We start from the raw sequence: 288,358 nt of genomic DNA, 5'->3' as shown, positions 1-288,358 counted from the left end.
TCAATAGTGAGGAAGAAAGAACAGCTGGTCAGCCTTCATTCTTTTTTTTTTCCCCCCCTCTTGGGGCTAAATCGTCCTTATAATCCTAATACCTTTCACCTTTTCCCCTAGATCCTCTTTTCCAATCCCTTAATCGTCTTCATGGCTATCTTCTGAAGCCTTTACAGGTTCTTTCATTCTGAAATTGTGGCTGAGTGCTTAGATCTGGTTGCAAAGAGCTTGGCCATTACACGTAATAGGTCTCCCCGTTTCTATGGTGAACTTTCCCAATCAGTTTCATTTCGCTGGGCGAAGAAGCTTTGCCTTTTAAAATACACTTACAGGGCAAACTCGAGGGGCCACAAATGACTCTCCCAAGCATGCTGCTTGGTAAAAGGCAGAGGAAACAGCATGATCTGACCATAAGAAACTGTAATTACAGAAAGCCGAAAAGCAACAGGTAATACGTGTAATAGGAACCAGCATGCAAAAAGCACTGTTGATAATTACAGTGACCTCAACCTGCCATTTTTACCTCGGGAGAACTAGCCTTGTTGGTACGCACCTCGTGTGCCTTTTCACTAACAAGTTTGCTAAAGGCCATTTCTGACCACTTATTTCCCATTAAATGCAGGGAGTGAGCCTGATTTGGGCTGGGTTATTGCAAAACCACTGGCTTAAGTTAAACTCCTTGCTCATTAAGCCTGCTAGACTTCCTGTAACTCACGATTTTTCCTTGGCGTAAGTAAAAACATTTGACTCAGAGGCAAAATGTATTGTATTAATAACCGGGAAAAACAAAATACTATAGACTGTAGAATTTTCAGGAGCTGATTCTGTCATCCGCAGAGTGTTGGAACTGCCATTATGATTTCTCATAATAACCCAAAGTGTTTCCTTTTTGGGGTGGAAACTAGACATCCTGTGATAGGAGATTCAGAGATAAATTTTTGCCAGTCAAATTGCTGGGGGAAAAAATCTATTCAGGTGTGCCTGTTGCTTCTCCCAGGCATGAGTCAGAGCCTTTTGTGGGGTTTTGTGCATATGCATTTTTTAAGAGGCGCTGATGGATTTTTACATACAGGTCATTCTTTTTTAAAAGGTCACATTACAATGTTTCTATCCTTTCTCGTGTTGTTATACCGCAGGGGAGGAGATGTAGGATGCCAAACTGCAAAGGGAGGTTGTAAAAAGAGGAATATTGAAATTGGATGACCAAGAGCTCCCAGAGAGGGCCCTTAATGGCAGAGGGGAGCCCCTTCTGGGCGAGTAGGAGGCAGCATAAAAGCCAGATTAACGTGGGGAGGGGGTAAAGCGAGGGGTGGGGGAGGAGCTGTTGTGGGAATGCTTTCTTTACCTCCCCGTCTTCCCAGGCCTGGCTGGTGTGCACCTGAGAATGCTAGTGCGCCAAGGAGGGGAGGACAACCTGCCCTCACTGCTAATGGGAGAGGCTGGAATTTTCTTCCAGAGTTTCTACATGTCTTTGGCCAATGCTCATGACGGCCATTTTCTCTTTTAATGATTATAGTTAAGTTACCTTTTTAGGGAACATTGAGATAGGCTCTATGCCAAATGCTTTACGTACGATATGTCTTGTAATTGTCACAATCCTTCAAAGAAGGTACTATTATGCCCTTCAATTTCTACAGGGAGAAACTGGCTCAGAGAGGTTAGGCAACCTGGGTGAGGTCACACAGCTGGGAAAGCAGGAGAGCCAGAAAAACCCAGATCTGCCCGCCACCAGATCTGGTTCTGAACCATTCTGTGTAAGTTCTTGGAATGTCAAACAGCCCCCCCTTGATGAGCCGAACTGTATTTTTTCCCTTCACCAAATAGAACATCGGGTTGCTTGATTTTGTGAGGCTGTAATTACAGCAACTAAAAGGATGTTAGCCTCCTCTGAAAGACCTAGCTGAAGGGCTTTCTGTTGCTTTGTCTAGGGATTCGTTTTCCCTACCCCACCTCCCCTCTCCAGCTGGATAGCAACCTTCAAGAGAAGATTCTAGACTGATTTTTATATTCTTCTGCTTTCTCTAGCCTGCACAGTGCCACACACATAGTAGGTGCTCAATAAATATTGACCCATTAATGGATATCTGGATGTTCCCTTCAATGGTTTCTGGGTCATTAAAACCCTTAGTTAATGCTAAGCAAACAGGTTAGAACCTTCAAGGGTTTGTTGCCTTAATCTAGCTGCTTATACTGAGATGACTTTTTAATATCATCTCTGCACAGGAGCTGAATGCTGTCTTTGGCACCTGGATGATTGATTGTGTTTTTCCCTTTTCCTCCAAAAGCTCTGGCACCAGGCAGACATGGCTTGAGGTGATTAACCATGCAGCCAACTTTGCCAGACACCTTTTCAGACAATTCTTGAATTTTCTAAGAACGTGGGTGCCGTAGTTAAGTATAGTTCCTAATTAATCTGGCTCCCCAATTCTGGTCTGCTCAATGACTACTTCTCAGATTGCCTTTGTGGGATGAGATAGGATAGAAAAAAAAATGTAAAAAGCATTCTTTTTGCCTGGGAGAAGAGAGCCTTTCAGATTTTCCCAGCCTGGTATCTCTCAGCAGATGCAACTTCAGCCCAGATGCAGACCCATCCTGGTCAGCCTCAAAAAAACACTTTTAACTTGGTCTGGAAGATAAAGTGGAAACATGCAGAATGGGACAAGTAACATTAGCAGAAGCCAGTTTTCAGTGCACACCATGTGATTCCCAGAATAGCAACAATAACTATCATTTTCTGGTGGATTACTGTGTGCTAGGCACTCTGCTAAGCATCTTATAGGCATTCATTTCATCCTAAGAAGGACAGTATGGAGGTAGGTACTATTATTATTACCATTTTCTGAATGAACAAACTGTAGCTCAGAGAGTCTAAGTGAAACTTCTAAAGTCACTCAGCAGTATGAGGTAGACCTTGGGTTCAAGGTCCGTTTGATTTCAGAGCACAGACTCTTGGCTACGGTGCTCTGCAGGGAACTAGGCTGGGTTCTCAAATGTTCGGGGGGCTGTCTGTGCGATGCTGACAAGAAAGCGCTTTAAAAGACTGGTAGAGGAAAGCTCAGAGGGTGGCCAACTCTCCTTCTCTTCCTATTTGCAGAAGAGGATTCTTTTGTCTTTCAATATCCGATGGGAATCTAGGTGTGGGCAAAGGGCTACCGGGATCCGGTGAGACCCAAATTCTAACCTGGCTGTAGTCGGACCTGATCTGCCGATTATCAAAAGCCCTGGCGGGGATGGAGAAGGGGCTGAGGGTTGAGCTGCAGAGTGGAAGGGCCGCCATCTGCCGGTAGCGGCACCCTTGGCATGGCGTAGGAGACTCCGCTGCGGGAGCTGAGCTCAGTGGGGGCACTCAAAGGGAGGGGCAGCAACAGGTTGCGATGCAGTCAAGCAGTTCACTTCGTTGGAAGCTGCAGTCCGACTCAGCCTAGCTGAACCGATGAAGAGGGAGTGAGGCTTATGAGTCCTATCAGACACTGGGAACAAGGATGGGACTCCATTCCTTGGGGGCAGGGGTGAAGGGGATGGGAGTTTGGGGAGAACCAGACAAAGCCCAGTTCTATGGAAACTGAAAGGCTAGACCCGTGACTCGAAACTGAGCGAATACTGCCCCCTAGGGGACTTTGGGGGAAATCTGTGAGCTCATTTAGTGGACAGGAAATGGAGATACTAGATGTCCCCCTCTGCCTGGGACAGTCTTGCAAAATGGAGAATAGTCCAGCATCCTGCATGATTTTTGAGTGTTCTGTTGGACTTCCACGAAGGTGAAAACCCTATTTATAATGATCAGAACATTGACTATAAATATTTTACCTATATGCATAAAAGGTTTTGCTTCCCTACCTCCACACACAGTTTTAATGAAACTATTGTGTAGAGAGAGGGAAGATTGAACTTTTTTTCTTTTCCCAGAGGTTTATCCAGAGTCGGTCATTGTTTAAAAAAAAAAATCAGGCCAACAATTGCGATGTTGCTTTTGGAACTAGAGTCGGTCATCAATGCAACGTCCCTTAGCACTTTGTGTTTGTAGCTGTTGCATTTGTGGGGGTTCTAGCTGAAAGCACAGGCCTCTGCCTACTTCCTTCAGTCTTTCAATGCCATCCTGTGTGAGTATTTACATATTTAAATACATTTTAGTTGAGTATGGATTACTTTCATTTCCTCTTTGCCTGACTGGACATCTCTTGATCTTATGTATGTATGTGGGTTATTACATCTATGTCTTTAATTTCAGGATAATAAAGGGGTGCACCAAAAAACATTTATTATAAAAAGAGGTGTTGATTCTGATAGGGTTGAAAATGTGCTAGCCTGTTGGCTTCCTGTGGGCCAGGACCGTGTCTGTTTTGCTTCCATTTGGCCTAATTAACCCAGTGCCAGGTCAGAGTAGGTGCTGAGTAAATAGTGGGTGGGTGGAGAATGAATAATGAATGTGGACTCAAGCACAGAGCCAAGGAGTCAGGGATCTAGGGCAGCAGAGTTGGGGGAGAAAACTGGTCGGACATGGGGGCTCTTGATCACCTAAAGAGGGCAGGATGCCAGCTCTGAGAAGAGGTCATAGTTCAGAGCCTTCTCCCAAAGCTAGAGTGTCCAGATGTCACGGTCCAGTGCTTTTTACAGGCCTGTTGTCTCATGAGTCATGCTCGGGCCCAGGGACTGAGGTCAGATGATCCCAGTGGTGGAGAGAGATGTGTTCAGACCCTCACTTGCTGGTACCAATCTTAGGAGCCACAAGATCTCACCAGCTTAAAAAAAGGCTGGTCCCAGCATGGCTGTACCTCTTTGCATGGTGTTACCTGGGCTGTGGCAGAGTTGACCCAGGAAACATGAGCCTTGGATGTGGTCCCTACAATATGTCAATGCTCTCTATGTCCACAGTGGGGTCTCAGGCTGCCTGGACCATCAGGTAGATCTAGCCCCCATTTTTCTGTTGTTGGTACTGTTTTTCTCTCTTCTGGCCCCCCTTTCCCAATGATAATGTGCGTACCTCTTCTTCCTGGGTCCTGTCCTCAAAGGTGACTACTCAGTGTCTGACAAGTGAATAGCAGAAGCCTTCAGGGCTCCTGATGAGAGAGTGGGCCCCCACTTTGCCTGGGGATGGGGGGTGAAGGGGAACACACCTCTTAGAGATAAAATACAGAAATGCTGAGGGAGGTATCCAAGCACCTAATGTAATGGGTTGTGGGGAATAGCTCAGTGGTAGAGAGCATGCTAAGCATGTGTGAGGTCCTAGATTCAATCCCCAGTATCGCCATTAAAAAAGAAAAATTTTCCCAAACCTCTGCCTGAAGTCAGAGGTGGAAGCGACCTTGAGGTCATCTGGCTCACTGGATCCCAAACCTGTCTGCAAGTGGAATCACCGGGTGTTTTGTTGAAATATGGATTCAGTGGCCCCTAACATTCAGGCAATCTTATTCAGGAAGTCTGAATGGGGGCTTGGAATCTGCATACTAGTAAGTACTACTGGTGATTTTGATGAGGAGCTTGGCTAGGGAATCCACTCAGGCTGACCCGCTCATTTTACTGGAAGCCACCTGAGTCCCAGAGAACGGAAGTGACTTGCCCCAGGTCACACAGCAAGTCATGGCAGGGTTGGAGCTGGAACTCAGGTCTTTTCCCCCGGTGTTGGTGGTGGGAGGACCTGACACTGTGCCTGGTTGGAGAGATCCTTGGCATGGGAAGAACAGCCTTAAATCTCACTGCAGAGGCTGGCTGCCCACTCTGCCCGTAGGTAGGGGACAGAGGGGATGTTATGAAGTGGTTTTACCTTATTACCAGCAGTAAATTTACTGCAGGGTTTAGGAGAAAAGCAACAAAATACCCACCAAGATTAGTAGGACGATAAGAACCTGCCAATATGTTCAGCTGTGTCCACCCATGGAAAGCCAAGCGAAATAATAGTGGCAATTATCCACCTATTTTGTTCGAACACTTTGACCGAAAATCTCCTGGTACTGAGGGAAAACATGAGTTAAAAAAAAAAAAAGGCCACCTCAAGTGGCCTGAATGACTTCAACCCCCACTTCACTTTTCTTTTTCTCTGGAGACACCTTCCTGCCCACCTGTCTCCTGGAGGTGTGACAGTGTCCACGTGCCCAGGGAAATATGGACGGAGAGGGGAAGGCTTGTACAGGAGACACCACGTGAAATGGACTACGAGGTCAGGCTGTCTTGGGGATAGTGTAAACCCTTGTCCTTTTAAGATAAGCTTTTGAATTCTAGGCCTGTTCTAGCTAGGACCTCAGAAGAAGCCCCAGAAGTCTCCAAATGGCCAGAGTGATGGCTTTGGCCTAATTCGAGGCAGGCCCCTTGGAAGACTCCTGGGAAGGCAGCTGCTCCATCAGCCACTGAATGAAAACAAGCCAGATTTCTTTATTTAGAATAGACACTTCCTATTTTGATTCTGAAATGGCAAATCTGTCTGCCCTCTGCCCCCCAGCCCTCTGCAGCCAAAGCTACCTCAATGGGAGATAGCCCAGCCCAGGTCAGCAGGTGTTTGCCTATTCATAAGCAGCAGGGCTGCCACGGGGGCTGCAGTCCTATCTCTGCGCGAGAGGTCAGGGGGCTTATTGGAAAGGGAAAGGGCCGCGGCCGTGGCCGTAGCCGTGGCCTCAGACCGTGAATTTCGGCATGGGTCGAGAGGGTGGTTCAAGTGTGCTCGTGGGTGGAGCTGCGGCGAGCTCAGTTACGTCTTGCCTGCCATAGGAGTCAGCCCCTCCTTCAATTTCTGTTCAGTTCTGCCACCACTAATTTGCTATGTGACCCCAAGCAAGGCTCTTCCTTTCTGTGGGCCCCACCTCACCATCTTTGGGGAAAAGGACACACCATTTAATTCGGGGTAGCATTTATTGTGACAACTGGCCTGCCACTGGGAAAAAATAAAACCAAATCTCCACCTCCCTCCTTATTCCCAGATAGATCTCAGTTTAGTCAAAGATTTAAATTTTTAAAAAGAGAAACCTTTGAAAGATTGGAAGAAAGCATCAGAGAATTTTTTTTAAATATTGAGATTGGCAGTCTTTGCAAAGCAAGAAAAAACCCTAGGAGCTATAAAGAAAAAAGAATGACAGATTGGACCATGAAAAAACTGAACACCTTGGCTATGGCAAAAGACATCTCATGCAACGTTGAAAGATTAAGGACAAACCAGGATAAAGTCAAAGTCAGACAGAGGCTTATTATTCATAATATTTCAAGAGCTCCATTATGGGAAGTGCACTATTTTCTTTCCAGCACTCACCATGATCTGCAATTACATTATTCAGTGATTTGCTTATTATCTGCTTCTTCCACCTACATGTCCGCTTCATGAAAGCTGAGGCTTTGCTTATTCCCCACTGTATCCCTAGTCTGAGGGCAGTATCTGGCACACAGTAGGTGCTCGATAAATACATATTGAAAGAATGAATGAGGGAGCTTCTATAGATCAGTGAGAACATGATGAACCGTCCACTGGAAAATGGTCAAAGAATAATGAACAGGCAATTCACAGAGAGGACACAAAAGGTTTATGCCCTATAAAAGCGTTCACAATCTTGGTAATAATTCAGTAAGAATAATGCAAATTAAAACAGTGTTGAGATGGTTGATATGTCATTTTTCATGCCTCAGATTGGCAGAAATTTAAAAGGTTGCTAACACCCAGTGTAGATGAGGATATGGTGAAACAGGCACATGTGTTTCAGTGCGCATCTGTATTAGCACAACTTCTGAAGAGCAACTTGAAATATTATTTGACCCAGCAAGTATTCTTTTAGTTTATCCTTTTGAAATCCTCCATGTATAAGGATCTTCATTTCAACATTATTTGTAAATAGCAAAAAAATGGAAATAACCTGAATGATGTCAGTGGAGGACAGGTGTTATAATTTATAAATAATTTATAGCATGTTTGAATAATGGCAGACTAAGCTTCATGAGGCTAATGATGAAGAATTTGGACTCTGTGGTCAGACTACCTGGGTTTGACTTCCTCCTCTAGTCCTTGTGAGCTGTGTGACCTTGCCCAAGTTGCTAAACCTCTCTGTGCCTCCATTTTCTCATCTGTAAAATAATGCCTCCTTCATAAAGTTGTGAAGAGTAATGAGATAATCCCTATGGCATATGAAATACTTAAACAGTACCTGGTACAGACCATTCAATAATCGCCACCCATTACTATCCCTACTACTACTGTAATGATGGCAGTGACAATGTAGCCACAAATAAGGGCAAGCTAGATCTATATATACTGATACACATAGCTAGATCATTATGTATTGATACTTTTTATTCTGATTGATGTCTCCAATACAGTATTGTGATAGAAGCAAGTTGCAGAAAATTTAGTACAAGAGGATCTGATTTTCGTAAAGGATATTATATATTATTCATAGGAAAAAATCTGGAAGGATAGACAGATTGTCAGCAGTGGTTACCTCTGGGGAAAGGGATAGGGGAGGTGGATTTTCACTTCAGTAATGGTTAGAATTGTTTGAAACAAGCACGTGTTAGTTTTATAATAAACAAAAGATGTAAAGGGAAAAAAAAGCTTCATTTGGAAGTCTGAGGACAGTTAATCCCACCGAGCCTCACATCCCCCAGTTCTTGGCTACAGCCCAAACGTGAGCCTCCCTGCCCATCATCTGTCCTCTCCCATACCGTCCCCATTCTGCTCTGTGCTCCCGTTCCCCACCACCCCTGGCTCACCCACCTCCCTACTACTGCCCCCTCCCGCTCTTCTCTGGACCCTCTGGAAACCCCACCCCATGGGAAATAATTCCCCCTACACTCTAAATAAGCATCGCAGAACACCGTTCTCTACCTCCGCGCCTGGAAGCGCTGAAACCTGTCTCCGCGGAGGAGCCCACGGCTTTGCCTGCAGCGCCCTCTGGTGGACACTTCTCAGACTCCACACCATAGACACCCTAGGGCTGGGAGGTGGGGTCTGTGCTCTAGCTTCCCCTGTTTGCGTCCAGATCGTTACTCCTCCGCCTTCGGCCAAGAACTCCTCCTTCTGATGCCATCTGGCTACAGCACCCTCTTCTCTCCTCTCCTCTCCTCATCGACTCTTCTTTTTAGCCACCCCTCCTGGTCAAACCACCCCCCTCACCCATTCAACGAAGAGTTCGACATCTGGCTCACTGTCTTCTTCTCCACCCCAAGTCCTGACATCATCCTGGGTGAGTTGACATCCATGATCCATGTGCAGGACACACTCCCATTCTAGCCGTACCATCCTTCATCATCGGTCGGAACTGCTTCATCTCAGAACCCACCATTATCCATATCCTGCCCACTGACCTCAAAGCTCATCCTTTTGCCTCAAGAGGATCTCCAAGCTCTTGAGCCCCCTTCATTCTCCCACCCAGTCAGCCCTTCCCACCTTCCTTCCTTCCCCCCATCCTTGAAAATGATGATGATGATAAAAATAATAACGAATATGTATGTGCCAGGCACATACTAAGCATCTTACAACATCATTTCAATAACTCCATGTAATTCTCACAATAACTTTACGAGACAGGTATTGTCTTTTTTTTTTTTTTAATGAGGTGACTGGGGCTCAGAGAGGTTGAGTGACTTACCCAAAGTCCCACAGCTAGTACAGGACAGAGATGAGATTTGAAGCCAGGTCTGTTTGCTTAACTCCTGGAGTGTAGACTTCAGGATCTTGCCTATATCCTCAGCTCCCTTGCCCCTTGTCTTTCTGACACATCCACTAGGCAAAAACCCAAGCCTGGATAAATTTAACTGACAGCCTCCTCCTCGTTGCTTACACCCAGATGGAGGAACACTGCTGGAGAAAATCCGATCACTTTGTTGATTAGTCCCACTCAAAAGTCATAGTTTCCAACCTCAGCTGGGCCCTCGACTCGGCTAAACAATCCTTCTGAGTAACTGTCCTGACAACAGCACTTTCAAACTTTCTCCACTGCCCTCTGGAGTCAGACTGTCTGAGTTAGAATCCTGCCTCGGCCACTTCCCTGCTCCATACCGTGCCAGCCTTTAAGGAAGGGTGAGGTGGAAGGCAAGGGAATGAGGGGAAGGGGTCGGAACATGTCTTGAGTGTCTTCTGGGTACCAGCCACTGTGCCAGGTGCTTTGCATGCAGTATCTCATCTAGTTCTTCCAGAAGTTCCAGAAGGGAGATGCTATGGTTATTCTTGCTTTACAGAGGAGACTAAGGCACAGAGAAGTTAAGTCACCCACTAAGGTGACACAGCGTGTAAGTGGAGAAGCCATCTCAATCGTTTAGACCCTCCTTATCTTAATCGATGACTGTGACAGCCTGCTAAATGGTCCCCCTATTACCTCTCTCATATCCTTCCCATCTGCCCTCCATTCTGTTGCTGGGGCAATTTTCTTCGAATGTGTATCTGACTGTGCCACTACCCTGCTTAAATTAAATCTTTCCGAAGCTCCCCCACAGTCTTCAGAATGAAACCGAAACCTTTAATTTTCATGATTTGCCCCCCTCCTTCTGTTCTTGCTGCGTCCACTGCCGTCTGCCTAGGATCCAACCATTCTGGACTATTTTTGGCTACCTGATGACACCTTGTTTTCTCCTAACGTCATGCCTTTGTGTATGTTCTGCCTGGTCTACCCGATCTCCTGCTCCCCGCCGCCAGCCCATCTCCAGTGCTTCTCTTCTGTGCGTTCACAGCATTTATGCATTGATCACAGGCGCGCTCTAATTTCTCGCTGACTTGTCTGTTTCTCTTGCTAAACTGGGAGCTACTTGAGGGCGGGGACTGTGATTTTGTCATCTCTATCTCCGCACTCCCCGAGGCATAGCATCAGAACCCGGTTCAATCCATGTTTGTCGAATGGCTGACTGACTGAATGAATGGAGTCAATGAGGGAAGAAAAAGCCCTCACTTGGAAAGTTTAGTGACATGAGCTTTATGGTATCTGGTTCTTGGCTGAAGCTGCTGCAGTTTTTCCCTATGACTACAGTGCTGTAAAAATATGTCTGCACGTGGATAAAGACTGGAAGAGAACTTTCCACACAAAATTAAGAGTTTTGTTAGAGTGGTGAGTTGATGGATGCTTTTTTTTCCTGTTTTCAAAATGTTCTCTAGCGCTGCTTTCCGAGTGTTTTGGCAATGTAGCAGACACTGTAGAAATAGAATCTGGGGCTCTCGTGCAGGAGTCGACAACCAATGTGTATTGATGTCCAGTGTACCCTGTTGGGTTCTGGGTGCTGTGGGGAGGGTGGTGGGTAGAGAGGAGTCATTCTGATTCAGGTTCACATGGCCAGGAGTCTCGCCAATTTGGTTGGATTTGCTGGAATAAAATGAGAACTTTCAAGAATTTTCCAAACTCCTGGGTTGAGGTATTTTTTCTCCCAAAGCTGGGCAGCAAACAAAGATGGCTTTTGTTTGCAGTAAAATACTCATTCCTTCTTCTTCTTCTTCTTCTTCTTCTTTTTTTTTTTTTTTTTTTGTCCTGCAAAGTGACTTCTGCAACTTTGGGGGATAGATTTAACTGAGTGGGGAAATGGATGGCCCATGTTCGCGTGGCTTAGAAATGACCCCAACTATTTCCCTTTTCTGGCTCTCGAATAAAATGTTTAGGAATTTCATTGGCAAAACGATGAAATTGTTCCTTTACTGTGGCAGGATTTCCAAAACTACATATCGTGTGTTAACCCAGAAGAGGCAAATAAAATAAAATAAAATAAAATTAGGAAGCAGCGCTTTCCAAGATTCAGATGATGAGTATGCTGCCTCTGTTGGGGGCTTACTCATTCTGCGGTGTCCAGCGCTGTGCTCAGGACTTTGGAGCTATCTCATTTAAAACTCGGAATGGCCTTGAAATTGGGATGGTTAGTATCCCCACGTTAGAGATGGTGGAACTGAGGTTCAAAGAGATTCCACTCTGAAATCATGAGGCTGGGCTTGGAAGCTGTGTTCAACTAGTTCTGCAGGCAAGTGCTAACCACTTGGCTATCCTGCCTCTAGGCTAGTCTTGCTACAGAGGGACAGAAGTACGGGCTTATTTTTATTTAACAAATAGCTTGATGGTGTTTACCGTGCACCCCTGCATGTGGTAAGTGCCTTACAAACATTCACTCACTAGATTCTCATAGACCACTATGTGAGGAGGTACTATTATTGGCACCTTGTGACAGATGACAAAACAGAGGTGCCGAGAAGTTAAGTCACTTGGCTGGGGTCAGGTGGGCTAGTATGTGACAGACCCAGAGTACAGTCCAGGCAGCCCTGTTTTGGTGTCTGACTCATCCTCTTGACCCTGTGCTGGACAGCATACTATTCCCTGGGTCCTGTCTACATAGCTCAGGCTCCGAAACACTGAAGACACTGGCCTCTTTTTGTAGTTTTAAAACTGATTTGTATTTTTGGAGCATTTCCCCCCAGTCAAGCTGTGTGTTCTCTTTCCAGGGGTTTTGAGGGCATAGGGGATAAATACGTACCTCTGTCCCTCTGTAGCAAAGAGTAAGCACCCGACAGAGGCAGTGTACTCATCATCTGAATCTTGGAAATTGCTTCCCAATTTTTTTTTTTTTTTGCCTCTTCTGGGTTAACACGCGATATGTAGTTTTGGAAATCCTGCCGCAGTAGCCAAGGGGTGAGAGTATTTCTGTGGCGCCAGCTGAATGCTCTGCTTTGAAGCCCAGTCTCATGATTTTGGAGCTGAACCTCTCTGAAGCTCAGTTTCCCCCTCTCTGCCAAAGGAGAAGGGAGCTTTCTCCTGACACTTTCACTTCCTTCCATTTTTCAGTGTTTGGAGCAAGAGGTGGGTTCCCTCAACAGCTAGGCCCTGGATGGGTGAGGGGCTTTTGACATGTCCCTTCAGGCATCAAACCCACCTCTGATCATTCAGCAGAAACTTCAGGAGAGCACCCCTTCCAAGGCAGTTTGCTCAGTCACCAAGAGCAGAGCAGACAGCGTGCACTTCCCTACCCACCTCGGCCCACCTCGCCCTCCCCACTTCTGATCCCTCCTGCCACCCTGCTTCTGTCCCCAGAGCCCCGCGAGACAATGGTGGCGGCTCAGCTCCGAGGGAGGGGGAGTGAAGGGGCAGCAGGCCCAACCCACCAGCTTGAAAGCTTCATTTGACAGGGGACGAGGCACATCTGGTTTGGGTTTTCCATTCAATTCAACAATGATTTATTGTGGGCCTGCCAGCTGCAGAGGTTCTGGGCGAGGCTAGGCAGGGAGAGATGCAGAGATAAGTCAAATATTGTCTGTGCCCTTAAAGGAGTTTCATAGCTTGTAGCGAAGTATAGACCTGAATGTGCGATTTTTATGGGATGGGTCCCGTGCTGAGCAGTTTACCTGGTGTCTGTTGTCTTTGAAACTTCCCAACAGGTTCTGTGATGCGGCAGGGAAACTTATTACTTCCTTTCGCATGTAAGGAAACTGGGTCTCAGGCAGGAAGTGACCAGCCCAAGGTCACACAGTTTGGAAGTGATGGAGGCAGACCTGGAACCTAGATGTGTCTGGTTCCCAAGCCAATGCACAATTAACCATTACTGCACCCTGCTTCCCAGAGATGAGGAGGATGGTGATTAACCACAACCCTCACTAACTCCCTAGACCAAGCCTCCTGCTGAGTGGGCTGCAGATATTATTTTATTGGCAGCTTCTAACATCCCCTTGAGGCAAGTTGTTGTATCCCGTTTTCCAGAAGAGAAAACTGAGGTTGCTTAAGGAAGCAAGGGAGTTATTCCAGCCCACCATCTGCTAGCCAAAAGAGGTAGACTCAGGGTACCATGAGGGTTCAGGGACAAGGCAATGAATTGTGCCTGGGAAGGTTTCGTGGCAGAGATGGCACTTGGATTTGACCTTGAAGGGTGAGTTGGGGGTTTGATAGGTAGAGTTGGGACAGAGCACCTTCTAGTCAGAAGGGATATTACGAACAGAGAGATGGATTGTGGGGCATTTTGATCGCGAAGGCAGTAGGTTCACCCAGTTTGTGGGCACGGTACCCTGGGTGTAGGGGAGCAATGGGAAGGAAACTGGATCCCCCTGAGGGTGTTCACATTGTGTCAAGTTGAAGTTCTTGTTTTTCAACTAAGAGCAAGTCCTCCATCCAAAAGGCTTTTCAAATGATACGATCATGTAACCCATGAGCCAAGGCACAGGGGACTCCCGCTGTGTACATACTCCTGTGCTGAGAGCTGGGAGAAAACAAGATCCACACACCAGAAAAAGCCACAGCCAGCCCAGACAACTTGTGATCAAGGCCAAATGAGCTTTCCCAACTGTCAGATTTCCAGGAACAGGAGGGTGGGGGGAGGTGGGGGGTGCAAGTGGAGGCTTCTCCAGGAGAGTGGGTCTGGGCTTTGAGGGGGTACTTTAACAGGCATGAATGGAGAGGAAGGCTGGCAAGCTGAAGACCAGGTAGAACCACTAGTGTTGCTGGCACGAAGGGCTCCGCAGAGGCCTCCCTTCCCCAAACGGCTGCTGCCCCAATCCGTGTCTTGACCTCCGGGAGTTTACTGGGGAAGATGAGACTGTCCGGGGTCAGAGACAGCCCGTGGGAGCTGGGAAACAGGGCTGGGTACCCGATAGTCCTGATCCTCCAATTTTCTACACTTAGCCTCAATTCCTGGCAGCTCCCCCAGCTGCTGAATTGTATGTGTATGTGTGAGCGGTATTTTAAATTAAGCAGTGAGTGCTTTCAGCTCATCATAAACATGCTAAAAAGCTTCAGCCGCGGCCTGAGCCCACCCCCGCCCCTTACACTCAGGCGGCAGCTGGGGCCACTCGACCCTACACTCTAATGCGCGTTGCCTATGACTCACCAACGAAATAGACTATATGTTTCAGTCTTCCTGGGTAGCTGCTTCCTAGTTGTGGTGGGAAATCTCAGTCCGAATTTGGAAGGCAGAGGGCCTCAGCCCCGCCCTGCTGACTGACAATTCTACAACATATGGAGTGCCTACTGTGTGCAAGGCATTGTGGGTAAGTCCATTCATCTCTCTGGGCTTTCCATGTCCTCATTCAAGATGCAGATTATCATCCTGCCTGCTTTACCTCCCTCCCAGGGCTGCATGTCTCAGCCACATAGTGCTTTTGATTTCTGGCTCATTCCCAGGGTCTTTTTCCTGCCCCAGGGCCTTTGTGCATGCTGTTTCTTCTTCTACCTCAACTGCTTTTGCTCTTGCTTTTGACACGGGAGGCTTCCCCTTAACCTTTCAGACTCCACTTAAATGTCACCTCCTGAGATATGCCTTCTCTGACCACCTCCAGTTAGTTCCCTCCTGCCCCTCCCTAATATTCCTTTAATCAGCAATACTTCCTTAATTGCACTTACCTCTCCAGGTAATTATGTTTGTTTCTATGTGTCTGTTTCTAGTCTGTCTTTCCCACTGGAATGTAAACTCCAGGAGGACAGGGACCTTATTTTTATTGCTCCAAACTGTGTTTCCCTCATCTAGACGGGTGCTTGGCACATAGTAGGCTGACATAAACAAAACCATCTGGGAAATATTTTCTCCCTGAGGTTTGTGCCAGACATATGGTTGCTGAGGGGAAAATCATGACAGAACTGTGTCATTCCAAATAAGAAAAAAAAAATCAGGCTAAAGGGAGGAGTTTGTTGAAAGCAGTTTTGTTTTAGAAACCAGTCCTTGGAGTCTCATCACCAGACACAGTCTTACGAAAGTCAAACAAAAGGAATAGAAAACATAAAAAGCTAACTTTTTACTAGATGCTTACTGTGTGCCAGGAACTGTTCTAAGTGTGCTACCCAGATTATCTCATTGAAGCCTCATAATAACCTGATGATGTCAATTCTATTATTAGCCCCATTTTACAGATGAGGGAATCGAGGCTCTGAGGTGGTAAGCAAACTGCCCAAGGTCACACAGCTAGCAAGAGGCAGAGCCAAAAGTTGAACCCAGGGTAGTCTGAGGCCATGAATCGAATCATCTATACCCCCTGCAGCCCTGGTCGTCCGTCCTTCCCACTAGACTGGGAGCTTCTCAAGTGCAAGGACTCTTATCTCCTTTATTTTTGCTTCCCCTGTGCCTAGAATAGAGCTTGTTCCAGAACAGGTACCAATCAATATTTGTTGAGTAAATGAATGAGTAAGGCAGTGAGTGAACCCATGTTCCTTTCTATTCTCAGGCTTCAGGCTTATGGGCTCATGTTTATTTCCCTGGTTTATATTAAAATGTAGCACTGGAGCCAAGGTGTGTTCTGATGCAAGAGGTCCCTCTCCCCACAGGATATAAGGGGGACTGGCTTTGACTGGGAAAACCGAGGCAGCGTCTCTAGAGCAAGGCACTTGATTGTAAGAGTTTCATTTTGTCGTCAATCTAAAAAGTAGCTGGACCTGTTTAGGACTTAAACAAACTTTCAGTGTTCCAATCCCATCTCAAATCCTTTGCAGAACGAGGCAGGGTGTGGGGGAGGAGGAGCAGGGGGAAGTTATAAATAAACAAATACCCACAAACCGGCTGGTTTTTTAAACAGAATTTGCTTCAATCAGCACTGCGCCACATTTTCCCAACTGGCCTCCGTCATGAGAACAAGTGGGAACTTTCATACTGAATGGCTTTATTTTTTTTTTTTTCCGACCAGATGAATGGTAGGAGTTTTGGCTTTGGAAGCAAGTTTCAGATCCTCGGCACACACTTTGCTGCCCTACTGTGCCCCGTCCATCACACACAGTGCCCTGCACAGCATAGCCACTCATCACATCTGCTGCTTCAGCCCTCCAAAATAATTGGGTCATTGTTTTATTACACCAGTGAGAGAGCTGCGAGCCTGTTAGGATTATGTCATTGACATTTGCGTGAAAAGGCAATCATGATATGCTGGTCATTTAACACAGCTGGGAATGCAACTGTGTTGTCCGTTTGAGGTTCTCATCTGACCATCTGACTTCGTGTCACAGCCCAACCAGTGTCAACGGATCGCTCTGATGTCTGTCACCTTTAAAAGGTGTTCTAGCCCTTTCCAAAGACCAGGCAGGATCTAACTCTTTTCATGCACTTGGACTTTTCTGCTTGTAGACACAGTGGGCAGAAGGTGAGAGATGCCTGCTCTTCAGGCGTGAGGGAGTTGTACACTCTAGTGGCAGGAAGCTGTAATACAGTGTCATTTGTTCACTAACTGCTGAGCAGAGCCAAGGACAGTTTTGGCTCGAGAACAGACGAGGGCTAATGTTGTCTGTGGGGGGAGACTATTTAGACAATTTATGAATCAGAGTTCTGTTGCGATTTCTATTGTGTGTTACTTTCACTAGGACCCGTGCTTTGATTGCAGTTGTCAGATGCTTCAGCACAGGTCTCTGCTAATGAAGTTAGCCTATTTGCACTTATCAACAGGTATTAATGATGGCAGAACATCTCAGTTGCCAACAAGGAAATGATGAGCACTGATTATAGAAGTAGAAACAGACCTCAAATTCACGTGCCAGTTTTTTCTAGTGCAACTCACTGATCCACTTCTCCCACTAACGTGCTAGCTAGAGTTTCATGGCATGTGGCCATTAATGTCCTCTTCGAAGGAATCTATTGCAGACACCTGTCCATCCCTCTTCTGGTCCCAGTCCTTGCCAAGCCAGCCCTTACCAGCCACCTCGAGGTGTGACAGGCACAGCTGGCCCAGTAATGGAGTCAGCTCAAGAGAGGCGGTGGCTTAGATGCAAATCTCCTAATCCCCAGTGCCATGACTATAAAGAACTCAGGTTCCTGAATTTCTCTTGGCAACCGATTCCAAGTCCTGTGCCTTCTGGCTGCTTTGGTATTTCTGCTGTTCCTGATGCCTGCTTTTGATCTGTCTTTTCCTTATGGCTGCAGTTTCCCTTTCTGTAAAATGGGGCTCTTGCTGGGATCAAATCAGAGAACTTTACCCAGACCTGGCACAGTGCCTGGTGGAGAACGAGTAAGTGCTCAGCCAATGGTAGCTGCCATCTCCTTTTCCCAGTCCAGGCTTCTTCTTGTTCTGGTCTCTGAACCTCCACTGTTGGCCCTGGACCAGGGCCTGTTCCCTCTCCTGGCTGGCAAGCCAGGTCATCTACCTCTCAGACAATCTGAGCTCTCTTCTCTGGCAGCTTTCTGCTGTCCTTACCTGTCGCCATGTGGCACTCACTGTAACCACAGGTGGACCTCTGCCAGCTGCTGACATTAACCTGTTGAATTCTGGCAGGGCAGAATAAGTTTCCAGACAGGAATTTGCATGTCTGGGCCAGATACAAGACCAGGAGGCCAAGCCATATTTACCTGCCCTCCCGGAGGGTGAGCCAATCACCCACATTCTGGTTACAACCAGATGTTTCACACCCATGACTGCAATGCCACCCATCAAACAGTTGCTTACAAGAAGTGTAACCTGTGTATGACTTCTCAAATTTCTTAAAAGCAGCTACCACACCCGGGTACGTTTCCCTTGAAAAGGAGCACCTTGTTGAGGGTCTTGTAGGAACTTTCATTTGGAAGCCCTGGGTGTGCTTCTATGCTCTTTCCAAGGGGGTCCCTGACTGTTTAAATTTGCAGGGAGTTAAAATATTGGAGAAGATAAGAGATCTTCCCCAAACTCACCTGATTTTTGAAAAGGCTCTTCGGTTGCCTTGGCGAACAGCCAATCCAAACACTAAAAAAGAGTCAGAGAATGCAGGAATCCTGAATGCAATGCTCGGTGCATGTCCAAACAGGACCGGGGAGGGGGGCAATAGAAAGTGGAGAAAAGGCAGCTTTTGCATCCTAAGCTGGGAGCCAATCCCACCCCATCTTGTCCAGTCTCCCGTCTACTCCTAAAAAGGAGAGAGGACATGTGGTGACATCACTGACAGCAAACTTCCCTCCCAGGACTGAGAGTGAAGGGTCTGTCCAATGTGGTCACTACCCTGATCAGTTCTCAACTGCTTTGACTCGTTTTTTTTTTTTTTTTCTTCTGTTTTGGCCTTGTTGGTTATTTGTGCATTCGTTTCTTCCCATGTGGGAGGGGTTGATATGACCAGCTATTCAGTATGTGTCGCATTTGTCCTTTTCAACACTTCATCACATTCTGAGAGACCTTCTGAGCTCCAGCAACTGTGTGGTTGTGCTGTGAAACGGCGGCTTCTTTCTCCGCATTCACTGGGAATGGTTTATTCTGATAATGTGAATTTCCCAGTGTTTCCAACATTAGGTATTACATCCTAAGAGATAGGTGGCCTCTTACTGGGAATTCGATCTTCCTCCTTCAGACCTCAAGCAGATGCTAAAGGGCATCCAGAGGCATCCTGAGTTTCTTTCAGGCCATTTTTTTTTTTTTGAAAATACGTATTCACTAATTCGTCAGATAGCTTTTTTTTTTTTTTGAGGCGTTATTCTGTGAGGTACTGTGCTATCGCATGCTTTACAAACCACGTCTTATTTCATCCTCACCACAAAGCTGTGAGGTGGGTACAGTCATGATCTTAATTTTACAAACGGGGAGACTGGGCTGGGGGAATGTAATGCAAGATCACACAGTCGATCCGTGGGGAGCTGAGGTTCAAATCCAGGTTTATCTGCTTCAACGACACTATTCCTCCTCCACATAGCATATTCTGGGCCCCTCACAGCCCTTAAGAACAAAATTAATCCTCGGGGAAAATTGCCTACTCCACTTTTTGCTAATCATTGCAATTACTACTGCTATTACTCCTGCGGCCGCCGCTGCCATGGTTACTAGTCCTATTATCATTTTCCTAACACTGGTGTGTGCTTTCTTCCCAGCCGCCAGTTACAGGTTTCCTACCCAGGCCCAGATGAGTCCAGTGCACCCATTCTACTTTTTCATACTGCCTGGAATGCCACTCAGTAAAAGTAAGACACACAGAACTGGGGCAGGTTACCGGCTGTTAGCTCAACTTCCAACATACACCCCAAACGTTATTGAGCACATACTAGATGAACGATCTATAGTTGCTGTCCTCCCTCGAGTTGCTCATAAAACCTTCCAGATAGACAGATACGGGAAGCATACATTTAAATATAGTACATTTACCTGATGTAAAGAACAAGCGTGACTTGTAATTAGCATATCAGTATAAGAAGGCTCTGCCACTAACTAGCTACCTGGGTGATGTCCCCTTAACCTCTCTGGGCTTCTGTTTCCACATCCAGGACCCCACCGTAATAGTCAGAGCCATCTATTAGGTACTTTACTGTGGACCAAGCTCCGGACTAGGTGGTTTCCATTTAGTCTTGACCACCATTATTCTCACATTGCCTTTTCTGGAACTGAGGCTCAGAGACAGCAGGTCATGTGCCCTAGGTCACACAGCTCTTCAGTGGCCAATTGTTTCCATCTCCAGAATCTTCTAAGCCACTGCATGGTCTCCCTTAACTCATGGGTGAACTCCAAGTCAAGTGTTCTCTACTATGTTGCCTTAAATTTAAAATCAAGGATGGTCTTGTTCCACGAAGCCAAGAGGATAAACATTTGAAAGAGCAATTAGTAGGTAGAATGTTGCCAGGAAGAGTTATATAAAAGTGCAGAAAGACACCCAAGGGAGTTAACGATGTTGGGGGCGCTGGGGGCAGCAGTCGCATGGGGTGCTTAATTGGATCCCAGTTAGCCCTTACCTTCCTCCTTCACCATCCTGCTCTGCAATTTCTCAGGCTGCTCTAAAGAGCACAACCCAGCTAAAGACAGCCCGAGCCGCCACAGGAGGGCACCAGGCCAGGATTGGCAGGCCGAGGGCAGTTGGGCTCTGGACTGGAAACCATAAATAACCACTTTAATGAAAACCAGCTTTGGTCAAGAGCCTGGTCATTTCTTAAGAGATTCTGTGCCTCTTATATGGACCTAGTTACTTGAGAAAGGCCGAGCTTCGCATATATGACAATGATGATAATCCTAACAGCTTCCGTTTAGTGAGCACTTATTATGGGCCAGGCCCCGTGCTAAACACTTGCAGACACTAATCTGACATGGAGGCATCATGCTCAGAGAGGCTAAGTAATCTGCCCAAGTTCATACAGCTTGTTGGAGCTGGAATTTGAAGCCTGAAGCATCTGGTTCCTGGGCCAGAGCTCTTAATTCCTGTATTTAATGAATGTCTGTTAAAGGGATAAACAGATGAATGAATGGACAAACGTATTAATTCATTTCACTTTCCTTTAACAAACATTTATTGAGTGCTCCATATGTATCCGCCCCTATGCCAGGCATTGAGGATTCAAATGTTAAACATTTAAACACAGGCACCCCCTACTCCCCGAACATGGCCCCTGCCCACGAGCTCACAAAAGCACTCTCTAATGTGGCACGATTTCTTCTGGGGAAAAGTAATTTGACTTTCTTGAACAGCAGTTTTTAATGATGCTATTAAATTTAACCCAAAGTGGGGGTTGTGCACCGGTGAGCAAAGAGTTTCAAATGAGAACGTGTCTTTGATTAATCATCAATTCAGCCAGAGAATGGTTACTACCAGAAATGGAGCTGCAACTCCCATCACATGAGCTGACTCTCCTTCCATCTATCACGTCTGTACCCTCTCGAACCCTCCCACCATAACAAAATGATCTGTCCTCTAATGGACAATTATCCCATTCATCATCTTCCTGGTCCTGCTGATTGCTGGCAGTCTACTTGCCCACGGAGGAGACTTACAAGTAGTCACTACTGATGATGCACTGGAAAATTGCTCATTTTTACACATTTCAAATCCACGCAGACTGAATGCCTTTGCAGGCTGCCCTTTAAGCTACATTTGTTTTCCAGGCTATATAAGAGCAAGTTATGAATTCTTTACCTGTATGTGAAATGTGGCCTCTCAGAATATTTCAAAAAGCCCCTAGGCAGCAGCCCTATAAATATTAAAATAATAAATGAATGGAACACACCTGGGGTAACAGCAGAGGCGCAGGCGCTGTTCCTGGGGCTCGGGTGGCTGGTCAGTCCCATTAGGGTGATCACCGTCTTCCTTTCCCTTTCCAGGTATTTTGATGAGAATCCCAAGTTGATTAGGGTCGAGGTGAGGACTCATGGCGCTGAAAGTAGGGGTTGAGTGGACAGTGAGAAATGCCTGTTGAATTCCCAGGGACTATTGCTAGGAGATTAGAGAGCATAAAACCCCTCCTCACCAACCTCCCACCCCAAGTCTGGTAACACCTTCAACTTTTGATCATTGTAACCAACATGCCGAGTACAATCAGAATCAACAGTTGCCTAAGGCAAAAATCCAAGGGTTATCTTTCCCACATCCTTATTTCTCACCTCTTCATTCAGCCAGTCACTCAGCCCTGCCAAGTCTACTTCCTAAGCATTTCTCCAATTTGACCCATTTTCTCCATTCCTCCTGCCAGTGCTTTAGCTCAGGACTCCCTTGCAGTCTTCCCTTGCCTTGATTCTTTCAATAGCTTCCTGTTTCCTCGCCTTTTTTTTTTCCCCTCTGTGATCGTTCTCCCCAAAGCGGTCCTAGTGACCTTTCCAAGAGGCCTATCAGACCATTTCACTCCGCCTCCTCCACTTAAGCCTAACTGGCTTTACAATACCTGAGACCAGAGGCTCTCAAAGTGTGGTCGTGGGGCTAGCAGCCACAGCATTTCTGAAAACTTGTTAGAGTAGGTACTTCGTAAGAGACCTATGGAATCAGAAGCTTGGGGTGCCCCTCCTCGCTGGCAATTTGTGTCTGACAAGCCCTCCAGGTGATTCTGATGAGCGCTCAAATTTGAGACCTCCCACCTCTAAGCCCTGGTTCTCAATCCAGCTTGCATATTAGAATAAACCAGGGGAACTTTTAAACATTCCAACGGGCCTCCCCCACAGGCTAATTAAATCTGAGTCCCTGGGGGTGGGATCTAGTCATCTGTGTTTTCTTAAAGCTCCCCAGGTGATTTCAGTATGCAGTCAAGGCTGAGAGCTACTGCTCTGCAGCATGCAGTCCCAATTCCTTAGCTTGGTGTTTAAGGCCCATCTCTTTTGTCACATAGCCCTATGTTCCTCCTATGCTCATTCTAGAATTGAATCATAGGGAATCATTTACAATTCTCTGAGGCCACAGACAGTCTCTCACCTCTGGGCATTTGCACACATCTCTTCCCCTCCTCGGCCCGCCCCTCCCTCCTTCTCTTCACCTAGCTAACACCTTATCTGCACCACAGGGCTCAGAAGACACTTCTACAAAAAAGCCTTCCGTGACCTCCCCAGTCTGGGTTGGAAGCCTGTTGCCTGTACTCCCATAGCACTTTCCACATCAGCTTGTTATTCTCTGCCTAGTTGTCTGCCTCCCCTACCAGCCTGAGAACAGGGATTATCAGCCTAAAGTACAGTGCCTGGCAAGCGGAAGATGTTCCATCATACCACACATTCTGTTCCCTCTTCCTGGGGTGCCCTTCTGTGCCTTGTCCACGGTGTGAATTTCTACTCCACCCTCAACATACAGCTCAGATAACACACCTTCTCAAAAATCTCTGAATACCCTGTCTGGGTTTAGGGGACCTGCCTTGGAGCTCCCGCAACATCCTAAACTTAATCCGATCCCGGCCATTAGCACAGGGGGCGGTCATGATCTGTTTACTTAATCTGCCTCTGTCACCGTGAGCAGCTTGAGGTCAGGGGTGGAGTCACATGTATCCCTGAAAACCATCCCTTAGCACTATTCCTAGCACACATCAGGTGCTCAGTAAACATCTGGAGAATGGATAACTGCATAAAGTGAAGACCCCTCTCCTTCTCCATGTCCGTGTCTTCTGCCACTCTTCCTGTCCAGACCCCCACTGCTTTATTGTAATTGTCTCCTGACTAATCCCTATCTCTCCTTTCTCCAATCCATCTGTACCCCCAGCCCCATGCGGCTTCCTAAAACCACAGTCACCATATCCCTCTTGGACTCACACACTTTCAGTGATTCCTCATTGTCTGCAGAGCAAATGTCAAAGTGGCATTCAAGGACTTTCCCAAAAGTGCCCCTGTCTTTCCAGCCACACCTCCACCCATTCCCCTCTACAGGACTGGCTGTATCATTTGTGGATGAGCCCTAGGGCAAAATGAAAATGTGGAGCCCCGTGTGGAAAAATTTTAAAGACTTCCAAGATGGCGACAGCAGTACATTCAACCAAGCATGGGACCCTTGTGAGTGCAGGGTCCTGTGCTACGGCATGCAGCATACAGCACAGGCCTGCATGTCTCCAGCGTGCCGGCCAAATGAACTCACTGTTCCCTGAACTGCTCAGTGGGATTATTTTCTCCATGATGTTGGTCAGGCTATTCCCAGTCCCCTCTGCCCCTCTCACCACTCCCAAGCTCCTCCTCCCCCCAGATCCACTGCTTCCCTGTCCTTCAGGGAACTTCTACCATTCCAGACCACGGTGGTTTCTAGCATGCAGCCTAAGAGTGATGGTTATTTTTCTGTGTGTAGTTGTGTCTCTGTACTGACTTTTAAGTTACTTGAGGGCAGGAACTCTGTGGTGTTCATCTTTGTAGTTTCTACAGATCGAACACAGTGCTTTGTACCCATCTCCCTCCTTGACTGACTCAGGGAAAATATGCCCCAGCCCCAGTAACCGAGTCTGCCAAAAAAATTAGGCACTGAGAACCTGACTTGAGTCCTTGTGATTAGCTGTGGAACACTGAAGGAGTCCCTGCCTTGTCTGAGCCCTAGCTTTGCCATCTATTGAAAGATGATACGTTTGCAAATCATTTTCTGCTAGTATTTTGTTCTTTGCTAATGTTTTCAAAATCTTTTATTTTTAAATACACCTGAAATTAAAAAAGATACCTTTTCTATCACGTAATTGTAATATCTGAATCTTGGAGCATCGGATTCGCTTTTTGTTGTTTCTGGCTTTGTTGTGTGCTTCATAATTTTGGATTATGAGTTCATGTTCAGCCAGACTATCCGTGGGAATCTGAAATTAGATGGAGGGTTGGTTCCTCCAGGGAGAATTTGTGTTTGCTTCTTCTAGATGCTTCTGGGCATTGTTAGCCCAGGACTTTGAGTGAATTGTTTATTCCCAAAGGCAGGAGCTGTGCCTTATTTGTCTGTATCATCTGGCTTAGCTCAGGGACTTAGAGAGGCTCAATGTGTATTTGTTGATTGAATGGATAAATGAATAAGGCATCTCTGAGCTTCTTTTGGAAGCCCAATAAGAACTGTACCTCTGGTGGTAACAAAGGAAAGTAGGTACATCAGGAAAATAATAATTACTAACATTTATTGAGCACTTACTACATTCCAGGTATCATCCTTAGTGTGTATTAACTCATTTGATTTTCACTGTAACTCTGTGAAGTAGGTACTATTATTGTCATCATTTTTTTAAATTGAAGTATAGTCAGTTACAATGTGTGAATTTCTGGTGTACAGCACAATGTCCCAGTCATGCGTATACATACATATATTCATTTTCATATTATTTTCCATTAAAAGTTATTATAAGATATATATTTCTCTGTGCTATACAGAAGAAATTTGTTTTTTAATCTATTTTTCTAGATAGTGGCTAACATTTGTAAATCTCAAACTCCCATATTTATCCCTTCCCACACCCTTTCCCCCAGTAACCATAAGATTATTTACCATGTCTGTGAGCCTGTTTTTGTTTCATAGATGAGTTCATTAGTGTCCTCTTTTTTTCTTTTTCTGGATTTCACATATGAGTGATATCATATGGTATTTTTCTTTCTTTTTCTGGATTAATTCACTTAGAATGATGATCTCTAAGTCCATTCATGTTGCTGCAAATGGCATTATTTTATTCTTTTTTATGGCTGAGTAGTATTCCATTGTATAAATATACTATTGTCCTCATTTCACAGAGGAGGCACATGGCTCAGACAGGCTGAGTAGTTTGGTCAAGGTCACATAGCTAGTGAATGGCAGATCTCAGATATGAACCCAGAGATACATCCTACCCTAGAGATACATCTAACCACCATCCTATATTGGAGGAGAGAGCAATAGTTGTGACAGTAGCAATAGAGTGGAAAACTTCAGTACTGCCAGAGGAACTGTAAGAGGCATACAGGCTACACCAGGCATGGGAGGAGACTTGGCATGGTCTTGTCTTGTCAGTTAATCCTTGTATGTAGTTTCCCCATACCACCGCCCCCTAACTAGAATAGGAGCAGTTTGAAGATAGGAACCAGGCTTTACAGCTCTTTGAAATGTTTAATATATATTCACTAAATGAACAAATGAATTTAAAATTGATTTGAAATTAAACAAATGAGTGCTTTAAATAAATTTCTTCACATGTTGGTTGTCAGACTGAAACTGGTGAGAAAGCTTTCACTTTGCTTTAAAACCTGAAAATGCCTAGATGTGACCATAGACGATTGGGTATAGTCACACCTTGCATTTGTCCCAGTGTATGGTTTCCAGGACACCCTGGGAATAGGAAGGAAGAAACTTAGATTTTGCCTTCCTAGGCCCCGAGGCTGTTAGGAACCAAAGGCCACTGTGTTTGTAACCCGTTCCTTTGGCTGCTGTCCAAATCTAGGAGGGCCTGGAGGGAAGGGGGCGGCTTTATTTGCTCTTATCCTTGCCAAGGCCAGGAAAGAATTTGAGTGTGGACTCTCAGTAAACATTCTGGGTCTTCCCTCCAGCACTGGTCTGATGGAATGAAATTCCCAGTCTCCACCAATCTTGGTTCAATATTTATCTGGGGGGTTTGCAGTGAAACTGGGGACAGGGCTCTAGAATGAAGAGGAATGGAGTTGGGGAGTGAGGGGAGGGCTGTGTGTGTGTGTGTGTGTGTGAGTGTGTGTGTATGTGTTTACTGGATGAAGAATGGCTGGGGAGGGGGCGATACCAGGATTACAAGGTAGTGAGAATGGGGTTGGGACAGAGAGTATTGGAGAAGAAATAACTCCTTAGCACATATTCGTTCCTTTCCAAGGACTTCTCTTTGCTGAAACAACTTGCCTGGTCCCAATCTTAGAAGCCCAGATTGGGCAGATAGCCACCCAGGTTCCCAATTTGACTTATGGGTTGGGGGTGATGATTAAGAGGGTGAAGAGATGCCCTGGGAACAGGAGTTGCTCCATGACTGTGCTAATATTTTCATTGCCTCTATCCTGCTAGGGGCCATACAGCAAGTCCTTCCCTCTGCCACTGCCTGAACAGACCAGGACTCACTGCTAGAAAACCCCTGGGGACGTCATTGCTGAAGAATTTCATATGGGGCCGGGTGGATTTGAGGAGCACGAGGAGCATTCGGGCAGCTGGCGAGGTCTAGGCTGGAAAGAGATATGGGAGTTAGGAGCATATAGGTGAGAGCTGAGCCTGCCCAAAGGGAGCATGTAGACAGGAAAGTTGAGGAAAGGGCTTGCAGAGTTATTATGGCCTGTGAGGTGGGAACAGGGCTTAGGAGTCATATAGGTTTGAGGAGCTTTCGTGTACTCATTTATCCAACCCATCCATTCAACATTTATTGAGCTTTGTGCCAGATACAGAGTTGGAAGAGGAAGTTGGGAGTTTAAGAGGGAGAAGGGTTAAGAGGGGATCCCTGGGTGGATTCGGATGAAGGAGAAGGGAGGGGCTGAGGGCCTGGGCTCTCTTTTGCCAGGAGAGCACATCTGTTAACACAGAGCTGCATCTGTTTCCCAGCCAGATCTCCCCTCTTCATCCCTTCCTCTCTGCTCACCCCCACAAGATGGGGAGCCACACGGTGGCTTCCTCCACCCCTGTACCCCCTCCATGTTCTTTCTAAGCACTTAACTGTGGCGCCAGCAACACCCCTTCTGAGCGCTCATGCAATCCCCAGGGGCGGGTTGGGTGGTTAGGTGGTTGAGGGGGAGTTGATAGTTGAGAGAAAAAGAGAAGGAGCTGTCTGTCTGTAATTAGCTCCAGCTGCTGCTGCCTGGCAGCACCGGGGCCGTGGGGAGTGTGAATGCATGCGTATCAACCTGTGCGCGTGGCTCCTCATTGCTATCATTCTATTTTTCACCGTATTGTGCACTGGCTTCGGCCTCCCTGCTCCGCAACCTCTCTGGTCCCTGCGGATCCCGAAGGACAGAGTGTTCCACAGGCAGCACCAGCTTGAATCACTAATGCTGCTAAGCAGAAGGACAACAAATATAGGCCCCCATATGTCCTGGATACACAAGCCCCCACTCCCTCCCTCCACCCCCACTTCCTGAATGTTTCCTACTGAGCGAAGCCCCAGCACTTGAAATTAGCATCACCTCAGTTCTGCACAGCCTTTTGGCAAAGAGCTTTCACAGCTGTCATGTCGCGCCTCCTCAGACAGTCCTGAGGGGCAGCATTTTACAGGTGAGAACCCTGAGACCCAGGCAAGCAGGGAGATTGCACAAGGTCACCTGGTTGGTTGGTGGCAGAGCTGCGTCCAGGATGCTGTTCCTACGACTCCTGACCGGGTGCTCCATCTCCAGCAGGGCGCTACCTAAAGGGCTGCTGCTGGGTGGCTCTGGCTGCTGATCTCTGTGCTCCTGAGAACCTGTGAGCTGTGGTTCCAAGACCTGCCTCGGCAATTGCTGAAAACTAGGACCTCCGAAGCTGAGCCCAGACTAAGCTTATTTAGGGCCTGCCGTATGCCTACCATCGTGCCGGTGCGTATAGGGGCCTCCAACAGGGGTCCACCATAGCCCCTGCCCTCAAAGAAATGACAGTCAGAATGGGGAGACTACGTTAGACATCAAGTCCAAAGGCAATCCCAAGGGCCTCCCTCTCTTCCACTTACTAGGGACCTCGATGCAGAGACGCCTTCTGCATTCACCTCTTTCCTGCCCCAGCCCTAGGGGGTGATGAGGATCTAGGGCTAAGGATGAAGGATGGGAAAATGGGGGAAGAAAGGAAAAACTAGAGTTCCTGCTTAGTGTCAGGCACAGTGTGGAGTATATATGTTATACGTATATCATCTAAATGATGTTTATAATATATATTTATATACACACAAACACACACATACATAATCACTTTCCATGAGTTAACTTATTTAGCTGACTGTCATCCATATAGAGTTCAGGACAGTGTCTTGCACATAGAAAGCACTGAAGGGATGCTAACCTTCATTCTTATCATAAACATCTTCTTTATCATTATCTGCATGAATATTTTATGTGTTGTCTCATTTAATCCTTCCAACTCTGGGAGGTAGAAACTATTCTTTTCATCTCCGACTTACAAGTGAAGAAACCAATAGTTTATTGTAGCCAAGGCTGGGTGATACTGAGAATGCAAAGGAGAACCCACTACGGTCCCAGATAGCCTTTGGGGACCTCTCCATCTAGCAGGAGGGACTGAGATGTACATAAATGAGATGCATGGTCCAATGGGTGCTCTAGTCAAGGAGCGTCGTGGGGGCCCTGATGGTGAATGACCTGGTATCTGGGGAAGTTTGGCAGGTTTCTCAGATGAAGGACATTTCAGCTGGATTTTGAGGGTGGAGGCTTTTGCCAGGGGGAAGGGGAGCATTGGGGGGAGGAGAAGGACATTCCGGCAAATGGAACAGAATATCTATGAAAGTGCCTGTTCTGGAGGGGAGGGGGCGATCGTTGGTGGGGTGCGCGATTGGCGGCAGCAGAAGTGGGGGGAAATGTGGTTGGGAGCAACTTATTCAAGGCTTTGTTGGCCAGGCTGAAAGTTTCACCCTTTGTCCTGTGAGCGATAGGGAGCCACTGAAGGTTGTATGAAGGCAGAGGAGTGACAGACCAGGAAGGCAATTCTTAGAGAGGCTTGGAGTGAGTAGACCGATTGGGAGGCCACCTCAAGGGTCCCTGGAAGAAGTGGCCAGTGCTCTGGACCAGGACTGAGGCAGTGAGAGCAGAGAGCAGAGGACCATTCTGGGGACGTGTCCACAGGTAGTAACCACAGGGTTGGGTGTCATGGAGGGTCAAGGAGAGAGAAAAGGTGACAATGACCCTGGGCTTCCAGCTCGGGTCCGTGGTGATGCTATTAACTGAGGCGGGGAGCACAAGACTGTTAGTTGCCGGGGCGTGAGTGGAGACAGGTGGCAGATTCAGCTTGGACTCCTTGGGTTTGGGATGCCAGTGGGATGTGCGAGTGGACATGTCCAGCCGGGAGTGGGGTGAGAGGTGGGCTGAGAGCCACCAGGGTCCAAGTGGCATGAGTTGACCCCATGGGACCGGATGGAGTGTCTCTTCTCCCATTTGCTCCTTCAGGGCAAGGGCTGCAGACAGAGCCTGGTGAGTCCCGGCACAAAAGGGGCGAGGTGGTGGGGGACACCAGCTTGGGTTGAGAAGGCATCCTTCTTCGAGCCTCTCCCAGAAACCTTGTCCCTTCCCCTCAGGACCAGTGTCCCCTTCCCACGGCTGTGCCCCTGCCAGCAGAGGGAGGTGCTCTGTGGGCAGGTCTCATGTTCCACAGGGGCCACAAGCCACGGAAAGGACAGTCTCTTCAGCTTTTGAGTTCTTTAGAGGGGGGAGTGTCTTCTAGTAAAATCCAATAAATTAACAACGGGGGATTTGGGACAGAAAGGACAGATACCTAGGCTATACGATGACTGCTGGGGCATCCAGTGCCAACAGCTGAGTCTTCAGTGCTACGAAGCCAGAAGCACATTCACGACGGCATTTTTAAAGATCCAGCCTGTGCGAGCCACCGCGGGTCTCCTAGGAGTCCTAAAACTTTAATTAGACCCAGCAGGTCCCATAACCAAATCCCATAATCCCATAAATCCATAGCAACAAGTTAGCCATGAGTTTTAGTTACACTCTGAATGAAAGTGGCCCCAAACGGCCATCTTCTTTCTGAGTCTCTGACCAACTCCTGCCCTAGAACTACTATCCAGGATGGCCTGGATCTCCTCTGAAACCCTGAGGATGGCTACTGATTTCTGTGTTAAATCCCTGGGACCACGCCGATAATACTTCTGAACACTTTACACATGTAAACTCATTTATTCCTTGTGAATACTATAGACCCTATTTACATATATAATATTAATAGTAATAATCATAACAGATCACATTTGCTGAGTGGTTCATGTAGGCCAGGCATGGTTCTAAACACATTAGACGAAATCACTCATAATTCCACATGAACAACATCTGAGGTAGGCGTTACTACTCTCTCCTTTTTACAGGTGAAGAAACAGATCACAGGGAGATTAAGTCGCTCAAGGTCACACAGCTTATAAGAGGCCTGAGCTGTGAGTCCAAGCTTGCCAGTGTGGCTTCAGCATGCTCTGAACCACCCAGGTCTTCTATAGCCCCCAGTAGCTCACAGTGCCTCCATATAAGGACTCGCTGTCCATTTATCACCTCAGGCTGGTAGCATCACTGATGTAGCTCAGATATTTAAAACTGCTCTAGGTCCTCGTGAAGCAGCCTAGGAGCTGCTGCCTGGGCTAGAGGTCAGGACTCAGAAGTCATTTACATGTGCTCCCAGAGAGTCAGGATGTAGGCTGGGGCTGGTTATAGGAATCAGAGCCCCGGGATCTTCCTCCCCACCCTCCCGGCCCCCATTCCACAGGATGGAGTGCACCATCTTATTAAACCTGCAAATTCCAGAGATGGACCCCAAACCCAGAGCCTCTGTATCTCTATGGAGATGGTAGCTGGAATATTGCACTTTAGCAAACTCCCTTGCTGAAAAAGTTCTAGAACTGCTCTTGCTTAAGTCTTTGAGAGGATAGAAGCCTGTCTTCAGGTTCTGGAGGTCCCCAAAGCATGCCTAGCGGTGCTTCCTCCCCCTCCCCTTTGCTGAGCAAAGAGTTGGGGAGGGCTAGAATGCAGAGAGCACGCTGAGGGCATGCCTGCACAGAAGGCAGAGCTTTTTCTGCCACCACACCCCTTGAAAGAGAGTGAATTCTGTATCCTCTGGAGAGGGTGGGGAAGGGGAAGAGAGGAAGTGAAGGAAAGCCTCTTGAAGCCGCAGCACCCTGGGGCCCAGACAAGGGAGTGTCCTGGGGTAAGCAGGGTGAGGGGGAGTTTAGGGGAAGAGGAGCGGAGGGCCAGCAGCCACAGGGTCAGGGAGCCACAGCGGGAGTGGACGTGGCTAGGTATTGATGCCACAGCTGCCAGAAGCAGAGATGCAAAATTTGAGGTGGAACGCCCTTCCTTTTGTTGCATGCTTAAGGAGTTGCACCCTTCTGGACCCCGCCCTCCCAGAAATGATTCCATCTCACCACTAGGGGATGGGTGGCAAAGCTCAGTCTGTGGTTGGGGAAAGCCGAACAAAAGATTTCATAAATCCTTAGTGCTGAATCCGTCTATTTAGTTAGCTGGGGTATGGAGTGGATGTAAAATTAGTGAGAGGAAAGGCTTGAGAACACTTTCATCTTGTGAGACTGGGAGGCAAAGGAGAAGAGGGCTATGTTAAGGAAATGGTGAGCCCCAGAAACCCTGGTGGTGTTAGATCGCCACTGAGCAGGACCATTTGCTGCTCTAACCCATTCTCAGAGGATGGCACATACAGCAGAGAGCTGGGAATCTTAATCAGGGCTGATTTGTGTTAAGTACTTACTTTGTCCCAGGCACTATGCTGGGCTTTACATGCATCATCACATGTCACAACACTCTCTGATAGGTCCTCCTGTTATTGTGCCCATTTTACAGATGAGGCTGAGATAGGTTATATGACTTGCCCAAGGCCATGCAGCTAGTGAGTGGCAGAGCCAGGATTTCAACCCAGGTAGTCTTACTCCAAAACCCTGTTTCCTAGGCCCTAGGAAGGACATAGGGATATGGTGGTTCTGCATGGGCAACCCCTCTTTGCACCTTACGGCTTTTGATGATCAAGGTGAGTCACTGTGTCTATCATGAATCCCCTTGGGTAGGAGTTCAAGGCTGGTCCCAGAGAAGGAAAGGGCAGGGCAGAGTCTCAAAGTCTAAGCCCCTCTGTGATCCTTTCCTTTAACCTGCCCTCCTGGGTTGGAGAAATGCCAGGGTTGAGAGATGACAGATTCTTTGATCTGTTTGATTCTTCATACTGAGGTCTGAACATTTGTGAGAGCCCCTAGTTCAGTGGCTCAGGTAGCCAAGCTCAAGGGAGCCTTTGCAGGGAACTTTCCTATCTCCTGTCCCCCCTCTAGGAGGTACCATTCTTCCTCCTCCTGGTACCCCAGTTTCATTAACTGAGTCTTTGTCCTATTACCCAAATCCTGAGTCTCTGCCTCAGTAAGCTGTCTTGTTCTCCATTTTAGCAAGAAGAGAACTTTCCCTTTCTGCCAACAGACCTCCTTGGTACTTTTGGCCTTGACCCAGGTTCTGCTTCCAGACTCCTGCTCTGAGGCTACTCTTTGTCCCTGTTGTGATCTCATTCCTCCACTCTCTTTCCCCCTGTATCAGAATTTGCTGTCAGAATTTACATGGGATGCATCCAGATGAGGCTTAACAGGTTGACTATCCCAAGAGTTTGGTGTTTTCACTGATGCCAAAGCCCTGGGTCAAAGGAACTATGTACTTAAGAATTTTCAAGAACTTGGGAGTGGATAGGGAGAGATTTGGAAGGGCAAGGGAATGTTCTTAATAATTCTGGAATGCCATTGGGTAGACATAAAATTCCGGCTACCACCAAGGCATAACCTGGTTTATTTTGGTTATAATCAGAAGCCATCACATAGGGCAATCTCTCTTCTCCCACACACCGCTCAAGGCTTTGACTGAAAAGTCTTCCCGACAATGAACTTCTATGATCCAAGCATCATTTTCTCAGAGCTCTTCAGAAAGAGAAAGGCTGGGAAGCTCCACGAGTTACCAAAGACCCCACAAACAAGGCAGTAGCCAAAGCAAAACCAAATTCCTCCCAAGACTAGTTTCTTTCTCTAGCCTGGGAATGAATCCCGACTCCACCAGAGATAAGGTGAATTTCCTCTTTTCATTTCACCAGCACCGATATTAACATGGTTCTCCTCCAATCCTCCCCAAACCCGGCACTCTTAGCAGAATACAAATCAGAAGCTGCTTATTTCGCCACGCTGAGAAATTTAAGGTAGCCAGCCTTGGTCTAACAAACATCTTCTGCTTTTTTATTTGCTAAAGACAATGTTCCTGCTATGGTGCTGTGTGGAAATAAAAGGCCAAGAACTGCTGGCCTCATTCTGTTCTTATTCATGGCCTGGGAAGTTGGTACAAAAGCCCCAAAGGACAGCTTTCTATCAGACATTCCTCACCCTCGCCTCCAAACAAATCTGGCACCCTAAGAATGATTTGGTCTTGGTGGTGGGGGAGGAGAACAGGTAATAGGGCCTGGCTCTGTCATCCGGGCTCTTTTGAGGGAACTTCAGCAGTCCCCCAAAGAAGGGCTGAATGTCCCCTTTGGAGCAGTCATTTGAGCTGCTTCAGGGACTGAGGCTGGTCAGAGACCATGCCAGTCTCTCAGGAAAGTGGTAAATAAAAACATCAGAAATGTTCCTTTCCTGGGAAGCCTGTAGCTATTTTGGCCTCTCTTTCCATTCAAACAGGGAGGCATTGAAAGGGACCATCTCAACGCAGAGCACCGAGCCTCCCCTTTGTGGCAGTGTCTCTGACTGTGTTGAGAATCAGCCTGAGCCACACTGCTCTTTTTACCACGGAGGAGTTTCTAAATTCTTATTTAGAATCCCCCCCCCCCGACTCCGCTTACAAGTGTATCTTTCACCGGTTCAGCAAATTGCTACATAAAAGATGGAGAAGCCAGCAGAGGCTGTGCCCACGATAGTAGCTGGGGTTGCATTTAAGAAATTCAGATGCTAAGGGTGTGCTTCTCCCATTAAGTCCAACATGAGACATCAGGTGTGCACAGCACTGATGAACACAAGACCTCGAAGGTCAGGTGGAGTTGCTGGGATGCTGGGGGCTTGGGAAAAAACAAAGAGGCATTTTCATTTTCCAAACCAAGAAGCAGTTCGGAGGCAGGGGGTGGGTGGTGGTTATCAGGAATTCTTCCAACGCCATGGGCCAGCCCACACCTGAGTCAGATATAGATGACCTTCCCCAGGCCCTGCCTTCCTCTCCCCCTCCCCCGCCCCCCCAAAAGAGCACGAGTGGTAACGAGCCCCGAGCCAAGCCCTGAGCCAAGACCCGATACTTACAGGTGCAGAGGATTTTAGGACAGGAAAATGGAGATGGCAGGCTCCTGAATGCCTGCTGAGTCAGTTGGATCAGGTTAGGAAGTGATGATTGTAAGAATAAGATGTTTGCAAAATCTGGTCACCCCACTCCCTGCGTTTTTTCAGTCCGCATCCAAACTCAGACCACCTCCCCCCACCCTCCAGGACATCTGTCCTTCCTGGCTGCCTGGTGCCTCCATGCCCCTTACCGTGAGGGTGCTGGCAGCCACACTGCCTCTTGGAGCCTGTGGCCCGGCAAGGTAGTCAGGCTCCTGGGATTAGGCTGGCAAGAACGACTGTCCTCCAAACAATCAGCCCAGAGAGAGAGAGAGAGACCGAGAAAACCTGAAAACGGGTCCAGGACGGAGAGCTCCTGGTCCTTAGCATGTTTCTGGCGTATTCCGAAAGTGGCATCCACAGCAGAGAAAGTGTCCCAAAATAGCTCAGGCTGCCAATGCTTCGCTGAAACCTGAGAAAGAATTGCTGAATTCAAAGATCTGGGTCGCTGTGGGTGTGTGATCAAAGTGCGGATTTGTTGGGAGGAGGAACTCAAGCCATGAGCTTAGGAGAGACATGAGGTCACCTGGGGCATGGCCTGCCTTCTCTTTTCCAACTTGCTTAGGTTGGTGGTGGTGTCAGAAAGCTCCCCTGTGCTGAGACAGAGGGCTGGCAAGAGGTCCTAGGAATGCTGTGTTCCTTCCCAGGTCTCTGATGCACTACCAATATGAAATAGCAATGCTCTATTTTCTGCATTTCAAACAAGGGAACGGATACTGTGCAAAGGTTTCTTTAAGATATTGCTCCATAACTGATGCAATCCCCTTTCCAGTAGATTTTTCATTTCTTTTGGCCTTTGGCATAAGTAAATGTCAATGTCTTAAAAATCAACAGAGAAGAGCAAACAGTAGGGTCTCTGTGATTTTTCTTGGGATTTGAGAAATCTCCCCTCCCGGGCTTCTGATTGGATGGTGTCTGTACATTGCTGCCCATGGTACTGGGAAGGGTGAGGTCCACCCAGACACGCTGTCTCATTTTTGTATTTGCTGAGATCTTGGGACATTCACTTGCACCAGGTATGTTAAAAATTTTAGGATCGTCTGCCTAGCATGGGGCTCAGTATGTAGAAAGTTCAGCATATGTCTTCCTTGGATCAGCCTTGGGGTTTAAGAAGAAAAAGCACAGAATTTGGTTTCTAGTTCCATCTCTGCTGTCTTTTGCTGTGTGATTTGGGGTGAGTCAATAATCCCTACCCCAATCCTAACCCAGCAGTATGTATAATGAAGATGAATGCCACTAGGGGAAGGGCTTGCCACCCTCAGTGAATGGTAACAGTCTTTAGTTCTTCGGGGGACCCTGACTGGTGGCCACTAGAGTCCTGTATTAACATGCCTGCAGGGAACCCGACACATACCACAGTGCTAGGCGCAAGGGGCTTTGTGCCTAAGGGTCCAAATTATTTCTGACTCCAAGCTGTAGGACTTTTGGCTGGTTGCTCAGTGCCCAGGAGCTCAGTTTTCCCATCTGTCAGGTGGGTATACACATTATTAATAATGTGGACTACAATCCCTTATCTGAAACCATTGGAGCTAGATATGTTTTGGAGTTCAGGAGTTTTGGATTTTAGAAAAGCAATAGGGTCCATATAACATGTATTATATAACATCCTTTATGGCTTCTGAGCCAAATAGCCTGTAATCAAACACACTAATATTTCTAAATGGGATAAACGAATAGCCTCATGCCAATTCAGGCCCAATTTGGCCACCAACTGAGCCTGCCACAAAATGTCAGTTTTCAGAATCTTTTGGATGCCAAAAAGGCAGGTAAGGAATTGTGGACAATGAAAAAAGCTAATGCTTCTTTAGTGCGTGCCATGCACCAGGTATTGTTTGAAGTAGTTTCTGTGCATTAATTGATTTAGTTGGGCCAATTACACTCTGAAGTAGGCATTGTCACCCCCATTTTATGGATGAGGAAACTGAGGCTCAGAGAGGTTAAATCACTCATTCAGAGTCCCAAAGCCAGTGAGGGGCAGAGCTGGGATTCTAACTCAGACAGTTCGTCTTCAGAATCTGTGCTCTTAACCACCTTCTCTACCGACTCCGTGAGGTTAAAATGAGGCTTCATACACCCACAGGGGCTAAGCAAGTCATCTTGAAAAAGTAAATGTAGTCAGTGGTATTGAAAACAAACTGGTGAGCCAGTGACCCATCTTCAAAGAACGGCTTATTCAGCTCCAGCTGCCTGTTGTCGTCTCAGAATCAGGATCTACGCCCTTTTGTTTTTTCTCAGAGAAGCCAGAAACCCAGCTTAATAGGTGAAATCTAACTTTCAAGTGTTGGCAACTAATTAAAAAATGGTTAAAAAAATTGTAGGGGTCAAATAAAATCTGTCTGCAGTCTGAATCTGGTCTGTGCCTGCCAGTTTGCAAGCTGTGCGAGGAGGAAATAGATGCGAAAAGTGCTTTGAAAATTTAAGAACGTGTTATAGACACAGACAGTCTCCTTTTTAGGGTTAAGTTTTTTTTTTCCCCTTGACTGTGTCTAGTATTTTGAAAACTGATGTTCCTGGCCTGATGGAGATGAAAAGTCGGAATTAAATAGAGACTTCAGTGAACTTGAATGCTTCATTCCTTTGGCAGGCTGGATAAATGAGAAGCCTAGGTGTACGGGACAGGCTAAGCCTCAGGATTCCTGCCACACCCACGGGCCCCTTCTAAGGAGTTTCCATCCGCAGACCCTTTCCTAGCTGAGGGAAGCAGCAGTTTCTTATGAATAGGTGGCTATGTTTGGTGCCACGTGACCCTGCTTCCCCCTGGCAGTAGCCAATTAAGCCAGGAGAGGGCATCTGATCCCAGAGCAGTCACTCTATAGGCTGGCAAGTTGCCTGGGAGGGAACCTGGGATGAGAACTTTGCCTAAAAAGCACAGTGGTGACTAAATTTGGACCAATGAGAATCTCTGGCTTGGGAAGTCTGAATACCAGACCTAGAAAAAGCGAGCAGTTAGCAACAGGGGCTGAAGCTGAACGCTGAGAAGGCAGGCGGCAGGGCCCACGAATGAACAAGACCAGGGGAGATTACTGAGCTTCAGCTAGGTGTCAGACACTTCACACATGTTTTTTTGTTTAAAACATTTAAAGAGCTTGTGGGGTAGGCACTTTTATTATCCCTATTTTACAGACAGGGAAACTGAGGCAAAGTCACTCAAAGTGCAGGGGCTGGAGCCCAGGCTGGTTGGATGTTAAAATCAGGGTGTATAAACCACTAACCCAGCAGTTCTTCAATGCTAGAGGGTTTCAGAATCACTTGGATCTAAATGCGGTCTGACTCTTTGAACGTGGGGTCCCGCCTCCCCAAGTCTGCATCTGCATTTTAACAGTCCTCCTGGGGGGCGGCTGATGCCCGAGGGGTTCCCAACTACACTTAAGGGAAATGCAGTTTGAGGTGGGGGAGGGTATAGTTCAGTAGTAGAGTGTGTGCCTATCACGCACAAGGTCTTGGGTTCAATCTCCAGTACTTCCATTTAAATAAGTAGATAGATAGATAGATAGATAGATAGATAGATACATAGATAGATAGATAGATAGATACATAGATAGATACATTGATAGGAAGAAATGCAGTTTAAGAGAGTACAGCAGTCACTGGAAACTGCACTGCCTTCACCTTCAGAAACAAGGTCAATGTCCACAGACACAGTCCAAGTCCAATTGCAACTCTTTTGGAAATGGGGCCACTTTTGGAAATAAGAGGACATCAGTTTGTCCCCTTTTCTGATCCAGGAAGTATCCACTGACACCAGTCACCTGCGTGAAGATGACAGGGCTGAGATGGATGCCCCACAGTTTGTATAGGAGGACCTAGCTGCTCTTCAGAGTGCAGAGCTCACATGTTCACTAAGCACTTTCCATGAGGAACACAAATTGCAGGAACTTAGTGCATTGGCAACAAAAAACAGGAGAGAAAAATGACAAAATGCAGAGAGATAGATTGTAAACCATGGGATTTAAAAATGTAAACCTACTTCCTAGGCTGAACCTAGAGGTTCTTCTCAGCCCTAGAACAATCTGCTCAATTTATTTGGCTACAATGTGGCACAGTTTGGGGGCCATAAATATGAAATATGCCCATTATAACCTATCTTTAGGGAGTGAGGAAGTCCTTAATGTTGGAGAGAGAAACAGAGCAGGTTGGGGAAGTTCACTGAATATTTATTTAATAGATGTTCATATTCTTTCACATCCCTCCCCTGGTCCCCTGGCCACTACCTTAGCTCAGTTCTTTGTCCCTCTTATTTACACCATTGATAAAAGAGTGGAACAGGGCAGGATGAAGGCTAGCAGCCGCCTTCTAGATTGTTGTAGAACCCCAGTCTGGCAATGGTATTGAGCCAGTTGTGAATGCCTTCTTTAGGAACTCTCCCTGAGGAGACAAGTAATAGTCTGAAGGTTGCTTGGAGAGTCTCAAGTCAGAAACTGCTTTGTGGTCCAAATGCTTAATGGCATCAGGCACGTATTCCTACAAGATGGCTGTGTGGTCCAGGGGATGGCATAGATCAAATGCGCCTCAGCAGGGCTTGACTTTGCACTTGGCGAGTTTTCTTTCTCTCACGCTCCTTCCTGTGGACACTAGCTTTATCTGAGTTAATGTCCTCACTTAGGCTAAGGTCAAACTCTGTTCTTCCCTCTCCTGGCCAGAAAGACTTCCCGTCTTATAGGTATCTGATCTTATCTGTTTTAATGCTTTAACTCGGAGCAATTCTCTAAAGAAGGTCCTTGGATATGTGCCTATCCTCCAGGAAAATTGCAGCAGTCCCTGGGTGCAGTAAGAAAGCCTGAAGACTACATAGCCAGTATTTTGTAAAGTGAAATCTATTTCATTTAAAGGGCTGTCCTTTATTTTGAGATTGTTTCCTTCTCTTTTGGTGTTTAAAGAAAACCCTCTTTATGAAATGATAATTTGGGGGTGTTTTGTCTTGTTTCTTAACACCCTTACTTGGAAAAAAAATCTGGCAACCAACTGTCAGTCCCCTAGGTTTTTGGTTTGCGATAGCTGCCAGTCTGGAAACCTGGTTCAATTTGTACAGTTCTGCTAGAACCTCTAGCTACCTCCTATCATCACTTGCGTCCTAAGTGCTTATAAATTACCTGCTTCATAATATGCAGCAGAATCTCTCTGAGGATTGACATCAAGCTTACAGCTCTGGAGTTTACAGTATACTGGTCTGTAGTTTCCTTATTTAAGGAAATTGGGACGCTGCCCATTTGCAGTCCTTTGGTATCCCTCCTGTTCTCTCCGATTCCACAGATCCTTCAGGGCAGCACCTAATGCAAGGCAGTTCCGTTTGCTCCTCTTAGAATGTTCTTTTCCCTATAGAGTTGGACATGCATATACATGTTGTTTGGGGAATTTGCAGCACATCCAATGAAAGTGTAATTCCCAACTAACAGTCAAATCCTTCTCTTTGGAGCTACCCAGAACACACCTACCCTCTCTTCCATATGACAGCCCTTCAGAGCCTGGAAGACAGTTGTGTGACTCTCTCACGAGTTAAGAGCACCAGCTGAGTCAGACAGACCCGAGTGACAATCCCAGCTTCACTCCTTCTCAGCTGTGGGAGCCAAGGTAAGTTACCTGATTTTATTCTCTCTCTACTTCATTTCTTTGGCTGATTTATAAAGTGAGAGTGAAAAAACCCACTTCATTGGTTTATTGTACAATGAATAACATGATGTATGTGAAGAGCTTAACACAATGCCTGGCAGGAGGAGCACTCAGTAAATGCTATGCCCCTTGCCCTCTATTTATAAACAGTCAGGTGGGCATTTGAAGCATCAGGGCTGTTGAGGGGGGCGGGGGGTGGGTAAAGGGGTGAGGAGGGTTTCTCCCTCTCTGATGCATCAGGGAAGGCACAGGACCCTCAAGTAGACCAGGTGTTTCTTTATCCTGAGGTTGTCTCTTTTCTGTTATCTGAGCGCTGGTTTGCTAGGGCTGGAGGAAAGGATATTGTGCAGAATCTAGGGAAAGGTTTATTTTCAAGAGCTGGAAAGCTGTTTGTTGACATATTGAACCATCTCTTGTTTATTCTTATTTCCCCGAGCAGCTGGTCATGCAATCCCCCAAACTCAATTACCTTCTGTGAGGCTGCAGGAGCCTGACACCTCCTAGCCGTATTGATCAGTGCAGACTGGGCAAGACGTGAGAAATCCGAGAGATGCTAAGCAGCAGTTTCTGGGCTTTTCCTTCCTTAGAAGGCCTCCCCTCTTTATGATTGCAGATACACTGGCACAAATAAAATGGAACTCTGTGACCCAAATGACTCTCCCAGTAGCCTCCTTAGAAGCTGGCTGATGACCACTAGTCACAATGGACCAGAACTTGGACTCTGAGAGTGACCAGTGCAGAGTGGTTTTCTGACTGTAGGTCTTTGCACACACTGGGTTTTGCAAGCAATTGCATGATGTGAACTCTGAATGCCATTGTAGCTAGAAAAAGTTTGGAAGGAGACACACCCAACTGTGAACAGACAGAGGAATGGGACTTTAGGGGATAGGGGGTTGGGTAGGCACAGGACTAGCTTATCTCTGTGTAGGATTTCAAGTGTTTAATCTTGCGAATATATTCCTAGATTACTTGTGTCATTATTAGACATAAATAATAGTAGAAAAACAAGAAGTTTTGTTTTTAAAATAATAATTAAAAAAGAAGAGTGAGCTATTGGAAACGGTTTTCAGAGGTCATTACTGACCAAGGATCTGAGTGGTGTGAGGATTAAGCTTGTTGGGGAGAAAAGTTGCTTGGGTGGGGAGATGTTGGGGATCTTTAGAGAGAGGAAGGGAGACTGCCAGAGACAGAAGCCTAGTGGAACATACCTTTTAAAAAGAAGAAAAAATTTTCTTTCTTCTAATATAAGCAATATGGGTCCATTACAGACAAAGGAGAAAACACAGCTAAGGAAAGTAAAAGTAAAAATCTTGAATCTCATCCCTTGGGTATGCTCCTTGTTAATGTCTTGGTATACATCCTTCCAAACTATACTGTTTTCTTTGCAAAAATATCCATGTTTGTTTTATACAAATCAGATAATCATTTTCACTGGTCACTGCAGATGCAATGTGATTTGTTTAATCATTAAATGAATGGTGTTCTAATATTGGCATTTTGGTTATTTCCAAGTTTTTATGATCATAAACAAACATGTTCTCTAGCTGTGTTACCTTGGGAAAGCTAGCTAATCTCTCTGTGCCTCTGGTGCCTCATCTGGAAATGAGAGTGATAATAGTTCCTACCCCACAGGGCTGTTGCCAGTAACAAATGAGATCACGTATAGAAAGTGCTGAGCACAGTGCCCGGCACAGTGAATGTTAGCTTTTATTATTAGGTATAATCATTACCATCATCATCGTCATTGTTGTTAGGTTTCCTGTGCGTATTTTTTGGTGTAAGGGAAGGGGAGAGTGACTAGAATTTTTCTTTTTGAGGAGTATACTCCGGTGAGTTCTGGAGTCAAACAGACCTGTGTGCTTTTGGTCATGTCAATTCACCTCGCTGAGGCTCAGTTTTCTTATCTGTAAACTGAGGATTAAAAAAAAAAAACCTAGCTCACAGGGTAGCTCCTAGGATCAAAGGAGAGAATGCTGGTGAAGCCCTCAGTACAGTTCTCGGCATATGGGAAGAGTTCAAAGTCGGTTGATACTATTATTAGTAGTATTAGTACTAGTATCACTGGGGTGATTCAGCCATTAGTGGGGGTGGGAAGAGGAAGAGGAAGGCGGCAGTGAACAGAGCACTTGGAGTGTTTCTAACCACTTGTCTGTTTGCAAAGAGAGGAAATGATTCTGGAATCAGACTGCCCTGGGCTCAGATCTGGACTTTGCCATGTACTAGCTCCGTGATCTTGGTCACAACTTCTCTAAGCCCCTCTCTCATTTGTAAAATGGAAATGGCGTCAGTGCCTACCTGCAGGTGTTGCCAAGAGGCCTGACAGTATAAGGCAAGTGGAGTGCTTAGGCCAAGTGCCGAGGTATGGCTGGTTGCTAATTATTGTTGGCTGTTGGAGCATGGCGAGGTTTATAACGACCTGAATGCCTCCCCACCCCGGCTCTGCATCCCTTTACCTGGGCTACTTGAACTTCACCTAAAGGTTTTGCCCTCTCCAGGGCTCAGGGACCAATTCTACCCCTAGTCTAGGGGTTTAAGGGCTCCTGATTCAGAAGTCTAGAGGGCTCTGATAAACCTTCCTGCCAGTTCTATTTTGACCTTGTGCCCCAGTTCTAGAAAGCAGGCCAAAGCCCTGCTTCTATGAGCAAGCCCTCACCTGGTATGCTCAAGATTGGCAGGCTTTTCTCGCCAGCTGTCTGAACTCCCTGCAGTCTTGCTGTCACTTTCTAGCCCCATGGTGTGGTCACTAGCTGCCAGGTTTCCCTCCGTGTCCATGACACTGGAGCACAATGGCTTTTTAATTATCATCATTGCTGGGCTCTCTTAAGTTCCCACGACCCCTCCTGGCCAACTCTGGTTTGCCTGCACCTGAACCTTTTTGAACTCTTCACAGCTCCACTCAGCCTCCAGCCCGAGTTCCCTTCCCTCTCACCCCTGCCTACTCTTGCACAGAACACCGGTTGCAGTGCCTGGCTCCCAGGACGCCAGTGTCTGCTCAGTCGCAGAGGGAGTGTCTCATTTGCTGAGCCAGGACCCTTTCCGTCTCATCTCTTTGCTTGTGTGAATCTCTTCTTTCCTTCAGGACGGCCAGAAGCGGGCACAGTGGGCTGGTGCAGCTACTGGGGTGAGGGGAAGAAGGGTGGAGTTGCATAGGCCGAGTGCTACAGTGGAGCTTCTGGAGGACTGTCAAGTGAAAGGCGGCCAGAGGCAAATGTCAGAGCCTATATAGAGGCAGGAATCTGGGACCAGAGAGACAGAGCAAGCACTAGCAAGTCAGGAGCAGTGGGGCGGGTGGGCGGGCAGGCTGGCTGGCTGGCTGGCGGGCAGGAGGGGGGCGTGGCAGGGGATAGCTAAGGGAGATTGCAGAGAACAGCTGCTGGTATTGGGTCTTACTTTAATGAACTGGCTGGGCATGGGGCATAAGTAAATTGGCCAGACCAAAAGAGCTAGGGGCGCAAAGGACACACTCTCCCTCTTCTCCCTAAATGGCAAGGTAAGATCTTTCCGGGCTTTGCCTGGTGGGAAACTGGTACATTCAGGGATTTTTCTGAAGATGGGGGTGGGGAGGGTGGTCAACTATGACTGCTCTTTTGACTCATCTTTCCCACTGCACCAATGATTAGAGTAGCCAAGGTGCCAGCAGGAGGCCAGTATTTCTTTTACTACACCCCATCTCCACCCATGTCCAGGCTGAAGATGGGGGTTCTCGGTCATGTGACTGAGTAAGAGGGACAGAGGGCAGACAGAGTGGAGCGTTACAGGACAGTGGAGAAGAGTAGGGGCTCTGGAGCGGGACGGACCTGGGAATCTGTGTGACTGCAGGCAAATTATGAAGCTTCTATGCGCCTTAGTTTTCTCCTTTGGAAGATGAGGATAGAGTATTACCAAAATCGCTTGGTGCTGCTGTGGGGGCCAAATGAGACGATGCATGTAAAGTGGACAGCAGAGCGCTTGCCGGGCACTGCCTGCTCAAGAAATGTTGGCCATTGGCATTTCTGTCACTAGGATTCTCATTATCATTATGGAGGTACACTGCACAAGATTGATGACTTGGGTCCCATTGTCCCAAATGAGCCAGTGCTCCATGTGGGGCATGCGCAGGCCCTGGGGATGTGATAACATTGTGTAATGTGTGTGTTGGTTTCCAAGCTCTGTGCCAAGAAGCCCCTTCAGGGGCTGCTGCAGGGAGTGGGCCAGAGGAGTGAGGCTCTGGGACTGCCCACCCACAGGCCATCAGAGAAACTTGAAGTTTGTACTTGCTGTAGACTAGTCTTCAAGGGAGCCAGTGATCTTGGATGTCGGAGAGATAAATGAATGCAGCCTTAGAGATGCCAAAGGCTGGGCAACTCCGAGGAAAGGGTGACAGTCAAAGACATACTGTGTCTACTTTAAGATGCAGTGACCTTATTATAGCCCCAACCCTGGCTAATCTAGAAAGCTGGTAAAATGGGGATAATACTGCTATCTATTGTAAGATTCAAATGGGTAATGCTTGCAAATCCCTGTACATGATAGAGTTTAAAGTTAGGTAGAGTTGCCTAAAGTATAGTGCCTGAGACACACGAGGTGAGCGGTGAGTGGTAGTAACAGTGGTGATTTGGGGTGTTAATAAAAATTATATTAAGCAGGAATTTCAGTTCATGGAATGATGCTCTCAGTCATTGATCAGTTAAATGCCTTCCTTTTCCTGAGGAAAACATTCAAGGCCATCAGAGTAGTAAAATGGGGACTAAACCACTGGCAGGACTCTGAACCGTACAAATTAAATATTATCCCGGGGCAAAGGGCCTTCTCATCCAGGCCTGCCAGTATCTGGGCTGGCTTGCTAGGGCTGGAATGGGAGAGAGCCTAGCTTAGGAACCGGTACTTCTCAGAGTTTTCCAGAAGGTGGTGCTGCTGCTTCATTTGAACCAGGACAGCCCAGGCTCTTGGCTGCAGAAGTTGCCCTCATTTACAGCTTTCGTAAACTGAGAGGCGGTGCTGGGTGACTGAGCCGTTTGATTTGAAAAGGATAGGGGTGGAAAGGATATTTGCTCCACCTTCAGATTTGTTTATTGTTGCGCAGTTTCTTTCACCTGATAGGCCCATCTCCGATGCCCCATAGCTGGCAACACGTAAAAACGGTCTCCATCGTAAATCATTTGTCTGTTTCCCCATCTTCTTGATGCTAGATTTTGACTGCTAATCTTGTTTCCTGTTTACAGATTTTCTTGCCACTTGGGCTTCAGCAGGACCCCTGGTATAATTACCTAAGAGGCTCCCTCTACACTGTCCTGTGGCCACAGCAGATATGTCAATTCCCTCACATTCACTGCGATTCAACAACATGCTGAGGGAGGAAAATGTCGACCCCCAAAACAGGAGGATGACCTTCTCTGGACCAATGACAGAGACCACAGCAGAGGTCCAAATTCTGCCTTCTCATGTACAGCCTATGGTTTCAACTTCAGCGTCAGATCCTGGAGGGGTGTCCACACAGCTGACAACATCCCCAGCCTTTGACACCATGGCCACACCTCTAATGGGAGAGGCAAACTCTGGAGCAATGTCCTCACCGCTAATGCCAGTCTCAGACCCTGGGGCACTGTCCCCGTTACTAACCTCAGCTTCAGATTCAGAGGCACTGTCGCCGTTGCTGATGCCAACCTCAGACTCTGGGGTGCTGTCTCCATTGCTAATGCCAGCCTCAGATTCTGGAACACTGTCCCCGTTGCTATCCACTTCAGACTATGGATTAATGTCCCCAGGGCTGATGACAATTCCTGACTTTGCAACAATGTCCACAGCACTAATGGCAACACCAGATTCTGCAGAGATATCACCCCTGGCAATGACAGCTCCGTCCTCTGAAGCTATGTCCACACCGTTCATGCTAGCCCCAGATCCTGGAGAGATCTCCCCACTCCTAATGCCAGATGTAAACCCTGGAGAGATGTCCACACAGCCAATGCCAGGCTCTGAAGGAATGTCACCATTGCAAATTACAGATGAAGACACTGAAGCAATGTCCAAAGTGCTAATGACTGCCCTGGCCTCTGGAGAGATATCGTCACTGCTCATGTCAGGCACTGACTCTGAAGCAATCTCCTCACTGATAATGTCAGCCCTAACTTCTGGAGCAACGTCAACCCAGCCAGCGAGCAACCAAGACTCTGGGGAATTGTCAACCCAGTTCATGTCAGGGCCAGAGTCTGGAGTAGTGTCTTCACCACTAATGTCAGCTCCAGGCTCTGTAGCAATGTCCTCACCGCTCCTGTCAGTCCCCGATGCTGGAGAAATGTCTACATTGTCAAAGTCAGCCCCTGAAGCTGAAGCAATGTCCCCACTGCTAATGATGGCCCTCAGCTCGGGAGGGATGCCCACCCAGCTGGTACCAGCCCAAGTCTCTGGAGTGGTATCATCACGGTTAACACAAAATCTAGACTCTCAAACCGTGTCTACTCCGCCAATGAGAGCAACAGCCTCCGGGGGGATGTCCACACCGGCAGTGAGAGCCTCAGACCCTGGAGCAAGGTCAAGACCACGAATGAGAGCCTCAGCCTCTGGAAATGTGTCAACATTACTCAAGACAGTCCCAGACTCTGGAGCACTGTCTACCCCGGTGATGACGGTCACAACCTCTGGAGCAATGTCCACAGATCCAATGTCAACTGCAGCCTCTAGGGCGATGTCCATGCAGTTAACAATGGCCAAAACTTCTGGAGCCACATCCACATCCACGGGCTTTATGAAAGCCCCAGCCAAGGGGGGAATGTCCACACCGCGAATGAGAGCCCCGGCCTCTGGAACTAAGTCCATGCCACTAAGGAGAGCTCCGGCTCCTAGAGCAATGTCCACCCCGCCAAGTACAGCCCCAGTCTCTGAAACAATGTCTATGCTACAAATGACACCCCCAGCCTCTGGGTCAGTGTCCACACTTCAAATGAGAGCGCCTGTCTCTGGAGCAATGTCCTTGTCACAAAGGAGAGCGACAGCCTCAGGAGTGACAGCTGTACCACAAATGAGAGCCTCAGCCTCTGGAGCCACGTCCACACTGTTTATGAGAGACACTACCTTGGGAGTGATGTCCATGCCCCAGATGAGAGCTACGGCCTCGGGAGCACTGTCCAAGCCACTAACACCATCCAAAGCCCCAGAAGCAATGTTCATGCAGCAAATAACCACAGCTTCTGGAGACATCTCCACCGTGCCAATGAGAGACACAGCCTCTGGGGCCATGTCCATGCCGCAGATGTCAGACACCGCCTCTGCAGGGATGTCCACACCACTAATGAGAGGCCCAGCCTCTGGAGACACATCCACACCACAAATGACAGCCGCAGCCTCTGGAACTGTGTCCGTGCCTCTAATGAGAGCCCCGGGCCCTGGAGTGATGCCCACAGTACTAATGAGATCCACAGCCTCTGAAAAGATGCCCAGTCAGCCAATGAGCACCCGAGACTCTGGGGGCATGTCCATGTCGCTCAGGAGATCCGTGACCCCTGGAGGGATCTCCCCACTGCAGATGCGAGCCCCAGCCTCTGAAATGATGTCCATACCAAAAATGAGAGCCCCAGCCTTTGGGGCTGTGTCCGCATCATTGATGAGAACCTCAGATCCTGGAGAGATGTCTGCGCTGCTCACAAGAGCTTCATCCTCTGGAGAGATGTCCCCAGCACTGACGAGACCCCTGGCTTCTGGAGACATAGCCACCTCTCTGAGAGCCCCAGCTTGTGGACCAATGTCTACTCCGCAAAGGATGGCCACAGCCTCTGGAATGATGTCCATGCCACAGATGAGGGCCTCAGTCTCTGGAGCAACAGCCACATCGCTAATGAAATCCATGGCCTCCGGAGTGATGTCTGTGCCTCAAATGACAGCCACGGCCTCTGGAGGGGTGTCCATACCACCAATGAGAGCCCCAGCCCCTGGGACAACATCTATACCACAAATGATGTCCACAGCTTCTGGAGAGATGTGCACTCCATCGATGCAAGCTCCTGCCTCTGGAGTGATGTCCCCGCCATTATTAAGTGCTCCAGTCTCTGGAATTATGTCCACACCACTAAGGAAACCTTCAGCCTCTGAAGCTGTGTCCACAGAGTTAATGAGAGCTCCAGCTTCTGGAAGGATGTCCACTGCACAAGCGACAGCCATGGCCTCTGGAGGGAGGTCCAAGCCATTTGTGAGAGGCACAGCCTCTGGAACAATGCCCACGCCACTGATGTCAGCCGCGGCTTCTGGAGAGATGTCTGTGCCGCTAATGAAAAGCATGGCCTCCGGAGCAACGTCCACACTGCAAACAAGAGTTGTGAGTTCTGGATCCATGTCCTTGCCACAAATGACATACACAGTCTCTGGAGGAATGCCTGCACCACCAATGAGAGCCTCAGCTTCCGAAGCAAGGTCCACTCCGCTTATGAGAGCCTCAGCTTCTGGAATGATGTCCATGCCACTTCTGAGAGCCACAGCCTCTGGAGGAATGTCCGTGCCACAGATGACGGCCCCAGTCCCGGGAGCCACGTCCACACCAGAAATGGCAGCTGCAGCCTCTGGAATGATGTTCACTGCAGAAATCAAAGGCACAGACTCTGGGGAAACACCTGCCCCTCACATCAAGGTTACAACCTCTGGATCAAAGTCCACACCACACATGACTGCCACCACCCCTGAAGCAATGAAGCAACCACCAAAGGAAGTCCCATCTTTTGGCATGCTGACCCCAGCACTCTGTTACCTATTAGAAGAACAGGAAGCAGCCCGGGGCTCATGCTCTGGGGAGGAAGAGATGGAGATTGATGAGGAGAAACAAATGAAGGGATTTTTGAATGATTCAGAGAAAATGGCCTTCCTGGTGTCTCTTCATCTGGGGGCAGCAGAAAGGTGGTCCATCTTGCAGATGGAGGTAGGCAACCCCCTCTCGGATGAAAATAAATCTTTCCTGAGTCGATCCCAGGGCTTATATAACTCCCTATCTGAGATAGACATCCTCAGTGCAGTTCTTTGCCATCCCAAGCAGGGCCAGAAGTCAGTCAGGCAGTATGCCACTGACTTCCTGCTGCTGGCTCGACATTTGTCTTGGTCTGATGCCATTCTACGGACCAGGTTTCTGGAAGGACTCTCGGAAGCTGTTGCCACCAAAATGGGCCGGATCTTCCTGAAGGTGGCTGGCAGCCTAAAGGAGCTGATAGACAGGTCTCTCTATACTGAGTGCCAGCTGGCTGGAGAGAAGGATTCCCCGGGCAGCTCAAGCCAGGTTCTGCCATCAGCCTGTAAGCGGAATAACGAGGAGGCAATGGGGAATGAACTGAACTCTCATCAGCAGACTGAGGAGGTAATGATGGGGAAATCCACTTAAGGTTTTTGAGTTAAAAAATGAGGAAGTAATGATGACACACACAGCATGCTCCTTTGAATAGGCTAAGGAAGAGGCGAGGGGGAGGCATTGAGCTCCTAGATTCTACCCCTCACCTGGAGTTTCATCAGCAGGCCTGGCTCTGCAGTTATTTTGGGTGTATTAATCACTTTGAGGAGCCATGCCCTACCTGAGTTACTGAGGGCCTGGGATGGTTAAAAGTCTAAGTCTTCTGATTCTGAGGGAACTGGCTGGGCTCAGTCCCAACTCTCCACTTACTCCAATTCTAAAAGAGGGGTCATGTTTTGGGGGCTGTGTCCCACCTACAGTCACATGAGTGTAGACCCAGGTCACTAGGGAACTGGGCTAGTCTAGTCCTCAGTCACACTTTATACAAATAAGGTACATTAGCCAAGTTCTGTGATCTAAGTTACTGAAATTATCCAGGCAGAACCCTGGAGTGATAGTGAGCATGGCTCTTACCTCTGCTGTTTTTTTTTTTTTCTCACTCCCAGCACCAGCATGTCCCTAAACGCTGCTACTACCTGAAAGAGCATGGAGACCCTCAAGAGGGTCTGCACAACCACCTTCGACAGAGCACAGGTCATCAGAAGGCCTCCACTAGCAAGTAATGCTTTCTGGATTCTTCTCCTGTGATATCCAACTCTGCTGCTAACTTCAGGACTGGTTCCTGGACCCATTCCATTCAATTACATCATTAAACCTTGTGGCCTTCCCCCTTCAGCAACCCCACTCCAGGCATATACCACCCTATCTCCCACGTGGCTGCCTTGACCTTATCTTTCACCCCACATGCCTTTGACCTGCCCCAACAATCAGAGCGTGGACTTTAAGAGTGTTTGGTGTATGAGATTCTGAACTCCCATTACTACTGAGGCCAGTCCTAGGTCCTGGTCCAGGGAAAAGTCTAGGCAGGAGAAACCGTGTCCTACCTCAAAAACACCTTAGAGTGTCTTGCCATGAGTCATCAGGCAAACTTGAGGAAGCCCTGGTCCCATTTCACCTGGCAGGGGAGCCTGTAAGGAGAATGATGTCCACTCCTATATACCATCCTTTTCATCTAGTAGACTTGTCCCTATATGCCCCAACTCACAGCACCTAAAGTGAGTCTCCAGGGCCCTTGCCTTGTTTATAATCTCCATCCTGAACCATTCGTTTTGATCCATAGTAATAATCATAGTAATGGCTAACATTTATTGATTATGTCTTGTATGACACGTACTGGGTAAACTCTTGACAACTATCATCTCACTACATTCTTACCATAACCCAACTTGTTCTTGTGTTGTCAACTTCTGATGTCTTGATCTGTTGTCTGTGGCCCTTATCTTGTTCCTCAGTGTCAAATCTCTAGCTCTGACCTCTGGGTGACCTCCTCAGTTGTTAGTTCCCCTCACTCCCCTTGGCTATTGTGCTTGCACTCTTGATATTGTGGCCAGCACTCTTGATAAAGGTCTTGGTCTTTAAACAGGCATAGATAGTGAGAACATAATGTGAGCCGTGTTTTGCCTTCAGGAGGTGGGATTATGGGTGTTTCTATTTTCTTCTTTCTACTTCTCTGTACTTTCCAGATTCTCTACAGTAAGCATGTATTACATTTGTAATTGTAAAAGTAAATAAAGTTCACTTACAGAAAAAAAAAGAATTAACTGTGGCTAACAGAATTTGATTTATTGAGTCCTTCATTCAATCAGTATTTATTATCTAGCATGTGGCAGCCACTATTTTGGGGGACAGACAGATAAGAACTTTTATCAAATGAAAACTTTATTCCAAGGGAAGTGGGAGACAGACTATAAGCCAGAGAACACATAAGTAAGATAGATTGAAATCATGGTGAAGGCTATAAAGACAAGAAATAAGGATAATGGGGAATTTGATACTAACAGAGCCAATTTATTCAATAATAGTCCACGTAATTTGGTTACTCAAAGATCTTTGAAAAACAGTAGCAGTGACATGATTAGAAACATATTTTAGAAAGCTAACTTGGCAACAGTTTGGAGGCAGGATGGGGGAAGGGATCATAGAGCAGTTATGAGCCCCCTACTGCAATAGTACAGGTGACTGATTCACCAGTGCCTCAATTTATGGCTGGGGCAGTGAGGATGGAAAGAGAGGGACAGGTACCAATCCCTCTCTGAGGACTCAAGTCCTCTGTTCTATTATCCTAAACATTGGATCTGATTCCAGGTGAGACAGGATGGAAGAGGGCCGGACACAGCCATTCAAGGAATGACAGCAATTAACACCAAAATGCGGAAGATTCAACTCCCAGTTGGCCTTGAGGATTAAGACGGTGGGAAGTTTGACTTCTAGTAGACCTTGAGCTTCATTATATGCTCATTGTAACATATTAGTGTGATCAATAATATGCCCGCAGGTGCCATGACAGTCCCAAGGCTAACCGCAAAAGGCCAAAGAGTAGGCCAAATTCCTGGGGATCCCAGCCCCTTCCCCAGAGGAGTTAGAGTGGTCCCACCTGTAGGCATGTGAAGCTACTGAGCCCATAAAAACTGGCAACACAGCGCCTCGTGGCCGCCTCTGTATTTCCCCCTCCTCTTTGGAGATGGCCTGCACTCTGTCTATAGAGTGTGTACCTACTTTTACTCTAATCTGAGCACCCAATCCCCACACTTCATGGCCTTCTCTTACCTTTTGAAACAGCCTACACTCTATGCATTCTGTATCTCTTTAAATAAATCTGCCTTTACTCAACTGTGGCTCACACTTGAATTCTTTCCTGCACGAAGCCAAGGACCCACACTTGGTGAGGCATGTCCCAGGGACTCAACCGAGGCCTGGGACATGGCCCTCCTCATGCCCCACATCCATTTTTCCTGCATCACAGGACGAGGAAAATGAGTCTCAGAAGAAACAGATTGTTGGATAAATTGGCAGCCCCGTGGTGATATAGACAAGAATCTGGCTCTATGGGCTGTCTGTAGATGCCTTGGGAGAAAGAGGGTGTGATAAGTTGGGAAACCCAAATTCTAGGTAGTGGACCCAGCTTTCCCCTCTTCTCTGGCCCTGTTGGCTCACACCTGGCCCAGTCCAGGCCCAAGTGGACTTTGGATCTCCATGTTCAGCTTGAGTCACTCTTAGCTCAGGAAAGTGCTGTTGACTCTCTCCTGGAAAAGAAACTGATGATATGGAATCATAATTCATGTCTGGAACATGTATAAGGGAAGGAAAATGTCTTACAAAGGAAAGGAATTTTCTGATAGCCATGATAACGGAGAACAATAGCAATTCTTTTATTTTTCTCCCCAGTCATTCTTCCTTTTGCCTTTGCCTCTCCTGTCATTTAAGCTAACATCACTAGAGATAAATGGAATAAACAAAGCCCAATCATACCCTGCCAGAGCCCAGTCCCTGCTCTACTACCCACCCCAAAGTTATAATTAGAAATTTCAAGAGCCATTTAGCATCTACATGGAGCTGGGCTACGGTATGCCCAGGTACTTGAGACAATTTCATTTGCTGTAAAGTAGTGTTTCAAGTTTCTCCAGGGCTCACTGGCCTATGGGTAAAAATAAGGTCCCATAAACAGTGAAAACTCAGATGTCATTGACTCCTGTCCCCACCTGTGTGTTATAGGACTTCAATCCCTTGAAGTTCTCCTCCCGTTATTTGTAGAAGACCCCAGCAGTTGCCTGTGTTCTGATAGTCTTCTGTTCTTCCATTCCTACTTTGCCTCCTGAAGGTCAGTTGCCCATATTGCCACACGAGGGTGACCCCTCCACCCTGCCCCAGCTACTGGTAGCTGACTCTGGCTGTGGGAACATGGAGGCCCCTGCTGGGGTGGGGCGTGGATTCTGCAAATCAGCTGGGGGCCTAAATGTTGCTGCCTTCTCTTTAGCTTTAGCTGAAGCCACCGATGGGTTCACTGGAGTAGGAGTTCGGGGTGGTAATTCCCGTCCCTGTGCTATGCCACACTTTGTCACCTGGACACTGAAACAGCATTACTTCTCTTCTGTATCTCAATGAGGCCCCCATGAGAAGAGCAGCTTCAGCTTCTTCCTGCAGCAAACTTTCCCTCGCTGCCCCTATCCCCATGGCCTGGGCTCAGACTTTCAGACTCAGGTCCTCTACATAGAGAACAAAAGCCATCAAGTCCTCTATCCGGACCCAAACTTCAGCCCCTATTTCTGTGTCTCTATCCCTTCCCCCTAAAGCACTGTAAGTCTACAGGTCTCTTCAAAACCATTATCCTCCAAGTGAATAGGTGCTACAGACTCTCTACACACCCAGTCCTGTGGCCCAGGTGGACAGCAAATGTCACACTGTCCTGGTCCTCTACCCTTCTGCCATCCTCTCACCCACTGCTTGGTCTGTTTCTGCCCCTTATGGGCCAATAGTGTTTAAGACCTTCTAAAGACCACTTCCTCCATGCAAGTATAGGCTTGGGCTGCCAGTGAATGCCTCCGACAGCTTCCAAACATTTTTGAGTCTCACTTTGGGCTCAGCTGAGATCTCACTACTCTGGACTAGTTTGGTCAGATCAGATACAGTGCATCTTCCCCTCCTTCCTTCCAGTAAGCTGGAGACCTTGAAATAGTCTAAACCTTACTCTCCAGCCAGAACATTACATGTAAAATAACTGGCCCTACCTCAGAGCTACAGAGAATTTAATTTTTTTATGGCTTAGGTGTCTCCTTCCTTCTTACCAGGTCTGAAAGCTCTGCACATCTTGAGCAGTTATGGGGTGAGGGAAGCAGGCTGCTCAATCTTTTGTGATCTAATGGGGGATTTATAGGAGAATAGACATTGTAGGAGGTTGAAATGACCAGGGGAGGAGGACACATGACTTTACAGGCCATGTGATCTCTCAGGACCTCAGTTTCCTTTTCTCCAAAATGGGGATGATTATCAGTATCCTGCTAACCTCACAGCATCATGGGGTAAACATTGTGAAAGGGTTTGGAAAAATCAAATGCAAGATGTACAAATGTAAGATCTTGTTATTATTCGTCAACCTAGGCTTGGCCCTGAGGAGGTTGGGAAGTGGGTGGGATAGGGCTAGTTGGGACATGTTCAGCATCCAGTCTCTTCAGGGATTCTATTTAAACTGTGGCAGAAGATCTAAAAGTAAATCTTTGGCTGCTGACTGGCAAAAGCCATAGTTTAATGTTAACAACTATAGAGCACTTATCAGGGGTCCAAGCTCTGAACTAACTGATTTATCTGGATTATTCCATATAATCTTCAAAACAACCATGGGAAGTGAGTGCTCTCATTGATCCTATTTTATTTTATTCTTTTACCAAGAATCTCTGGCACAGAGAGGTTAAATAACTGGCCCAAGGCTATAGAACTAAAAATGAGCAGAGCTGGGACTTGAACACGTGCAGTTTGACCCCAGAGCCCCCACATGCAACCACTCCACTTATATATGCATGGCTTCATTATTCGGAGCCAGATGGCCACTGTGAAGACTTACCCTGTTACCCTGAACAAATTTGCCACCCAATAGCAGCCAACATTTGAAGCTCATAAAGTCTGAGGCCTGAGCAAAAATGGCCCTGCTTTCCCCTTTCCCCATCTTAGATCCAGATGTGAATCCTCCTAGGGGTATTTGGGGGAAAGCTTTAATATTCAAGGAAAAGAATCAATCATTGTGGGATGCTACTGAGCTCAGGAGGTTCTGCCCAGGGGCTAGCTGCAGCCCCAAAGTAGAACAGCCTCTGTTCTGAGCTCTGGCCTGAAAAGGAAAGTTAACTTCTCCCCTGGACATCTTCCCATTGAGGAAAAAAATGCATCTTGGACCCAAGCATCTGTGGAAGAGTATAGGGCTTTGAAAAGTGGAAGGGACTTTTGTGGTTACACCAAGAGCTGGCATTTCTTTCTCAGCACTTATTTTCCTCTCTTTGTCACTTCTCTCTCAAGAAAGGAAGGAAGTGGGTAAAGAAGGAAGATGATCAATCATTTAGATACTCCATACCCCTGCCTTCCAATGTCACCCTTTTCCAAACCCCTCACCTTGGAAAGTGGTCCTAGTTCTAACATTGGGGGGAATTTACACATTAAAAGGCACCATTTCATCCACCCCTCAACCACCTTCCCCCATGAGTGAAGGAGGTCAATTGTATGGTAAAAGATGGTAATTAGAACTTTGGTGGTGATCACTTTGTAGTGTATACAGATGTTGAGTTATAATGTATACCTGAAATTTATATAATGTTATATACCAATTTTACCTCAATTTAAAAAGGGTCTATATAAGTCAGAGTATATTTAAAGTTGTCTAGAGGCATTGCTCAATAAAAAATTAGAATATTCATATTTTTTAAAAAGGTACCGAACTCTTCTGGTTTAAGCAACTTGATAGAGATAATTTGGAGTGGCTTCTCCCATTATATACTCAAAGAAATGCTAGATAAAGTGTGGGAGGAAACTCACAGCTGAGCCCGAAATAAAGAAAGGGAAATCCTCAGGGGCAGAAAACTACGAGGGATCTTAATGGCAGACCAATAAGCTCTTGAGCCCTCCAGGGTGGATGTGGTAAAGCCAGAAGAGATGTAAGCTAGCTGACAGGAGAGTATTTACAGAGCACTTGAGCAGCAAAACTGTAAACTTCTAATTCTATATACTACTCAACTATCACTCAAGAGTCAGTATGAAGACTGAGTCAATTTATCAAAGAAAAGAGGCTGAAAGAGGTTGCCCTTAGAGCTGGGCTGAGCTTGGAGAAGCTGGCAAGATTTAAAAAGAAAAAAAAACCTCCCACTGTTTGACAAACTTTGCTAAGAATTTCACTGGTCTAAGCACTGATGTATAAATGGGTAATGAACAGAATAACCCTTACTTTCCCACAATATTCCCTAGTATCTTTTAAAAAATTATTTTTCTTTGGTCAGAGCTTTATTGAAATATAATTCATGTACCATATAATTAATTCATTTAAAGTATACAACTCAAATTTTTTTAGTATATTAACATAGTTGGGCAACTATCACCACAATCTAATTTTATTTTATTTATTTTTGCCATAATCTAATTTTAGAACATTCTCATCACCTCAAAAAGAAACCCGGTACCCATTAAGCCATCACTCCCCATTCCTCCCCACCTTCCCACTCCTCACCACAAGCCCCTGGAAAGTACTAATCTACTTTCTATCTCTATAAATTTACTTACTCTGGACTTTCCATATAAATGGAATCACATATGATATGTGGCCTTTTGTGTCTGGCTTCTTTCATTTAGCATAATGTTTTCAAGTTTCATCTGTGTTGTAGCATGTGTACATCTTTTTCTAGCTGAATAATATTCCATTGTATGGATATACTGCATTTTGCTTATACATTCATCAGTTGATGGACAACTTGGTTGTTTCCACCTTTTGACTATTATGAATACTTCTGCTATGAACATTCCTGTACAAGTTTTTGTGTGAATATACATTTTCATTTCTGTTGGGTACATACATAGAATTAAAATTGCTAGGGCATATGCTAATTGTATGTTTAACCATTTGAGGAATGCCGAACTGTTTTCCAAAGTGGCTGCACCATTTTACATTCCCATCAGCAGTACATGAGGGATTCAAGTTCTCCACATCCTTGCCAACACTTGTTACTATCTGTTTTTGATTATAGCCATTCTAGTGGGTATCTCATTGTGGTTTCGAATTGCATTTCCCTGATGACTAATGATATTGAGCTTCTTTCTAATATATTTTTATTACAAACTGAACTGTCTTGCAACATATTACCATAAATATTGTTGGAGGCTTCACTTTTCAAGAGTATTCTGGGAGAAGTTACTGCCCTCCTTGCTCTCCAGTCCATCCCAGCTATGCTATTTCCCCAAATCTTTTCAGGATTCAAGGAGGAAGGCAGCTAGAAAGGCAAATTCTCATGCTTCCTCCCAGACATATAACAGCTTTATTTTTTTAATTTTTAAAAAAATTTTTTATTAAAGTACAGTCAGTTTACAATGTTGTGTCAATTTCTGGTATACAGCATAATGTTTCAGTCATGTGTATACATACATATATTCCTTTTCATATTCTTTTTCATTATAGATTACTACAAGATATTGAATATAGTTAGAAACAGTAGAAAATGTTGTTTATCTATTTTATATGTAGTAGTTCATCTCTGCAAGTCTTGAACTCTCAATTTATCCCTTCCCACCCCTTTTCCCCCGATAACCATAAGTTTGTTTTCTATGTCTGTGAGTCTGTTTCTGTTTTGTAAATAAGTCCATTTGTGCCATTTTTTAGATTCCACATATATGTGATATCATACAGTATTTTTCTTTCTCTTTCTGGCTTACTTTACTTAGTATGACAATCTTCAGGTCCACCTATGTTGCTGCAAAAGGCATTATTTTATTCTTTTTTATGGCTAAGCAATATTCCATTGTATATAAATAAACCACAGCTTCTTTATCTGGTCATCTGTTAATGGCCATTTAGGTTGTTTCCATGTCTTGGCTATTGTAAATAGTGCTCCTATGAACACTGGGGTGCATGTATCTTTTCAAATTAGAGTTCCCTCCAGATGTATGCCCAAGAGTGGAATTGCTGGATCATATGGTAAGTCTATTTTTAGTTTTTTAAGGACTCTCCATACTGTTTTCCATAGTGGCTGCACCAAATGATATTTCCACCAACAATGTAGGATGGTTTCCTTTTCTTCACACCTTCTCCAGCATTTATCATTTGTGGGCTTTTTAATGATGGCCATTCTTACTGGTGTGAGATAAAACCTCACTATAGTTTTGATATGCATTTCTTTGATAATTAGCAATATAGAGCATTTTTTCCATGCACCTGTTGGCCATCTGTATATCTTCATTAGAGAATTGCTTGTTTAGTTCTTCTGTTCATTTTTGGATTGAGTTGTTTGTGTTTTTGTTATTAAGTTGTATGAGCTGTTTGTATATTCTGGAAATTAAGCCCTTGTCAGTCACATCATTTGCGAATATTTTCTCCCATTCTGTAGATTGTCTTTTTGTTTTGTTTACCATTTCTTTTGCTGTGCAAAAGCTTGTAAGTTTAATTAGGTCCCGTTTGTTTATTTTTGCTTTTATATCTATTGCCTTGGCAGACTGCCCTAGAAGAACATTGCTAAGATTTATGTCAGAGAATGTTTTACCTATGTTTTCTTCTAGGAAGTTTATAGTATCTTGTCTTGTGTTTATCTTTAAGCCATTTCGAGTTTATTTTTGTGTATGATGTGAGAGAATGTTTTAACTTCATTGATTTACATGTGGCTGCCCAGTTCTCTCAACACCACTTGCTGAAGAAACTATCTTTTCTCCATTGTATATTCTTGCCTCCTTTGTCGAAGATTAATTGACTGTAAGTCTGTGGGTTTATTTATGGGCTCTCTCTTCTGTTCCATTGATCCATATGTCTCTTTTTTTGTGCCAATACCATGCTATTTTGATTACTGTGGCTCTGCAGTATTGTCTGAAGTCTGGGAGGGTTACTCCTCCAGCTTCCACAACAGCTTTCTTTTGACTGCTGCCTTCTGCAACAAGATTGCCTCAGAATAAAGGTGAGTGTGGGCTTGTACATTGGAGTTTGCTGGAGTCCCAGAAGCCCTGGCTCAAAGGAAAATTCCCAGAGAAGTGTGGGTCTCTTTTCTGTAGATTCTTCCTCCTTCAACCCCAAACTAAAATAACCCAAACAAATAATTCATTGCTGTGGTTACTCATAACCATAAGAGTCTAAGACCCACTTATTCTGACACCACTCAGAATTTCTCCATAACCCAGTCACCAAAGGTTACTTTCCTCTACCTTGAGGAAAAATGAGGAGGACAATGAGGAGGAGAAGGAGAGGGAGGGAAAGAGAGAATAAAACAAGGTAAAAATCTACATTCTAACTCTAGCTGTGCCAGTGACAATCTTTGTGACCTTGGGCAAGTCACTTGATCACTCTGGGCCTCAATAACCTCATCTGTATGGTAGTTCAGTTTTCAATAAGGAAACAGAAGAGATGATAACTCCATTCCTGTTTAGACATGCTCTGAAGTAGGAAGGTATCTAAGTGGCGTGGGGAGAGGACTGCTGCAGTTGAAGCCCAGTCTGAGCCATTGCTAGATGGCAGCATTGTATCAGCAATTATTCTAATGATACTGGCTGAGGTGTGGTCGTCTCAGAATTCTTTAATTCAAAAACATAGTGTTTTCCTCTCCCATAAATTGTATTCTCACAAAAGGAAGGTAATTTCTGGATATCTGCAGAGAAACCAGAGAGAGAAGAGTGTTTCTGGGCTTCTGCAAATTTCATTGCCTATTAACAAATTTAAGATTGAAAAGAAAGATTGTGCATTTTAATTTCTAATTAAACCTATTTGGTTTTGGTCACATTTGGATACAGTTGCACATATATCTCTTCTTCTTTGAAAAACCCACCATCATCATGAGGAAAATGTTCAGATTTATTTGAAACTTCCTCCAGAGGTTTGATTCACAGATTCAATGACAGAATTTCTTACTAGGGCATTTATTATTTTCAGTCTCTTCCTTCTTTGTCTTATATTTATTGCAACCCCCAAATGGAATACTTAGGAAATAGATTTATTATAAAGAATCATCCATAATTTTGCCACTGAATCTTTTGATTACTTGCCACATGTCACAGTGGTTAAGTTTCTGCATGTCCAGGTAACATCCCAAGCCACCTGTCTGGGGCAAAAAAATATATATGGCTGCAGTAACTGTTCAAACCATATATTTCTAGCTGCATCTCCTCCAGCTATTGCTGGTTCTTCAGTCCTCCATGAGGTCATGCTCCTCCCCCCAACCTCAAATTCTCACAGACTATTTCTAGGAGCATCAGGGATTGTCTTACTTGTTATGTGCTCATAAAGATAGTTCTCTCATCATTTATTAAGGGAAAGAATGAAATGGACACATTGCAACTCTATAGCAGTGGTGGCAGATACATTTCCACTTACATGTTTACTCCAATAATTTGGTAATAGCCTCTTAGAGCGTTGTTGAGAAGAATTCTTAGGTCACATTTGGAATCCATAAGAAAAAGGGCAAAATGAGCAATTCATTAGTAATGTCTGCTAAGAACAGGGGTCTGGGTGTAGGTACAAATCAAGAAAATTGCCATCATTAAGGTAATTCATGCAAATAGCTTTGCTTTATTAATAATAATGACAATAATAAGGAAAATAATATTTTTTAATACAAAGTTGGATATTATTGGAAGAGACCTGGGATGTCTCAAAAGACATCCAGGCTAGGGCTTGTCCTGGTTGGGAGAGTATAGCTGATCTTCAAGAACTCTTAGAATCAGGAACTTGAATGCCACCAGTATTCTTGGTTTTTCTCTTTGCTTTTCATGTCTGCACCTTTCTGCATATTGACTTACTTTTCCCCTCTCTATAGGCTGGCTTTCTCCACCTGGTGGGTGATCTGGGCCTCTAGAGCTACCCTGTCCAATTTGGCAGCTACCCATCCCATGTAGCTATTGAGCACTTGAAATGAGTCTAGTCTAAATTGAAATGTGCTGACTGTTAAGTGTAAAGCACATAATGGGCTTTTTAAAAATTGAAGTATAGTCAATTTATAACGTTGTGTTAATTTCTGGTGTACGTAATAGTGATTCAGTTGTGCATATATATATTCCTTTTCATATTCTTTTTAATTATAGGCTATTCCAAGGTATTGGATATAGTTACCTTCACATACTGGATTTTGAAGACTGAGTACTAGGGGAAAAAAATGTAAAACATCCCATTAATTAAAAAAACATTGATTTCATTTTTAAATGATAACATATTGGATGTATTTGGTTAAATATAATATGTTATTAAAATTAATCCCACCTGTTTCCTTTCTTAATGTGGCAATTAGAACACTTAAAATTACATACTTGGCTCACATTGTATTTTTATTGGACAGCTCTGCTTTACAGCATTACAACTTATATAGCTACTCAGGGAGTGATTGATTGAGTTCTCTTAGAGCAAAGCACAAAAAATGAGATAAAGGGGCCTTACTGGGAAGTTGGACCAGAGGCCTACCCCTAGAGCATTCCTATGTGGCCTGACTGAGGTGGAGAGTCATGTGAGAACACAGCAGCTCCAGATAGGACACAAAGTTGGGGTAGCCTGAGAGACAATTCCCAGAAGCATGGAGGGGTCTACTGGATCGATAAAGCAGTAGCTATCCTCCAATCTGGGATCATCCTAAATGTCTTTCAAAAAACCCTCTAGTTCCCACAGCCAATCGTGTAGCAAGTTCTATTGATTCTACCTCCATCCACTTTTCTCCATCCTTGATGTATCTTTCAGTCCCCGTCATCTCAGCTGGGGTGAGGCAGTCACTGGCAAATGACTTTTAAATAAGCATAATATACAACCAAAAGACTATTTCTTCCCTCTAGCTTGGCATTTGGGAAAATCACACTTATTTCCAAGCAAAAAGGTTTCAGTTAATCCAGGTTCTTCTCATCATACATAATTAACTAGTTAGCATTGAATTGCTTGCTTTTAAAGTAATTGCCAAATAACTAACTGATGGTTTAAGCTCTAAAACCAATTATTTGACCTGCCACCAACTTCTTCTCTCCTCAGAAGTACTTTGGGACTCTAAGTCCAACTGTAGCTGGAGCTCAAAGAAGTATTTGTATTTCTATGTATCCATGTTCTTTGATGTAACTCTCCTTTCTATACTCACCACAGTTCAAGGCTTCTTTCCCAGAATCTCTGATTAAAAAATCCCCTGGCTGCCCTTAAAATAATTGAGATATGTGATCTTTGCTAAGAACCCTTGAATATGTGAGAAACTCTCAGTGACAGTTGAAGAAAAGGTGCAGGCATTACCTAGGGATGGGACCCAAGTGTTAGCAAGACCAAGATCTCAACTCCTGTCCTGGCCTTCACTCAGGCTTTTATTTTTCCCCCTGGAGAAATGGTTCAATGATTACAAATACTTGGGAAGGGTCTAAAGATCAGTCTCACACAGCAAAAGTCCCATTCTGAGTTTAAATTGTGCTCATGACTGGGATTCAGATGCATCCTTGCATGTAAGTCTACAAGCATGAGGCACTGAGAAATTTCCTGGGAGAGAATTCATTCCAAATGGAGAGGGAGCTAGGCCTGCAGGCTCCATCCAATTATCCAGACTTAGTGTGGGAGAGGAGAGCTAATGTGGAGAACACTGTGGTATCTGTCATTTGGCTGTGCCCCTAACTCAACATCCCTTTAACAGAGTGTAAATGAAATGGGAGTATCGTTCCCTCTACTTAACCATCAAATATCATGCAGTTTTAGTGCTTTGAGGACTCTAAGTGGCAGTCCTAGTGGAAGAACAGCACCTGGCAGAAGCAACAGTGGCAACAGATACAATGGTACCCAGCAAAAGCCTGTTAAGGAGGCAACAGAGTAGAATCTCAGAATGGCAAAGTGTGTTGTCAGTGTCACAAAGGAATAACCCCCATTTTGCTGACTGTAGTCCCTAATTCCTGCGAAGTTTTTTTTTTCCTGAGAATTCTGGAGGTTATTTCACAGGCATGCACAAAGAAGCATAGTCAGAAAGCATTTGATATCTGCCATATTTTTCCCTTTAGCAGTGTGGTAGGCTTTTGCAGACACTGCCCCAACCCCAAGTTCTGAAATAAGCACACAATTAGGAACCTTGACAGAAGCAGAGGTAATTTACTGGCACTTGAATTAGCATTAGGGTCTCTAGACCCCCATTAAAATGGCTGCATTCTCATGATGTAAAGAGCATGAACATATGAACCATGTAGGAAGCCAAATTCTTTGAGCTAGAAAGATATGAGATGAAAGCTGACTCAGGTAGAAATGGGATTGCAAGGACTTGGAGCTATAGTTGTTGAGTGCAGTCAAAGAAGAATGGCTTAATCCACAAAGAAACAAAAACAAACAGACAAACAAAAAACTTCTTTGTTTTTAATTTTCAGGAATTTTGTTGTATAGCATTTGACTTATTGATCTATTAAGTCTTCAAGACAGTATAGAACATCCAGAACTCTCCACTTCTGACACCAGTAGAAGGAGGTATCAGGTGCACCCCTGAATGCATTTCTCCTCTGATGAGGCCCAGAAGGCATTAGCCATCCTTTTTTAAAAAAAACACCTTTACTGTGGTATGATTCCTGGACAGTAAACTACACATATTTCACATGTACAATTTGATAAATTTTAATAGATGTATACACCAATGAAACCACCACCACAATCAAGACAGCTAACATTTCCATGGAGGACACTATGGAGATTCCTCAAAAAACTAAAAATAGACTTACCATATAATTCAGCAATCCTACTCGTAGGCATATATCAGAGGAAAATGTAATTTGAAAAGACACATGCTCCTCAATGTTCACAGCAGCGCTATTTACAATAGCCAAGACATGGAAGCAACCTAAATGTCCATCGACAGATGACTGGATAAAGAAGAAATACTACTCAGCCATAAAAAAGAATGAAATAATGCCATTTGCAAGAACATGGATGGATCTGGAGTTTGTCATTCTAAGTGAAGTAAGTCAGAAAAAGAAAGAAAAATACCATACCATATGATATCACTCATGGAATCTAAACAAGGACACAAATGAACTTATTTACAAAACAGAAACAGACTCAGACATAGAAAACAAACTTATGGTTACTAGGGGCTAAAGAGGGTGGGACGGGATAAATTGGGAAGTTGAAATTTGCACCTCTTGGGGAGTGATGGAAATGTTAGCCATTCTTTTTTGCTGCAGCTGTTGCTCTCATTTGGCCTTGCTACTGAGGATTCTAAGCCTATTCTGGATACACAACCTCTAAATTTCTCTTTACTCAAACTGTGTCATAGCAAAGGTTTGAGCCTGATAGGACAGTGATCATCATCTTTTTTACTGGGACACAGATAATTCAAGACAGAGAAAACTTGAGGAAATGCACATTCAAAAACATTATCAGCCATTCATTCATTCAACATGTATTGAGTGACAACTGTGAATGGGGCTCTGTCCAAAGTGTTTATTGACTACATATATAGCTAAATGAGCACCTAAGCTTGAACATGTGGCAGTGTCTCTCTTCAGATACTTCAAAGAGAAACACAAATTGATATAGGTATTTTCCTTGTGGTTTATATTCCTCTTCTTCCACCTAACCCCTCCACCTTCCATGCAGAATTGTTATAGCTGATCTAGGAGAGACCCAATTCTACTAAGCACATAAATGGCTCCCTGAAGATGTCTATATCTTAGTCCCTGAAAACTGTGAATATGTTAGGTTACATGACAGAGGAGAATTAAGATTGCAGACGGAATTAAATTTGCTAGTTAGCTGACCTTGAAATGAGGCTATTATTATGGATCATTCAGGTGCGCCAATGTAACCACAAGCATACTTATAAGAGGAGGAGGGAGGCAGAAGAAGGAGAATCAGAGTGATATAGCATGAGAAGGACTTGGACCAATGTTACTGGCCTTGAAGATGGAGAAAGGGGGACATGAGCCAAAGAATACAGGCCACCTGGAGGGAGAGAGAGGGATAAATTGGGAGTTTGGTATTGGCAGATACAAACTACTATGTACAGAAAAGATAAACAACAAGGTCCTACTGTATAGCACAGGGCACTATATTCAGTGGCTTGTAGTAACTTGTAATAAAAAAGTATATTCAAAATAATATATATATACACATATATAAAACACTGAGTCACTATGCTGTACACCAGAAACTAATACAACATTGTAAATCAACTATACTTCAATTTTAGAAAACAGGGGGAAAAAAGAACACAGGCAACTTTTAGAAGCTGGAAAAGGCAAGGAAGCAGATTACCCCTAGAGCCTCCAGAAAGAATGCAGTTCTGTCTATCCCTTGATTAGCCCAGTGAGACCCATGTTGGACTTCTGACCTCCAGAACTGCAAGATAATAAATTTGTGTTATTTTATCCTCAGAGACAATTTTATTTTTATTTTTATTTTTTTGCTTTTTTTTTTTTTAACATTTTTTATTGATTTATAATCATTTTACAATGTTGTGTCAAATTCCAGTGTTCAGCACAATTTTTCAGTTATTCATGGACATATACACACTCATTGTCACATTTTTTTCAATGTGAGTTATCATAACATTTTGTGTATATTTCCCTGTGCTATACAGTGTAGTCTATTCTACAATTTTGAAATCCCAGTCTATCCCTTCCCACCCTCCACCCCCCTGGTAACCACAAGTCTGTATTCTCTGTCTGTGAGTCTATTTCTGTCCTTTATTTACGCTTTGTTTTTGTTTGTTTGTTTGTTTTCGTTTTTGTTTTTTAGATTCCACATATGAGCGATCTCATATGGTATTTTTCTAAATTTGTGTTATTTTAAATCACTAAGTTGGTGGTAATTTGTTATAGCAGCAATAGGAAAACTAATACACTAAGGAATTGTCTAAGTCAGTAGTTCGCAACCTTGATTGCATAATACAATCACTTGTAGAGCTTTTAAAATCCTAATACTCAGGTCACACCCCAGACCAATCTGAAACTCTGAGGATGAAATTCGTGCATTAATATTTTTTAAAGCTCTGCAGATAATTCCAATGTAGAACAAAATTGAGAACCGCTGATCTAAGTAAATTTTGTATATCATGATGTTTTAACTCTGAAAATCTTACTTGGCTGAGAACAATTTCTTCTTACCTATTTCCACCAGTTTGGCTTTCAGCAGGACAAGGTAAAGTCAAAGAGATTCAGTATCAAGAATACCTGGGCCATGAACCCAGGCAAGAAGAGCTTAACACAACCTCCCAAGGAGCTGGAATGAAAAGTAAACAATGGGCAGAAGCTTGCCTCTAGCCTCTGTTTTGACAGATTAATTCTCCTCTGAATGCCTGGATGTGTATTTATTTATAAAGTGCCATTTATTTTTCTTTTCAGTAAGGCAAATAAAAGTCACTGGAAGATGGAAACATGTTTGCCAAGTGAGTCTTTTTAAAAGATGATCTATCAAGACTTTTGCATAAGAGAGTAAAGTTGATTGCATACTTGATCAAATAGACCTGTTACTTCCCAGAGAGCAGTGGGAGCCATGTGTGTGTTACTGGCACCAGCAAGCTGGAGTTTGGAGTTCTCAGCCTAGATAACGTAAAGCTGAGAGTTGCTTTCTGAAGCATGAGGGTTAAAGAATAGGATGTATAAGAAATTAGCTATGTCTTTAGCAGAAATGAGATATATATACCCTGAACCTAATTCCTCCTATAGATTCAGGCAGAATTGCCTGTGGCAGATTAGCCATGACATATAGGTAGTATGAGTCCAGAGAGTCAAATTGAATCTTTCTGGTCACTAGAGAACACCCCATTTCATTGCCAATCTAATGATAAAGACATTGTAACTGTCCAGTTGACTGTTGTCTGATCTGGCAAGGGGCTGATGGATTTCTACACATGTATGGAGAGCAAAGTATGGAGAATGCAGAAAGCCTGCTTTTGTCCATGAAGGTGGGACATGTATATATGACTGCCATGAACCCATATTCCCCAGATTAAGATTTGGTCCAAGGCAGATCAAGTGTTTTCTGTAGAGTTGACCTCAAAGGCCTGAGCAGGAAAGACGGGGCCAAGATCAGTGGTGTGTTGGAGGTGACCTCCACCAGTTCACTAGTGGTGATTATGATTATCTATGCATCAAATATCATCACAATGGTAGGCCATGATGGGAGCATTTGCACCATAGAAATTGGCAAATGCTACAAATCAGTCTCCCACCCCAAATTCCCTCCCTCAGAGAGCTGGTTAAACATTTACCAACACACTTGGACTTATAACACAGTGAAACAAGCTGGGTCTGAGAGATGTGGCAAGAAAATGAGTAATGTTTTGCTTGAAGAGATAAAACTCCCATAATTGCTGTCTATGGGAAGAGGTCTCAGATACCTTCTTTATTTCTCTAAAGAGTGAATCAGAACCACTGTGCATATGTGTGTGTGTGTGTAGGTTTCATGGAAACTGGATTCAACTCAATATAAAAATAATTTATTAATGTTCAGTACCATTCAAAGGGAGAAAAATTTGTCTCAGGAGATAGTGAGCTTCCCCATCACTAGACGTGAGCAAACAGGGGTTCAAAAAACAAAGCATAAATACAAAACAGAAACAGACTCATAGACATAGAATACAAACTTGTGGTTGCCAAGAGGGCGGGGGTTAGGAAGGGACAGACGACTGGGATTTCAAAATGTAGAATAGATAAACAAGATTATACGGTATAACACAGGGAAATATATACAAGATCTTGTGGTAGCTCACAGCGAAAAAAAATGTGACACTGAATATATGTATGTTCATGTATAACTGAAAAATTGTTCTGTACACTGGAATTTGACACAACATTGTCAAATGATTATAAATCAATAAAAACATTTTAAATAAATAAATAAATAAAATCACACTCACACACACACACACACAAACCAGTAGGCAGGTCTATTATAGAGGAATTTCAAGTATTAGATAATAAACTAGACAAGAATATATGATCTCTAAAGTCTCTTCTAACTCTTGAGATATTTTTGATTTTGTGGAAAACTAATTGATAGATTTTGAAGAATTTAAAGAGGTCTTGCATTGCTGAGAGTTCAAAACCAGTATGAAGGGAAATAGTTTGTAAGAACTCAAAGAATACTTCTCACCCCATTCATACCATCTTCCTCCTAATTGGCTGAATTCATTCTTCCTCAAGTCACTAACTTATGGGAACACAGATAGAGCATGAGGGTCTTCAAGGCCCTTTTCTTTACTACAGATTGACATTGTTAAAGAGGGTCTTTCCTCTGACCAGTTGCCTAACTGTGTCTTAGAAGAAGGCTTGAAAGACATATATATATATGTCTTTATATATATATATATTTATATATATAAAGACATATATATATATGTCTTTATATATATATAAATATATATATATGTCTTTATATATATATATATATAGAGAGAGAGAGAGAGAGAGAGAGATTTTGCCAAATTCCTCTGAAAGCTCAAGTACTACCCAAAAGTGTGTCCCCAAAGTGAATTAAAATAAGCATTCTACTCAAGTCAGGAGAAAAAAAAAAAACCTTCACATTAAATTAAGCAGGCATTGGAAACAATTATACTTCAGTGAGAAAGGTAGCTTCATGTTTACATTGCTTGAAACTATGTTCTACAAAATCACGTCAAACTAGCAACTAGGAAAAATAAACATGAAAAGAATGGAGAGGAATTTTAGTATATTAAATGTTCTTTCCTAGAAGCTCCTCATGATTCTCTTTAGTCTGTAGTCTGTTTTCCTTAAGCCAATCATAATCTTTAAGCCCTGAACCACATGAACCAGTACTGGTTTTCAAGATTTGGATAGTTACTGACCTGCATAGGATGTTCAAATTATTCCCAGGTAGGAAGGCAGCTGACTTTTCAAGTACCTCTCTTTTTTACCCCAATCCACTTGGCTATTGATAGAATTAAGTGAAAACTCCATGTGTATGTGTGTGTGTGTAGCTATTAATGTGATATATGTGTCTGTGAGTTATATATATATATATATACATATATATATATATATATATAAAATGGCTTTGGTGATACATGGACCTTATTTGGAATAAGAAATAGTTTAGAATTGAAACAGCTGTAGGAAAGCACTTTTGGATTGGCAGATTATGACCTTACATAAAGCTGCTCCTCCTTAAAAGTAACAAGAACACAAGAAAAATGTTCAAAATCAACTTCTTCAGAACTCTAGAAATTAACCAAAGTCTTTCAACAATCCAAGAACTTTTTATTCCAGAAAAATGACTGACTCTTAGTAAGAACCATGAGTTTTATGGTATTTTAACTTGCTCTGTTCCCATCCCCGTCTTCCCAGCTCAGTGGTAGCCTTTAAAACCAATGGCTTCACAACTGTGGTATTTGTGAGAATCAGCAACCTGACAGCCACTGGAGGAGGCAAAATAGGTTTTAAAGTCCCCAATAAAGCCCTATTTTTAGAGAATTGTAATTGTCATTATTTGAGCTACCTGACCGCTTCTTCGAAATCCTCACTTGTGTTCATGCATGTGTTTTGACTACTTATTGGATAATCCAGTTCGGATCTGGCTTTTTAGAAAACCAACTTAATGTAAAATTAATTATTTAATTTCACTTTGAGGAGTTTGGGGCAACTATGTTGAAACAGGGGGCCATACTCCACTCCCTTCCTACCCTCACATCTTACTTACATATGCAGAGAAAAACATACAGTTTAAAGAGATTTACTTCTGAGAGAAAGAAAGAGGGCTTTCATGTTCCACCTTAAGACTAACTGTATAGACCTCCTCTAGACAATAATTCAAAGGAAGACTTGCTTTTTTGTATATATATTTTTTATTGAAGTATAGTCAGTTTACAATGTTGTGTCAATTTCCGGTGTACAAAGGAAGACCTGTTTTAACAGGAAGAGCTACAAAAGTGAGTGTTTGGATTAAGCCTGTTTTTGACTCATTCCATTAAGTGGTGAATGCTTCTCTGAAATCCAGACCTACAGCTTACAACAAAATAAGAATGGGGTAGAAAGTCAAAATCAATGAAAAAATATAAGTAAAATTTAACTATCTTGAAAAAAATAGCTGTAAATGATATATGAGAATGAGATTAGATCAATATTTCAAGTTCAGTTATAAAACTGATTACATTTCTTACTTTTTGTTTTCCTCTGTCTTTTGTTTTGGTACTCTCTGTTTTATTTCATTATAGTTATAAAGTCTGTTACCTATTTTATGTTTTATCATGGTTAAATCATATTCATTATTCTCTTAGGTAAATAATACATTTGCTATAGCATTTCCCTGCAGTTACTTAGTACTTGGTTATAGGAGTCAAAACTAAGCATAACTATGTTATCTGAACAGTCATTCCAGCTCAATCTCTGAGATAGTGAGCAGGAAATGTCTCCAATTTAGGACACCACAGTCTCTGCAAATTGACCACATTGTCTTAGGTTATGAAAGCCTGGACTACAGTGTTCGGGGGAAAAATAGAAAGTGAATATAAGGAGTGCACACCAGAGGTATCAACAGTATCAATGTGCGAGGACAAACAAGGTCATAGGGACATAGAGATGAATTTTTTTTAATGAGATACAGAGGAGGGGATAAGACAGCTTCTTTAAGTTAAATGATGAACAATAGGAACTAAGATCAGGAGACTTGAATATTTGTTACCTATGGAAAAAGAAGGTAAAGGTAAGATTGAAAAATGACTTATTTAAAAAAAAAGAAAAATGACATTTGAAATTTCAAGCTTGAATGACTGGAAAGACAGAAGAAAAAGAAAGTAGTTTGGGGGAAATGATAATAGGTTAAAATTGGAATAAGCTTGATTTTGAGGTGACTGAGGATCTCTGACATGGGTAATATAAAGCTGGTGGTTGGAGAAATAAGACTGTTTCTCCAGGGAGACTCTAGCTAGATCCAGAGTTGGGAATCATGTTTGTGGCTGGATATATAGAGAGGACAATCCTAGGGCTGGGAGGACCATGATAAGGTGATAGAAATGTGGGAGAAAAGCTTCTTGAAGAAGACCATGTAGATTCTAAGAGTGGTCAGATTGGGGAAAAGAATATGGGTAGAGAAACACCATGGTGTAGACAAGAGCCAAACAAAGAATAAAATCCACAAAACCACAAAGAGTACACTCTTTTTCTCTAAAGTATCATTGCCCTCCAACTATTCCTTTTTGGATGCCTGGGTCTGAAGCACGGCAAAAGAAATTGAGATTCTGCTGGAAGATACATTATCACAAGTATCTCAGAAGAGACGATCAGAACGGTACAAGAAAAATGAAATGATTATGCCCCATGAAGGAAATGCCAAGGAACAAGCCTTTTTGTTGGCTTTTGTTCTATTTGTTTGCTAGTAGAATGCAGTAATTAGGATCTAATCACACACACACACACACACACACACACACACACGTCGTTGGTGAAGAGGAGCCAAGTTGGTCAGAACTGGGATCTAAGTCCTAGATCTCTTTCTTTTTCTCCCTGACTCGCCTTATTTTTCAGTCTTCTTGAGAAACGTTTTAGCAGCTTTGCAAATATGTAAAAGATTTATGGAAATTCAGGACTCAAATAGCACTAATTTTGAATCATGTACTTGCTCAATGTGGAGTAAAGAGTATGTCAATGCTTCTGTTCTGTACTTCTATCTTGACGAGTTTATTATTTGGTTAAAAAACTAGACATTAGGCTGTAATATAGCATATTAGGTGTCAACTCCAAAACAAATTCATTTTCACTGATATTCAAAGAAAGTTTGTTTATATGTTTGAAATTAAGATTCATTTCCCCTAGATTAAACACATATTTTTGAAGTATTTTCCACTCACAAATAATTGCTATGAAAATAGAAAAATATACACTCAAGTTAAGCAAGCAATGCATCCTTATTAATTCAGAATATTTCTGGCATTGAATCATACACCAAAATAACTCTCACTTCCAACTTTGCTGAAGGCCTTCTTTCTAAAGAGACTCTCTGTTCATATTACTAGATAGCCATTGAAGTAACCATTTTTCAGCTGCAGTAGTGTTATTATTTTCCCCTCTGCCAGCAATGTGGTTGACTTGTTGCTATACAATTGTTTGCTGTGGCCATATACAGTTGAACATAACAAATAACCATTATAAAATTTGCTTTCAACACGGAACCATGTCTGAATTAATTTTCCTGGTGGAGGCCGAGAAACCAGGAACCAATGTCTGTTTTAAGGTATTGTAGCCACCAATTTATTTACACCTTGCTGACAAAGCCCAACAGCAACAACTACCCCAGCAACCCAACTTCAGTGAGCACCACGTGAAATGAATCACATGCCTTGTCCTGTTGAATCCCCATAATGGTCCTCTGAGATGACTACTATTATATCCCCATTTTGCAGAAGATGCTGATGTTAAGTGTTTTGCCTCAAAGTCACATAGCAAGCAAGTGGCAGAACTGAGACAGGAACACAAGTTGGTCTAACTGCAAGGTCAATGTTCCTCTATTTCCTCTAAAAATGAGGCTGTGCTATAGACAGCCCAAATAGTTTTGAAAAGGAGAAAATATGATAGAAGCTGTGATAAAGACATTTTAGATATTTTCTCCAATTATGAGGGTTTATCCACATTAAAGGAGTCAAACTGGTTTGAAAGCTTTTTTTTTTACATTTTTTTATTGAGTTATAGTTATTTTACAATGTTGTGTCAAGTTCCAGTGTAGAGCACAATTTTTCAGTTATACATGAACATACATATATTCATTGTCACATTTTTTTTCACTGTGAGCTACCACAAGATCTTGTATATATTTCCCTGTGCTATACCGTATAATCTTGTTTCTCTATTCTCCATATGCCTGTCAGTATCTATACATTTTGAAATCCCAGTCTGTCCCTTCCCACCCCCCCCACGCCCTTGGCAACCACAAATTTGTATTCTATGTCTATAAGTCTGTTTCTGTCTTGTATTTATGTTCATTTTTTTTTAGATTCCACATATGAGTGATCTCATATGGTATTTTTCTTTCTCTTTCTGGCTTACTTCACTTAGAATGACATTCTCCAGGAGCATCCATGTTGCTGCAAATGGCGTTATGTTGTCAGTTTTTATGGCTGAATAGTATTCCATTGTATAAATATACTACATCTTCTTTATCCAGTCATCTGTTGATGGCCATTTACACTGTTTCCATGTCTTGGCTATTGTAAATAGTGCTGCTATGAACATTGGGGTGCAGGTCTCTTTTTGAAGTAGGGCTCCTTCTGGATATATGCCCAGGAGCAGGATTGCTGGGTCATATGGTAAGTCTATTACTAGTCTTTTGAGGAATCTCATACTGTTTTCCACAGTGGCTGCACCAAACTGCATTCCCACCAGCAGTGTAGGAGGGTTCCCTTTTCTCCACAGCCTCTCCAGCATTTGTCATTTGTGGATTTTTGAATGATGGCTCTTCTGGCCAGTATGAGGTGATACCTCAACGTAGTTTCGATTTGAAAGCTTTTATTTGACTCCTTTTGCTACTCAATTAACAAGTATCTAGAGATGAATGTCAGAGTGAGTCAATTCAGGTCTTTATCAGAATTGTGTCAAACATCATCTTCTCAGTGAAGATGCCCACTCTATTAATAATTGCAGTGTTCCTCCACCCCAAATACTACTTATTCCTTTTCACTGCTTTATTCTTCTTCTTAGCACACATTGCCATCTAATATACTATAACATTGACTGCTTATTTGTTCATCTCTCCAACTGAGATGTAAGCCCCTAAGGCAAGAATTGTTCATTATAGTATCCTCAAAGCCTACAGTTATGTCTCATACATAGTAGGCTCCTAGAAAATATTTGTTGAATGAACAAATTTTTTAAAATCCTCCTTGGCCTCTAGAAGGGCAACTCTTTGAATAGTACTGTGTACTGGTTACTGATGTTTTGCTACTTCTAAGTTTCCTTGTAGATTTTCTGGGCTAAATAATGGAGCTGGAATAGTTAAGTCTTCCTAGAAATGTGAGTTTGGAGGTATCTTTTAAAAAAAAAGTGAAGGCCAAAGAATAGTGGAGAATAAAAGAAAGACCTCCCAAATTGAACAAATACTATCCTCCAGATGGGGGTGATTATGTTGGTCAAAGGGGAAAGTTCTTGTTCAGCAGTTATCAGAAATTATAATGAAAAAAAAAAAAAGAGCATCATTAGCCGAGGGCCTTGGAAGCCAGATAAAGACATTTGGAGTTAATACCCCAAGGAATGATAACTGTAGGAACACAAGCCACAGACGTCAAATTTCCTGCTCTTTATTGGCTGTGTGATCTTTCCCACATTACTGTATTTGTATGTGCTTCAGTTTTCTCATCTGTAATATGGGGACAAAAATAGTGCAGTCTCTACCTCATAGGGCTGTTGTAAGAATTGAGATAACACAGGCAAAGGGTTGGCACAATGCCTGGGATATAATAAATACTCAATGACAGTTACCTCTTATTATTATTATCATTTTATATTATGAGTCTTTTCATATGGTTTTTTGTTATGAGTATTTTACAGTTACAAGTCAAAACTGTTGTGGCTTTAGGGGGCCACCAAACCAAGAACTTCAGTTGCAAATACGGAGGCTGGGAACTGGTATGAGAGTTAGTCCATGCACAGGGCAGCAAGCATGAATCACTTTTATGGAGTTGCCCACTTAAATGCTGACACCAATAGCTACAGAATGCAGTGGATTCTGGAGAGCTTCCTAGATTCTGGACAGCCTGGGACAACGGCCAGATTTGGATAGGGGAAGGCAGCCTATCTGATGTTTTAAAATTTGGCACTGAAGGTCAGCTCTGTATGTACACTGTTACTACTTTTTTTATGTAGACAAATGCCTGCATGTAATCCCCCACACTTAACAGTTTTAGCAGCAGACCAATCAAGCAAGACATAGGTGAGGAAAAGTGGTGGAGTTGGCACATGAGGTCAAAGCCATTATTGTCATTTTGGGTCTTGGCTACAAGATATGAAGTTTCTTGGTGACCACATATGGTAGACAAGGAAGGAGAGGGAGGTGGAACCCAGGACAATGTCTGTTCACAAGGACAGTGCCGGGTACCCAGGGCACGTGGTACTTGAAAATCAGCTAGATCATCATGGAGTAGGTCTGTCCACATGCAGTGGAGGCCCAGGCCCTGGACTGTGATGTGATCTTGAGAAGAAAGCTGAACAAAAGCAAGAGTGCATGGGAAGATCACTCTATGGAGGAAGAGAGTATATGGGTAATCTGTGATTATCCAATTTAGTGCCAGTTAGACCCTGAAGGTATGACTTGGACATGTGGAATTGTTTGTGGAGAGAAAGGAATTCAAGTCAAAGGGAGTAAGGTAGGCAAAGGAATAGAGCTGGGAGGGCACAGAGTGGCTGAAATGTAGAGCTGATGGAGGTGAGTGGTATGGGACAAGGCTGGAAAGGTAAGTTTGGGCCACATTGTGAATAGTCTTAAAATCCAAGCTAAAGAGTTTTAGGATTAATTAAAAATACTGGGAAACTACTGAAAATTTTGGAGCAGAGAAGCAGCATGTTTAGTGATATGCCTTAGAAAGATTAATTTGTTGGTAATAAGGAGGGTGAGTTTCAATGAGGTTAACCTGGAGACAAGGAAACTAGTTAAGAGAAAATTCCTACCACCTGGGCAGGTGGGAATTTGGGACTAAATTGTGGTTGTGGCAGTGGCAGTGGAGATAAAAGGACAAAGCCAAAGCATTTAAATGATAAAATGGCATCCGAATGGCACTAGAATACAAGTTCCAAGACAGCAGGAATTTGTGTCTTGTTTACTGCTGTATCCCATGCACCTCGAATAGTCCTTGCCACATGGTAGGTGCCCAATAAATTGTGAATGATGTCTAAACTTCATGCAGCTTCTGTTATGATCTGAATGCTCGTGTCCTCTCAAAACTGATATGTTGAAATCCTGATGCCCAATGTGATAGTATTAGGAAGTGGGACCTTTGGGAGGTGCTTAGGTCATGAGCATGGAGCCCTCGTGAATGAGATTGGTGCCCTTATGAAAGAGACCCCACAAGAGCTCCATAGCCCCTTTCACCACATGAGGGTATAATGAGAAGTCTGTGACCTAGAAGAGGGTTCTCACTCGACCATGCTGGCACCATGGTCTCAGACTTTCAGCCTTCAGAATTGTAAGAAATAAACTTCTGTTTTTTGTAAGCTACTCAGTCTCTAATATTTTGTTATAGCAGCTTGAATGGACTAAGACAACTTCTATACATGGATCAAGTTGAGAAGAGGGCAGGAGCAGATATGAAGGGTCAGTGTTGTGGGAAGGAAATGGGGAAGATTTTCCTTCTGTGATAACTTGGGCAACAGCTTACAATTAAACACTAATGTAGTAAAAAATTCTTTCTAATAAGTGGAATCAATTTTAAAATGAAAATAAAAAAATAAGCCTACATTTGCTTCTTTGGATAGTAATGCTGTCTATTTAAAATAAGTTCAATTATTTACATGGCTTTTAAAAAATACTACCACATTCTGGTTTCATGATAGTAGAATAGAAAAGGACTTTTAGACCTTAGTTTTGAGAAAGACGTGATTTTCCAGACAGGCAAATGCAACCAAAGACAGAGACCTGAGTAAGTTCAATTATGCTGTATTTTTGAGGCCACTGAAACTCAGAGCAACCAAAGTGAAGAAAGCAAGAGAGCCAAATAAAATACTTAACAGTTGGATATCAAGAAAAGCTTTATGATCATGCTTGTAATTCAAGCTTTTAGTCAGGAGGAACTACAGGCAAAATAGCAAGTATCTTTGTGAATTTTCAGAAATAGCTAGTGTTTATTTTAAGATAATACTCATATCCCATCCTTATATAAGACTTCTTAGCTTGAGAAGGCTTAAGAGATGCTGGGCTTTAATTTTCTCTGGTGCCTTCTTGGTAGAAAGTTAGATACATTAGAAAACAAGAACATGCAGTCTGGCTACTGGGGAGAATTTATTGCATAGCTGGAGAGAAATATAGCTCATCTAATTCACACAAGACCCTTTTCAAGTATATGTCTTATGCTAATTTGGCTAAGTACCTTTCAGACTGTTCAAGGGCCATTTTTGCTCCTATTCCCCAAACTCAAATACTCTTTTTGGGGTTTTAGAGGCTGAGGGTCTGACAGTTATGAGAAAGGTCATTAGACTTGGCCCTACTCAACACTGAGGGATGATTTGCAACTAGCCTGCTGAGTTTGTGAGTGTCTAATGTGAAGACAAGCAAAGCCAATAACTTTGGCCTCTTAAAGTCCACTTGGATGCACCAGTCTATCTGGGTTGATTGCTTACACTGATCAAATAGACTAGAGGACTGCCAGTTCCTTTTTTATGATCCCTCAATTGGAGAGGCCATTTGACAAAATGAAATCTAGTTAGTGGATTCCAATTAGTAGGGTCTCAAGGGAACATAACAGCAGTCTATTTTGTTATGATCTTCAGGAATAACAGAGTGATGGAGAAGCTTGGGTCTGTGTCTTCATTTATGGTGGCAGAAAGTTTTTCTCAAATGTATTGATGAAGCATAATAACGAATCCTGCCAGAATCTTATTATTATGCCATCTTTTAGATGAGCCACAGTGGATGGTTCTACTGAAAGGTATTGGGGATGATCTCAGGTATCACCATGGATCAAGTGAAATTTAATTTATTGTCACCACTTATTTCTTGGAAGGCAGTAACTATATAGGTGTGACTAGCAAATTCTTGCTGGGTGAACTGGTGACCATTGTTTGGATTTGCTTGGGATGGAGGGGTTCCCCAGGATGTGGCACTTTCAGTACTAAAACTGAGGTAGTTCTGGGCAAACTGGGGCAGTGTAAAACTGGTCAGTCTAGTCTTGAGCATTCATTAAGTAAGTTGAAGTTTAAACTTGAGTATTCACTAAGTGAGGCAATATAGCATAGTAGTTACAACCACACACTATGCATTAGACATGCCTGAGTTCAAATCTGGTCCTACCACTCATTACCTGTATGACTTATAGTCAATTAATCTCTCTGATGTTTAAATTCCTCATATACAGAAAATATATATATAGTATTAGAACTTAACCCTTGTGATGATTAAATGAACTTAAAGTACTATGTCAGTCTCAATGCTTGGCACATAGTAAGTGCCTAGTATTTGTTAGAAATGATTTAAATTTGCTATGATTAGGCTTGGAGGAGGGATGATGCAGTTGTGGAGGGCTGAGGTAGGATCCAGAGAAGGTCATGGTATATAGAGCCCTGCTAAAGTCTCTAAACAGCCTCCCTATCTGCCACTGCCACTTCAAGCACCACTGGATCTGAAGGATCATATGGCCCAAGTACACTCAGTGTGCACAGCATCCTGGTGCACAGCTCATCCTGGTAATGAGCTGGTGTAACATATCCAAATGGGGAATACGTTACCTCCAAAATCCAAAAACTCCCACAAGTTATTGTGACTCTTGCTTGTAGAGGGTTCCAGATACATCAACTTATCCTTCACCTTAGAAGGGATTGTTGATATGCCCCCCCCATTGGACCCTTAGAAATCTCACTGAGGTAGAAGGCCCCTGAAGTTTTGTTAGATAAATCTCCCACCCTCTGATATGCGAGTGTCTTACCAATAAGGCTAGTGTAGTTGCTACTTTTTGCTTATAAGGTGTAATCAGCATGATGTCATCAATGTAGTGGACCACTGTGATATCTTGAGAAAATTGATCAAGAACCCTATACACTGAATTATGAAATAAGGCTGGAGGGTTGATATATCCCTTAGGTAGGACAGTGAAGGTATATTGCTGGCCTTGCCAGCAGAGAGCAGACTGCTTCTGGTGGTTCTTATTGACAGAGATGGAGAAAAAGGCATTTGTCAGTCAGTAGCTGCTTATCAGGCACCAGAGGTTGTGTTGATTTACTCAAGAAGCAAACAAACTATATCTGGTACAGCAGATGCAACTGGAGTCACCACCTGGTTAAGCCTACAATAATCCACTGTCATTCTCAAAGACGCATCTGTCATCTGCATAAACCGAATAGGAGAGCTGAAGAGGGATGTGGTGGGAATCACCACCCCTTCATCTTTCAAGTCCTTGATGGTGGCATTAATCTGCAATTCCTCCAGGAATGCAGTATTGATTTTGATTTACTATTTTTCTAAAATGGTCTACAGGCAGTTCTAGTGGGTTCCGCTTGGGCTTTCCCACCATAATAGCCCTCACTCCACTGATCAGGGAACTAATGTGGAGATTCTGCTAGTGGCTGAGTATGTCTATTTCAATTATGCATTGTGGAACTAGGAAAATAACCACAGTATGGGTTCAGGGACCCAGTGGACCCACCGTGAGACAAGCTGGAGCTAAAATTCCATTGATCACCTAACTTCCATAAGCCTCTACTCTGACTGGTGGATCACAGTGATATTTTGAGTTTCCTGAAATTAGTGTCAGTTCATAACCAGTATCCAACAGTCCCTGAAAAGTCTGTTTATTTCCTTTCCTCAGTGTATAGTTACCCTAGTAAAAAGCCATAGGGAGAAAGATTAACAGTATGTATTTTCAGTAGTGTGCCGGGGTTCTGGGTTTATAACCCAAACCCTAACCCTATGTGTCCCAGCTTAAAGCAGTCAAACAGAAGAGTTCCCTGTTACTCAAGGGAGGGTAATCCTTTTATTTTATTCTGGCTTTGAACTGATTGGATAAAGCGTACCCATATTAGGGAAAACAATCTGCTTTACTCAGTCTCCTCATAGACGTACCCAGAATAATATTTGACCAAGTGTCTGGGCACCTATGGCCCAATCAAGTTTGCACATAAAATTAACCATATAGCACTTTTAAATAAATTTTTAAAAAATCTGGTTTTCAAATGGTACAGTTAAGAAAAGCGCATAACACATTTTGTGAGAAAATAGTCTTAAAGACCTTTATTCAGTATTATAAAGAGCTCTTATAATTCAATACTAAGAGGCCAAACAACCTAAGTTTTAAAAAATGGGCAAATGATTTGAACAGATACTTCATCAAAGAATATATGAATAGCGAATTGGCCTAAAAGTACATGAAAAGATGTCTAAAATAATTAGTTGCTAGGGAAATGTAAATTAAAATAATGAGATACCATATCACAGTCACTAGAATGGATAAAAATTAAAGAGACTGACAATAACAAGTGTAGGTGAGATGGTAGAGCAACTAGAACTCTCATACATTATGAGTGCGTATTAAAATGACACAGCCACTTTGTAAAATATTTTGGTAGATTCCTATGAAGTTTAAAATACACCTAGTCATGATTCAGTAATTCCATTTGGAAGTATTTACCCAATAGAAATGAAAACATATGTTCACACAAAGACTTGCATACAAATGTTCATAGCAGATTTATTTGTAATAGTTAAAAGTTGGAAACAATCTAAATGTCCATAAACTAGTGAATAGATAAACTGGCATATACTTAAATGGAATACTACTTGGCAATAAAAAGGAATAAACTTCTGATACTGTCAACAACATGGGTGAATTTCAAAAGCAGTATGTTGAACAAAAGAAACCAGCACAAAAGAATACATACTGTATGTTTTCATATATATCGTATTCTAGATCAGCCAAAACTAATCTGTGATATATAAATAACATTAGTGATTGCTTTAGACTTGAGGGAGGTGGACTGCAAAGGAGTGTGAAGGAACTTTCTGGTGTGATGGAAATGTTCTGTATCTTGATTGGAGTGATTGTTACAGGAGTATATACATTTGTCATCAAACCACACATTTAAATGGGTGCATTTTATTGCATGTACATTTGACTTCAATAAAGTTAGTTTATAAAAAATATTGTTGAACACAAAAACTCAGTAGATACATACAGCAATAGACCAGACATCACTGAAGGGACAATTACTGACCTGAATGAGAGATTTCATTCAAAGAGATCTCTAAGTGAGGAAATCACCCTGAATGTAGGACAGAGAGCCAGGGATAAAACATGAAAGAGATATGAAGGATAGAATGAGAAGTTATAACCTTTATCTAATAGGAGTTCCAGGAAGAGAAAATATTTTTATTTCATTTTGTTTTTTATTGAAGTATAGCTTTTAATATATATTTAAATTTTTTCTCATTTTTTTTCTTCTTGGGGGAGGTAATTAAGTTTATTTATTATTATTTTTTTTTTTAGAGAAGGTACTGGGGATTATGGAAGTATAGTTGATTTACAATGTTATGTTAGTTTATGGTGTACAACATAGTGATTCAGTTATACATTTATATATTTTTTTCATATTATTTTCCATTATAAGCTATTATAAGATATTGAATATAGTTCCCTGTGCTACACAGTAGTATCTTGTTTATCTATTTTATGTATAGTAGTGGGTATCTGTTAACCCCAAATGAGAAGGCATGATTTTAATGGTTGAGAATTTTCCAGAATTGAACACAGACACAAGTGAAAATGCCCACTGAAAATGAAGCAGGAAAAATAAAAATGGATCCATTCTTAGCCACATATGAAACTTCAAAACATCGTAGTCAGCTCTGGCAACCCTTTAGGATCTTAAGCCCTTGCTGGTTCTTGTCTAGCTTGTCTTTCTCACTGCCTGAATCTTCTTTTTACTGTTTCCTCCTCAGAGAAATTGAAGAGCTTGAAGGAAAAATCTGAAGAGCATGGTCTCTGAGCTTCCAGGTCTTCTTTTTCTCTTAATCTCGTCATTCAAAGATCTGGTGGATATCAGCATTCTGGCACTCTCATGGGGTTAGTATTTTCATTTTACTTCTACCTGTGGGAAAGAAGATCTTGGCTTTGTTAAGAGAAATTTAGGTACAGAAATGGGGAAGAATAGCTGGTTTGGACCAAAGGACCTTCCTGGAACACTGAAAAAACATTCCAAAAATGGCCACCTGTTCTATGTAAATACAAGGTTGGCTGGACTGGTGTGAATCCCTTCTTCCCTCCTGTACCATATTTTAAGGCCCTTTCTCATTTACTTTGAAATGATGAGGCTGTACTAGAGGAAGTGTGGCCAGTCACAGAGCCCTGTCCGGTGACTCCTGTAAGATGTTTTATTTTGATTTCATCTGATCAGCATTGTATGGCTGGAGCCATGGTAATCTCTCCATCATCTAGAGTTTGTAATCAGCTCTAAGGTCCCCTTTCTTTTATCATAAATCTATAACCCTTTCACTGCTAATGAGTATCTTGTAAAGAAAGGCCAGGAAAAGAAGTTGAGATTTAAAGGAGCTGGTCTTGCTTCTGGTGAACAGCACTTGGCTGGGTAAAGGAGGAAGTTGAAAATTTGGCAGACTAATTTTTAAGGCTTTAAAATAACTGTGGATTTCAATTATCCAGGCTCTTTATGTAGATTGCTCCATGTCGTCATTGGCAGGCTGGGCAGTAGCTACTGCTTTATTTATTTTAAACCCCATTACAGCTTTTTCTTCATCTAAAGGAGAAAGAAAAATTTCACATATTCACATCATTAGAAGTGTAACTTTTTTCCCCCAGCAAAACATGAGATTGGCATGTCAGGAATGCAGATGTTTGTCTATATCTGTGGATTCCAGCCTTTCTCACAGTCCCCTTGCTAATTGTTCTGCCAGGCGGCTTTTGGCTTTTACAAAACAAACTTGACCTGTGTGTCACTGCCCTTTTTAACAAAATTCAGTCTCAAAGAATAAAATAAGGAAGGTGTCCTTAAAGGATGTATGGAAGGGAAAAAGAAAAAGCCCAAGTTAATAGAAATCGAACAAGAGGTTGGAACCTTTGGGTAAAATTATATGTAACTAATTGGAATTCTTTTTTTCATGAGATAATAAAATTAGGCTCCTTAATAACTACTCCTTGGGATTAAATGAATGGCCTGAGGATACTGAGCAGGGGATGAGGGGGCTAGTCTGTAGTGATTAGGAGATCCAAGGCTCCTGCTACAGCTACAAACACAATGCTTGACTGTATTTTCTGAATACCCAAATAGTTTACTGATAGTTTAACAAAATTGATGGATCATTTTTTAAAAGTTTTTTTGGGGGGGGTCAGTGGGAGGTAATTTGTTTTTTTTTTTTATTTTTAGAGGAGGTACTGGAGATTGAACCCAGGACCTTGTATATGCTAAGCATATGCTCTACCACTTGAGCTATACCTTCCCCCTTGATGGATCATTTTAATCAGAGTGATAGAATTAGAGTCTGTGTGGAGAGACTGCAAATATCTAGATGAAAAAAGGAATAACTTAAATCCATCAGTCATATGTTTATGTTTCCACAGTCCCAAGCATGAAAAACTGGCAAACTGTTGAATAATTTATTCATTTTAGTTTTTTTATCTGGATGCTTTTCAGATGCTTTAAGTCGTTTACCATGCCTTTTAACAGATAGTTACCATGCCTTATCCTTCCCTTTTCTCCCGCCTAGTGCCTGCCATTAAAACAGCCTGAAATTCCTGCTTGATTAAACAGCTGATAGGCTATTTGCCAGTCTGTATGAAGAACTTAGAGTTCAGTCTGCAGAGCTACCTGTGGCAAAGATGTCTACAAGATTCCCGAAGATTCCTGCTCCCAGTCCATGTTGTAGGGTTGCTGTCAGATAGTGGCTATCTAGCCAGAGACTGCATTTCTAGCCCCTTTCACGTCTAGCTGGGTCATGTGACTAGGGACTGCATTTCCCAACCCCATCTCACATCTAGATGGAGACAGCTCACATTTCATTGAATTTTAGAGGAATTGCTTTGTGTCATTTTCAGGCCAAAGTAGTTAAGAAGCAGTGACTTTACTCTGTCTCCCTAGCTACCGACCGAATAGGGAGAATTCAGAGGGCCCAGGGGAGGGCAGAAGGATGAGCTGGAATGATCTGGATCCTCGAGGTTGACGTGAGCCCTCAGCAACCAGGAACACTTACACAGGACTGGGAACTACTTTTACCGTGTTAAGTCACTGAGAATTTGGAGTTTATGTATGAGAGCAGCTAGCACTATCTTAATGAATACATTGTGAATTTCAGTATCTAAGCTTTAGAATGATCTCTTGGAGGTCACTTCTACTGACTGTGCATGGTAAGGCCAGAAAGGGGTAACAGGACATTCTAGTAGGTCTCCATTGCCACAGTGTTGTCACAAGGGAACTGTGTTGGATGTCTTCTATTTGCCCTCTCCAAATCCCCTCTCTACCCTTTTCTTTGCTCTCTGCCCTCTCTAATCTGAACTGTATAGATTATATCAACCAGCTCTCTTGCCCTCTGGCATCTGGCTGATTTTGGCTAATAGGAAGCTCCCACAGGAGGTCAGAGGGATGGAGTAGAGGGAAGTCAGAATATTGATTCCTTTGGCTCTCTCACTGTGAGGTTTCCTAAGGGTGGCTGTGTCTCTCAACCAAAGATCACTGCTTCTCTCAAGGCAGCCTTCTCCACAGCGCTTTCTCCTCTGCCTTCCAGTAAGCATCCTTCATCTTGTGCCATCAGGCCTTTGGCTGGTAATTGCTTTGCTGCTCCTAGTTCTGAGTACTGCACTATCCGTTATGTGTCCTCTATATCTCATCCACTTTTACATAAATAGTCCCTTTTATGTGTGAATTATATCTCAATAAACCTAGGGGGAAAATAACCCCTTAATTCAACATCTCTCGAATTCTCCTATTTTGAATGTGCCATCTGTTTCTTATTGAGACCAGGACTAATACAGGGAATCAGAATTAGATGCTCACAAGATAATATATCCATTAGTCAATACGGATGGGGCCCACTGAGTGCACCAGCCTCATCCAATTCTGAGTGTGTACAATTTTTGGAGGGTTTCTCATTTTCCTCTACAACAGTAGCCATAGTGACTGAAGACAGTGAATTTTTACCCTATCAATGAGATCTGAGTTTCTGGCCTAAAGTAACTGGCTACAAGTCTGATATCTCTTCAAAACATTAAGCTTGTAAATTTTGCTTTCTACTATATCTCTGTGTTTTAAAGAGGTGGAGCATAGTAGTTAAGAGTACTTGGAATCAGTGAGGCCAAGCTTCAAGTTAACCTTCAAGTTAGGCTGTCTCCACCAATTATTAGCTATTACCTCGGACAAGTTACTTAGTCTTTATAAGCTTCAGTTTCCTCATCACTAAAGTGAGAATAATAATATTAGCCACCTTGTGTTGTTTTGAAGATTAAATGCCTGACATATTAAGTGTTCAGTAAATTTTAGCTCCATATAACCATATGTCCTTGAATAAAACTGATGCTCCAAGAAGATGAGCCTCACTTATCCTGTAACTTCATATACCCTCAGTATATGATGACATATCCCAGTTTGAGAAGCATTCATACACTTGAATAAAGTCTAAAGTTATGTTTAAGAAAACAAAGGTGCTACGGGGGCCACGTTGCTGATATTTGACTTCTCAGAAAAAAGGAAATAAGAAAAGAAGGAAGGAAGGAGGGAGAGACACATACACATGAGAGAGAGACAGAGCTAGAGAGAGGTGTGTCATCTTGAAGAGGCTGTATATCATAGCAATTAAGAACATAAACTGGGGTCAAATTCCTGACTCTGTTACTTATCAGCAATGTGACCTTGGGCAAGTTACTTAACCTCTACATGCCCTAGTCTTTTCATCTGTAAAATGGGGGCTAATAATGGTATCTGTCTCAGATTGTTGTAAAGATTAAATGCATTAACAAATGTAAAATGCTCATAACAGTGCCTGGAACACAGTAAGCAGTAAAGGAGTGTTCATTATTTATTATTTCTTAGGAAAATTAAGAACCTAATTGTACTTCCTTACACATAATTTTCATTTTGAATTACATATAGGGTGAGGCACTATATGTCTTTTAAGTGCTTAGTGTCATTAACATTTGAATCTGGCCTTGTCCTGCTTCAAATTGTTTTTTGTGTTTGGAATACACTCCCTAGGTCACCCCACCCTCCTTCTGTCCTCTCTAGCTGGCAAAATTATATTCATCCTAGCGCACCTCAAACTTTCCCAGGCACTTAGTCGTTCTTTCTCCTCTGGGCTCTCACAGCACTCTGATCATCACATTGTAGATGTGGATGCTTCACTCACTAACCCAAGAGCTCTTCTCTACATCTTTCTAACTGTAAGTGTCTGGCATGTGGTAAGCTTTCAATAAACGCTGTTTTGATGGAAGTATGTATTCAGCCTCAATCTATGCAATGGTCTCATTTCATTTTAATCCTCATCACAACCAAGCAAAATAAGCATTACTATCGCCACTTTATAGCTTAGAATACCAGACTACAGCAGAAGGAATTTTTGTTGTCAAGACCAAATTGCTCTTGCCACAATTTAGGCTTACTTCCTCTTCCAGAATAATACTTTATAACACCCTATACTTTTTTATAGGAATTGAAAAACAGTCTATTTTCCTTCTGTGTTCAAGAAAACTGGAAATTAACATATTGGTCACATTTCTGCATAGACTCAAACACTTTTCTCATGCTAAATATCAGAAGATCAATCTTTTCCCCAAGATATCAGGAACAAGGCAGAAATGTGTAAGCCAATTTCAGAGCCATAGTTTAAGGTTAGAAATTAGGACACCCAACGATGTTTCCAGGAAAAATCAGTCCAGGGGCCCACCCAGTCAGGAGTCAGAGTTATTAAGCCATGATCTAAAAGTTAGGCTCAGAATCCAAAGTGAGTAAAAGGGTCAAAGCCAAGTGGAGACTGCCATAGAATCAGCCACCAGAACAGCCCCAAGGATGGCTGTCGAACAGATAATGGTGAGCAAATTGTTTCTGATCAGTCATCCCAGAAGATAGACATCAGTCAATAACGTGTCGATTCTTCTTGAGAAAACCAGGACACCAGCCATGATATGAGGAGTCAAGACATAAATCAACCAAGAGATCAACATTTGCCTCTTTCTTCTACCTGCATGTTATGAGCCATGCCCAATTCTGACTGTAAGCTAGTCTGACAAAGTGAAATCACAACTATTAACATAATTTTCACTTATAAACTAGACGACTCTTTGATTAAAAAAAACACTGGTTCATAATTCATATCAAAGTTGTTAATTATCAACAGTAATGTTTGAAAACTGCTTACCCATACAAGTTTGTTGGTTTCTTGGCAGAGTGAAGAGGAGGGAAAAGAAGGAGGAAAGGATGCGTACTTTGGTTTAAGATACAGACCCTATGATAAGTTGTTGCCATTATCATTGGGTACTTTTTCATTTAGGTCATTTAAATGTGGAATCAGTACTACTAGTTAAATCTCAGCTAGCAGGTAGAGCAGATCTAAATTGTTTCTTGTCAATTCAATCAAAACAGCTGACTATTTCTGTGGATATGGTCTCTTTTTTTAAACTGAAGTGCAGTCAGTTACAATGTGTCAATTTCGGGTGCACAGCACAATGTCCCAGTCATGCATATACATACATACATTCGTCTGGGGATATGGTGTTGGTATAAGGAAAGCCATGTTTGAAACATGGTTCATAACATATATAAGCATGTCTCTAACTGTGCAAAAAGTTTGAAATAAATGAAGTCTCTTTAGACTCAGGCTAAATCTACTGACACATGATTGAGCTGAGTATATTTGAAAAGGCTCAGTGTTTCTAAATTGTCCCAGCTTATTTCAGATGGCCCCATAAACCAAGAGAGTAGAATTTCTAGTTCTCTGCCATTGAAGGGTCACAGTCCTGGGTTAATGAATTGGAGTCACCGATTTTCCATCATGTCTGATTCATGAGCTCAGTCTAGATTCTGTTTAAAGCCTTTCTTATTCACCAAGGAGACTGTCTTCTGCTCACACAACAGAGAGAAAACTTAATGAGAACTAAGTGGAAAATGAAGAGTTGTTTCTTCTTCAGATTCATTTTGGCTCCAGAGTGAACGCACATGCTTGAGGGTGTGTTTTTGTAAAACCCCCTCCCCCCTCCTCCTAAGTTACTTAGTTGGCTTATCCCATAGTTGTGACTAAGTTGGAACAGTCCTCTTGGGTGTGCCTTTCTCTTTCTGGAGAGAGTTCAGAAGAAGCAGGATCAGATCGTTTTGACCTGGAGCAGACTCAGGTTGGGATTGTTATTCCATTGTAACTCTCTGTCCTTGGGATAACAAATCTTTTGTCTTCTGTGTGCCCTCACCTTTGAGTGTCTGCTAAGATGTCAGAAGACACAGTGAGAAAGAGTTTTTGTTCCCATAGGGACTATTGTTGGACTCTACCATATTTGGCTATGTGTCTAGAATCTAGTTGTTATTTGCAGGGCACAGTTGAGAAAAATGTCCCAATAGACTATCTCTGAGCATATGTATGTGCTGCTTCACCCGAATAAATCTATTTTGCATTTTAAGTATGGTTCAGAGTTGGTTTGCACACTTATTAGTCCCTGAGAGCCCTGAAGGACAAAGTGTAACATTTGTACACTCAAAACCATTCAAGAAAAACTCAACAGTCCCAATTCATACCTCAAGAAGAGTTCTTTTAATGACTGCTAGGTACTCCTTTAACTGCTATAACTATGACCTGCCTTTTCAAATTTCCCTTTAGGCTCAAGGCCCTATGCCAGGGCCTTATGCACTCTCAGACTTTTTCCTGACCAAGTTGTTTCAATAAGAAGTAAGGCTTCTTTGTTTCCAAGCTTCCTTGAGTTACTTCCCTTTCCTCCTTCACTTTTCCTTCATCTATATCTTGTCCGTTCGAGAACTGGCCACATGGACAAACAGAGGAGGTAGTTGTGTGCTGTGATTTCAGAGGCCCCATGTGAGGCACCCCCAGAGAGCACCACACAGGGCCTGCCACTGTTCAAACTCAGTGTCTATTCCAAGAGCCAGACCTACTTTCTGGGATCCTTTCTTTCCTTGTAGCAGCAGGGCCTGAAGTCTCTGTTTCCCTTTCCTCCATAGCTGCCAAGCTTGGACTCTTTCCTGCTAAACCTGGTTGTAAAGTTGATGGCAATCACCCTGGCCTCTCATCTCTGCTGATGCTTCTAATGATAAGCCTACAAGCCATTTAAGGATCTCGAGCTGGTGTTGGCAAACTACAGTCCACTGTCCAAATCTGGGCATTCTGTAAATAAAGTTTTATTGGAACAGCCACATCCATTGGTTTACATATTGTCTGTGATGGCTTTTGCACTATAGTGGCAGAGTTGAGTAGTTGTGACAAGAGACTACATGCAGCCTCAAAACTTGAGATATTTACTATCTGATAACTTACCAAAAAAGTTTGCTGCTTGACAGGTTTGAAGGCTGATCACTCCAGGAGAACAAGCACAAATAGCAAACACAGAGCCAAGTTGTAAAATTTACAACTTCTTATGTAATAGTTTCTGGTCAACTGTTTCTGATTCCTAAAATGGAAAACCTAAATCCAGATGGACTTCAGGTGGTTGCTTTCAAGTCTGTGGGTGGGCCTCAGCCTCTTTGTTCCATGCCTTCTTTTTCTCTCAGACGTAGGGATGGGCAAGTGGATTCAACTCTATGAAGGTCCATCTTCCCAGCATATAGTCTCAAGATGCAATCCAGGCAAAAATTTCAGATGCCTCCCTTATAAAAAATAGGCAATTTGTATCTCTGGGATGCCTAGACAAGGTGCCATTTAGGTACACTAGGTTTCTTTCTTTCTTTTTATTTAATTGAAGCATAATCAGTTATAATGTATCAATTTCTGGTGTACAGCATGATTTTTCAATCATATACATACATATATTCCTTTTCATATTCTTTTCCATTAAAGGTTATTGCAAGATATTGAATATAGTTCCCTGTGCTATACAGAAGAAATTTGTTTTTAATCTATTTTTTATATAGTGGTTATCATTTGCAAATCTCAAACTCCTAAATTTATCCCCTCCCACTCCCTTTCCCCTGGTAACCATAAGATTGTTTACCAGGTCTGTGAGTCTGTTTCTGTTTTGTAGATGAGTTCATTAGTGTCCTCTTTTTTCTTTTCTTCTTTTTTTTTTTTAAATTCCACATATTGAGTATGTACACTAGATTTCTTCTTGCTGTCTGCACTCCTTACCCCCAACTCCATCCAGAAATATATTTACATGGGCACTCTACTTATTTCTTATCTTGGATTAAAATATAAATGTGCTCTGGGAAAGGATGACACAGTGAGCCAATAAAACCTTGGTTTGTTTCTTTTTATTGCTTCCTATCAGATGGCAGGACTCTTGAGTATCAAATGCTGTCTACTTCAGAGCCTCTGTACTCTCCTTTTCCCAGAGCTGAAGTTACTTGATTTCCTCCTGTAGGCTTCAGCTCCATTTGTTCTCAAGGACCAAACCTAGCCTTGGTCAGGAAGGATTAACAGTCTCCTAGTCTAATACTCTGGGAAAAGGGCATTAGGTTAACCTTGTTTTAGGTGAGACCTGACTTTGTGTTCCAATTCTAACTGTCCTGCAGCCTTATTTTCTGATTACTCATTTTGTCTTGTTTAACTATCTAGTACCTCCAGTTCCACTCTGTCTATGTCCTCTTGGGACAGGGATCCTGTCATTAACCCTTAACCCAGTGGTTGGGGCCCAGCTATCCGTCAACCTATTTCCTGGATATTGGCTTTGTACCTGAATTTCTAAGTGTCACCCACCACTGGATAATCAGTTTTGAATATTCTTTTTAGCTGCAGAGTAACCATTATGTCATTTTAGATCCCCCAGTGCCTACAAATGGACCATTAAACAAATGATTACTGAGTTCCTGCATAAGATTCTTTCTCCTGTTCTTAGACACCAACATTGATTCAATTTAGGGATTTCCATGTCCCTAATGGTTACCCCTGGGCCTTCCCACAGTGGGTTAGAGCCTTGGAGGTCCAAGAATACCAGGCTTGGCTGAGGAAAGAAGTATATAGTCTATGAAAGTTCATGGAAAAGTTGACTCATTTGACCTTTTTGAGGCTGACTAATCTGATTTTCATGGCTATTTTTAATTCTCCTATGTTTACATTCTTAGTACCATTTTTGCTTGCTTTTCTCACTTTTTAACTTGTCTCTTTTTAATATTTTTGCACCTTGCCTCTGATGACTGAGAAATGTGATGAAGACTGCAGTGTAAGGGTTTATCCTCTAGGACTGTGAGAGTTGTGGGGTTTTGACTCAGAGGTCCAAGGAGATCAAACTACAGCCTTAATCTTCCTAGCATCTTAACCATGGCATCCATGAAAGGCAGTCAGATTAAGAGGCAGGATTCTGGATAGAGATGAACCACCTTACTTTGTCTTCTCCTGAAGCAGCACATAGCACAAATCCTGACAGAGTATCTACTCATGAAAGCATCTGCTGAATGAATAACAGTTCATGTGAATTTTTTAAATGCTGGCTTAACCCATTTACTCAGTTAACACTATCTGTACGTTGTTAGAGGTGTCTTTTTTTGTCTCAGTACTCTTGTCTGACCAGAGTAATTATTCTTCATCCCTCTGTCCCCTCAACACAGAAACAGTGATGGAACACAGCCTGTGGAATTGAAGAGCATTTGAATTTCTCCATAAAAGAGAAGTATTTTAAGCAACACCAAACCTGAAAACTTTGAGATGGGGTGACAGCTTATATTTATGGCATTCAGTAAAATTTCTTGCTTGAAAAGAACATCTCCTTCCATGAGACTTGGATGACATACGAGTGAACTGAGATAGTGATAAGTTAAACACTGGCTTGGGTTTCAACACAGCTTGGGTTCATAAGGCACAGTGTGCCTGGCCTTGTCAGATGGATAAACTCTACAGCACTGGACTGTTCCCAATGCCTATTAGCTACACTTAGTGGGCTGTAGCTGTGGTACAGCCCAGAACTGGTAAAAAAATTTCCTGCTGTTTGTCTGTTCAGACCTTGTCTCAGCCAGTTTTAAGATGCATTGACTTTTTATCTTCTTACAGTCTTTTTGGGCTATTGGTCATCTTTTTATAGATAAGGAAACTCAGACTCAAAGCAATAACTGACCAATCCATCAGTCACTCAGCTAGACTTGAGATTAAACTCGAGCTTGGCTTTCCTGATTCCCTAGTTTAGGGCTCTTTTGATCTCCCCAGACTGCCATCCTGGCTGTGGTGATACTGCTCATTCTCACTGGGTTAGCTTGGCTCTATGGCTGTCTTACCACTGAGGTTATATCTGTCTGACGTAATAACCATGGGTTGAAAAGTAAAAAATAATAGTCCATAAACCCCAGTCACTTAACTAATTATTCAACCAAAATGACTACGTGTACATGTAGAAAAACAGAAGTCATCACTCTCCCTCAAAGTTGGCACCTCTCCACAAATTCTCCATATAGGGCAAATCAGTTTAGCCAGTGGTGTTGGAATATGATTTATCAGCCAGGGAAACAATCTATTTTGTTTCTCTAAGTTTGCCTCAGAACAATTCTGAGGACTTTGCTTTCATTAAAAGACCTACTCAAGTCTTTATTGACCACCTACTGACACATAGATGAAGAACAAATATTTATTGTTTGCTTCGAACAATATGCTCTTATATAGCCACTGTGTGTGTATAGAAAGAGAGTATTTCAGGAGCAACATAACATATGTGGTTCTTGCCTTTGAGCATCTTAGAATCTATTTAGGGAGGAAGGGCTAATACTTATAGGCATAGAACAATACAAGAGGTACACCAAGAGCTAGTGTAGGTGTTACTGTTTGTGAAAAGGGAGAGATGTCCTTAGTCTGGTGGCAGTCAAGGAAGGATTTTCAGAAGATATGGGACTTAATCTAGGCTTCAAAAACTTATTAAGATTTTGATAGACAAAGGAAACAGAGGAAAGTATTTCTGGGTAGAGAGACTACATAGGAATTATAGGAGTGAGAAACACAGAAGCTAGGATGACAATGAGATAATCAGTATAAATGTAGTAGAGAGTATGTCTGGGAGGGGTAAGGTCAGCCTGAGCTCTTCTGCTTAGTATTCAAACCCTGCATTATCTACCCTCGTGTAGTCAGTGACTTTTCTTCTTCCCAAAGTGTATGCTAGAGAATAATTATCTTGATAAAACCTAATGTCTTAGTGATGTCACCTTCCTCTACACCCAATTGGGACCAAAACCAATTGCATTTCAAAAATTGAGAGGTAACTCCACCAAAGCCTATTAAATCAGTGTGAGCATCCAAAAAGCAGATGTAGAACACTGCTCCTTAAATGAATGTTTTGACCTAGAATGAACAATGTTGTTAGGGATCATAGGGAAGGTCATGGAAATGGTTTTGGAAATGTTTGATGCTGGAATTAATTGCTTTCAGTTTTGAAAGAACCTATTTATCTTTCTCATTTACAGTGAAAATTCGGTGAAAGGGAAAAGTTGCTCCTAAATAATGGCAGGAAAATACCTAATGTTTTAGAGAATGAGCTGGCTCTTAGTGGAACTGATCTACCTCTTGGGTAAGCTGTGTGTGGTGAGAGGTCTGAGACACTCTTCTCCCCAGTGTTCCCGTTACTGCTTCAGATTCCTTGGTAAGCCAACAATTTGTGAGTTTTCTTCAAATAAGGTTCCTGTGCATATTCACAATAAGCCCCACCTCAGTTGCCTGGTCTTTCTTCTGAAGATGACCCACATCACATGTATGTGAATACATTTCCCATAATTACTCCAACAGCTGCATTTTGATGATCTGCCTGGGGGAATAACTGTCAATGGATAAAATATAGCCAGCTCATCTCACCAGTGAATAATGTGCTCTTTGGTTCCACCAAGTGAAAATGAGCCTCTCAGAACCTCTTTGCTTGGAATGATTTCCAAGGAAGAAAAAGTGACTGAGACTGCTGACACTTTTCATACCAAATTTAGATATCTTTGACAATTGCTCCAAATGGCTTGTTTCAGGATATGTTTGTACACCATGTAAAGTGACTGATTCCACAATCATCTAACTGTTCCCTTGTCCTCCTGTTTGCACACATCGGAGTTGTCGGTGTGTTAAAGCTCCTAGCAGGCAAGGAACATGCTCTTCAGAATCCTGCTCTTCAGAGTTCCCAAGACAAGAACAAAGGATATTTCCTCACTATCAAAATGGCCATAGAGTTCCTATAAGACAGATTTGAGGCAATGTGGTTGACTGTGTCAGGATCTAAATTCCAGATAGAACTGGAGTGCGTTAGCTAAATAGGAGGTGAGGTTAAAAAGAGTAGTAAATGTTCAGATATTTTTATTGGTTTATTTGCCAAATTCTACCCATAACCAATTAGGAAAATGGTAACTTTTTTATGTAACTAGATGCGGATTTGGAGAGCAGTTGAGCTTCAAACAGAAGCAGTGCTTATATCCCATGGTAAAATGGTGTTTATGTATTTAGGGTTAAGAATTAAGGCTCCTTTTCCTTTAAAACAAGGATTCTCAGCCTCTTCCAGGGGACAAATTGCTGGTTTCTCTTGTGGTGTGTGCCTTGTGGGAGTGTTGAAGATGTCCTTCTCAGGGTTCTTATCAGGTGGAGATTTAGGGAACAAGTCACAAATGGGACAAGTCCTTGGAAAGCCCATGTTTGAAACTCTGAGGAATGCATATGTTGCATCAATGCAGTCTAATTTCTTTAGTGAGGAAGTTCCTGACTGGCCAATGCAGTCTGGACAGAATCCTTCTTCTGGTGCTCTCCTGGTTACAAATCAGTAATTTATTCAGTTGATGCATTCAGCACAGCCATTCTCTTCAATTTCCGTAATTTATTGTTTGACATTGTGGTATAGTAATGGTCACAATTTGCTCATATATCCCTGTTGCATGCTTTCGTATAATCTCCTTCCACTCCCACTCTGGAGTTGGTTGTGTGACTTATTTTGGCCATTAGAACAAGTAGCACATGTAATACAAACAGAGACTTGAAAATTGCTCACACATTGGGACTTGCTCTCTTTCACTGCTTACAAGAATCTGTAAAGGACAGCAGGTGAAGAAGCTTGTGCTAGTATGCTAAATGAAGAGACATATGGGGCTCAGTCACCCCTATTGCCTCTGTCAATAGCCTACCAAATGCCAGACATGTAAGTGAGACTATGTTAGATCATCTAGCTGTTAGCTGATGTACCATCCACCTGACCACCATACCACAGAATAAAAGAAACCAGCAAGGACAACCCCCACTGGCTTAGATCAGAAGAATCATCAGGGCCAGCACTAGGGTGAAGCAAGTGAAATGTCTAGAGCACAAATTTTAAGGACGCATTCATTCTGAGGATCATACAAGTACAGAGTTGACAATTGCATGATCCTAAGAGTGGATTCCTCCTTAAATTTTGTGCCTTAGGGCATTTCACTTGCCTCACTCTAATCCCAATGCAGTGAGCCACCCAGGTGACCCACAAAATTATGAGCCAAATAAGTGTTGTTTTAAATTATTAAGTTTTGAGGTGATTGGTTACACAGCAATAGATTGCTGGTATATGTTGACTATTTCCAACACTCTTTCTCTTGCTCGCTCGCTCTCTTAGAATGGCAGAAAGCACCCTGAAGGAACCAAACTACAAGTCCAATCAAGTTATTGAGCTACTTGAGGGAAGCTCTCCTGATGCAGTGGATGAACAGAAAGTTTTCCACATAAGCTATGAATTCCAAGTCATCACTTGTTCTCAGTATGCCTTATTCTAGGGGTTGATGGTGCACCATTCTCCACAAAGCTGGTGTTCACTGACTTAGTGCTGGCAAGCTGTAGCTGATTCCTTTTTCTTTTCTTTTTTTCTACACCTGGCTCAGTCTAATGAGCTCATACTCATACCCTTTTTCTCTTCTCCTTAGCAGCACTCGTTAACCTCCTGAGTAAATTTGACCCCTTTGTCTGTATAGATCCATGATAATGACAAGGTTTTTCAGCTTAAGTGAACATTTGGGTCTTGTCTGCCCATTCCACAGTCATCTTCTAATGTGAAACTAAGAGAAGCTAGATTAACATGACCCAATCTCTCTTTATCCTATGAAAGAAAACTTATTAAAATAACAGCATCCATTATTATCTCTAAATATTGTGTCTTTCAAAGAAAAGATAATATAAAGATTAAAAAAAAACATAAATTCTGAGATACAATTAGTTCCCTGTCTCACAATAAACTTCAAATAATCTACGCCAGATAGTAATTACTCTGTTTGATAGAGAATCTTTCTCACACACATCAGATACCAAAAAGCTGACCCATGGTTACCTGTTTGCATATTTCAAGCAGTTCAAGCAACTTCCATGCTCTGATAGCTTTGCTCTGCTTACAATTCATCAAGTGCTTTGCTTTTATTTCTAATTGCATTAGTGAAAGTATCTAATGACCAACCACATCATACTAATTTCAGGGATTTAATGTTTCTCAACTTGTTTTTAAAGGAACGACTGTATTCTTTTCACATGGCTCTTTCCACTTTTTCCTTTTTAAGGTGCTTTCTTATATCATATCCTTTCTAGATCCTAACAAAAATACTAAAGAAAAGTCAGGATCCATGACTTGACCTTTATACATGTTGAGATGGTCTGTTTCAAATCAAGCCTTCTCTGGACCTAAAACAGTTGTCCTTAGGAATAGACTTACCATATGACCCAGGAATCCTGCTCCTGGGCTTATATCCAGAAGGAACCCTACTTCAGGATGACACCTGCACCCCAATGTTCATAGTAGCACTATTTACAATAGCCAAGACATGGAAACAGCCTAAATGTCCATCAACAGGTGACTGGATAAAGAAGAGGTGGTATATTTATACAATGGAATACTACTCAGCCATAAAAACCGACAACATAATGCCATTTTCAGCAACATGGATGCTCCTGGAGAATGTCATTCTAAGTGAAGTAAGCCAGAAAGAGAAAGAAAAATACCATATGAGATTGCTCATATGTGGAATCTAAAAAAAAAAAAAAGAAAAAAAAGCATAAATACAGAATAGAAATAGACTTATAGACATAGAATACAGACTTGTGGTTGCCAAGGGGGTGGGGGTGGGAAGAGATAGACTGGGATTTCAAAACTGTAGAATAGATAAACAAGATTATACTGTATAGCACAGGGGAATATATACAAGATCTTATGGTAGCTCACAGAGAAAGGAATGTGACAATGAATATATACATATATGTTCATGTATAATTGAAAAATTGTGCTCTAAACTGGAATTTGACACAACATTGTAAAATGATTATAAATCAATAAAAAAATGTTAAAAAAAATAAAACAGTTGTCTTCTTCCTGCTGCCAGGCAGGACTGGGGCTCCTCATACTTGTTCCCAAGCATTCTGGTTCCTGGTGTATATTACATTGTCATACTACATTATGCTATGGTTGCTTACTTCTATTCTACACAAGAATATAAATTTATCAAGAGTAGAAATGGTATTTCACTTTTCTCTGTAGTCCCAGCACAACGGCTTACACATAGTAAATGCTCAGTAAATGTGGTAGAATTATTCTATGAATGAATGAATGGACTAAAAGCTGAAGCTGGAGAACCACTGTGGCCCTTTAAGGTATATAACAAAGAGGGTGAGGGCAAAGGATTTTTCAATCAGACTGGTTTCATTCTCTAGCTCCAAATTATTCTAGCTGTGTGGCCTTAGGCAAGTTACTCAGCCCCCTCGTGACTCAATTTCTTTGTCACTTGACACAATGCCTGGCACATGGTAAACAGGCACTCAGAAATGGTAGCTTCTCTCAGTAGCGGTAGTAGTAGAAGTAGTAACCACAGTGCCCTTCGGGTTTTCCAAATGAAGTCAGCTTCCACTACGTAGGACCCAGGTCCCTGAAAGTGCAGTGACAACAGGATAGCTCTGCAATAAGTCACATGAAATTCCCATAAAGGTTGAATTAAAAGTGCAAATATCCAGGGTTAGATAGTTATTGCACTTAGCAGAATTGGTAGGGCCATAAAACGAGACTGCTTTTTTGTGTTTTTTATATCAACAGACCAGAACATTTTACACTAACAGATGAGAATCACTTTGAAGTGGTTGAGTGTTGTCCTTCCAAATAGCAACCTTGGGGGAACATGCTTATACCAAAGCAGCCACTACTGCCCAAATATTTTGGACTTCTTTTTTGGGAAATGCTTTTAGAACTGGCTTATGAGACACATTAGAAATTAGGTTTTTCATATTTTAGTTGTAGTCACACACCCTGTGCAAGGAGCATATACTCTGTCATCTGACCCCGGGCGTCAGTACTGGCTTCTGGCCCTGATTCCACAACATAGCTTTCCAAGAGCCCAGCTTCCACTGTGACAGACATTCTAATCAGTGGGGAGAAAGGATTCTTTCTCTTGGATTTGCACAGAATGGTTCTAGGAGTGGGAAAGTGCCATCTGTCATTTCCAAATAGACTTTGGAGTATTGGGAAAAAGTATTTTAAAGGTGGAAAAGGCCTGAAATATTTTCACTTTATTTTTTGCTAACTAGAAAAGGTAATATCCCCTCCATGTTAAATAAAAATGCTAATGTTTTCTACTTCAAAAATGTAATACAGTCCATGGTAACAAAAAGTAAAGCAATGTATGAAGGAAAAAAAATAGTTGTTTCCCCTCTTCCTCCTCCAATTCTATCTTCCTAATGAAATATATATTATCATCTTGATGTGTGTATTTCCATACTTTTCTGTATATACAGGCACACATAGACACATAGGCTTCTCCCCTTTTTTGGTTTGCAAAAATGAAACCAACCATATACATTATTTTATAATCTATTTTTACTTACCAATGTATCATGGACATTCTTCCAGGTCAACAGTATAGGTATAATCAATTAAAAAATACCTGAAGAATATTCTGTTACATGGATGTACCTTAATTTATTCTACCCCTTATTGAGGGATAATATGTTGTTTGCATTTTTTTTTTGCACTCTGTCTAATGCTGATTTACATTCCTTGTATACTTGTGCTTTTTAAATTCTCCATGTATACAGTGAGAATGCTGGACCAAAGAGTATGTATATTTAAGATTTTTATAAGATTTTTTGTTCTGCCAGAACAGAAAAAATAATTCACATTCCCACTAGCAGTGTATGAAGATGCTTGCCAATATTGAATACTGACAATCTTTTAATTTTTTATCTTTGCAATGTAAAGGATAAAATGTATTTCTTTGTTATATTAATGTGTGATTCTTTGACTGCTAGTGAAGTTGAGTATTTTGTACTATCATATATGTCTTTGCCATTTGCATTCTGAGACACTCTGCTGTGATTCTGAGTTAGCAGCTAGAGATTTTCTGCAGTGATTCACTGGTTCATAATCTTTGCTGTTTTTCTATTGTGTGGGTTGTCTTTTTCATATCAAATTGTAAGAGCCTTTAAAAATATGAAGGAGGTCAACTCTTCATCTGTCTCATGTGTTGCAAATATTGTCTCCTGCCTTGTTTCTCTACTGAAAATTTTCCACTGTTTTTCACTTGTGAAATTCCTTCCAAAGGAGCCATTTGGACACCCTTTCATTGTCAAAAAACTTTCCCTGACATTTAACATAAATTCTTTGTGTTGCAATTCACCTCTCTTTTCCTGGGTCCTGTGCTTCATTATTGCTATTTCCCCAAAGACAACTGAACTGTGTCTACTGGAGCTTTTCTATGGATTGAATGACTGTATTGAATTGATTCACTAGTTTAGTCAAGCATCTCCTTTGACTTACTTTTTCCCCCTCGCCATTAAATTGACTGGTTGTTTGACTGAACTGACCTCATTAGCCAGTCTTTCTGGCATATTGAATCTGTGTGTGTGTGTATGTGTGTGTGCATGCACACCCAGTGGCAGGACCACTACCCAGTGACTTCAATTGCTGCTTTCAGTTGAGCTGACCTACCTTGATCCATTTACTTGGCATTGCAATCAGCGGCAGCCCCACAGTGGATTTGTATCATTCCAGTTGCCCTGCTGGGTAGAGAGAAGACACGTTTGACTGATTCAACTGAGAACTCTGTTATGATTCTGCCTCTGAGCATGTAGAACAAAAGTGTGAAACAGGCCTGTTTAGTTGGTGGCATCTCATCTTTCAGGGCCCAGTCTCTGGTTGCCTTACTGGCACAGTGCTGATGCTCTCTACACCTTTCTCTCTCCTCCTGTAGCCAAACAGCAGTCTGATTTTCCAGCGTGTAGGTTCTGTGCTCAGTGGTAGAAAGTAACACCTTTTCTGGGTGATTCTGGGTGTTGAGAGATGAAGCAGTAAGAGCAACGTAAGGTTATTGTTAAAAGGTTGGTGAACGGGGGAACTACATTCCTAACATTGATTCTGTAAGAGGCTAGTTCTCTGGGATGTAAAGAGGGCTTGTGCGCAGAAAATTTTCGTGGCCAAATATTGCATAGGATCTGACGGCTGGGTTTAAGAACCTTTCTAGTCATGTTCCTACTATGCGAACTTCCCTACTGAGGCAAGTCACCTCATCTCTCTAGGCCTTGGTCTTGTCATTGGTAAAATCAGAAGAAGCACAGTACTAAGACCATAAGACTGTTTGGTGGATATAATAAACTACTGCATGTAAAATACATAGTGCATGGCCTGGAACTCTAAGTACTTAATTAATGTGAACTGTTCTTATTCATAAATACTCTTTTGGAAAGTCTGAATTATACAGATTACATCTCAAAGCCTCCAATAGGCTGATGTACCTCGTGTATCATCACAAGGGGAGTAGAAAAAGAAGTAAGTGATTATTAGATCATGGATCTCTTCTTTCTTCCAATGTAATTCTTAATGAACTTGTGCTCTGTGGAGAACACTTCAGGAATACCAATGTAGAGAAGGAAGACAGGGTTTGGAGACAGAACACTTGGGTTCCAGTTTGACTTGACAATTACCTCTATTGCTTTTGTGACTTTGGGCAAGTCACTTAATCTCTCTGGGCCATAGGTTTCCCACTTGTAAAGTGAGGAGCATAAGACCCTCTCTCTTACTTGTCTTACAAGGTACAGGGAGAGAGTTTTGTAAACTATGCCTCACTATATTAACCCCAGGGATGAGGAGCAAGAATGATTGCTGTGAATCCAGGTGCAGAAAGAAGTGAAGAGAGGACTCCTTGTGTGGCAAGTTCAAGGGCATGACCAGCGAGACCTTTGGATGGCAGTGATTAGGATTAAAGCATGCACACAACAGAGCTCCCTGGAACTTGCAGTAGGAGGCAACCTGAATTTCTAGGCCCCATCCAGGTCTCTGGGCTATTTTCTCACTGCAGTTAATCTCCAAAGCTGGGATACTTTCTCTAGGTGGACAGGAAAGTTCTAAAGAAGTCCAAACACCACATGACCTATTGGTCTGGCCCTTGGCTTACATTATTTGCTGCTTTCCTCCATATGAATTAATAAAACCCCTGGAAATAAAATCTGTGCCTAATTCATACTAAGATTTTAGTAGCTGGAAACAGCCTTCAGAGTTTTCTCTCCAAGGCTTTTTTAGAGGCAATCTCCAGGAAAGTCAATACTTACCTGAAATAGCAGGCTGATAGGAAAGATCATCTGGGGCAGAAAGGCCTTTTCTGCACCCCTCAAACCAGATCACAGAGGTGACTGTCTCCTTCCTCTACAAAGTGAATGGGGCTCAAATTAATTTTTCCTCTGCCTATTGTTTTCAGATGTATGCGACCCAATGGAAAGACTATACAAGGAAAGCACATGACTAAGCCTTGTCTGTAACATTTTGGCCAGATGTTAAGCTTACCTGCCTTGGAACCTCCCACCATTTCCTTCATTAGTAACTCTCAGCATCCTTCTTCCAACTGGTCTAGATGCTTGATGAGTACAGTTGAAAGAACACTGGGCTGGGAGTTGAGACCTGGAGGTCCTGTCTGTGCTACTGACTCATTCTGTGATGTAAGGCAAGCCATGACCCCTCCTTGAACCTGTTTTCTCATCTGTTGCACAAGGCATTTGAACTGGGTGATCTCAAAGTTTCCTTCCATTTCAGTCTATAGTTTTATTTGTTTATCTACACCCTCAGATCAGAGTCACCCTCATTCTATCTTCCTGTGTGGAGCATATCCATTTAAGGCTAACTGCAGGATGTTGGAGAGCTGTCCAGGAACATATGAAGCATTGTAATATTTGTCTGAGATTAATCAGACACAACAAAACATGCAGGTGGTTGCTCTTTCCCTTCAACTCCTAGCTCCAGGGATCTTGCCTCCTGGAAGTTGTTCACGGGCTACAGCTGCAGAGCACAGCCTGTGGATTATTGCCCAGAAGAGCAACTCCTGTGAACTGGGGGGGGGGGGGGTGAGGACAAGACTACTCATTGGGCTCCTTTTCCAGTGGATAAGGGTGGGAAAGTTGAGGGATGGGTTGCAGGATAGGAATCATGGAGTTCAGCAAGAACTGAGGTCAAAGCCATCATTTTTGGCCCTTGGTCCTATCTGGGAGCTGGCTTGGATTTACTTCATGAAGGAAACTGTCTCATGCTGGCCCACCCCAAACTTCCGTATGTTTCCAAGTGTACTGATACCTAGGATCACATAGACTTCTGTCCACATAGTGGTGTGGCATTTTTTCATTTCTCATCAGTGCTTGAATCCCCAAGGACCTCCCCTAACCCTATTGCCTTCTGCTCTTCAACCATACTTGACTTCTCTCACTTTGGGTGCCTTAGCATACGCTGCCCTCAACTTAACTCATTGTCTCTTGTGGGGAATTTTTTCCCCTTAAAGACTCATCTCAAAGATTATAACCTATGAAGTCTGCTGCTATTGTCCTAGACCAAGTTGATCATTCTGTCCTCTATGTTTCCATAGGATTCTAGACACTCTTCTACTATATACCCACTAGGCTGTAAGCTCCATGGACCTCTGATTTTGGTATTGATTTAATGCAAACTTCAGTAAGAGATAAACCCTCAAATCTTAATCTCAATAGTATAACAAGGTAGAAGTTACTTCTCACTCTTATAAAGTTCAGTTAGTGATGGCAGGGTGGGTGATGGCAGGCCAGTGGAGGTGCTAGCATCTTTAACATGTGGCTTCTAATGTCCTCTTGAGAATCTACATCCAGCCCATTAATGGGAGAAGAGAGAGACAATCATTCACCTAAGGTGGTTTTTATGGGCCAGATCCGTTAAATGGCACACATCACTTCCATTTACTTTCTGTTTGCTGGAACTCAATCACATAACCACATATAACTGTAAGGAAGGGTGGGAAATATAGTCTAGTTATGTACCTGGGAAGAAGAGGGAAAGGATTTTGGTAAACACATAGCTGTCTCTAAAGGCCATAATTGTTTATTCACTGCTGATTCCCTAGGACTAGCAGAGTGACTGGGAGATGGTGACTACACTGGATTGTGATTGAAATTCCACCACTGGATTGTGACCTCATGATCTAGTATCTTAGTACCCCAATCACACATGACACATAATAGAAGCTTAATAACTGTTGACTGGTTATTATTGGAATTGTAGTATCCAGGGGTTATTCCTGTTCAAGAAGGACTTTTGGTATAACTCACCTCCAAAGGACAACTCATTCTCTAGGAGATAGCTCCTGATCAGGATGGCCCTTCTGTCATTGGTCTTTAACCCAATTTTCTCCAATCACCTGATTTAGCTGCTTGTCAGACTTCTTGGAACCCAGGTGTCAATTCCTGTCTAGCCAGAGGCAATTCCTGAAGCCTTGAGCACCTTTCTATGTGATGGCCTGTCTTATTCCCTCTTCTTTTCCTCCCCTTTCCCACAAGCATGCGCTCTATTTCTGCTATCTGCTATCTTAGTTTTTTCTTTGCCAGCTACATGTGTATTTGGCTACCTCCTGTCCCATTATGTGCATAATTGGAGGGATGGAGAAGGATGTGATGGAGGAGATGCTGACATTCCAACCAACCTTACTGTTATGAATATCTCATAATGCTTGCCTCTGCTTAGCCTAGTCTAGTCCAGACTAGTTATTGTGATTCAGCCAATCAGCATATTTTATTACTTGGAAATACATTTCTGGAGCCATAAAGAGGATATTAACTAATGGTGACTGGGAAATGTGTTCTTGTCTTGCAGAATGTCCTACTAGCTAAGGTCTGCTCAACCAAACATTGTTGTTCCTTAAAGACTTCTCTGTGAGAAAAATAGAATCCACAGTATATAAGATGGCCAGGATACACCAGTACTTCTGAACACATCTGTAGAATAAACTGGACATGACAGGGAGAGGTATTTGGCTAAGGAGGGCATGATGTGGGATTAGAGCCTGCCTAGGGTGAGCCTGGAGTAATTTTGTAATATAGCCACAGTAGTCTCAGATTAAGAAACCATCTCATTATCAGAAGCAGATGTGTAGTACCTCAGCAGCTCAGATAGCTTCTTCCGATTTTGAGAATCTTCATATATCTCAAGCTGAAAGATAATGTAGTTCTTTATAGTAGATCGAGAGACCTCAATCTCCCTACCCTGAGGCCTTCCTCCTGCTGCAAGGTGATTCTTTACTCACCCTTTGCAGGGACCCGGAGCCCTGTGCCCCTAGGATCTCTCCCCGCTCCCCTTGGTCACACCTGCTCAGGTTATTCCCATCCTTAGGAAAAGGACAGTCAATGTGCCTCCCCATTTCCTCATAGTTTCCCTGTCAGGAACTTGTGACTGTGAGAGAAAGGGATCTAAAATTCTGACTCAATGAGTAAATAGGACAAGTAGTTATTAGTGCCAAGAAGGCAGCTGTTTGCTGAATGGCAGCTCCGGTCTGACCCAATTGTTTTTCCAGAATGGTGTCCCTTCACCTCCACAGAACTTGGATTAGAGACATCTGAACATGGGACCCTGGTTTATTTATTTTTCTTACCTCTGCTTTAGATGAACATTTGAGAGCTTGTTCAACTGACTAAGAGCCTCGGATACAGAGATGAAAATTGAGGAGATAGATCAAGGGAGCCCAGGAAACCAAATAAAGGAAATCTCTCAGGCTTTGGACTCACTGGAGGCCAAAAAACAAGAAATGATCCCCTTCTTTGATACCTTGAAAGTGAAATGGCCATATACGGTTATGGATTGGTTAGGAGGGGATCAGAGGGTTTGAAGGGAAGGGAGGTAAATACAAAACTTGAGTCTACTGAGTAAGATAGTACAAGGAATAGTCATTGGAGCCATTCTTGGGAGAAATAAGAACTGGAGAAGCTGGAACATGTGCCTTTCTCTGAAATTTCTTCTGGAAGTAAAAACAAAACATAACAAAAACAGCAATGAGTTGGGGAACTTGTGGAGGAAGAGATACCATGAGATGGAGGTAGGGGTTGGGGGTTTGGGAAAAGAGAGAGAGAGAGAAGTGATCTGAAAAAGTTGGCCCCAGATACTTTTTTCCTTTAAAAGAGGAGGGAAATGTTTATTTGGATTAACCAAGAAAACAAAGGGAAATCTAATAAACACTGTAAATTCTGCTCCCAAATTGTTTGTGTCAAATGTCTCTCTTGTCTGTGGTATAGTAATAAGGAGACTAGAGAGGGAAAAAAATCCTGGGATTGTTTATTTTAAAAAGTGAAAAATAAATCCAACAACAAGGAAAGATGTTTAATTTAATCATCTGGGGAAAACAGTTACATGAAGTAGTTTTTCTTACTCTGCTGTGAAAGCCCCTTCTGAGTCACCAGAGAGTCCTTGATTCCATTATGTCACTACAGGAGAAAGTCAGATGGATTTTGCACACACATGAATCCTTTTAAGGGCAGCTTGATGGACAGTATCATTTCTGGGACAGGAGGCTCTGACAGCCACCCTTAGAATGTGGATCTTGGAACTTAGAATAATTGAGCTTGATCATTACACCTTCTGCTACCTCCACCCACTCCATGGATCTCAAGGCATTTCCAAAGAGCTTTGGCCCTGATTCAACAGTCAGTTTTGATGACTTCCAGGAAAGGGACTTTTGTTCAAATAAAAGACCAGGAGAGAGAGAATCCTTACCTTTGATAAAACCTACTTGTTATAGTCAAGTTCCCCTGTTTATTTATACAATGGTAGAAGCTCATATTCTAAGGAATTTCTGATCAGCACCTGAAGGGAGGGTAGCAGACTGAAAAGACTGAAAAGATATGAGAAATGATGTTAACCAGTTCTAGGTTCAATTCCCAGATTTACCTCATATTGGCTGTGTGACTTTAGCAAGTCATTTAACCTCTCTGAGCTTGTTTTCTTCATTTGTACAGTCAGGGTGATAATAATAGTACCCATTTCACATGGATTTTGCAAGGATTAAGATAAGGTTGTAAGTGTTCAGCAGCTATTAGATACAATAATTATAATATTACTACATTCAAAAATCAATCTATATCAATTTAAAAATAAACAAACAACAAATTTAGTGCAGGGACCTATATTCATTATCTTGTAGTAACCTATAATGAAAAGAACATGAAAATGAATATATATATATATATATGACTGAAACATTATGCTGTATACCAGAAATTGACACAATCTTGTAAACTGACTATACTTCAATAAAAAAGAATGCAAATTTTAAAAAAGAATAAAGTATCTAGGAATAAATTTAATTAGAAGGTTGGAAGACCTGTACTCTAAGAACCATAAGATACTGAGGAAATAAATTGAGGGTGGCACAATTAAGTGGGAATATATACTGAGCTTATGGACTGGAAGACTCAATATTGTTAAAATGGCTATACTACCCAAAGCAATCTACAGATTCAGTGAAATCTCTATCAAAAAATCAACAGCATTTCTCACAGAACTAGAACAAATAATCCTAAAATTTGTATAAAACCACAAAAGACTCCAAATAGCCAAAGCAACATTGAGAAAGAACAACAAAACTGGAAGTATCATAGTCTCAGATTTGAAACTATACTACAAAATGATAAGTAATTAAAACAATATGTTACTGGTACAAAAATGGACACATAGATCAATGGAATGGAATAGAGAGCCCAGAAATTAACCCATACTTATATGGGCAATTAATTTATGACAAAAGAGCCAAGAATATACAGTAGGGAAAAGATGATCCCTTCAATAAGTGGTGTTGGAAAAACTGGACAACTCCATGCAAAGGAATGAAACTGGACCACTTTCTTACACTATAATACAAAAGTAAACTCAAAATGGGTTAAATGCTTAAATAAAACATAGATAAAACATAGGCAGTACACTTTTTGACATTGGTCTTAATATTTTTTTTTTGGATCAATCTCCTCAGGCAAGGGCAATAAAAGCAAAAATAAACAAATGGGACTACATCAAGCTAAGAATCTTCTGCACAGCAAAGAAAATGATCAACAAGAAGAAAAGGTAGCCTACTAAATCAGAGAAGATACTTGCAAATGATATATCCAAAAAGGGTTTTTTGATTTCCAAAAAATATAAAGAACTCATACAACTCCATATTTAAAGGAAAAATAACCTGATTAGAAGTGGGCAGAGGACCTGAATAGACATTTTTCCAAAGAAGATATACAGATGGTCAATAGGCACATGAAAACGTGCTCAACATTACTTATCATTAGGAAAATGCAAATAAAAACCACAATGAGATACCTCACACCTGTCAGTATAGCTATTACCAAAAAGACAAGAAGCAGCAAGTTCTGGTGAGGATGTAGAGAAAAGGGATCCCTCTTGCATTATTGGTGGGAATGAAAATTGGTGCAGCTACTATGGAAAACAGTATGGAGATTCTTCATGAAACTAAAAACAGAACTACCGTATGATATAGCAATTTCACTTCTGGGAATTTACCTGAAGAATGTGAAAATACTAATTGGAAAAGATAATGTGCTTTGCAGTATTATTCATAATAGCCAAGATATGGAAGCAACCTAAGTGTCCATAAATAGATGAATGAATAAAGAAGATGTGATATCTATATATAGATACACACACAATGGACTATTACTCAGCCATAAAAAAGAACTATTACCATTTGCAGCAACATGGATGGACCTGGAGGGCATTATGCTAAGTGAAATAAGTCAGACAGAGAAAAACAAATACTGTATGATTTCACTTATATATGGAATCTAGAAAACAAAAGAAATGAACAAACAAAACAAAACAGAAACAAAGTAGAGAAACCAGACATAGCTGTCATGAAAATATCCACTGCCAACTATTTGGCTACCATTTCAGAATCCACTGTTGAGGCTTCATTCCAATAAAGACTAACAGAAGTCGTTGGCTGCCAAAGAGGAAATGCCTGGGTTGACCAGTTTATTCTTTGTATCAGTGACTTTGTTTCTGGTTCTTATATATCTTATATATCTTTCAAATCTCAACCTAAATGTCATCTCCTCAAAGATGCCTTATTTGACCAGCCCTATCTAAGTAGGCACACCTCTTTTGCTCATATTGCACTTCTATTTTCTTCACAGCACTCATCCTAATTTGTGATGATGTATCAACTTGTGTGTTAATATCTGTCTCCCACTAGACTGTGAACTCCATAAAGGTGAGGGTCAAGTGTTTGTTTGTTGTTTTTCTCCCAGCACCTACCACAATGCTTGAGAACACAGTAGATGCTCAATAAATATATGTTGAATGAGTGGATAAATGTGTGGTGTGGAAAGGATTTGCTAAACACCTGAGTATGTCTCACTGGTGCTGCCCTTTGGAGAGAAATTCTCCCTTTGATCTTTACTAAATTTACAATCCATGTTCTGGGTTCTTTTTGAAGGGAGTGGGTAGGAGTGCCAGCATCAGATGTGTACTACCATTATGGATTTTAAAAGCCATATCATTTTCCTGATCATTTATCCACTATTCAGTAGAGCTAAAAGTCAGCCAATGTAACCCATCCTAGCAATCTATTCAAGGTTTAACAATTTTTTTGTCTTCTCTGATAGGCTATTATATTTTTCAATCATATTTGGCATTCCTTCCTGCAGTACCTCTACCTACAGAAGGATGATACTCTCCCACCCTTTCAAAATAAAACTCTGACATATGACTTGCTTTGGTAAATAAAATATGAACAGAAGTGGCATGTGTCACTTCTTGGTGTGAACTGGAAGAACCAGTGCTTGCTTTGCCACTTTCCCTTTTCTACGTGATGCGTTACCTGGCAACATCCAACAAACCTCCTTTTCTGTTAGCCAGGATTCCAGAATGAGGACAACTAAGATCTGCTTATGAGTAGTGTCCTCCCCACTGCCTTCTAACCAACCTATTTGGATATGTAGTATGAGCAAAAAATAAATGTTTACTATAAGCCACTAGAATTTTGAGATTGCTTCTTACTGCGGCATAACCTAGCTTATACTAGCTTGTATAGCTTCCAAGGATGTCAGAAGAGTGACTTTAAATAAATCATCTGCAGTTGGTACACAACAACTGTTTCTTGAGCTTAGACTGAAGAACCAACTTACTTCTTGCTTCAATTCTGGTATAAATACTGAAAAAGTCCAGGTGTAAGAGGTGGTCCTCTTAAAGACAAAGCCTGTTCTGTGACTAAGCACTTTGCCCTCTCTCCCTGGATAATGAGGTAGAACCTCTGGGCAGCCCTAGAGGCCCCAGCTCAATGGCTGTCACAACTTTATGGAAAGCATATTGTAAATCTTCACTTTCTCTCATCATAAACCAGCGTGGGAGTGGGTATCTGTGTTGCAAGTGGAATTTTCTGCTTTTAGTGACTTGACACTTTGGCCTTTTTGTTACAAGCCCAGTTTTAATTTTCTTAACATAGTCCAGGCACAGCTCATAAACCTCTGCACCCTGGGGAGGCGTATATGGTCAGTTTCATTACGGGCTAAGCTTTTGATATTTTTCACTTTGCTTGAATTGATTACAAGTGTTCCAACAAGTAGCCAGGTGATTTCCTTGTCTGGGCAGCTCAGGGCAAGGGGGAAACCAAGGTGTTGGAGCACATATAATAATTGTTGAACTTGAGGAAGGTGTATCAGTTACCAGATGGGTGGAAAACAAGGCACTGACTGTCAGTGCTTTTTCTAGTTTTCAGGTTTGATATTCTCAGAGTCCTTTGTGTCCAGAAAATTGCAAGTGAAAACCAGTTATTCAATAAATATTCAATGGGCACTTAGTTCTTATATTACTTGATCTCTCAGTCCTCAGTATTTCATACAGTTGGCCTCTCCCCCCTTGAAATATCCTCTTCTTTTGACTTCTGTGACACTTTTGGTCTTCATCATATTTCTCTAGTTCCTCCTTGATCTCTTTTGCTGGACCCATACCTCTGCCTAGTTGTTAAATGTTGGTATTCACCATGGCTTTGTCCTAGCTCCTATTCTTATTCTACACACTATTCCTGAGCAATTTTACCCATTTCCTTTACTTCAGCTACCATCTCTATATCTCCAACCAAATTCATTTTCTAGAATATTATATTTATATATTCAAATGCTACTGAGCATCTTCATCTGGATGTCCCATGGGTACCTGAAAATCCACATGTCCAAAGGACCATGTGATCTCCTACCCCTATATTCCTCTTCCTATATGTTCTTTATATCAGTGAAGGCACCGTTATCTACTGAGTCACACGAACAAGAAACACAAATATTACTCAAGATCACTCTGTCTCCCCCATCATATCTAGCTAATACCTATATACTGATGACCGCCAAATCACTCCATATCTATGTTTCCATTGGTTTATAACACCCAAAGAGAAGTTTCACAGGCATCTTAAAGCCAACATTTTCCAAATATAATTCACTACCAAGTGCACTTCATTTGCTTTATCTCTCACCATGCATAAATATCATCCTCATTACACATGCCATGTAATTTTATGCCTCCATGAGTTTACTTATGCTATTCCACCTGCTTAAATGCTCTTCTTTTCTGCATCTGGAAATTTCCTATTTATCCTTCAAAGTCCAGCACTAATGTCACCTTCCCTGTGAAGCATTTCATAGCTTCCCTTAGAATAAATCTCCTATTATCTATATTCCCATAGCATTTCTTTATCTGTCCCAAAACACTTACCATGATATAACACATTTATTTTTCATGTTTGTCTCTCTATTAGACTTTAAGCTTCTTGGTGGCAGGGACAATGCTTTATTAATCATGTTCCCTCAGCACCTAATAGTGTGCTTGACACGAAGTAGGCCCTCAATTCATGTTTGTGAAATGAATGAATTAAGTAATTAATATTTTATTTATATCCACATTTTCAGAGGAACATGAAAAGGGTTAGAGTAATTAAGTTTGAACAGAGACGATTAAGAGATAATTTAAAACATTTCTTCAGGTAACTATTAATCCCTTACATTTATAGAGTCCTTTAAACTATCAAACAGTATCAGGCACATTATTTTATAAAGTCCTCACAACAATTTTGGGAGGTAGGTAGAGTAGGGTTGGAATTATTATCCTCTTATGGAAGGCACAAAATAAAGTACTAAAAGGCAACCTGTTAGGTGATTGTGGAGATGAGACTAGAATCCAGGCTCCTATCTCATCCAAAGCTCTTGGAGTGTTACTATGAGGATGATAAACATGTTCTTCAGTTCTACAATGGTCCAAACTAGAGTAAACAGGCTTCACTATTGTAAAGAGAAAGTATCCAAATGGATGAGAAACTAGATATTAGATTAAGCTACTAGGAGAGGATGTAGTTCTAGATCCTTGAATAATTTAAGAACCCATTCATTTCCATCAGTCTCCGATAGTAACAAGGGCTACTATTATACTATGTGCCAACAATGGCTACTATTATACTATGTGCCAAGTACTGTGCAGGTACTAACTTATTTAATTCTCACAACAACTCTATGAGGTATCTTCATTTACAAAATAAGAAAATTGAGGCACAAGGAGGCTAAGCAAATTTTCCAAAGTCACACAGCTACACACAGCTAGTATTTAGCTGAGCTGGGATTCTAGGCTATCTGATCTCATTCTAAAGCCTTTAATTCTTTTCTCTGTGTTTTTTAAAGTTTTTTTTTAACAAATAGGCTTTATTTTTTTTTATAGTAGTTTTAGGTTCACAGCAAAAGTGAGTTAGTACAGAGAGTTCCCATATACTCCCTTCCCCCCACTATCAACATCTCTTCCCACTATGAACATTTTCCACCATGGTCATATATTTGTTACAATAAATGACCCTTCACTTAAACACTTCATTATCACCCAAAGTCCACTGTTTACATTAGGGTTTTCTCTGTGTTTTACACACTATAGGTTTGGACAAATGTATGATGACAAGAACTTATCATTGTAGTATTTTACAGAATAGTTTCACTGCATTAAAAATACTGCATTCCATTGATTCATCCCTCCCTTTCTTCAACCACTGGCAACTACTGATCTTTTTATTGTTTCTGTAGTTTTGCCTTTTCCAAAATGTCATATAGTTGGATTCATACAGTATGTAGCCTTATCAGATTGGCCAGTGTTTTTTTATATATTTATATATTAGCTCAATTTTATTGTTTTATTCATTTGATTCAAATTTTTTGTATCCCTGATAAATTTATCTACTTTATCAGTTCCCAAATGAGATGTGTTAAAATATCTCACTATGATTATGGATTAGGTTATTTCTCATTTTAATTCTGTCAACATTCACTTTATACATTTGGAACCATATTTTAAGATGCATAGAACTTTTTTTAGTGAATGGTGATTTGTTATTCATTAAGTGATGCATCTCTTTGTCTTTATTAATGCTTTTGACTTTAGATTCCATTTTGCCTGTTCCATCTATTTCTATCCCCCTATTTTTCTTATAACTTCTCTGATTCACGATGTTTTAGGTATGTCTCTTATAGGCAGCATATAGCTTAATTTTTAATATCTAATCTGATTGTCTCTGTCTTCAAATAGGTGCTTCTAATCCATTTACATGGATTGTGATTATTGATATATTATTTATTTTTATTTTATATATATATATATATATATATTGCTTCTTTTCTTTTCAAGTCACATTGTCTAGGGTCATTGATTTTTTTTCAGGATGACTTTCTTTTCACCTATGAATTGGGGCAAGGAGTACATAATTGCTCTTCTCAGGCCAGCAATTAGATTTTTTTTTTAAGAAGACAGTCTTTTCATTTCTCTGCTTTCCTCCTTTCCCAGGTATGCCAGTTTTAACTCTGCCACTACACATAGAACTTGCAGCCTGGACTCATCCTCTTTTAAGTATTAAAATTCAGATCCTAAGAACTATATCTGGTTCACTTATCCCTTTGAGTCACAAGTCTTCAAATTCTACTCACCATTTTGGGTATTTTCTTTGTTTCTGGTACCTGGAAATTTCTATTCTTCTTTTCAAGATCAAGTATACATTTATACTTTTAAATCTGGCATTTCTACATATCTAGAATGTGTGAGTTTGTGGTATGTGTGCGTGTGTGTGTGTGTGTGTGTGTGTGTGTGTGTGTGTTGGTGGGATGTTGGATTACTATCTACATCAGCCTAGGTTTTGATCTTGACTGAAAACAAGCTTGTGCTTTTAACCACTAGGCTCTACTGCCTCCCAGTGTTGTTTTTCCTCTTAGGCTTCCAGTATTACCCTTGATGCTTCTGTGCATTTTATAAATAAGGAGACAGAATTTGTGACATGCACTTTCTCTATATAATATAAATAGACATATCTGTCATACTTGGAGTTATCAAGTATGGAAAACAAGTTAGCAAGTTAATTATCCTTATTTACTTTCCAAATCAACCAATTATTTATTTCATAAGCTAATGGTTTGGTTTTGATTCAGGACCTTAATAAATGAAAACATTGTTTGCCTATTTTATTTATATGCCATCCTTTCACTGGACATCAGGGAGCCGAATTCAGATAGTTCCTTTTCGTGAAGGCAAGGCCTAAAGCTTAGTGAAGAAAGTAAAATTTCGTTCTTGGAACTGAAGTGTAAAGATCCTATATAGATATGCTGACTGTTTTTCCCCACTGCATACATTCTGCTTTGACTAATATATTTAGAAGATTGAAGATCAACACCTGTTCCTCTAGTGATTCTCTCTTGTACAGTGACCTTTGCCTAACCCTGTATAAATACACAGGATGATTAAGCTGTCAGATATCATACGGGACTTTTTCAAGGGTGAGGACAATGAATCATTCCTGGAATTTCTCACTGATGGTCCCCCAGATGTCTGCCATCTACCTTGCCAGTTATTTCTTTGCCCACTTTTTAAAATTAAGCCAGAGTCTCCAAATGGGTCACTAATGTTGTGGCATTTAAAGATTCTCTATCAGTTATAAGGCTTGGACTAGATGATCTATTACTAACAGCCCTCCCAATTCTGGCATTTTATGGGCTCAAATTTCATTGCCAGCTTCCATGATTGAGGACAGATATCATATGACATTAAGTTTGTGCTTAAGAAAGTGTCAATGCTCATGTTTATTGCTACAACAGGACTTAACACAAAGCTATTTGTAGTAGAGAACTCTCTAGGGTTCCAGAGCTATTCTAATTGGTGGAAGAAAAGTGAGGGAAACTAACATTTGTTGAGTTATCGCATAGTATGTATTATCTCAGTTAAAACTTACTGCCTATGAAGGAGGTTCTGTTTTGTCAATTTTATAAGAAGTTGAGTTTGAGAAAAAGTAATCAACATGCTCAATGTTGCATACCTAGTTATTACTGGAGGTGAGATTTGAATCCAACTCCTGATTTCAAAGTCTTTCTACAACTCATGCTTTCTGTCTATCTATCAGTATATTCATTTATCATATATTTATTGAGCACCCACTATGTGCCAAATAGACACTGTGGATACAATGGAGAATAAGATAGAAAAGGTCCTTGCTCTCCACCAGGGTTCATTTACAGCATGAAATTATCCTGAATACAGTAGATGACAGGACAATGAGCATCCCCATGGCTGCACAAAGATTCAACACAGATGATTTGATTACAAAGATCCTGGAGGGCCATGGTGAAATCTGGTTAACATTGGTCAGGAGAAGGACCAGTTTTGCTCTGATCATCCTCTTATTAGAACCCCAAAAAGACCTCATCACATTTGACCAAAACTGATGTCAAGTGGTATGAGGGGAACTTAATCCTCTTATGTATACAGGCCTGTAAAAACCCCAATTTTATTGAGGTATTATATATATTTTTTATATACCATAAAATTTACCCATTTAAAGTATCTAATCCAATGGTTTTGAGTATATTTACAGAATTGTGCAACCATTACCACAATCTAAATTTAGAACACTTTCATCACCTCAAAAAAAAGAAACCACATAAACATTAGCAGTCATTCCCCATTCCTGCTGTCCCTCCTTCTCTGCTTCAGCCCCAGGAAACCACTAATCTACTTTCTGTCTCCATGGATTTACCTATTTTGGATATTTCACATAAATAGAATCATGTACTATATGATGGTTTGTGACTGGCTTCTTTTACTTAGCATAATGTTTTCAAAGTTTATCCATGATGTAGCTATATCAGTACTTCATTCCATTTTATGGCCAAATAAAATTCCATTATACAGATATACTACATTTTATTTATCCATTCATCAGCTGATTGACTTTTGATTCTTTTCACCTATTAATAATAATGTTGATGTGAACATTTGTGTACAAGTTTTTGCTTGGACTTCCATTTTCAATTCTTTTGAATATATATTAGGAGTAGAATTGCTGGTTCTATGGTAATTTTAAATGCTTAAAATATCGAGGAACTAACTTTTTCAGCAGAGGCTAAACCATTTTACATTCCCATCAACAATGTATGAAGGTTCCTATTTCTCCACATCCTCACTAGTGTTTTAAAAGCCTGTTTAAAGCAGGTCATGCACTTTAATAATAATAATAACAACAACAACAATAATAACCAACACTTACTTTGTGTCAAGTACTCTTCTAAGCACTTTACATAAATTAACTCATTGAATCTTCATAGGAACCCTATGATGTAGGTATTATTATTTCAGATGAGGAAATTAAGGCAAAGAGAAAATAAATAAATTACCCAAGTTTACACAGCTAAAAAGTTTCAGAGCCAAGATTTGAATCTAGGAAGTTTGACTCCAAAATTTTTGCTTTTGACAAATAGATAACATTGTTACTCTAAAGATAATAGCTCACATTCTAACTGTTTTACACTCATTTTCTCATCTCACCTCACAAAATGCTATTTTATCACCCTAATCTTATAGATGAGGTGACTAAAGTCATAGAGAATTTAAGTAACTTACTCCAGGTCGCATAGCTTATATTTGTGAAACCAAGATTCAAACCCAGGTCAGGCATGCTTAGCTCTTCTGCTCTTTGGAACAAAGCTGGAGCTCAAGCAGCTTCAGTGGTAAAAGTGGAAGGGAAGACAATATCTATAAGCAGTTCCCACACTTAGGGGTAAAAGCTGTAAGAAACAGGATCGCCTCAACCCTACTGAATTCTCAGTGACATCTGGTTGCAAATATTTGCAATTAAAAAGTGAAAGCAAAATTAGCTGAGAGGTTCAGGTGTGACTCCATGACATGGGGGACTTTTGGGAGTTAAAATGGAACATTGTCCAAATAAGAATGCATTTCCAGTGGACTGTCACCAACAGTCACCACTGGTGCCAAAGAAGGAGAACTGGCTATCTTTTAGAATGGTTTTTTTTTTAACATTTTATTATTGAGTTATAGTCATTTTACAATGTTGTGTCAAATTCCAGTATAAAGCACAGTTTTTCAGTTATACATGAACATACATATATTCATTGTCACATTTGTTTTCGCTGTTTTAACAGTTTTACATTTAGTATTTTGTCTTTCCAGGTAAGAAATCAGATGCAGACTCCTTGGATAAGGTATTTGCTTTGATGAATGAAAGGTGAGGGATGTCTGGCTGAGGACAAATGTGAAAAACATTAAGAAATACCTGTAACTCCAGCTGTGGGCTAGAACTTAAAAGCCTGAGGTTGATTGCTTTATCAAATTGACAAAGGCTGTGTGGTGGTGAAGATTATAGTCTACTGTTCTTTTGAGTTCTATTCTGGACTCTGCCACTTGCTAGACATGTAATTTAATCAAGTTACTTAACTTCTCTCGACCTTGCTTCCCCCATCTGTGAAATGGGCATCATAGCACATATCACACAGAATCATGTAGAGGATTAAATGGGTTAGTACATATAAAATGCTTAGAATAGTTCTGGCATACAGTAAGATCTCAGTAAGTGTTTGCTGCTTATATAGTAGTAGTAGTAGTGGTAGTAGTAGTAGTAATAATAATAATAATAATATGTTGTCAGGAAAGAGGTAATATCATAAATCTCAAAATGAAAATACCTTGAAATCTCACTTTTAGAGAATTATCCTAAATGAATAACTACATATTCGATTACAAGTATGTTCACTGCAACCATGTTTATGTAGTGGAAAACCAGAAACCATCTATTAATAATGTAGACCTGCATGCCTTGACAATGAATGATCTTTATGATGTATTGCTAAGTGAAAAAAATCAGGCCATAAAATAGCACATTATTATTCCTTATTTTGAAAAATATGTGTACACATATGCTTAGGGACAGGTCTGGAATATCAATATAATAAACAGTAGCTATCTCTAGGTTGATGATCATTTTTATGCTCTCCTGGCTATTTATATTCTATTCATTTTTTCTCAATGAGCAGATACTTGTGTAATTTTAAACAGTCATTTAAAAATTCAAAGCCTATAGTATCTGATCTGCCTCATTCGGCAGCGGGTTTGGACACTTAATAAATGCAGCCTGGGCTGTATATGAGGTACTTTACATTCTTCACAGCCAACCAGGGACAGAATCTCAATTAGAACATCGAGGTCTGGCTTCTGTGGCCCCTTGCTGTGACATTTCCACCTAGGAGCTGCTGTGGATTTGCATAAATTAAACGCCCACTGGATAGCTGCCATCATCTTGAAAAATTGTATGTGATCAGTATGGGGTAGGGAAGAAAAGGGAAAATTCGCCTTTGCTTCATGGCACCCTCTTCTTGTTAATGCTCATTCAAGACTGCTTTGACCACAGTTCAGTTGTGGTTTGGTAATTTCCATGGCTTTTTTTTTTTTATGATGGGGAAAACAATTTGAACAGCATTTTCTTTCGTGAGAGGCACTCCTTAGGGAAGAGATGTTGTACAGCTGGATCACGTGCCATGGGATGTATGCAGGCTTAGAATTACAGAATTTTCAAAAGAGTGATGCCCCAGGGACTGTCCTTCCAGTGCTGCCCGCAACCATTATAAGTCCACGCTGACCTTTCAAAGAACAAAAAGCTCATGTGCTTTTTGTATCATGAAAACAATCTTTCTTTTTCACATTTTCTCCTTGTAATTTTTTACAATTTGTAAATAATTTTTAAACTTGGACCACATATTTGTAATGATAAAAGTGCTTTTTAAGATGTTCTGATTTTGATATTCTACCCGGGTTGGGGGAATGGGAGTTTGTCTACAGTGCCTTCACGCACAGCAAAAATCATTGGTCTAAGCCAAGCCTCCTTCCCCATAACCATCTCTCTCTTTCATTCAGCTCATTATTGAGTCACTACCATGTTCTGGGGAGTGTGCAAGCTCATGTTATGTTCCTTCCTGTGAAAAGAGAGGCCCCACAGATCTAATGAATAAGTCTGTGGTTCAGTGTGAATTGGATTCATTCATCCATCCTTCCATCCATTCATTGAACAAATATTTATTGAGCACCCATTATATCCCAGGCAAAGTTCTAGGTTCTGCGGGTAACGATAGTGAGCTGGAGCTTACATTCTAGTGGAGAGAGAGGTAATAAATAAATAACATAAAGTCAGGCAATGGTAAGTGCTAGGAAGAAAACAAAGCAGGGTATGGGAGTGCTTGTTTAGATGACATGGTCAGGGGAGGCTCCTCTAAGGAGGTGACATTAGAGCAGATAGCTGAATTGAAGAGACTACAGCACGATTAGAGACATTCCAAGGGTTGAAATCTGTTTAAAACAGTTATCCAGTGTCTGTTTCCAGAACTTGTTGAGACTCAGGGCAGAAAGTTTCCCCTGAACCTAAAGTAAGGGATGACCAGGTCTGGGCAAGCAGTGGGAAAGAGTCTATAGCCCATATCAGTATCCAAGAGTCATAGCACTAGTCAGGCCATTGTTCACAGAGGAGGACTCAGAGTGCCCACCAGGGTGGCCTGTATCTGGAACAGAAACCAGCAGTTGGAGCTCTCAGCTCCTTAGGCTCTCAGGTTCTCTGCTTCTGTGATGGGCAAGTCACTGGCCTCTGCTAACCTCCTCTATGCTTCCTCCATAACCTTACCCTGCCCACCTGGTACCATAACTGAAAGGTCTGGAGGAGCTCCAGTTTTCCCAGGGCAAAGTTTTAAAACCATGGGACTAGATACTCTAAAAGACTACCTCAGGAGGGAACAAGCCTGACTGTCAGGGCATCCGGGCAGCATTTAGCTGAGAGCCTGGGAGGAGCAAAGCAGAAGACCATTTCTGTTTTTGGGAGCAGAGTCACAAGCTAATGGTAGGGAGAAAGGGAGAGAAAGCAGGTAAACAGGCTTCAGGAAAGACAGTACCAAGATAGAACTAACTCTGAGCACATAGGAATGTTAGCAGTGGCTGTATTTGTAACCTCTTATCTTTCTTTTGGTGCCCCCTCTCTGTTTTCAGCATCCCTGATACAGCTTCCATCCAGATGCTGCGTTTGTTCCCAATTAAATGCCCACTAATCTCTCCCCAGAAAGGATAACTTGGAACATCCCTAACCACTGGGTTATAAACTAAATATCCCAGAGTCCCAGGGTTCTGAGGTAGTGCTTCGAGGGCCACTTTGGAAACTGAGTGGAATTGGCTGAGCATTTGGGCTTTGGAGTCCCCAGACCTGATATTTGTGTCTTCTATACATACTGGCCTCTACCAAAAGGTCCAGCTTCTTTAAAAAAAAACAACTCACAAAAACAAAACTAAAACTGTCACCTTAAGGTATTACAGTAGAGTCTAATAGCTAAGAGTTAGGGTCCAGGATAAGGCAACCTGCATTCTGTTCCAGTTTCATCACAGCAATGGCCTTGGACAAATTACTGAAAATTCTCTGAATTTGAGATTTCACTCATTCTCAAATAACTGAAAATTCTGTGTTTCCTCATACGGTTTTCATGAGGATCAAACACAGTGATAATGTATGGAGGGCTTTCTACAATGCTGGCCATGTAATAATGACATGGTAGATGTTAACAATTCTTAGCTATATTTATTAATGTATTCTAGAGCCTTGCTACTTAAAGTGTGACCCGCGGACCAATAATACCAACATCTCCTGGGAGCATGTTAGAAACACAGAATCTCAGGCCCCATTACGGACCTACAGCACCAGAATCTGAAGCATCACAAGATGCACGGGTGATTCACATGCACGTTACACTGCTAGAAGACATTCAAGATATAAAGAATTAATCTCTGATGGTGGTATTCGGGTCTATGTTGGGGCCATTAGAGGTCCTTCCTGTTAACTTTTAAATCACACTGTATAGGCTATTACTTTCTCGACCAAGGTTGATTTTTTCAAGCGAAGTGCCTGATTGCCTCTGGAAAAGTTGCTCATCTTTCAAGGCACAGCTCAAGCAATGTCTTTCCTGACCCACCTGTCCTGCCACCCACACCCTCATGGAACTGAACACTTCTCCCTTTGTCCTTTCTTTGACTCCAAACTGACTTCTATATCATATTGCCAAAACACATACAGCAGGGTTGGAATGTATATCTAGCAATTCAGATGTGCAAAAATGTTCTCTAAAATTGAACTAAACTACCCCCAGGAACTTCCCATCCTGCTGGGTAGTGGGGAGGAAGTGCAGACACATAACTCATTGTGCCATTTGAAAGAATCTGCCTCTTTGGATAAATGCTGAGTCTTGCATGTTTTAACTTCACTTCCCCTCCCCTTACATGGGAGGTGTCCAGGGGCTGTGGGGTTGAGGACAATAGATTCTTGGATCCATGATCATTCTTCTGGGTGCTCACTATTTTCTGCTACAGAGTGGCTGGTCTGGAACAATCCCTCTGCCTCTGTGCTGATTTCTGCTGAAGTGCAATGAGTCCCTTCTAGTCTTTTAAGAATTTCATTGGTTGCACCGTTCATTGAAATCCATAGTCCCAGGTATTTGTTTCTGGTTGCAAAAGTCCCCTGATTTTGTAGCCTCTTCATTCCAAACATAGGCTTCTGGTGGCCCACTGGTCCTCTCTACCCCTCAATTTTGGATTTTCTGCATACCAGGGGCAGGTTATGAAGAAACAGAAGTGCTACATCAGGCCCATGAACTTTGAGACCTCCCTCTCCTATTGCCGTCCTATCCTCTGGATGCAAGATTGCTCCAATACCAAGGTGGATGCAGATCTTCTCCAGGGAGTGTCACATCTTCCTAGTCTGTTCCAGGTGAGGAACAGCCCTCACTGCTTTGGTGGCTTCTACCAGGCCCCTCTGATATCTGTCCACTTGCTCTTCTCCTTGGTGGGAACTTTCTTTACATCCTAGACTGAGTTCTCTTTACTCATGGCTTATAATAAAAGCACATGCTTTGCTTTGAATATATAAAGGGAGCTTCTGATGTTTGAAAATTATTTTCTTACTTGATAAAACCTCATTCTTAAGACCATTGTCTAACAGGGGTTCTTAACCATTTTGTGACATGGTGGCCTTCTTTAGCAATTTGATGGTGCCTATGGCTTCCTTCTCAGAAAGATATGTTTAAATAGATAAGACAGAGTACACAAGATTGCAAAGGAAGCCAATTATATTGAAATACAATTACAAAATATTAGCAAATCATGATAGACTAATATTTGTGCTTCTTTATCAGTGCATTAAATAATACAATCTAATCGCAGGTCTAGTAACCACCACAATTTTGAAGTAATGAGGAGGGTAAATAATATTTTCAGAAAGCTACACCATTATTAATTTGATATGAAAATGTGATTCCTATTAATGACAAAGTCATAGGTGTGGCTGAATTACTGTGGTTTGTTTCATACATTCATAATTAAAGTAAACGTTAATTTTTGGTGAGAGATTTTTGGTGAAAGTTAAGATGCACATTGCCCTTGAGTATTTTTCTTTACTGTGGATCCCATGGTTAAAAAAAAAAAAAAGTACAACTCATCTAGATACTAAAAAAAAAAAAACCCACAAAATTTAATCTGACAGCCAAAGCAAAGCAATGACTTACAGTACTGTTCCCTGAAGAGTGGAAACCTACAGATTCAGTGAACCCCAGGACATCAAGACTTATATGGAATAAAAGATTCATTTGCATAACAGTTTAAAAATGATTATAGCCATTACACTATTTATTGGCACTGATTTGTTTTACTGTCTGTCTCCTCCATTAGACAGGACACTAGTACTTGAGAGCAGGGATTGTGTTTTAGTCATCTTTGTCTCTTAGGAGCTAGCCTGACACATGGCTGGAGATCAATAAATGTCTAACATATGAATGAGCAAACCAACCAGCTTTGCCAGCCAATCTGCAGGACCTAGCAGCCTGCTGAGCCATTCATTATTCTCTATTCAGCTCTTCTTTACACTCTAACCATTCCAAGTTCACCATCAAAGTCTTGCTCACTCATCTCAACTCCAGTGCACTCCAACCCTCAGCTTTTAGTCCCTCTTCTCTTCAAAACACATACACAAGCACACACACACACATCACAGTAGGATGAGTCATGTAACCAACAGCAATTGCCACCAAACACTGGTACCTCCTATTCAGTGCATGATTTTGATGCTCTTACTATGTGCTGGGCTCAGAATACACAGCTGAGGATACAGAGGCAAGTAAGCCAGACATGGTCCACACTCCTCCATCCTGAAGTTTACACTCAAGAGCAGTGACTTTTGAATTATGTTCTGTAACTTCTTGGGTTCATGGTGAATCCTCAGAGGCTGATATAGGGAGACAAAACTGTCAGAGGTCTAGGTCCCCTTCCCTCCTTCATCCAGAGTACCTACACTTTTTGTCTACTTTATACATCGAGTTTCATTTTTAGAAAGAGTTTCATAGCTAAGAAATATTTGAAAACCACTGCCCTAGTGGAAGACCCTGGCAATAGCAGTGATTCTAGGCTCAACCTCTCAAAAAACCACCTTCTTGAAATGATAAAAGAAGAGCTTGTGTGTTCAGATTTAGTACAAACAAAGAAAAGTTCCTCTCGTCCTAAAAGTCTTTAAGGATGGAGATTCTAGAAGACAAAGTCCCTGAACCCTTGGCTATCTGGCCATCAGCACCTTTCTGCCTTTGATAAGGGTAGGGGAAGGGGCTAAAGGGAAAGCAGCTGTGTGGCCTCTGTCCCTAGTTGTGGGCCCCAGCCACGGGACCTACAGGAAGGAGATGTGGATTTTCAAAGGATGGAATTTCCCGAGTGGTCATACCACAGACGCCAAGCTGATGCCTTCTCCTTGGCATCCCGTGTCTCTTCTCTGCCCTGTAAGTGAGATGGCAGAGAAAATCAGGAATACAACCTCTCCAAGGCTATTAATGGCTGGAAATCAAGATCAAAAATTTTAATACAGAATGGTGCCCTTTTTAGACTGCCTTGTTTAGATGGGGAGTGCAAATTAGAAAAAAAAAAGTGGGGCCTGTGGAGGCTGTGTTTGGAAACATATGAGGCACGTGGTAGGAAAACATTTTCCCCAAGAGCTGCCTTCTCCAGGATTGCATTACTTTGTTTGCTTTTAAAGGCAGATGTGGGAACAAAGAATTTGAATTTGATTGGCTAAGCAACTGCCTCCTTCCACTGTCATCTCACCCTAAGCCTTGGAAAAGGTCAGACAGACAGTGATGGTGGCCCAGTCTGAGTAGTGAAGGATAAGATGGATGAGGATATCATAGGAGTGAGGCACAATGGTTTGCATTGTGCAAAAAAAGCAAATGCTGCTTATCCATTCATTCATTCAACTATTTCCTGAGCATCAATTATGTGTCAGGTACCATATGAGGTGCTGGAAATACAAAGGCACAAACACAGCCTACCATTTTGGAGCATAGGTGAGTTACCATAGCACTGTAAGTTTTAGTTTACCCATTTATAAAGTCAGGTTAATCTGAATACCTCACTCATGGGGTTGTTAACACGGACAAAATGATTAAAGCCCAAGTATGCTCACCTGAAATGTTTTGTAGATTTCATAGTAAAAACAGATTTTCTCTACTCACTTACCTGCTTAAAAGTTTATAAATATTCCAGGAAAAGACATGACTATGAGGAAATGAGGCAGGAGAGGTCCAGAGATTGTTACTATGGCTATGGAATCTCTCCGTAAGAATTTGCCTCTAAACTTCAACCTGCAAATTTGGCCAGACTGTGGCCAGGGTTATACTGCCCCAGTTTGTTGGGGGCATGGATTTCACAACTCCAGCTGCATTTTGCACTGATGAAATTCCAGCACAGTTAGTTGTTTGTTTCCTAACTGATTGCAATCCTTAGGGGCATCATGTCTATATAAAAACTCAGGTCCTGGCTCTACCCAGAAGATGCAATATTAGTGGTATTTTCTCCAAGAATAGGGGTCCTCTGACCCTAAAGTTCATGGGTCCTCCTTTAGTCAGAGTCTGTCCAATGAGTGTCTTTGCTTCAGTGCCCTTACCTCTGGAATCAGGTTTGCCATATTCCCTTTTCCCTCTGCTATGTCAACTGCAATGTTCCAGATAGCGGCTGATCTTAATAGTCTAGATCTTAGAGTGAAAATAATATGAATCAGAGGCTCAACCAAACCATGATGAACACATAGCATGAGTGAGAAATAAACCTTTGTGATTCACAAGTGAAATTTTGGAGTTATTTGTTACTGCAACATAACCTCATCTATTCTGACTGATAAAAGAAATGCTGAATAAATGTTCATTCTTATTATTAAGCAGAATCTCCCTCTTTCTCATTTTACATGAAATCCCATTATAGCATGATAGTGAAAAATTTAGTAATTCAACTGGTTGCTTCATCTTCACCAACAGTTTTCTGTTTATTAATGAAGCCCTGTTTTCAAATAAAGTTCTATACAGGACTTCAATATATAAAACAGGTAAAAGCAGTGGTTTATTCATACAAATTTGATAACCCAAATACGTATTTACTTATTATAAAGAAAAAGTAGTAAATATGTCTGTTTTGATAAACACAAACATTTGAAATAGGAAGTTATAAGGCAGTTGTATCAATTCATTTGTACAAATGAATTTGTTTTGGTTGTGTAGCAGTAAGAGCATTCTAACCCACAAAGATAAATATTTGCAAATGGTGGTTTGTATTCCCTCATTCAACAGCATGCTGTGGAATTACAGTATATTCTTTGATTAAACTGGATGGCAAATTAAGTTTGAATTCTGCACAAAAATAAATCTACCAGGTAGCTCAAGTTAATGCACTGTTGGTCTTCAATGTACTAAAATGTGACATATATAACATTTTTGAATGTGTGCATTATTTTTAGTTATATTTTTTGGTTTCAAATTTTAAGCTGTTTATAAATATCTTTAAATGAGATTCAGATTGGTTTTGGAATTCCTAGGACATTTCTTAAGAATCCTTGGAAGGATACAAAAATATTTACGTATATCAGTATTTTCCAGGCATCACTAATTTATATACCACCTACACTGTTTTTGCTATACCCATAAACCATCTGTCCACTTAATATCTTTCATCAAAGTGACTCACTTAAAAAAATGACCTCCTCCTAAGCAATAATATTTCTGAAATAATGGGTCTGATATAATATTTGTATTTTTTAAAAGTATGTAAGAACAAATACACAAATTTGAAAAAAATTAAATTAGTCTGTTCACCAGCTTTCATTTTACATTTGCTGTTAGTAATAAACATCACACTTATAGAAATATTGACCACGATCTAAAGCAATCTATTTATTGTTTTTTTTATATGATTTTATGATACTTTTTTGAAACAATACTGAATTACTCGGATTTGTATCTTGATTTAGTATCATGTAAAAACAGCCTAACTATGTTATATTTCATTCAAACTTTTCCTGAAAAAAAGAAAAAAAGAGTGTAGAACCGGTTTTCCCAGAGTGAAAAAAGAACCAGGGAACCAGATTTTGTGTGTGAAATGGGGCATGAGAATTGTCAGGGTAACTGAGGGGCGCCTACTAGACTCCAGGCCACATATCTAAAAGGAATTCACAGACAAAGTATGTGGTAGCAGTAAAGGATTTAATCTAAGAAAGTAAACCTGTATGTAAGAACTTAAACTGTAGTTTTTTCCGATGAGCCACAATGCAAGGATGCCATCTGTAGATAAAAGAGTTGGTTTGGTTACTTGGGTTTTTAAGGACAGTGGCATCAAATACTTGTTTGAAATAGAGGATGTAATGAATAGAGGCCAAAAAATAGAAAGTATCTCCATTATAAATTGACGTAAATCATAATACCCACTGATGCTTCACAACTTTTTTTTCCTGTTTCAGACCCTGACAATTGACAATCTCTAGGGTCAGCTCTATAAAGGGGACAAATGTGAACACAGAAAATCTTCAGGAAATATTCTAAGAGAAAATAAACAAACGAACAAAACAGTCCACATTAATGTCCAAAATGGCAGGTTTCTCACTGACCTAACAGCCTGAGTCCTCCTCAGTTAGAAACTCATAAACATCAGATGCTCTTTTATGCAGCTCTACAACAGAGCAACAGCAGGAAACACCTGGAGAACAATTTGGAAATCCAGGGGTTGGCTAGCTTTTTGATTACCTTCTGCCTTTTCACTGCATGACAGCCTGGGTTTGACTGCACCATCTGGAAGTCTCCTGCCACTTGTGATACCTGATGGAATGACATTGCAACCTTTTAGTGTTTTGGTCACTAGGTCTTTCAGGAGGGGACTTTGTTTTTCTACATGTGCCACTCTTATATAGAGTGGAGTTCCATGAACATTGGTGTAGGAGTTCAGCAAAATAGCAGTATTCTCTCTCACTCATATGGCACCAGGAAACTAAACCAGAATGTTCATTGCAGCATTGTTTGAAATAGTGTAAAATTGGAATCACCCTAAGAAATCACTGATTGTTAAATAGATAAACTGTAGTATATTCTTACAATGAAAGAACATAAATAGTACAAATGAATGAACTTGAAGTACATGTGTTAACTATGGATCAAACTTGGAAAAAATTTACAGTATCATATCACTGATACAAAGGTTATCAACATGCAAAGCAATACTATATATTGTTTAGGAATATGTTCTCTCTCTCTCTCTCTCTCTCTATATATATATATAAAATAGATATACACATACATACATACACACACACATTCATACACAGTAAAAGTACAAAAAAAGGAACACAATCATCCTCAAGTTAGATGTTACTTCTGGGAAGAAAGGGAGGAAAATGAGATCAGGGAGGAGCATGCAAAGGGCTTTGACTATATATTTTATTTATTAAGCTAGGTGGTAAGTAAATGGGGTATTCATTACATTTTTTCTCTACATCTTTTTAATATATCTAACATTTTTATAAATAAAATATGCTCATTGCAACAACCCATCTGACAGAGGTCCATCAAGTTCTAAGGATCACTCATGTGAGCCGAACTGTTCTGTGTACTTGGAGCTTGAAAATTGTACAAACTTGTGCTGACCCTGGAAAGGGCAGGTCATGTGGTGCTACTTCCTCAAAAGTGGACTTTGGATTGTAACTTTCTGGGAGGTGGAAGCCATTAACAACTTGTAACTGGATTAGGCAGTGACCTAGCAGGGCCCTGAGGGAGATAGGACCTGGAACATGTTGGTTGGCTTCATGAGAAGAGAGACAGTTCTAGAGCAGTGGCCAGTAAACTTTTTTAAAATGAGGGTCAATTCAGGAAAAATTAAAATGCTCATGAACCACCTTCGTGAGTTTCGACTTGGATTATTTACTTTGTAGAGTAAAAGAATGCCAATGAAACCATTGGTTCTGCAGCTAAAACATTACTATCCATCCATGTTGAGGGACAGCTACCCAGAGATGCCATTCTAATATTTCACATTAAAATTAGATTGTGTGTTATAAGATTGGGTGGCTGTGTGAGGCCTGTGTTTCTGTGGGTAGTAAATCACAGGTCGAGAGCAGGGGATGACAAACTACAGCTCATGGGCCAAATCAAGTTGTGGTCCACTTTTGAAAACAGTGTTTTTTTGGAACAGAGCTATGCTCATTCATTTATGTATTGTCTATGACTGCTTTTGCACTACAATGGCAGCACTGAATAGCTGTAACAGAGACCAATAGGCCCACAAAGCCTAAAATATTTATTATCTGGCTCTTCAAATAAAGTTTATCAACTAGACTAGACACCAAGGGTGGATCAAGTAGGATGGAGCTGAGTGGAGCAGTGGAGGCGCTGGGTTCCAGACATGAGAACGGAGAGGCAGAGAAAGGGTAACTTAGGACCAGCTGGGTCCATTTCCCCAAACTACTGCCAACCAACTCTGTCTGCAACTGTACTGAGGTTGTTTCAGTCCATATTCCTTGATGACTCATCCAGTGCAGCCACCAGCTACTACCTTTTCTCCTAGTGCCTCCAGACCTGGGCAAACCAAAAATCCATTAATTATCAAACTCTTATGTCCTCCCATCTCTCAGCTTTGCTCCTCTACTTGTCTCCCCCATGCCAGTGCTGGCAAGTTGATCCTGCCAATTTCTTAGGACAAAAGCATTACAGTCATTCTTGACCTCTTTCTTTACATCATCCACATCCAATCCATCAGCAAGTTGAGTCAGCTCTGCTTTGCAAGTGTATCAGCATTTGTCAACCTATCTTTCCACCACTACTTCAGTGGCCCAACTCACCATACTAATCCTGCCTGGATCACCAAAATCTCTTCATAATGGTCTTCCCACTTCCATCCTTGCTTCCCTATAGTCTATCCTCCAAGTATCATTCAGAATCATTTTTTAAGACATAAATAAGATTTTGATGCTCCTTTATTGAAAACCTTCCAGTGGCTTCCCATAATAAAATTCATATCCTTAGTTTATAAGGCACTCCACCATTTGGCCCCCCGTTACCTCTTTAATCTCAGTTCCTTCCACCTCTCTCCTCCATTACATCATTTCAACCGCTCTACCCTCCTCACTGTTCTTGAGCCATGCCAGGCCTTAGCACATGATCTTCCCTCTGCCTGGAACAATCTTCCCACAGATATTTACATGACTCTTTGCCTCACTTCCTTTAAGTCTCTGCTCAAATATCCCCTTTTCCATGAGATCTTCCTTGATCTATCTAAAATGATGAACCCCCACTCCCAACCTTGGTATTTTCCATCCTCCCAAACTCTGCTTTTCTTTTCTTCATAGCATTCATCATCATTTGGCACCATATTTATTTAACAAATTATCTTGTTTATGGTCTGTCACCCCCTATTAGTGTATAAGCTCCATGAGGGTAGAGATGCCTGTTTGCTTTGTTCACTATTATATTCAATTGGCCTAGGAAATTTCCTGGCATATAGTAGGCATTCAAAACATTTTTTTGTTGAATGAGTTACTGGAAACTAGTTTCTAGTAGGGAATCCGTGGACCTTGAAAATCTCTGCAAACTTTCGCTAACATTAATTACTATGTTTTTTCCAAGATAGCTGCTTGTCCTACTTACCTCTAAAAGGCAGAATCCAAGAAGAAAGGCCCAGGACTTTAAGTCTCTGGGCCTAAGGCATGGTGGTCCTCTGGTATTAGATACCTTTGGCCAGTGTGACACTTTGCTTCTGGAATGATTAATTAGCTTTGGAGGGGCCCTGCCTTCCTCACTCTCTACTCTCCTTCTCTCCAAGCAGGGAGGTTAGGACTCAGTTTTCTTACTTAGTACCCCTCTGCATTGTTCAGAGTAGGCAGAGCAGTTGTTTTCTTTTTGATTCATGTGAGCAGGCCCCATCAAGTCAGCTGCTTGAGAATAGGAACAGTATATGAGCAGCTGTGGTGGCAACGGCACTGACAGCAGCACCACAGGCAGCTCATTAGGTCCAACAAACCCTTTCCCCTGCAACCCCATCTTTCAGCCTCAGGGCCTCTTCTCTCCAAAGAAGCAGCTTCTCTTTTGTTCAGCCCAAGCCGCGGTTCCTGGGGGATAAAAGAATCTGTGGCAGCTTGAAGTCGAGGCCAGCATCAAGCAATGGAACAGGTTTAAAATAGCTCCATGAGGCCATAAACTCTTAATGATCCAATCTTTCAGCAGCCCTGGGACGCTGGATTTCCTCCAGCTCCAAGCCCCCACTCATCGGTTGCCAAACCCACCAACAGTGGTCTCTTTGTTCCTCTTATCAGGCTGCAAAATTATGCTGTGGCAATTGGGCCTTTTGACGATTTCCTTCCTTTAAATGACTCCTCAGAGAATGAGTAGGCCAGATGGGCATGAAGGGTCCACTCACCCTTTTCCACCTCAGAGTTGGCCTTGCCCTTCAGTAACAAATAATTTCACATATTAGAGTCTTTGCTCAGGAAATGTTTCAGAGGCAGTGGTCTCTCTCTAGCTGAGGTTTTCTACCCCCAACCTCATCACCACCACTTACCTAGGAGATTGGTTGAGGACACTAATAACTTAGAACCCTGGGAACCAGAGAAAACTTCAAGGTATCATGCTGACCATTCTCCTGCTTCTAGACTAAGGCAAACAAGATAGGTAAGAATTTCTGCCATTTAGTAAAATTTAAAAAAATAACTTTTTGGCAATAGTGATTGTACAGCCTGCTTTGCCCCTGTGTTGAGAGTCAAAATAGTGTCTCCCTCCAAGAATAAGAACTTCGAGCCAATTAGGTAAGGCTGGTGGCTCTGCTGGCCACTCTTCTCTAACAAAGTCAAGTATGGGGTCACCTCCAAGCATGTGAACGTCTTTTTTCCAATGAAATTTATCATTTAGTTTTCCCCAGTTTTACTTAGATGTAATTGACATATAACATTGTATACATTTAAGGTGTACAGCATAATGATTGGATATCTATATATATTGCAAAATGATTACCACAATAAGTTTAGTTAGCATCCATCACCTTACACCGTCATATTTTTCTTGTGATAAGAACTTTTAAAATCTACTCACTTAGCAACTTTCAAATATACAATAGATTGTTGATAACTATAGTCACCATGCTGTACATTCCATCTGCAGGATTTATCTTATAACTGGAAGTTTATACCCTTTGACTACCTTCACTCATTTCCCCTACCCTCTACCTGCCACCTCTAGCAACCACCAATCTGTTCTCTGCTTCTATGAGTTCAGTTTCTTTAGATTCTGCATATAAGTGAGATCACATAGTACTTGTCTTTCTTGTCTGACTTATTTCACTTAGCATAATTCCCTCAGGGTGTATTCATATTGTCATAAATGGCAATATTTCCCCTTTTGTGGCTGAATAATATTACATTATATATATTACATACATAGATAGATAGATAAATAGATAGATAGATAGATAGATAGATATAACATTTTCTTTATCCATTCATCTACTAATGGACACTTAGGCTGTTTCCATGGTTTCCTTATTATAAATAATGCTGCAATGAACATGAGCATGCAGATATCAATTTGAGACAGTAATTTTATTTCCTTCTGATAAAAACCCAGAAGTAGAATTGCTGGATCATATGGTAGTTCTATTTTTAAATTTTTGAGGAAACTCCATACCGTTTTTCTGTAATGGCTATACCAATTTACATTCTCACCAACAGTGTACCAAGGGTTCCTTTTCTCCACATCTTTGCCAACACTTGTTATTTCTTGTCTTTTCAATAATAGTCATTCTAATAGGTGTGAGGTTATATCTCATTGTGGTTTTGATTTGCATTTCTCTGATAATTAGTGATACTGAGCACCTTTTCATGTACCCGTTGGCCATTTGAATATCTTTGGAAAAATGTCTGTTCAGATCCTTTGTCCATTTTAAATTGGACTTTTTGGTTTTTTGCTGTTGAGCTGTATGTAGTACTTATATATTTTGGATATTAATTCCTTATCAGATATGTGAATTACAAATACTTTCTCCCATTCCCTAGGTTGCCTTTTCATTTTGTTGATCATTTCTTTTGTTGTGCAGAAGCCTTTTAGCTTGATGTAGTTCTACTTATTCATTTTTGTTTTTGTTGCTTTTGCTTTAGTCAGCATATTCAAAAAAGCATTGCCAAGACCAATGTCAAGGAGTTTTTTCCCTATGTTTTCTTTTAGGAGTTTTGTGGTTTCAGGTCTTATATTTAAGTCTTTAATCCAATTCCAGTTAACTTTTGTGAGTGGTGTAAGATAAGGGTCTACTTTCATTCTTTTGCATGTGAATATCCAATTTTCCCAACACCACTTATTAAGAACAGATTGATTAAGAAGAGATTGTCTTTTCTCCATTGAATATTCTTGGCTCCCTTGTCAAATATTAGTTGACAGTAAATGCATGGGTTTATTTCTGGGCTCTTGATTCTGTTCTATTGGTCTATATGTAAACATCTTAACTAAAAGCCTGAACTCTGAGCCTTGTTGGATGACAATCATATAACAAAGTGAGCTTGAAAGGAGATCCTCCTCTAGCTGAGTGCTGAGATGACTGCAGTTCCTACTACCACTTTGAATGCAGTCTCAGGAGAGACCCAGAGCCAGAACCACGCAGATAAGCTTCTCCTGGATTCCTGACCCCCAGAAATTGTAAGATAATAAATTTGTCGTTTACAGCCAAGAAGTTTTGGGGTAATTTGTTATTTAGCAATGAATAACTAATACAGAAGTTGAACAAGCAAAGGCTTATAGGTAACAATAAGGAGAAATTCTCTAGAGGTAAAGTTGTAGGTACTACCTCTTGTCTAGTAGAGAAAGTCCAAACCTGGCTGATAGTAGGATGGGGGTATCTTCTACCTTTTGGCTCCACTTGACTTTAGGTTGGTGTTATAAATGTTCATAGTGCCATTAGGAAGTAATATGGTCAAGAGGAGATAACTTGTCCAGGTTGGGGAAGTTTGGAATTGGTGTATTAGGTTCTGAGGGGCAGCACATTGTTCCTAAGTTCTTTTCAGCCTTCTAAACTGTTCCTCCTGTATAGTGCTCAAGACTTTGTAGATGAATTCATCACATAAGGCAGACATATCATCATTTCAAAAAACATATGGTGATTTTATTTCCTCTGGTTTCAATTAAATAGAATCATTGATTTAATAAGAATTATGACCCATTAATAAAGCTGTTCTGTGAAATTTTTGTATAGCCCTATAGATCTACATCTAGTATCAAAATTCCTGATTTTTAGGCCATTTTGACAGAGTAGGTGGAAACCAACACACAGTACATGCAAATGACTGCAAAAGGACACAGGCTGCACCCATAACTATATTGCAGAGACCAAAATTTCTGACTTCAGAACCAGAACATTGTTCTTCAGATTTTTTTATCATTATTGTTATCTTTGCCTATTCTGGATTCTTTACTCAAGAGTGTGCTTTTTATAATAAAACACATGGTTTAACAATACAAAATCACCTGTGAAAATGATTTTTAAAACATGCTTTCTCCCAAAGCAAACTATAGATTCAATGCAATCCCAGCAACGTTTTTTTTTGCAGAAATAGAAAAACAAATCCTAAAATTCATATGGAATCTCAAGAGACCACAAATAGCCAAAGTAATCTTGAAAAAGAAGAACAAAGTTAGATGTCCAATACTTCCTGGTTTCAAAGCTTTTTACAAAACTACAGTAATCAAAATACTGTGATACTGGCACAAAAAAGACATATAAACCAATGGCATATAATAGAGAACCCAGAAACAAACCCTAGTATTTATGGTCAAATGATATTTGACATGGGTGCTGAGACCATTTAATGGGGAAAGGACAAACTTTTTAACTAATTGTGCTGGAAAAACTAGATATCCACATGCAAAAGAATGAAGATGGAAGCTTATACCATATACAAAGTTAACTTAAAATGGATCAAAGACTTAACATAAGAGCTAAAACTATGAAACTCCTAGAATAAAACATAAAAGCTTTATGACTTTGGATTTGGCAATGATTTCTTGGATATAACAGCAAAAGCATAGGCAACAAAAAAATAAATAAATTTGGCTTCATTAAAATTAAAAAAAAATTTGTGCTACAGAGAACAGAGTGAAAAGGCAATCCATGAAGTAAGAGAAAATATCTATGAATCATATATCTAATAAACGGTTAATATTCAGGATATATAAAGAACTCCTACAACTTAACAACAAAACCAAACAACGCAGTTAAAAAATGGGCAAAAGACTTCAATAGATAGTTCTCTAAAGAAGCTATAAAGATGGCCAATGAGGACATAAAAAGATACTCAACATTGCTAATTATTGGAGTAATGGAAACCAAGTCATGAGTTTCCACATCACATCCATTATAATAGCTCTTTTAAAAAAAATCAAAGAAGAATGGTGTTGGCAAGTATGTGGAAAAATTGGAACCATTGTGCATAGCTGGTGGGAACATAAAATGGTGCAACCACTGTGGAAAATAGTATGGTGGTTCCTCAAAAAATTAAATATAGAATTACCATATGATTCAGTAATTCCACTTCTAAGTTTATCCCTGAAAAAATTAAAAGCAAGGATTCAAACAGGTATTTGTACATTAATGTTCATAGCCACATTATTCACAATAACCAAAAGGTGGAAGCCACCTAAATGCCCATCAATGGATGAATGGATAAACCAAATGTGGTATACATATACAACAGAGCACTATTCAACTTTAAAAAGGAATGAAAGTCTGATAATGCTGCAACATGGATGAACCTTGAAGACATTATGCTAAATGAAATAACTCAAACACAAAAGGAAAATGTTATATGTAAGATACCTAGAATAGTCAAATTTTTAGAGACAGAAAGTAGAATAGTGGATGCTGGGGGCTAGGGGGAGGAATAATGGGGAGATATTGGTTAATGGACACAGAGTGTCAGTTTAGAAGGATGAAGATGTTCTGGATATTGGTAGTGGTTGCACAGCAATGTGAATATACTTAATGCCACTGAACTGTACACTTAAAAATGGTTAAAATGGTGAATTTTATGTTATATATATATTTACCACAATAAAAAACAAATTTAAAAATGCTTTCTGTCTGCAAAAATGTTTCCCAGCCTGCCACATTTACATTGGCTTCATCCCAGTTTCCCACTGCCCAGGATTAGGCAGCTTTCCTCCAAATCCCCCACCCTTGGCCCAAATCAGCTAAATCGCCATGACACCAACCCACTGGAAATAATTTCTTTGTTGGGATAAGTTTCGCAGAGATTGGAATGTCCCTGGTGATGCCACCGTGAGTCAGACAGAGCTCTGTAGTTTCTCTGCAAGCCAAATAAGTCCTGAATGTCCCTGGAAAAATCTTCTCTCCTCCCTACATCCATTTTGTTCCCCATGAAAATATTCATTATTACCATTTATTTGGCATTTTAAAATTTGCATTGTACCTTCTCACATAAACTTTTACATTTGATAAAACCAACTTGACTTGCCCAAGTTCTCATAGCTACTAAGTGGTAGAACTGGGACTTCTTGAAAACATACTGCTCGCATGAGATTCCTCCTTACTTGACTGCCTCACGGGCATGTGGCAACATGTTCAAAACTAAGTTGATCAGCTCCTCCTCCAACCTACTTCTCCTCCTGTGCTTCCAATCTTAGTGAATTGCACCAACATTCTATCCAAGGCAGAAACCCTGGAGTCACTATTAATATCTCCTGTTGCCTCACCCCCCAACAGTCAATCTGCCACCAAGTCTGTGGATTCTATCTCCTAAACAATCTTTTAAAATATATTCACTCACTCCACCCTACTGCCACCTCCCTAGTTCAAGTCACCATTTTCTCTCAACTGGACTCTTGAAATAGCTTCCTAAGTGAATTCCTTTCCTTCAGCCTTGCCTCTTTACAATCTATTCTCCAAATAGTGTCCAAAGCAATCTTTCTCAAATCAAGTCTGAGTATGATTCATCTGGGCATTTTGTTCATTTCTTGTTATTGTTGGCAGTGGAGACTTTTTTTTAAAAGGAAATATTTAAATAAACCCATATATATGTATGTATAAAGATAAAAGCAGAAGTATCCTATTGAAGTGAAGGTCAGAGGCCTGGATCCCTGAATATTTTATGTCTCCTATCTTCCCTGAGGCACCAAGGATTCTGCAGAACAAGAGTTAACAACCACTAATCATACAGAAGAAAAGCTTCTTAGCATGGCTAAGAAGTTTATTATGATCAAGACTTTGTTTACCTGTCTAGTTTCATTCTTCATTCTTGCTACTCTTCTTTCCTGTATTAGTTAGGATAGGGTAGGTTATGCAGTAGTAACAAACAAACCTCAAATCTTAGTAATATAAAATTACAAAAATGTGTTTCCCACTCAAGCTACTTGTCTGTTGCAAGACATCAGGGACTCTGCTCCACTTCATCTTTATTCTGGAACAAAGGATGATGGAGCTTCCACCACCTGAAGCATTGCCTGTCACCATGGTGGAAGGAAGATAGCCTGGTGGATCTTTTTTTTTATTGAAGTATAGTTGATTTACAATGTTGTGTTAGTTTCAGCTGTACAGCAAAGTGATTCCGTTTTATATATATATATATATACACACATACACACACACACACACACACATACACACACACACATATATTCTTTTTCAGATTCTTTTCCATTATAGGTTATTACAAGATATTGTAAATATTTCCCTGTGTTATACAGTATGAACTTATTTATCTATTTTATGTATAGTAGTGTGTATCTGCAAATCTTGAACTCCCAGTTTTTCACTCCCCTACTCCCGCTTTCCCATTTGGTAACCGTAAGTTTGTTTTCTTATGCCTGTGAGTCTATTTCTGTTTCATAAATGAGCACATTTGTGTCATTTTTTTAAGATTTCACATGTAAGCGATATCATATGATATTTCTCTTTGTGTGACTTACTTCACTTAGTATGATAATCTCTAAGTCTACCCATGTTGCTGCAAATGGCATTATTTCATTCTTTTTATGGCTGAGTAGTATTCCATTGTACATACATATCACATCTTCTTTATCCATTCATCTGTTGATGGACATTTAGGTTGCTTCTATGTCTTGGCTATTGTAAGTAGTGCTGCTATGAACATTGGGGTGCATGTATCTTTTCAAATTAGAGTTTCCTCCTGATATATTCCCAAAAGTGGGGTTGCTGGATCAAGCAGTAAGTCTATTTTTAGTTTTTTAAGGAATCTCCATACTATTTTCCATAATGGTTGCACCAAAATACATTCCCACCAATAGTATAGGAGGTTTCCCTTTTTTCCACACCCTCTCCACCATTTATTGTTTATGGACTTTTCAATGATGGCCATTTTGACTGGTGTCAGGTGATACTTCATTGTAGTTTTGATTTGCATTTCTCTGATAAGTAGCGATGTTGAGCATCTTTTCATGTGCCTATTTGGCCATCTGTATATCTTCATTGGAGAAATGTTTGTTCAGGTCTTCTGTCCATTTTTTATTGCGTTGTTTGTTTTTTAGATATTGAAGTATATGAGCTATTTGTATATTTTGAAAATTAGTCCCTCATCAGTTGCATTGTTTGCAAATATTTTCTCACATTTTGTAGGTTGTTTTTTCATTTTGTTTATGGTTTCCTTTGCTCTGCAAGAGCTTTTTTAAAATCTATTTATTTATTTACTCAAGTATAATCAATTTACAATGTGTTAGTTTCTGGTGTATAGCATAGTAACTCAGTTATACATATATATTCCTTTCATACTCTTGTTCTTTAGGCTATTACAAGATACTGGACATAGTTCCCTGTGCCATACAGTAGGACCTTGTTGTTTACCTATTTTATATATAGTAGTTAGTATCTGCAAATTCCAAACTTCCAAATTTTCCCTCCCACCACCTTTCCCCCCAGTAACCAAAAGTTTATTTTCTGTCTGTGAGTCTATTTCTGTTTTGTATGTTCATTTGTGTCATTTTTTTAAGATTACACATATAAGTGATATTCTATGGTATTTTTCTTTCCCTTTCTGGCTTATTTCACTTAGTATTACAATCTGCAGGTCCATCCATGTTGCTGAAAATGGCATTATTTTATTCTTTTGTATGGATGAGTAGTATTCCATTGTATCTATATACCAAAACTTCTTTATCCATTTAGCTGTCAATGGATATTTAGATTGCTTCTATGTCTTGGGTATTGTAAACAGTGCTGCTATGAACATTGGGGTGCACATATCTTTTCAAATTAGTTTTCTCCTGTTATATTCCCAGGAGTGGGATTACTGAATCATACAGCAAGTTTATTTTTAGTCTTTTAAAAGACTGTTTTCCATACTGTTTTCCATAGTGGCTACATCAAACTACATTCCCACCAATAGTGTAGAGAGAGTGGATAGGTAAAATAGAGTGAATGCATGCCATGGAGTATTATGCAACAGTTGGAAGTAACAGATTAAATATACACCTGGCAACATAGATTGATCTAAAACATGATGCTGAATGAAAAAAAGTAAGACAACAGAATGAGATATATAACATAAGACCACTTATGTAGATTAAGAATACATGCACACAATACAATACACAGTTTGAAATTACACATTGAAACAAAAAAGCTACACATTAAACATGTTAAAATGGCTATAGTATGAGGAGAAAAAGAGGGAATGGGTTATGGGGTTTAAAACTAAGATAAAATGAACACAACTCAATACATTGATTTGGTGTTTAGAGAACCCACATTTCTATAGCCTGAGAGTCAAGTGTCTAATTCACTTGACTCACTGAGCTTCAGTTTCCTCAGCTGTATGGGAACAGGATTTCCAGTCTAACTACCTTCCAGGGTTGTTGCAAGACTCCAGTGTGCCAATGGACAGGAAAAGACTTAGACAAGTTTAAAGTGAACACACTTGTCTGACACAAGCAGTAGTTATTGTTGCACAGAGTAAGCATTTACTGTTTGTCTTCCTTCCATGCATTTCTATTTTGTCTCTTCCCACCAATTCTGATTCTCATTTAGGGATACATACAGTTTTGAGAAAGCTGGCTATATTCCCAGATGGAACACATGGCCTAGGACAAGTCAGTCAGTCATTTTATTCCCTGGCCACTGTGATTGATTTGAGGTGGGCATATGACCCAAGGTGCTGAAATAAAATCTAATCTCAAGACTTTGCTTGGGACTACTGGATGTCTTCCTTGTTTGATGTGAATAGTGTAGTATGTGGCTCTGGAAGTAGCAGCTTATTTGTAAGGAAATTTATTTGTAAGTTTCTTACAAATGGGCATGAAACTTCTTAAACTTCTTAGTGCAGTAGCAAAGCACTAAGCAAAATGGGTGGGTCCTCAGGTTGAATTGGTACATATCTCTACACCAGATGGAAATGTTCCGCAGAAAATGCCCTGAAATGGATTATTCAAGGTTTTCAGCAGTTCCACACTGCAAATGATGTCAGCTGCTCCTATTTTGAATGAGGAAGAAAGATATCCCTTTCATACATTTGTTTCCTGATCTGTAGTTGACAAGAGAAAGAATACTGGAAATAAAATTGTTGCAGGTGCCTGATGATTCCAATCCTTTCACCACATGTGATGACACAAAAACCTTGGTTTGTAACGAATGCCCCTCCAGAGGATCGTGGGCTTCAGAGTTCAATGTCACAAGGGAGCATGAGGAGCCTCAGTCCACAGTGTCCTCTGCTCAGCACAGCTTCTTAGATTCTTAAGGCTGAGTCTGTGGAGCAAATGCTTTTGAAATGATACAGCAGCTAAAATGCTAACAAAGAGAGCTACATTTATCATCCAAACTCATGCTTCCCTTCAGTGGCCTTGCCTTCTAGACAGAGTTAGAGTACTTTAACACCCTCAAGCATTTTTTGTACAGTTGGTTTTCCAGATTTGGGGTAGCTAGGCAGGAAAAGGGAAGAATAAACCTCCAGAATCGCAGCTGTTGCTTGTCACAAATATCATCAGACTTGTTCGCGATGCCAATCATGCTTACTGGGCATGATGGAGAATACAGAAGTTTGAGGCTTGGGTCATGCCTTCAATTCAACAGAGTGCTTAGTTAGCAAGACAGGAAATACAGAGTCACTTATCATGCTCCTTCCAAATACATAGGTTTTTTTTTTTTTGCCTAATTTACTCCTACTTACCCTCAGCTCAAATATAACTTCCTCAGAGATGCCTTCTCTGGTCAAATCCCTGTAATACAAACTCTCATAGCTCCACGTAAATCTCCTTTGTAGCACCGATCACACTTGCAATTTATGTTTACTTGTTTTTATATTTGCTTGGTTTTTAGATTAAAGTTAGTCTCTCCTACTAGACTCAAAGTTAATTAGGGGCACAGATGGTATAAGTCTTTGTTGTTTAACAAGCACATATATAACTTTTATTATGTGTCAGGAAATTTTATCAATAATTTATAAATATTAATATATTTAATTCTCACAGTAACTTCATGAGGCACTATTATTGTTATACATATGGAGGAAACTGAGACCCAGAGAGGCAGGGTAGACTTTGCAAGCTCACAAAACTAATAAATGACAGAGCCAGGATTCAAACCCAGGGAGGCTGGGTCCAGAGTCAATGCTCTTAACCGTTATGCTGTTTTGCTCACCATGCTGTTTTGCTCACCATTGTATTTCGAGTAGCTAGTGCAATGCCTGGCTCATATATGCTCAATAAATTTTGTTGGATGAATTAATAGGCCTTGTTCTTTGTAACCCCAAGTCAGACAACCAAAAAATTAGGCTAATAATCACACATTGATCTATAACTCATATATATCAAACTTACATTTCATTTATGACAAGATGATTATAGCCCCCTTTGTGATTTGGTGGGGCATTATTTTAGGTTTTATCTATTTTTTCTTTAAGTTTTATTAATTTCAATTTCTTTCTATTTATCCAATTAATGTGGAGTATCCAAAAATGAGTTAGATAAAACAGAAAATACGTAAAAAAGTGTCAGCTACCAGCATGGCCAAGTAAACTCGTTAGACTTGACGCTCTTGCAAATAACAGACTAGGGTTTGGCAAACTATGGCCCATAGGCCAAATGCAGTCTACCACTTGTTTTTGTAGACATAGATTTATTGGAACACAATCACATCCATTGGTTTATATATATTCAATTTCTGCTTTCATGATGTAATGGCAGAATTAATTAGTTGTGACTGACTGTATGGCCTACAAAGCTTAAAATATTTACATCTGGCCCTTTATAGAAAAAGTTTGCCATCACTTACTCTGGACAAAATACAACAAATAATAGCATGAAGGCACTGAAGAGTGAGTAAAATGTGTTGACATTTGGAAAAATGGAAGATAGGGAGCATTCCACTTCACTACCTGATTTTTTCTTATCATCATCTTCTCAGAATACACAAAGTCAGAGAGATGATATCAATAGGAGTCAGCCTTCTGTGGAGCTGAGGACAGCTTAAGTTCATAGGCTGTGGATATTAGAGGTACAAGGGGCTCAGATATGGGGAGCTTAATATGGCGACTGTGTTGACCTCAATACTCCTGATGGTTGAGTTTTTTCAAATAACACCTTTATTGAGACATAATTTACACACTGTAAAATTCACCCTTTTAAATTGTACAATTAAGTGGTTTCTAGTATATTCTGAATTATACAGCTCTTCTCTATTAGCTCTGCTTGAGGAAATTGATTTTTTTGTGCTTGTGATGATAGTCAAACTTTGATTACCATCCTATTGTTGGGCCAAATTTGCTCCCAAAAGTCAAACCTTGAGTGTTCCACTAGCTTCCTCGAGCACTGGTCTTTGTGGAGATCAAATGAGCATTTAGGGTGGCTCCCTGAAACGTGAGCATTTTTTTCATTTTTGTTTTGTCATCTATTAACCAGTCCTGCCCAGACCTCCTATGGAAAATGGATCTGTGAGGTGGATGGGAGAGGCTCCACCCTACCCTGCTGGCACAAAAGTATCTTCAGTATGAAACTTTCAAAATGATTAAACTTCTTGTTTTAATAATTTCTTCTGGTTAAGGCAGTGGTTCTTATTCTGAGGCCACAACCTTCAGGTTAACCAGGGACCTGCAAATCCACCTGTGGACGAAGCATTGTCTTTATTTTGGATAAATATGTCTCAAACATATATTTACTACTTATTTATAAAGCACATGTGGCTGCTGTTGTGATTAATAAAGCACAAAACCTTCTAAACATGATTTCCTAGTAACTTTTTTCATTATCTAGTTTCTCAATCATCAGATACAAAAAATAAAACTACCATCATGGGATAATCAGACAAAGATTTGATTCACAAAAGAAGTCATGTGGACTTAAAAAAGTTGAGAAATCACTGAATTAAATAATGATCCTACGTCATAGGATACACAGTTTTCACTTGGTACAGCATCAAATTATCAGTAGTCATTAACACGATAGTCTGAATTCATTGAATTTCTTCAGGATGGGCCTCTGAACAATTCCATTCTAAAAGTAGAATGGGGATCAAAAATGGCCAGAGCAGGTTTAGTGGGCTTAAGAGGTCAGCCTTTGAGGTGTCATGTCTGCTTGGGGAAATGTGTCCCTTTTGTACTTACGACAGAGGTCAAAATCTGATGGATTATTGTTTGGCTGGTACCACCCTAAAGAACCAAACTCCAAATGTTCTCCAGTTTCTTCCAGCATTGGAAGACACTCAAAGGGAAACAAGAGGATGCTGAGCACCAAGGGTGGAAGCTAAAAGGGAGGGGAGGCTCCCAAATATGTGACCAAAACCAAATCTGCCCATTTCTTAGTTTGTTGAAAGGAGATAGTAGTGTCTACCTCCAAACCTTAGCAGACTACTTTAGATTTCATTTTGAGCTTCTCCTTTCCTTTTGTTCTTTCCCAGAATCTCCTTCCCTACACTTGCTTGCAAACCTTTCCCATCCCATCCAATCCAGAGTCCCACTTTTTATCCAAAGCCATTTAATCAGCTCGAGTTGTCTTGTGTTTTTCTGGAGGGGTTCCCTTTTCAACATTGCCAGAATGTCTCAATATTCTTGGAGCTTGTCCTCAATCTTCAAAACTTCAGGGCGTCCCATAGGCCACAACTCCGACTTCAAATGCACACTGACCTTTTCCTTTAAACCAAACATCCCCCTCCTTCCCTGTTGCATTGCATCAGAGCCTCTTCAAGCCTGTTGTCTTGCTCCAGGCATCCCCCTGCCTGTGGCTTGGGGTTAATATCTGGTTCTTTCCAATCCCACCCAATGTGACTGTGTCTTTGTTTCAGATCCAGGAGAGTAATCATACTCAGACTGGGTCTCCACTAGCCAAAGCAAAAGAGACATTTGAGGAAACAATCGGCCAGTCACTGCATAAGGGGGTTTTGGGTTGCCTGACAATCAACTCATTGCCTCAGTTCTCCTTTCTGTCTGACCTTCAGGTCATCAATGGCTACTTTCTTTGGCACTAACAAGGCAAATGTACAATGACTTTAGTGGCTTAAGAAGAGGCTGTACCCCCAGAGGTACACCAGAGAAATTATTTTCTTAGTATTGCAGAGTAAAAGGCTCTTGAGAACTGGCTTGAAAATTTTATGTCTGCCTTTCTCCAACCTCTGTCTGACTGCCACCTAGTGGCATATGGCGGGGTGGGGGTGAGAGAGTGGAGGGTGGGAGTGGTCCACAGGGTGCAGTCAATAAGTGGGATCATTGTCTCTGGAGAAGTTGAAAACAATGGAATCGACTAAAACTTAGTCAGATTTGAATTTTTACCATGCTCTAGCAATTCTAAACAGTGTCAGAGATAAAATACTTCTCACTTTGGTATGCCACTCTCCCAACTCTAGCACCTAACTAGTCCCCTCATCCAGCTTGGGGAGCCATACTTAATGCTGACTTTTCAGGTAACAGTTCACATTCATATCTAGCTCCTTCATCAAAATCTCTCTATCTTGTGTTCCATCCTCTTGGGGCTCTGCTATCTACTTTCCTTGGTGGAATTTCTTTATGGGGGTGGGTCTTGCAGTGGGTACCTAGCACTCCCGACTAGGAGCACCGGCAGTGTAACTGGACTCAGCTGAAGAATCAATGCTTTTGTTCAATGCTTGTTCAAATTCCTTTAAAGCAGTGAAACCTTGTTTTCAAACAACATAGAGGATGAAACCCCAACTCCTAAGACTTTAAGCCTTGCCTCTCATGTCATTTCATCAAGAAAGTCTTCTTTACCCTTCCATGATGAGGACAAGCCCCCATGACACACTCTCCTAGCGCTTTGGACTAACTCTTTCATCCCACCCATCACACTTGGAGTTACTTGTCCAGAATCCGTATTCTCTGGTGGACTGTAACCTCAGTGCATGCAAATGCCAGGTTGATCTTGCTCACTGTTGTAGAACCAAGGTTCTGCCTGGCCCTCTGTAGGTGTTCCATAAGTAGCTGGTGGATGAATGGAAGCTTTCCTCTTACTACAGCCAACAAGTCAATAAACACCGCAAATAGCCAAGTCACCTGTCACACTGTGGCTTTTATTGACATTATGGTCATTTTTCAGAGCCAAACAAAGTGGTAAACCAGGTTTTCCTACCTTGTAGTCATGCGATGACATTTTAAAACTAAATGCAGCAGCCACAGTGCTCAGTTTCTAGTGGGAAAATGTATTCCTTCTCTCCTGAGCACTAAAGTCAGGTTCTTGCTCTTACTAAATCCTGGCTGAAGTCGTACGAGGACATCCTCTCTTCTTTTCTATACCAAGACCTCCTTTTGGCTATCCCAGGCTTAGATTCCACTTTCTGCCTGAAATAACCAAGCCTAGACTGCTTTCTCCTTTCTCTGAACTACTAAAGTTCAAGAACAAACAGTTCACCTAGTAATAATAAAAAAGACCTCTGGAATTTACTGTGCCTTTGTTATGTGCCAGCCACTATCATAAGCACTTTACACAATGTCATTTAAGATTCACCGTAACCCTATGAGGTAGAGATTATTCTTTCCCCCGTTTTACAGAAAAGGAAACTGAGATTAAGAGATATCAAAAGCAGGGAGAAAGGGAAAGAAGTGTGAATTGTTTGCATCTATTAGCTCTCTGTCTCCTCTTGGTTTCCTGATTGGGGTGGACTGCCTGCAAGGTTTGACCCTAAACTTCTTATTTTATTTTATTTTTAATTTTGCTGAGTCTCTGAACAGAGGTGAATGTCTTGATCGCAGGACAGAAAATGGCTAAAGCCCTTCTGCAGTGTTTCCTCGGGCAGATGTTCTCACAGTAGAGGTAGGAATGGTTTGCTTACTTGGTGCCACCTACTTCCTCCCTCCTTCCTAAATATCAACCCCCACCCCCTAAAAATAACTCCCTCCTACTGCCTCCATTGCCCCGTGGCCAGAAGGCTTTTACTCACTTCAGCCCCCTGCCTGTAATTTTGTTCTTGGGGAATTCATTTTGAGCACAATAAACAGTAATAAAGTCTTTAAAAGTGAGTGAAGAGGTAAGTGAGGGCTAAGCAAGTCTCATTCACTTCACTGAACCTGCTTGCTGCTTCCCGCTTCCTTCTGAAGGCCCGGACAGCTGCCCTGAAGGGATTCGGTTCTGTTTGTTGAGCGATGTTGGTAACGGCAGAGCCCAAGGTTCTTTGCTGAGCAAGGCAGGCCTGGGTGGGATGGCGGGATGTGAAGAGGGGACATCGGCACTGGGGACCCAGGGAGCTCGTGATGAAATGGAGAGAGGAGGCTTTACCTTCTTTGAAATTTTGCCTGGAGCCTGCTCTTCATCCCCCCTTCACCCGTCCCACCCAGAAAATTGAAAGGACACTCCCTGGTTGCTTCTCTCTCCTCACCACCAGGACCCAGCTTAAGCAGGTACTAATTAGTGCTCTATGTAACTTGGCTACATTCAGGGTTCAAGAGGCTTGTGCCGACTGGCTGGGAGATCTAAGCATCAAATAGAATGATGTTTCTATAAGAAAATGCATTCCGGATGCTAAATTGGAGGCCAATATTTCATTCCTAGATTGGGGACTTCATATACTTGGAGGCAACTCAGAACTCCTCTTGTTTGCATTAACTTGAAGCAGGCCTTGGGTCTCCTGTATTGTCCATTTTGTGAAGGCTTTATATACATCATGTGGGAGCCTAATTACTCACACACACAGATAGAGCGAGATCTAAGTGTTGTAATATGTACTATAGCTATTCTAAATATTACATTATGATATAGGTAGTATATGTAGAAATACAGATACTGCTTACCATCCATATTCTTGAAGTAAGAATCCTTCACAGCTGTGAGGCCTGTACTGCAAATGCAGGGACATCTTGCTTTAAGAAGTGAAAAAAAAAAATCTATGTGTAAATCTAATATTTATCAGTAATTTTAAAAGACGGCTTATGGCAAATCATTTGGGAAGGCAAACAAGCACCTTTTCATTTGTGTTTGTTTACCCAGATCTTATTCGTCTCCCTTAGGTACAGAGAAAATGTCCCGAAGGCCTGCCTAGCCCCTGGATATTTAAATAATCCCTGGACCGCTTTCTTTCCGAACTGGAGAAAGAATCCCATCAGACTGACTATTCACTTGGCAAATATTTACTGAATGTCTGGAAGTGCTGGGCACCAGGTCCCTGCCCTCTCGGAGCTCTCCAGACTCCTCAGGGAGACTGTGGCGGAGCAAATGCTTCACATTTTAACACATGATGGCATGTAAAAGATGAATGCACTCCATGTCCTCATCTCTAAAATAGGGTCAGTGATGGGCCCTATCACATAGGGCTGTGGTGAGGATTAACTAGGAAAACATGCATGTCGATTGATGACCACATTGGCTGGCACAGAGTTAGTGTTTTGGTTGCTATTTCCTAGGGAAACAACTAACTGTGCCTGAAAGAGGTGGATGAGGTCTGAGAAGAGCAAAGTGAATTTTAAAAGATGAGTAGCTGTTTGTGAAGTAGAGACATCAGAGGATGAACGTTCCAGGCAAACAGAGCTGTGTGCAAAGACACAGAAGTACTAAGGACACAGTAAGTTCTAGGAAAATTGAGTTGGCATAATTGGAGTATATAGTACATAAGGAGAAAGGGGAAATGCTGGCAAACCAGGTGGGGAGCCAGCAAGGCTCCACAGAGGTGACATTTGGATTGGGTCTTGAAGGATGAGTAGGAGTTTGCCAGGCAAAGAAGTGGGACGGACTTCCTAGCTGTGGGAAAGCACATACAAAGGCACAAAGTCATAAATGTGTATGAAATATTGGTGAGACTGTGTGCTGTGGCTTGGGCTCTGCATTCAAAGACTTCTTTCTTTCCACTGGGACGTTTCAGAGGTAACTGAACTTGCTTGACAGACTGTGGGGTAGGCCCCCTGAAGTCAATTTGCATGAGGGATTCATTGGGGGAATAAAAGCAGTTCATGTGCATCAAAGGAGAGAGAAATAAGTAGAGTCTCATGTCTATCTTGCGGGGTTACATGGGCAGATCTCAGAGATACTGCAGGTTCGGTTCCAGACCTCCGCAATAAAGCAAATACGGCAATAAAGCGAGTCACATTTTTTGGTTTCCTGGTATATATCGAAGTTATGTTTACACTACACTGTAGTCTATGAGTGTGCAATGGCATTATATCTAAATAATGCACATATCTTAATTTAAAAAGAATTTATTGCTTGTTGTTTATCTATTTTACTTACAGTAGTTAGGAAGTGCAAATCTCGAACTCCTAATCAATCCCTTCCCACCCCTTCCCCCCCTGGTAACCATAAGTTTGTTTTCTGTGTCTGAGAGTCTATCTCTGTTCTGTAAATAAGTTCCTTTGTGTCCTACTTTTTTTAGATTCCACATATAAGTGATATCATATGGTATTCTTCTTTCTCTTTCTGGCTTACTTCACTTAGTAAAGGTCATCTGACTGCAAAGTTCTCACTCCTAACTGTGATGCTGTAGTGTCAGAGGGGTGTCAAGCTGAGTGTGCAACAGCCAGGCCCACCCATCACCTGTTACCCAGTCCGAGGTCAGCACTGCCCAGAGAGTCAATCACTCACACAACATTCCTGCACAGGGTTTTTCAAAATTAACTTTTTTATTAATTTAAAAATCCAGAAATACAGTGACTACATAAATAAGTACCATGTTTAGGTACATGTCCTGTGAGAAGAGTGAAAGGGTAATACTGTTATGTTACTCTTACTTGTTTACATGAGTTAACTATTAAATGGCTACAACTGCTAAGTGGTGCTTATGGGCTTTGTTGTTCCAAGTGTTTATGGTACAAATAAATACACAAGAAGAACCACATCCATTCCTGTCCACTGACTACAGGCGGCTCGGCCTCTTCTCCTTATGCCCCACTCCCGACACGATACCAAACACTGGAGGGTTTCGACGCTGGCTTAGCACAGCTCCCCAGCTCCTGCTTCACACAGCACTTGGCAAAGGTGTGTCCCAGCACCTGGCGGCAGGAGTCTATCTAGGGAAGCTCTCTGGGTGTTCCCTTAAGGTTGAGCTTTCAGAGAACACCTGGGTGGGAAGGCTTTGGGGTGGGTCATCCAGGAGGGGAAATCACCGCTTTGCCTCGGGATTCGGTGACTTGTTTCCACACTATGGAAAGGCTGCCACCTCTGGGAGGGGAGCAGCGGCTACTTAACCTCGTCCACACCCTCCCGCCTCCAGTAATGCCCTGTGGCCTTTCAGCCCTGGGTGTCCTACTTCCTCTTCCCCAGGAGAATGTCTGGGGGGCTTGTAAGAGGCTGCTCCCATGAAGGCCTGGCCACTGGGCCCCTGTGTCTCTTTTCTGAGAACAGACTCCTTTATGTCAGGTTGCCAGAAAGACTGGACATTTTACATTTTTCCCTACTGGTGTCAAATTAAGGGTGGGGGAGTTCCTTTTACCCATGATCACAGAGTAGGAAATATGGCATTTCTTAGTCCCTACCTTTTCTAAGTATTCACTAGAGTTCATTCATGCCCCCTCCAAGGAGATCAATGTAGAAGGCAGGCCTGAGCGTCCCGCTATGGAGAATGTACAGTTTTCCCACAAAGGTGATTTCTAAAGCCAGGCCTCAGAATGGATCGTTTAGGCTCTGGTATCGGACTGCAAGTAGACATTTTCAGAGCAGGCTTCTCTGGGATCCATGGTTCAAATCCGTGCTCAGTGGAAGGTTTAGCATAAAGAATGTTATCAGAATCCCCACTTCCCCAGATGAGCAATAATTCTAACTGAAGAGCCGCCGTTCAGAAGCTTGTGAGGACTGAGCTCTACAAAGTAAAAATCAACTCCTGCAGTTGAAGAAGAGAAAACTGCCCTTTTAAAGAGCTTCTAGAATTTAATCATTTAACTGAAAATTTTGGACTAGAAAACTAGGACCTCAAGAAAATAAGTGAGGATTGAGCTGTTAATTGGTGAGTTTTACTGACTTGAAAACATGGCCAGCCTGTTGACTGCTATTAATTCCTTTCTTCAACAATTATTTTGTCTTCAGTTTCTGAAAACTTTTACCCAATTCTAACTTCTTTATAGAGGCCCCATAGGTTCGGGGAGAAAAGAGAAGTGGTGTCACGAGGGAGAAGTTATTCCCCACTTCAAAGTGAAGGCAGCCATGCAATGCTGTTCTTATTCTTCACCAGACTTGGTGACTTCAACAACCACATGAGTTGGTGACTTCAGCAACCACACTGCAGACCTAAGGGCAGAGACTTGTGCTCAAGATGCCTTACTTATCCTCCTGGGTACCAAACACGTCCAAGCGACTTGGGAGCCCGGCAATGGAAAGGAGGGAAGAGACTGTGCTGGCCTTGCCTCAAGGTGAAGGCTCTAGTTTAGTGTGTGTGCCTGGGTGTGTGCACGTGTGTGTGTGAAGTTGGGAGTTAATTTTTTTTTAAAACACCAGACGTCTAAAATTTGAAGAGCAGAATTTCATACAAATATTTTCTCTGTACTACAGAACTCCTCCTACGAAGTCATTCCCTTCAGTTTCTCTCACTGGAATGACTTTCTAGATAGAAACCCGGGGACAGGGTTGGGGGGTGGTTTGTTTACTCCTTAATCTGTAAAGAAATGTGATTCTCCCAGAAACTACAGCAGTGTTGTGGTGTTCTGGCCCTCTTCCTCCCATAGATAATTCAAGACTCTTCTAGTCTGTTCGGAGGAACTGTTTAAGGGCCGACACACCACTCCAATAAAGGAGCAAGTTATGCTGTGCATGGCGTGAGTAATTAACTGCATTTGAGTTTGGGGTTTCAGGGCCCTGTTGACTTAAGCAAAGTAAGCCTGCAGTCCAGCTGCAGCTTGAGTTTTCCTGCTATACCCTCTCCAATACTGTCTGTCTCGTCTAACAGTGGCCCTTTTCAGACCTTTCCAGGTACAAAACCTTGACCAAATCTTCAAGCTCTGTTCTGCACACCCGACTTGAACACATCTGGCTGATCTGGGCTTCTCCTTCGGTGAAGATCTTCCACTGGCCTAAAAGGCAAACACAAAGTGGCCCGGGGATGTAAGAGGAGAGCAGAGCCAGTTAGGAGTATAATCCATATACCCCATCCTTCCCCACCCACTCCTGGACCCGCCAGGGGAGCTGGAATACAGATGTTATGTGCTTACAGCCCAACAGCCCCCAAAACATTTTTCTGGGGACAGATACGGAAAATGACCCTCAGAGCCTTCATTTCAATGCACAACATTTCTAACAATCCCAAGAATACATAACTGCTTCCTCGGGAGTAAAACCTAAGTACTACTCTTGTGATTTTTACAGCCTATTTAGCATTCGCAAAATGCTCCACTATCAGGTTGTGAGCTATTAGGTGGCTCACTTGGCACCAGGTCAAATAAGACACTTTGGAGAACAGTTCCTGGTGCATCCCTGGGCTTTGCTTGCTCTTTGAGGTCTGAATATTAGTTTGGGTTACTTGATTATTTACTGCTCTTTTCTGTATTCTTGCCACTCTTTGTTAAAAACGGTTCCCCTCTGCTTTCTCTGATGCCCACACACTGTCTTTACACCACTTTGAGCGGCCCTCACCTTCCTAGGGCTCCTTAGAAAGGTCCATCCTCACATTCCTCATGTGATCCCTCTCTGCTCTGGATGAACACGGCTGCATCCCTTCTGTTCCCTGTCATCCCTGCTCGTGTTTCCTTCCATTCTCTGTTTTCTCCTCCCCCTCCACTATGGAACTGTCCACACTTCCAACGTGTCCTTATCAACTTCTTTGTTCACCATACTGCATGCTAACTGAGCAAACATTTTTGAGTGCACACCCTGTGCTGAGTGCTGGAAACCACCCGATGTCTCTGGACCATCCCTTTTCTAACTCTCACTGGTCCCGCAGTGGCAAGATCTTCCTCCTCCTGCTATCATCTTGCTCTGTCAACTAACCTTCCTAACAAAATGCCCATCCTGGATCTCCTCTTCAGTCTTCTTTTTATGCTCTCATGGTGTTGCAACCTGGAGAACTCCCAGTCCAAGGTCAGCAAGCTCCTCTTAATCCAAAATTGATGTTGAACCTCTTTTTTTTTTCCTAGCCACAGGAGACCATGACCCCCTTCCTTATAGCCTCCATTTCTTTGGTCCTTTCTCCCTTAGATTCTTCACTTTTCCCTATTCTCTCAGACTCGATGGGAAAGGAGAGATAAGTTGGGCAAAGAACCAGCTTTTACTGAAGCCCTATGGCGTGCCAGGATCTGATAGGCACATTATATACAGGAGTCAGGCTTGTTCTTCTCTGCCCCCAGGTGACCCTGCAGGATCATCTCGTTCGTACCCACTTCCTTCAGCTTCACACAGTTAAAGGCAGATACCATTTACCTCCATTAGATACTGCATATCCTAACTGTGATGGGCAGTTTGTTAAAATCATCTTTCAAGTATCCTAGTGCCTAGCACAGTGCCTTGCTTACAGTATGAACAAAAATATGTTCTTGGTAATTAATTGGTAATTTCAAAAGTCACATCATTGATCCTGGAATCTTAGGCTCTGCCTCCTTTATTCCTTACTCATAAGAACTCCCAACTCCTCCATCTGAATCCTCCTACTGTCCAGGTAATTGTATACCAGTCTTGAGCAGAATAAACCATTGACCTCATCAACCTTATTTCCAGCTGCCTATTGGATCACTCTACTCAAATGGCCTTCAAGCATCTTAATCGAAACATGTTCCAAGTAAAACTCATTTTTTTCCCACCAATACCCATTCATTTTCCAGAGTTTCCTGTTGGTGAATGGTACTACTATCCACCTCGTCTATAAAGTTGTTAACATTGGAGTTATTCCAAACTCATTTCTCTCTTTCATACTGATCTTGATGATCTAACCTCAGAGCTGTCCCTCCCAGGAACTCCTCCTCCCATCTAACCAACTTTATACAGTCTAACAGCTTCCTACAGACTATCACCAGCTCTCTCAATAAAAGCCCACCTTCCACTTCATATAGCAAGTATCACTTTCTAAAAAACAGATGTGAACGCATTGTTCACTTACTTAAAACCCCCCACTGGGGTTCTCTGGTCTGGAGATCAAGTCCAACTTCTTAGCATGGCATACTGGGCTCTTTAGAATATGGCTTCATCAAAGTAGGTGCTTCATAAATGCCTCTGACAGCTGAGAGACATCTTCCCAAAACACCAGTTTGAAACCACTATACTGTGTGGAATTTTGCAGCAACTACCCAAGCTACTTGCCTCCTACCTGAACTTCTCACTGGTTTCTTCCAGGCCCTCTGACTACTCCCTGCCTACAATTCTTCTCGTCTTTCAGTGCACCGTCTGTGGCCTTTGTAATTCTTCCTCACCCATACCCACACATCCATCCACACTCACATTTCTTGTTTGCTCCCGTCTGAGTCTTCTCTTAGGCTGCACCCTCTTCCTGGACTGATTTCCTGTCCTGTTGCCCAGTCACACCCTTCTCTTTCAAAACCCACCTCCTCCCCGAAGCCTTCCCCGACTAAGCCCATCTGGCTCTCATCTCGTTGTTCTTTGCAGATCCCTCTGAGCTCTTAGGTATTTAACTCTTCAGAACTATGCTAATACATAGTGAAGGCATTTTCATGTTCTGTCTCGCCCATTAGAATTCCCTGTGGACAGAAATTCTGTGCCTTTTATTCCTTCAGAAGTACTCCCCACCCACCAGTGCCTGCAGGGTCTAGTCCCAGGCTCCATCTAGCATAGGAAGTGGGAGAGCCTGAGTCGGCCTGAGCGTTTTTAAAGAAACATGACCACCTGGGGCCGTTCCAAAGAGTCAAATGGAGCTTTGATGCAACACAAGAATTGATATACATTAATTTTTCTCTCATCCCCATCACCTAGGGAAGAGCCTTCCAGATGTGAAGTCTGCACAGATGTACCAGACCTAGAATCTTGTAAGCTTTCTCCAACCCTTTTGAGACTCTGGGTTTAGTCACCTGGAGAGAGAGAATAGCCCCTAATGTTGACACTGAGCATTGCTCCTGTTTACTGAGAATATGGGGTGGGGGCTGGAGGGTACTTTGTTTAGAACTAGGCTACAGTGAAAACTAGATGTGTTTTCCAGGGAGGAATAAAGAGAGTCCCCACTTACTCAGGGTTGTCCTCGTCACCAGCTTGAAGTGAGGGAGTTCCTCAAACATCCTCTTGGAGATCTTCTCAATGTGGAAGTGCTGGAGGATGCCTGGGGCCAAGCAAAGAGTGAGGCAGGTGGTCAGACACTCTCTATCTGGAACCATCAACCCCTTTTTTTCCTGCTTGGGCTGAACATATCATCTCATTTCTGGGGCTTAGGAGTCTCGAGCTGAGTTGTGTAATGTGCTTAACCAGGAACTTGGACGGCTCGAGGGTTATAATTGACTCCATTTGTTTCCTTGGCTCGCCAGCCTCCCCCCTGGTTCTCCAGAGGATGGAGATAAGGGAGACAGAGCCGCTGGCCGTTGGGACCCGCCCCTAGGGAAAGCCACAGGGAATCAAGCATGGGTGCCGGTTGGAGTTTCCGCATCCCAAGGCAGTATTAGACATCGTGTCCTTGCCCCAAGTCTGGTCCATGCCAAGCCACTGGGCTGCCCTCTGGCTCAGCCGTGAGAGCCAGTGATGGGCCTTGCAGACAGGTTCTTTGTGTAAATGGAGAAGCCATCCCTATTCTTGAACTCACTGAAAAGCCTATTTTCCTTTGGGAAACAGTCACATCTCCTTTAGCTTTCCCTTTTAAAAAATGGGGAGAGATCAAATAATGGGGTTCCCACAGGCTCAACCTTGCCTGAGTAGTTTTTATCTGAATAACACATGAACAACAGAAAACAGCCTTGCAGTTAAGGAGCAATATGGTACCAGCCCATGTAAATAATCTTCACAAGGTCTACAGGGAGCGACGGACACAAAGCCTGGGTTTTCTCTGTCCACCAGGCACAGATCTTGATTACCCAGCACTGTGAACAAGAGGTTATTTAGATGATACCCTAGCAAGTTGAAAAGCATCCACACACCTCTGTGACACAAGAGATGTGGGGTGATGGATGAATTGTGAGCCCACCGCTACGAAAGCTGACAGAACAGCGCTTAGTCCTAGTGACCAGTTACAGAGGGGCTAGGGAGTTACAGACAGCAAATCAACATCCCTAGGTATGCAGCAAAAATAAACAGCAATGAGACATCTATGTGTGTTCTAGCATATTTCTTAAGGGGCAGGGAGGAACTCGTTCTTTTCAGAAAGAAAGGTTGTTGTGAAAAGGGAGAGAAAAAGGACCCCCAAATACTAGAGCAGGTATTTCTCAAAGGATGGGTCCAAGGGCCCCGTGCATCAGCATCACCTGGCTATTTGTTAGAAATGCAAACGTGTAGACCCTATGCGAGGCTGACTGAATTCGTATTTCTTAGATGAGACTAGACAGCTGTTTTAAACCAGCTCCTTGTGTGATGCAGAAACTCACTCAAGTTCGAGCACTCTTGAGCCTTACGTGGGGGCATTATTTCCCAATTGAAATCTCACCGCTACACTTGGATTCCTAGAAAACTTGACCAGACTACAACTGCCCTAGTCTTGTAGCTGTGGGATGGTTTGAATAGCTGCAGGTTCACAATGAACAGAATGTGGCTTGCTGTGGCAGTCAACGCAAGTAACCAGAAAGGAACTGAACATCATGACTGGGATTGTTCCTCCAGTGAGACTATCATCTTCTTGAGGGCAGGGATGATGTTTTAAATGTTTTAAATTTGTCCGACTGCAGAGCACCCAACATGATTCGAGAGACTCAGCTTTGCACTGAATGAATGTATTTTCACGTTTGCTGAGCTTCGTCTTGGAAACAACGGTAGACTACAGTTTGGTATTTACAGCCCTGGCTGTACATCAGAATTACCTGTGGCGCTTTCAGAACAAACACGTAAGCCCAAGCCCCACTCCTGGCCCATTAGTCAGAATCTCTGATTTGGTATTTAAAAGCCTTCCCAGATGATTCTGCTGCGCAGCCAGGGTGAAGAACCCACTCCTCCAGCCTTGGTTGTGTGGGGAAGACAACAAACCCCAATAGTCAATACTTACTTTTCAGCCCAGGTCACAGTTAAAGTGAAAGGCCACAACAGCCACCTTATGAGTCATGTGTTAGTTTCTAAGCAATCAGGAAATCTTCTGACCCCAACAGAGGAACAGACTGAAGCAAAATGAAGGTGAGCTTTCCCTTCCTTCCCTCTGTCCCCCTTACAAAAAAAAAAAAAAACATAAGAAATTAATGTTGTCTTGCTTACCTTTTCGAATGGTCCAAACGTGGACCTCTACCTGGGGTGGTCTCTCTGTCTCCAGAGCTATTTTTCTGGTGGTCTCCCCATCCTCCATGAACACAGACTCGTACACGGGCATTGTTTCTTCTCCACAAAAGTAGCCTTTGCTGTCAAAGCTTTGGCCGGGAAGTTCTTCTGGAATCATGAAGCAAGTAGAAAGATTTGTCATGGGTTTCCAAAACTAGAAGCAAACTTCTTCACTTATGTATCTCATTGTTAATAACACCTCACAAGCATCAAAAGTGGACAATCAACAAGAATATTCCTTCAGAGATAGAAAGCCCACCCTTTAGCAGTCACCAAATCACAAAGGCGCACATGACTCTAAGTCCATGTGATGACTGAATCCACAGTTCTGCAGAACACTGGCCCCAAAGCTACACTAGATCTACCACTGCCACATGAGAAGTGGACCTTCACGAAGAAGAAGAATGTGACCAGGTATGAATCTGTTGGGCACTTAAGGGAACATAGAATCTTCCATGCTGGGTCAGGATCATGGTTTGTCTAGCTCAGTGTTGCCAACAGAGACTCAAAGAACGGGCTGACAGAAAGTCTTGGTTAACTTCCCTGATGTCACTTAGGTATACTTAGAAAACATTTATGACACTTATTGATGTGCATATATTTGCCCAAAGGACCTATCTCAATTGGCTTGACATTTCTGAATGCTCTTTAATTTGTTTGTAAGGGGAATGAAAATACCAGATCAACACCAGGGCCAAAACCTCGATGTCAGATTAGTCATACATATGCTATACCAAATGAACAGTTGGAAGACACAAAAAAATTTGGTCAAATCCCTTAACTATGGATCATTTAAAGTCTAAACTAAATTGTTGGATTTCAGCTTCTAGGCATAAAGGTACCAGCCTCCTTCGACTCCCCATTCTGCTTCACCCTCTTCTTTCTTCAGGCCCCCACCGAAAGAAGTTTCCCTTGGTTGGTTATCCATGAGTTAAGTTCCTTTGCTGGCCTTGTAATCAGCACCATTTTCAGCTGTGTATTTAAAGTGTAACACTTAAGCTGAAACTGAATTCTGTCTAGGCAAGAGATGTGCTTATGTGTACAAAGCAAAGAGCAACACAGTAACTCCCAGTTACCGAACAAAACCAGGGTAATCTGGGGAAAGGTAACTCGCCCTCATGGAAACAGTGGCATGGTTCCTGCCAAATTTCAAAGCAACCTTCCTGCTAAGGCCATTGGACACAGAATCCGTGTGATGCTGTACCCCTCAAGGATTTAAACTTATTGAAAATTAAATAAATAAAAGTGTGGATTTGTTTTTTTTTTTTAAAGTGTAATGCTCAAATCAGCAACAGCAAAGAGAAGTTGAGGACCCTGAAAACTGAGTATGTGCAGAAGCCATCTGTAAGAACAGCTGATGAAAGCATTGTGTATTGAGTGCTTTGCACCTGTGATTCTAATTGGGGGGGCTCACTGTTAGCCATTTGGACTAGAGGTAATCAAACTGCTAGTGCGTATCTCTTGCTGATCTGATTCGCTTTCCAACCCTCACCACCATTTGGGTGCTGAAAGAACAAAATCCAAGTCTTCTCTGGGTGATTCCAGATTGGATTACTCAATTTATAGATCACCTTAGAATCAAGCTTTCTTTCTCCTTTTGTCTTTTTTTTTTAAGTTATTTAATTACTCGGTGGGTTGGTCTTTTTTGGTTCCATTAGGTAATTAAGGGATGTGTGTGAGCACTTTTCAAATGGGTGGAGGGGGGAAGAGGTCACTGAGTCTACCGGAACCTCTGTGTATTTAATTACCAGCTTTAGAATGAGAGCCAGGTTCATGTGTTCAGTCTTCCTCACCAGCTTAATACTGGCTACGGCTCTAACTGCCATGTGAAATCCATGATGGCACGGCAAGTACCTGTAACATGCTAAAAGTTCTCCCAGTGTCCTGAAGAGTCATCTTGCACCACCACCCCTCCCCTCCAAGAGCTTCATTTACTCACCAGAAGGGATCTACAAACCACAGAATCATTAGTGACTCAACCTCACTGGTACATAAAAATACTGAGTAAATAAACAGAACGTGTCTTTCGAGCTACCTACTTGGCAACGTCTTTTTCATTTCACACACTCCACTTCGAGGTGCTTCCTGATCACTCCATTTTCACCTACTTTCATTTTCTTCTGGGGAAGCAGGCCATGCCTCAAGTCATTTCTAGCCATTGCCACTTCCCATGAGAATGCTCCTGTCCTGAGCCCCCCAGAACTAAGAAACTGGGGAACCATTCCTTATGGAAATGGGGGTGATGGATGCAGGAGATGTATTATCCTGGCCCAAGAAACAAACTTTAAGTCTTAAGGGGGGCTTTTTCTGCTGGAACCTAAAGGGGGTGGGTCATTACAGGATTTCCAGGTATTGGGGTGGCATGGTGGGGTTGAGAGGTGAGTTGGGGAACCTTCAAAGAGTGGAAGTCCTACACAGCCCTGCAGACGGCCACTGATACACAAGGCAAGGCCAACCTCTACAAGAGTGAAGAGAAGAGAGAGAGGTGAATTCCACATCTTTTCTTTTGGCCTTGGTTTGGTACTGGAGGAGCCTGCAATCATTTGTTATGGTGAAACTTTTGGCTGGATCATCAGTGACTTTTATTTCTTTTCCCTTCTCAACATGAATAACTGAATTTACTGTTGGTTTTTCCATCGGTCTTCTTCCCTCCTCACTCCTTTATTCCTTTTCCTCTGTGTCTTGTGTCATTTTCTAAGAGGCTGAGGATGTCACGATCTTCCCATTTCTCACCCCTTCACATCATTCAGAACTCTCAGAGAGGAGGATATAGCTCAGTGGTAGAGCACATGCTTAGCATGCACAAGGTCCTGGGTTCAATCCCCAGTACCTCCACTTAAAAATAAATACATAAATGAAATGAAAACCTAATTATACTCCCTCCTGCAAAAAAATTTTTTAAAAAACCTCTACTCAAACAGCATTCTTCAAAGAAGCAGTCCCTGACCAGTCTTTTGAAAGTGCTCACCCCTGCCGGTCCCATTCACTATTGCCTGATCCTGTTTGTTTTTTCTTCATGGTACTCATTGCCACTGATAATTCCCTTATTGGTTTGTGGTCATTATCTTTCTTCTCCCACTAGAATGTAAGGAGCATGCTGGCAAGTAGCCGGCGTCTGTCTGCTTTCTCTCTCTACTTTCAGTACCTGTAACGGTGTCTTGCACACAGTAGGCACAAAATACGTGTCTCCAGATTGAATGCTGCACAAACAAGTACATGCCCCTTGTGGCCATAAAGCTGCTGAGTACCCAGGTCTCTGCGGATAGTGACTCTTGTCGGGCAATGGGACTACCAGGAGACTTTCCATTTGCAGACACCCATGTGTGGCTCACTGAGGGACAGGTGCACATGGAATAGGACAGACACTCTCTCCTTCCATGCTGCCCTGTAAGTCCTCCTCTCTACACGTCTGAGCAGTGTGGGAAAGCAGGAAAAGCCTCTCTTCCAGAGAAACAGGTTTAGTCAACGAGACTCTTCAATATATCACCAATTGGGATTGTAAGGGAAGTCTTTAAAATAATGGTTGTTTAATACTTTTTCTTTTTTAAAAAATGTGAACATAAATTTAATTTCTCTGGATTAAACGCCCAGAAGTGGAACTGCCAGGTGGTATGTTAAGGGCACATTTAGTTGCTTTTTTTTTAAATTGAAGTATAGTTGATTATTACTTTGTCTAACTACAAAAGTGCTTATTGTTGAAAATTTAGAAAATACAGATAAAAAGGAGAAAATAAGAGTTACCCATAATTCAGTCACCCAAATACGACCACTATTAACATTCAGCCATATGCCATTCTAGTCTTTTTTTTTTTTTTTTTTTTGGTCTAAGTATATTATCAATGCTTTTTTTCTTTAAATACAAGAAGTGGGATCATAACATACATATTGTTTTGTAGCTTGCTCTTGTCACTTAACAGATATATTGCAAACATCTTTCTGTGCCATTAAACCTTGTTCTATGGTGATTCTTAATGGCTGCATAATATACCACAGTACAGGTATACCATAATTTATTTAACAATTTCCATAGTGGCGGACTTTCAGTTTGTTTCGAATATTTCACCATTGTAAACAGTACTGCAGAAAAAATCCTTGTTTGTATATCTCTGTATGTCCCTGATTACTTTCTTTGGACTCCTAGGAGTGAAACTGCTTAGCCAAAAAGTATGAACGTAAAGGTTCTAATAAATACCACCAACCTGAAAGGCAGTGCCTGTTCTGTGTCCTGTTCTCACACCTTTTTGATTCCTTCACTCTTACTTGAATCACCTACACCAATAAAATCCTAACCACACAAAGAGATGGGATTTGGTCCGCAAGTCTGAAATTCAAATTGGAATATTATATAGTGGGAGGGTTTATCTTACCTGAGGTAGTTTAGCTGACTATTAATTTGTATCTGAAATTATCTTATTGAATTACTTTTATCTTTATAGGTGTTAGACCCTTGACAGAAGAGAAAACTGTGTTGGTGGAAGTACTCCTAAGTGACACTGAAAGGCTTGGGGATCCAGTGAGATTGCAGACTTGGAAGCTGTAATAGGTCATCGTAGCTGGGTGGCCCCCATGTCCACATCCTCAGAATGTGCTCTCTCCCTACTCCTAATGAGTACATTTCCTCATCAAATTTAATGCCCAAATTCTTTGCTCCATATCAGATAGCTCCTTACCTTCCTATCCACACCCTGCCCCCTGTTTACTCTAGAAGATGAAGGTCATTACATTAAGAAAGATTTTGTTTGTGTCATAGCTCAGTGCTTCTCAAACTTTAACGTGCATTGGAATCGCCTGGGGGGCCTGGTTAAAATGCAGATTCTGATGCAGGTCTGGGGTGGAACCTGAGAGCCTGCATTTCTGACTAGCTCCCAGGTGCTGCTGGTCCTCAGGCCACATTTTGATTAGTAAGACCATAAACCACCCTGGGCCTGCAGCAGTGGTTCCCAAACTTGCCCGCACATGAATATTGCCTGGAGATCTTTTAAAAATTCCAAATCCCAGGCCACACCTCAAATCAATTAAATCATAATCTCTGGGGATGAGACACAGGTATCTTTAAACACTCTCTGGGGGATTCCAATGTGCAGACAAGTTTGGGGACAACTGGCCTACATGAAGATGCTCAAATTATGTATATGTAATGACTAAGTTTATATTTGCCTGCTACTCATGAGGAATTGCCTAAATTGAATTAATGATTTAGCTCTCTGCCTACATTTAAAAACGTTTGGTTTTTCATCTGTTTACAAAAATGCTTTGCAGGTTGACATCAGACATGATAAATTCATGTGCCTGGAAGGGAATAATTTCATTCAGTCCTAGAACGTTAGAGCTGGAAAGGGCCTAAGAAATCTCCTCTAACTCTTTCATTTTGCAGAGAAGGAAACAAGCTCAGAGAGGTGAAGTGACTTGCTCCAGGTCACACAGAAAACCAGTGGCAGAGCCTGGGCTAGAATGCTTGATTGCTAATCCAGTACTCTGTCAACCCCAATACTACAGACTGTATTTTTTTTCTAGCTCATGTGTCAAAACCACCATTTAAGTAATTGACTTCCCTTTTTGAAAATCAGACAACATTTTCTATGGGCCTGGAAAAAACAATGGGATGGAAGTGACCTGGTTTCTGAGTCTTGGTTTTATTATCTATTTCTCTGACTCTGGGGAAGTCATTTCACTTTATACACCTCAGTTTTCTTATCTTTAATAGAGAAATAATAATATCATTATAGGATTTTAGTATTGGAAGGAAGCTTGGAGATCAATTGTTCCAAACTTTCTATTGTGCAGATGAGGCTGCTGTGGCCCAGAGCAGATGTGGCACATTTCCAAGGTCATATAGCAAGTTACTTAGGACCAGAACCCACTCTCCTTCCACTACACCTCACCTATCTTTCATCCTGCCTCACAGGGGAAATGGAGGAGTTAGTGATATAAACAGAAGGTGCTACTTACTGTCCCTCCTAATAATCACATTAACCTATTTTCTCTGCTATTTAGAAAAGCAAAGCTTCAGTTCAGCCCTTAGGGCTACATGTGGTCAAAGGTGTGGTAGACATAAGCAAATCCCCAGCCTATTTCTGAGAAGTAAATTTCTTCCAAGCAACCATCTTATCAGCCCTTCAAGAGAGGAGCAAATGTAGTTCATTTAGTTATTAGCAGAACTATTACTGTTACAAAATGGCAGGTTGTGATGATGTTTTCTGATGCTCAAAGAACACTGAGAATGACTACGTGGGGATCTCCACCAACCAAAGGCAGGGCTTCCAACCAACGCACCTTTTGCCTTTTTACCTGGACACACCTTGCAGCACTTTCCGTCTATTTTTTGAGGATACTTGCAGGGGTATCGATTGGGGCAATGGATTTTCTTGCACTCTTGCTTGGTGACGTTACAAGTGCACAGCACACACTCCACAATGCCAAATGCCCGGAGGTTTGGGTGCCAGGACTCGCCATGGGAATAGGTCTTTCCATTGGAAACACACACTGGAAGAGAACGCAGGACTGGAAATTAAAGGCTCAGGAGCTGAAATGGACCCTTATGCTCAGAACCCAAGCCCTGAACCCCTTGAGACATTGAGCATCCTTTGTTCTTGTCATGGCCAGAGATATGTTTACAGAGCAGCCTCTGTAGCCAAACAAACAGCTCAGGTCTTGTTCTACTGTCAGTTACTAATCAGGTTCTTCAGCAGCAACCTCTGGATGCCCACAAGTGCCTGACACATAGTAGGCAGTCAATAAATATTTTTTAAACGGAGGAATGAATGGGTGCATAAAAGCAGAGTTCTATCTGTCCTGGGTGTCTGATAAGGAACCTCTGCTAGGATGTAGTGTTCATACCTGCAGCTCCATAGAGGATTGGTATGGCCCAAGTGGATGTGCTTCTGGGCATGAAAATCTCCCAGAAAGATTTGCTGCCCAGGGAGGCTAGATGCAAAAACTACTGCTCTTCTCAAAAGGCCAGTTTCTCTAGATCCTAAAGTGAATCCATTCACAATGTCAAATGCCATAAGAATCTGATCTACTAATGTTGCCGGAGAATAGGTTCTTGTCTCGCACAAGGAAGAATTCAAGAGCAAGGCATAGTAAAGTGAAAGCAAATTTATTCAGGGAGATATATACTCCATAGACAGAGTGTGGGCCATCTCAGAAGGCAAGCAAAAGAGCGACCATGAGGTGCAGGGTTGTTAGTTTTTATGGGCTTGGTAATTTCATATACTAATGAGTGGGAGGATTATTCCAACTATGTTGGGAAAGGGGCAGGGATTTCCAGGAATTGGGCCCCACCTACTTTTTTACCTTTTATGATCAGCCTAGGAACTGTCATGGCACGTATGGGTGCGCCATGAGGCTCAAGGTCTACTGGAAGTCGAATCTTCCGCCATCTTGGTTCTAACCAGTTTGTCCTGTCCTCAGCTGTTGTGTCATTCCTTTAACGGTTGTGCCTGCCCCGAGTCCTATCTCACTAACACAGATGGGTATGGAGCTTAATGGTGCTGGTCTACTTTCCGGCATGGGAAGGAAGATGCTAAGACAAGAATGAGAGGGAAAGGACCTATGCATCCCAGGTAAGTGGTGAAAGGCAGCCTTTTATGCCTCTAGTCTTCAGGCAATGTCCTGTGTCCTTCACCTCAGAGTGGCTATAGAGATCTGGCTATAGCAAATCACTGCCCACCCTAAAGATATCGTTTGGTGGCCTCACATTTGTTGAATGGAAGAAGAGTCACTGGCTCCATGTTTTCTGAGGGACTTTGCAAGAGCAAGCATCTGGGCTGCAGACCAAGGGGCAAATGAAGGGAAGGGGCCACAGGAACATCCTTCAGTGAAAACCAACCAAAACATAGCCAGCTCCTACTGAAAGGCACAGAGCTAGGCTCCGGCATAAGACCTGCACAGGGCTGCCAACAGGGAGGTCTGAGAATGAGTTCTCTCCCTTTCGAAAGTGCTGAGACATTCCAGAGATTTCACGCCATGACGGGGATTGAGTGTGTTTCTCATTATTCCCATCACCTCATCATACCCAGGGAGACCTGTCGGCATCCCAGTCAACAACATCTCTAGGGTGGGTTGTATCACTTAAGGCGGGGCGAGAGTGGGAGAAATAGCCCCACTCGGGGCGTTTCTAGGAACTGACTGATTTGGCTGCAAGACAAGGGCCTCAGAAGGATGAATCACTGGGATATTTCTTTCTCATCAAGTCCACTGGGTCACATTAGGAAATATGGATGATGTTGGCTGTCTCTTCCTGTCCTTTGCAAGAGCTGCTAGAGTGCTAGGCACTCTAACTGGTCAATCCACATAAATATTTCCAAGAATCTAAACCAGAGAAGCTCCCAACCTTACAGTGAGATAGAATAGGGACTTCACATCTAAACTATGAGGCTCAGAGCTATGGATGGGATCACAGGACAAGACAGACCAGATGTGTTATTCTCTCTCTTGCCCTCCCCTCTTCTCTCCTCCCCGCAGGCAGTGACACACCCTTCTAGACAATGCGATCAAGTGGGTGCAGAATCTGCTTCAAGAAAAGTTTGGCTGGACTCAAATTAAAAATGGTGAGGTCCAATTACTTCTCCTCTTGGACTCTAGCAAGGGACAAAGTAGATGCATCTCAGAGGAACATACTGTTAGCAGGAGGACTAAGGAGTAGGGCAGGCAGGTTCCCTCTCCCCTAAACATTTGGACTAAGGAAATAATCCAGACTGGGTGAGAGCCTACACTCGGAAGTGCATTAGGGTAAGGTCAATTCTCTAGGGAGAAAGGCAGCCTTCTCCCTACCAACAAATTCTCAAGATGATTTTGACTCATCCAGCTGAGGTATTGAGAGTTGGAGGTGGGTACAAGTGACTTTCCAATGAACTAGAATAGAAAGGTCAGGAGAGAATGGCTGCATCCAAATCAATGGGGGCAATGAATAAATGTAAACCAGCTGGGGCTTTTGTAGCATATGGAGAAATCAAGGGATGAGCCTCTGTCCTGAAAGTGAAGAGGCCTGTGGAAATTATGGGATTTAGGATTTTCAAAGTCCATTTCCCCCACACATTTTTTAAGGCTTTGAAATACTTTCAGAGCAAATGGAATCTATTGGAGGCAATTTAGGATTGAAAATCAAACTGCATCTTTACATAACTCCTCCTCCTCATTTCATAAATTCATATCAGAATGCCTTGGAATTTAAAAATAATAAATTTCAAATCAAACCCAGATCAATAGTAAATATTTCCAATTCTTCTAATACATCACCATTTTTATTAAGAGTTTTATTTTGAATGTTCTTCTTTTAAGCCTCTTAGTTTCAAAAGCAATTTAATTTTTTTATCTGTAATCTGAAATTTACATCTAACTAGTAACAGATGTGATCAACCAGCTTTGGCCTGACTAGCTTTGTTGAGATTTATAGTAGGAGTTCTTCGTAACGGATTGTTTTTCACCCATGTTATTCAATCGTTTGGTTTAATAATTTATTACTTTTAACCCATTCAGAGAACTGCCTTTGATTTGTTTTTCCTTTAAAGGAAACAAAACATGTTTGTGGTTTCATAAAAAGGAACCAGCTGAGCTTTTGCTCTGAAGCGCTGGTTGACACAATGCCTAAAAAAGTAAGAAGCACTCAATTGTTTGATTGAATTTCTCCTCCCCCACCCCCGCTACTGGCGGGGCCAAGAGGTTGGGGGGTGTGGCCAGAGAACTCTGTGCAGGAAAGAACAGGACCTTGGATGTGTGTGGGTGCCTTTTGTAGCCAGCTGGTCAGCTGAGTGGCTGCATGGTGGTGTTAACCTGATCGGCCCTCCTGGTGTTCAGCCAGGAGGTTTCGGGATTTCTTACTGGATTACTCATTTCTAAGGCTGATCTCCTCCTATGAATTAGAATCTCTGAGCATGAGGCCTGGAATAAGTACCTCTAGCAAGATCCCCAGGAGAATCTGGGGTGCAATGAGGGGTGAGAATTGCTATTCCTAAGGTTTGGATAAGAGCTTCAGAAGTTTAGCACTGAGTACCTTTGACTACTGGAAAACAACCAGTCTTTCATTTTGGTAAAGCCCCAATGAACTTTCCCAAATGACCTTCAACCCCCAGGGGCAACTGAGAAAGTGCTGGAGGGTGCATTATGTTCACTGCTTTCTTGCCTTTTGTTTAAAGTAAGGACAGATACAACTGAAATATAAACTATGCTCTTTGCGCTATATTTAGGGAAGTCCAAGGAGTCCCCTGGAGTCACTTGTCCACATTCACTTGGTAGACCAGATGGCAAGTGATCCACATGTGAATGTATGATATGCATGAGAGAAAGGGTCCTTTCCCGGCTCTGGCCCTCCAAGGACCAGGACTGCTGAAGCCCTGACGTAGGTGCGAAACCAAAGAAGCATGCCCCTTACCTTGTCCATGCTTGTGTTTGTTATTGATGACAATCTGCACGATGGTTCCCGATGCTTGCTGGGAATCCATGAGAGCTCCCCGGTGACTTCTGGACCCAGGAAAGCGGGGCAGACCTCCAGCCTGTCGGCTTGGTGGAGGATCATAGTGAGAGCGGTGGTAAGAATGTCTCTGTAAAATGACAAAGGACAGATTCAGTTCCCTAAATCTGCCAATGAGAAGGCGCAGATGGACTTAGCTACATGAGAAGCTGTTTGATGATTTTTAGTGATGAGCTCTGATCATAACTGCATGTCCTCCCACACCAATAGAGAAATTGGGATGTGAAAGAAGAACAGCGCTGGCCATATGCTAAGATTTTTCTCTCTCCTTGTAGAAGACTGGACTAGATTTACAGATGGGCTCCTGAGGGGAAAACAGCCAAAAAGACTAAAGTGTCTTTCCTGCTCCCAAGAATCTCACATTCGGGTTTAAGAATTAAGGTAGTAGCCTGCAAAGCAAGGCAAATGTGATGGAGGCCACAGGAGAAGTATGAAATCCTGTGCAAATTAGGACAAGAGAGAGAGCTTCTAGTCAGGGAGGGTTTGTGACCTGGGCCATGAAGGGTGAGTAGACTTTTTACAGACAGAGTTGGTGAGGAATATTCCAGGCAGAGATTTCCAAGTTGAGAAGGTGTAGCAGAGAACACAGAGTCCATAAAAGGGAACAGTTGAAGGATAACATTCCAAAAGTGGGTTAGAGCCAGATCATGGAGGACTTGAAATGACAGGCTAAGGGGTGAGGACTTTATTTGGTAGGCAATAGAGGTGAGGGTGTAGAAGCCTTTGAGGGGTTTTTTTTTTTTTTGAACAGAGGAAAAAAATCAGAACTGTGTTTCAAAGCATTGAGCCCTGATAATGTGTAGAGTGAACTGGATAGGAGGAAGAGATGGGAGTCTAGTCTAGATGAGACGTACTGAGACTCCAAATGCAGGCAGTGGCATGAGATCATAGAGCAGGACACAGACACCCCAAAGTTTTATAGACAGAAGAATGGGCCATGCAGGACAGTACTAGAATGTCAGCTCCATTTTGTTTTGCTCACTGCTTTATCTCCAGTGCCTAGAACAGTGTCTAGCATCTAGAAGGTGCTCATCAGTCTTCTTGAATTAATGAAGGAAAGCTGTGGTCCCTCTTGGAAGCTTAGAGTCTTGAAGTACAAGTAACCCAATCATTGCTCTTTCAGCAAGGGTTCAAGACATGATGAGGCCACTGTTCTGCTACCACCCCTCGCCCAGGAGCCTAGGTAGAGTGGGGGTGGAGGAGGATGGAATGGATGAAGAACAGAACCTCAAGGCTTAAAGCCAAATATCATTGTGTTTTAGGGGTAACTGTTAGGGTTAAAGGAGTGGGGAGTGAAACTCATGAAAAAACCTTTTGCAGGCAATTAAAAAGGAAGATCCTTATGTTCAGTGATAGAAATGTCAGGGAACACTGAGAAGGTAGTTATGGGGTCCCCTGACCCCACCATCCCATAAAACATTTATTACAGTTATGTTCCATAGACACATATGTTACAAATTTAGCTTTGGGAATGATTACTCTCCTGGTGACAGGGGGAGGCACTGGTGGGAGAAGGGGAGAGTGAACAGGAGCTGGAGTAAGAGAAAGAGAACATTATTCTATATCTAACAAGAGCCCATGCTGGTGCATTGCTATAAAAACTCACACAAATAAGAATTTGCATCCATTTATTATGCACACAGGATTCTCAGTGCAAATATTTTTCATTCCCACAATGGCTCATATGTCTTTTTCTACCATAATCACTCACATTCCACAAAGGCCATTACAAATTGTTCTGTCCTTTCTGGAGTTTGGCAAACTTTTGCCAAAGGAACACAGAGAGGACAGTTTGGCTGGTGGGTGTCCTACTGATGCTAAAAGGAGTGGGTTCGAAGGGGCTAGAATTTGAGAGGGAGGGTCGCTGACCCAGGATAAGCTGCAAATACAAGGAGTTCTCTGATTCATGAGGGTGAACACAGGATGAAAAGCCGTTCTTTGGTACTGGGGACTCAGATCCTGGAAATATGATAAGGGTGGAAAAATGAATCAAGATAAAAAAAAAACCCTCAAGGGTTTTTAATCAGAGGCCCAAATATAGACCAGTCAGCTCCCCTAGACCTCATCTTATTTAAGTCTTTTGTTTTACACACAGAGAAAGTGAGGCCAGAGAGGAGGGGGGCTTTATTCAGGGTGACAGCGAAGGCTGAGTTTTTGGAGATGGCAGGAGAGCAGGGAGGGAGAGAGGAAGATGAACAGGAGGAGGAGGCGGAGTGGGAGGACATAGGAGAGATCACGTCTGATCCAGCTCGGGGGTCCACAAACATTTGCTTAAAAGCTGCTCCAAAGAAAAATTCTTTCCAATTGAGAAGTCTGCTGCAGCGTTCACAACCACACACACCACTTGTCTCTCCGCTGCACAAGGAGTCACCTGGGGAGCTGTGAAAATATTAGTCCCACCCCCAGGGACTCTGATGGAATTGATCTGGGGTGAGGCCTGGGCATCGGGACTTTTATAGACTCCTCAGGGGACTCTAATATGAAGCCAAGGTTTAGAATCACTGAGATAAAAGATCTTCTGTTTCGGCTTGGGGGTGGGGGTGCTGATGTGTGATTTTGATTTAGGAGTAATGGCTCTTTTAGAGTCGCTCCCCCGAACAAATGAAAGAGGCTTACCAGGGGCTGGTCTGACCTTGTAACTTATAACGAAGGAGAAAAAGGCATTAACGCCTTGGAGTTGTAAGTGAAATTGGAGCTTATCTTTAAAACCAGCTGTGAATAGGCTGCTTGAGAGAGCAGGTCAAAACCAGTTAGGTAGAAATGATCCAATAGCTAGGCTTTGTTTTTTTTTTCCTGCTCAGTATTTTGGTATTACTTGATTTACTGACTTGAAGGGCTGACAAATATCTCAGGCTTTTGAGGTGGCTGTTACACAGTTCTTTTCTGGTGTTGGAAAATCCCCGGCATTGCAGGACTTACCCAGGAATTTCTTCTTTACTTGTTCTAAGGTCTGATATATAAAGGTTTTATTGGCAGAGACAGGAAAACATGAAAATTTAGAAGTGGCCTTAGAAGTGCCTCCATGGTTCTGATCTTGTGCATTTGGCCAGATGTTACGATTGGGGGAAAGAGGGTAAAGGGTCCTCACCATCTCTCTGCATTCTCTCTCACAATGGCAAGTGAATCTACATTTATCACAGAATAAAAAGTTTAATTTAAAAAAAGTTTTCAGACTGCGTTCGAACCCACACAGCCACGAGCACATTATATCTTAGTCACAAGTAACCTAGGACTATCCGTATCTGGGAGAGATGTAGGCCAGTTTCCTATCCAGAGCACTGTCCTGACAATGTGAATGAGACATGGATTTTTATCTGTCTCGTATTGTTTCTATCCCAAATTCTTTCACTTCTCTAATGGGAAATCTCCGAGTAATCCACTGGGGGCAAAATCAGAGTTTGGCTGTTGTCCAAAACAAAATGATGCTTGCTTTCATGTTTTGGCTTTCCATCCTGTGCCTACTTCTTTCTCCTCACATAGCCACCCCTCTGCCCCCACAAACATATACACGCTTCCCCTGATGGTACAAGGACCAGTTCATATGAAGTTATGATCTGGAAATCAAACAGAAACTGTTTCAGGTTTTTACAAAGGAGTCATCATTGAACCACTGGTTCTCCTTCATGTACAGTTCAGAAAACTTGGTATACTGATGGTTTCCAGCCCACTTGGCAAAATAAATCAATCAGCTGTGTTTCTGTTGAACCGAGGTTGTGATGGTCCCCTGGGAATAGGAACAGTCTACTAAGGAGGCCATCCACTGAATTGGAAATGTGTTGTTAGGGCTGCCCTTTCTCCCATGCAGAAAGTTGGGCCTGCAAAGGATAGTCAGAAGGGATTCTCCTATCTTCTAATAAGTTTGAAGAATTTCTGATTTGGGACAAAGTCCTGTGCATTAATGTTAAGGAACCCCCCACCCTCTACCACACACACACATACATTTCACTCTACCTTCCAAACCCATTCATTCAGCACGTATTTATTGGGTGCCGACTATGTGCCAGGTATATACTTTCCCATTACTACAGATGCTACTTATTATTCAAATCATATCCCACAATATCTATTCCTTGTAGAAGAAAGGAAAATATTTATTTATAATAAAGTGGAACCATCTGGACATTTTGGCCTACCAGGCCAAATGTTTGTTTCTAAAGATAGGTCTTGAACTCCTTTGAAAATCTCTAACTCTTTCAAGGTCCTGCCTCCTATACCTTACCTCTTTTGCTACAGGAAGTATCGGGTAAAGTCCAGCCCTATCACCAGCAGTTTAGGAAGAACAATAAGGCTGAAAGAGAATGATGGAGGTGGGGGCGGTGTGATACAAAGTCAAGGAGAAAGGCTAATTAATGGCATTTCCAGCAAGACCACTGAGGTGGCCACGGTGCTTAGTGCTGGGGGCTAAGGCACTGGGTTTAAGGTGACTGAGACCTAAATTTGGCTTAGAATACCATATGATTGACAGCCACTAATTTAGGCACTCTCAACTTCCTACCATGATAAAAAATTGGGGCTGAGAAAAAGAGGAAATACACAATATAGAACACGGAGGCTGACATCACCTCCTGTCAGGATCTGGAAGGAATCTCAGTACAAAGCAGATAGAGCTGGATGGAAAAAATCTTTCCTTGGGGTCTATATTAACCTGCAAACGGGGAAGCCCACCCTTTCTTGCAGGAGTGCTGCTTCTTTGAGATATCCAGAGTATTATTCTCCACTCCACCCACAAATCCTTCTACACTTATTTGGAAACAGCCATGTCTAGAAAAGAATATGACTAGAGAATAAAGCAAATACAAATCCTTTCATTTCATGGCTGAGGGTGTTGGCAAGTAGGGGGCACGCAAGTAAAAAGTGGCACGTGTGATGGCCTTAGCCACACTGTGATGTTGTACTGGTCACTTTATTAGGTCCTGGATCAACACCCTCTCTATTCTCAGGCCTGACCTATAATTCTGGAGTCTCTTGCCTTATATACAATGCTTGTTGAAAACTAACTCCTAAGGTTTTAAAAATCATTTAAATTTGAGTTATTGCACAATGAATTCATGCTCATTGAAAAACATCAAAAAATACAGAAGATACAAAGTAAAAAATCGAACACTATCTTTCCTCCTGCCCACTTCCACCTCTCTGAGAGTCTCATTCTTTTAACATGTTGATATGTGACCTTCCAGATCTTTCAATATGCATTTAAGGCATGCACACACAATTTTTACATCAGGAAATGACAGTATAAATTGTATCCTGTATCTTGTTTTGTTTTTATAGTATACCTTGGCGATCCCTACACTTTACTACATTTTTAAATATATATTTTTATTTAAGTATAGTCAGTTTACAATGTGTCAATTTCTGGTATACAGCACAACTTTAATACATTTTGATGTACCACATTCTAACAACTGCATGGTGTCCCATAGATCAGGTGTGTTTAACCAAGCTCATGCAGATAGCATTTAGATTTTCTCCATTTGTCTTGCTTTTTTGAAAATAATTCTGCATTGAATGCTCTGTACACTTCTTTTTCACAAGGGTATGATAAACGCCCATCTGTGTGCAATGAATGCCTTGGGACATTTTGTACTTTTTGTAAGCTTTTTTTTTTAATGAATGAAAGATTCTTTAAATTCTATGGTGGGAGACGGAGAAGATGGTGGAGTAGAAGGACGCTCGCAGGTCACCCTCTCCCACAAATATACCAAGACCCACATCTACAGACCCACTCAGCCAACCAGAGCACCTGTGGAACTCCGACAGAACATCGCCCTCTTCAAAAGATAAAGACGCCAAAAATCTGGTAGGAGAAAAGGAAAAAAGAAAACAAAAGGCAAAGCAGCGAGGGACGGGTCCCGCGGGGAGGGAGGGGCAAAGGAGGACTAGCGCTCGCTCGCTGGGTCTCCCCTCTCCAACTGAGAGGCCAGCGGGACGGAGGGGGAGCCTCCGAGGCTCAGATCTGTACAGAGTAGCCCTTGACTGACAGAACTAAGTTAAACGGGCACAGAGCGTCCCCCCGACACCCAGCCTGAGACGCGGGCCCGCAGTGGCGGGCAGGGCCAGGCTGCCCAAGCCGGGCGGAGGACGGGGGCGGCTGCAAGGAGGCAGCCCCGGGGGAAGCAAGGGGCTGCGCGCCGTGGCTGTGGGTGCACAGGGCAGAACAACCTGGGCCCTCCATAAAACAGCAAGGTTGATGTGCTCTCGGGGGAAGGGTGCATACCCCCGTCTCTGAAAACCCGCGGAAAGTTTTTGGGGGAAGAGAGGCGGGGCTCAGGCACAGCGGCCATATCCCCCAGCGCTGAGCACTCAGGCGGAGGCGGGGGCGGGGGCGGGGGCGGGGGCGGGACCTGCATCATGACGGAAGGGCTTAGCAGCCTCAAAGGCCAGACTGAGACTGGCCTGCAGCCTGGGGCAGATAGGATCCTTCCATCCTGGTCCCTCAGAGAACTTGCTCCACAAAGACAAACAAGGAGCTGTGTTTTGGCTCGGAGCAGGGACAGGGCTGTCCCTCCGTCTTCCCCGAGCCCACCCGCGGCCCTGGAGCGCCGACCAGGGCGGAGCGCCGACCAGGGCGGAGCGCCGACCAGGGCGGAGCGCCGACCAGGGCGGAGCGCCGACCAGGGCGGAGCGCCGACCAGGGCGGAGCGCCGACCAGGGCGGAGCGCCGACCAGGGCGGAGCGCCGACCAGGGCGGAGCGCCGACCAGGGCGGAGCGCCGACCAGGGCGGAGCGCGCAGCCGCACAGAGCAGCGGAGCTACCGGCGGCGGCGGCTCAGGTAGAGCGAGAGCGGCCCCCAGCCTTTCGGGCAGGAACACAGCCCCTGACCGAGGTGCTGGGAGGGGGCACGACCCGCCCTCCTACCCGGCCAGTCTGCAACATCTGACTGCGGCATCCGGAGGGGCAGCGACCCGCCCGCCCGCCCACAGCAGAGAGCTGCACCTGACCCAGTGTTAGGAGGAGGCGCGATCTGCTTGCCGACAGGTGCTGGGAGCAGCACAGAAGAGGGCGCCAACGGAGGGCCTCTGAAAACAGCAAGCTGAGCTTCCAAAACAGGACGAAGACAGAAAGACTTCACATTAAAAGCACACAGACTCCAGGAGAACACCAACAACCCCCCCCCCCTTTTTTGTTTTTTAAATCTGTTTTTACCTGTTCTACTTTCTATTACTCTCTTAATCTTTACTTCTTAATTCATTTCTATTTCTCTTGGCTTTTGATGTCCTGCTATTGATTAGACACAGATTTCAAATACATCTATTCATCCCCCCCCCTTTTTTGTAAAGGTTTCAAAAGGACGTCTCAACCCGATCAATACTCTGCTTCAACTCACTCTTCTATTATTCATTATAGACTGTTTTCAAACCCTCTTTCTCCCTTCTTTTAAAATTCTTTCTCTCTCTCTCATTTTTTTTTCTGTTTTTCCTAAGTTTTATTCCTAAATAGGCATCAGATAGATAAAATCCTTAAGGACCAAAATAAACAACTGATACTCCATAAACCACAGTGCCAAAGAGGTATGAGCAAGATGAAGAAGCAGAAAAACCTTTCCCAATTAAAAGAACAAGAGAAATCCCCTGAAAGAAAGATCAACGAAATAGACATCGATAGCCTACTAGATCAAGATTTCAAAAAAGGAGTGATCGAATTGCTGAAGGAATTAAAAGAGAGAGTGTTTAGAGATATAAAATATGTCAAAAATGAAATTGAAGCTATAAAGAAGAGACAAGTAGAATGGGTAAACTCATCGGCAGAGATGAGGAATGATCTAATAGCTGTGCAAAGCCGACTAGATAATGCAGAGGAACGAATTAGTGATCTAGAAGACAGGGCAATAGAAAGCACCCATTCAGAAGAACTACAAGAGAAGCAAATAAAAAATAATGAAAATAGCATAAGGGACCTATGGGATAATATAAAGCGTCCCAATCTTCGCATAATAGGGGTCCCAGAAGGAGAAGAAAGATCAAAGGGGATTGAAAAGGTTTTTGAAGAAATCATGACTGAAAACTTCCCAAACTTAAAGAAGGAATCAGATATCCAAGTACAGGAAGCTCAGAGGGTCCCAAACAGGAAGAACCCAAATAGACCCACACCAAGACATATCATAATCAAGATGGCCAGAGTCAAGGATAAAGAAAGGATTCTAAAGGCAGCAAGAGAAAAGCAAAGAGTAAGTTACAAGGGAACCCCCATAAGGCTCTCAGCTGATTTCTCTACACAAACACTACAGGCCAGAAGGGAGAGGCAAGATACATTCAAAGCCCTGAATGAAAAAAAGATGCAGCCTAGGATCCTTTATCCAGCAAGGCTATCCTTGAGGATAGAAGGAGAAATAAAGAGTTTCACAGACAAAAAAAAAGCTGCAGGAGTTTAGCAACACTAAACCCATGCTAAAAGAAATATTGAAAGGGCTATTCTAAATAGAAAAGCAGCAGGATGCTACAGAAATGAGAAACACACAACTGGAAAGGTGATAACTCATGAATTACAAATAAAGTAAACATGAAATTATAAAAGAAGACATACAAATCACTGAGAGTGGGAGAGGGAGGCAGGGAAATATAGAATATTTTTTTCTTTCTTTTTAAAATTTTTTTAACAGTAGGATGGGTTTGAGATCATGTTACTATCAGTTTAATAAAAACAGTTATAGTAATGGGTTGATAGATTTACAAAAAAGGGTAACCACAAGCCAAAAATTTACAAAGGACTCACAAAAATTAAATAAAATCCATGATAATACAAAGGAAAATTACCAAACCACAAAAGGAAGAAGAAAGGAAGAAAGAGGATATACCAATTCAACTGCAAAGATAAGTTCAAAATGGCAATAAACACACATTAATTACTGTAAATGTTAATGGACTAAATGCTCCAGTCAAAAGACACAGAGTGGAAGACTGGATAATAAAGCAAGAACCTTCAATATGCTGCATACAAGAGACCCACTTTAGGGAGAAGGACACTTATAGATTGAGAGTGAAAGGATGGAAAAGGATATTCCATGCAAATGGAAAAGCCAAAAAAGCAGGTGTTGCAGTACTGATTTCAGACAAAATAGACTTTAAAACAAAGGCCATAAAGAAAGATAAAGAAGGACATTTTATAATGATTAAAGGAGTGATACAAGATGAGGATATTACACTCGTTAATATATATGCACCCAATATAGGAGCACCTAAGTACATACAAGAATTACTAACAGAGATAAAGGGGGATACTGATGGGAATACATAGTTGGAGATTTTAACACTGCATTAACATCACTAGACAGAACTTCCAGACAGAAAATAAACAAGGCAACAGAGAAATTAAATACTACAATAGAAAAACTAGATTTGGTGGATATTTTCAGAGCATTACACCCCCCAAAAATAGGATATACATTCTTTTCAAGTGCACATGGAACATTTTCCAGGATCGATCATGTACTTGGGCACAAAAGAAACCTCAACAATTTTAAGAAGATAGAAATTATCTCAAGCATCTTTACTGACCACAATGCCATGAAACTGGAAATCAACAACAGAGAAACAAAGGAGAAAAAAAGGAAAGCATGGAGATTAAACAATATGTTATTGAAAAAACAATGGATCAATGAGGAAATCAAAGCTGAAATTAAAAAATACCTTGAGACAAATGATAATGAAAGCACAACCACTCAAAACCTATGGGACACAGGAAAGGCAGTGCTAAGAGGGAAGTTTATAGCGATACAGGCCTTCCTCAAAAAAGAAGAACAATCTCAAATAAACAATTTAACCCACCACCTGAATGAATTAGAAAAAGAAGAACAAAAAGCCCCAAAAAGCAGCAGAAGGGAGGAAATAATAAAGATCAGAGAGGAATTAAATACAATAGAGATTAACAAGACCATAGAAAAAAATCAACCAAACCAAAAGCTGGTTTTTTGAAAAAGTAAATAAAATCGACAAACCTCTGGCCAAACTCACAAAGAAGAAACAAGAGAGAGCACAAATTAGCAAAATAAGAAAGAAAAATGGAGAAATTACAACAAACAAAATAGAAATACAGAATATCATACGAGAATATTGTGAAAAACTATATGGAACCAAACTGGATAACCTAGAGGAGATGGACAAGTTTCTGGAAACATACTGTCCACCAAGACTGAATCAAGAAGAAACTGACCACTTGACCAAACCGATCACTAGAAGTGAAATCAAAATAGCAATAAAAAACCTCCATACAAATAAAAGTCCAGGACCGGATGGCTTCACCGGGGAATTCTACCAAACATACAAAGAAGAACTCATACCAGTCCTTATCAAACTCTTCCAGAAAATTGAAAAGGAGGGAATACTCCCAAACTCATTGTATGAAGCCACCATCACCCTGATACCAAAACCAGGCAAAGACGCTACCAAAAAAGAGAATTATAGGCCAATATCACTGATGAACATAGATGTCAAAATCCTCACCAAAATTTTAGCAAATAGAATCCAACAACACATAAAAAAGATTATACATCATGACCAAGTGGGGTTCATCCCAGGGACACAAGGCTGGTTCAACATACGCAAATCAATCAGTGTAATACATCACATCAACAAGAGAAAGGACAAAAACCACATGATCATCTCAATCGATGCAGAAAAAGCATTTGATAAAATTCAACACCCATTTATGATAAAAACTCTCGCCAAAGTGGGTATAGAGGGAACATATCTCAACATAAGAAAAGCTATATATGACAAACCTACAGCCAGCATAGTACTCAACGGTGAAAAACTCAAGCTTCCCACTAAAATCTGGGACAAGACAAGGATGCCCACTATCACCACTCCTATTCAACATAGTCCTGGAAGTCCTAGCCACAGCAGTCAGGCAAGAGAAAGAAATAAAAGGGATCCAAATTGGAAAAGAAGAGGTAAAAGTGTCATTATATGCTGATGACATGTTACTATATATAGAAAACCCTAAAAGGTCCACACAAAAGCTACTAGAGCTGATTGAAGAATTCAGCAAGGTAGCAGGTTATAAAATTAACGTTCAAAAATCAGTTGCATTTCTTTACACTAACGATAAATCAACAGAAGAAGAAAGTAAAGAAACAATCCCCTTTAAAATAGCACCCAAAGTAATAAAATATCTGGGAATAAATCTAACCAAGGAGGTGAAAGAATTATACACAGAAAACTATAAACCATTGATGAAGGAAATTAAAGAAGACTTCAAAAAATGGAAAGATATTCCATGCTCTTGGATTGGAAGAATCAATATTGTTAAAATGGTCACACTGCCCAAGGCAATCTACAGATTTAATGCAATCCCTATCCAATTACCCAGGACATATTTCACAGAACTAGAACAAATCATAATAAAATTCATATGGAACCATCAAAGACCTAGAATTGCCAAAGCATTACTGAAGAGAAAGAAAGAGGCTGGAGGAATAACTCTCCCAGACTTCAGACAATACTATAGAGCTACAGTCATCAAGACAGCATGGTATTGGTACCAAAACAGACATATAGACCAATGGAGCAGAATAGAGAGCCCAGAAATGAACCCACAAACTTTGGTCACTCATCTTTTACAAAGGAGGCAAGAATATACATTGGAATAAAGACAGTCTCTTCAGCAAATGGTGTTGGGAAAACTGGACAGCAGCATGTAAAACAATGAAGCTAGAACACTCCCTTACACCATATACAAAAATCAACTCAAAATGGATTAAAGACTTAAACATAAGACAAGATACAATAAACCTCCTAGAGGAAAACATAGGCAAAACATTATCTGACATACATCTCAAAAATTTTCTCCTAGAAGAAATAAAAGCAAGAATAAACAAATGGGACCTAATGAAACTTACAAGCTTCTGCACAGCAAAGGAAACCAGAAGTAAAACAAGAAGAAAACCTACGGAATGGGAGAAAATTTTTGCAAGTGAAACCGACAAAGGCTTGATCTCCAGAATATATAAGCAGCTCATACGACTCAATAAGAAAAAAATAAACAACCCAATCCAAAAATGGGCAAAAGACATAAACAAGCAATTCTCCAAGGAAGAAACACAAATGATCAATAGGCACATGAAAAAATGCTCAATATCACTAATTATCAGAGAAATGCAAATCAAAACTACAATGAGGTATCACCTCACACCAGTCAGAATGGCCGTCATTCAAAAATCCACAAATGACAAATGCTGGAGAGGCTGTGGAGAAAGGGGAACCCTCCTACACTGCTGGTGGGAATGCAGTTTGGTGCAGCCACTATGGAAAACAGTGTGGAGATTCCTCAAAAGACTAGGAATAGACTTACCATATGACCCAGGAATCCCACTCCTGGGCTTGTATCCAGAAGGAAATCTACTTCAGGATGACACCTGCACCCCAATGTTCATAGCAGCACTATTTACAATAGCCAAAACATGGAAACAGCCTAAATGTCCATCAACAGGTGACTGGATAAAGAAGAGGTGGTATATTTATACAATGGAATACTACTCAGCCATAAAAACCGACAACATAATGCCATTTGCAGCAACATGGATGCTCCTGGAGAATGTCATTCTAAGTGAAGTAAGCCAGAAAGAGAAAGAAAAATACCATATGAGATCGCTCATATGTGGAATCTAAAAAACAAAAACAAAAACAAACAAACAAACAAAAACAAAGCGTAAATAAAGGACAGAAATAGACTCACAGACAGAGAATACAGACTTGTGGTTACCAGGGGGGTGGAGGGTGGGAAGGGATAGACTGGGATTTCAAAATTGTAGAATAGACTACACTGTATAGCACAAGGAAATATACACAAAATGTTATGATAACTCACAGAGAAAAAAATGTGACAATGAGTGTGTATATGTCCATGAATAACTGAAAAATTGTGCTGAACACTGGAATTTGACACAACATTGTAAAATGATTATAAATCAATAAAAAATGTTAAAAAAAATTCTATGGTGCTTGACAATTTTCAAAAGTTTCACACACATGACTTCATGTAATCCCATATGGACTCATATAAAGTCCTTCAATATGATAGATCCTTTGAACTGGAGCATCTCCTTTTCAGGTTTTTAGAGGTTTGGAGTGTAACTCTACTTAGACATATATTTCTTGGAGGGATTCTGTTTTGTTAATTACTTCAAAATACAAAGGAACAAGAGATGATATTACTATACACAGAAAGATGCCTGCTCATAAAGCTTATTCTGAGATTAGCACCAAGAATGGAAATGAGAAGATGTTGCAGGTTGAGGAAGGGAATCTGGCTGCTACCTTCCCTCTGTTCCAGCTGTACGACTCAGAGTCTGAGGCTTAGGCGAGGGTTTATGTGGACATGTCCAAAGTATCTGGGCCAAAATGATGGGCTGACCTACATTCCAATCTCCAGAAGGTCCTCACTGTTGAGGCTAGGGGTGGTGATCTGCCTTTCTTACCCAAGACAAAGATTTGGCAAGTCATCTCGAAAGGGTACCAACTTCTAATCTAGATGAGGGGTGCCTCGGGGCTGGGCTATGATTTCTTGGAATTCATGTCCTGGCCCCATTTACCAATTACACAATGCACTTAAATGGTTACAGGTTGGTGGTGGTGGCATTCAACATTTCCAAGGAAAGGAAAGAAAAATAGTGTTAAAAATGGGCCCTCTTGTGGAATTGCTGGGACAGTAGCCATGGAGAGAGGGAAGTCTGGCCTGATGCTGGGGAGTTTTGAATTATTTGAGCTATTCACACTTACTGCTTCTCTGTTGGCAGGCTGCCTGAAGATATCACCATCAGAATGTTCCCACGACAATTCTCCATCTCCTGTTTATTAAAAAGAAATTAAAAAAGAATTAGACATACATAAGAGGGAACAATACCACCCCTGTGACCCAGTAACATTTTAGGTTCTATGATCCCGAAGTTCTTTAGACATGTTAGCTATTGTAGCTGTCCTTCAAACAGCAACGCTGGAGATTTCTTTCTGGGTGTGCCTCATTTTTCAAGACAACTCTGAAGAAAGTTGCCACTTTCTAAAATAGAACATCCAGCAACATTACACAGAATTTGGAAAATAAAAGGGAAAATAATCACTTTCCACTGTAATAGAGCCATCATTGTCACTTTTGCTTATTTTACTCTGATAGTTAAGTATTTTCAGGTCATTTTCAACTTGTGTTTAAGCTACCCTTAAAAAATGAGAGTTTTGAGGATTTGGTCTGTCATGATTTGTTAAATTCACCATTATGTCTCTGAGAAGTTATGACTTGATCTGAAAGTTAAGTAAAACTTGCTATGGTTGGAGTGTTTACATAACCAATATCCAAGAGGTACTCCTCTGTTTTTGCCTGAGACACCTTTCTCTGGGTCTCTATGACCCACTCTTTGAACAGTGAATCCCTATCATTGCTGTCTTCCAGAGTAACTACTTTTAGGAGGAAGATTCTACTTTCAGCCTTGAGAAAAAGAAACACACAACAGATGTGGCTATTCCTCAGCTGATTAAAAATAATAAACAAGAGGATAACCTCCAAGAATATTGCCTTGTATTATCTATAACCAAGCAAACAGATGGGAAGAGCTTGATATTAGAGATATTTGCACCACTCTAAATGATTACTCTGTGTGTGTATGTGTGTGTGTATACCTGGTTGAAGATAAACACAATATCTATTCAACCATATATTTCATGGAATAACAAGGAATACAAAAATGTATAAACATTAAGAATCTTCTATTCTAATTTATCTCCCAAGCTTTCAAAACCTAAGTCTAAACAATAACATGTTCAAGTACTGTTACTGGTTTAGGGCTTGAAAAAGACCTGAAAATTAATTTGATACCAATATTATCATCAGGCAGCAACGTAAAACAAAGCATGGCTTTAGCTCTCCATGATTCAAAGATCATCTTATGGAAAAAAAATGAATTTTGTAAATTTAACTCTGGTTGCTAGGTTAATCTTCCTAAAACACAGCTTTGATTGTATAATCGTGTTATTCCCTGATCAAAACCTTCCATGGGTTTCCATCCAAGACTCTATAATCAGCCCCCACCTCATCTTTACTGAGCACTTACCTCCTATCTAACCATCTGAGCTACTCTACAATGGAAACCCTTTGACCTCATTACTCTTCATTGAACATGTAGCTCCCACTCTTGCTTCCGTGTTTTTGCTCATGTTATTCCTTTTCTGAAGTTAACTTCCCACCTCCCACACCCCAAAGCTCCTATATGACTATGAAAACCATTTAAGTTTTTCCTCCTCTACAAAGTCTTCCTCAAGTATTCTTACATATTTCCAATTGCCTAAAGGACTTAGCATCCTGTAGCCTCAGAGGTGCATAGAACTTCAGGCATAATTTTGTCTAACTGTTCCATTTAACAGGTGGAGAAAGCAAGACTCAGAGAGGGCAAGGAGTCCTTCACTCACCTAATGAGTTGACGAAAGTTAACACCCAAAATCCCAGATTTCCTGGCTCCCAAATAAGTGTATCCATTCTCCAGGGGCAGGGTTTATTATTTGTGTTATTTGTGGCTGTATCACCATCATCTATAACAGTGCCTGACACATAATAGTCACTTGATAAATACTTGTCAAATGATGGAACTGGGAGGCCTTCTATGACCACCTATCTAAAATTTCAACCCCCTTCTGATAATTCCTATCCCCCCTCTTTGCTTCTTCTTCTTAACACTTCACAGTATCTTACATTTTACATATTTTATTTATTGTCTGCTTTCTCCCATGAGAATTCCCCAATGAGAACAAGGATTTTGTCTATCATGTTCAGTGATGTAATCCCAGCACCTAGAACAGTGCTGGGCACATAGTACTTATTCAGATTTTCTTGAATGAATCAATACTAAAACACTTCACAATATTTTCTGCTGTTAAATATTTCCTGAGCCTGCTTTGTCTCCCTGAAGAGACTGTAAATCCCTTGAAACCAGAGATCATGTCTTCAATCTCCCTCTGGATCAGTGGGGATCAGTGATCTCGGTTCTGACAAGCCCTCCTGGGGATTCTGATGCAAGCAAGAATTTGAGAATAACTGGGCTGGAGCACTTAGCATATTACTGGTTATATATCAGGTGCTCAGTATACATACTGAATTGAACTTCAGTTAAAAAAATACAGAATTAAGTGCTTAGCTAATAGTATACTTGCTTCTTCCTGGTTATTCCATGTCTGAGTAAAGATGGCAGACAAGACTACATGGAAACCCTGATTAACCCTGTAAGGGCGAATATGCTTTCACCTTTGTTCATGTCAAAAAATAATGCTCAAACATCAGTTAACTGCATCGAATGCTTCTTGGATGGAGAGCCTGATACTAAGGCAGAAGGAGTAGAGAAATCAGGGCTGGACCCTTGCCCTCAGGACATTTACAACCTGTTTGGAGGTGACAGGAAATCAATAGAGAACAGAGCCTAAACACACACACACAGACAGAGTAGCAACTGGAAACACAAATGGCATATACATGCTTAGGAGATACTGAATGTGTCGAGTGAGCAGTCAAATGTAATCATGGAAAGCATCCCCAAAGAACTGTTAAACCACATCTTTAGAAGTAGACACTGCAGGGTATAAACAGACAGTGATATGGATAAAAGGAATCTCAACTGAAGGGAATGGCATTTGCAAAGGACCAAAGCTTTGGAAATAGTAAGTCACATACTGGACACAGCAAGTAAGGCGTGGCTTGAGTAGAAACTTCAGATGTGAAGCAAGAGAAATGAGGTTGGTGGAGAGAGGTGGGAGGGAGAGAGGTTGGTGGGAGGAAGGGTGAGAGGGAGGAAGGGAGGAAGACAGGTTATTGAGGTAACCAGGGTGGTAAATAATTGCCACATAGACTTCAAAAAGAAGCTGAAGAATTCACATTTGATCATGTTACAAATTTTTAATTAGAGGTGCCTATGGTAAAAATGATATCTGTAGATGCTTATCCTGGCAATGGAGTGTTGACTGGTTACGGAGCAACTGGAATCTGGGAGGCCAACCAGAAGGCTGTTATAGTAATATGTGATAGGCCATGAGAGTCTACAAAAGAATGGAGAAGGGGTGAATCAGACTACTGCAGATAACAAGAAAATGATAAGACCGTGGTGGAAGATTTGATAATCGAGGCTGAAGGCAAAAGAGAAAGTATAAAATGACTCTAGAGCTGCAGATCTGGAGAGCTGGGGAATGGCACAGCCCTTGACAGTGACTGAGTGGGGATAAACTGGGATTTACTTGTTCCGTTTTAGCTGGTAGCAGTGGATCTAAGCTATGTCCTCAGCCAAATGAAAATATGGAACCAGAAAGAGGGAAGCTTTGAAACCAGAAAAGATTCGCCAGCCAATGGCAAAACAAAACATAAATGCTATAGTATGTGGTTTCAAGCTTAATCGAAGCAGCCAAAAGAGGACAAATTATAAAAGAAAAAAATGGTAGACTAGCTCTCTTCATCAAATGTCCATTTAAAATATAGATTTAATAATCAGTATTGACATGAAATGTTTATTCAGCACGACCTTCTAAGAAGTTCAATTTATTGCATTTAGACCCTAGAGTCATAAAAGGGCTTTTAAAGAGTGTCTTTAAATACTTAACAGTCCAGCCAGAAGCTTAAAACAATATAGAAGCATACAATCCCTGTTAAATAAGGAGAAAGGCAAGATAAAGGGACGAGGCAAGTCATTTATCAAGCAGACTATTAAATACCCTAAGCACAAGTTCAGATGAATGTGTCACAACCACCCTAAGCATTAGCAGACAGTTATGTCTACCTAAACTTGAACTATTCCACTTCATTAAAAGCTACTGGAGCTATTACTTGTGTGTGTGTGTGTGTGTGTGTGTGTGTGTGTGTGTGTGTGTGTGTTCTCAATTAGGTACTACTAGTATTTTTGTTGCCTTTGAGCTTTCAAAGTCATCAAAATGGCATTCTCTAAGCTTGAATGTTCTGTAAGTAGCCAGTAAGGGTTTCAACATTTTAGTTATTTTATATGTGAAGCATAGTTAAACTTGAATTATCTTCTTAGATGTTCACATTTTGTATGGCTATAGAGTGATTCTTTAGACAGGGGCAGGGTCTGTCTGGAGAGCTGAAAATAGGTTTGTCCATTTACAATCTTAGATATTATACCTTAGATATAGCTAAGAGACAAAATACATTTTTAAAAAGTAGTCATCAAAACTATGTAAAAAAAAACCTGTTTCTTTGGTTTTTTTCCCCTGATTCACTGGGCAAATTATCTTGAGAGGAAGCCTCTTTTTTCAGCCAAGACTTTAAAAAAAACAAAAAAAAAAGTGATTCTAATGGAGACAGATGGATTCTAGTTAATTCCGAGAAGCAACAAGATGTAATTTTAACCAATTTTTAAAACCAAAATGAAAAACAACTCTAGTGTACTGTATGTCAAACAATATTCATTTAACCTTAAAAGCCACATGTGTTGTTTATTCAAACCTCAATTATACTCTGAGTGGTACCCTATGGAGATGGAATGGCTTGGCTTTCTGGTAATGGGAGAAGTGGAGAACAAGTATTTGAAAAATGGTCAAGAGCTGGGCTAAAATTCAGACTGTTTATAACTCCCATTGCTCCCATTAATCTCTGGTTGGCTGGAGCAGGTCACTGAAGTAAACCCTGTCCTTTCAAAAGGACTAAGTGTACAATGAGATTACGAGATACCCATGAAAATAAACCTCAGACAGCAAAACTGCGCCAGCATGTGGCCACTTTTGAACCACACACAACATCATAAACAGGGTGCCCCATAGGTCCCGATTTATCTAGGACATCCTAGTTTCATGCCTGTTTTTTTGGCAGGCATAATTATTAATTATCACTTTCAAAAGTGTCTTGGTTTGGACGATATGGTCACTTTAATCATACAGCAAATGGAAATTTTAAATGAATCCCTGAGACAGGGAGAAGTGATCTCCATGACAAGGGAATGTGATCTCTGTATTTTTAGAGGAACAAGTTGAAATCAGCAGAATCAAGGCAAATACTTAAGGGCTTTTGAGGGAAAGTGGGAGAGGGCAGAGAGGAAGAAACTGATCGTGAAATCTCTACCTACTATGTGCCAGGTTCCCTGGTGGGCCATTTTATAGCCAGTACACAATACTCAAGCTGGAGATGAAAGAGGGAATGTCAGCAGATGACTCTGGATAGCTTCTGCCAAACATCTAATTCTACAGATTCTGTGGAGAGGGAGCAAGTGTACTGAAATTTGAGGGACGCTTTAAAGAACGCTGGCATAAGGATTCACCATCGGTAGACATCTGAGCTTACAATAATGATATATAGTATTGCAAGAAGCTCTCCAGTGTCTCATAAAGTGGACAATCACTTTTTTTAAGAAAATAACTTTATTGTCAAATAAAGCATTTTATTGTTTGGGCTGCCAATACAAGCTCTTAGCATTTTAAACAAAATATCTTCCTGAGAAACACTAAGACACAGGCAAGGGGGAACTCCTGCCAATAGTGGCAAGCCAAATCTGAAGAGCAGTATCAAAGTATTTATCCAGAAAAAACAGAAGTATGTACTTTTTAAAAAGTGCATTGTGAGAGTGCATATCTTTGCAAGAAGGCATCATGGGAGAAGGAATAAAGAAACTTAGTTAGATGATGCCCATGACCCACATTCTGCTCTCTTGGTGGAGATGTGGTTAAACAGATCCAAGTTTATGGTTAGATATAGGGTCTTTACATCCCAGGGCAGTCCCAGTGAATCTGCTGGAAGTGTTACCATGTCTGGTCCCTGGCAGCAGAATTGTCACAAAGTCTGCTCCTCCCAGTAGCCTCAGAGTTAACAGAGTCCCCAAAGTTGCTTTGCATCCCCAGGCTGAGAGGCAGCATAGTAATAATGGCTAAGAAAACAGCCTGGAGCCGGACTACTTGGGTTCAAACCCTGTCTCTGCCCCTTCTTACCTGTGTGAGTCTGGACAAGTAAATGAACCTCTCTGTGCCTCAGCTTCCTTATTGCTAAAATAGAGATGATAAAACCTATCCCATAGGGTTGTGAGGATGAAATGAATGAGTATATGCAAAGAGCTTAGGACAGTGCCTGGCACATTGTGTCAGCTATTATTCCCCACTCCCCCTTCTTCCCATCCTTTGCCTCTAGTTCCTTCTTCTCAAGAATAGCTTACATATGAGGAAAACCCAACTGAAGGGACTCTCAGAAGTGTGCTCCGCATTTAACAAAGGAAAACTGCCTGGACTAAACAAATAAATGAAGCCTAGCATAAAGAGAAAACTTATGCCCACATACAGAAAGGGAATAATTTCATTTCTACAGCCAGGGTCCTGGAGATACCAAAAAAATTTTTTAAATGCCTGCAGAGATTCCTTCAGCTCATTCCTTCTCAACTAATGATCAGATTCTCTCATCATTATGCTAGTCCTCTCTTTATTTTCATCTTTATTTAGAAAGGAGCTTATGTTTTAATTAAACCTTTTTCTCTCTTGGTTTAAAGTGACGCTTGAGAGGACAGATATCTGCTTCTTTGGGAGGCAGTGCAATTTACATAGTCATTAAGTGGAGTGGTAAAAATCCAAGTACCCAAATAAAGTAAAGTCCTGCACTATCACGTTCATACATGGAAAATAACAAGCAGGATGGAAAAGGGAAACTAAGTGATCTACCAGTGTTTACCACCTGGTCAACCTGGGAATGAAAAGCAGTCAATTTAAGGTCTTTCTTGTCTCCATGAATACCACTTTGGCTTCCTGGCCCTATCCAAAGAGGATTGGACTACTTCGTGGGAGCAAGGGATGTGGATATAGTTTTAATAGCTAAAGCAAAAGGAAAAGTGGATGTAGTCATTCCAGCAATTTGCTTAAATCAACTGAATAATTGTATCAACCATCCACTTTGCCTGGGCTATGGAGACCTGGACTTTCATCCACTGTGAAGAAATAATTGCTCTGAAATGCTTCACTGGGAATTTCTTATTTTTATTGTAGAACCAGATTCATAGACACATGAAAAACCCTCCAATTCAGCAACAGGATGAGGCATTATTGACCTTGACAGGATATCCCAGATGGCCAATTAGGAATCATCACTATTAATTTGTTAAACTTAGTATGAAAGTCAGTGCTATCCAATCCACAGTCTGAAGAGCTTTCTGTCTAAGGAGAAATATTCTAGACATAAAAGACATGCTGAGAAGGAACATGATGACCTCAGAGGGGTGGGAGTCCCGGGACAGCATGCAGCAAGCATGCTGGAGATGAATTCTGAGTGCAAGGGATGCAGAGAGAACAAAAACAACCTGAACGTTTCCCTGGAAAAAGAGATTCCAGTTGGTATTTAGAAGAATAAGAGAGGTAGACAAGGATGGAAAATCCCTAAGATGGTCCCACATTCATCAACATGAATGATTGACTTTTGAGAAAGAATTATTAATGGTGGTCAGACTCTTCTATAGCTATGCGAAGATCAGAGTGTTTCAATACATTTTAAAGTTTAGGTGAGAACATACAAACTCAAAAGTTATTCAGTTAATTTTTATTTTTTAAGTAGTATTTTTCTTTAGCAATGTTTCCTTTCTATCATTGTGACTAGGAAATGGTAGTGTTTCCACAGAAAATGTGGGCAAAACCAAAAACAGCTGATATGCGTGGATCTATATTTGGAGTTGTTATTTTTTCCAGTTTCCTTTGATTTTGAAAACTTTGAAAAAGTTGGTAGATTTTTGTGATGTTAAAAAAAATGAAATATCTCACATACCACTTCCCTCGAGCTCTCTGGTTTACAGCCAAGATGGCATCTGAGGTGTAATTTTGCTGCTTTTTGGAAAGAGAAATCAAGAGTCTTAGGTAAAATGGCAGTTGTCTTGAGCACTAACAAATTGCCTTTAAACAGCTGCTTCCAGTTTCAGTTACCTTGAAGGAGTTAGCAGAAGTATCTCAATTTCATAAAAAGAGATTCAGTTTTCATCTTGGGCTCACTGGAGATGTGCTGGATAAATAAGCTTAGGTTGAGTAAGTTGTGAGGTCAGTCATTCTCCTGCCTGCCCAGCCAGGACCGCACTTTCAGTGCTTGTCAAAAGCTTTTCATAACTGTGGCTCTCTTTCCTTTTAACAAATCCATCATAAGCTATATGCTTAATACGTGGCTAGGGGAAACAGAGGAAGAAGATGGTCCTTTCCCTTCAGAGCTTGCCAGTTGAGGAGCCAAGACCCATAAAATAATGAACAATTGAAGAAAATATTTTAAATGCTGTAGTCCATAAACCAGACTAAGTCCTCAAAGTGGTCAAAGAAGGAGATCAACGAGGACTAGAGTAATCGGGTAAGGCTATTTAGAAGATGTGCAACTTCAGCTGGAGTCTTGAAAGATGGGTAGGATCCTAACTTGTAGAACAGAGGTGGGAAACTATTCCGAGGTTTGGCAAGTAAGGATTAAGAGAGGCACATAACAGGAGGCAGGATCAAGATAAGAAGTATAAGATCCTGAGCTCACCTCCTACCATGGACACACAAAATTTACAACTCTTACAGAGCAACTATCTAAGAGAATGACCTGAAGGTTAGCAGAAAAGATTTTCCACCACTAAAGATATAAAAAGGGAACCGCAACAAGACAGGTAAGAGGCGTGGAGATGCAGTCCAGTCAGGATCCATACTTTTGGTGAAGTGACCCACTAGTGGAAGGGATAGCATAACCATGAAGGTCCTTCTAAAGGAGTGAGGGATCTAAGTCCCACATTGGATTCCCCAGCCTGGGTGTTCTGCACCAGGAAGATGAGCACCCAAAACATCTGGCTTTGAAAACCAGTGGGCCTTATGTTCAGGAGAGCTGGAGGGTTGTAGGAAACTGAGACTTCACTCTTAAAGGGCACATGCAAAAACTCATTCACTCTGAGTACCAGCACAGAGGCAGCAATTTGAAAGGCACCAGGGTCAGACTGACTTTCTGATCTTAGAGAGGCTTCTAGAGAAGCAGGGGGCAGCTGGGACTCCCCCGATGGACTGAGATGCTGGTGGCAGCCATTATTGTAAGCTCATTCTACTGTGCTGACACTGGCATTGGCAGACACCATTTTAGAATATTCCTTCTAGCCTATTACTACTGGGGGCTGCCCCACCCACCAGTACACCCATAGCAGTCATGTGCAACTGAGTCACACAGCCATCCATGCCTGGGGCCTGCCCTGCCCATCAGTGTACCTGCAGCATTTGCACACCACCTGGCTGCACAGCCAGCCAGGCCAGAGGCCAGTCCTGCCTACCAGTGCATCAACAGCAGTTGGCCTTGCCAGAGAAGAATGGTGTGCAATGCCCACATAGGGGACACCTCTGGAACATCTGGCTCTGGTGACTAGAGAGGAGCATGCTGTTGGGCCCCACAGGACATCTTATACATATGTATAAGGCCACCTCTCCTAGATCAGGAAATATAAAGTGCCTACCTAATAGGGAGAAATAAATAGAAAATTAGGCAAAAGGAAGAGACAAAGGAATTTTTAAATGAAAGAATAAAACAAAAACTCAGAAAAAGAGCTAAATAAAATAGAGGTAATCAATCTACCTGACACAGAGTCAAGGTAATGACCAAAAAGATACACATTGAACTTGGGATAAGACTGGATGAACACAGTGAGAACGTCAACAAAAAGTTAGAAAATATAAAAAAGAACCATTGCTGAAGAATACACCTGAAATGAAAAATACACTTGAAGAAATTAATGGTAAAGTAGATGATACAGAAGAAAGGATCAGTGACCTGGAAGAAAGAGCAGTGGAAATCAACCAAGCAGAACAGAAAAAGAGAAAAGAATTTTTTTAAATGAGGATAGTTTAAGGGACCTTTGGGTGTAACATTAAGGGTACAAAAATTCACATTGGAGGGGTCACAGAAGGAGAGAGTGAGAAAAGAATAGGAAACTTATTTGAAGAAATAATGGCTGAAAACTTCCCTAACGTGAGGAAGGAAACATATATCCAGGTCCAGGAATCACAGAGAGCCCCAAACAAGATTAATCCAAAGAGATCACACCAAGACATATCACAATTAAAATGGAAAAATGTTAGAGAATTTTAAAGGTAGCAAAAGAAAATAAATAGTTACATACAAGGGAACTCCTATAAGGTTATCACCTGAATTTTCAGCATAAACATTGCAAGCCAGAAGAGAGTGGCAAAATACATTTAAAGTGCTGAAAAGAGATGATCTTATGGGTTTTTTTTCCCTTTCTCTTGTTGATGTGATGTATTACATTGATTGATTTGCATATGTTGAACCAGCCTTGTGTCCCTGGGATGAACCCCACTTGATCATGATGTAAAATCTTTTTTATGTGCTGTTGGATTCTATTTGCTAATATTTTGGTAAGGATTTTTGTATCTATGTTCATCAGTGATATTGGTCTATAATTCTCTTTTTGGTAGTGCCTTTGCCTGGTTTTGGTATCAGGGTGATGGTGGCTACATAGAATGAGTTTGGGAGTATTCCCTCCTTTTCAATCGTCTGGAAGAGTTTGAGAAGGACTGGTATGAGTTCTTCTTTGTATGTTTGGTAGAATTCCCCGGTGAAGCCATCCGGTCCTGGACTTTTATTTGTAGGGAGGTTTTTTATTGCTAATTCGATTTCATTTCTAGTGATCAGTTTGTTCAAGTGGTCAGTTTCTTCTTGATTCAGTCTTGGTGGACAGTATGTTTCAGAAACTTGTCTATCCCCTCTAGGTTATCCATTTTGGCTCCATATAGTTTTTCATAATATTCTCGTACAATATTCTGTATTTCTATGTTATTTGACATATGGACCAATGGAACAGAACAGAGAGCCCAGAAATGAACCCACAAATTTTTGGTCAACTAATCTTCCACAAAGGAGGCAAGAATATACAATGGAATAAAGATAGTCTCTTTAGCAAATGGTGTTGGGAAAACTGGACAGCAGCATGTAAAGCAGTGAAGCTAGAACACTCCCTTACACCACACACACAAATAAACTCAAAATGGATCACTTAAACATAAGACAAGATACAATAAATCTCCTAGAAGAAAATATAGGCAAAACATTATCTCATATATAACTCAGAAATGTTCTCCGAGGGCAGTCTATCTAAGCAATAGAAATAAAAGCAAGAATAAACAAATGGGACCTAATGAAACTTACAAGCTTCTGCACAGCAAAGGAAATCATAAGTAAAACAAAATGACAACCTACAGAATGGGAGAAAATTTTTGCAAATGATGAAACCGACAAAGGCTTGATCTCCTGAATATATAAGCAGCTCATACAACATAATAAGAAAAAAACAAACAACCCAATCTAAAAATGGGCAAAAGACATAAACAAGCAATTCTCCAAGGAAGAAACACAAATGATCAATAGGCACATGAAAAAATGCTCAATATCACTAATTATCAGAGAAATGCAAATCAAAACTACAATGAGGTATCACCTCACACCAGTCAGAATGGCCATCATTCAAAAGTCCACAAACGACAAATGCTAGAGAGGCTGTGGAGAAAAGGGAACCCTCCTACACTGCTGGTGGGAATGCAGTTTGGTGCAGCCACTGTGGAAAACAGTATGGAGATTCCTCAAAAGACTAGGAATAGACTTACCATATGACCCAGAAATCCTGCTCCTGGGCATATATCCAGAAGGAACCCTACTTCAAAAAGACACCTGCACCCCAATGTTCATAGCAGCACTATTTACAATAGCCAAGACATGGAAACAGCCTAAATGTCCATCAACAGATGATTGGATAAAGAAGAGGTGGTATATTTATACAATGGAATACTATTCAGCCATAAAACTGACAACATAACGCCATTTGCAGCAACATGGATGGCCCTGGAGAATGTCATTCTAAGTGAAGTAAACCAGAAAGAGAAAGAAAAATACCATAGGAGATCACTCATATGTGGAATCTAAAAATAAAAAAATGAACATAAATACAAAACAGAAACAGACTCATAGAGATAGAATACAAACTTGTGGTTGGCAAGGGGGGAGGGGGTGGGAAGGGACAGACTGGGATTTCAAAATTTGTAGATACTGACAGGCATATGCAGAATAGATAAACAAGATTATACTGTATAACACAGGGAAATATATACAAGATCTTGTGGTAGCTAACAGTGAAAAAAATGTGACAATGAATATATGTGTGTTCATGCATAACTGAAAAATTATGCTCTACACTGGAATTTGACACAACATTGTAAAATGACTACAACTCAATAAAAAAAAGTTAAAAAATAAAAAATAAAGTGCTGAAAAGAAAAAAAATTACAACCAAGAATACTACGCCTAGCAAGGTTATCATTCAGAATTGAAGGAGAAATAAAGTGTTTCCAAGACAAGCAAAAACTAAAAGTTTATCATTGTTAAACTAGATTTATAAGAAATGTTAGCATCTTCTTTAGGCAGAAAAGACTACAACTAGATATTTAAAAATAAATAAAAGGAAAAAGCTCAGTGGTAAAGGCAAACATATAGTAAAGACAGTGGATGAGCTACCTAAAAAAGCTAGTATGAATGTTAAAAGACAAAAATTGTAAAAAAAACTATAACTACAAAAGTAGTTAAGGGATATGCAAAGTAAAAAGATGTAAACTATAACATCAAAAACAAAAAAATGGAGAAGGGAGTAAAAATGTATTGCTTTTAGAATGCATTCAAACTTAAGTTACTACCAGCTTAAAACAATCTGCTATATATAGATCAATATATAGAAATCTCATGGTAACCACAAACCAGAAACTTACAATAGATACACAAAAAATAAAGAGAAATGAAGCCAAACACCAGACTAAAGAAAATCATCAAATCACAAGGGAAGAGATTAAAGGAAGAAGAAAGGAACAGAGAAAAACTATAAAATCAATCAGAAAACAATGAATAGAATGGCAATAAGTATATACCTATCAATAATTACTTTGGTTTAAATGCTCCAATCAAAATACATAGGGTGGCTGAATGGATAAGAAAATAAAGCCCATCTATATGCAGCCTACAAATCTAAAAACACAAACAGGCTGAAAGTGAAAGGATGGAAAAAGATATTCTATGCAAATGGAAATGAAAAGAAAGCTGGGGTAGCAACAGTCATATCAGACAACAAAGACTATAAGAAAAGACAAAGAAAGCATTACATATTGATAAGGGGTCAATCCAACTAGAGGATATAACAATTGTAAATATTTACCATCCCAACATAGGAGCATCTGAGTATATACAGCAAATATTAACAGACATATAAAAGAGAAATTGACAGTAATACAATGACAGTAGGGGACTTTAACACCTGGCTTATATCAATGGATAGATCATCCAGATAGAAAATTGATAACAAAACACTCATCTTAAATAACACTTTACCCAGATGGACTTAATAGATATACACAGAATGTTTTATCCCAAACCAGCAGAATACAGATTATTTTCAAATGCACATGACACATTCTCCAACAGTGGTCACATGCTAGGTCACAAAATAAGTCTCAATAAACTTAAGAAGATTGAAATCATATCAAGAATATTTTCTGAAAAAATGGTATGAAACTGGAAATCAATTAGAAGAGAAACAATGGTAAAAAGCATAAACACATGAGGGTAAACAATATGCTATTAAAAAACCAATGGGTCAACAAAAAATCAAAGAGGAAATTTAAAAATACCTTGAGACAAATGAAATTGACAACATGACTTTCCAAAAATTTATGGGATGCTTCAAAAACAGTTCTAATAAGGAAGTTTATAGCTATACAGATCTACCTCAAAAAACAAACAAACAAAATCTCATATAAACAACCTAACCTTATATCTAAAGGAACTAGAAAAAGAAGAACAAACAAAGCCCAAAGTTAGTAGAAGGAACTAACAAAGATCAGAGTGGAAATAAATGAAATAGAGACTTAAAAAACAATAGAAAAGATGAATTAAACTGAGATATTTCTTTGGAAATATAAACAAAATTGATAAACCTTTAGCCAGACTCATCAAGAAAAAAAAAAGAAAGAGCCCCAATAAAATAAAGAGGAGAAATTACAACCAATACCACAGAAATAAAAAAAATCATAAGAGACTACTATGAAAAATTATATGCCAACAAACTGTATAGCCTAGAAGAAATGAATAAATTCCTAAAGACACACAATCTCCCAAGACTGAATCAGGAAGAAATGGAAAATCTCAACAGACTGATTACTAGTAGTGAAATTGAATCAGTAATTTTGAAACTTCCAACAAACTAAAAGTTCAGGACCAGATGACTTCACAGGTGAATCCTACCAAACATTCAGGGAAGAGTTAACACCTATCCTTCTGAAACTATTTCGAAAAATTGCAGAGGAAGAAACACTTCCAAACTCATTCTATAAGGCCACCATCAACCCAATATCAAAATCTGACAAAGATATCACAAGAAAGAAAATTACAGGCCAATATCACTGATGAATATAGATGCAAAAATCATTAACAAAACATTAGCAAACTGAATCCTGCAAATTGAATACATTAAAAAGATCATACACCATGCTCAAGTGGGATTTATCCCAGGGATTGAAGGGTTTTTCAGTATCATTGTGATACATCACATTAACAAATTCAAGAATAAAAACCATATGATCATCTCAATAGATGCAGAAAAATCTCTCAATAAAATTCAACATCCATTTATGATAAAAACTCTTCAGAAAGTGGGCATAAAGGGAACATACCTCAACATAATAAAGACCATAGTGACAAACCCACAGCTAACATCATACTTAATGATGAAAAGCTGAAAGCATTTTCTCTAAGATCAGGAATAAGACAAGGATGCCTACTCTCACCACTTTTATTCAACATAATTTTGGAAGTCTTAGCCACAGCAATCAAAGAAGAAAAAGAAATAAAAGGAATCCAAATTAGAAAAGATGAAGTAAAACTGTCACTGTTTGCAGATGACATGATACTATACACAGAAAATCCTGAAGATATTACTAGAAAACTACCAGAGTTCATCAATGAATTCTGTAAAGTTTCAGGATACAAAATTAATATACAGAAATCTGTTGCATTTTCATATACTAACAGTGAAATATCAGAAAGAGAAATTAAGGAAACAATCCCATTTACCATCATATCAAAAAGAATACCTAGGAATAAACCTACCTAAGGCAAAATACCTGTACTCCAAAAACTGTAAGATGCTGATGAAAGAAATTGAAGATGACACAAACAGATGGAAAGATATACTGTGGGGAGAGAGTTTAGGATTAACATACACACACTACAATATATAAAATAGATAAACAAGGACCTACTGTACAGCACTGAGAACTATATTTAATATCTTGTAATAATCTATTATGGAAAAAATCGGAAAAAATATATAAATGAATCACTTTGCTGTACACCTGAAATTAAAACAACATTGTAAATCAACTGTACTTCAATTAAAAAAATAATTAAAGATACTGAAGCCTTGAGCTACATATGAAAATGAGCAGAAGACCTGAATAGACACTTTTCCAAGGAAGATATCCAGATGGCCAACAGACACGTGAAAAGATGCTCAACGTCACTAATCATCAGGAAAATGCCAATCAAACCACAATGAGATATCACCTCACACCTGTCAGAATGGCTATCATCAAAAAGACAACAAATAACAAGTGTTGGCAAAGATGTAGAGAAAAGGGAACCCTTGTGCATTGTTGGTAAGAATGTAAATTGGTGCAGCCACTATGGAAAACAGTATGGGAATTTCTCAAAAAATTAAAAATAGAACTCCATAGGATCCTGCAATTCCAGTTTTGGGTATTTATCAGAAGAAAATGAAAACACTAATTAGAAAAGGCACATGTACCACTATGTTCACTGCAGCATTATTTACAACAGCCAAGATATGGAAATAATGGAAATGTCCATCAACAGGTGAAGGGATAATGAAAACGTGATACACACACACACACACACACACACACACACACACACACACACACACACTGGAATATTATTCAGCCATAAAGAAGAATGAAATCTTGCAATTTGTAACAACATGGATGGACTTTGAGGGCATTATGCTAAGTGAAAGAAGCCAAACAAAAATAAATGCCATATGATCTCTTTAATGTGGAACTGAAGCAGAAAACAACCAAACCAAACCAAACAGAAATTGACCCATAGATACAGAAAATAAACTAGTGGTCACCACAATGGAAGGAGGTGGGGTATGGGTGAAATGGGCGAAGGGGCTTAAGGGATACAAACTTCCAGTTATAAAATAAATAAGTCACCAAGATGTAATATACAACATAGGGAATATAGTCAATAATATTGTGATAACTTTGTATGGTGACAGATGGTTACTAGACTTATCATGGTGATCTATTCATAATGTACAAAATGTTGATCACTATGTTGTACGCTGGAAACAAATATGATATTGTATGTAAAAAAGAGAGGCACATCACAGGGGTGAAGGTGGGGAGGAACATGGCATATTATAAGACAGAAATGCTAGCCTATATGTGTACGTGTTGGTGTCAGAGAAACAAGGATAGGTAGCAGGCTGAGAAAGGGTCAGATTGTTTGACAGAGGGCCTTTTGTGCAACTACTAACCATTATATATACAACAGATAAACAACAAGGTCCTACTGTATAGCACAGTGAGCTATATTCAATACCTTGTAATAACCTATAAAGAAAAGAATATGAAAAGAAATATATATGTATAACTGAATCACTATGCTGTACAATAGAAAATAACACAACATTGTAAACGGAACATATTTCAATAAAAAATTTTAAAAAAAAACAAGCTGCAGAGCTGAGATTGGGTAATATGATAAGAAATGGAAGACCTTGGCCAACATGATCAAGTAGTACCTTAAGAAGTCTGAACTAGCATAGTGGCACTGTTTATAACAGCCAAGACTTGGAAACAACCTAAATGTCCATCAACAGATGAGTGGATAAAGAAGTTGTGGTATATTTACACAATGGAATACTATTCAGCCATAAAAAAGAATAAAATAACGCCATTTGCAGCAACATGGATGGACTGGAGATTGTCATTCTAAGTGAAGTAAGCCAGAAAGAGAAATAAAAATACCATATATCACTTATATGTGGAACCTAAAAAAAAAAAAAAAGACAAACAAACTTATTTACAAAAGAGAAACAGACAGAGACACAGAAAACAACTTATGGTTACCAGGGGGGAAGGGGGTGGGAAAGGATAAATTGGTAGTTCAAGATTTGCAGATACTAACTAATATACATAAAATAGATAAACAACAATTTTGTACTGTATAGCACAGGGAACCATATTCAATATGTTATACTAACTTATGGCTAAAAAGAATATGAAAACGAATATATGTATGTTCCTATATGACTGAAGTATTGTGCTGTACACCAGAAATTGACACAACATTGTAAACTGACTATACTAAGTCTGAACTTGAGTATTATGCAGCAGGTACAATGCAGGAAAGACAGTACAGACACTCCTACAACATAGGGTGGCTGGTTTCATGGTGGGTCAGAAGTCAGGGATCTTGGGAGGACAGGATTGCCACTAGTTAGCCCCCTAACTTTTGAGTTAGTCCTCCCAGATTCTGGGGTGCAGAGAGGAAAGAGAAATGTGGTGTTAGCTGAAGCTGGAGAGACAGTCTTAAAAGTCTTCCTTCACCTCCCTGACTAGGTCGATCCTCATCAGTTACTGGCTTTTGTAACACCTTTCCTTTGTAGAATGTGGCACGGTTCCGATTTTATATTTACTTGTGTCAGTATTTGATAAATGTCCGTCTTCCCCATTAAACTCCACGAGGGGTGGTTCCATGTCTGTTTTGTTCACCAGTGTATCTCCAGTACCAGCACAGTGCCGGATACTTAGTGGTTGCTTGACAAATGTTTGCTGAATGAAAGAAGGTAGCTGTTTACACTCGGGACTCTCTAAGCCCAGAAAGAGAGGTGTTCCCCTGTGATTGGTTCAATCTTGTTGGGGAAAGATGGGCAGTATGGTTACTCTCTTGGGATTATCTGCCTATGCCAATGTGCATTGCATGTCCTCTCTTCCCCTCTACTCCCCTGCACTAGGAGAGGCCCTTGTCACACTCCTACTGATGGCTCCCACCAGACAGCATAAGAGCTTGGGACTCTAGAGCCAGGACAACAATGTTAAATTCTAGCTCTGCCACTTACTAACATGCAGCCTTGGGCAAATCACTTAACTTCTCTGCCTCAGTTTTCTCATCTATAAAATAGGGATAATAATAGTTCCTACTCTGTTGTTAAATGAGCCATTACACACATAAGTGCTTAGATCATCACTTGGTACAGAGAAAGTGCTACATATGTACACCATCTACCAAATGCAGGCTTGGCTCTCAACACAGCTGATAGCTTACCCCAAATATGTCTCCCTTGGCTAGAGTCCAAGTACATAGCCTTCCCCTTTGCTTTGGCAAGATAGGTAGGAGACAGGAAGCAGAAATGATAAAAGGTGAGAGTGGGTTTGGGTATGAGGCCTGCCCACCCAGAATGTGGCTGTGGCACAATCTCTGCAGAGATTTTTTTTTCTTCTGTTAAGAGTTTCCCTTAGGGCTCCAGTGGCTGTTTGCACTACACTTCCAGTCCAGATGAGGTTTGCTGAAGTGCCAGCAAGGACACGCACCCTTCCCACACTCTCCTGACTGTCCTAGCCTCAAAGACACATCTAAACAACTGAGGATGGGGCTGAGATTAATCCATGGCTAAGACTGCCACCTGATCCAGAGGGAAAGGCACACGTTAGTGTTTGGAGACAGTGCAGAGAACCTGTTTCAGTGGGGCCCTTTATACCAAGGTAGGCAAGTTCAGTGCTCAAAACGTTATTTCTTCAGCAGTATTTTGCCTGCAATTAGGGTGGCCAGCGTAGTGGAGAAGTGCGTCTGGGTTCCCTGCTCTGTGAGTAATACGCTTATACAAGGTATACCTTTGTAAAAACATCATTTCAACAACAACAAAAAAACTAGGTGCTTCAAAAATTAGAACTTCAGAGGAAATTCAATCATATTATATACAAATGAAAGATGTAAGGAAATTAAAGGCAGAGAAAAAAAGCATCAATTTTATGAAGTGTAAGATTTAGTCTTTAGAGGGAAAGATGAAAGAGAATAGTTTATTTAGACTGGAGAAGAGATGGCAAAGAAAGAACTTAATGAATTGTCAAGTATGTGAAGGGACATACATCATCAGTAATAACCAGCTTTTAATCTGTTGCTTCTGAGGACATAACAAAAAGAGAAGAAATTCAAATTGTGACAAGAGAACCGCTGAGAAGATGGTTAGTCTCAGGAACTGTTGCCCCAAGAAGGACTAGAAATATAGTTCTTTATATGGAGATAAAGTAAATCAAAAGGCAAGGCTATCAGCAATAGCGAAGATGCAATTCTATTTAATCCCAGGGTAATAAATATAGTAAAATTATATAAAATATATTAAGTTACATTATATATGGTAAGCAGTAACTTTGTATTAGACTTTCTCCTGGCATTCTATGTCAGCTCAGTTAAATTTTACAACTTTTCCATGGGTTGTAGATATCATAATTGCCGTTTTCACAGCTGAGAGAACAAAGGTCCTGAGTGGTTAAGTAGCTTTCCCAAGGTAACATCACTGGTCAGCAATAGCTCTACCAGGTCAAATCTGTGTCCTTCTGGCTTCAGAGCCTATGTCCTTTGCACTATATTTCTGCGTGGATGCAATAATATGTCTTTTTGCAGTTTCCTTTCTTTTATTAATTGTTTTTCACATTAGATGTCACAGAATTTTTCCCCAAACAAAATCACTTCAGCCAAACAATAGGATTACAGCGACTAGCTGGTTATACTAGTAACCAAATGTACACCTCTGCTAAGAGTGGACTCTCTTGGGTGTAGAGAAAAGGGAACCCTCCTACACTGTTGGTGGGAATGCAAATTGATGTGGCCATTATGTAAAACAGTATGAAGGCTCTGTGAAAAACTAAAAATAGAGTTACCATATGACCCAGCAATCTCACTCCTGGGTGTGTATCTGGAGAAAACTCTAATTTGAAAAGATACATGCAAAAAAAAAAAAAAAAAGAAAAGAAAAGATACATGCACTTCAGTATTCATAGCAGCACTTATTTACAACAGCCAAGACATGGAAATAACCTAAATTTACCAAAGTAATTCCAATATGCAGCCATAACCAAGAAACAATGCTCTAAATATACAGCTGACCCTCGGTATCTGTGGGGGATTGGTTCTATGACCCTCCCAAATACCAAAATTCGAGGATGCTCAAGTCCCTTATATAAAATTGTTCAGTCTTTGCATATAGCCTACAAACATCCTCCTATATACTTTAAATCATCTCTAGATTACTTTTAATACCAAATAGAATGTTAATGCTATGTAAATAGTTGGAAATACAATGTAAATGCCATGTAAATAGTTGCCAGGGCAAGGCAAATTCAAGTTTTGCTTTTTGGAAATTTCTGGATTTATTTTTTCTCTATACGTTCAAACCACGGTTGGTTGACTCTGCGGATGCACCACTTGCAGATCTGGAGGGCCTACTGAATTTCAAATTTGTCCATTTTTCGTTATTGAGTCCTCACTCTATGGGAGACAGTGTCCTAGGTCCTTTTCCTGTATTATCTCATTTAAACCTCACAACCATTTGGAAGTAGGTGCTAACATTATCCTCACGGTAAAGATTGCTAGAAAGCTTGAGTACATTGCTCATGATCACCCAGCTAGGAAGCAGCAGGGATGGGATTAGAACTGAGGCAGCCTGGCTCCAGGGAACCCAATCTGAACCACTACTCTGCACTGTGTCCCCAGACCAGAAACCCACCTTCTCATCCTAGAAAGACTGCTATACTCATCTTCCTGGTCTCCCCATTTGTCTTATTTCCTCCCTTCAGTCTAGTCTGGACACAAGAACCAGTGAGATCTTTTAAGACATCAACTGGATCATGTCATGCCCCTGTGTACAACCTTCTGATGGCTTCCCAATGTACCTAAAAAAGGAAATCCAAACTCCTTCCCATGGTCTTGAAGATCCTATGTGGTCTGACTCCTGTTCACCTCTCCAGTCTCATTACATGCCAGTTATATTCCTGCCACATGGGTCCCTAGGCTCCTTGAATGCTCTAAGCTCTTCCCTGCCTGGTCCTTTGAATTTTCTTTCTGTCTGGAATGTTCTTCCACCAGGACCTTTGCATGGATAATTCCTTTTCATCCTTTTAGTCTGAGAGTACGTGTCATCTCAGAGAGGCCTTTCCAAATGCTCAACCTAAATGCCTTCACCTCTTATTTTCTCAGTCCTTTGTTTATTTTCTTCATAGTACTTACATTATTTATATTTAGATATTTCTTTGTTTATTACGTCTTCTCTGGTAAAACGTGAGTTCCATAAGAGCAAAGAACATATCTTGGCTGCTATGTATGCCACATATGGCTGTACAGGCTGTGTACTGCACAAGGGTGCCACAGCTACAGAGGTACATTCACAAAGATTTTCTGGTGAATGGCAGTCAAATATCTTAAGTAAGAGAATCCTTTTTGTAATTCACATAAAGATGCCATAGAGGCTAGCAGTGCCCTGTATGTCAACTGTATTTACCAATATGTATCCAGCCTTGAGCACAGTGCCAAGCATATAGTAAACAATCAATAAGCATGCTGATTGGATAGAAGGAAAGCACAAAATTAGGATACTGCCAGGGGGCAAGTGGGAAAGAGGGGACATAAAGGACTGCTGATAGATTTGGTAATTTGAGAAAAAGGGAATAAAGGAGAAATTAATGGTGATTATGTTTGATCTAGGGAACCTAGAGAAAAAAATTGGTGCCATTATCAAAGAAATGGAACCCAAAGAAGAAAAAACCTGGCTTGAGAAGATGATGATTCCCTTCTGGATATAACTTGAGAAGATGCTGTCTTCCACTTTGCTTTCATTGAGTTTGTCACCATTTTACAGCGGGATTTTAAAAATACTCCTGTATTTGCCCTACACAGTATTCAAAATGGTCACATTAATGCTTTGCGAGGCCCATTCTTTCTTTTAAGGCTGTGTGTGGAAATGCCCTGGGTTTTACAATACAGTCATGTAGGGGCCAAGCTAGAAGGGATTAAGGAAGGAGAGCTACAGATACTTACTTTCACATTAGATGACTGTCACCCTCCTTCCCCTGCTGCGCTCCAGCGCAGTTTCTTTTAGGCAGTGACCCTTAAAAGCAGTGCTTTTATTTGTTCTAACTTTTGTGAATGAAAGCATATTTAAAAACTAAGGCTACCACAGAAAATTCTCTTTCCCTAGGCCACTGGACAGGTTAATTTCCTCTTCTAAATCTTGCTACTCAGGATGGAGGCACCCGAAGTCTTGGGATGCAGGATACCTACCTCTGCACACCCGGCAGCAGGAATCTGGAACAGAGACTGGGAAGGCACAGGTTAACTTGGGGCAAGTCTTGAGACCACAGTACACATTTCCCTCCTGCCAAAGAGAAACAAAATTAAGGTCAGAAAGAGCTGGCATACGTGCTAAGGCTTTAGCTCAGTACCTGGGATGAGTAGGGACTCAAACACGACACATCTCTCCCCTCCCCACTGCTGTTCCATAGTCAGTTCTAGGTACTTCCTAAATTTTATGATGTATTATTTTTTTATTTACTATTTCTTCAGGCCAGAGACTAAGTCACAGAAGAGTTGGAAATCCTCTTCAGGCATCCTGGTCTAAGATGGAACAAAGTTGTCAGTGAGACGGCTGCTCTGAGCTGCCAAACAACCAAATATAGTCTTGCCCCTCTCTTCTCTGCCCATTCTATCCCTTGGCCCTCATTATGCCTCAGCTGGATGTTGGGGTTTGGGGGGAATGCAGATTCGCATGATAGCTCCCTTTTGTAACACTTACTAGAGTCTCCCTTCCAAACAAAGTAGACAAGCTCTTTGGGTTGATACAAAACTATGCAAGATCATCTGAATGGGTAGCTCAGTCCAGCACAAGCCAAGGGAGAGGATCAGATTTACTTGCTAGTTATGTTTGTCCTTGAATAATGTTCATTCCCTAAAATTCTATGTTCCAAACATTATTCCTTAAGCCTTGCACTTAGTTCATAGGAGCATATTGTTCTGGGGCTAGATGGGTTCCTGAAAAGTCATTAGGAAAGCATGGCTACAACAGAATTTGCCCACACTACTGAGATCTTCTATTCTTACTAAAAATCCCTAAGCAAGGAGATTCTTTAACTTCCCTTGTCAGTCCAGTGTTTAATACCCTTTATAGGCAGAAAAGTTGTTTCTACACCTAACTTCATTCTCTCATACTTCAGCTTAAACAGCCATTTGACTCCATTTTCTGATTCTATCTATTACATTCTCTGGACTGCACAATTAGATGATAATATAATCAGTATGTCTTCTTCCTGAAGTATACAATTCTCTTAACAAGCAATTTCATCATGATCAAGTATTTGTTGAGAGTTTTCTCATTGCAGGGAACCAGGAATGAACTGGTTAGTAGGATATTTAAGGGATGGGAACCAAGAGACAACCTATTTTCTTGTGAATTAGACTGAGTGGCCCTAGGTCATGCCAGTGACCTTTCTAACCATAGCATTTCCAAGGCTTCAAATAATTGAGTTGTTCAGATGAAGGCTTTGGTGGTGTAGTTATTGTAAAAAGGAATACAGACAGATCAAGGCTATTAGCTCATCTTTGTCCTTTTAAGCAGTCTTAAAGTTTTAAGACCAGGATATAACTAGGTCTGACCTCTTCAACAGTGTAGCTCAGGGTTGATGAAGATCCCGGAGTCTGGATTGGTAGGGAGGCTTGTGATTTAGATGCAATTCATCTTTCAATCAAGCACCCTACAGTGTAGGCTCAAACTAAAGAGACAAGTATAGGAGCACTCTTATTTGGGTAGGGGACAGCACGGACAATAAGATACAGGGTCTTACCGAACAGCTGCACTGGGTGCACTGGTTGGGTTGCCGGTTCTGAAAGAGCCCTTCAGCCATGAACAGCTCACCATGTTGGTAAGTGGTCCCATTGTACTCGCACGACTTGCTGGTCACCTTATTGTTCGCAGTGGGTAAGGAGTCTTCTGGGACAGAATGGAGAAAAAACAGACCAAGTATTGGCATCATTGGAAAGAATTTCATAAATCCCAACAGCAGATAGTCCCTAATCCAGTGGCTGATAACTTAGATAATATTAAAGCAGCCAGACAAGAACAGTAACTAATGCGACCACCCACCCATTTCTTCACTTGTTGGACATTTATTGAGCACCTACTGTATACCAGGCACTGTGATGGGCACTAGAGAGAGATCAGTGAAGAAGGACAAGACCCCTCCCTTGATGGAGCTAATAGTCTTAGATGAATAAGGTATTACCTTGCCTGGAAGAAAGGAGTCTTTTCAGATGAGAAACCACCTATTATGACTACCTTGGTAACTGTACTCCCTCCAATGTTTCATATCACTTGCTTGTATCCTTGTTCCAGCCTCTGAAGTTTTTGCTTATTTTTAATCCTTCTACCAAGACTGCTCCCTCCCTCCCAGTCTTTTCCACCTATTGAAGTTCTGTCTGACTTTGAAGGCTCAGCAGAAGTCCCCTTTCCTCCATGAATCAGTCCCTCATAGATCCAGCCCATGATCTGCACCTCTCAAAGTGTCTTATGTCTGAAGTACAAATTTGGCACTTGAATATTATTGTAACTCATATTTGTAAATTATAGCCACTCAGCCAACAATTTGCAAAGAGCTTTCACATACTTTGTTACAATAGAGCCTCATAACAACACTGTGAAGCAAGTAAGGCAGATTCTTATCCTCATTTTTCATTTGAGGGTGACAAGTCTCTGAGGTTGAATGACTTAGCTGGAGTCACGAAGGTAGTGAGTGATGAAAAAGGGAACTGAAATCTGGTCCTCTACCTCTAAATTCCATCTTCTTTCTACCAACTCATGTATACATTTGTATGTATTGCTTTTTGAAGACTGAGACTCTGCCTTACATGTCTCTTTCTCCATGGAGTCTGGTGCAGGGTTGCCATGTAACAGAACCAAGAGACAACTCAGAGTTCACTCTAAGTGAATGGTCTCAAGAAGTCTTTTGACTAGGCTTCCTTAAAGTGCATACTGTGTACACACACACACACACACACACCTCCCAAATATCAATGAATAAGTGCCCAGGTTAAACTAATCATCAATGTACAAATTAACAATAGATACAAGCAGAGCTTGTGAAGTACCTGCTTTGAGGCAGTGGAAGAAGAGAAATGAGGGGAGTTGTATATTTCACTAGGGAGAGGCTTAAAGAGTCAGACCATCCTGGAGGACCCTCCTACACTGTGGGTGGGAATGTAATGGGTGCAGCCACTATGGAAAACAGTATGGAGGTTTCCTTTTTTCCCTAACATTTTTCATTGAGTTATAGTCATTTTACAACATTGTGTCAAATTCCAGTGTACAGCACAATTTTTCAGTTATACGTGAACATATATATATACATTGTCACTTTTTTTTTCACTGTGATGGAGGTTTCTTAAAAAACTAAAAATAGAGTTTCCATATGATCCAGCAATCCCACTCCTGGGCTTATATCCAGAGAAGACAAAAACCCTAATTTGAAAAGATACATGCACCCCAATGTTCACAGCAGCATTATTTACAATAGCCAAGATATGGAAGCAACCTAAATGTCCATCGACAGATGGATGGATAAAGAAGGTGTGATATACATATATAATGGAATATTACTCAGCTATAAAAGAGAATGAAATAGTGCCATTTGCAGCAATATGGATGGACCTAGAGATTATCACACCAAGTGAAGTAAGTCAGGCAGAGAAAAACAAATATTACATGATGCCACTTACATGTGGAATCTAAAAAATAATACAAATGAATCTCTATACAAAGCAGGAACAGACTAACAGGCATGTAAAACAAACTTATGGTTACCAAAGGGGAAAGGGAGGTAGGTGAGGGATAAATTAGGAGTATAGGACTAACAGATACAAACTACTATACATAAAATAGATAAGCAACAAGGATTTAGTGTATAACATAGGGAACTCTGTTCAATATCTTGGAATAACCTATAATGGAAAATAATCTGAAATGTGTGTGTGTGTGTGTGTGTGTGTGTATATACGTATATTTATATCTGAATCACTTTGCTGTACATCTGAAAATAACATATCATAAATCAACTATACTTCAATAAATTTTTTTAAAAAGAGTTAGACCATTTTTTATTTCCCACCACTCAAAGCCATAATGAAAATGAGTCCACGTTATGGTGGGTAAATTATACCTCATTAAAACTTTAAAAAAAACAGAATGATATTGTTCTCAGGATGTAGGTAAACATGATAAAGGCTAATAATAATATCCATCATCATCAAACAATAGTTAACATTACTGTGCCCTAAATAATATGCTAGGCAAAATGGTGAGTGCTTTTCAATACATTTTCTCATTGGTCCTTACTAGTAACATTCTGATGTAGATATTAAGGTTCTGTCCATTTTGCTGATGAGGAAACTAAGGCTCAAGAAATTAGGAAACTAAGGCCCAGGGTCACACAACTTATTAATTGTAGCACTAGGAGCTGAACTGATGTTTGACTGATTCAAGAATATTCCCTCCTAGGGTGCCAATCACTTCAAACCTGTCACAAGTAAAGGACAATTTAACTTAAAACCAAAACCAGCAGAACATGAAGGGTGTGTGGTCCCTGCAGAATGGCCTCAAATATCCAGAAAACTGACATCGCACTTTCTGTGGCTTCGTGATTTGGGTAACTGACTCAATTCTATACTTTGCTACATAAGTTGATCTAGCTTCAATTTCTGAGTAAATCACTCTTTGGGTGTTAAGTAGTTATTAATGACCCCTTACAGAGTACAAAGGAAGTTCCTTAATTTTGCCTTAAAAAGAAAAGCCTTAGCTCCTAGAAAGCATTTAACTCATACTAATTGGCCCTCTGGCCTGGGCTGAGTCCCTGCTGCTGCCCACAAGTACACACAACCAGACAGCTGCAGCTGGTACACATGCATGAAATCCAATGGACAAAGTACAAGAGCAGGGCCATTTGCCCCTGGGCCCTAATTATACCAAATTGCAGTATTTTGTGGTGAAGGAAAACTCGGATGACCTACAAAATAATATCTGCCATGACTCTTACAGGAGCTGGCAAATCTTTGGAATACTGAAAGAAGAGAAAGTTTGGGTTTTGTTTTTTGGGGGGTTTTTTTTGCCTCAAAAGAACTTGGATTGAGTTTTGAATTGGGTCTTCCACCAAGGGATCAATGGTGAGGCAACTGCAGAATGAAGTTTTCCAGTGGACCTTGACCTTGAGAGTCTTTCTTGTAATAGTCTTCAGAGTAACCTGGCATTGGAGTCTATTAATCTACTCAACAGGGGTTGGAGAGAAAGCAAAAAAGAGGAAGACAAAAAAATCAAAGAAAAAGAAACCAATGATGGTCATGCTTAATGTTAGTTTTACACAAGAAATTTATCTTAACATCTCCCCATTTAATCTTATTTCATTTTTCTAATATCCCTAATGGGGCTGAGGACAGGAGAGAATTATGAATATGAGGCTACTAATGCCTCAAAAGATTTGGTCCTTATCACACAGCTATTTACTAGAAGAGCCAACTCGGAAATACACTTTTCCTGCCTTGAAGTTTAGGCTCTTTTCACACAGTGGGTATTAAAACTAGGGGACAAAAAGGAAATGAAATTAGTCCTTGGAAGAGATATCTGTGTTCTCATGTTTATTGCATCCCATGTTTACTGCAGCATTATTCCAATAGCCAAGATATGGAGACAACCTAAGTGTTGATCCCATATTCCATATCCTTGGATGGATAAAGAAATTGTGGTGCGTGTATATGCATATATAATGGAATATTCAGCCTTAAAAAAGGGATCCTGCCATTTGCAACAACATGGTTGAACCTTGAGGACATTATGCTAAGTGAAATAAGCCAGTTACAGAAAGAAAAAAATGCATAATCTCACTTATACATGAAATCTAAAAAAGTCAAATATGTAGAAGCAGAGACTAGAATGGTGGTTACCAGGGGCAGGGAGATGTGAGAAATGGGGAGATATAGGTCAAAGGGTACAAAGATTCAGTTACGTAAGATGAATAAGTCTAGAGAGCTAATGTGCAGCATGATGGTTACAGTTAATAATACTGTATTGTATACTAGAAATTTGCTAGAAGAGTAGATTTCAGGTGCCCTCACCACAGAATGAACAGTATATATCAAGAGATGATGTTAATTAGCTTAACTGCAGTAATCATTTCAATATGTATATGTATATCAAATCAGCATGTTGTATACCTTAAATATTTACAATTTTTATTAATGAAAATAATTTTTTTTAAAAAACTGGAGGGCAGGATCACTGAGTCACAATCCTAGCTTGTGTACCCACCTCCTATAACATTGCACAAGTCACTTTACTTCTTTGGGCCTCGACTTTTATATCTAAGGATGGGATACGGAACTTAAATCTCCCCTTGCATCTTTGAAGGGCCAACACAGCATGCAAGGAACCACAGAAGCAAGGAAAGCCACCTTGGACTCTTATCCTCTCCCTTCCCAGATTTTCCAAGGTGGTTGGGTTTCTAACCAACTATCCTTGGACCACATTCAGTGTTCCTGGCCAAAAGCTGGCAGGAAATCAGTTTGAAGCAAGGCTGGCTTCAGGGCCCTTCAGGAGAATGCTACAACAGAAGTGGCCAGGCTGCATGATTTTTAGCCTCTGCCATCTCCCGTTTCTAGTCAAATCCCACACAGCACTCTGAGCAGTGGAGGAAAGGCACTGCCAGGTAAGACCAGCATTAAGCCATCTGACTACAGTTGTGTTGCAAAAAGGCACTGCTCCTTCTCCCGCAGTAAGGGATGATCTTGTATGTAAGCAGAACTATGATTTCTGAGGTGCTCAGAAAACACTCCCTTATCCTAAGGATCTCTTACCTCCTTTTCTCTCACTGATGCTTAAAATGCCATTAGAAGTCCATTCCTTTGAAATAAGTGATTGCCTTTTGGCAATCAGATCTTATAATTCAAAAATTTCTCTGAGAGGATACACATTGTCAGTAACATCTTAGTGTGAATAACTTTGCCGCAGGCTTTTTCCCCCTTCAGAGCAAGTGGCAAAATTTACCAAAAAGTCTGTGGTCCTATCCCACTTCCTTTGGTACACCATTCTCTCCCCTCCTGGCACAACCCCTCTAGAACCCACTGTCCCCAAGCTGGTGGCTCTCTTCTCCACTCTCCCTACCATCAAATTTTCATCTCCTTAGTGGGCCAGTTCTTTGCTAGTCAGAAAGGCCATCTGTAAGTCGGAAGACAAATCAGCTCCCCGGATTTATGAGATAAATGTACACCTCTCCAGAGCTCCCAGGCATCGGATCTCCTTGACTCCAAGGAGTCCCTCCCTTCTCTTGCCATTGCTACTGTTACTCAAGATCTGACTTTATTTTTGATGGCTGATCTTGATACTTATGTTTCCAGTCTGATTTCCTCTTGTTCTAGTGGCACAGTCCCAGCATATCCGCAGGCCATTTTGGAGGTGGTGGTGGAAGTGGGATATGTAGATGATGGTAAAAGGCTTGAAAGAAGAGGTTATGACCCCTTTAATTTCCTTGAGACACACACACACACACACACACACACACACACACACAAACAAAACAGACCTGTATAGTCCAAAGGGCTAAACTCTCCAGGTCCCAGAAACACAAGAAAAGAGCAGCACAAGTCTACAAAAGGAAGCTCTGCATTGGATGCTGTAGTGTTTTTCAGTTCCATATCTCAGTGATGCAAGCAAAAGGAATTGAGCCTGGTCTCTGGGGTCTGCAAACATTACGTATAAATCTCTGCTCTGGCATGTCTTTGCTCTGTGACTTTGGGAAAGATACTTAATCTCTTTGCACTTCAGAATCCTCATCTTCAAAGTGAGCATGCCATCTACCTTACATGGCTGTGAGGTTTAGAGATAATTTATTTTAAAAGCCCCGAAGTATTTGGTAAATAGCAAAGTTCAAAATAAATGGCAAATGGTGTTGGTCTAGAGAAAAGGCACATAGGAGAAAGCTATTAACCTGAATAACATGAAGGCATTTTCCTTGTTTCCATGGATGCCTGGACAATTAATTAAAAGGCATTCACATTGTGCTTATGTGTATGGTGGGAGCGGCGGGGATAAAGGCCATTTCCCTCTTGTTTTCTTCTTCATTCATCTAACACTTATGAAGGTCCTTCAGCTACACCTGGCACTGATAGGTTCTTGATTATACCTTGACAGTAGCTGGTACCATGGTAGGTTAGAGCTACAAAGATAGATAAATAAGATGTGTCCTGGACTTCAAGGAGATTTCTACTCTCATTGGAGGGGCCAGCACAAAAAGGTATTAAATGATAACATAATTAAATAACATGTAAAGGTTAAGAATGGAAGAAAGGTCATATTATCACAAATTGCCCAACTATGTCAAGTATGAAAGAGTATCAACTGCATCACTATGGATTCAGGTTAGACACTAGAAAGTATTTTAGCTGAAAGTGTTAGGGGAAACTGAAATCACAGGTCAACCAGCCATGGAGGGTAGTCATTTTCAAACTGTTCCGTACTGCTTTGGGATTCCTCAGAGGTGTCAGGGAGGCATGAGGAAAGAAATCCATTCTTCACTTCCATTTCAATAGAACAGCTCCAATTTTATTGGTGTATGTGTTTTTAGGATTTTTTTTTTATGATTTCAATCTAACAAAGAGCTTTGCTGCTAAAAGACACTGTAAAACCACTGGCATAGGAACTTTTCAGAGATATGCTGTTTTTGAGTTAAAATCCGATTTATCTATAATATATAAAGAGCTCCTAGAAATTGATAAGAAAAAGACTAATAGCTCAACAGTAAAAAGTGGGCAAAGACTATATAGAGTTGAAAGAAAGGGAACTACAAATGGCTCTTAGACATAAGAAAATGTGCTTAACCTTATTCATAAGAGAAATGTACCACTATGAAAAACAGTGTGGAAGTTCCTCAAAAAATTAAAACTAGAACTACCATATGATCCAGCAATTCCACTTCTGGATATTTATCTGAAGAAAATGGAAACACTAATTTGAAAAGACACATGCACCCCCATGTTCACTGCAGCATCATTTACAATAGCTAAGACATGGACACAAGCTGTTTCCATTGATGGATGAATAGATAAAGATGTGATATGTGTGTACACACACACACAGACAATGGAATACTATTCAGCCATTAAAAAAATAAAATCTTGCCATTTCTGGCAACATGAATGGATCTTGAGGGCATTATGTTGAGTGAAATAAGTTAGGAAGAGAAAGACAAATACTGTATAATCTTATTTAGATGTGCAATCTTAAAAAATAAAAAGCTCATAGATACAGAGAACAGATTGGTGGTTGCCAGAGGCAGGGGGGTGGGTGAAATGGGTAAAGTAGGTAAACTAGATAAGTCATGTGGATGGAATGTACATCATAGTGACTATAGTTAATAACACTGTATTGCATACTTTAAAGTCGCTAAGAGAATAAATCTTAAAATTCCTCATCATAAGAAAAAAATCTGTAACTATATGGGGACAGATGTTAACTAGACTTACTGAGTTGATCATTTTGCAGTATATACAAATATTGAATCATTACACTGTACACCTGAAACTAATGTAATATGTCAATTATACTTCAGTTAAAAAATCTACACCGAGATACCATTTTTCTTATCAGATTTGCAAAAATCCAAAAGTTTGATTAATAAACTTTTTCAGCAAGGCTGTCGAGAACTGATACAAACACTATGGAGAGAAATTCAGCAGTATCTATCAATTTTAAAATATATGTATTTATGACCCAATAGTAGGATTTACTTTTAAGAATTCATGCTACAGATATACTTGCACATGTGTGAAATATCTAAAAGTTATTCACTGCAGCACATCTGGTTAAATATGTGATGACTCACTAATACAACAAAATAGTATGTAGTTGTATAAAAGAATGAGTAAGCTCTCTATGCACTAACATAGAAAGATAGCTTATTAGGTGAAAAAAACATAAAGTGCAAAATTCTATAAATAATATACTACTTTTTATGTAAATAGAATATATTTTAAAGAGTATATATTTATATTTGCTTGTATTTTCATAAAGAAAATCTGGAAAGATACATAAGAAAACATTGAAAGTTATGGGGGAACTATGTTCTAGGGAGAAAGGTAAGAATTGGATGGATGTGGGATGGGGTGAATTAGACATCTTACTGCATATCTTTATATATACCTTTTTATATGTAAATATATATAATCATATATACACATACATATATCATTCATAGTCCTGAATGATACAAATGTTCCTATTCAAAAATTAAATTTGAAGAGTCTATATTTGAAAAAGATTCTACTTCAAGACCATTTTGGGTCTCTTCTCACCATAGAAAATCAATCCTACAAAGCTGGTCATAGAAGTTCATTTCTATTACCACTGGGACCGACTTTAGCCAGGCCTGTGTTTCCAGTGTGATTACACTGAGCTGGTTCTCTCCTGCAGACACTATTCAGCACCTTTGGGGAGAGAGGTGGGGGATCTATTACACTGCTTTCTGAAACAAACTGCTTTAAATAAAGTTTGTAAATTTGGGCTGACATCTGGGCCTTGGCTCAGCTGGAAAGAAAGCAGGTAAATAAGGATGCTAATGGGACACCTCTTGCGCTCCTCCAAGGAGCACCACTGTAATGGAGGGAAGAATAGTTGGGCGCTGCATCTCGGTCAAGCTAGGTCAGAGTATACAGAAAGGATGTGACACATCTTGCAGAATTAATGCATCCCAAACAGTAGGTGTCTAAAGTCCCCTTCCAAGAAAGAAACATTGCTCACCCTCTGAGGCCATGTGGGTTCAAATGAGTTTTTCTCTGGGATGCTCACTGAAATCAAAAGTATTTCTTCAAATGAGTCCATCAGCTAAAGCAATGACACCTTCCATTTAGATTGTTCCTTCAGCTCTCCAATCACTATTACTTCTTTTTGCCTTTGGCTGCTCAAAGTGATGACTTAACTAGACCTGCTGTCCTTAGGCAGAGACCTGTGATTTCCAGATCTTCCCCAAACTCTCCTTCTCCATAAAAACTTAATCCTTCTGTGTCCCATCACATTGAGGCCCTGCTGGGGTGGGGGTGGGGGTTAGCACTCATCTTCTTGACTAATTCATACCAAGGTGCCAATGGAAGACAATATTTAAAAAACAGGTTCTTTTTCTAGATAATTAAATTGTAACTTGGGCCTTTGATGCTTTATCCATAATGAGGCTGTAGAGCACAGGGCAAGGAGGGCAAAACATTCTGAAACTTAGGGCTCAATGTGGGGGAGTTTACTGACAATACAGCCTCTAAGATCTGTCCTAGTGGGCAGAAAGGCCTTACTTTAGGGTGTCCAAATTGTGTTCGAATTCCAGCTCCCCTACTAATTAGGTACCACTCATTAACTAAGCAAATCACCTAGCATTCTTGAACCTCAGTTCTCCCATCTATAAAATGGGGTTGATAATAGTACCTACCTCATAGGTTGTTGTGAGGATCAAATGAGGTGAGACACCATGCTCAGCATAGTGCCAGGTATATATTAGTGCTCAGCAAATGCCCTTATTGTTATATTACTACTAGCTTTAAATGATAGGGTTTCTGGAAGGCAGAAAGCAGGTTGATAAGGGAAGAAATGTGGGGCTGTTTGTTCTTACAGTGCCTCTTATAGACTGGATGTTTGTGTCCCCTTCACCAAATTCATACACTGAAGACCTAATCCCCAATGTGATGGTACTTTAAGGTGGGCCTTTGGGAGCTGGGACCCTGATGAATGGGATTAGTGCCCTTATAAGAAGAGACAGGGGAGATGATGTCTTCTCTTAGCCATATGAGGACACAGCATGAAGGTGGCTGTCTATAAGCCAGGAGGCAGTCTCTCACCAGACGCCAGATATGCTGGCACCTTGATCTTGGACTTTCCAGCCCCTAGAACTGTGAGAAACAGGTGTTTGTTGTTTAAGCCATTCACCTCTGATATTTTTGTTATAGCAGCCCAAACCGACTAAGACAAGTGTCTTTCACTGCCCTGTAAAATGTCTCAAATATTGCCAGGTTCTGAGTGTAACTAGAGAGTCACTTCTGAATCATCACGTTTACTAAGAATCCTTCTGTGCCTCAGCTTCCAGCTGACTCCATCTGCCCTATCACCCCATCTCAGTGGGGAGCCCACTGAGAGTGATTTCTCTAGCCAAGCAGCTGAGTTCTGGCGAAAGCCATTTACCAAACGCAGAGTCTCTGCTTTAGATTTCCTGAGGGCTCCAGACAGGTGGATTTATTTAAGGGTCATGAGTGTATCTGTGATTGAGTAGTCCTGAAGGTCAAAGGAGAAAATCCGAACTCAGCCAGCTCTCCCACTGTATTCTGGCCATTATTTCCAGGCTCCTCTCCTGCTGCATGTGTTCTAGAGCCACTAAACAAGTCATTGTGGATTGGTCTGCGTTTCAGCTTTGTTCTGGGTCAGTACCTGAGCTCTTCCCTGGAATTTCATATTTTTCAGTTTAGGATGCCTCTCTCCTTCCCCTCTTCATCCATTTCCCCTCTGCCTGCCCTTTATGGCCCAACTCTAGTCTTACCTCTTCAAAAAAGCCTTGTCTAACTATTTCCACACTCAAAGGTCTCTTTAGGGGAAGGGAAAAGAGTAGAGCAGAGTGCTCCTGCTATGTCAGAGCTTCCAAAGGTGGCAGGTTCACTCTGTCCCAAACTCTCTTCTTCTCTGCTCTGCCAGAGTGCTTGACATGGTCCCAGCTTCAAGTATTAATTAGATTAGGGCTCTGCCTTTCCCAGAGGTTTAATAAGTTCACAGTAATGAATACTGAAGACTGAACAGTCCCCCAATAAAGAGCAAGGTCTTGGAGGCAAGGGGACAAAAACCACAGTGACACACCACTTCGCACCTACTTGGACAGCTATAATAAAAAAAGGAAATAATAATAAGCATTGGCAAGGATGTGGGGAAAATGGAACCTTTGTATATTGGTGGTGGGAATGTGAAAATGTAAAATGGTACAGCTGCTGTGCAAAAAAGTTTGGCAGTTCCTCAAAAGTTAAACATAGAGTTACCGTATGAACCAGTAATCCCACTTCTAGGTGTATACTCAAGAGAACTGAAAGCAGAGACTCAAACAGATCCTTGTACATGAAGGTTCATAGCAGCGTTATTCATAATAGTCAAAAGTGGAAACCACCCAGTGTCCATTAACAGATGAAATGATAAATAAAATGTGATGTATCAGACAATGGAATATAAATCAGTTAGAATGGATGAAACTTGAAAACATTATGCTAAGTGAAATAAGCCAGACACGAAAGGTCACATACTATACGATTCCATACGAACCAGGAGCTGGGGGGAGGGAAAACAGGGCGTGACTGCTAGTGGGTATGGGGCTTCTTTCAGGGATGATGAAAACATTCTAGAATTAGACAGTGGTGATGCTGGCAATATCTTGTAAATACACTAAAACCAACTTAACTGTACTCTTTAAAAGGATAAATAGTATGTAAATTATATCTCAAATAAAGCTGTTACCAAAAAATTTAAACGACCACACATCCTACAGTGCAGACACAAAGGCTTAGTATCAGCGTGGGGCAGGCCTGGACAAACTGAAAGCGCTCTGTGCCCTGGTGACAGGGAGGCAGGTGAAGACTAGAAAGGTCAATGAAAAGGAAAGGGAGAACCATAAAGGGGCCGAGAGGGTCAATCCCAAGTCATAATTTTGTCCATGGGGTATGCACCTTGGGAGTTGGGGTAGGTCTCCCAGACAGCTGAGCTCAAGGAGGGGGCTCATGGGGGAAGGACTTTCCCATCTGGAATCTTCAAGGACACTCTTCAGTATGACCAGTGGCCTCCCTACTCCGACCCCAGGCCCAACCCTCCATGGGGTCCCAAGCCAGGAAATTCCTGCAGCAGATTCAGCAGATCACTCTGCAGCTAAGCAGACAGACACAACACTCTGTCCCAACCAAGAAGGTGCCGAGTGAGAGGAAACAGTAATCTGCCGATCCAGCTGGAGAGGAGAGGGGAAGAGGGCGCTGAAAGCTCACACCCCCAGTGTAATCCCAGCTCGTCCCCTCCTCATCCGGAACCCATCTGCGGGCTGTTTATCATCCCACTTCCGTTAATGTTTCAGCTGCTGTCAGTCAGTAGCTGACCCTGCCTGAAAATGCCATCTTGTCAGACAGATGTGGAGGAGAAGGATGACTTGAGGAGAGGCTTTGTGCAAGAGGAAAGCACGCCTCTGTGGGGCAAGGGGTTCCGGCAGGCTGGGCGCTCGATCTGGGGGAGAAGGGGAGCACATGCATTCTTGGCTGGGTAGGGCAGCTGACTTGCTGTCTTTGCATCTCTGGGCCTCAGTTTCTACAACTTTCTGCGTTTGTGAGTATGTGAGTGTGTGTTTGTTGTGGGGAATCATTTCACTTGCTTCTATTTCATGCAGACATAGAACAAACAAGATTCTATTTTTTGAAAAAGCCTGGGGAGAAAAGACACTATATGCAACACAAACAATTGATTCTGATTGTCTCCAGCTTACCAAGTGCAGTCCTTCTGAAGGTAAAAAGAGATGTATAATTGTGTCTGTTCCAGCGGTCTGGTGTCCAGAGTTTATACATCCCCTGAGGGTTCAGCCAACTCAGAAAACACCCCTCAGCTTGTGATTCTCTGCCTTTCAGGTAGGAGATTTCGCCTTGCTGTGTCAGTCACCTGCCTTCGGGCCAGCACCTGGAGCTGAAGCTCTGTATATGGATACGTGCAGAGCGGCATCATGGGGCACAGCCCAGCCAGAGTGATGAAGTGCATCTCAGAGATGCATCCCCACGGCTAAAGAACACTCTCTGTAATACCAGCTGGTCCTCATCCCCACTGCATGCCTTGCCAGCTCTGCTCTGACTCATGCTAGACCCACCCACCCCCGCAGCCTACCCTCTGCTTACTCATCTCTTACCCAGCACTCACCATCTGTCAAACACACTGATTTCTTGCAGCAACTCCAATGGTCTGCCCGTCGGTACCCTACCTACAATCTAGCACCTGGTAATAGATGTACTGCTTGCTGAGTGATCAACAAGTGCAAAGGTGTCGGGGCTTATGTCTTGACCTATCTCCTCCTGGCTCTAGCACTGGAACAAAGGAACAAAACACCCAAATAGTGATATACACTTGAATGTCACAAGTCTATTCTTAATGTTGTTAAGCTCTAAGTGTGCACCTCCAGGGGTGAGGGGGTTCTTCATTTAAGTCCTAGAGATCTGGAGAGAAATAAATATGATGACTCTTCAAAGGGATTCTGAAGCAAGTTTTGAGTGCATGCATTCTTCTGGGAAGAGGGTCCGTGGGTTCCATTAGACTCTCAAAGCATTCCATTACTCAAAAGAGGTGCCTGCACTATTTTAACACAAAGCGAGGGGTCTGTGGGTTTCACCTCAGAAGCACTGGATCTTGGCAGGCAACTCAGTCCAGTTTCTAGGGCTCTAGGGCTATGCATGCTCATTTTCAGCCTTCTGTGTGCTGAGAGCAGTTACTGGTGAAAGCTTCCCATAATCCAATCTTTAGAGGGAACCTCTACGTCCTTTCCTGTCAAAATGTCTTCTTCCACTTTACTGAACAGCTTTATCATCAGCTCCATTATTCAGCTCATGGACCATTCCAATCACATTACATAAGCCTTCTAGGGTTTCCCATGTACATCTCCAAGAGAAAACTGGAAATGGCCTTCTCTCTTGACAGATGGAAATGAGGCCCAGAGCTTCCCGGGGGAAGACCATTATTTAGTGCCAAAGCCAGGATTTAAACTTAGGTTTCCTAATTTTACAGAAAGCCACAAAATATGAGGGCAAGAGAAGCCCATTAAAAGCAACTCCAACAATTGAAGGAAAAGATAAAACACAAATCCCTCTGTTTTCAGGGGCGAATTCCCGAATCTCAACTCTTCATCCGAACTTGGATTATGTAGCCCAATGAAAAGAACCCCTTCTGCAGTGGATATGATCTATTGTTCTTTTGCTACTACACTGTGGGTTTTTAAAATTTTTAATTATCCAACGGTATAATAAATGGACTTGCAGTTGAGGAGAGAATGTTAAATCAACTCTTCTGCATGACGCCTAATTGTTAATGACAGGTTTTGTGGTAACATGTGTCACTCACTGCCTTCCTCTTCTCCCTAAATAAATTAAGAATGAGTTCTACTATTACTTGGTTAGTTCTAATCCTTTGGGAAGCAGGCTTTTTTTTGAAGGTCAACGACCCTTTGAAATGGACAAATTAGTCACTACCCTCAAGCAGCATTTACAGAAACAATGTGAGGCATCTGGCTGAGACAGTGGGGAGTGCGGTCAAGCATTCCTTTGTATTGCCTACACAAGCATTTCCCAAGTCCGCTCTGCAGAGCACTACTAGTCCACAAGACGCTCTGTGAAAACAAAATTCTGTGCTTCAAATAAAATTGGGAAAAGATCCATCGTCTATGCTCACAACAACCCTTTCAGCGTGTTAAAGGATCTCAGAAATTCCATAAAAAAAAAACCTGTTGAATTACAACCCAGCATTTTCTCTGACTGACTTTCCTGAACCATCAGACTTTTTTCTTTTCATCTGTGTAACAGCTATGAACATCCCAAGAACACTCCCCTGCACCACATCTAAAAAGCAGATATGTTGAGGATCTGGATCTCTGCCATCTCATGGACACTAAAAAGTACTGAATTCAGGACCCCACCCCTACTTTCGGTCACTCAACCTTCAGCTGAGACCTAGCAAGTTTCTCTTACATGGCTGCACAGCCTCTCCTGCATCTTTTTCTTTCTTCCTTCATTTCATTAGTGAGCTTTGTAAACCTAGAGAAAACGCCCCCTGTGAAATACTGTAGAGTGCTATTAACTTGAACCATACAGTCTGGCACTCGCAACGACAGCCCAATGACATTAGGCACTGGAGATACAAAGAAGTCCAGCCCAGGAGTTTGGACCGTGCCTGTATACGATGAGAAGCCAGTGAAGTGATTTGAGCAGTGCAGTTATCTGATGAGATTTACATTTCTGGAAGACTGTTCTGGGATGACTGGAGGAGAGACCGTGAGGTTGGAGGCAGGACCTGTCAGGAGGCGAGTGAAAGAGCCTATTGCTATCACATTACATCCTAAAGGAAGAAAAGAGGCATTCATTACTTGAGGATTAATTGGGAAAACTTATCCCCAAACAGGCTTTTTGTTGTGTTTGGAAATGTGTTAGCAGCAGGCTTCAGAAAGTGGTCCCTGGAGGCCATTGGCAGAGGCTGCAGGGAAGGCGGTGGCAGATGAAGCCTGAGGGCTGCTGGAGCCAGCCAGCGCTATTAGGGAAAGGCCGTCCACCTCTTCCTGGAGACCAGACGAGACAGCTCATCTGCCATGTCACAGAACTACCAGAGGAAAAGACAAAGTATCATGTTTCTCCTCTTAGGAAATCCTTTAAGAACCGAAGCCAAAGTCCCTTCAGGGCAAAGAGTAATGTAGGTAAACATACACAATGCAGAGAACAGAAAGGGCGTGTTAGAGAATCTAGATTCAAAAGGACTCCACCACCGATTGCCGTGAGGTGGTGGCTGTTCCTCAGGAAACGGAGGCATGATAGTAATGTCAAAGCTTCACGCAAATTTCAAGTTTGAAACTGGGATTCGTCTTTTGGCAGCCACGTGCTCATAAGATGACCCCTCTTCTCATTGTAGAGTTATTAGTGGGGAAGGTGGTCATAAGGGTCAGAGGTTACGTAAGTAAATAAGGTTTGTTACCATCTTCAGATTTACCAAGGCTACAAAAGCAGCAGGAGGCTCAATCATTGCTTTGGACCAGTAATTCTCAAAATGGGACCTCAGTTCTCAAGTGGTCCATGGTCTTTGGTGGGAGCAGTTTCAAGCTCTACCCATCGGCCCACCCCTGATTGGGAATCACTGAACAGAGTGAGAGATGTCACTGATGGGAGTGAGGCTTATGCAGACAATTTAGAGGCAAAAAAGAATTTGAGAGCCACAGTTCCAATAACTGCAGTAGTGGCATCAATAACATTAGTTATTTAGTCATTACTGACTCGTGCTTACACTGTACGCTCACGTTCATTAGCTCTTTTCTCCCTATGGCCACCCTAGGAGGTGGGATTGCTATAACTACCTTTACGGATGAGGAAACTGAGGTTAGGGAGTGGTCAAACTAGCACTGGAGCCAAGATCTCGGGCTCAAGAAGTGGAGCTACCCGGCATTGCTCTCAAGCTCTAGGCTGCATTATCTGAAACTACAGCCGGGGTAAAACAGCTATGCAACATAAAATCTTTTCTGTCATTCTAATTGCTTTTCCCAAGTTCTTCTCACTGTTGCCTCTAAAAAGGAAATCACTCTTTCTGTCTTTCACACATACAGGCACATAGAAGGTCTAAAAAAACAGAAAGTAGCTGATCAAAAGGATGTACTTGACTACATCACCGCACGTTAGCCTCAAATGGTTGGGGAGAGTGAGAGAAAGGGTGTGCGGGGAGGCTATGCCCTCGGGTTGTGCCTTCTTGAGAATGGCAGAAGCAGGGAATGTTAAAAACTGCAGATTACCTTATAAATTACTGGGCCAGTGAAATAATCTTAGAACAGAACAATTTCCTCTCTAGAACCTGAAAATAGCATTGGATGGCCAGATCCTCTTTGCAAAGACCACCAACCCCCTATTCAGAGTGAGGTCCAGGAACCAGCAGCATTAGTGTCACCTGAGAGCTAGTTAGAAATGCAGAATCTCAGACCCCTCCCTCCACTCAGAACTCCTGGGTCAGCATCTCATTTCAACAAATACCCAGGGATTCACGTGTACTTTAAAGTTGGAGAGGCACTGCTTTAGGGCTTCTGGATCGAGAGCTCATTTTCTTCAGAACCTTCAATAATGCCCTAGAAATAAGTCCACTTCTCAATGGTTAATGAATATGAAGAAGGCTTTTTATTCTCAGTTCTAGATGTATGCATATAGCGCCTGTTCCACGCTGCTTCAATCTATGGCCCACAGGGGTACAAACACAGGCAATCTTAGAACTGTGTTTCCTGCCACCCATAACTTTTGTCTGCAACTCCCATTTCTGTAAGAAATGGCCAAATACATATAATTAAAAACCAGGATCCTGGGGAAGTGAGGGAATCTATGCAAAATCACAAATACTTGGGACTACAGCAGTGGTTCTCAACTGAGGGTGATTTTTCCACGAGGGGACATTTGGCAGTGTCGGAAGACATTTTTTATTGTCACAAGTTGGGGAGGATGCTACTGGTGTCTGGTGGGTAGAAGCCAGGGAAGCTGCTAAACAGCCCCCAATGCACAGGACAGCGCCTGATAACAAAGATATATCTAGCCCCAAAGCAGTTAAGAAAACCTGGACTTGAGGAAATAATACAGACAAATGACCGGATCCCTAAATATTCTATACACAGCTAGGGAGAAAGGGAACCTGGAAGGGCTTTCTCCATTCTGACCAACAGCTATGGGTTGGACACGAAAGTTCTAGCTGCCCTTGAAGGAGTGATGCACTCCTTTGGCTTAGAGAGTTGAGCTTTCCCTCGACCTAAAGTTCTTCTCCAAAACCACACCATGTAAAACCAACTGCTCAGGAAGTCACAATACACATAGAAAATCTTTTTCACAAATACTAATTTTCAAACCTAGCATTAAATAAAACCAGAAGAAACCATACTTTCATTTTTTTTCCTTTTGCAACAAAAGGTACATACCATGAAGTAATTAAAAATTAAATTAAAAAAAAACCCTGAAACAAGAAGTAGCTATAAGAAATACCAACCAATAGAGTTAACATAATTATTATATATAAGCATTAAAGGATTCTGAATGCCCTGGTAGCCAGGGTAAAAAGAGAAAAAAGATTAGTTGTATAGTTTCCCCTTTTACTGGCTTCCTTTTCGTTTCTAAGAGTGATTTATAAACAGTTCAGGATTCAGAATGAGTTGCCCAGGGTCACTGATCATAATTTCAATGAATGTCAATTCTTTCACTTTCTTGCTCCTAGGACACACAGCCCAAGTCTCTGTAGCAGAAAAAAAAATGTAATTGCCCTTACCTATGGGTCCAGAGGCACTGTGAAATACAAAGTAAATGTGAAGTTTGATGAAATTGCATTTATAATATAAGTTCTCTGAGGGCAGGACTATTCTCTTACTCCACCAAGGCCTATAATGCTGCTCCATGAGTGTCAAACACTTCAATATTGAGAGGATGTTGGTGAAGACTTTGGTCTGAGACTCAGCAGTTGGAGCCCTTCCTACAAAAAAAATCACCCTTGCTTAAGACAAATACACAGTAGTGCTGAATGCTTTGGATCAACCCTATCCACCTCCCCAGCACCCAGCTATACTATGTTTCACAGCCTCACCTGCACTTAGGTGGGGCTAAGTGAATGAGTTCTAGCCAATAGAATGTAGTGAGAAATGACGTACACGTCTTCAAAGCCTGGCTGGCAAAACCTCGCACACAAATTTCCTTCTCTCTTTTTTTCCCCTAGACTGAGGGCCACATACAGAAAATCCAGTGGAGAACCTAGAGGATGGAGAGGCCACTACAGTGAAAGGAGCCTGGGTCCCTGAATGACTTCATGGAGCAGAGCCCTCCCTCTCCACACTGCCCCAACTCCTTGTGTTTAGCCACTGAGAGGTTGGGATTGTTACAGCAATTATCTTATCCTGATTCGTCTTTACTCTCTCCTCTAAAATGTGAGCTATAAGTTTCATATTAGCCCATAATATTGCATTAATATCACCTAATATCACTTCTTACCTACCATTCACTTGCCACTTCCTTCTTCCATCTTGACCACTGCTCTCCAAAGCATGAAGGGAAGTAACTGCCTAGAGTCAATATGTGGAGAATTTCCTCGAGTCCAAATTCCCATTATGATCCAGCAACCTCACTCTGGGCATATATCCAGAGGAAACTCTAATTCAAAAAGATCCATGCACCCCAATGTTCATAGCAGCTGTATTTACAACAGACAAGACATGGAAGCAACTTAAATGTCCATCAACAGATGATTGGATAAAGAAGGTGTGGTATATTTATACAATGGAATACTACTCAGCCATACAAAAAAATAAAATAATGCTATTTGCAGCAACATAGATGGACCTGGAGATTGTCATTCTAAGTGAAGTAAGCCCGAAAAAGAAAGAAAAATACCATATGATATCACTCATATGTGAAATCTAAAAAAAAAAAGAACACAAATGAACTTATTTACAAAACAGAAAAAGACGCAGAGACATAGTAAACAAACTCAGGGTAACCAGGAGGGAAAGAGGATGGAGAGGGATAAATTGCGAGTTTGGGAATAGAAGATACTAACTACTGTATATAAAATAGATAAACAACAGGGTCTTACTGTATAGCACAGTGAACTATATTCAATACCTTATAATGGCTTATTATGAAAAGGAATATGTATATATGAATACATATGTGTGTGTATATATATACACGAATCACTATGCTGTATGCCAGAAATTAACACAACATTGTAACTTGATTATACTTCAATTTAAAGAAAAGCAAACCAAAATAAAATCAAACCCAGAGGCATGAGAAGTCCAACTGTTCTCAGGCCTACTGCCCAAGGGCAATCAATCCTTGGATCCAATGGCATGAAGGACCTGGGTCAGAGGTCTAACTTTATATCCATGGCTCATCTACACAGCATTTTAGGGAATGGATACTGTCCCAATGCTTTAGTTCCTAAGCTATCCACTCATGTGTCAATGCCAATGACCAGCAGGGCTGAGGAAGGCCAGGCAGGGCTGGGCAAAAGAGACACTTAGACCAGATAACCTAAGGGCTAGGCAAGGAAGGACAAGAAGAAAACTGGGAAGGAGTCTGTGGTAGTCATTAGGGCTATCCATCATATTCATCAACATTCCACATGGCAGCATTGCACTTCCCTGTGTCCTAGAGGTCAAAGCATGACCACGTGCCTTTCTCTGGCCAATGACAAATGAACAGAAGTAATCTGTGTCACTTCTGGGCAGAAGTCTTTAGGAGCCAGGACACAAATTGCTACGTTCCCTTCCCATGCCACTGGAACGAATTTCCAGATGGCAAGGCTCTGTCAGCCAGGGTCCCCAGATGAGAATGACATGTGTTACATGGAGATGGACAGGCAGGATGAGAAGCAATAAACCTTTGTTGGTTAAAGCCACTGAGATTTGTAGGTTGTGACTGCATCATAACTTAATCTATTCTCATTGCTACAATATTTGAGCAAGAATGGACTTTCATATTCAAACTGGGAAAGATGAAAAATACTCCAATTTTTTAATCTCTTCCCCCAAAGAATTGAGGATAAAAGAGTAGTCTCTCTCCCAAAGTGATATTCAAAATGCCCTTAAGCACCTGAAACCAGTTCTCAGTTACGAACTGGACTAAGTACATTGTCTCGAACAGGGGTCATGGGCCAAATCCGACCTGCAATTTGTTTTGTAAATAAAGGTTTCATGCCCATTCATTTATGTGTTGTTTGTGGCCGCTTTCACACGACAGTGGAAGGATTGTTTCAACCAAGACTGTATGGTCTTCAAAGTCTAAAATATTTACTATCTGGCCCTTTGTAGAAAAAATAAAATTTCTGACCCCTGGTCTAGAAGACATCAAATGAAAACAGATCCGTGAAGTGTCTGGAAAAGAAATGCAACAAGCACTGCCACTCAGAGTAAAGAGTACATACTCTTGGTAGCTATGTAACCAAGAGCACACACAGATCAAGAGTTAGTACTAGCAGGATTTTAATTTGTGCTTCAGGCCTTTGGGGAGATAGAGAAGCAAAGGGAGCCCTGATATAAATGACTTCCAATAAGCACATGTTTTATAGCTCTGTTGTTTACCATCCACCCCCACCCCCACCCCAGTATCAGGATGGGGACAGAATCTGAACAAAGGATATACACAATATATGTCAGGATTAGTGAACCTGACAGTCCTCGGGATGACTCAGTGGAAAGTTGCTTAAGTGCTTGCTCAAAATGATTCACTGCCTGGAGATTCCATGGCAAGTGAGATTCTTAGCCTAAACTGGGCGGTACAGTTTGTCCACCTCCCTGAACTCAGCACAGGGCAAGCAGGCAGGCTCTAAGTGAAGGAGCAGGCTCTTGGAGGGGCTGATGAGGGTCTCAGCCTGCTGGAAGCAGGCTCTGCTGTGGCCACTGGCTGCCTCTGGGGGTGGGGGCTGGAATGCTAGGAATTCTGGGCTGGCTTAGCAGGCACTCCAACTGGCTTGGTGTTCTACATGCTCCAAAGACTTTCTCCAGTGTCCTTGGCATCCAATGACTGTACTTGGGCTTAAGATTTTTAGGGCTGGGTGGGTCCCTGGAAGCCTTCTATCTCAATACTTGATCACTCCTTCTTTAGGTGGTACCAGCAAACGAGCTGGCCATTCCACTGCAGATGGGACGCAGGCCATTTGTTCCCTTCCTTGGCCTGGCTCTTGGCAGAGCTGCCTGGAGGAGCCAGCTGCTTGGCTTAAACTAAGCTTTTGGTGGCTGTGAACACGTTTTGCTTCAGTTCAGCTATTGCTGAGTTACTGGCGGCTCTGGGTTGGGGGCAAAGATTTGGGGTAGGAAATAGGGAGAGGGAGATGAACAGACACTTTGCTTGGACCTATGAGTTGAACAGTCTTCCTTTTCAGCAGTTGATTCTGAGTTAGTTTGGACGGGGTGTTTTCTCTCCATTTCTAAGTGACCAGTAAGATATGGGCCCTAAGTCCTACTTGTGGTACCTTAAGTTTGTAGGCGATTGCTTTTGGCCACAGAAAAATTGGAGAAGGGAGGGAATTATGCCCCACGTTCCTGGTTATGCTGAAGTCTAAGAGAATTCAGAATGTGGATGGGGTCTGGAGCCCAAAGAGCTACAGCGTTTTCATCAGTTTGCTAGGCAGCTTCCTAAGGTTCTCTAGTTTAGACCTGAACGTCTGCAGAGGTGGTAGCCATATCCACAGAGCAGAGGTCCCTGGACTGAGACAGCATGGGCACTGGATAATTTGAAGGCACTGACTGAGACAGAAATAGATTCTCCTGAAAAATATAGCATAAAGACAACACATAATAGGAAACACATAGAGAATTAATTTCATCCCACAAACTTATCCAGAGCTTACATTGTACTTCGGCACACGAAGAGATAAAGATACTTGGGCTCCAGATTATTTTCAAATATCAGGGGATTCATTTAAGCTATACACAGTGAAGAGAGTGGAAAGGAACAGGATATTTACTCCTTTGAAACTTATCTGCAAGGGAGATGAGGCAGAAGCACAGTACAGGAGGTAGGGAGACCTGGGTTCCAGGCTACCCTAATTATAATGAGCACTGTAGCTTCGGGTAAGTTATAGAGTCTTTCCCTGTCTCCCTATTTGTTGAATGGGAGAGGAGGAGGCAGGACAAAAATCCTCTTCCAGATATAATTTTCTGTGGTTGTAGAATATGTGATTTCTGCTCTCAGAAAGTTTAGTTGCAAGGCCCTGAACAGACAGATGAAAGGTACAAACTTAAATTCAACGCAGCAGAAAAGTATCCAATAAATGGTCTAGAGCCATGCCATCTACTACAGAAGCCACTGGTCACATGTGTCTGTTTACATTCAAACTAACTGACTTTGAATAAAATGTAAAATGCAGTTCCACAGTCATACTAGTCACATTTCAAATGTTCAACAACCAAATGCACCAGTGACTGCCATATTGGACAGCACAGATACAGAATATTTCTGGCACTGCAAAAAGTTCTATTGAATAGCACTAGTATATTCAATGTGCATCAAGGATATTCAGAGAACACAGAACTTCCCCTCCATGCCTCCTAGGACTGGGCTCATCCGGCTGTCCAGCTGTGACCAATGCTGACCTTCCCAGACAGTGGGACTGTATTCTGGCCACCAGCCACTATTATTGCCCTGCTCAGGGAGCTCAGCCATGCCACACTTCCTCCAGTGACTCTGCTCCTTTGATCTTTCCCAAGGGCCTTTGGGTAAGCCATAGCCACCTAGCCCTCTCATGAAAAATTCCCTTTTAAACAGACCTATGAATAATCTAGATAATCCAGCAATTCATGCATCTTTTAGAGCTCCTCGGGCTATCTGCCCAGGAAGTATGGTATGCAACATCTGACAAAGAGCAGTGTGATTGATCAGTGAAAGTCAGTGTTGTATTTATTTGTTGGGAGAAGCAAGCATGGCCAGGACTGAGAAGAAAGTCCTTATATGCTCCCTCCACAGCACTATTAATAACATGGAAAAAAGTTATCCAATTTAATCCCAAAGACTGATTTGAAATCAAAACAAAGCAAGTGAAGGAAAGCAAAACAAAAGCACAGCGAACAGCGAGACAGGCACAAGTGCTCCCCAGGGTTCCTCTAGCTCGCGGGATGGGTGTGGGTGTGAGTGTGGGAGTGCGGTGGAGTGTGTAGTGAGGGTCACGTGTGTGTGAGTGGGAATGGCGGGGAGTGTTAGGCAGATTTGGAGGCTTTGGGGGTGAGGGCTAGGCAATTGTGCTCTGACTCAGAGGAGGATTCTCTGCTTGCTTCTCTCAGTGGGGAGAGGCGAATTCAACTTGTGTCGAACAACCTCATGCCCAATTCCTCTTAAGGGGGGCAGGGAGGACAGTGTCATAACACAAAGAGTGTTAATGGCTGCTATTTTAACAATCTAAACTCACTGCCCCAGGGCGCCAGGAGAAACTAAACAGTCTTAACTGCAAAGGGTGCAATTTCAAAAAATCAAATAAATAGCTGAAGGCACACTCACACTGAACTTGTGCCCAACTCGCTGTCAATCAACAAGTTTCCACTGAATTCGGGACAAGCCACCCCCTCGTCCAAAAAGAACACAGAAAACATTGGAAGTTCAGTTTGGGGGCAGCTGGATGATCTTATGTATCCTGTCCTTCCCAGTTGTTTTTTTTTTCCCCGTTTGCTCCTTCCTTCTCCAGCTAAGACTTTTGTTCCCTTATCCAGCCCCTCCCAAGTTAATTTCTTTCTAATGCATCTCCCTGGCTCTGGCCCTCAGTGCTGTGCCTCTTCTATTTTGTCTTCCCACACATGACAACAGACCTGCTGACCTGGGCCTCCAGGCAGGGCTGCACCGGCTGTACAACCACAGCTTCCCACCTGCCCTGTGCTCCGAGTGGAGACAGAGAAAGTAAACTCAAATGTACACCGAATAATGACTCCCCATGACAAAATTTCCATTTTGCCAAGCCACATGCTGAAATTTTATATTGCTTGAGGGTTAGGATGTGGCCTAGGAATAGATTTGAAACTGACAAGACACGGCCACTGAATCTTAGCATAAAATCCTCAGCTCCATCCTGGCCAGTGTGTTCCTACATTCCCAGACTGAACTCTGGCCCTGGATTCTAAAATAACAATGAGAACCTGCAATTACAGGCTTACTATGGGCTGGGCCCTGTGCTGAGCCCCTTACGTGTACTAATTCATTTACTCCTCAAAATCCTCTCTTGAAGCAGGAACTATTATCATTCCCTCACCTACCCACTCACACACAGTCAGTCTTACCCACTCAGACACACACCTCATGTAGGCTCACACTCACGCTGTGTGTGATCGCTGAACGAAGCCTCTGTGCTGTCTCCTCCACACTTAGTTCTTCCAAGGCCCCTCCCCAAAGTCTCTCCACTGACACCTAGAATTCTATCAGTTGTGACTTCTTTTAGTTAAGCATTTACATTTCTGTTGATAAAGAGAGAAGCCCCCGCCCGCTCCTCCTGGAAGGGGTAACCCAGCCTTCTTCCCATTAGGTGATAGCGACCATGTGAGCACTGAGTGGCTGGGAGAGAGGTGAGGATGTAGGGACTGAGAAAGATGAAAGGGGGTGCAAAAAGATGTCTGAGAGTACTAAACACAAACTTCACCTCCTCCCAACGTTTGCAGTGGCCTAGAGGATCAAAGTAATGTCAAACTCTAGGATGTATGAGATCATTTGAGACTGGGATTCCATCAACCTGACCTTTCCAGCTTCCTCCCTTCCACATGGTCCACACTCACTCCAGTCCCGCCCCCCTCGCACATGCCTTTGCACATGCCCCCACCCCACCCCTTCTCCAACTGGCAAAGTTCCATTCCTCTGTCAGAACCCAGCTAGCTTGAATGTCAAATGCTGACTGGCTCTTGTAGAGTGTCTCTCTCTCTCTCTCTCCTGTCTCTGGTTTCTGGCTGCCCGGCTGTTGTACACACCTCTACTGGAGTACTCATCACATTATGTTGTCATGATCTCGTCATACCTGTGTCCCCCACTAGACTGGGAGCTCCTTGAGGCGGGGACTCTGAAACCTCAGCACCATACAAGGGATCTGGCCCAAAGCTTGTACTCAGTGATCATTTGTGGAATGAGTGACTGAGTGACTGAATGAGTGAGTGGACATGCATCATCAACTCTGGTTGGGAGGAATTCTCCCTTTCCCGGGTTTCTCTGGGTAAGGCTGCTGTCCACTGTTTCTCAATAGGGTCACCACTGGAATTTGGGGTGGGACACTTCTTCACTGCATTGTGTTCCTCCTCACTGTGTAACATTAAGCATCCCTGGTTCCTGCCTACTAAATGCCAAGGACATCCCCCAATCACTGTGATGACCAAAACAGGTTCTCTAAATTTCCAAAGCTGGGGGAGAAGTGTGGAGGGGAGCGGTCGTCCCTGGCTGGGAAGCAGCACTACAGCCATGGTTTCTCCCCCTGATCCTGGTGGTCTGAGGGGCCTTTACAGTAGGGTCATGCTATGCTCCCGCACAAGGTGTTGGAAGACAGGCTCCAGCCAGAATGTGAATTAGTAAGAAAGCAGGGAGTGAGGCAGTTCAGGCCTGCTTGCAGGAATTACGGCAGCCTAATCAGCACACAATAGTACTGAGCAAAGAATCCTGCTCAACATTTTTATGACTGGGGGCAGCAGGAGGGGTCAGGCCTAGCCCAAAAAAATCCCCGTGAAGCTTTCAAGGCAGCCCAGAGACTGTGACCTTGTCTCTGAGTGCATTCTCAGCACTACCGCCCTGTTTCTGCCAAGGGTTCGCTCTGCTTTGAAAACATCAGCATTACTGGGCATCACACTCTTTTAGGGCACCTCTGAAAATCTAATCAGAAAGAAATAGAAAGGGAAGGCAGAGGTGATGCCATTCATTTTATGCCTTCTGCCCAACACTCATTAAACCTGTCACCTGTTTCCTTTAGACGCCCCCCACAACTTTTCCCTGACGTTGGAGACATATGGCCAGCGCCCTGGTCCCGGGGCTGCTGTCATTGAGATCTATGGGAACAAGTACTGAAACGTCAGAGCTTCAGGCTTTGCCCCATTCTCTCTCAGTGATTCCAATTTGGGGACCCTGGATTTAAGTTCTTACTTTCCCCTGTTGCACACTGCTTTACTTATATATACCTCTTTACGCTTTTCAAAGCAACTTCCTACATTAACTTGGTTTTCACTGGCAATGCAAACCTTAGGAGAAGGGAAGGAATTATCACTCTCATTTTACATGTTGAGAAAACAGGCACCAAGACACCAGTCGGCTCTGTGAAAGTCCCACAGTGAATTGAGGGGAGGGCAGGGTTAGACCCCATCTCTTTTCTGGCCCTGGGCCTTTTCCCCTGTCATGATAGTACAATACAGCCTCACCTCCGGGAGAGAATGCGCATCCACAGGACCAGAGCTCCCTCTCCTTTCCAAATGTCTCTTGATTCTGGAAGCCAAATGAGCCCTCTGGTCAGTGATATAGACCTGAAGCCAGGTGGCTTCATCTAGATGCCAACATCCTGGTGCACTCTGCAGCTTGAAGGTCAAAGCCACAAATGCCCCCATATGCCTTCTGACTAGTTCCAAGGGCATACTTGGAGGACAGAGAGCACACCCTTCTCCAGGCTTTGGCATTGCTCTGCTTTGCGCAAAAAACAAACACACAAAAGCCAGACCAAACCAAACCAAATGCCAAGAAGACCAAAATAATATAAACAATTAAAGAAAAAATGTAGCCCCCAAACAGCCATATGCACATACACAGTCTTATGCTTAATTGTACTATTTAAATGTCTTCTGGTTACCTTTTGCCTCCAATCATAACCACCCAAAACAAATGAAAATGTAATGTCATTTAAAAATATGTTATGCTGGGAAATATAACTGACACATCTAAAACATAAATGTGTAGCTAAATTGATGTTTATAAGGCAAACACCCCTGTAACTACTATGCGGGACAAGAAAGACAGTATTAAAGACAAATATCTCACTTCTCTGTGGAATCTTAAAAAAATGAGACAAATGAACTTATTTACAAAACAGAATCAGGCTCACAGACATAGAAAACAAACTTACAGTTACCAAAGGGGAAGGGAGGCAAGGGATAAATTAGGAGTTTAGGATTAACAGATACAAACTCTATATATAAAATATATAAATAACATAGTCCTACTGTATAGCACAGGGAACTATATTAAATAGCTTATAGTAAACCTGTAATGAAAAAGAATATGTGTGTATACATATATATATACATATGACTGAATCACTATGCTGCACACAAACTAACACAACCTTGTAAATAAACTATATACTTCAATAAGAAAGAAAGAAAGAAAGAAAGAAAAGAAAGAAAGAAAGAAAGAAAAGAAAGAAAGAAAGAAAGAAAGAAAGAAAGAAAGAAAGAAAGAAAAGGAGAAAAGAAAAGAAAAGAAAAGAAAAGAAAAGAAAAGAAAAGAAAAGAAAAGAAAAGAAAAGAAAAGCCAGCATTGCCAACACCCCAGAAGGCTCTGCACCAGAAATAACTACGATCCTGACTTTTGGGACAATCGCTGCCTTGCTTTTCGTTATTGTTTTATCACATTTATGCACCTCCCTCAACAATATAGTTGAGTTTTGCCTGTCTTGAACCTCCTATTAATTGAATCACATTATATATGCATTTGTCCATGTGTGTTTTGCTTTTACTCAATGTTAAGCTTGAGTTATAATATATTGACTTTCAAAAAACTTCTGCTCCCCTTATTTGTGCCTTGAAGTCCTTCCCTGTACCTAGCTTTTTTAAAGGTGAAGGTCATTTCAACCCGCTCCCCATTGGAGATGGAAGGAGAAAGTTGATGAGCATCTTCTAAGACCCACTTAACTTTCTGATGTTTGTTGAAGTCCCTTCAGTCCTTCTTTTCACCGGGCTCACTAATTACACTTTTCCTTCAACATTGCCTCATAGGTTTGATACTCTAATCCTTTAACCATCTTTCTAATAAAATCATACTGAATAGTGCCAGACATGACTGCCCTCAGAAAGCAATCCCAGAGGAGGCCCTTTTGGAAATGTACTTCTCCAGATAAAGGGAAACAGGGATACAGTTCTACCCGTTTGGATTTCTCCAAAAGAGAACAAAACTTGCTGGTTATCAGCTCCTAATGATGCTTTCTGAAGTTCCCTTGGAAATATTAATAATGACTATGTCTGTCTTTCAAACCCCAGAATTTCAAACAATCATTCCTGTGAGTTACTGCTTGTCAGGCCTGTCATTGTCAAAGACAATGTGGCCTCTGGGGTCTTCCTCATCCTATGAAAACTATTCTCAGAGAACCAAGATTTGCTAGATTCTTCTGAGACCCCTTGGTTATCTCCTGATTTTGCTTTCTCAACACTACCACCAGCCTCTTCTCAAATTTCTTTTCCATCCTCTTCCCCATTTAAAAAAGAGACATGCTCCAACACGGATGAACCTTGAAGACATTCTGCTAAGTGAAATAAGCCCCTCACAAAAGGACAAATACTGGATGATTACACTTATATGAGGTACCCAGAGGAGTCAAATTGACAGAGAAAGTAGAATGATGGTGGTCAGGAGCTGGGGGAGGGGAAATGGGGAGTTGTTTAATGGGGATGGAGTTTCAGCTTGGGAAGATGAAAAAATTCCCGAGATGGATGGTGGTGATGGTTGCACAACAGTGTAAATGTACTTAATGCCACAGAAGTGTACACTGGAAAGTGATTAAAATGGGGGAATTTTGTCATGCATATTTTACTACAACAAAATTTTTTTAAAATAAAAAATAGAGATAAGAAAGAAGGAAAAGAGGGAGGAAGGGAAACAGAAACAAAAGGACATTTAAATATTACAATCAAGCATAAGATTGTGTATGTGCATATGGCTGCCCCTTGTTCTCAACCCCCATTTCTCTCCTATTAAAATAATAAAGGATTACAGAGCTTATAAAAGGTAGGGTGGTGAGTGTGGACTCTGATCCCTGAGGGCATGATCTTGTGAAGATTGAAGAAATCAAAGTTGCACAATTTTGCTAAAGAAAAGAAAACAGAGCTTGCAGGGACACTTACTTTATCTCTGTTTTAAAAGTAACCTCTACTCCCAAGTTTGAAGTCTTTCCTCTCTTCCCCAATTAAAAAAAAAATCAACCAACCTTCTTCCTCCCTCTCCTGTAGACAACTTTGATTTATCTTTTTCTTTAAAGATACAGTATATATACTTCATAGTCTCTCTCCAATTCAGGGAGTACAACCCTAAAAAAAAAACCTGTTTCAGCAGCCACACGTCTATTGCTGAACCATTTCCCACTCTCTGGGTCTTATCGTATATATGGCAAAGGCAAGAGACAACACATCAAGATATTTCTAAAACAGACTACTTTGATCGCCAAGGAAATGGAGTCCTATGAGGAGATGGATTTTGGAACAGATTTCAATAACTGACACCCGCAGTCTGCCAGTTTCCAAAATCACTTCTAGGGAATAGCTGACAGTGTAAAAATCTAAATACAAAAATCAGACAAAAATCATTCTAATAAAGACTGCTATTTATCTTAGTGGCTGCAAATAATCTGGTAAACCTTTTGGGTTATAGTTATTTTGCATCCAAAACCCTGAAGTGAAACCCTTTGGCTCCATGCAACAGATAGCAAGGATATCTGGTTACTGCTGGAACATATTGGTTTTAAATTAACAACACCAAAGTGAAAAACTTGAGAGCTGGCAACCCATCCTAGAAGCCACTGTGTCTTCTGCCATGAAAAAGGACTTATCCTTGACCATTGCAGAGAGGCATGGTCTCTGCAGGACTATAGGGAAGGTAAAGCCTGATTCCCTAAGCTCCTCCTTCAACCCTTCCTCCACCCCTCACCGGCCCTGACCCTGCAAACTCTTCCAAGAACCCAGGTTAGTGGCCTCAGGATCTCCCACCACATACCCACCCCCACTCACTACCATCAAATCCTGCTTTCTAGATCCTGCATGCTGGTTAAATTAAAAACGATTAATAAGAGTTTATCACTTCCAAAGATGGATGAATTTATCAGGAATCAAAGTCTGAATTCAAAAGATAAAGCTATAATAATAACAGCATTTCAGCTATCAGGCAACTTGGCAGGGAAGTAGGGAAGGAGTGGGGGAGGCTGACACAACGCTGGCTGGACAGTCTCAGAATCACAGGTCTGGGAAATCAAGGTACTAATCTCCTGTTCTGCTTATTCAGAAAGCAGGCCCTGGATGGATCAGACCCGCAACCAGGAAGAAAACTCACTAAAAGACATTTTACTAATCCTTTCCTTAAAATACCCTGGATGTGACTCTTATTTCAAATTAAGTTGAAAACAGACTAAGCTGAAAACACTGATTTTATTTCAAACTATGTTGATTGCTTTTCCCTTTGAGAGTTTCATTTGTTTATCAGCAGAAATTCCTGGGCTAATTCCGAGAAATGCCATTCATTTCTCGCCAACAACAAGTCATGGACAATGGGTGGGGTAGAGGGGTGAGCTCCCCACGGAGGGTCTTTCTTTCTGGACAGGACAGCCAGGGGCTCTGACTGTGGAAGATGGCAGAAGACAAAGGCTTTGGGTGGGAGTGCTGGGAAAGCAGGGAGGCCAGCCAGAGGGAACAGTGAGTCCATGTTATTGCAGGGTTGGTCCTGGAGAAGTGTCACACAGGAAAAGTAAGTTTCCGGGGTGCCTATGCTCCCCATTATCAGAGAAACAATGTTGTCAAGTTGCCCCCGGCTCTCTGCAAATGCACAGGGCTCTCTACGCCAAGATCTTGGCCTGGACTGCTCTCTGCAGGCAGTGCTCTCCGCCTCCTTTATCAAGATCTCCCCCGGGCCCTATTACCATAGTGCACTCCCCAGTCCAGCTGCATCGGAATTAATTGAGGTGCTTGTTTAAAATGCAGAATACCCACTGCAGCCAACTGTATCTGAATTTTTAGTGTAGGGCCTGAGAGTCTGCATTTTATCAAATCCCCTTAAGCACACTAAAGTTTGAATAACATTAATTTGGGGGTCTTGTTCTAAAATGGCCTGCTACCCTAATGGCCTTCCCCAAACTAAGATACCTATTTTCCAATAGCTTATTGCTATAATATAAATAACTTCTAGAAATTGAATGGCATAATCCAAGATTTCCTAGAACATATACTAAACACTAATGCTGCAAAGTGCTCTACAAGAAACAGGTTCCATGGCTGAATAAGTTTGGAAAATACTGCATCCTATACACTCGCTTATAGATTCATAATGCATATTAATATATTAAAGGCTCTGAGAAGTTCTGCAGTAAAAGAAACCTGTTTATCTCTAGTCCAGAAACTCTCAAGTTTATTGGACCATATAAATGTTTTCTCTAGTTAACCCTATATTTTAATTTTAATCCCATAAAATTGTGTTTTTATGCATGTAACAAACTTAGGGAAACAATGTCTTAACCCAGAAGAGTGATTGTAATGGTGGAGGTTTCTTAAATACAGAAAGCACATGGAAGATTTATTTGGGACAAATGGAGCTTTTCGGTATCCCTCAAGGATATGCCACCTTCTTCACCTTTGTGTGGGGCCAGGTTTGATTAATGCCCATTGAAAGAAACAGAAGAGTTCTGTTCTACCATGACAGAAAGTCACAGTGTTCTAAAAGTCTTGTTCTTATATGGCATAAGGGCTTCTAGAATACTAAGAGGAAATCACATTCTTTTTAAAAAGCAGCTAAATCCCCAGGGTTTACCAGAGACAAAGATCACCTCACCTGGCAGAAGGCAAGTTGGATGTCACTTTCCTGAAGAAGTTTTAGCCCTTTATACCCTGCACAGTGTTCAAGGACCAAGTGTATGAGGAAAACAATGGAAATATAGCATGGAAGACAGTGAAAGCGGTCTGAGAGGTAAGAAGGCAGTCAGTAGAGATATGAACAGTGATCAACATACTGATCAATATTTGGTCCTGAATCAAGGCCAGCAGTCTGCTGAAGCTGTTGGTTTCAAGCAGGAGCCTAGAGAAGTGTCTTTCTATGGTCTGATGGCCATTTAAGAACTTTGGAAATGTAACGGTCAATTCATTAGAAAGAAACATCTGAGTCATTGGTGATAGATGTGGGCTAATATTTGTTTGTAGTTGATTAACAGTGGGATTCCAAAATTTAGAGATCCCTGATTTAACTTGTTCATTAGAATTATAATACTGTTAAACCCAATTATTACAAAAAAATTTGCTGTGGGTTTTCCACAAAGACAGTAGGATGATTCTGAACTGTGAGCTTCCTTTGAATATTATCCTTTTGTATGATCAGGGTCCTGATTTGTGTATTTTAGACCTCATTCAAATTGGAAACTTACAGTTACTCTTGTGCTGTAAAACTTTTCAAGTTGTTTATTGGATTGTGAAAGTGTTTCTGTATTATGGACATCGAGAAAGCTACTTTCACAGTAAAGCATTTGTTAAATATTTAAAAAAGAGAAAAAAAGAAAAAGAAAATAGAAAAAAATAAAGACTTTCCTTACTAACATTAAAAAAAAAACATACTGATCAATAGTGAACATCTCTATGGTGACCTGTCAACAATCAGTATAAGAAAACTAACAATGATAACAATGATAATTAAGTAAAACCTCTGTTATCTAGAGACCAGCATTCCAGAATCCTCACGCTTTTGGATAGCTCTGGACTTAGAGTTTTTTGGGGTTTTTTTTTTTTTTGCTTGTTTGTTTTTTGCTTTTGTTTTGTTTTTTCTATATACTAATCTTTTCCAGGGAAAGAAACAGCCCTTGTAAACTACGGCTTTCGTAGTTCCCTTAGTGGAGGAAAAGAATATGCTAACTACTGTTACTATTTAAAAGGAATTGATCTTTTTCAATAAGATCCAAGAGGCAAGTGAATACAGAATTCAGAAAACAACAAAAGGAGAAACGCAGAGAGCAATGGAGAGCTGACATGGATGATAGCAACAGCAGCAAGCCTGAGGATGGCAGCAGATACTCAAAGAGATAAAGCGAAAAGTGAGATGGCTTTAATATTTCAAAGAAATTCCTCAATAAGTTAAACATAGAATTACCATGTGATTCAGAAATTCCACTCCTAGGTATATACCCCAAATAATCAAAAATATATGCCACACAGAAACTTTTATTTGAATGTTCATAGCACTATTCACAATAGCCAAAAGGTAGAAACAACTCAAATGTCCATCAACTGATGAATGGATAATCAGAATGTGGTATATCCATACAATGAAATATTATTCAATCATTACAAGGAATCAGGTACTGAAATGTGCTACAAAGTGGATAAATCTTAAAAAAATAATTCCAAGTGAAAGAAGCCAGATGCAAAAGGCCACATATTGTATGGTTTCATTTACATGAAATGTCTAGAATAGGAAAATCCATGGAAACAGAAAGCAAATTAGTGGTTGTCAGGGGCTGGTGGGAGGTGGGAGGGGTAATAGGAAGTGACTGTTTAATGGGCACAGGGTTTCCTTTTAGGGTGGTAAAAAATTTCAGGAACTAGGTTAGTGGTGATGATTACACAACATGGTGAATGTTCTTAATGCCACTGAATTGTACACTTTAAAATTATAAATTTTGTGTTATGTGTACTTTACCACAATGAAAAATAAATAAATCTCCCCCTTGAACTTTTGCCCTTAAAAAACTGGAGGGAGCAAAAAAGGCCTGTCTATTTGATTACTGTAATACTGTAAGTCACAGACACAGACATAGTCCTAGAATTAGGTCCCCTTTTTAAAATGTACGAGAGCACAATGTGCAGGTAGGTCAGGATTACAGACCAAAAAACAGAGTCAAAGTGGTTGGGTGACTTACAACCCTAATGCTAAACTGTCCAAGGCCAAGTGCTTTATATCTACCTCATCTTATGCAGTCTGTTTCTGCATAGTATAGATTTGTGTAATCCAAACTTGTTCATATGTGAGTGGCAGATAAGAGCATGATGTTGGTATAAAATAGAAATTTCATTGGTTCATACATGATTTTTCCCACAAATTAATATTTTGCACCATCAAGTGACAGCAGCTAAATACTAAGTATACTAACACAACTGAAATAGTGTACTTGGAAACAACCCTTCCTTATACCCCCTTCCTTCAACCTAATGTCACCATTTCAAAGAATGAAGTCTATACTTACTGTAATCTTTGATTTAATAGAAATCTAAGATGACTTTTCAAACCATGCTAGTATCTTATTAGTATAGCTGTTTTGTTAGTACTTTGGTTACAAAGTTGCATAACTTTAGAGTTGCTTTTTCTAATCCTGTTTTTTTCCTTAAGCCCTGTTATTTTTCAGTGTACAATTTCGCAAAATGGGAGGATTTTCAGAAATGCACATATTGCATTATAGCAGAAATGCCTGTATTTGCTAGCCAGCTTACTACCCAACTCCTGTTGAGAGAGAAAGAGCAGAGGGCTTCCAGCATCTCTTAATGTGAACACACAGGCTACAGTGCATCAATGGAAAGGCTGTTTCCCTAACCTACCTGGAATTTAGAAGACTGGGGTGAGGAATGCCACTCTTGGCAAAACTACAATGTCACTCTCCCTATTAAAACCATATCATAGAACTAAACTTTTTCACACCTAGCTGAAAGGAAACACAGGATTAGGTCTCTGGTAACAGATCAAATAGGATATTTTGGCAAATTTATAACACCTCTTTAATGACTTGGGAATGCTGGAATATCTCTAAGGGAACCCAAATTTATAAAGTTTATAAGATAGCAACATGTAAATATTTTTAAACCTAATTCAAAAAACTGGGGACAATATCGTTATTAAAAGTAAAACAATAAATAAAACCCAACAGACAGCCTAAATAGTAGGCATGAAAGGAATAGAGGAAGAATTCATTCTGAATAGCGAATTCTTCATGGAACGGCCATTTAAGAAAACTGCCAGATAATATCATGATTTAGGCTCCTGGTCACTATAAAAGTCTTCTTTTTGTTTGTTTGTTTGTTTTTAATTTTTTTTTCATTTTTTTAGGGGGGAGGTAATTAGGTTTCTTATTTATTTATTTACTTTTTCAGAGAGGGTACTGGGGATTGAACCCAGGACCTTGTGTATGCTAACCACTTGTGCTACTCCCTTCCCCCTAAAAGTCTTCTTTTTGGTGGTAAAATTATACATAAAGAACAAAAGGAAACAAGTCATATTCTTTCTATCCCCCTCCCTCCTTTACCACTCTACTCCACCAAAAGAGAAGATACGGAATTTACAAATCTCTCAGCAGGAACAACAAAGAGTCCTGCTTAGAGACTAGGATGAATTTAATGAACTTTCTGACTTCTATGCAGTCTTTACTTTTTCATTAAGAATGTTCTAGCCTCCGTGTATCACCAGCCTCTCTGGGCCCAGCAGAGCCCTGCAGTATGTGACCAAGACTTGACCTCTGCCATGAAGACTTGGGGAAGTGATGGAGAAAAAAATTTCACTTGTTATTCATGGGAATCAGTATCAATTTCTCTCTGGTAATTCTGGAAAAGCAGTCTGCACACTCTGATTCCCACGGTTCAGCAGGAACTACAGAAGACAACCTCAAATGCAAGTGACAACCTTGGAAATTTCAGGGGGTAGGGAGTTTAGAAAGCAAGAGCCATGGGGCACACAGAAACACATAGGAGGTAAAGTCTCTGTCCCCTCCAGTGGAAGATGAGCTCTAGGCATGGCAGGTAGGAGCTTCCCACCAGTCCATCACTATCCAATAAACACTCCCTGAAGTTGATTCTGCTATAGGATAGCATGTAAAACCAAAACCTTGGATATATGGCTTCCTTGTTTGTTTTCTCTTTTTAATATAGAACTTGTCCATCATCTTGGGTCTTTAAATATTCTATTTCTAAGTGAAGACATTTTCATTACAGTGCCTTCCATTGGGTTAAGACAGAAAACCAGAGCCCCTTCCTTTGGCCAAACATTCCTGTGGCCCTGAAGGCATGATTTTCCTCATGCCTAATAATCACTGGGATGGAAGGAATACAGAGGAGTCATCACATCCACTGCCCTGTCTCAAAGCAAAACTGCCAACTCTATCTCAGATGGGTGGGTACCTTTTTATTTCCAGAAATATTCAGTAAAGAGACTATAATTCTCCTTAGTCATTTATTCTAGGATTTAACCACCACTGTGTCCCAAAGGTCTTTCTTTTATCAAACTCCATTCTTCTCTGCTATGGTTTAAACATGTTTATTCTTGTTTTATCTTCAACAAAAAGAAAGAATAGCTGGTTTGCATTCCAGTTCAATATGGCAGAGACAGCACATGAGAAAACTCCCTGTTATTTTCCAAACAAAGAAGAGTAAGATGTGAAATATAAAACTACAGATAAATAAATAAATAACCAGGCTTTAAAACTGCAAAATCATTCTCAGAAACAAAAGGAAACTCTCTATGAAATAAAACACAGAGGAAAGTACACAAATAAATGGGGGGACAAAGACATATGGTCCATTGGCAACTGAGACTGGATATAGACAGCTGGGGCCAGACAGCTGAGCAAGAACTATGGCCTCTAAGTGGCTTTCTGTATAAAGCTGGGGAGTAGGGTCACACTTCTCACATGTCAATAGGGGTTGACACAGCTCTGCCCACCCAAGGTTGTTTCCTCAAATGGTTTGATTGCCCAAGGTAGGCAGCTATAGCTGAGTTCCCAATCCAAGATCATTATCAGGTGCTAGCACTGCACAAGAAAATAGAGGTAAAAATAAACCATCTAAGCATGAGGGAGCCCAAGGTGGGACACCAATATATGATCTGGTTTAGAGCTAAGTGAACTACAAGGCCCGAAATAATGCTAGCACAAGAAAGGAAAGGCTAATGCAAGAGAAAACCCCCACAGCTGATGAGATCTTAAACAACAATTTTAGAAAACAAGGGGGAATCCAGAACTAAGAAAAGCTATTAAGAAACCCACCAAAAGTGAGAATTCACACCTGAAAAACATATGGATATTTGAGCAATCAGAAATGGACTTTAAATATTTAAATACCTTAAAGAAATAAGTAAGAGAATAAGACCCCAAGAAACAATAACAGGGGTTTATAAAGTAGCAACATGTAAATATTTTTAAACCTAATTTAAAAAATTGGGGAAAACATAGTTATTAAAAATAAAACAATAAATAAAACCTAACAGAGAGCCTAAATAGTAGGCATGAAAGAGATGGAGAAAGAATTCATGAATTGGAGGACAGAGCTGAAGTAATGTATTATTACAAGGAATATACCAATATATCATCATGGGGGAAAAAATAGAGGAGACATTAAGAGACACAGAATGTCAATTAAATGAGCTGCAACAACATACACCAAAGACGAGGTTAAGAATTAGAAAAAAGAAGAAGGGGTAATTTTCACAAAAATAATGACTTAAAATTGAAGAGAAATTTGAGTCCTTTGGCCAAAAAGAAGTCATGTGCTGAGTAGGCTAAATAAAAATGAATCACACATCTACATGCCTCACTGTGTGTATCAAAGAAAAAGAGAAAATCTTAAAAGCTAGAAGAAGGAGAAAACAGATTACCTACAAAAGAACTATAATCAAAGAGGAGACTTCTTATCCACAAAGGACATCAAGAAACCATTTATTAATATCTTCTAAGTGCTGAAGGAAAATAAATGTGCACCTATAGTTTTATACCCAGCCAAATTATCACTCAAGAATGAGGGCAAAATAAACACATTTTCTGCATATAAGGATGAAGGAACTTTAGTACCACTGAACTGTTAGTTCTGTTTAGTATCACAGAAAGAATTGTTAAAGGTTACAATTAACATGAAAAATGCAAACAACAAATGCTAGAGATGGAGTGGAGAAAAGGTAACCCGCCTACACTGTTAGTGGGAATGTAGTTTGGTGCAGCCATTATAGAAAACAGTATGACAGTTCCTCAAAAACTAAAAATAGACTTACTATATGATCCAGGAATCCCACTTCTGGGCATATATCCAGAGGGAACCTTAATCCAAAAAGACACCTGCACCCCAGTGTTCATAGCAGCACTATTTACAATAGCTAAGACACGTAAACAACCTAGATGTCCATTAACAGATGACTGGATAAAGAAGCTGTGGTATACAATGGAATACTACCCAGCCATAAAAATAATAAAATAATGCCATTTGCAGCAACATGGATGGCCCTGGAGAATGTCATTCTAAGTGAAGCCAGAAGGAGAAAGAAAAATACCATATGATATCACTCATACGTGGAATCTAAAAAAAAAAAAAGACAAATGAACTTATAATATAAAACAAACAGACTCACAGACATAGAAAACAAACTTATGGTTACCAGGGGGAAAGGGGATGGTAAGGGATAAATTGGGAGTTTGAGATTTGCAGATACTGACTGGTACATATAAAATAGATAAACAAGTTTATACTGTATCGCACAGGGAACTATATTCGATAACTTGTAGTAGCTCACGGTGAAAAATAATATGAAAATGAATATATGTATGTTCACATATGACTGAAGCATTGTGCTGTACACCAGAAATTGACACAACATTGTAAACTGACTATACTTCAATTAGAAAAAAAAAGAAAAAGAAAAATGAACTCACAAGGAAGTGATCCACAAGAACAAAGGGGCAAAGGAAATAAACCGCTTGTTTCTATACTCCACAAAATGGACTTTTTAAGTCTTAAAAGATAATGGTGTTTATTTCTTTCCATTTTCTCTTTTCTGGGATTTATGACCTCAATTCTTTGATACTTTCTTTTTCTCTCAAAAGAACTGCCAGCTTATACTTTTCCTTCTTCTTAGTACTTGCTTCCTGTTAGGCAGCTGCCCCAACCTCATTCACAGGGAAGAACAATCTCTACACAGCAGTTTAGATAAACTCCTATGACATTAGACCACTTTTAGAGACTTCTGGGGGGAAAAGCTTTTATAAAGTATTTGACAGGTAACGTAGTAGATTTCTTTTTAAAGTCCCATACTAAGCCCTTGTAATCCAGTTTAAATAGAAGCAAATAAACACATACAACAACTGTAAACCTCATTTAGGGATTTACTCCAAAATCAACTTTTAGGCTGATCATATGCCAATCAGTCTCTCATATCTTGAAGCATATACTATTGTCACCAATACTCAGAATGATAAGCCTGTTACATGGCATGACCCTTTGCCATCTGGGAAAGAATCCCAGATGTCCATCAGAGTGTATTTACCAATGTAGGATAGTATACATTATAAAGGTGGTGACAGAAAGGGTTTGGGGGTTTTTTCTCCATTAAACAAAATCTCCATTCCTGTAACATTTCAGTTAACTACGTGTTTACTGAACCTCATTCTTAGCCCCATTCCTACCATTTTTGCCCTGATACTTTTGCTTTCTCTATTTAAGTTCCTCACTACTTAAAAAAAGCACCATTTTTGCTATAGACCGGTGGTTCTTCATATTTTTAGGGTCATGTACACTCCATTAGGAATACCAATAAAGCTATGGGTCATCTCTAAAGGAACTTAGACATATACATAGCTACACCAAAAGCTGCAAACAATTTTAAAGGGTTCACTAGCCCCCTAAAGCCCACCCACAGACCCCAACTCAAGAACCTCTGTCCTTGAGGCAATCAGAACCGACTTACAGGACTACAAAGTTTCTACTGCCCAGATGCCAAGATTGTCACTTAGCCTTTCCTAAGACTGCTGTCAGGCCCACAGGCATTCTCTGAATCATTCTGTGTTTGCACGCCTCTGGCATGGGAGCCAGGCCCCAGTCAGACATGAACAGTGTCACTGAGGGAGCCTCTGCCTCATACAAACACTGTAGCTGCAAACCATGAAGGTAGATGTCCTAACAGCCTTGTGAAAAATTCTGTCTGCCTCCCTCTTAGCATTGATCTGAACGACGTATACATAATAACTGTACAGTCTGGGGGAGGGGACCACTCAGCAGGCAGGCAGCTTTATACTGTCATAAACCTCACTGGTTCAGCTCCTTGGATTTATAAACAGCCCCTTATCACTTAGAAGCTATACTCGGGTGCAGTCCCAGCACTAACTGTGGAGGACACATGTCTCTGTGCTACAACTCCCCTGGTGTCCACTGCTCATGGCAGGAAGAAGCTGTTTATGGCAGAAAATCTCTGGGCCACAATTCCCTTCCCCGAGTTGACATTCACCTTCAAATATTAAAAGCCCAGTGAAAATCTGTTACTTGGAATTCAATAACTTGTTAGAACCTAGAATGTGCCCACCTTGAGCTATAAACAGTATTTAGGGGCCAGTGCAGGCTACCTAAAAGTATCCTATTGTGATTTCTGTCTGGAAGTTTCCTTTCCGGGGAATTAGGAAGACGGAGTGGATTGGGTGGAAGAGGGAGGAAGGAGAACCACAGCTGGGAAGAAAGAGGCAGGCTGGTTTACCTGGGCAGCGAGGGCAGCAAAGATGAGGAATATGCACGGGAGAGACGCAATGAAGGCTTGGACATCTGACTCGGCTGCAAAGCACATTCCCATTCTGAAAGAGAGGAGGCAATACCACCAACAAAAAATAACTGTCTTTCATAGGTCACTGGGATTATGCCAGTTTGGGAAACAGTCATGCGGGGACTCACCCAGACGGTGAATAATGCATTCCCAAGAAACTGAATGAAATCAGCATTTTCTTCCCTTTTCTCATCACTAGCCCCTTCCCTGGGTTTGGATGATAGCTTATTGGCATATTTTTCTAAGGCTGGGATCACTACTGCCCCAGTTTTCAAAGCCTCCCACAACTAGTGGGAGGCTTCTTCTGATTTGGCTCTGTGATGTTTCTACCATCCCCCAGCTCTGCACGTCTTCTCCAAGAGCCTAGTCTGATTTCATAATCACCTGCCCAACAGCATGGAAAAAAGGGATCATGAGTGATGGGTCCCACAAGCTGCTACCCACCCCTGGGCAAAGAGATATTACCCTAGCACATGGATCCTGAATTCCACAGAACTCTGCTTTGGTCCAGTAAGCTGAGTGCCTCCTCTCCTCATTTCCTTTCAGGTCAAAATTTTTCTGAGAACAAGTTAGAGTTTGGAATTGAGCTGATAAGCTAGTGTGACTAGGGGAGGGGGCGACTGGGTCCCTGCCTGATTTACAATTACAAGATCCCTACATTTGACTGCTTTCAACAATTCCTAGAACAAAGGAAGGCTTTGGAAATCAATTTTGCATTAACATTTTTCATCCATAATTTATCGGGAGCAAGGGTTACCTGTATCTGTCAGGCTCTAATGGGGGAAGAGGGTGATGAAAAGGATGGAGAAAGAGAAGATGCCTAGCACTTGAACCGCTGGCACTGGGATCATATTAACATTTTCACTGCCCTGCGGACAGCAAAGCCTCAGCCCCCAAGGGTTAGCTGTCCATTTTCAAAGGGTTGGGTCAAGAATCTGACACAATCATGCCATACCAGGCAGTTAATCAGTCTCTAGATGCTCTATTTAATAACTGTCTTAGCCATTTAAAGAGGCAGATGTCTTTCATCCAAATCTGAATCACCTTACCACAACCCTTTTTCTTTTCTCATGTACTTTCTAGAATAAATTTTTTGAGTGTTGCATTTGGAAACACCATAGGGCCTCCTTGCGTGTCACTCCTCAGAGCCAGGTCGTGTCCCGAGATCACCAAAGCACATCAGAAACCTGGCTGAGGTCTAAACTGATTCCTCCTCAATGCTTTATACTGATTTCTATTCTAGAATTAATAGATTAATAAAAATAATAACCATAATGATAGTGATGTTACAGCAGTTAACATTTCTTAAATATTAACTGTGGCCAAGCACTGTTTTAAGTAATTGAGATGAATTAGTGAATTTAATCCTTATCATAACCCCGTGAAATAGGTAATACCATTATACCATTAAAGAAATCTCAGCGAGGTGAGGTAACTTGTTCAATGTAACATGGTTCCTAGGTGGCAGAGCCAGGGTTAGAAACTTGGTCTGTCTTGATTCTAGAGCTCTAAAGCCTCTTAAGACCACCTAATGTTGCCTAAAGGTTCGATTTACACATACTCAAAATTCTGAAAGCCAATTTTCTGTTCAAATGGCAAAAGAATCAGGCTTGCAAGTGACTGTTCCTGCTCTACCTGGGCACTAGCGAGGAGTTGCAGTTCTTCCACGAGGTCTCAAGTGAGAGGCTAGTCCTGAAAATTCTTTCTCTATATTCAGAATTCTCAATTCTCAAGATCTAGTACAAGGCCTCCCTTCCCAATTGGCCTAGGGCACTGGTTCTACACAAGGGGCCATTCTGCTCCCCAGGTAACTTTGGCCACGTCTGGAGACATTTCTGGTTGTCACACTGGGGTTAGTGCTCCTGGGGTCTAGGGGCTAGAGGACAGGGGTGCTGCTAAACAGCTTACAATGCACAGGACAGCTTCTCACAAGAAATTATCTGTCCCCAAATGCCAATAGTGCAGAGGTTGAGAAACCCTGGCCTAGTCCTTGACAGTAGAAGCTATTCAGAAAGATGGGCCATAGTTGTGGTCCTGGGTCAAGGCCATGGAAAGAAGATGGGACTACCTGTTTTGTCTATTGCAAAGATGGCATTTAAGCTGTTCAAATGCCTCTTTGCGTGACTGGACAAGAGCCAAAGTCAAGCCAAGAGAACTCTAATCCTCACCAGAAACAGGCCAAGTTTTCACAACCTCAATCCTAATTATAGTTATTGGCTGAAACAACATAAAGTACGCTCTTCCAATGAACCAATTTACGAACTGTCCTAATCTCTTTTTAAAGGCCAGTCTTGCACCAGTATTCAAAAATGATTTTTTCTTACAATCCAGGCATTATATTGAGCTTTTTCTTCCACTCCACTTTTTCCATGTCCTATTTCATTTGGCCAAGAGACATCAGTATCTGTCTATAGCAAAAAACGAGATCACATGAAAATAAAGCCAAAAAGCTATCAAAAAAAAAAAAAGGACAGGAGATGTGTATTTTTCCTTATAATCTGCTTCTCAACTTCTCTTAGGCTTTTATCACTCATGCTCCCTGGCCATCTAGGCACTTGAAAGCATCTCTATGTGCTGAGGAGCAAAGTGGGAAATCACATGCCATGAGCGATTGTACCTCTGAGCAGATGCAGTTCACACAGTAAACCAACCCATAAGGTTCCAGGTAAGGATGCCATCTCTCACCCACTCTGTACTTCTTGTCTTGGAACACACAATATGTCTCTGAATCTGTGAGGAAGAAGATGGAGAATATGCTGGTTAGAAAATATGGACCAAGTCACAAAATCCACAGGTAGTCACAAGTTCCATGCATTTTCATGTACATCAAGAGAAGTGACATAGGAAATTTTTATAGACCCCTACTACAGGCTCAGTGTTTTACATGCTTCCCTTATTTGATGCTACAATGATCCACTATTAGTCTCATTTCACAGATGAGGGAAATCAAGAGTCATATAACTAGTTAGTAGCTGACATGAAACTCAAACCCAGGTTTGCCTGAGAGTGAAGCCAAAATCTTGACTACTACTCTGTGGTAAGGGTAAGATAAGAGAGCACACTGTGTGTCCTTTTAGGAAAAGGTTGTGCTCCCTTGCTTTGGAAATACAAGCTAATGTCCGAAATGCTGATTTATCACAACACTCTCAGAGCTGCCTGGTGGTGGTATAGGAGTGATGGACTAAACACAAATTGGGTTAGGTCTCTACAAATGGCTTTGCTAATGGATGCTAATATCATTTAATCATTAAACAAATATTTGGGCACTTGCTCTTTGTTAGGCCCTATGTTAAGTGCTGGGGATAAAATGGTGAGCAAAAACACACATAGCTCCTCTTTGTTCTCATTCAACTTACAGACTTCTTATGCAGAAAACCCCCAATTAACTAAAAGTAATATCTCCTTTCCCTTTGCTGGAATAAAGATTTTGATAGCCACAGCTTATCTTGTACCACAGTTACTTGAGCACATACTGTGTTACTTGTCTTCTTTTACGTGTCTTATTTCTCCATCAGGGTAAAAGGTTCTCAAACATAGGCAACATTCATTCTTTACTGTCTCTCACTACACTTTGTGGCCACTAATGTAAGTAATTGACAAATAACAAGTAAGTAAATTTCCAAATCATATGATTTGTCTTCCAATCCCATCCTCTTCTAGCTCCTGCTTCCCATCCTCCTTCCCATCACACAAAGTCAAAATAAACCAAGACTCCTCTTGTTGCAAACACATTAATTTCCCCCCAACACACACACTCCCTTGTAGACATTCCCCTGATGACCAAAATTGAAATAATAAAGACAAACAAGCAAGAAACAGGGAGAAGATATTTCCAACAAATAAAGTATTGGTATAAATACAGCATTAGTATCTGGAACATTTTTTAATCATTCAAACCAATAAGTAAATGACCAACAAACCCAATAGAAAAATGATCTAAGGACATGAATAGCAATTTAGAGAAGAAATGAGAGCAGGCAATAAACAGGAAAAGATTCAACCTTATTAGTAATCAGAGATTCAAATTACAACTACACTGAGATAAATGCTTCAAGTTACTTACTGCTTCAAAGACCCTCTGTGATTCTTTCCAACTTCCCACAAGATAAATTCCAATCTACTTTTCAAACCTTTATTTCTAACTTCTTCAGGATGATGAACTAGGAATCAGAAACTCTGGGTCTGAATCCTAACAACCTCTAGTTGTGTGGTATTGAGCAAGTCATTTAACTCTATCAATCTCAATTTTCAACACCAATGAAATACGGATTATATCTTTCTCAAGCAAATGTTAGAAGATTAGATAAATCTCCTGTAAATTATAAAGTGCTACAAAATGTACAATGTTGTTTTATATTAATTGATTATTTTCTAATTACAAAGGTAATGCATGCTCAGTGTAGAAAATTGGAGAATACAGAAAAAGAACAAAATAAAAACATAAAAGTATATAGAAAAAAGAAACATTCCATACACAGAACTCCAGCATAAGACAGAACCACTTTTAATATGCTAGTAATTTATACATAGCCTGTGGATTGAAGGAAAAAATCAAAAGAGAAATTAGAAAGTATTTTGTACTAAAAGAAAATGAAGGGTGGAGGGTGGGAAGGGATAGACTGGGATTTCAAAACTGTAGAATAGACTACACTGTATAGCACAAGGAAATATACACAAAATGTTATGATAACTCACAGAGAAAAAAATGTGACAATGAGTGTGTATATGTCCATGAATAACTGAAAAATTGTGCTGAACACTGGAATTTGACACAACATTGTAAAATGATTATAAATCAATAAAAATGTTAAAAAAAAGATGAAGTTAGATATTAAAGAGATTTGCAAAAATGTAAAACATAACAATCTTATCACTAATTTTTTTTTGTTTTGGAAAAATACATTTTTTCTGTCACCAAAATATGTTATTTATGTTAATATATAGTGGCTTATTGTTCTTATTTTAAAATGGATTAATAAATACTTTTAATTTCTCAAAAAAAAAAGAAAATGAAAACACAGCATATCAGAATTGGTGGGATTCAGCTAAAGAAGTGCTTAGAGGGAAATTTATATCACTAAGTACCTATATTAGAAAAGGGGAACAGTCTCAAATCAATGCCTTAAGAAACTAGAAAAAGTAGAACAAAATAAACCAAAAGAAAATAGAAGGAATGAATAATAAAAAGCAGAAGTCAATGAAATTGAAGACAGAAGATCAATAGGAAAAAAAAACCAATGAGACCAAAACCTGGTTCTTTAAGACTATTAATAAAATTGATAAAATTCTAGTAAGACTAACAATTACATAAAAAAATGGAATATGCAAATTACTAATGAAGGGACAAAAGAGAAAACTTCATTATAGATCCTATAGATATTAAAAGGATTAAAAGGAGATTTTATGAATATCTTTTACACCAGTTAACTTAACATCTTAGATGAAAGGGATGAATTATTTGAAAGATATAATTACCAAAGCTTACTCAAGGAGAACTAGATAACCTGAATAGTCCTACATCTTCTAAAGAAAGGCAAAGGAAGTAGAATAGCCAAAACTATTTTGAAAAAGACAGATGTTGGAGGACACACACTATGTGATTTCAAGGCAATACAAAACTAGTTTTCAGGACAGTGTGTTAGCAAGAGGTTAGACAAATATATCAATAGAATAGAATAGAGAGTCAAAAAATACACAATAAACCCACACTTACGGGTCTACTGATTTTTCAACAAAGGTGCAAAGGCCATTCAATGGAGAAACAATAGCCTTTCAACAAATGCTGCTGCATCATTTGGATAATCATATGCAAAACATAAAATAAAATAAAATGAACTTTAAGCTATATCTCATACCAGCTACAAAAATTAATTCAAGATGGATCATAGACACACTTTAATGTGAACCCTAATATTTTAAACTTCTAAAAGAAAATATAGACTATCCTTGTGATCTTAGGTTAGGCAAAGAGTTCTTAGATATGATATCATAAGTAAAATCTATAAAAGAAATTTTGTAACATAAGACTTCATCAAAATTAAGAACTTCTGCTTTTGAAAGACAGTGTCAAGAGACTAAAAAGAAAAATCACCAACAGGGATAAATTTCTTGCAAATCACATTTCTGTAAAGGACTTTTATCCAGAATATATAAAGAATCTCAAAACTTAAGAATAAGGAAACTAACAACCCAATTTTAAAAATGGGATTACAATCTGAATAGATACTTCACCAAAGAAGACACAAAGATGTCACATATATCATTAGTCATCAGGGAAATGAATATGGAAACCATGAGGACATATCAGTACTGACTTACTAGAATGGCTAAATTCAAAAAATCTGACAATACTAAGTGCTGATGAGGATGTGAAGCAACTGGAACTCTCCTCATACAGTGCTGGTGTAAAACAATTTGGCAGTTTCTTCTGAAGTTAAAGATACACTTACTATACCACCCAGCAATCCAAAACCTAAGTATTTTTCCACCTAAATTAAAAGTATATTCAAACAAAAACCTGTACATAAATGTTTAAAGTGGTTTTATTCATAGTCTGCAAAACCAGGAAGCAACATAAATGTCCTTCAACTGATGAATTTTAAAACATCCGAACAATGGAATATTATTCAGCAATAAAAAGAAAAGACTGATACACACAAACATGGATGAATCTCAAAGGCATTATGGTAAATTTTAAAAAGCCAGATTCAAAGTCTACATAATATATGATTACAATTAATTATTTTCATTCTGGAAAAAGCAAAACTATTAGAACAGAAAACAGATTAGTAGTTGCCAAGGGCTGGGGTGGAGGGAGGATTTTACTACAAGGGGGTACAGAGTAAATTTGGGAGTGATGGAGCTATTTTATATCTTGATTACGGTGGTGCCATTTGTCAAAATTCACAAAACTGTACTCAAAAAGGGTGAGTTTTTAAATTTTATTTTTTAACTTTTAAAATTGAGATATAATTGACATCTAACATTGTATTAGTTTTAGGTGTACTAAAAAGGGTGAATTTTGCTGCATGTAATACCTTAATAAGACAATAAAAAAGAAATATATAGAAGAAAGAAAAATCACACATAATTTCACTTCCAGAAGACAACCACTTTTAACATTCTGGTAATAGCCTTCCAATCTTTGTTTTCCTTTTTCTGAATTAATAGACTTCATTTCTTAGAGCAGTTTTAGGTTTACCAAAAACTGAGCAGAAAGTATAGAAAGTTCTCATATATTCCCTCTTTACCGCACTCCCTTTTCCTTGGCATTAACTTCTTGCATTAGTGTGATACGTTTGTTATAATTCATGAACCCATGCTGATATATTAATATTAACTAAAGTACATCGTTTACATGAGAGCTAACTCTTTGTGTAGTTCTATGTGTTACGACAAACATATAATGACATACATCCACCATTACAGTATCATACAGAATAGTTTCACTGCCTTAAATATCGCTTGTACATCTTTTCCCCTCTCCACTCCCACAACTCCTGAAAGACACTTTTTACTATCTCTATAGTTATGTCTTTTCCAAAATGTCACATAGTTGGGATCACAGGGTATGCAGTCTTTTTAGACTGGCTTCTTTCACTTAGCAATATGCATTTAAGATTTTTCTAAGTCTTTTCATAGCTTGACAGCTCATTTATCACTGAATAATATTTCATTGTATAAATGTACAGCTTGTTTATCAATTCACCTATTGAAGGACATCTTGTTTGCTTCCAATTTTTGGAAATTGTGAATAAAGCTGCTAAAAACATATGTGTACAGGTTTTCGTGTGGCATGTTTTTGACTCATTTACATAATACCTGAGAGTAAGGTTGCTGGATTTTATAGTAAAGCTACGTTTAACTTTTTAAGAAACTGCCGAACTGTCTTCCAAAGTGACTGTACCACTTTGCATTCCCACTAGCAATAAATGAGAGTTCCTGTTGCTCCACTTCCTTATCAGTATTTTGGTGTTGTCTGTATTTCAGGTGTTAGCCATTCTAATAGGTGTGTAATGGTATCTCATTTGTTATTTTAATTTGCAATTCCCTAACAACCTATGATATTGAGCATCTTTTCATATACTTGTTTGCCATCTATCTGTCTCCTCTGGTGAGGTATCTGTTTAGCTCTTTTGCTCATTTGGGTTGTTCATTTTCTTATTGTTGAGTTTTAAGAGTTATTTGTATATTTTCATGTCCTCTACCAGACATGCATTTTGCAAATATTTTCCTTCAGTCTGTAGTCTGTCTTTTCACTCTCTTAATAGTGTCTTTTGCACAGCAGAATTTTTCACTTTTAATGAAGTCCAATTTATCCATTTTTTCTTTCATGGAGCATACTTTTGGTGTATCTGAGAACTCACTGTCAGACTCATGGTCACCTAGATTTTTCTCCAATGTTATTTTCTGGAACTTTCATAGTTTTGCATTTTATATTTAGGTCTTTGATCTATTCTGTGAATTATTTCTGTTTATGGTCAAGTCTATACTCATATTTTGCATGTGGATCTCTAGTTGTTCCAGCACCATTTGTTGAAAATATTACCCTTTTTCCAATGAATTGTCCTTGCTCCTTTCGTCAAAGATCAGTGGGTCTATATATTTGTGTGGGTCTATTTCTGGGCTATTATGCTCCACTGATCCATTTGTCTATTCTTTCAACACCACCACATTGTCTTAATTATTATAGCTTTATAGCAAGTCTTGAAGTTGGCAGTTGTTAGTTCTGTGACTTTGTTGTTGTTCTTTAATATTGTGCTGGCAATTCTGGGTCTTTTGCCTTTCATATAAATTTTAGAGTCACTTTGTTAATTTCCACAAAGTAAGTTGCTGGGATTTTTATAAGTATTGCATTGAATCTACATATTCAGTCGTGAAGTACTGGTATCTTAACAACATTAAGTCTTTCTGCCTATGAACAGGGAATCTCTTTCTAGTTATTTGATATCTTTCCTGAGAGTTTTGTAGTTCTCCTTATATAGATCTTGTACACATCTTACTAAATTTATACCTAAGTGTTCCATTTTTTGGTGCTAATGTAAATGGTGTTGTGTTTTTAATTACAAATTCCAATTGTTCATTGATGGTATATAGGCAAGCAATTGACTTTCATATATTAACCTCACATCCTTCAACCTTGCTATTATCGCTTATTAATTTTAGAAGGGTTTTTTGGTTGATTCTTTGTGATATTTAAAATAATCATGTCATCTGCTAGATAAGGTAATTTTATCTCTTCTTTCCAAATCCTTATATTTTCATTTCCATTTCCCATCTTATTGCATTAGCTAGGACTTCCAGTACAACATTGAATAGGAGTAGTGAGAGAGGACATCATTCATTGCCTTGTTCCCAGTCTTAGGGGAAAAGCATCTGGTTTCTCTCCATTAAGTATGGTATTAGCTGTAGATTTCTTGTAGATATTTTGTATGAAGTTGAAGAAGTTCTCTACCCGCCGCCATTTCTCATTTGCTGGATAGCGTCAGATTTTGTCAAATGCTTTCTGCATCTATTGATATTATCATGTAGTTTTTCTTTTTTAGCCTGTCGATGTGATAGATTACATTAACTTGATTTTTGAATGATAAAATAGCCTTGCATACCTGGAATAAATACCACTTGATTGTGGATTTTTTCCTATGTTATTGGAATAGATTTGCTAATATTTTGTTGAAGATTTTTGCATGAGAGATATTAATCTGTAGTTTTTCTTTCTTATAACGTCTTTATATGGTTTTGGTAGTAGGGTAATATTGGTCTCATAGAATGAGTTAGGGAGTGCTCCCTCTGCTTCTATCTTCTGAAACAGATTGGAGAGTACTGGTAATACCTCTTCCTTAAATGTTTGGTAGAATTCATCAGTTCATCATCTGGACCTAGTGCTCTCTGTTTTGAAAGATTATTAATTGTTGATTCAATCTGTTTAATAGATATAAACCTATTCAGATTGTCTATTTCTTCTTGTACAAGTTTTAGTTGGTTGTATCTTCCCAGGTATTGGTCTTTTTTTTCCTAGGTTTTCAAATTTGTGGGTGTGGAGTTGTTCATAATAGTTTTTATTATGCCTTTGGTAGTAATGATGGCCTTCCTTTCATTTCTGGTATTAATAATTTGTGCCTTCTCTCTTTTTTTCTTAGTTAACCTGGCTAGAGTTCTGTTTTATTTATCTTTTCAAAGAACCAGCTTTTGGTTTCATTGATTTTTTTGCTATTGATTTCCTGGTTTCACCTTCATTGATTTCTACTTTAATTTTTAAAAATTTCTTTTCTCCTGCTTACTTTGGGTTTGATTTGTTTTTCTTTTTCTAGTTCCCTAAGGTAGAATCTTAGATTATTGACATTAGATCTTTTTCTCCCCTAATACATTAATTCTATGCCATAAATTTCCCACTAAGCACTGTTTTTGCTGTATCCCATAACTTTTTATAAACTGTATTTTTATTTTCATATAATTTAAAATATCTTTAAATTTCTCTTGAAACTTCTTTGATCTATTATGTGCTATTTGGAAGTATATTGTTTCATCTCTAAATATTTTAGATTTTACAGCGGTTATTGATCTCTAGTTTAATTCCAGTGTGTTATGAGAGCATATACAGTACAATTTCTATTCTTATAAATTTGTTAAGGTGTGTTTTATGTCCCATGAATGTGGTCTATCTTGGTGAATGTTTCATGTGAGCTTGAGAAGAATGTGTATTCTACTATTGTTGGTAGTAGATGACAATTAGATCCAGTTTGATTGATGGTGTTGTTCAATTTAACTATACCATTACTGATTTTCCACCTGTTGGATCTGTTTATTACTAAGAGAGGGGTATAAAAATAAGTATAATAGTGAATTTGTCTGTTTCTCCACGCAGTTCTATCAGTTTTTTCCTCACATATTTTGATGCTCTACTAGGTACATACACATAATTTTCCTTGCTCTGAAATCTGTTTTGTCTAAAATTAATATAATTACTCCCATTTACTTTTGACTAGTATGTGTTAGAATGCAATATCTTTCTCCATCCTTTTACTTTTAATCTATAAGTATTTTTACATTTAAAGTGTATTTCCTGTAGACAACATATAGTTGTGTCTTGCTTTTTTTAAAATCCACTTTGATAGTAACTGTCTTTTAATTGGGGTATATAGACCATTCACATTTAAAGTGATTATTGATACAGCTGGACTAATATAGACCATATTTATAATTAATTTCTATTCATTGCCTTTGATTTTTTTCTTTTGTGTATGTATGTTCCACTCTTTTTCTGCCTTCTCTGGCTTTAACTAAGTATTTTCTATTATTCTATTTTCTCTTAGTGTATCAATTATACTTATTTTTTATTAAAATTTAGTAGTAGTCTTAGAGTTTGCAATATAGATTTACACTAATCTAAGTCCACTTTCAAATAACACTATACTACTTCACAGGTACTGCAGGGACTGATACTTTATAGCAGCATATTCCCAATTCCTCTCTCCCATTCTTTATAAAGTGCTGCTATTCATTTCACTTTTCCATAAATTACCATCATCCAACACATTGTTGCTATTATTATTTTGACCTAACTTTATTTTGTTATATTAATTAAGAATAAGAAAAAGAATAGCTTAAAACTTTGCCAATTTGGTGAGGGAAATGGAAACATTTCTTTTTTTCTTTATCAGGAATGTTAAATATATATTCATTTTTAGTGACTATTTTTATTTCCTCTTTTATGATATTACTGTTATTATCATTAATATTCTTATATTAAGCTATATTCCTGGACTAAGTATAAGTGCTGAAAACCATTTACTAATCAAAAGAACTCAGAAAATCAAAATTACTTTGTAGGCAGAACTTGTGTACCTTTTAGCCAATTCTTAGGAATACAGTTTTCTTGGCATACACACAAATTAGACTTCTGATCCACATGTTCTAGAATGGAGTAGGAAATATGTTAACAATCCTTGTATCTTTAACTGAGGAGAGATAATCATGAATTTCCCAAAACAAACATCTAAATGAGGTAACTTTTGCAAACCTCCACATGTTGGTGAGAGGAGTGACTCTTTCTCGACAATAAATTTATAATCAATGACATACACCTAAGTTATTTGTATTTCATATATACAACTTATCTAGACATTTCAGAAAGAATCTAAGTATACACTTAAAAGTAAATCCATGAAGGGGGCGATTAAATGGCATTATTAGGCTGGCATAAATTGGCCTACTTGTATGGTTCTGCAACCACTAATGTTTGAATGATGGTAAGCTAGAAGTTACTTTGTTGATTTAAATCCACATTGTGTATTATGTATTTGATTCTGGATTATTTTGCCAGAGATAATTAGCTCACTCAGAGGTTGATATCAGTTCTACCTACTTAAATATGAAATTGGATGAGCTTTCACTATCAGCTATGTGATCTGCATGGTTGGGGGATTTATTCTTCTTGATGAAAAAGAAATGGAATAATAGACGACAAGGACCTCTGAAAGACTATAAGCAAGCACTAAAATAAGACAAGCTATCAAAATGTGGGTTTCAAGTGCATTTACATATTTTTAAAACTCACATCCAAACTGTTAAAAGTTCACTTGCAAGAAAGTCTGTTTCCAACTGAACTGTATATACAGATGCCACAAGGAGGGTATTCTTTATATACAGCTTTTAAGCAAGTTGCTACTGCTTCTCTGAAATATCTTTAAGACAGGTTATTTCATGGACACTACTGAATGGATCTTTCCAATATATCTGAGCTCATCATTATTCATGAAAACCACAAATAATCCAAATAACTTGTTTTCGACAATAGATTCTGTTTTCCCCAAATCCAGCCTCTAAAGAATATTGCTAGCCAATGTGTGAAAACTGAGTGATCTGAATTTTCCTGCTCCAAACTTGGCTCAAAGGCTAAAGGAGGTAGATGATAAGTGTAAAAAGCAGCCAAGGAACCAGGTCCTAAAAAACACAGAGCCAGATGAGAATGACGATAACAGTAATAAAAACAGCAACAAAATTTGTTAAACACTTCGTATGAGCTAGCCTCTGTTCTAAGGGTTTTACACCTATGAATTCACTAAGTTCTCACAACAACCCTACAGGGTAGGTCCCATTATTAGCCCCATTTTACAGATGAGGAATCTGAGGCACAGGGAGGCTTGGTAACTTGCCCAAATTGACATGACTAGTCAAGGTATAGAGCTGAGATTCAAACCTAAGTAGTCTGGCTTCAGAACCAAAAACTGGAACCAGTATAGAATTTTGTCTCTCCTGTTACCTAGTTGTAAGGTGCATATCACCCGCTTTTAGAACATGGAAAATAAAAGGCTTCCACAGATTCTTGCCTAACTTTTTCTTGAAATACCCTTCCACCCTAACTTTGAAATACAGCTTTACTCACCTTTTAAAGAATCAGGTGTTGTCTGTAGTAAAGTCAAGTCATACTCAAATAGACTATATGAGATGGTGTAGCTGGCAGACTTCATTTTGCATTTTTTGGTATCTATCTCATAAAGTATGAAATAGTGCCCATGCTCTCAAGGGCTATGAAATCTAGTTGAGAAGACAAGGGTAGCCCAGCTAAAAGTTCTTTTTCGTTCTCCTTATATCTAACAGAACTTTCCTCTTAATGCTCACATGGCACTTATCCCATATTACGATACTAGTGTCTTACAAATTATGCATGTTGAAGATGAAAATATATTCCTCAAATACTAACTTTGGATAGAAACCTGACCCTAAATGTAAACTTAATGGTCTTTCATCAAGTACATTGGTCCTATTATCTCAGCAATATGGGATTTGGCCAATTATGCCCCAGACAATAATCCACAAATTCCTGGAAGGGGAAAATTCAGGAACTAAAGGCAGAGACAAGGAGCTAAACAGTAATGCTATTGATGCTTTTAAACGATGCTTCTGCAATTATTTGACACTGATTTTTTTTTTCGATTACAAAACAAAAGTAAACACTATCATTGTTAAGACTTGTTTTACCATGGTTGTCTAAGATTAAGTGGTTATCACAATTATAGCTGATTTCTCCACAGGTACACTGAACAATCATCAATTTTCAGAAACTACAATAAAGTCAATTTCAGCACATGCCTATAGATCTGAACTTTAAAAACCTTTGGCATCACCCAGGAGTGAATTTCATGAGTTACACAGCATCACTGACCACACCTAAAGTCCCAGAATATCATTTTGGACAAGAAGCAAAAGTGAGCTGATTTTATTGAAACAATGATGCCTCGCCAACTTGTAGGAGATTCAGGCAAGAAAAGTAAGCTTATCACTTGCCATTGTCTGAGAGATATCAGCTAGAGAATTCATGACTTACCACTACCTAATGGTATCTGCTGAGTAGAACTTGGTAGGAGTTCCAACTAACATTTGAGATGGATCTTCAACCTGCACCATCATACCTATTTTTCAAATGGTTCTGCTGGCCCTAGTTAAAAGTGGCAATCCCTGTTACTTTAGGGGCGTTTGTTAACAGAAACAACAGAGATGCGTCACTATACCATTCGATGCTTTGCCTAATCATTACTGTCTAGCACCCAGGACTAGGTCAAAAGGTCAATAACTTCATCACCAGTCTAAAGGCAAGAAAACATTCCCATGAACTGCTTTTGATAAGAGCTATTACTGTAGACACCTCATCATGTAAGTATTAGAATAATATTTATTTTATTATAACACATACAGTCAGTGGAAAGGGAGAGACAAATCTTTGCTCTTCATTATATAAGTAGACAAACCAAGTAAACAAATCCATTTAAGTATTTATTTTTTAAGAAGGCTATCCTAATAGTGAAGAAAACATTAAAAGCATAAGTACTTCTCTTCTGTCATTTATCACATTTGAAGCAGAATGGAGGAAAGGCAAGATGTAGTGGTTACAGGAAAAAAAAGTGTCCTATTTCTCTGGAAATTGGGTTTCTAGAATTGAAGTCTTGGTCAGATTTCCTCAGGGGTTTAAGACTTCATTTACAGGCTGTGGAAGCCAGGGGAAAAGGAGAGCCAGGAAAAAAGTCAAGTTCTCCACTTTAGGAATACAGCTTATTCCTTTTTATCTAGGAGTTAATTATCTAATTCCTACTTGGTGGATCATTTGTCCAAAATTAATTCAACTTCATATATACTGAGTGGCCTATGCACAGAATGGCCCTCCCACTACCTGCCTTTTCTACTAGCAGGTGAGCAAACTCAGTGAGAAGAAAAGGGTCCATATTTCAAAGAGGTTTGACAGTTGAGCAAGGCAACACCATTGGCTAAGATGAGAAACGGAGATTTTCCATGAAATTTCAATTCCCTGTGCTCTTCTAGTTCTCATTAGCATGGATAACTGGGAGTTGATGGTATTCTCATTAGTCTTTACTGCTCGGCTGGTGAAACCTGATCTGAATATTTTTCTGGAGAAAATCATCTCTTACTTGTCATCTGGCATAGGGCTTGGGGCAAAAATCAAAGCTCTTGTTCGCAAAAACAAATTTTTCTCTCTATCAGCACCTCAGTTGCACAAGTCTCTGCTAAAGGAGGTTGACTTTCTGTTTGGTCAAGAATTCAAGTTGTGCTTTTGAACTTTCCACAACAGACTCAACTCTGCATGCCCCGCAAGTGGTATCTAAAATATCCAGCTGTCAGTTCAGACAACATGGGCTATATTGCCACTACAGGTGCATTTTAAAGAATCAGTTGTGAACTGACATAAAAAATCAAATTGGTTACAAGACAGTGCTTCATTTCTGTAAAATAAATTGTATGTATAGCTGAGCATAGAAAAAAAAGTCTGTATGCCAATTAACCATGGTTATCCATAAGTAAATGTTGAGATTACCAATGACTTTTGTTTTCCAAATACTTTTATGTATCTTCTGAATACTTAACAATAAGCATCTATTTTAAAATAGAAAAAAAATCACATTAATACAAAGTTTGCTTAGGGCATCCAATAATTGGCAATCCATTCTACTAGACATATTAAATGGCCATTTGTTTAACATTTCCATGTTATAGCCTTCAATTAACTTAGATCATCCAGAGGTAAAATATCCAGACCACATTTCTTTAGCACTTAGAGAAAGACTTTTATTGAGTTATAATTTAATACTTGCCCTCTTCCTTTACAGAAAGGTCAATAAAGAAATGCCAAACACAATTCTTTCTTCTATGAAATCAAGGTTACAGTTGGTGTCTTTGTACCACCCAGAATGTACTTTATTCAAACATCCCATCATTGATGCTGTTTGAGTAAGTGGGAGGTGGGAAATGAATCTCTGTGGATGAAACTGTAATTTTCTCTTGCCAACAAATGCAGTTTCTCCTTTTATCGTTTCAGGAAGCATAAGCCAAATTTAGCACGTGAATACTACAATGTACCAAACCAGGTGTTAAAAACACCTACTCTTTATACTGTCTTCAGATGGCTTCTATTTTTTTGTTTCACCTTTCAAAAAGTTATCTTGCAATGATTCTTTCATATACAACCTCTATCTGATCTTTTTAGAAGTAGGCAGACTATAAGTCTTCAGTGAATAAAATACTCTTTGCAATGATCTTGTGACAATGAGAAAAGTCCAAGTGTGCTCCAAGTATCTAAAGCCAGAGCTTTGGTCTTCCTTGTCTCACCTCCTTAGCCCCTCTTCTGGTATCCTTTAGTTTGTTGTCCAGAAAGTGAGAATTCCTCCGTTTATAAGTAGAGAATCTTTAGTCCAGAGAGCATGAATGACTCAACCAATACACACAGCAAGCAACAGAACTGACCAGAAACCAGGTCTCCTGACTTAAAGCACAGTCCTCGTTCCATTAGACTGTGAGGACATTCCAATCCTACTGAGAAGTCAGGGAAAGCGAAGAAGCATGGACATAATGGCACATATTTTTAACCTTTCTCACAAATTTCCTTTGGCTTAGCTTATTTAAGCTCCTGTATAACTTTAGTTCTAGTCTCTGTCTTTTAACTCCCAAATAGTATACTGCCTGTCTTAGGAATTCTAGTTACAGAGTTCTTTATTCATTCACTTGTATCATTTCTTGCGTGTTAAGTGGCTGCCATGTGCAAAGGACTGGGCTTCTCTTCCAGAGAACACATTGGCCTCCTCAGAGAGCTGTCAGAGGCAAGCTGCTGTAGCGAATATAACACTGAATTTGGAGACCTGGGTTTTAGTTCTAGCCCTGGCTTGGACTTGCTCTCTGTCCTTATACAAAGTCCCTGGATCTCATTGAGTTTCAAGTTTCTCATCTAAAAATTAAGGGGATTATATCATTTGGCTTGCAATAGAGTTACTCTAATAGCTACCACTTACTAAAAACTGTGTGCCAGCCACTGTTGCAAAGCCCCTGGTGTGCACAGTCTCATTTATTCTTCAACCAACCATGCTGATGGTCAAAATACTATTATTTCCCCAACTATACTGATAAGAACACTAAAGCCGGAGAGGTTAAGCAGCATTCCCAAGGTACGTTATGAAAGTCAGGGAGCTGGGGTTGATCTACGTGGACTCTAGAACCTCCATATCCAACCCCACTCCTCCACCTCAACATAAAAAATAATTAATACTATACCTTGAAAAGCATTAAGCTATCTAATTTTAAAGTATTCTTCATTTACTCTCCCACCTATTTCAACTTCTAAGAAGTGACTAGGTCTATTCTTTCGCTTGTTTCTTTCTTTTGTCAAATAATCACTTCGAATGTCCAAGTGAGAATCTGGAGGAGGAAAAGTCAAGCCTCTCTGGCTGGCTTTCACAATAAAGAGGCTCTGGGTAAGCTCCATAAGGCCGTGCTTCCCATGTCTCAAATTGTCTAAGTATCTTCCTCCTTCCCGTCAATCTTTTGGGGACTCACTCTTCCTGGGAAGTTCAGAGGCCATTTTCAGCCAAATACAAATGTTAGAAGCTTTTCTCCTGAGGAGAAAAATGATTGAGAATCTAGTCCCTCAGAAGATCCAGCTAACTCACTGTACAAAGCAGGGATGGACGCCATAAAATACATGAACTATTTCTCCCCCCAGGATTTTGTCAGCCTTGGCACAGGCTGGTCCATTTGAAATACATAATTGAGTATTCTTAACAACTCAGTTCTTCCACCTCATTTTGATCAATAGTTCATTACCTAAGTCAGATCTGCCAAAAGAGGCAAACTCTTCAGCCCAGTTTGTCCTATATTTGCATGAATATTATGCACTGAATGTTACGCTCCCTTGAACTTCAAAAGAACTTCCTGGCCTCTTTTGACTACAACTATAACAACAGAGCATAATGGTGTTACAGAAAGACTTTTCCCAGCTAAAGACCTCAAACCTTGCTGCTTCTGGACAGTAACAAACTTTCATATAAGTCACAAATGGCTCATTCATCTACTGCAATGCACCGTCAGTATTTCCTGGGTTCCTGAGCCTGTTTTCCCTCCCATGAGAGCACCGTAACTCCGGCTAATTAGCAAGTGGTAGCACGCACTTCTACTTTTCCTTGTGAAAATAATTTTATGCAAATAAAGCATTTTCTCCAGACCTCTTCAGATTCTTCACCAATTGAGTGTGCATCTTTGACCAGAACAGCACCACCCCCCATTCCACCCTGATGCCTAAAATAGGAGAGGGGACAGGCTACAGAGCATCCACCTTGATCTAGGAGCTCATATTCGAACCAGCCTGTGGAAGATCAAAAACCTTGGTTTCCTTAGGTAAGATGGCATCAGGCAGCAAGGAGAGATGTGAAGCTTTATTACCCTTAAACTTACACGTTCCCTCAAGTTTTTCTAGTTTTTTTTTTTTAAGTTAAAAAACCCCTCTTTTTCCTTCTTCCACTCCCAAACCTACCCTTCTCTAGAACTTGACAACAGAAATACGGGAAACAAGATGTTCTTTTACTTTAAAGGACTTTTCCCCTGTTGTAAAAATAATACTTGCCAATTGTGAAAACTTTGGAATAAATAAAAGAAGCACAAAAACAAACAAAAATAACAGTCATGAATCTACTACCCAGAGATAAGAAGTAGTTCCTTATTGCACAACACATGTGAACACAAATTTCAGATGGAATATAGAACTATGGGTAAAACACCAAATTATAGAAGTAGTCGAAGAAAATACAAGAGTATGGAGTGGGAGAGACATTCCTAGGAATAAAAAGTCTACAAGCCACAAAGGAAATGAATGGCAGATCTGACTACACAAAAATGTAAAACTTCTGTACGAGACAACACAACTTACACAAAGCTTAAATCAAAGGGAAGACTGGGTAAATAATACATGAAATATGAAAGGTTAATAACAACATTTGAAATAACAGAATGTTAATAAATAAGTCTCTGCAAATCAATAGGACAAACAACCCAACTGAAAAATAGCCAATTCACTGAAGAAATACAACTGAATTAAAAAATAATTGCAAAGATCCTCCAGTAATAGGAAACTATCACAGCAAAATTGAAATACAATTTCCCTAGTTAAATTAGCCCTAAAATACCAAGAGTAATAATACTTTTGGTGAAGGAATTGGAAATGGTATGAAAAGGAATATATGTATGTATATGTATGACTGGAACATTATGCTGTACACCAGAAATTGACACAACGATATGACTTTTTCTGAAGGACAATTTGACAGTTCTTACCAAGATTAAAGCTGAACATGCACTTTGACCTAACAATTCCTCACAAACACTTGCTTAAGTGCCTTAAAGTGTTCATTAATGCCTTATTTATGGTAAGAGCAAAAACTGGAAACAACCTAAATACCTACAAATAGGGACTGGTTAAACAAACCATGTCACACTAGTATAACTGGAAACTATGTAGGCATTAGAAGGAATATGGTACAGTTACACTGCAATGTTCTAACATGGAAGAATGTCCTGGATACATTGCCGAATAAGAGCAAGTTACAGGAAAGATATATATAAAATCCCATCTTTTGTAAAAGAAAAAAAACCCTATAGACATGTATGTATGTTTTTATAACATACGGAGAAAAGAGTTTGGAAGAATACATAGCGAGCTATCAGTCATGGTCATCTCTAGGGAGTGGGATGAAAGTTGAAGAATATACATTGTTTATAAAGCTCAGATACTCTCATGTCATTTTGTACAATGAGTATTATTAATTTTAAAATTTAAGAAATTTCAAAATAAGTTAATATAAGCCTTTTCCAGGGCTATCAAGTATTCAATAAGCAGTGTTTGAATGGTAGCATGATAGTACATTGCATGGATCATTTATGTAACCATTCTCCACTGCTTCTAGTTTCTCCCTGTTAAAGCTGCAATGTAAATCTTTGTGCATGCTGTGTGTGTGTGTGTGTGTGCGTGTATCAAGGCAACATATATAGGGCATACGCTTTGAGAGTTTCCTTTTAGTAGAGATAACTTTGCACATGTCTTCAAGAGAGTTAGCGTGGATGTGGTTACACAGAATGATGCCGAGTGGCTCATTCAGGGAATGACCATGACCTTAGCTTCGTTATCTGACTATAAGCCTGAAAGACTAGACCAGAACTGGTTCCCTAGGCCACCTGTTACATAATCATTTTGACACCACTTGAATATCAAAAGGGCTTGGGACAAACTCACAGGCAGTAGGAAATATTAGAGTGATAGTTTGGGGTCTGTTGATCGTTTTTAAATCATATTTTTCTTTGGTTTATCAATTAAGCTCTAAGTTGCATGGATAATATGCCTCAATTCTTCATGAATATGGAAGGCTTCCCAGAAGAGATGGTCCTCTAAATGTTGCAAGCTTCACCCTGATGCCATAGGGCCCGAAGGGAAGTTTCTTCCTAAGAGAGGAAGGTTTTTAAGTCCAACTGCTTGTGAGCTTAGCTGATAACGGATAAGCAACTTTTCTATCACGTTCACTTAAATCAAGGAGGACTTCTGGAAGAAGAGGGTTCTGAAACGGATTACAAATTCAAGTAGAAGGAGAAGGAGGTCAGTTGAGGAATACAAGAGGAGAGGCTGATCCAAGACTCCTTGCTGAGGCAGTGCCCTGCCAAACTTCCTTCTGTGTATCCCTCATACTAGATATCACCACAGATCACTCATGCTTAAAAGCCTAATCAAAAGCACTGTTTCTCCCAGGAAGAGGACTAACTTTACTATGAAAATCACAGTGGGATAGAAACACATGTAACAGTGGAATAGGTTTGGCACTGCTCTCCCAGTCAGCCAGCCTCAGGCCTCATATATTGAACTTATGCTGATAAAGGAGATAAATATTTAAGTGATGGGCTTCAGATGCTGTTTCAGCTCCTACCAAGCATATTTTCACAGTTCCTTCTCATGAATAAGTTCAGTGGAGCAGAGAATGCCCCTCTTGGACCAGTTCCACTTTGTGCTTCTTTTGATGCAGCCAGAAAGGGGAACCAGAGCTACGGCTTTTCCTTCAAATTTAGAGCAAGGGTCCACCTCAGAGGTGGCTGCAAGTGGCCCAAAGAAGGTAAGGCTCACACTGGGTGAAGGCAGCAGAAGGCTCCTAACAAGAGTAGAGATGTCAACAGCTACTCATAAATCTCCCAAATGTGGCCGCAAGGAGGGTTAATTATCCCCTTTCCTACCGCTCTGCTTTCTCCAATGTGTTAGCCCATCACACGGATCGCTGACTTTCTAGAAATATTCCCTGGCTTTGCGGGGACGTTCCTTTCAATAAATGGCATCCAATTTGCTCACAGTCCCTGGAATCTCAATTTCCTCAAAGGATTTTTCATCCGAATCCAGTTCATGTGAAGGTTTTTTTCCTTCTACGTTTTCCGGCAAAAGGGAACAAGGCAGAGCCTGCTTTACTTTTTCTTTCTCTCTCTCTCTCTTTTTTTTCCTGTGTTATTCTTTTTCATAAACTGAAAATCTTTGCTGAAGAGTCTGAAATTTGGGAAAAAATCCAGCTCATCTGTCAGATATTTCTAGAATTACGTAAAATGGAATGAGATTTGTACAGTTTAGAACAGGAAAAGGCAAATAGGCTAATGTGTCATGTGTTCTGTGAGATGAAAACTATATGATAATCAGAAAAACAGCCCCAAATTTAGTTGGCCCGATTCAAAGCTCTCATTCTTTTATCAACTCATGCATAAACCAGTAACATTCACTTTCTTCTCTTAGAATGATGGCACTGCCACATTTGGGCTAAATCACAATCCCTATAGAGTATAACCACATTTTCAAAATTACAAGAAAGTAACTTGTTTTTTTAAACTCAAGACACTTACGTTTTACTTGCTCTGTTTTGCTTCCTTCTAGGAAAAGAAAGAACAGCAACAAGGAAAAGATGTATCTCATGCTTCCCATTTTCCACTTTTTTCTCATTCTGGCCACTGCAAAAGGCAACTTGAAACTTTCAGGGCCTGGTGTACTCAAGCTGTTGGGAAAAAAACAAACAAACAAACAAACAAACAAACGAAGACTTAGAGCAGATTCTCTGGAACCAGTGGAGATCTCTGATGCTTAGGCTTCTAACTTGCTTGGAGGGCAGTGGGGGTGGGAGGAGAACACTGGCGAATCTACATAGGTGCAAGCATTGTTCCTCCCCCCCGCCCCCCCCCCCACCCCGCTAAGAAAGAGAACTTGCCTCTCCTGTCCTGCAAAGATTGTAGGGGGAAATTCAAGCAGATGAACATATATTCCTATCCAATGCTAAGGCTAAATCCTTACGGGCAAGTGATAGGAAAATAAAAAGAAATTTTGAAATCCTCATTTCTAAGGGAATTAAAAGTTGATTTCTCAAGAAGTTTTCTTTGGGAGAAAAGGGAAACTGGGGCTTGCAAAACGGCTACTTTGGCAAACAAGATAAAAATAATGGGCAGTGACTCAAACAATTTCTGAAATGAAAGTTAATGGATTGGAGCTTTAAGACTACCATTATTATTAATCTTTCAGGGATGAGGCACAAGTTGGTCAATGTTTCTCCTGTGTCTGCTATGAGATCTATAAGGATTTGCAGCTTGCCTACCTATGCTGGAACAGATAGACGTACTTAGCAAATGGATGCAATTTAAACACCTGAATGGTTCAGACATATTCCTGTCACACGAAGTCCCTTGTGAAATAGCAATTTAAAACGGGCCGTTTTTAAGGAATATCAGGCAAATTTAAATAGGTAATGTGTTCGTACTACATTATCATGCAAAAGGCCATCAAAAAAAAAAAAAGGAACTACAGTTCTTAAAAATATGAGACCTGTATTTCCAGTCTAAGGGGTGGAAATCTTAAACCTTTCGAGTCTTAGAACACAGAAGGTTTGCTATAGCTCATACCCAGTCATAGGTCATCTCTATAGACTTTAGAGTTGGCAAAACTCTTCAAATGGGTGATTTGAAAATATTTAAATAATTCGAGAAACACCACATTTCAAACTGGGGTTAACCTTGGATGGGAACTGAGCTCAACGATCTCTTCAGAGGGTCCAACCTAAATATTGAGTATAAAGAGCTGGATGGAATGCAAGATGATCGTTCCGGAGAACTGAATTGTCTTTGGGCCACGCTGTGGATGCCATAGCTCTTACTTTAAATGCTATGAAGTTGGCCAAATAATTTAAAATCCATTGTTTCAAATTATGAGTATGTAACAAAAAAAACTGATCATAGAGAATAATTTATTTTATCAACCGGGATTTGCAGCACTGGTCTGCATTCTCTACTTCCTCCTTGCTTCTTAAACAAGGACTGAATTCTCCTAGGACATGTTCGTAACCTTCCAAAGGCCTGACTCCTGATGTGCTGGTCCCCTCTATGAGCTTCTGGTCCACCTTCAATCACTCAGAATGCCTATCTCTGTCTTCTGAGAGCTACCAGGTTCCCTTGAAGCAAATCATTTCAATGGACAGTTTAACACAGTTACCCATCCCAGTGAGCTTCTTCCTGAGCCTACTTTAATAAGCTGATCCCCCAAGTCTCCAAATGTGAAAGGTGTTTTTTTGTTTTTGTTTTGTTTTGTTTGTTTTTGTTTTTACCACCAAAATCCAATTGATCACAATCACATCTGGATCTCAGGGGATATTTTTGAAACCACAGTTTTTGGGTCTCCCCAAGCAAGAACCAACTGGGTTGTTTTTCTTGTACAATGGTTGGGTGATTCGGTGAACAGTAGCACTGCTTCATAACTCAAGCTGGCAAGAAAACGGCTCTGAGAATTTTTCTGCTTTTCTTAGGTCTCAGCTAATGGTATGAGCAAATAGAAAAGTTGGTGACTAGAGAGCAATTAATCTCTTTCGGCGTTCCTGTCATCTGTGTGGCCTCCCAGGCTGTGATGGAGACCATCAGAAAGTGAATCGCTTTATAAATAATCACTTTTGATTTACAAGATTCTGAAGTCCTGCCTTTGTATTCTGAGCAGAAATATAACCCTAGGAGAGTTCCCTCCACACGTCTCTGTTCAATTTCGTTTTATCCCTTTAACTTTTTCTTTTGGGGAAGGGGGTTGATTCAAGACATTTGTTGGGGCTGCAGCAATAAACACAAGCAAGCATTGCTCAGCAAACATGCCGACTCTTACACTTGCAAAGAGCCAAACTGTCCTTAATTTTTCAAATTATACTTTGACCCAGTTAACTGGAGTTATTTCAGCATTAACTCCCTGTCTGCTTCACAGAGGCTGCTGGGCCATTGAACTTGCACTGGCTCTTTCACAGGTTACTTAGAAATGTAGCCATTGACATATTTGGGGAGGGGGAATCCAGGCCCCAACAAGAAAACAACAAAGAAAACAAAATCCCAGACTAACACTGAGGAGCTGGGGAGAGCAGGTGGGCTTTCCAAGAGCACAAGAAACATGTCAGAACTGAAAGACATGTATTAATTAAGCTGCCCAAGTGAAACAAGCCTTCACCTTCTCAGAGTTCATTTGCATCAAGCAAAGGGACCAAGGACTCCTTGCCCAACTGTAACTACAAAGCGATCTGGGCCATCAAGTGTCAGGCATCTGCCTATGCTCAGAAGACATCTCCTCGGTAGAACAGAATCAGAGGCATTCCCAAAGGAAGGCTAAGGGGTGAGCCCATGTCAGCTAGCTCTTCACGCCCCACGCTATCTCTTTAATCCTCCCAAGAGGCTTCACTGCCCTTGTAATCTCACATTCACTATCATCTGTGGGACAGCCCCCAGGGAAGCAATTCTCTTTCTGACAAACAAGAAGAAGACACTGGAGTCTCAGGCCCCTGTCCATCAGCTAAAATCCTCTCCCCAGTCTACCACCCAACAAGAAAAGTTCAGTTCACCCGTGGTAGGTTGCTACTGAAAAATAGCAGTTTCAGCCCTGGGTGTCTTTGGTCAGAGTCGAGATGCCGTCATTGCTCCTATGACTGACAAACAATGCCTTGACTTTGGCTTGCAAGACACCTTGCTTTCTATCATTTCATTTTATTGCCCACAACAACTCTACCTTCAAAACGGGCACCCTGGAGCCCAGACAACTCAACTGCCCATTCTCATAGTGTTCGTGGCAGGGCCAGCAGAAACTAGAAGGCAGGCTTTTCAGGCCCTAAGTTCTGGCGATACTGCGTTACTTCCCAAGCCTAGCGTCTCCAACTCTGACCCCAGTGGTCCTGACCGGAAAATGAGACATGTCCAGAGGAGAGAGGAGCCTCTCGCTTGTCCGCCCTGTTTCGTTAACTTTTGCACTTACGAACCACCCACTGGTCCAGGGCACTTCAGCAAGCGAGGAAAAGGGCTCAGGACACACGATTACTAAGGCGACTGCAGAACCCGTTAGGTAGTTAACCAAGTGGCCTCCCAGCAGCTTCAGAGACTGGAGATATGCAGGCCGAGCGGGAGTGGCGAGTGGTGAGTTCGAATCCGAGCCCTCCCCCAACCCCGACCTGCCTGGGGGTCCGGCGCCCCGGACGGTAGAGCGGGTTGGGGTGGCAGACTGGGGAGTCCGGGTCGCCCTGGGGGGAGATAGCCCACCTGTGCAAAGGCTGGAAAGGGAGGGAGGGGAAGCGGGCGCCGGGCACTGCTCACTGACCTGGCCACTGGCCTTCTCCGTCTTCCACGCGTGCAAGCGCTCGGAGCTCCCCGGGGCGCTCCTCCGAGGTCTGGGGCTCGCAGGTTGTGGCGAGAGCTAGAGTGCGCGAGGGAGGAGGGGGGACTCAAAAGTGGGTGGGAGGAAAAACATCACCGCCCTCACACCACGAGGGAGCAGCGGCTCGCTCGGCTCCCGGGGGCAGAGCCAAGGCGCGGGCGCGGCGGCCCGGGGCCACCTGCCCGCCCGCCGCCCGCTCCCCACTTGGCCGGAGAGGCCGGCCGCTCGGCGCGGGCGGGAAGTCCGCGAGCACGCAGCCGCTGCAAGCCGGCAGCCCCTCTCCGCCCCAGCACCTCGGCCTTTACTCCCGCTCCCCCAACCCGAAAGTTAAGAAATCGGGAGAAAGTGTGAGGCTCAGCCGGCGACTTTCCCATCACGCAGCGCCCCCACGGCACCCCCCTCCTCTGGCGAAGCGAGCGTTGGGGTCTTAAAGGGACCGCACATCTCCTCCCGCCCCTCCTCCCCCTCGGCGCTGGGTGCACCTAGGAGCTCCCCACCGCTCGCACCGGCGGTCTGAAGACCCCGGCTACCTTCCAACTTCCCAGCCGAAAGCCTGCGACCCCTCTCCTCCCGCACAACGGCCTCTCTGCGTGCACCTGGTCCAGTACTGAGCTGGTGCGCGGGACGCAGGATGAGCTGATCTCGAAAATTATGCCCTAGCAGGATGCTTATCATTTCGGGGCGTTTCCCAAGTCCACATCGCAACTAGTAAAGTGACAAAGCGTTGGTGTCCCTCAAGGCAGGGTGGAGATGGGTGTGTGGGTGGAGGGAGAGGGGACAATTTAGAAATCTGCTTTCTTCTACGAAGAGGGCTCCCAAGCCCCACGGAAAGGCCCTCTTCTAACTGTTAGGTGTCTTGAAAACTTGGAGCGGCTCACCTTAGGTAGCCACCACTGTTCTAGCAGTCCCTATGATTCTGTCTTGGGCCAAAAACCCATCCTTAAAATCACAGTAGCACTGCTGATGCCTTGGTAAGCCTGCAACAGACTAGTCCAAATTTGTGTTTATTCGGTGAGCTATAGTTACAAAGAATTATCAGAATCCTCTAAGGGCCTGAAAGCGTTGCCTTGACAGACAGTACCCATTTATATTTAAGCCCTAAATTTAGAGGAGAACTGCAGGGCTTTTTTTCCACGTGGAACTGCAATAATATTGATATTCCTAACATCTGTATGCCACTTTATGGCTTACAGAGCACTTTCACATACATCATCATTACTTTTTCAACTCTCAACACGCTGAATTATCTGTGTGTGGCCTCAAGCATTAGAGTTGGCCAGGACTTTCTAGACCATTCAGCTCAATCTCTTCCTGGCACAGAAGAAACTGATGTGGGGGAGGGGACAGGGAGGTGATGTATCCAAGGTCACACACCTATTAAATGATAGATTTGAGACTCCAATTCAGATTTCCTGACTTTCAATCCACTACTCTCTGGCTGTTATCTCCAGTCTATAGGTGAGGAAATTGCTGTTCAAGGAAATTGTGTCTTGCCAAAAAAACACATATCCTGAAAAGAGAACAAAGGAAAATTAAAACAAAAATAACTGTCCCTGGAAGTTACCTCCTTTTTCTTTCTTCAAAAGTGTTACTATCATACAACTAGCTCCTGCATTGCTGGAGATGTTTATTTCACTGTTAACAAAGAAAAGGGGGCCCTTTCTGAAATGTTGCCTTCAGGGCCCAAAATGTCTAGCTCCATCCTGCTGCTTGGGTAGCCATACATTGCCACATGCATTCAATTTGTGCTGTACTGTATTAGTTTGAACTTGCTAATTTGTTGCCTTATAACTGTTCTCATGCTATTTAATGCACTGATGTTTTGTCTCACTACACTGAGTTCTTCAAGGGCAAGGACTTGTTGTTCAAGTTCCTTTGTATCTGCACCCCCAACCCCCATCATCACTCCCAACGTGCTTAGAAGGTATTCAGGAAAATGGGTTTCAGGGAATAGCTTGGGACAAACGTATATCCTAGCATTTAAAATCAGTAGACTCACTGAGATTTAAAAGCTCATCTATTTGGCTACAACCACTGACTCCCCTTGCTTGATGTAGTATTCTGATTACTGCATAACAAACCATCCCAAAACGTAGTGGCTTAAAAGCTTAAAATGATTTATTATGATCAAATGGTTCTTTTCAACTGGGCAGTTTTTGCTCAGGATCTCTTACATACTTGGCAACAGTATAAGGGGGCTGCTCAAATTCTCTGAAAGGTTCTTCATTAGTGTAAATGCTGGTGGTCCTTGTATTAGTTCCAGTCTTGATTTCTGAATTGGGAACTCCAATTTGGGTCCTAACCTAGACTTCTTACCAGGTCTTACTCAAGCTACAATAATGATTATCTCTGTGCCTTATTTTTCTCTATTTATTAAATGGTGACTAGAGCATAGATCATCTCATACTCATTTTTTAAAAAATGTTTTATTTGGAGATAATCATAGATTTACATGCAATTGTAAGAAATAAATTCAAAGGAATCTTAAATACCCTTCACTCCCAATGATAACATCATACATAACTATAGTACAATATCACAAACAGGAAATTGAGATCAATACAATCCATCCACCTTATTCCAATTTCACAAGTTTTATATGCAGCCATCTGCCTGTGTATATAGCTCTATGACATTTTATGACATGTGTAGGTTGATGTGATCACTACCATCCATCAAGATACTAAACAGTGCCAACACCACAAGAATCTCCAGTATTACTCTTTTATGATCACACTTATCTTCTCTCCTCTTCTTCCTACTCCCTGGCAACCACTAAACTCTTCTCCATCTCTATAATTTTGTCATTTAAGAATATTACATGAAATCATACAGTATGTAAACTTCTGAAAGTGGATTTTTTCACTCAACATAATTCTTTGGCAATCCATTCAAGCTATTCCAGTATCAAGAGTTTGTTCCTTTTACTGCTGAGTAGTATTCCATGGTATGGATGTATCACAGCTTAGAAATTAACCATTCATCTATTGCAGGACATCTGGGTTGATTCCAGATTTTGGCAGTTACAAATAAAGGGGCTATGAACAGTTGTCTACAGATTTTGCATGAACCTAAGTTTTCATTTCTCTGGGACAAATGCCCAACAGTGTAGTTCCTGGATTGTGTGGTAAGTGCATGTTTAGTTTCGTAAGGACCGCCATATGCTTTTTCAGAGTGGCTGTGCTATTTATATTCCCACCAGTAATGAATGAAAGATCCAGTTTATCTACATCCTTGTCAGCATTTGTTGTTGTCATTATTTTTTATTTTAGCCATTCTGATAGGGGTATAGGGATATATCATTGTGGTTTTGAATTGCATTTCCCTAGTATCTAATGATGTCTACCATCTTTTCATGTGTTTATTTAACATCTGTATATCCTCTTTAGTGAAATGTCTCCATGTAATTTTGAGATTTTCTAATTGGATTGTTTTCTTACAGTTGAATTTTAAGAGTTTTTTATATATTCTAGATACTAGTCCTTTGCTCCACACATAGTTTGCAAATATTTTCTCCCAGATTGTAGTTTATCTTTTCATCCTCTTCTCATAGGATTTTATAGAACAAAAGTTTTTAATTTTGATGCAGTCCAATTTATCAGTTTTTCCTTTTATAGACTGCATTTTGACATTAAGTCTAAGAACGCTCTGCCTAGTCCCAGGCCCAACTGTTCTCTCCTGTGTTTTATAATGTCATAGTTTTAAGTTTTACATTTTAATTGATGATCCATTTGAATTAATTTTTATATAGGTGTGAGATTTAGATCAAAGTTCACTTGTTTGACTATGAATGTCCAATTGCCCAGCATCATTTTTTTTAAAAATTATCTTTCCTCCATTGAACTGCTTTAACTCCTTGATCAAACAATGGTTGGGTATTGTATGGGTCTATTTCTGGTTTCTCTATTTTGTTCGATTGATCTCTGTGTCTATCCCTCCATCAACAGCACCCAGTTCTTACTTTTGTAGGCATATGGTAGGATTAATATCAAGTAGAGTGTCCTCCCACCCTATTCTTCTTTGTAAAGATTGTTTTAGCTATTCTGGGTCCTGTACCTTTCTGTATAAATTTTCAGATAAGCTCATCTATGTCTACAAAAAAAAAAAAACCCTTCTCAGATTTGGATAAGAATTGCATTAAACCTATAGATCAATTTAGAAAGAGCTAACAACTCCATTGTGTCGAGTCTTCCAATCCCTCAGCAGAATATGTTTCTCCATTTCTGTAGGTCTTTGATTTCATATATCAATGCTTTCTAGTTTTCAGCATATAGAACCTGTACATGTTTTGTTAGATTCATACCTAAGTATTTAATTTTCTTTGGAGCAATTGTAAATGTTATTTTTTAAAATTTCGATTTCCAGTGTTCATTCTTGGTATGTATTAATGCAATTGATTGTTGTGTGCTGATCTTGGGTATAATGTGTTGCAGAACACACATTCATTTTATTAATCTTTTCCAGATTTATTGAGATATAATTGGCATAAAACATTGTATGAGTTTAAGATGTACAACATGATGATTTGATATATGCATATATTATGAAATGATTACCACAATAATGTTAGTTAACACATTCATCACCTCATGTAATTACATTTCTTTGAGGTGAGAACATTTAAGATCTACTCTCTTAGTAATTTTTAAGTATATAATATGGTTATATTATATACTTAACTATACGCTAACTATTGTCATCATCCTGTGCATTAGATCTTCAAAACTTATTTATCTTATAACTGGAACTTGGTACCCTTTGACCAACATCTTAACCATTTCCTTCCGTATCATCCTCCAGCTCCTGGCAACTACCATTCTACTTTCTGTTTCCAAGCCTGTTTTTTTTTTTTTTTTAAAGATTCTACATATAAGTGAGATCAGACAGTATTTGTCTTTCTCTGACTTATTTCACTTAGCATAATGCCCTCAAGGTCCATCCGTGTTGTCAAAAGTGGCAGAAATGAATGTGAAAATAGAGGTGTTACAGAATGATTAATACTGAACAATGTTCTGAGGATACAAATTTTAGCCTTTTAAATGCTTCTTATCTAATTTGAAACTGGAAAACCCAGATTATTTGATTAACTTTCAAAACAATAGCAGGACACATAAAGATTAATGAAGGATATTTATGGTGGATGTTTACTTCTTTATACAGAAAATCAGACTAACCTAGAGTTTGTATTAATCAAATACTTGATTCAATATTTAGAAGTTGACAATTCACTCTACAGACCTTTCAGGACCCTTAAGCTGTATTTTAATGTAAGCCCCTTTATCATGTGTATATATTCTTATTTGTTACTGAGTTTTTGTCTCTTTGTTGTATTTTCTTCCTGCTAGTCATCTCTAAAAAGTGCTAAAACACAGAATTGGTTGTCATTAGTGTGGTTCATCTAATATTTCCATCTTTCTTCCTTTCAGGTTCATGGTAGACCTTTACCCACCTTCCTGCTATGGGGTAGAGCATGACCATTTGATTTGCTTTGGCCATTGAAATCTTAGCAAAAGTGATGTGTTACTTCTGGGTGGAAACAAAGAGCTGGTGCAGGATTTGCCCCATTCCCTTCCCACTGCCACAGGAATCATGAATGATTACATTGAAATGAAGTCTGAATTTCTGAGTGATTAAGATGAACAAAGCCCCCAGCCAACTCATTTCAGAAACCTAACGTGTTAATAAACAAAACTATGTGTGTTAAACTTCTGGGATTTGGAAGTTGTTTCTTTTTGCAGCATAACCTGCCAAATCCTGACTGATAACACCAGTAAAAACAATTGTTTCCTCACAGTTTATGAAAACCAGAGAAGTAAACAGAGAGAGCAGCTTCTAGAATCTTGGAAATAGAATTCATAGAAGCCATCATTTTTTGGTTCAATATGTTCTTTTCAGTTGAGCTGTCATTTTCCATTTATGCCTTTCAGTTACTCTATCAAACAAAAATAACCCAAGGTAATTTTTAATTTGTGTTTTGTGTTAGGTCTGAATAGTATTTTATAGAAATGACTTTCCTTTCAACTGATTTTAAGATATTCATAGGAACATTTTAAGTGATTGTCTTCTCCAAAGGAGCACATCTCCAGATTTATCATAAAGGCCACTGAAAAAGCAAGATTTGGCTTATAGAAAATTTCAGGAACATATTTATTTTAAAAATCAAGGTAAATGCATAATAGTGTGCAGGATTATAGTAAATATCTAAAAGATGAGAGGAAGTGTGTTCCTTGATTCAAAATTGTAGCATGCCCACAATTATCATGAATGAGTCAACTGGGCAGAGCATAAAATACGTTCATTTCTGATTGAGGATTTTTCACGTAGTTTAACTACGTTTCAAGCAGTCTTATAAAGGTATGTGAAACTTGTTAACAAGGGACATCATAAAAACAAACTGGAGATCTAATATGTCCAAGTGTTAAACTGTGCATAGAAAAATGTAATATGGCGGTATCAAAACTGCCTTCCTAGAAGCTGTATTGCTATAGAGAATGCTATTAAATTGCATTTGCTTAGATAGCTTACTATAGGACCTCAAGGTACCCACAGGCAGCTCCTTAGAACCACCATGTACATCCCACAGTATTTGCCTTTATTCCTAAGCTAGGTAGCAGAGCTATCCACTATTATTCTTCGGCAGAACCAGCAGAAGTGACTGTCTCATTGTCTTAACTACAGCATCTAGTTCTCCTCAGGGAGGTAGCATGATGCCCTCAAAAGAACTAAGGTTTTAGAATCAAGCATCCCTGAGTTTGAGTCCCAACAAGTCATGTAACTTTTCTGAGTCTGTTTCTTTCCATCTAAAAAGAGGATGCTAACAATGCTGTTGTGGAAGGCTTGGCATAATGCCCGACATATAGTAGGTGCCTGATAGATCTTTTCATCCTCCCTTTCCTTCCCTGCCCCCATTCCTTAGGCCAAATGTGAGAGAGATTCCACACTCAGTTAAGTCCTTTATTAGCTAATCAAGCTTCAGTGTGCCTGTCTTTAGAAGAGAGTAGAGATAAAAGCAGGAAGAGAAAACCAATAATTAGCTGAATTTCCCACCCTCTTCCTCTCGGCAGGGAGTGAGCTGGAGAGTAGAGTACCAACATGCCTTCGAGTGGAGCAGTCGAGAGACTGATGCCAAAATGGAAGGCACGCTCTCCTCATACACAGGTGCATAAGCACTGGGGAATGGTCCTGGTGCCGGGACGACATCATCAAATGTTAGATGCAGATTTGGGCCTAAGGGCCTCTTCTCCAGCTTCATGGCACATGGACTAGAAAACAAGACACGAGACAGGGTAGAATCATAAGAAGCCACCTGGATATTCTCACATCTGAATTCCCTGTTCTTTCCTGTTCTCAAGGCAGGAAAGTTTGTTTCTCATTAAGAAACAAGGCCGACAACTCAGCATCAGAGTTATAACCCAGGGAATAAGAGCAGGAAACAGAGGATCTAGAGAGCAGAGATGGCAAACTGCTGACCCAAAGGCTGAGGAGAGTCTGCACACATGTTTTGCTTGGACTGAACAGGGATTTTTTTTTCAAATTTTGAATTAGTTCCAAACAATCTTTAATGTTTATTATTAGGAGATTTCACACAAAAACCTTGATTTCCAGTTCCTCTTGAAAAATTAGAATTGCTGGCAACACTGGGCTGACATCTCTGCATAGTAACATAGGCTAGAATAGAATAGTGGTTGCTGCTTTTACATAGCATATGTGCTCGCCAATTGCCACAGCCCCCACCACTCCATATTGTGTCCCTCTTGTTACCTTCAGGCCTGCTTTACTCATTCAGATTACCTTTCTAGCCTCTAGAGGCATTTGAGTTTGAATTATGGTGTACAGTGATAACTATTTAACAAATAGCTCTCTAGGAAGAAAAATAATCCTGATTTGTAGTAATTGCCAGTTTCTGTTATATAAATATCCCCAACATGATTGATCTCAAACTATCAATGTGTTGTCACTTAATGCAGAGCTGGTAAGTGATGCACACAACTGCCTCTCACAGGCTGGTGAGAGCTGGCTCCAGAACACCACTGGCTTGAATCCACTCAAAAAAGCTTCAGTAAAGTAAGTGGGATGGTAGGGGCGGGAGCCAGGAGATCTTATTCACAGGCTAAGAGTCAGAAATCTACCCGAAAAAGTCAGATTCAACACCTGACATGGAACCCATCATTAAGTCAACACTACTTCCTTGTTCCCCACCTCTTTTTAAAAATCCCAGGGGCCAATTATCCAGTCTGGGGGCATGGGTAATGTGAGAGGGAGGTGTGGACTGATGAAGGGTTGGCACTAGCTTGATGAGGTCAGATGACAAAATACAGGCCCCCTGATGGTACTGCTGAGTCCTTCCTGTCAACCAAATATAGGCTCCTTTTCTTCTCATGAGAAGGGGACTGAGGGAGGGGACCAAGGAAAGCGGTGAGCTGCCTATTTAGAAGCCAAGTTGGGAGTGAAATAGAAATAGGCTGTGAATTACATCCAGAAATCTCTTCTCACACTAGCACTGTGGGGCTGCTGGCCTCAAATGCAGATGGCAAAGACCACAAGTAGGGACATCCTCTTCTCACCTCCCCTATTGGAAAATGACTAGGTGTGCAGAGAATCATACTCCAGAAGGTGAAAACTCTACAGCACCTTGGAGACAACTTAGTCTGAATCTGATTAACTTACACAGGGAGCACTGAGGCCCAGGGATGGGGCAGAGGGTAGGTAAGTGGTTCAATTGGGTCTGGAAGTCTGGTTTACTGAGAGCCAGTCTGAGACATTTCTTTTTTCTAACTCTTACTGCCTCTCAAGGAGTTAAAAAGTGAAAGATTCAGTCCACAAACTGGTGGTGTTGCCAAACCAGCAACATGAATAATATTTTTTGACTGAATCAACTGTCTGTTTAGGCATCATGTAGACACAGTCAAACACTCATCTCCAGTTTTCCCTGTGTTTGGATGGTTTTAAAACCTAGCAAAGAATCTGCACGTCCAGGGAGTTTTGCCAAGAAAATCTGAAAATCTAAACAGCCACTCTCACATTGGCCCCATAACCAAGTGTCCAATTCTTTTTTCCCCTCCTTTTCATATTAGAGAAAATATGTTTTTGCCACAAAAGAAGCAGCATCAGAGCTTGGGTGGATCTTTGACGTGAGAATTAAGACTCTGGGCTCCAGTCCTGTCTCTGCCTTGGATGGATCACATCTTTACGTCCTGCTCCTTGTGGGCCTCAGTTTCTCCATCTGTAAAATGCTAGAGTTAAATTCCATGATCTCTCAGTTTCCTTCAAGCTCTAGCAGTCTTTGATTATAAAATCATATTCCAGGTACCCAGTCACCCAGTCTATTGGCCCCTTCCAAGCTGTGTTTCTCTGGCCACAGAGCATTCTAGAACCCAAGTCTCAGAGATATTGCCGAGCCTCTGAAATCCTGTAAGACTTGGCTGTTGGGCTTATTCTGTACTGCAGCTAATTTACACAGGCAGCCCCAAATATCTATACTCATGAGGCAGCCCTCCTCTCACTGCCTTTAAATTTTCGTGGTAACCTCTCAGTCATAGAAGCTGCCTGTAATCGAAAAAAAAAAAAACCCTCCAAGAATCATATCTTTAAAAATAAAAAGCCTAAACCCAAATGAACCTTTTACTAGATTATGGGCTCCAGTGCTTATTCCTCAGGGGACTCTTGTGAAATCAGAGACAAAAACTTGAGAACAATCAGACAAAGAGAAATGTCAAACTAAGGTTTGGGTTTATTTAATTTTAGTGTTTTCAAATCCACCCTGGGTTGGGGGGAGGGTCGAAAAAACAGAGAGAGATCCCCTCCCAGCTGCAAAGTCCACGTGTTCAGCCATGCTTTTCTGTCACTTAGAGTTCAGCTTTCCCCAATATTAATGGAACTTAAGCCAAACAAGAGTTCCTTTTATGCTGTCTCCCCCTGCTCCGTGCTTGCTAAGTCCTGTGCAAACTTGCCACAGTTCCCAAGCACACGGCTGTGAAATTATCAGGGCTGGACCAAGGCCAGTACAAACCAATTTATTGGGGTCCTGAAATTAACTAAAACCTAGAAAGCCTGATTAATTGTGGCACAGCACAGCAAGGAGCATTCAGGGGAGAGGCCATCAGGCCAGGGCACACGCGGGGACTCTGTCCTGCCCCTTGATTTACAGGACACGTAAAGAAGAGCTCCTTCTGTGAACAGGGCTGGGCTGCTCTTCCTACTTATTCATCCATAACCAACATGTCGTTGAGTCCAGCAGGGAAAATGGTAGTTAGTGGGTCTTAGCTACCTATGTAATCAGCCAATCCCATAATGGTAGTTCTTGGGATTAATTTCATTTAATTTAATTATCATCTTCAGGCCGCTCATTTGATGAGCTTGACTTTTTTCAAAACAACGTGGACTAAATATGCATTTGGAGAGTCATCGTGGAGAGCTGGTGCTACCGCGGTTTCTTGGAACACCTTACTGTGTAAAACAAGGAGAAGGAGAGTGACTCTATGGCAAATCATCGGCGTCAAAAAAGATATCGGTGTCCCCCATAGACCAGTGCCTTTCTTTTCAGTTCCGATTTAAAACAATACCAGACCAATCCACTGTGGAAAAAAAAAAAAAAAAAGACTCCTTGCCTAAACGCACTAAGTACAAAGTCTTAAGTCTCCTGAGGTATCTACTAGTTGAAATCCTTGACGGCTAAGGCAGTGGCAGAAAGAAGACTTCTCAACTTTGGGAACAACACGTTGCTGTAGGTAGGGGGTTCACGCTTCTGCTCAGCTGTCTTAGAACCCTTGCATGGGTATAGTTGTCTGACATGTAAGCTTCTAGAGTGCCCGTCCACCTCTGGTTGGTTCTCTTTGACAGCCCCAGGCCTAAAGCCCAACCTGCGTATATCCAGGCAGAATTGTAGCAGTACTCTCTGATGCAGCCGTACCATTGTTAAAGCACTGAAATACTTCCTTAGCACTGGGCAAAGTGTTGCTGTCCCCAAGTGTCCCCTGCAGCCTCCACTGCTCCTGCCCCTCCCCTGGGACGCTTAAGGTCTCCCCATGATCCATATCTAAAGGGTTAATGGCTGGTACAGCAGAGGGCCTTCAGTATCCTGCACCCATGGGCCTCTGACATCTTTTCTAGTTGGTTATTGACCAAGCTGGTCCAGAAATTAACTATTTTGGAAATCATCCTAAGTACGTCAAAAATGATACCTGCATTGCTGGTGGTGGTGAGGAGAAACTTATTGAAAAAAGCACCCCAGGATCTTCATGAGGAAAACGACAATAATCTATTTAATTCCTCGGGGCAGCCCTGAAGCCATGAGCACTGGCATTGTCACAGTCTCCCTGGGTAGAAAACACGGCATCTAGTACAAGAGCTGGTAGGAAGTGGGCATGCAGGAAGTGTGCACAGAAGGAGGTAGTTCCGGATGCTGAGGAAGTTGCTCTTACCATTCTCCTTGACCGTGATCCTCCTTAAGATCTGGGGGATTGACATCTACCCCAGATAGGAATCACCTGGGCTTTTGATTGAGCCCAGAATGGGAAAAGGATGGGTGGAAGGACACAAAGGACCAAAGCGACCCTCATCACAATTCTGCCAAAATATATATGTGCCATGGGGTAAAAGGTCTTAGGGACCCACTTCAGGAGACCAGAACTAGTCCTGGTGTTGTCATTAGCTGTGTGCCCTCAGACAAATCCCTTCATCTCTCTGGGTCTTGGCTTCTTCATCTACACAATCAACGAACTGAGTTAAGTGATCTCAGGGGTTCCTTCTAGCTTTGTGATTCTGTAGAATTGTAATTATTATTAATAATCAGAATACTACCTATCATTTATTAGGTACTCATTAAGTGCTGGGCATGACGCTATTTTTACATGTATTCTTTTGAATGTATTCAAGGTGTATTCTGAATGAATTACATGAATTCATTTACATGTATTCTAAATGGCCTCAGAGTAACCCTATCAAGTAGGTAGTCATCCCATCTTTCACAGATTCGGAAGGTCACACAAGTACTGAGGAGTGCAACCAGGACTCAAACCCATGGCTGCCTGAATCTAAGACCCATGCTCTTACCTCCTCACTATCCCACCCATCCCACAATCCCCCATGGTGCCCTGTGTTCAGGTCTGCAGGCTATGTGTCTACACATGTCTTGGTATGCACCACTGCCTCTATTTTCCTTTTCCCCACGCTCTCTGATAGTGAAGCCCCTGGCGCCCCCATCCCCAGATTCCTCACTCACCACCTCCCCATTTTCATGGTGTTTCACAGGCAAATAAATAGAATGGGCAGGGAGTAAAAAATTATACACTGACTCCTGAAAAAATAAATAGACCCACCTTCTCTCTTTAGAGGTTGGATTAGAAGAAGAGAGCTGTCTGATTATATTCATGACCCACGAAACCATTCTCAAGCAGAGACAGCCAAGCCAATAATATTTAGAAAAATAACAAAAATTGACTGTATTTAGCTCTGCAGAGGAATCCTGCTGCTTATTCATGGTTAAATATGAACATCTCAGCTGTTTCTGGTCATCTGAGTGACAGGCTATAGATCTGGATAAATGACCCTCTACAGACTCAGTTTGGCTGTCTACTTCTTAAAAGAAAATAAGAATTACCTTCATATTAAAAGTTAGTGAAAGGGAACCCTCCTCACCATTGGTGGGAATGCAGTTTGGTGCAGCCATTGTGGAAAACAATATGGAGATTACGCAAAAGACTGAAAATAGACTTACCATATGACCCAGCAATCCCACTCCTGGACATATATCTAGAAGGAACCCTAATTCAAAAAGACACCTGCACCCCAATGCTCATAGCAACACTATTTACAATAGCCAAGACATGGAAACAACCTAAATGCCCATCAACAGATTACTGGATAAAGAAGTTGTGGTATATTTATACAATGGAATACTACTCAGCCATAAAAAATAATAAAATAATGCCATTTGCAGCAACATGGATGTCCCTGGAGAATGTCATTCTAAGTGAAGTAAGCCAGAAGGAGAAAGAAAAATACCATATGATATCACTCATATGTGGAATCTAAAAAAAAAAGACATGAACTTATATATGAAAAAGAAACAGACTCACAGACATAGAATACAGACTTGTGGTTGCCAGTGGGGAGGATGTGGGAAGGGATAAACTGGGAGTTCAATATTTGCAGGTACTGACTGGTATATATAAAGTAGATAAACAAATTTATACTGTAAAGCACAGGGAAATATATTTGATATCTTGTAGTAGCTTATAGTGAAAAAAATATGAAAATTAATATATATATTCATGTATGAGTGAAGAATTGTGCTGACACCAGAAATTGACACAACATTGTAAACTGACTATACCTAAATAAATAAATAAATAAATAAATAAATAAATAAATAAAATCACCAAATAAATAAATAAAAGTTAGTGAAACCAGGGGATATTATCTGTATCTAGTGCATTCAAAGTCCAAAGAAGCCCATACAAAAGTTAAATTATGGTGGGCTGGAGCTAAAAGGAACATATAGATTTCATCTCTCTCCCTTGCATTGCAGATGAGGAACTGGAGACCCAGAGAAAGAAAGAGACATGTTCAAAGTCCCACGATAAGTTACTGGCAGGGTCAGAGCTTGACCTAGGTTCTAGCCGTCACCCTTATTTTATATGAATGAGATGAGGCCCAGTGATTTGCTGTAGGTTACACAGCCAGCTATGTTGCAAAGGTTGGGCTAATCCGTATGCTTTGTCTCCATATATCATATTCCCAAATAGCCAAGGGATGGACTGGACAGCTTAGACATGCAGAGGTTTCTTAGGCCACAAGCTCAGCTGTGTAAGAAATGTAATTTTCTTAAATCTTCCATAACTAAACCTAATTTCTATATTGTCTTCCTTCAGGCTGGTAGTAGACTGTCAATCTTAGTCACTTTTGGTCCTTTCAGTCATTTCCGGCTCCTCCCCTTTCTCCTGAGTTGTATCTAAGGCTTGAGGAGTTTCCAAAGTTTGCCCAGAATGGGGTTAGGGAGATGCAGGGGCTGGGAGGTGGGAGTGGAGATGCTGGCCTCTACTTGCACGTGCAGCATCCTCTCTGGTCCTTGGCTGTGGATTCAAGCAGGACACTGTTGCACGTTTCTTTCTTCTCCACCACAGGGCTGCCCCAGGTCTAGTTCTTGCTCAACTACTTCCATGCCCCTCATGGGATACAAGACTTCCTCCTTTGTCTCTTTGGAGCTGCAAGAAATTCAGTGCAGCTGCCTCAGTCCCATCTGTAGACATTTCTTCCAAGTCCACATAATCTGGACTGGCCCACAGGACCAGTCTCCTCTTGGGTTCCACAAACTGGTTGGAAAGTCCACGGTTCCTCCTGCCTCCAGAATGCCTCCCAGTGAAGTGTCAGACACCAGATGCAGGGCCCCCAGTGAGGGCTCGCTACCAGCTTCCTTGCTGCCTCACTGACTCCCCCGTTTGGAAGATCTTTATACTCCCATTTATATCAATATGGGAGTACAGAAAAGTCTTTTCTTCACATTCTCTGTTTATGCCCAGAGTTTCAGGCTAAGGGATTAAGAAACTCAAAACCTGTTGTTCTCAAATGATTCTCTCTGCTATGAGTTTATTTGTTGCTATTTAATATTAAAATGGATTCATCATTGTCTTTGCTTCAAGAGACACCTCATCATTGTTCCACATATGGCCCTCTTTGACTTGAGTTATTTTTTTTATTGAAGTATGGTCCGTTTACAATGCTGTGTCAATTTCCAGTATACAGCATAATGTTTCAGTCTTACATATACATACATATATTCCTTTTCATTATAGGTCACTATAAGATATTGAATCTAGTTCCCTGTGCTATAGTTATTTATTTTTAATAATTGTAACACACCCAAAACACCCCTACTCAAAACAAAATCTAGAAATTTAAAACCTTAATAATAGCTTACCTACATCTCACCGTGTGTCCTACCCCCATCATAGCCCTGCTTCCCCTGCCAGCCCTCCCTGATGTAACCATTATCCTGAATCCCATGCTTATCATGCTTTTGCTTTCTTTTTTGATGTAATTTTAATACATTTTCATGTCTTACAGAAAGTACTTAATTTTTAAAATTATGGTTTTTAATTCTATTAAAGGGGTATCATGTCTTATGAAAAATCTTTTTGGACTTCATTTTTTTCACATAGTATATCATATTGCTAACTTCATCAACATTGTTGTGCATCACTCTAGATCATTTATTTTGATGGCAGTACATGTTCCATCAGGTGAAGATATCACAGCTTACTCAACTAAGTTCACGTTGGATGGGCATTTGGTTTGTTTCTGTGTGAATTTTAAGAGCCAACAATTGACTCTTTTCTTTCTCCCATTATTTATGCTGTGATGTCCCTACTCTGAGGCAACAGATACTGATACTAAGGGGATCAGCCTGTAATGGAACAACAGGAAACTCCCGGAAGGAAAATACAACATTGGTTAATATATAAAAACATTATGTAGGTACAAACTCAAAGGCTTTTTACCTAATCAAACCCTAAGTATGGCATTCCTTGGTCAGAAGGAACAGTCTGAGGGGTAGAGGAAAGTGGGGATGGTTCCTTGCAGCTGAGCCTGGGTACTGAAAGAGCATCTCAAAGCATTTGCTTTGTAGCAACATAGCCTTTATAGTAAATACAGTATATCACTTAGACTATTTTCTCCTCCTCTTTCTCTTGATAGTTTTGCTCAGAAGTCAGGATAGGTGGGGTGGAGAAAATTTAAGAAAGAATGTGGTTCCTGGCTCAGCATTACCATTAATATCCTTTAGTCATGTTGTAGATTATCTTCCCATTTACTAAAGAACATTGACTCTGCTAAAGTTACACCATCATTAGTGCCAACGCAACCCAATCTAGATTTCTTAGCATATTTCCCTTTCTCTGTCACAATTAAGTACGTCATGATACTGACAAGTGCCACTTAGAGGCAAAATGCTGGAAAGGAAGAATTTTACTAGAGATTCTGGGTGTGAAGTGTGTTTATAAGAAGGAGGAAGGTGGTTTATATGGTTGACAAAATTATTTAAAGATGGGGTTTGCTCTGAAGATCTTCTTTCCTTCAGTCTATGGCTTATGAACTTTAATTTAGGAAAAAGATTGCACAGCTTGTTTGAGGAAGGGAGTGCGTGGTATTCACTGTTTATCTTCTTTAGACAGTGGGTAGCCAGCTGCTGATCTCTACTCCTTTAATTTCACTTCCAGTGTCAATACAAAGCTTATTCTTCAGACTGATGCCATGTGCTTATAGCTCCAAGAAGCATTTGCTGGCATCTGTGATAGGTGTTTTAAAGGAGAAAGACTGAAAATTACTTGGGGATACCATTTTTTATTCACCTCATCCCCCAATGTGGGAGTTACCAAAAAAGTAGACAAAAAGGTAGAAATATGCTACTGATAATGATTTAAAAACACATATTCTTCTGGGTGAGATATACTGCAGGTTAATTTCATAGTTACTGTACCTTTTAAAACTACAGTAATTTAAACATGTTATTTTAAGTATATTTTAATAACTTTTACCTTGAAATAATTTTATACTTACAGAAAAGTTGCAAAGACAACATAGAGACTTCTTATATACTATTCACTCAAGTTCCCTTAATGTCAACATCTTACACAACTATAGCACATTTTTCAAAATTAAGAGATTAAACTTATTGATACATTACCATTAACTAAACTCCAGCCTTTATTCAGATTTCACCAGTTTTTCCACTAATATCCTTTTTCTGTTCCAGGTTTCCATCCAGGATACAACACCACAATTAGGAAATTGTATTTTAAATGAGAAGAACCAACAAATAAGAATGACATTGGAGAGAAGGTCCTTAATGCCTAAAGCAAATTACTTGTTAGATTTTGCAGTTGCATGAGTTTCTGAGGGAATGACAATAGGCAGGTGGTGGGAGGCTTGGAAGAGTCATTTATTCATTCATTCATTCATTACTTAAAGGAGGCTTTTAAAAGAGTCAAACATTGAGATTTGCAGATACAAACTACTATATATAAAATAGATAAACAACAAGGTCCTACTGTACAGCACAGGAAACTACATTCAGTATCTTGTAATAACCTATAATGAAAAAGAATATATATATATGTATAACTGAATCACTATGCTGTACACCAGAACTAACACAACATTGTAAATCAACTATACTTCAATTAAAAAAATAAACTTTGCACAGTGACAGTATCATAGCCAATGAGGTTTATCCGAGGTGCAATTTTATTGCTAATTTTAAAAATAATAAA

General features: G+C 41.1%; 2 protein-coding genes and 1 non-coding gene across 7 annotated transcripts; 2 read left to right on the top strand and 1 right to left on the bottom strand.

Moving 5' to 3' along the window:
• Nucleotides 1–45,744: 45,744 nt before the first annotated feature.
• Nucleotides 45,745–51,512, top strand: RTL9 (retrotransposon Gag like 9). Its single transcript, XM_074359029.1, has 2 exons — nt 45,745–49,849; nt 50,386–51,512. Exons 1-2 carry the CDS (start codon nt 45,827–45,829, stop codon nt 50,500–50,502), a joined length of 4,140 nt encoding a protein of 1,379 aa, XP_074215130.1. The 5' UTR covers nt 45,745–45,826; the 3' UTR covers nt 50,503–51,512.
• Nucleotides 51,513–148,087: 96,575 nt separating this feature from the next.
• On the bottom strand, nt 148,088–271,448 carry CHRDL1 (chordin like 1). 5 transcript variants are annotated; one of them, XM_074358879.1, is made up of 12 exons: nt 271,035–271,445; nt 267,284–267,432; nt 247,710–247,822; nt 245,030–245,123; nt 204,166–204,311; nt 202,610–202,703; nt 179,983–180,050; nt 166,168–166,336; nt 162,084–162,278; nt 155,736–155,903; nt 153,583–153,672; nt 148,088–150,490 (listed from the first exon to the last, which is right to left on the bottom strand). In XM_074358879.1, the coding sequence occupies exons 2-12, from the start codon at nt 267,378–267,380 to the stop codon at nt 150,360–150,362; spliced, it is 1,365 nt and encodes a 454-aa protein (XP_074214980.1). In that variant the 5' UTR covers nt 267,381–267,432; nt 271,035–271,445; the 3' UTR covers nt 148,088–150,359. The 5 variants fall into 5 exon arrangements, with proteins under 5 accessions (XP_074214980.1, XP_074214981.1, XP_074214978.1 ...); XM_074358880.1 differs by having other exon boundaries at nt 204,166–204,308; nt 271,035–271,444; XM_074358877.1 differs by having other exon boundaries at nt 162,069–162,278; nt 271,035–271,442.
• On the top strand, nt 236,578–236,714 carry LOC123619344 (small nucleolar RNA SNORA2/SNORA34 family). The gene has a single exon (XR_006727919.1). It is a non-coding gene; the product is annotated as a small nucleolar RNA SNORA2/SNORA34 family (small nucleolar RNA).
• Nucleotides 271,449–288,358: the final 16,910 nt, after the last annotated feature.

This window comes from Camelus bactrianus, chromosome X (genome assembly GCF_048773025.1).
Source record: "Camelus bactrianus isolate YW-2024 breed Bactrian camel chromosome X, ASM4877302v1, whole genome shotgun sequence".
Lineage (NCBI taxonomy): Eukaryota > Metazoa > Chordata > Mammalia > Artiodactyla > Camelidae > Camelus > Camelus bactrianus.
Note: the sequence above shows the minus strand (reverse complement) of the source record. Positions and strands in the feature narration are given on the sequence as shown.

Coding starts and splice junctions, on each gene's coding strand:
- RTL9 (XM_074359029.1), top strand. CDS start 45,827: ATGTCAATTCCCTCACATTCACTGCGATTCAACAACATGCTGAGGGAG. Junction 49,850..50,385: donor CTCATCAGCAGACTGAGGAG/GTAATGATGGGG, acceptor TCTCACTCCCAG/CACCAGCATGTCCCTAAACG.
- CHRDL1 (XM_074358877.1), bottom strand. CDS start 267,380: ATGAGAAAAAAGTGGAAAATGGGAAGCATGAGATACATCTTTTCCTTG. Junction 245,124..247,709: donor TGAACTGCATCTGCTCAGAG/GTACAATCGCTC, acceptor CCTCTCTTTCAG/AATGGGAATGTGCTTTGCAG. Junction 150,491..153,582: donor GGTGACGAGGACAACCCTGA/GTAAGTGGGGAC, acceptor TTTGCCTTTTAG/GCCAGTGGAAGATCTTCACC.